The sequence below is a fragment of the Erpetoichthys calabaricus genome, chromosome 10 (assembly GCF_900747795.2).
Source record: "Erpetoichthys calabaricus chromosome 10, fErpCal1.3, whole genome shotgun sequence".
In the NCBI taxonomy this organism is placed as follows: domain Eukaryota; kingdom Metazoa; phylum Chordata; class Cladistia; order Polypteriformes; family Polypteridae; genus Erpetoichthys; species Erpetoichthys calabaricus.
The window spans coordinates 7,409,741-7,698,098 of NC_041403.2; the positions used below are offsets into that span (position 1 = coordinate 7,409,741).

At 44.7% G+C, this 288,358-nt stretch overlaps 2 protein-coding genes across 8 annotated transcripts in view; one reads left to right on the top strand and one right to left on the bottom strand.

Moving 5' to 3' along the window:
• The first annotated feature begins 28,291 nt into the window (after positions 1 to 28,291).
• Positions 28,292 to 200,910, top strand: pik3r3b (phosphoinositide-3-kinase, regulatory subunit 3b (gamma)). 3 transcript variants are annotated; one of them, XM_028810807.2, is made up of 15 exons: positions 28,292 to 28,952; positions 72,500 to 72,595; positions 74,039 to 74,116; positions 88,544 to 88,675; positions 92,643 to 92,844; positions 92,928 to 93,013; positions 181,968 to 182,079; positions 195,741 to 195,839; positions 195,925 to 196,105; positions 196,191 to 196,316; positions 196,397 to 196,539; positions 197,089 to 197,265; positions 197,379 to 197,453; positions 197,661 to 197,831; positions 200,568 to 200,910. In XM_028810807.2, the coding sequence occupies exons 1-15, from the start codon at positions 28,658 to 28,660 to the stop codon at positions 200,764 to 200,766; spliced, it is 2,172 nt and encodes a 723-aa protein (XP_028666640.1). In that variant the 5' UTR covers positions 28,292 to 28,657; the 3' UTR covers positions 200,767 to 200,910. The 3 variants fall into 3 exon arrangements, with proteins under 3 accessions (XP_028666640.1, XP_028666641.1, XP_028666642.1); XM_028810808.2 differs by having other exon boundaries at positions 72,503 to 72,595; XM_028810809.2 differs by lacking the exons at positions 28,292 to 28,952; positions 72,500 to 72,595; positions 74,039 to 74,116; ... (1 more) ...; positions 92,643 to 92,844; positions 92,928 to 93,013 and adding an exon at positions 160,406 to 161,040.
• Positions 200,911 to 228,914: 28,004 nt separating this feature from the next.
• mast2 (microtubule associated serine/threonine kinase 2) overlaps positions 228,915 to 288,358 on the bottom strand; it is a 484,826-nt gene continuing 425,382 nt past the window's right edge. For all 5 annotated transcript variants that reach the window (XM_051932694.1, XM_051932693.1, XM_051932696.1 and 2 more), the window contains 14 exons: positions 276,886 to 277,024; positions 276,632 to 276,764; positions 273,247 to 273,412; positions 272,993 to 273,098; positions 262,903 to 263,021; positions 262,514 to 262,623; positions 257,151 to 257,305; positions 250,525 to 250,841; positions 246,421 to 246,630; positions 244,197 to 244,423; positions 239,510 to 239,632; positions 238,958 to 239,094; positions 230,789 to 230,976; positions 228,915 to 230,650 (listed from right to left, as the gene is read on the bottom strand). In XM_051932694.1, coding sequence (XP_051788654.1) covers positions 229,167 to 230,650; positions 230,789 to 230,976; positions 238,958 to 239,094; positions 239,510 to 239,632; positions 244,197 to 244,423; positions 246,421 to 246,630; positions 250,525 to 250,841; positions 257,151 to 257,305; positions 262,514 to 262,623; positions 262,903 to 263,021; positions 272,993 to 273,098; positions 273,247 to 273,412; positions 276,632 to 276,764; positions 276,886 to 277,024 — 3,614 coding nt within the window. In that variant the 3' untranslated portion in view covers positions 228,915 to 229,166. The remainder of the gene's footprint in view (positions 230,651 to 230,788; positions 230,977 to 238,957; positions 239,095 to 239,509; positions 239,633 to 244,196; positions 244,424 to 246,420; positions 246,631 to 250,524; positions 250,842 to 257,150; positions 257,306 to 262,513; positions 262,624 to 262,902; positions 263,022 to 272,992; positions 273,099 to 273,246; positions 273,413 to 276,631; positions 276,765 to 276,885; positions 277,025 to 288,358) is intronic.

The window sequence follows — 288,358 nt, forward strand, 5'->3', positions numbered from 1 at the left end:
ATAAGTAATATACATGTATAGGAAAGGTACTATGATTCCATACACATAATTAGACTAATAAATATGAAAGGCACTATATAAAAGATGACACAAAGAAATGAAAGGCAAGGTATAGTGAATAGACAGATAAATGAAAGGCACAATATATCATACAGATATAAAAAGACTATATAAAACAGACCATTTGAACATCTAGTCCAGCGCTTACTGCAGGTTGTACCCCCTTTGCCAGCTGTGATGTCCCTTATTGACCTTCCTCAGTCTTGTGAACATCCAAATCTGTAAATTCCCCAGCATATTTTCCTTGGCAAGCAGGGTCACCGCGCCAACACTATGGTACTCTATGTTCTCTGGAGGGCACCCTGGGGTCGAGCTGACTTGCCAGCCGGCAGTTCTTTTTTTTTTTTGTGTCACACCTGATGGCTTATCACACTGCCAAGTATGCATTAAATCTCACGGACCGTAAATAATTGAGGCCTTCTATACATTCACGCATCTGCATGCCATCCGTCATGTATGCTTCAGTTCATTCATGAGACTTAGACAAGACCTGAGAGTGGCATTCTGAATTAGTAATGCAGACACCGGAGGATGTTTTAAAATCAGTCTTTAAGACAGGACACTGCAGTGTAATGGCGACCAGAAACAATAGCTTTTATATCCACCTCTCAGAGATATTGACACAGGTGGCCAGGACGGGATGTGTGGCGGCACCCTGGCTCATCGCTGCCTTGACTCGATTGTATTGAGAAGCGCAAATTTCAGATCCGTGTCTGCCTCTTCCAGTGTTCATGTTGTGTCTCCATTTCACTTCGTTGGTGTCCTCTGTCTTGTAGCGTCCGTTTGAATGTCACGTGGCGTGTCACGTGTGCGTCAGCTTTTAAAGCAGCTTCTCCGGATGCTCTGAACTGAACTGCTGACCAGAAATTCACTCGACTCTTCCTCCAGTCTCTGCACTGCATTCGTATGGATTCATTCATTAATTCATTTGATGCTTTGATTAGTTCATGTCATCATAAGCTCTCACATTGATTCATTTAAGCATACTGTAACGAATTGGATCTGACACGCTGAAACGGGCCGATCGCTGCCGCTCACCTTCCTAACTGGAAGGCAACTGATAAAGAGGAACGGCCAATATTGCACCCTGCAGCGCCCCACCTTACATCCCCTTCTGCAATGTTTAGTTCTAAAAGACGAATGTAAATACAGTATAAAAAACAGCTATAAGACAACATCCGAAAGAAACTGTGAAATACATTATAAGGTCAAGAAGACAAGCCCCGATCCCTTTCCTTCCCGACACCCACCCAAAATAACCGCTATACGTGCAAACAGCAAGTAAAAAAAGTATATATATATATATATATATATATATATATATATATATATATATATATATATATATATATATATATATATATAATACAATGTCTGTATGTCTGCCTGCTTTTCACGAGAGAACTAGGGGAGGGGGCCGGGGACCTCCCCTCGGGACGTCTACCTTACCTCCGCTTAGCTAGCGAGAGAACTACTTAATGGATTTAGATCGGGTTTTTTTCTATAATCTACTTGAACATTCTGATTGATTTTGCGAGTCCCCTCATCGCGCTTATAATCATATTTCGCTTGCAGGAGCGATATATTCTTGTTAATCCGAGACAGAGACTGCGTGCCGAGAGGAGGAGGAAGTGTGACGTCAGGAGTAGAGAGCCGGGCGGGGCCCTCCTCACTGTCCTGTTTCACTACTACGAGGGCGGATCCACGTGGGACAGCTAGTGTATACAGTATAGTGTATACACTATAGAAAAATCACACCTCCAGTCCCTGTCCGAAACGGCAGGTGAATAACATGCAGAATTCCGACCGACCCCAAATAGCTGAAGTCTTAACTGAGCTCACCTGAGTCCTCTAGTGATAACAGATTGCCACTTTCGCGATCCAAGAGTGAATCTTTTCCCATGGCCCGGGCAGATGCTGATCTGTTTCGATCTTTTCTGTATTATGTTGTCTCCTCTCCTTTTGAAAAACGGCGCGGTTTTTGCAAATACCCCCCCCCCCCCCCCAAAAAAAAAAGAATCCGGATGTCTCACCTTCCAGGGCGCAACTGTCAATCATCGTCTGTATGTGACAATCCTAATACCCGCACAAGCAAACCAGACAGACAGCAGAAAACACTTAACATCTTTTTATGTGGCTACAGTACAACCGCACGGACACCATCAGCCTGTCCCAAAATCAGTGAGTCAGCATTTATTGCATATAGTGCCTTACAGATCTCCTCATTTAAAAGTGCTCTGTAACACAACACTGCGGAGCTAAACCTGACGAACACCCTGGCATTTGCTTGTGACAGAGTGATGAACGCTGCCACGGCTCAACCAAAAGTTTGGCTTTCTTCTTTTTGTGGTGAGCACCACACGTTGGAATGCCAACCAGCGCGGGCCTGCTTTTGGGTCAAAAGCTTGCATTCCTTCTAGTGTGTTTGTTCCACCAGCTCCACTTTACATTCACTCGTTCTTACAGGCCACCCCCTCATCTTGGCAGGCAGCTGTCATCTTTGCAAATTCCCTGGGATGTTGCTGAGATTCCAATCCCACACATTTCCATAACTTTATGGTCACATTTAGACAACAATGAAGTGCTCCACACTGTTTGCTGCAACCCTTTTGTTGTACTAAGATGGCCTGCCTTTGCCCTCCATGAGGATTATTATTATTAATATTATTATTATATGATTAACTCATTTATTCAAGGCAACTTACAACATGTCAGCGGCACTGTGGCGCAGTGGTAGTGCTGTGCGTCACAGTTAGGAAACCCGGGTTTGCTTCCTGGGTCCTCCCTGCGTGGAGTTTACATGTTCTCCCCGTGTCTGTGTGGGTTTCCTCCCACAGTCCAAAGATATGCAGATCAGGTGCATTGGCGATTCTAAATTGTCCCTAGTGGGTGTGTGTGTATGTGTGCCCTGTGGTGGGCTGGCACCCTGCCCGGGGTTTGTTTCCTGCCTTGTGCCCTGGGATTGGCTCCAGCAGACCTCTGTGACCCTGTAGTTAGGATAGAGCAGGTTGGATAATGATGGATGGATGTACTTACAATATTTGAGATACCACTAGTTATATTTCTTTTGTTTTTCCAATTGGAGTACAGGCAGATGAAGTGACTTGCTCGTGGTCACACTGTGTCAGCACCAAGATTTGAGCCCACAATCTCAGGGTGTGAAGATCAAATATTGCATCACACTGCCATCAAACCGCCTGTCCAACAAGTAACCCCTGAGTGCCAGTGTGTCACCAATAAAGATGCAGCACCATCTGTGGCACTGTTGGCCTTCATAGGTGCAGCCACAAAGACACTCCGGGTCAGCAGGTGTGGATGAGACGCCCCACTGGTCACCTTCATCTTTGGCAACTTCCACCAGTTTAACTCCACTTATGAATCACATGGGGGCTACCCCATCTTCTTATGGCCAAGTAGCTGGGACAAGACCTTCCACGGACACTTTAAGGCTTTCTGGGGCCGAGACAATCCATCACCTTAAGAAATTAAGTGATCTCAGCATCCATTCATCCATCAGCTTACTCATAACCTGCCAATCAAAGACTCAACAGTGTGAAAACTGTGAAGAATTTGGGGTGAGAGCAACGGTCAGGACTGGCAAAACATTATAGATAGATAGATAGATAGATAGATAGATAGATAGATAGATAGATAGATAGATAGATAGATAGATAGATAGATAGATAGATAGATAGATAGATGTGAAAGGCACTATATAATAGATAGATAGATAGATAGATAGATAGATAGATAGATAGATAGATAGATAGATAGATAGATAGATAGATAGATAGATAGATAGATAGATAGATAGATAGATATGAAAGGCACTATATAATAGATAGATAGATAGATAGATAGATAGATAGATAGATAGATAGATAGATAGATAGATAGATAGATAGATAATAATTCATTACATTGATAGATAGATAGATAGATAGATAGATAGATAGATAGATAGATAGATAGATAGATAGATAGATAGATAGATAGATAGATAGATAGATAGATGTGAAAGGCACTATATAATAGATAGATAGATAGATAGATAGATAGATAGATAGATAGATAGATAGATAGATAGATAGATAGATAGATAGATAGATAATAATTCATTACATTGATAGATAGATAGATAGATAGATAGATAGATAGATAGATAGATAGATAGATAGATAGATAGATAGATAGATAGATAGATAGATAGATAATAATTCATTACATTGATAGATAGATAGATAGATAGATAGATAGATAGATAGATAGATAGATAGATAGATAGATAGATAGATGTGAAAGGCACTATATAATAGATAGATAGATCGATCTCAACCAAAGAAGGAGTTTGAAGATGGCTTCACTGTTCAATCACATTGTAGTATAATTGGCAGCAGACATTCTGGCACTTAAGGGTGGGCATGAAGGCAACAATTAAGAGAATTATGATGAGAAAACAAATTGGTGGTCAGTCATGATGGGGTTTCCATCAGAGGGACGTGATCCATAGCAGCCAGACTATTTGATTATGGGAATGATGGGGTCCAACTCACAAGCTCTCTCCAAAGCTTCAGTGATGGCTCCAGTGATTATTAATGAAGCATTAGCATTAATTGATTTTTGGATGCTTTCAAATCCCTCAGATCATCCTAAAAGTAAACCATTGATAGGAACCCAAATGGCTATGGGATTCATTATTCTGTCTCTGGGTGTACAGTTGGAGTGTTTGTTTCACTCACTCCCTGGGTTATTTTAGGGTTCCACTGGCTACAGCAGGATGCCCCTTGATTGACTAACATAACAAGGAAATACCCCAGTGGAGCCCATAGTGTAAATGTTATTGTTTAAAACATGTCGGACCACCAGGATTACAGGGCACTTAGGCTACCTAACTCCTTGAGAACTAATCAAGATTTCCAGGATATTCCAGCAAATAAACATCTCTCATACTGATTGGCTGCTTGACGTTCCCCTTCCTAAAGGCAAAGTGGGGCAATGGAGGCATAGATAAGGGAGAATTAAGAAGACAATTCCATCTAACAGTCCTGTCAGAATGGGCTTCTTTTTTATTGAGAAGAAAGAGAGGGGTCTACGTCACTGTACAGATTACTGGGAATCAAATACAGTAATGCTGAGCAACATCTGTCGAGTTCCTTCATTTCTGCATTACTCAGTATAATTACTGTTACATTTTTATTCAGGATCTCAACCCTAGCTGAAGTGTAATGTCATTTTTTGTGATATTCGGTCCACTTTCTTCATAAAGTTACAGTTACACAGAGCATTCAATTGGAGAAGGAGATGAGTGGAAATCAGCAGGATGGACGTGCAGACTTGGGGAGCATCTTCAGGAATCTAATGGTGCCAGATTGATGGGTATGGTGAACAGGTAAAAATCACCATAGCTAAGAATTAAAGGGACTGGAAGTTGGCATTCACACTAAAACCTGCATTTGAAGAAAGCACCTCCACCTTATTATTATTAGTAGTAGTGGTATTATTATTATTATTAATAATAATTATAATAATAATAATAATAATATTGACTTTTGCCACACCAAAGAGCCTCTTGTGATAATATATCAGGCATCAGACTGAAAAAGGTTTGGGGGTGGCCACCCCGCATACTGAAAAAAGAGCAAAGCAAGGAAAACACGTTTTACAAAGCGGAGTTCACAACTGAACTGACTAACAGACTGAGTCTGCTCTATAAATAGGGTGGGTAGGAGGAAGAGGTGGAGTCAGGACACCTGGAACAGGAACTGATGTGGCAGGAAGGGGAATTCTGGTTAGCGGAAATGATGTTATCTGGGTTGGCCGGAACAGGAACTGATGTGGCAGTAAGGGGAATTCTGGGTAGCGGAAATGATGTTCAGCAGGGTTGGCCAGAGCAAGAACTGATGGTGGCAGGAAGGGGAATTCTGGGTAGCGGAAATGATGTCATCAGATTTGGCCAGGACAGGAACTGATGTGGCAGGAAGGGGAATTCTGGTTAGCGGAAATGGTGTCATCAGGGTTGGTCGGAACAGGAACTGATGGTAGCAGGAAGGGGAATTCTGGGTAGCGGAAATGATGTCATAAGAGTTGGCCGGGACAGGAACTGCTGTGGCAGGATGGGGAATTCTGGTTAGTGGAAATGATGTTATCAGGGTTGGCCGGAACAGGAACAGATGTGGCAGGAAGGGGAATTCTGGGTAGCAGAAATTGGGTAGTGGAAATGATATCATCAGGGTTGGCCGGAACAGGAACTGATGTGGCAGGAAGGGGAATTCTGGGTAGCGGAAATGATGTAGCCAGATTTGGCCGGGACAGGAACTGATGTGGCAGGAAGGGGAATTCTGGGTAGCGGAAATGATGTTCATCAGGGTTGGCCAGAGCAAGAACTGATGTGGTAGGAAGGGGAATTCTGGGTAGCGGAAATGATGTCATCAGGGTTGGCTGGAACAGGAACTGATGTGGCAGGAAGGGGAATTCTGGGTTGCAGAAATTGGGTAGTGCAAATGATATCATCAGGGTTGGCCGGAACAGGAACTGATGTGGCAGGAAGGGGAATTCTGGGTAGCAGAAATGATGTCATCAGGGTTGGCCAAAACAGGAACTGATGTGGTAGGAAGGGAGATTCTGAGTAGCGAAAATGGTGATGTCATTAAGAGTTTGGGTCTTCAACTGGGCTGCAGAGAGTTTAGAGGAGAGAGGGTCAGGTGAGAGTGCCAAACCCTGGTCTGGCTGACAAATACCACTATTTGAGCCTGTACAATGTACCCCCATGCGCATGTGTGATGCTATGTGTCCAGACACTGTTCAAGGAGTTGATACTGAGGTGGTCCACTCCTACAAGTACTTGGGGGTCTAGGTCAATGATGGGCTGGACTGGTCTTAGAACACAGAGGAGATATATAAGAAAGGGCAGAACCGAGTCTTTTCTTATGGAGGCTGCGCTCTTCTGTCACATCCTCTACAACTCTGTGACAGCCAATGTGGTGTGCTGGGCTGGTGACATCACTTCTAGAGAGACCCACCGAATCAACAAGCTAATTAAAAGGGTGAGGCTCAGTTAAAGGATCCCCTCTGGACCCCCTGGAAGTCATTGCAGAGGAGGCCATTATGAACAACGCTGCACATCCTCTCTGTGACACGCCAACACTGAGGACTTTCAGCCAATGAACCATTCAGCAGAAGCGGGTCAGGAAACGCGACTGGGGGGTCTTTAATACCAACAGCAATATGCCTGTGACTGGGACAGCTAAGTCAGAACTTTTCTTTCTTTTGAATTTTCTTGCTTTCTAGTCATCCCAGTGTGTGTTCAGACCAAAGTGTGTGTGTGTGTGTGTACACTAATTTATTTACTTACTTATCTACCTGTTTATTTATTTAAAGAGCTTCTGGAAAAAGCCCAATTTCTCCCATGGGACTAATAAAGTCCTCTCTGTCGACTCCAGGAGTAATATTCTTTAGTTTCGTTGATCCTGGACCTGATTGCTCTTAAACGTGCCTAATGCTCTTTAGAAAGCTATATTTTTTCATTTGGGGGGTCCTCAGCACTTCATCTTGGTTCTTTTGTCTCATTACAGGAGTTTAATGCTACAAAGGGGCATTGTGAGTGCTGTGTGGTGCCTTTCGGGTCGAATTATGCAGTCAATCATTCATGAATGAGATGTTTCCTGATGTTTCGGCACACATCAGTGATGCTGTTACTCAATCAGGAAGGTCAGCAAGGCGTCATCGAGGACGGGGGGAACAATTTCTTAATTGTCAAACTGAAAGTGTTCCTTCTGAATTGTACCGGACTAACTATGGACCTGAAGGGACAGCAATTGTGAGCTGGAAGCCACCAGAGAGTGTGACACACGTTTAGGATTTTGTGGATTTCATTAACTGATGCAGAAGGCTCATTACAAATCTCTCACAAGGCTCAGGACTCAGGCCTTTACTGTTCTCACTTGACAGGCTTGGGATCTGTCATTAGAAAACATCATGTTAATATTCACTCGTATGCAGATGACACCTAGTTCTACCTTTCTTTGAGACCAAATGGAGTTTCTTTGATGTTGTCTTTAATTAGTTGTGTTAGTGAATTAAAGGAGTGGATGGATGAGAACTACATGTCTTTAAACACAGAGATGTTAATTATTGGAGGGAATGGCGCTGATCACAGCAATAATTTATCAGTTGGAATCTCTCATAAACACCTCCATGCTTCCATGGGTATGTCTTCTGGACCAATGGCTTTTCTAATCTTCATCCAATTCATAGCCATCCTTACTTCCTCCTTGCTAATCCGTTTCACTTCCTGATTCACTATCTCAACATCATCTAACCTTTTCTCTCTCGCATTCTCTTCATTCATCACCCTCTCAAAGTACTCTTTCCATCTGTTCAACACACCCTCCTCGCTTGTGAGTACGTTTCCATCTTTATCCTTTATCACCCTAAGCAGTGGAGTTTTTATCCAGACGGACTCTTAGTAAGTGAGAAGATGCCTGAGGAAGGAAGAAGAAGTGTACTGGTGTTAATATTTAAGAATAAGGGGAATGTGCAGGACTGTAGTAACTACAAGGGGATAAAAATGATGAGCCACAGCATGAAGTTATGGGAAAGAGTAGTGGAAGCTCAGTTAAGAAGTGAGGTGATGATTAGTGAGCAGAGGGATGATTTCATGCCAAGAACAAGCACCACAGATGTGATGTTTGCTCTGAAGGTGTTGATGGAGAAGTATAGAGAAGGCCAGAAGGAGTTGCATTGCGTCTTTGTGGACCTGGAAATAGCATATGACAGGTGACTGAGAGGAGTTGTGGTATTGTATGAGGAAGTCGGAAGTCGGAAGAGTGGTACAGGATATGTACGAGGGAGGTGTAACAGTAGTAAGGTCTGTGGTAGTAGTGACGGAGGTGGGATTACATCAGGGATCGGCTCTGAGCCCTTTCTTATTTGCAATGGTGATGGACAGGTTGACAGACGAGATTAGACAGGAGTCCTCGTGGACTGTGATGTTTGCTGATGACATTGTGATCTGTAGTGAGAGTAGGGAGCAGATTGAGGAGACCCTGGAGAGGTGGAGATACAGTGCATCCAGAAAGTATTTACAGCTCATCACTTTTTCCACATTTTGTTATGTTACAGCCTTATTCCAAAATGGATTCAATTCATTTTCTTCCTCAGATTTCTACACACAACACCCCATAATGACAACGTGAAAAAAGTTTACTTGAGATTTTTACAAATTTATTAAAAATAAAAAAAATGAGAAAGCACATGTACATAAGTATTCACAGCCTTTGCCATGAAGCTCAAAATTGAGCTCAGGTGTATCCTGTTTCCCCTGATCATCCTTGAGATGTTTCTGCAACTTAACTGGAGTCCACCTGTGGTAAATTCAGTTGACTGGACATGATTTGGAAAGGCACACACCTGTCTATAGAAGGTCCCACAGTTGGCAGTTCATGTCAGAGCACAAACCAAGCATGAAGTCAAAGGAATTGTCTGTAGACCTCCGAGACAGGATTGTCTCCAGGCACAAATCTGGGGAAGGTTACAGAAAAATTTCTGCTGCTTTGAAGGTCCCAATGAGCACAGTGGCCTCCATCATCCGTAAGTGGAAAAAGTTTGAAACCACCAGGACTCTTCCTAGAGCTGGCTGGCCATCTAAACTGAGCGATAAGGGGAGAAGGGCCTTAGTTAGGGAGGTGACGAAGAACCCGATGATCACTCTGTCAGGGCTCCAGAGGTCCTCTGTGGAGAGAGGAGAACCTTCCAGAAGGACAACCATCTCTGCAGCAATCCACCAATCAGGCCTGTATGGCAGAGTGGCCAGATGGAAGCCACTCCTTAGTAAAAGGCACATGGCAGCCCGCCTGGAGTTTGCCAAAAGGCACCTGAAGGACTCTCAGACCATGAGAAAGAAAATTCTCTGGTGTGATGAGACAAAGATTGAACTCTTTGGTGTGAATGCCAGGCGTCACGTTTGGAGGAAACCTGGCACCATCCCTACAGTGAAGCATGGTGGTGGCAGCATCATGCTGTGGGGATGTTTTTCAGCGGCAGGGACTGTGAGACTAGTCAGGATAAAGGGAAAGATGACTGCAGCAATGTACAGAGACATCCTGGATGAAAACCTGCTCCAGAGCGCTCTTGAAATCAGACTTGGGCGACAGTTCATCTGTCAGCAGGACAACGACCCTAAGCACACAGCCAAGATATCAAAGGAGTGGCTTCAGGACAACTCTGTGAATGTCCTTGAGTGGCCCAGCCAGAGCCCAGACTTGAATCTGATTGAACATCTCTGGAGAGATCTTAAAATGGCTGTGCACCGACGCTTCCCATCCAACCTGATGGAGCTTGAGAGGTGCTGCAAAGAGAAATGGACGAAACTGGCCAAGGATAGGTGTGCCAAGCTTGTGGCATCATATTCAACAAGACTTGAGGCTGGAATTGCTGCCAAAGGTGCATCGACAAAGTATTGAGCAAAGGCTGTGAATACTTATGGACATGGGATTTCTCAGTTTTTTTATTTTTAATAAATTTGCAAAAACCTCAAGTAAACTTTTTTCACGTTGTCATTATGGGGTGTTGTGAGCAGAATTCTGAGGAACAAAATGAATTGAATCCATTTTGGAATAAGACTGTAACATAACAAAATGTGGAAAAAGTGATGCGCTGTGAATACTTTCCAGATGCACTGTATGCTCTAGAAAGGAGATAAATGAAGGTCAGTAGGACCACCAAGACAGAGTACATGTGTGTGAATGAGAGAGAGGTCAGTGGAATGGTGAGGATTAGGGGAGTAGAGTTGGTGAAGGTGGATGAGTTTAAATTCTTGGGATCAACAGTACAGAGTAACGGGGATTGTGGAATAGAAGTGAAAAAGAGTGCAAGCAGGGTGGAGAAGAGTGTCAGGAGTGATTTGTGACAGACGGGTATCAGCAAGAGTGAAAGGGAAGGTCTACAGGATGGTAGTGAGACCAGCTGTGTTATATGGGCTGGAGATGGTGGCACTGACCAGAAAGCAGGAGACAGAGCTGGAGGTGGCAGAGTTAAAGATGCTAAGATTTGCATTGGGTGTGACGAGGATGGATAGGATTAGAAATGAGGACATTAGAGGGTCAGCTCAAGATGGACGGTTTGGAGACAAAGTCAGAGAGGTGAGATTGCGTTGGTTTGGACATGTGCAGAGGAGAGATGCTGGGTATATTGGGAGAAGGATGCTAAGGATAGAGCTGTCAGGTAAGAGGAGAAGGGAAAGGCCTAAGAGGAGGTTTATGGATGTGGTGAGAGAGAACATGCAGGTGATGGGAGTAACAGAACAAAATACAGACCGGGGCGGACTGACCATTCGGGCATTTGGGCAATGCCTGATGGGCCACGGACTCTGGTCTGGCTATGGGTCGGCCATGTACTGAAATAAATTTTATGCACTGGTTACAGTTTGACATTAAAAATCATTTTCTAAACTACTAAACATTACCTGTCTGCTACTGTGATTTAAAAAGTCCATCCATCCATCCATCCATTTTCCAACCCGCTGAATCCGAACACAGGGTCACGGGGGTCTGCTGGAGCCAATCCCAGCCAACACAGGGCACAAGGCAGGGAACCAATCCTGGGCAGGGTGCCAACCCACCGCAGGACACACACAAACACACCCACACACCAAGCACACACTAGGGCCAATTTAGAATCGCCAATCCACCTAACCTGCATGTCTTTGGACTGTGGGAGGAAACCGGAGGACCTGGAGGAAACCCACGCAGACACGGGGAGAACATGCAAACTCCACGCAGGGAGGACCCGGGAAGCGAACCCAGGTCCCCAGATCTCCCAACTGCGAGGCAGCAGCGCTACCCACTGCGCCACCGTGCCGCCCCTAAAAAGTCATATATATAATATACTGTATTATGTCATCAAGTTATTTTAGTTGTCAGTATACAACGTTGCAGAGAAAAATTTGGTCAAAACTGCCTTTTGCAGATTTCTGTTTCGATACTGTGTGGCAGACTCCGGGCAGGGATGCCCCTGTGACAGAAGGATGTGGGAAGGCAGATTTTTCAGGACACTGACTCCCCCAAAATGCTAGATGGCAGCTCCCCTGGAGTGTAACGGTGCCCCAAATTCCCACAGGGCATCCTGGGACTTGGAGTCCGGGTTCTCAGCCCTATCGGGTGCCGTGGGGAGCTGTAAAAGGACCTAGGGAGTCAAGCTTCTCTTGCAGCCCGGAAGTGCTTGGAAGTCATAAGGATTGAAGCCCCACAGTATTCTTCTGGGCTGATTAAAGATTTGGGATTCTCCATCTGACCCATGCAGAGCAGGAGCACTTCCGGGTCAAGAACTATCTAAAGGACTACTGGAAACCCAGTAAGGGAGACTGAGTCGGGAGGAGGTGGACAACGCTTGCTGGGAGGTGTGGAGGAGAAAGAATATTGTGTTTAAGGTGGCTGTGGTGCTTGAAAGGCACTGCGAAGAAGGAGAAGAATAAAATGAACTTCTTTGTGCTTTTATCCGGTGTCTGCGTATCTGTCTGTTGGGTTTAATGGGGTGACAGCAACAGCGACTCCTGGTGTTCACAACTGCTACATTTCGGTTAGCATATACAGTCATATGAAAAAGTTTGGGAACCCCTCTTAATTCTTTGGATTTTTGTTTCTCATTGGCTGAGCTTTCAAAGTAGCAAATTCCTTTTAATATCTGACATGCCTTATGGACACAGTAGGATTACAGCAGTGACATTAAGTTTATTGGATTAACAGAAAATATGCAATATACATCATAACAAAATTAGACAGGTGCATAAATTTGGGCACCTCAACGGAGATATGACATCAATACTTAGTTGAGCCTCCTTTTCAAATCTAACAGCCTCTAGATGCTGTCCTCCTATAGCCTTTGATGAGTGTCTGATTCTGGATGGAGGTATTGTTGACCATTCTTCATACAAAATCTCTCCAGTTCAGTTCAATTTGATGGACAGCCTGCTTGAAATCATCCCATAGATTTTTGATGATATTCAAGTCAGGGGACTGTGACGGCCATTCCAGAACATTGTACTTCTCCCTCTGCATGAATGCCTTTGTAGATTTCCAAATGTGTTTTGGGTCATTGTCTTGTTGGAATATCCAACCCCTGCATAACTTCAACTTTGTGACTGATGCTTGAACATTATCCTGAAGAATTTGTTGATATTGGGTTGAATTCATCCGACCCTCGACTTTAACAAGGGCCCCAGTCCCTGAACTAGCCACACAGCCCCACAGCATGATGGAACCTCCACCAAATTTAACAGTAGGTAGCAGGTGTTTTTCTTGGAATGCGGTGTTCTTCTTCCACCATGCAAAATGCTTTTTGTTCTGACCAAATAACTCAATTTTTGTTTCATAAGTCCAAAGCACTTTGGTCCAAAATGAATCTGGCTTGTCTAAATGAGCATTGGCATACAACAAGCGACTCTGTTTGTGGCGTGAGTGCAGAAAGGGCTTCTTTCTCATCACCCTGCCATACAGATGTTCTTTGTGAAAATTGCGCTGAATTGTAGAACGATGTACAGATACACCATCTGCAGCAAGATGTTCTTTCAGGTCTTTGGAGGTGATCTGTGGGTTGTCTGTCACCATTCTCACAATCCTGCTCATATGCCGCTCCTGTATTTTTGTTGGCCTGCCAGACCTGCTGGTTTAACAGCAACTGTGCCTGTGGCCTTCCATTTCCTGATTCCATTCCTTTCAATTGAAACTGGCAGTTTAAACCTCTGAGATGGCTTTTTGTAGCCTTCCCCTAAACCAGGAGACTCAACAATCTTTGTGTTCAGATCTTTGGAGAGTTGCTTTGAGGATCCCATGCTGTCACTCTTCAGAGGAGTCAAAGGGAAGGAAGCACAACTTGTGATCGACCACCTTAAATACCTTTATATCTCATGATTGGACACACCGGTCTATGAAGTTCAAGGCCTAACGAGCTCATCTAACCAATTTGGTGTTGTCAGTAATCAGCATTGAGCAGTGACAGGCATTCAAATCAGCACAATGACAAGAGGACTCACATTTGTGCACAGCCAGTTTTTCACATTTGATTTCATTTCATACAACTAAATACTGCGTCACTAAAAATCTTTGTTCAGAAAACACCGCAGTACTCAGATGTTCCTAGGAAATGAAAGACATACCACTGTTATCTTTATTTGTTGAAAGGAGAGTCAATTATTACACAGGCTGAGAGGGGGTCACAAACGTTTTCATATGACTGTACATTATTGCAATATATTTTATCTCGTATCTAGTATTTAAATTCTTGTAACCGTGAACAAGATGGGACAACTGTGTCAACTTGCTAGTCTTGTAAAGACTGTCCTCTCTGCTCTTACAAGAGCATTGGGTTTGCCTACAAGCTCCTGCTAACGCTGCCTGTGTCACAAGTGCAGTGCGAAAGTGTTGAAGAGAATCAAAAGCTTTCTGAGAAGCACAATGATGCAAGAACATCTTGAGGCGTTCATGTTGATGTCGGTGGAGAAAAGTATCCTAGCCAAACTTGTCACGAACAGTATTGGTGATATTGTGGCTGCTAAAAGCTGTGAACTGCATAAGCCAATAGCCTACTAGGGTACTGGCACTTGGACACGACACTGACATTTGACATGTACTCTAAGAACGTGTAAGCCGTGTTACTGAATTTTTATTTTTTATTAAATTAATTTATTTTAAGTTGTGTCTAAACAACAGTCAGTTGGTCATTATCCAACCCGCTATATCCTAACACAGGGTCATGGGGGTCTGCTGGAGCCAATCCCAGCTAACTCAGGGCGCATGGCAGGAACAAATCCTGGGCAGGGTGCCAACCCACTGCAGGACACCCGCACACGCACACACACACTAGGGACAATTTAGAATTGTCAATACACCTAACCTGCATGTCTTTGGACTGCGGGAGGACACCCATGCAGACACAGGGAGGACATGCAAACTCCACGCAGGGAGGACCCAGGAAGCGAATCCAGGTCTCCTTACTGCGAGGCAGCAGCACTACCATTGCGCCACCATGCCTCCCTCTAAACAACAGTGTACAGATTGAGTTTGTCAACAGATTAGATAGGCATTTAGCAAGTAGCAAGCCGCATACTCATCAAAGATTTTAAGAAAATTATAATGAATATTGGGTCTCACTTCACTCACTGAAGGATGCCCAGGGCCGGTTTTGAGACCCGGTCCACTCCTGGATGCAGAGGACAGAAAGATATGGAAGAAGATGATCCGCTTTGGCGACCCCTAACAGGAGCAGCCAAGAGAAGAAGAAGAAGGAATGAAAAATCACGAAAAGTCACATCGTTTTGGTTTCTCTAAAACAGAAAAGAAATCAAATTTAACACTTTGAGAGCTGAATATTTTTTCGGGCAGCTGGCAGGAATGCGCAACAGAGCTAAAGGCAGATCTGGCGAGAGAGCGAAGCAAATGCGAAAAGCAAAATGCTCCGTACAAAACATTTTTGCACATTATTGCTGAATGGGACTCTGACTTATTGCACTCCAATTCTGAGGCAAGTGATCTGGAGATCGAAAACGAAAGTGATGTAGCAGCATCAGCTGATCGGTCCTCAGCTGTGTTCGTGTAGCGGCTGGCAGTCGCGTCAGGACACTAATGTATGTTGTTGTAAGATGACGCCCGCCTCAAAACAGTTAAACATTGTCTTTTGTTTCATGCATCTTACGAGAAATCCTGAAGACTTCACCCCAGAATTGTCAGCATCTTGACCTCAGCAAACTCACACAATGGGTTCAGATTTTCCGAGTAGCATCTTGCCCTTTTTTGTTTTCCCAATTTTATTGTATTTGCATTGGGTGCTCAGTAATAGCAGGTGAGATGTATGGACCTTAGTAATAAAACTCTTTACTAAGTAGACACAATGCTGGAGTCCTTTCCTGTGACTCATACTTTTAGTTGCTCTCATTTATATGGCTGTGCTGCACTTTGATTAAACGCATTGTGGAAGAAAAGGCAGGGATTGTGGTGTAGCGCTTGGACTTCAAAACCCTGAGGTGGTGTGTTTAAATCCCACTACTGACACCAAGTGACCACAAGAAAGTCACTGTGTCTGCCTCTGCTCCAATAAGAAGAAAAACAAAAGAAATGGCACTGATCAAATCACAAGTGTTGTAAGCTACCTTGAGTAAAGACATTGGTCTGTTAACTAATATGAAGTCTTGAAAGAGATGAAAACAAGATTTGAACGAGGGTCTCACAAAACGTAAAGTGCTTTTCAAACCAAATTTTCAGTGTTGACTCTTTTTACCTCAGTCGTATCTTGAAGCCGGTCCTCCAAAGGAATTATAGAAGCAACATCTGTGACAAAGCTAATTCTCAAAGGAAACATAAATGAGAATCTATTGTGAACTCTCATAAGACATCAGAGGTCAAACTTTGAGCAGTACAGTATCCCTGTGGGTGGTCTACTAAAGCCCAATTAGCCTTTGATACGTTGAATGCCCCCTTTCCCTGATCTACCCCCTGCTTCCCAGTGCAATTCCAGCTTCTGTCACCTACTGCAGTCCCTACGCCTCCTGCAGGTGATCTCATGCATTTCGTTTCATCCAACCCTTCATTTGAACTAGAGAACTGTAAGTGACCAAGAACGGCCTTTCAAATCTCTGGAGGCACCAGCAGCTTATGGCAGCCACTGGGGTAGCTCAATGGTTGGTACCCACCCCTTTAACTCTGCTGCCATTTTCCATTTTGGCCAAGGCTGTGTGCCCCCATTAACCCCTGCAAATGGGTTAGCGCACGCTGATTGCTTCCACTCAGTGGGCACAGCGACATTAGCGTGCCAGAGAGTGAGCACACAAGGCACGCAATCTCAACTCACGGCAATGACAGATATTGATTCAGCCGCCCGCTCCCCACCTCTCTGAGCTGCACTTGTCTTTCCCCAGCACTGACGTCACAGCATGATGCCAGCGCGGCCTACTTTCTGCACTGTAATACGCTCTTCAGTCTCTAGTGCATGCTGTAGGATCCCAAAGCAACTTCTAGAAGTGTCTACATGGCAAGAGGCTGTGGTCCTTATGTGCCTGTACTGGGCAGAACATCAGAGAAGGCTTTATGGCTGACACCCCAATGGGTTTAGCATTTCTTTGCAATTCATTTTTATTGTCGTGGAGACCATTCAGTCCATTAAGCTCATTCATGAAGCTAATAGGTAAGCCGTCCCAAAATCTCACCCAGACCCTTATTAAAGTTTGTCAAGAGTTCTGCTCCATGTTTCACCAGTGTGTTCCTGAACCCCACAACTCTTTACATAAAGAAGTGATTCCTGGCTTCGCTCCTAAATGCACTAACAATTAATTTCCACTGATGTCCTCGAGCAAATGATATAAGTTGAGCAAATTCTACAGGATCTGATTTATGAATGCCTTTGGGGATTTTGAAGACCTGGATTTGGGCCTCACGCAGTCTCCTCAACTCGAGAAGAAACAGATTTAATTCTCTGAGCCTTTCACAATAGGACACGTGCTGAGGTCCTGAAACGCTCTTGGCTGCCCTGCTCTGCTAGGCGTCAAGTGCTGCTGTGTCCTTCTTGTGGCCTGCTTACCAGAAGTGCACACAGGACTCCAGATGGACATTTAAGTTAAGAGCACCTCTGGATCAGTAAAGCATCTATCTATCTATTATATAATGCCTTCCACTCTATCTATGTGTTACATAGTGCCTTTCCTATCTATCTATCTAAAATAAAGTGCATTTTATTTCTACATGTCTATCTATAATATAGTGCCTTTCATATCTATCTATCTATTATATAGTGCCTTTCCTATCTCTCTATCTGTCTGTCTATCAATCATACAGTGCCTTTCACTCTATCTATCTATCTGTTATATAGTGCCTTCCAATCTATCTATGTGTTACATAGTGCCTTTCCTATCTATCTATCTATCTATCTATCTATCTATCTATCTATCTATCTATCTATCTATCTATCTATCTATCTATTTTGCATTTCCTATCTCTCCATCTGTCTGTCAATCAATCATATAGTGCCTTTCACTCTATCTATCTATTTATCTGTTAGATAGATAGATGGTAAAGGCACTATATATATATATTATATATATCATATAGTGCATTTAATTTCTATCTGTCTATCTATAATATAATGCCTTTCATATCTATCTATCTATCATATAGTACCTTTCCTATGTCTCTATCTGTCTATCAATCATATAGTACCTTTTATATATTTCTGTATATCTATTATACAGTGCATTTCACTCTATCTATCTATCTATAACGTAGTGCCTTTCACATCAATGTATCTATCTATTATATAGTACCTTTCATATTTATCTATTATATGGTGCCTTTCATATCTATCTATCTATGCTATTAATTATATAGCACCTTTCATCTATCTATCATTCACATTTGCACTTTGTTTATTTTGGGGTATCCACTTTAGTGTCTGTGTGTCTTTGTGTCTGTCCAGATCTTATGTCCCTGTCATTCCTAAAGATTAGATGACACACTGTAAACATAAAATGCTAAAATCTGCATTGATTACTTAGATTCCACCTTGTCTTGGACAGGTAACACCGCTAGCATTATCTATAATCACCTTAATTAAAGTCTCTGTGTATCTGTGAGTCTGTCCCTGTGACTCTATGTCCCTTTGTACTTTTCATTATGTAGACCTTAAGGAAAAAATCCCCAAATCCCTGCTATATGTCTCATACGGTATGTTACACATTGTCTTTTCTGTCTCAGGATTCAGGCAACAAAACAGCATAGTAGGACAGGCTGGAGAGAAACGTTGCACATTTATTTATGTATTAGCTGCGCTCCACACCTATAGACAGGTTGAAATCTAAATAATCAATGCTGACCTCAGCATTAATGTTTGCAGTGTACCATTGGAATGAATTTTGCATTTGTCATTCCAACAGATGGCACATCGCAAGCATTTGTAGTAATAAAATGCATTACTACTAATGTTTGTGACGTGCCACCTGTTGGAATGACCAAAGCAATGCATATGCCAATGTTACATGGCACTTGTTATGGGTTTTTGTTAAAGCAGTGTTAATGTTTGTGATCCATCATCTGTTGAAATGACAAAAGCAATGCATATGTTTCTTTCATACACTATTTAGTATAGGATTTTTAAAAGTGGTGCTAATGTTTGTGATGCACCATCTGTTGGAATGACCAATGCAGTGTATATGTTTCTTTAATATGCCCTTTGGTATGGGATTTGTAAAAGCAGTGTTAATGTTTATGGTATGCCATATTTTGAAATGACAAAAGGAATGCATATGTTTCTTTTATGTGCAATTTGCCACAGGGTTTGAAACAGCAGTGCTAATGTTTGTGATGCATCATCTGTTGGAATAATAAATGCATTGCTTAGGTGTCTGTCATATGTCATTTGGCATGAGATTTATGAAAGCAGTGATAATGTTTATGATGCGCCATCTGGTGGAATGACTGTGTTTCCTTTAAATGCCAGTTGGATGGGATTTGTAAAAGCAGAGCTAATATTTATGATACACCATCTGTTAAAATGACAAAAGCAAAGCATATGTTTCTTTAATGTGCCATTTGGTATGGGATTTGTAAAAGAAGTGAAATGTTTGTGATGCACCAGCTGTTGGAATGACAGAGACATGGCAATCAGACAGACATACAGATACGTGTCCTTTTATTAAGTTGAATAATATAATTAGACCGACCTCTTCAACCATTTGCAACACGTGAGATATAATTGACTGCATTTCTTTTCTTTTTTTCTTTTTACCTGGAGCACAGGCGGGTGAAGTGAGTTGCTCAGGGTCACACAGTGTCATTAGCAGGATTTGAACGCACAACCTCGGGGTTTGAGGTCCAAAAGCTTAACCACTACGCCACACATCATGAAAACGTAACTGGTGTGATCGAATGACACGAGAATTCTTTTAAATTCAGGAAACCATTGGGATTTCACAATTCTTAATTTTGGCTATTTGTGTGTTCTGTAACAAAATCAATAAAAGATCTTTCTGGAACTTACATGTGGAAGGCTCTTTTGGTTCCCCTATGGCACCCCTCTGAAGAACTACCATGGCACCTTTAATTCTCGGCAACATAATTTTACTGGTACAAGCGGCAAGACCTTTCTTTATAAAAGATTAGTGTTCCGATTGGTGTGTTTAGTTTTGTTTTAAACAGCCTTTATTAATGGATTCAATTAATAAACAATACTTAAGAGGTTTCATTTTTAAGAATGCGGGGTATTCTCAAAATGGGGGGATATTAGCTTTCTGATGATCGGATTTTGACTAAAGTACCCGGCAACACAAAAAACAATTCAGAAAGAAGCACAGAAAGTGTAGAAAGAACAGGTAGGTACGGAGACAATCAGGGCGTTTCAATAGGAAGTGAGTACCGCTGCCTCTGGACAGCCCAGACACTTGAGTGTGTGTGTCGCCTGCGTGTTTTGTCCCTGTTATGGTGGTTTTCCGTTGAATTCTAAACTTGAGATGTTATGACTTCGGGCAGTTCATAGCCAGTGGATTTTCTTGAGCGGCAGGTGCTTACGAGACTCCAACTTTAACATTAACATCCTGTCACTTGGGGGTGCACCATCTTCCTTGCTCCACAGAAGTAAGCGATACTTCTCAGGGTCGAGAGGCGGCGCTGTCGCTAACTGTATCTTTTGGTTGGTTCACAGTCCCGAGAACACGCCCAAGAAGGAGGACGCCTGTCCCCGCCCACCGCGCCCGGATAAGGCTCCACCCCTTCCGCTCGGATGCCATAAAAAGCGGGGCGTTGGCTGGTGGAGTCATTTGTTGCATTTCGTCTCGGACGCTGCGCGCCTCTTCTTCGTTTTCCAAAGTGAAGCTAACAGTCTAGTAACAGCCATCTTTATTTTGTGCCGGGCACATTTTCAGGTCACTTTCGTTATTTCTGTTGAATGGCGTAGACCCAATACTTGCGGAGAGTCTGAACGATCTGTCCACTGGGTCACGGTCCCACTGGCTGTGATGACCATGTCAGTGGGTGTCACAATAATCTGATGCCAATCGAGACGGACCAGGCAATGGCATCATCCTGTTGTTTGACGTTTTGTAGCGTTAACGGTGTGCGAACTTGTCCCGTTTGATAGTTGGGGGGCCAATATTATTAAATAGGTGATTTCACGTAAACGTTAAGAGAGTCTGTGTGCTGAAAAAACAAAAATTCTAGTATCGCTCATCCCAAAATGCCACATGTTACTAAATGTATATTTAAAAGAAAGAAATAAAGACAGAAAGAATGCAAACGCCGACTCTGATGAATAAGCGGAATGAATCCCCCCGGCAAGAAACTGAGGCTTTCAGTGATTTTTTTAGGAAATCCGCTGCTGCAGCAGCATAAGATATAGCTACAATTGTGGGCATTTGCACGGGCTTCACTGTGACTGTGCAAAATTAAAGTCATAGTATTAGAGATAAAAACCAAAACACAAATGCACACTCGATGTTTTACACTGCGTTTTAAAAGCCGCTTTCTTATCCCGGCTGGGACAGTTTGGCCCCAGACACCCAAATGAGAAATCAACATGACAGCTTAGCGTGAAGATGTGTATGCAAGTACTCCATTTTATTTTAAAAAAACTAAAAACACTGAAGGATAAGAAGATCTTTAATTATAATCGAAATAATAATTTAAGTAATAGATGGGTTATGTAAATAATCTTGATTTGGACTAAGGATACTGCACGAGACTGAGTACTTGCAAGAAGCAGGTGGGCACATTTGTAGCACCTTGATCTTCCCAGAATAGATTTAATTTATTTATTTTTTTTATTACCCCCGAGTTGAGAATACAATCTGAGTAAAGAAAAGAATCCCAAAGTGTACTGGACAACTCTCGTGTCTAAGCACAGACCCCCAGAATGGAGACCCCCTACGTCTATCTCTCTCTCTCTCGCTCTCTATTTCTATTCATCCGCACTACCTCACACCGACAATGCCAACTCCGCTTAACGCTCTCCTTCGCCGAGCCGATGTCGTAACCCCCGTAAACGTGCCGCTCGACCCCGCACAGTATATCCGCATTTGCACCGCTGACAGCACGCCTTTACGGAGAGCCCTCGGCGCCGCCACTTCGACAGCGCCCAGTGCTAATGTGGCGGCTCGTGCGCACGCTGCAGTGGGAGTGATGGAGTCACTGATGGAGGGTGGGACTCCGAGTCCTGCCGTATAAAGAGTGGCGCAGCGCGTCCCCGGCACTGCGTGAGGAGGGCAGTGCGCGGCACCCGCATTGACCAAGCCTACGGTGTGCGCTCCAGCTCCAGTGTGGACCCGCAAAGGACAGGACATTCGGTGGGAAAAGGTAAGCCGCTGCTGGCCAAACTGGAGGACACGCGGATGATTTTGTTGCCTACTGTCACGGAGTCTTTGTAAGGCGCAGCGGGCAGTAATGCAGAATGCGCCGTCATCCACGGGGATGCAAGGGACAGCACGTGTAACACCGTAAACGAACGGGGAAGATATATAGCGCCGTGCACGTTACCTAACAGTTGTGAAGAACTGATTTTACGTATAAAAAAGAGAAGAAGCAACCTTGTTCTTGTCCTTACTGAAGAGCGCGTATATTTCAGCTGCACAGAACCAGCTCGGCGATAAAGATAACGGAAATCAGCCGTCGATTCGTAAGAACTTTAGGAGCGGATCAGCGCTGGAGGTGAATGCGCCGTCGATGCCGTTACAATGCAGCGCTTTACCGAGCCATCGGCAAAACTGGGATGTCAAACGAGTCAATAATGTCCATTAAGAGCAGGGCGGGAGTGCGGAGACATTTTAAAGGAATTGGGATTGGGCTATTACATAATAAAGAACAACGACAAAGTGCCAACCCCAATTCATTTAAACGGTACTGTTTATTCCAGCGATTCATCTGTTTGTTGGTTTCAGTTTGTGTGTTCGCCCTTCTTGTTTTAAATGTTATCCGTCAAGAAATGGTTTATTAGCAATGGACGCGCGGGGCATTCTGGCGAAGCTTTTGTAGGACACGGCTGACGCGCCTGCTGAATGTTACAAACGTCTGGACAAACTTGTCAGTTGAGAGACTGAACTTGACGCCAAATCCGCCTTCACGTTTATTCTTTAATACGTACGCGGACTTATTTATTAAAACTGACACGAGAAACGATTAGGGCGGCACGGTGGCGCAGTGGAAGTGCAACAGAGAGAGTGGAGTTCAAGGGCCGGGTGCTCCTGCGTGGAGTTCGTGTGTTCTCCCCGTGTTTCGGTGAGTTGGCGACGCTCAACTGGCCGCAGGATGTGTGTGTGTGTGTGTGTGTGTGCGCGCACGCGCGCCTGTATGTGTTTACCGTGTGGTGGACCGGCGCCCCGTCCAGGGATTGTTCCTGCCTCGCGCCCCATGCTTACTAAGATAGGCTCCAGCTTCCCCGCAGCCCGGCCCTGGATAAGAGGTTTTAGAAAATGGATGTTGGAAGAATAAATAAATTAAATTGTTTTGCATTTTTTTCATTTGTATTTGGTTTTCCTATTTTCTCTGATTCTGAAGTCAACGCTTGTACCTCATATGTTATTATTAATTGTTTGATTAGCGTGCCAATATAATGGCACACTTTTCGAAAATGAAACTAAATTTAAAAAATGGTAGAATGGAGTATTTAGGGACCCTGTGTATATGCATTAGAACTGCCGAAGCTGTACAAGAGCCCTTGAGCTGCGACTACATTTGTCTTTGACAGCCTAGCGACCTCCGGCCATTGTAGAGATGCAGGTGCTGAGGACCACTAAAACGTCCAACCTTGTCTAATTGTGTTTAAGGGGGAAAAAGTGCAGCACGGTGGCGCAGTGGTTAGCACCAACCTAAACGTTCTGCGTACGTGTGTGTGTGTGTGTGTGTGTGTGTGTGTTAGCTTTACCTTCCATCCACGTGTGTGTAAGGGTCAGGTGATCCTGCGTGGAGTTCGTGTGTTCTCCCCGTGTTTCGGTGAGTTGGCGACGCTCAACTGGCCGCAGGATGTGTGTGTGTGTGTGCGCACGCGCGCCTGTATGTGATTACAGTGTGTTGGACCGGCGCCCCGTCCGTGGATTGTTCCTGCCTCGCGCCCCATGCTTACTAGGATAGGCTCCAGCAGCCCGGCCCTGGAAAAGAGGTTTTAGAAAATGGATGGATGTTGGATGAATAAATAAATTAAATTGTTTTTTTTTTTATTTGTATTTCAGTTTTTCCTATTTTCTCTGTATTGATTCTGAAGTCAACGCTTGTATCTGATATGTTATTATTAATTGTTTGACTAGCATGCCAATAATGTCATACTTTTCGAAAATAAAATAAAGTTAATTTTAAAAAATGGTAGAATGGAGTAGCATTTACTCTACGGTGACCCTGCGTATATGCATTATAACTGCCGAAGCTGTGCAAGAGCCCTCCAGCTGCGACTACATTTATCTTTGACAGCCTGGCGACCTCCGGCCATTGTAGAGACTTTGCAGGTGCTGAGGACCACTAAAACGTCCAGCTTTGTCTAATTGTGTTTAGGAGAAAAAAAGTGCAGCACGATGGCGCAGTGGTTAGCACCAACCTAAACGTTCTCCCCGTGTGTGTGTGTGTGTGTGTGTGTGTGTTAGCTTTACCTTCCATCCACGTGTGTGTATGTGTGCAGCCTGGACTCACTCCAACTCCCCCCCCCCCCCCCCCCCCCACCCCCCACCCCGAAACACACAGAGCGAGGTGTCCTGTCATTTCTAGCAGGCTAAGCGGCATTAAGAATGTCATGTTACGTTAAAGTCAGCCGTGAGTGAAATCGACTTTAAAGTCACAGCATCTTCCACTGGGCTTGTAATAACATAATAAAAAGAAAAATAACGGCACGTTTAACATAAGACTTCAATGTTTTGAACCCGTTGGTGACTAATTTTAAAAATGTTTAGATTAAATAGCACTTTATTTGTCGCCAGGGTGGAGTTTAGCCCGAAATTGAACTCCACAAAAATGAACACAACTATTCCATCTGTTTTCTAAACTCACGTTATCCTAAACAGGGTCATGGGGTGTAGCTGGATCCCACCGCAGCAAGTATAAGACATGAGGCAGGAACAGCAACACCTGGATGGGATGCCAGCCCATCCTATGGTGAACACAAACACACACACACACACATTAGGTGCCAATTTAGAAACACCAATCCACCTAACCTGTTTTTGAACTGTTGGAATAAAAGTAGAAGGACAAGGGGAGAACATGCAAACCCCATGCAGGGAACACCTGGGATGAGAACTTTGATATTCTTACTGTGAGGCACGGCTGTGCCACCATGCCACTCTGAATGACGAAACCCATCTGTCCAACTTCCATACCTGCTTATGGGATTTGAGGGAGCTGGATCCTATCTTAGCAATCATTGGGTGCACAGCAGGAATAATGCCAAGGACAAGGTGCCAGTCCATCACAGGGTGAATACACAGACACAAATCAGGGACCAGTTTAGCAACATGAATCCACCCAACCTGAGTTAATCCATCCATCTTCCAAACCTGTTTATCCAAGGGAAGGTCATGGGTTAGCTGGAGCCTATCCCAGTAAGCATAGGGCACAAGGCAGGGCACCATGCAGTCCATCGCAGGGTGAAGTCGCACACACTCACACATCAGGGGCCAATTTAGCAACACCAATCTACTTAACCTGCATGTTTTTGGATTATAGCAGAAAAGCCACAAGGACACAACGAGAACTTGCGACCTCCACACAGTGAGCACCTGCAAAGTAAACCCTGGTCTGCTTACTGCTAGAAAGTGGCAACTGTGCCACCCTGCATGAATAAATCCATCCATTCATCCAAACCCAGTCATCCTGCACAGGGTCACAGAGCAGTGGGAGCCAATCCCAGCAATCATCAGGTGTAAGGCAGGAACAACACCTGGACAGGGTGCCAGTCCATCACAAGGCAAACACACACGCCTAACCAACATGTGTGTGGACTGAGGGAGGAAAACCCATAGGACACGGAGAGAACATGCAAACTTCAGAATCCAAACCCCAGGTCTCCTCCCCCGGTTGCCCCATATAAGTAAATACAGCCATCCATCATCCAAACCGCTCATTCTGAGCAGTGTCATAGGGTAGGTGGCAACTATCCCTTCATGCATGGGGCACAAGGCAGGAACAACACCTGGATAAGGGTACCAGTCCGTCACAGGGTGAACATTGACAACACAGACTGACAACAGCATGTTTATGAACTGGGTTTGACTAGGAGGACACGGGGAGAACATGTAAACTCCACACAGTGAATGTGAACCCTGATCTCCTTATTGTGAATAGCGGTGCCACCCTAAAGGAATAAATCCAATCCTTCATCCATGAGCAGTGCCATGGGGTAGTTAGAGCCTAGCCACTCAAGCATGGGCACAAGTCAGTAACAACACCTGGACAAGGTTACTGGTCTATTGCAAGATGAACACACACACACACACACACACACACATCATAGGCAGGGCCGTCATGCAGTGCAGGATTTACGTATAAGCTACACAAGCTATAGCTTAGGGCCCCCGCCTTCTTGGGGGCCCCCAAAACAAATTGTCCGAGTGAGCAATTGTCATATATACTTAAATATACTACAGCATTATTTGTCCCAATCAGGCCCGGCCTTACGCATAGGCGAAGTAGGCGACCGCCTAGGGCCCTGGCGTCCGGGGGGCCCCGGATCGACTCCTTGGTCTAATTTTCACACATTTCACAGAGCTTCCAGGGGGCCCCTGGACCCCCCTTTCACCTAGGGCCCCATAATACCTAAGGCCGGGCCTGCCATCATGCCAGCATCATAGGCCCCCAGGCAAAAGTGGTACCCTGGGACCCCTGTTATAATAAAAAAAAAAACAAACATACATTGGCATTGGGAACATCGTGGGCCCCTATCCTCCTGTGAGCACCCGGCCAGTGCCCATATGTTAGAACAGTCCTAACATTAGGGGCCAGTTTGGCAACACCAATCCACCAAACCTGGAGTGTGGGAGAAAAAACATGAGGACACAGGGAGAACACACAAACTCCACACAGGGAGCAAACCCCTGGGTAGCCACCATGCTGCCCTGTATGAGTTTATCTAGTACATTCGTCCATCTTCAAAACCTGTTCATCCTGATCAGGGTCATGGGGTGGCTGGAGACTTTCCCAGCAACCAATGGACATAAGCCAAAAATGTGAATGGATGCGAGTGATATTGCGGTTTGTTTACTGCACGCTCATAAAAAGCAGAGGGATGCCATAAAGGAGATCATTTCCAGTTCCCTAAGGATCCATCCACATGAAGGTTCCAGGTTTAGATCCATACCATGCTCCATGATTCTGCAGGTGTATGGGCAGGCCAAGCTTATTAGTGTGCCAACCGACTGTTTGGCAACCTATGCTGCTGGGTTTTCCCTCCCTTATGATCTTCACCCTATAGGCAAATGCCTAATTTGCTATAATGGTGGCGCCAGCCCTGCAGATTTATCAATGAGTTCTTCATTTTAAAACTGCACACAGTAACAGAGGTTTAGTCCTCACCTCTTCAGAGCCCAAGGAAACAAACTTCATAGGCAAAGAATTAAATGGCTGTTTGTTAGGCAAGGGTTCAACAGGGAGCTGCCATTTCAGGACCGTTATTTTTTAGAGCGTACACATACGCATTGGCATTTTATAATTAAAAAAATAAATCAGATTTAAAAACGAATGGTATGGAACACGCTCATGTTTTTATTTTGCATCTTCCGGCCGCCCCTCTACGTTTCTAATTCATGCAAAGGTCAAGTCCGCCATTGTGGTTTCTAAATCTCCAGAAAACAAGCGGGATGAAACGAATGTGAGCCGATCGCGTGCATGTCTGAAATTACCCTTGGCAGAGCCCTTCGGGGTTTGCGGCCTCGTCGCGCACTCATTTCATTTACGAACCAAAGGCTGGCTCAAGTATCAGCTGTGGCTTTCACGAGCTAAATTTGCCTCCCTTTGTGCATATTTTACAAGTGCTTAGAGATGCACTGCAAAAAGTGGGCGTTTTTGGCATTTCGGCAGGATTTGGAGTCGTTCGTAGCAGGAGGCCTGCAATCGACGAGCTTTTTTGTAGCACAAAGTGTGAAACTCTGAAGATTTGTTTGTGTCGCTCTGGATTGGCTGTTGCTCTCTTTTCCAAAGTGCACGTCGTCTTTGAAATTGGGGCTTGGCTTTTTTTTTTTTAGTTATTTAATTTTTCCTGAAAAGCGCAATACAAGCAAGTTTGACTTCTGTGAAACTTTGTTTTGCAGGTCAGCGACATGAATGGCAGACTGGCATAGCAACGGAGGAGTCCAGAGGATTTTTTTTTGTTTGTTTTGTTTTTGGCAAAGGTGGATGTATCTCTCTAAAAATGGATGCTATTCTACACGTCACCACTTGGACCCGTGAAAGAGGGTCGTTGTAACCAAAATAGAACTGGCACCAAAGATTCATTGGGATTTCAACGCCTCGTTTTCCCTGGCACACTTGGCTTCACTTCTCACAGGCTGGCGAGGACTTGGATTCCACGCTGGGCGGCCCGAGGAAACGCGTCGAGGGGCTTTTTTTGTTTTTAATTTTTTTTTTAATTGAGCATGTCCCAACTCGGCTGAGCCCTCGACATGGGTTCCGATCGGGTCCAATATCGGGCGCTTTTTGATTACCACAAGGAGCGCGCGGTGGACATCTCGCTGCAGCCCGGAGACCTGCTTACCGTTAGCAAAAACGACTGCCCAGAAGGAGACGAGAGGAGCCCACGGGGATGGCTGCACGGGGTCAACGAGAGGACCAAGGAGAAAGGCGACTTCCCTGGCACCTACGTGGAATATGTCGGACCGGTCCGGATGTTGCCGCCCACCCCTAAACTACGACCCAGACCGGTACCGCCGACTCCGGGGGCAGCTGGTCAACCTGCCGGTAAGTACGAGCAGATTTATTAGGACTTTTAGAATGTGAGCCAAAACCGCCGAAACAAAAGTAAAGTGGCATTGAATAACGCGGGCATTTCAGAGTGAAACGAACAGCTGGAGATAAATGTGCCATCTGGCCGGAGGGATGACGCGAAATCGTAATCCAAACGACTAGCGTATTAGCATAAAAGTAGAAACATGGCGACAACTTACTCCTACACTAGCCGAGCATGTCGCTTGTCGTAGTGGTGGTTGGTTATACCAGCGTTTCTCAACCTCTTAAGCATTTGCGACCCGAGTTTTCATAACAGTTTTAATCGTGTCCCCCCCTAACGTTTTTTTTGAAAGAAGCCCACTAATACCAATTTGTTCTTTTTTAATTAATGATACATCATAGATGTATATTTTATTATACCTACTTAACTTTTATTGACATTTATCTAACTCTATATTTATTTTTCTAGTATCAGAATGTAGTTTATGTTAATTTGTTTTGGTTTCAATAGATGCATTTTTCATATTTTCGATCCTTGTTTTCTTTTTTTCACATCTTCGCCCCCTACCCCCCAGTTTAAGAACCACTGGGTTATACAGATGATATACAGATGGATTGGCATCTTCATGTCTGTCTGAACTTACCGTCTGTCTCGGTTTTCTCGGGATTCGTACCTCAGGGGGGTTGTACGCTTCTAAGGGGGACCGTCAATAAGGGGACGGGGGGATACCTGCAGCAGCCCGTGAACAGGGGGTAAGAGGAGGCGCAGACGCAGCACCCATAAGAAGAGCCCGTCCATCAATCACATCTCAGAAGCCCATCGGCGCGAATGGCAAACCCTGGACGTGTGGGGTTCTATGCAATAAGGGCGCGCACAAAAAGGCGACCTTCAAAAGGGCGACCTCAATTGGGCGCGGAGAATAAAGGCGCACGTAAATAAAGGAGCGCTTCAAAAGGATGATCTCAATTGAGCGCCGAATAAATGTCATTGCCTTAATCTAATTTTCTGTAATGAAAACAACGAAATTATAGAGAGCTTTAGAAATAGTTTGTTAGAAGTAGTTCGTTAGAAGTTCATGCATTCATTAATTGGATGTTTTAATATTCTTGCTTTCACCTTTTTATACGTTCAATCATTGCCTTTATCTAATACATTTTCTGTAATAATTTTGTTGCGTTTGCCTTTATTCGCTGCGCCCAATTGACGTCACCCTTTTGAAGCGCTCCTTTATTTACGCGCGCCTTTATTCGGCGCTCAATTGAGGTCGGCTTTATTGAAGATCGCCTTTTTGTGAGCGCCCTTATTGACGGATACCGCCGTGGGGGGCTTGGGGAGATAGGGTGGTATATAGGGAGGGCGTGCAACGAGCAACAGTAGGGACAAAGCAGCTGGAAGCGCGTGCTGAACCTCCGAGTGGCGGAGATGCCAACTGACCTGTTGAGGGTCACCCGCCGGTGATCAATGGCGGTTATAAACCATTGGAAATGGGGGGTTTGGGGGCAGAAAGGGGCCAGTTGTTCTATTAGAGGGGCCAGATTTAACTTTATACTGTTCCGATTGTTTTAAATACAACGGGATTGCAGGCATTAAGAAACAAAAGACAATTCCGAAAACGCACGGCGCTGCTGCCTCGCAGTAAGGAGACCAGGGTTCATTTCCCGGGTCCTCCCTGCGTGGAGTTTGCTTGTTCTCCCCGTGTCTCCGCGTGGGTTTCCTCCCACAGTCCAGGCGATTCTAAATTGGCCATAGTGTGTGCTTGGTGTGCGTGTGTGTGTCCTGCGGTGGGTTGGCACCCTGCCCAGGATTGGTTCCTGCCTTGCGCCCTGTGTTGGCTGGGATTGGCTCCAGCAGACCCCCGTGACCCTGTGTTCGGATTCAGCGGGTTGGAAAACGGATGGATAGAATTCCGAAAACTAGTGAACATTTAGTGACAATGCAATGCTTATTTCAGAAACCGGTTACATTTTTACGTTTGTATTCTGTTACTGGGCGGCACGGTGGCGCAGTGGGTAGCGCTGCTGCCCCGCAGTTAGGAGACCTGAGGACCTGGGTTCCCTTGACGGGTCCTCCCTGCATGGAGTTTGCATGTTCTCCCCGTGTCTGCGTGGGTTTCCTCCGGGCGCTCCGGTTTCCTCCCACAGTCCAAAGACATGCAGGTTAGGTGGATTGGCGATTCTAAATTGGCCCTAGTGTGTGTTTGGTGTGTGGGTGTGTTTGTGTGTGTCCTGCGGTGGGTTGGCACCCTGACCGGGATTGGTTCCTGCCTTGTGCCCTGGGATTGGCTCCAGCAGACCCCCGTGACCCTGTGTTCGGATTCAGCGGGTTGGAAAATGGATGGATGGATGGATGGATTCTGTTACTGAACTATTATGGTTATTATTCTAGCATTAACGAATCAGCATATTTACATTGAATGATTTTGCCCTCAACTTAACAGAACATATGATATGCTCGTCTTTAGTTTTACTCTTTATATTTTTATTTTGTTTGTTACATCGGTTGTATTCTGCAATGTTTACGGTTTCTTGTAAACAGATTAAATGCCCCTGGGTTTATTGACATAATAGTCATTGGCTTTTGGGGCAAATTATATCTGAAGCTAAGAAGTATCAAAAACCCAGACATTCCTACATTTCCCCCTCCTAAATATTCAAAGAATCGACTACGCCACCCCACATTTATACAGCATGGGGAACCCAAAGTGTATTCTACACTGATGCACGCCCGCTATTCACGTACTTTTTATTCCAGAGTTGTGGCGGAGCAATAATTCCAGGACACCAGTATAACTTTTTTTAACTTGTTAAATAACCCTAGCATTCATACATAAAACCCACAAATAAAATATCCGAGACCCGCTCGTATCCCAATCCGTCTCAATAAAAATAAAAACTAACAAAGTCACACAAAGTCATTGAGTGTCACGTAAGGTCCTTCATCAAAAGGGGCAAGAAAGGAAAAAAAGAGAAAACAATCCCTCGGAGCGTCGTCTTTAGCGATCCCTGCCCCGACAGTTTCGTAGCTAGGGGCGGGCAGAGGGGGCGGTCCGCCCCGGGCGGCACATTTTTGGGGGCGGCATTATTGACCAAAAAGGCTCAGAACACTTCACGTGTAAGCAGCAGGGTTCGGAAAAATATCACTCATGAATGAAAAAAAAAAAGTCAAAATTCTCTGATTTTCATCCACAAATGCTTCAAAAATCATTTTCAGACGGTCCTTCTGTGACGGCATTAGACACGGCAGTTGATATTTATGAGGCAATAACAAAAATAAACAAACATTACACCGATAATAATTTCTTAGGAAGGTAAACAACTAATTCACAATGTATCATTTCGTTTCGTTATCAATCTGAATGCGTTGTCTCCAGGGCCGGATTTATATGAAAAGAGGCCCTAGGCTATTCCACTTATGAGGCCCTTTCACCTTCCATTTTTAAGTTTGTAAATTACATGAGAGATAATAAAATTTTGCTAACAATTTGAATGTAGGCCCCTCTTGATCTTGAGGCCCTAGGCTGAAGCCTAGTTAGCCTATAGGAAAATCCGGCCCTGGTTGTCTCTCATCCCCACCTATCACTTGTACACTACACTGGTTCTGGTTTTCGCAGCGTAATTATATTAAACTAATAATCAGAACACGGCTTATCAGTGCGTCTGTACTATATTACTATATTCTAGTTGATGCTTATAAATAATTATATATGAAAAAATATTGCAGTTTCTCTATATATAAATAAATCTATGGAATACGTCATTTTAATTTTCTTTTTAAATAAGTTAACATATTCAGATACGTTGGAGGGCGGCACATTGAAGCCCCGCCCCTCTCCGAGGGGCGCGAACTCGAGCTACGCCACTGCCGACACCATACACGCACTCGCCGTCACATCCGTTAGCACTGCACACTCTATCGGGGCTGCGAACACCCGCCTGCACACGCCCAGACCCCCGAATAACGCAGAATGAGACGTTATTCAATTCATCGACTTCGTCCGCTGCGTTTCTTCCTCCGTTCTCAGACACTCTCTGTCGCTCCTGCTTTCCTCTGCGGTACGCCTCCGAAATACAATACAATTAATTTTTGTATAGTAGCCCAAAATCACACAAGAAGTGTCGCAATGGGCTTTGACAGGCCGTGCCTCTTGACAGCCTCCCAGCCTTGACTCTCTAAGAAGACAAGGAAAAGCAGAAAAGGGATTCTGTATCCACCGGCCGAGATGATAATTACTCGCACACCCGTCAGTCTTTAAAAAATTCCCATTCCCATTCCCATTCCCATTCCCATTCCCAGCGTCGTCTCCCACATGTACCGCTTTGATTTCGTGTCTCTCTCCCCAGTACACTTAAGGGGCACAGCAGCACCGCTTTAAAAACTCACAGCCCCTCCCACCAGCCCAAACCTCATTGGCCCAGGGTCCACATCATTCAACCTCAATAGGTGGAACAAACAGTCAATCAAAAAAGTTTGCGTGGACGTGTGCAGGTGTAGAAGATTAGTGTGAGAAAAATAAAGGACAAAAATCGGGAGTGGTTTCCCTTAGACTTTCTCGTATACTCAGATTTGGGGATGGACATTTGAGGAGTAAACCGCAAGACATTGATTATATTTTTAATAATTCTTTGCTTTTATATAGCGCTTTTCTCATTACTCAGAGCACTCAGCGATTGCAGGTTAAGGGCTTTGCTCTCTTTTTGGCGTTTACGGGATTCGAACCGACAACCTTCAGCTTGCCAGTGCCGATCCCTGGTGTCCTTCAATAAGGGCGCGCACAAAAAGGCGAGCTTCAAAAGGGCGATCTCAATTGGGCGCAGCGAATAAAGGCAAACGCAACAAAATCATTACAGAAAATTTATTAGATAAAATCTACTATTATTGTCTATCTATTATTATCTAAATTATCTATGAACGCTTTTATTCGCTGCGCCCAATTGAGATCGCCCTTTTGAAGCTCGCCTTTTTGTGCGCGCCCTTATTGAATAGAACCCCGATCCCTAGCCTCAGGGCCACCACTCCACGCTGCATATATATATGAATATAATACTGTATATTCACGGCATTCGTAGTCTGAATCACAATCTGATTGCATGGGTGGTTACCTACCAGGTAACGCTTGTGGTTGGCCAGCAAGTCAGCTAACATCCGCCACGGTGCCCTCAGTTGTGAGAAGCAGATCATAGAATGGTTGAAATAGTTTACTGTCAAATAATGCAGAGTACGCGACACGTGTTTCGCCCTAATTCTTGGCTCATCAGGCGTACACACTCCACTGCACTCCCTTACGGGAATCGAACCTCGGACGTTGCGCTAGAGGCGAAGCCCCTAACATTGCGCCACGGCGTGTGGTTCGTTTATCTGACAGCATGTAGATCGGGGTAATTACATGTACATGAGAGAAGCATCAACAACAAATCAAATCAAATTAATAACATATTGAACAATTATCCATCCATCCATTTTCCAACCCGCTGAATCCGAACACAGCGTCACGTGGGTCTGCTGGAGCCAATCCCAGCCAACATAGGGCACAAGGCAGGAACCAATCCCGGGCAGGGTGCCAACCCACCGCAGATTGAACAATTATTATAAAAGTAAAGTTGAATAAATCGGACACTGCAACTGCATGAATAAAAAGGTAAAGCACCACTTCCGGTTAGCGGAAATAGCCCAAAAGTTGGTAGAAATCTACGTTTTTGTACCGAATACTCCAGTGCAAAATTTGGCAGACCTAAGTGAAAGCGTACTCAAGTTATCGTATTTATACACACACACAGGCATAATTCCAAAAATGGCATTTTCGGACTACGGGAGGTCTAAAACTTCAAGATTAATTAAAAGCTCGAAATGGATTTTTTGGAGGATTACAATACTTTCCCTACACTTCGTATACGAGAATGTAAGAACGAAAAAGTTAAAGCACCCAAACAGAATAACGTTGCTACACAAATATATATTAAATAGTGCTCTACATGCCTATACAACATATACGAGGTCCTTCTATTAAATAACGAGACTGACACAATAACTCCGTTTTCTTTATATAACAATTCTAATGCTTGCCCCCCTTCAATACACAGCTACTCCCCATTCCCAATTACGCCCCGATGCAGTCTTTCTTGGTGTCCTCTGGTCGACGGCGTGGATCACATCAATTTCTGTCAGGTGTTTCAAGACATCGGACGTTTTATTCTTCACTTCTTTACCGCATCCATTGATTTAAAACGTGTTCCTATAAGCCCCCCCCCCCCCCCCTCAGGAAGCATTTGAAAAGATTCAATTGGCGTTTTCTTCAGTTTGACTTAAACATTTCAAATCGACACGTTGCTCAAATTTTACACTTGGCAGGACTCCGGCACACAACGGGAAACACGACTGCATTAAACGGTGACTGACAATCAACTAAACTCCATTTTATAAAACAAAACCTAACATGTGTGCTCCAATCCCACAAGCAAACCGAAATTGCTCAATCGGTCATCTGCCACAGTAGACCTAAGATGGTGTGGTCGTCACCTGTGCAAGACGCGCTACCGACTCGGATAGACGCTGCTGTTGCGCAGAGCTGAATGAGCTCAAGTCAAACTTCTTCATGTGTTTCAATAAGTGACGTCACATCTACAATACTAGAGGGTCTCTGCCTGCCATTCTGGGGCTTTCTTCAAGCCCCCAGTCCTCAATGTTTCATCCTCAATTTCTAGCCTACGAAAACAGAGCCCCCTCTATGAGAAATACATCACGTTTGGGGTTTAAGCTTTGGATGCCATTCGTTACGTCACGGGTTTCATTTGAGAATTGTCTGCTAAGTTCAGTGAGCATCTGATCTAAAAAAGAAAGGTTTATACTGGAAATGGCGACACGGAAGTTATCTTCGTCTAGTAGGGAATCGGACCATCTCTGACCTGCAGCAGTGAGTGCAGTAAAGTTTCACTAATTTTGGAGCGTAGCCTTTTTTGTTTGCAGCTGGCTCTGTTGTGATATTACAATGCTCAGCCATTTTCAATACTTCACTGAAATAAATGGCATGTTAGATTAAAATAAAAAATAAATATATATTTTGGCTGTACATACTAAAACTGTTTTTATCAAAAATAATTTAATTATGCTTAATGCACTAAATTAATATATCCGGAAACAATATGATATTTTTATATAAAATGAATGAAACTTTTTAATTCTCTGTTAAATTAGTTATGTTATGTTAAATGAAGGGTGGCACGGTGGCGCAGTGGGTAGCGCTGCTGCCTCGCAGTGCAGTTTGCATGTTCTCTCCGTGTCTGCATGGGTTTCCTCCCACAGTCCAAAGACATGCAGGTTAGATGCATTGGTGATTCTAAATTGTCCCTAGTGTGTGCTTGGTGTGTGGGTGTGTTTGTGTGTGTCCTGCGGTGGGTTGGCACCCTGCCCGGGATTGGTTCCTGCCTTGTGCCCTGTGTTGGCTGGGATTGGCTCCAGCGGACCCCCGTGACCCTGTGTTTGGATTCAGCAGGTTGGTAAATGGATGGATGGATGGATTTCAAATCGATCCCTAGTGGGCTGGCGCCCTGCCTGGGGTTTGTTCCTGCCTTGCACCCTGTGTTGGCTGGGATTGGCTCCAGCAGACCCCTGTGACCCTGTAGTTAGGATATAGCGGGTTCAATAATGGATGGAGGGATGGATATTAGATGAAGATGACTCATGTCAATAAAGCATAATATTTTAACAATTGTTTTATAAACCAAGTTACTTAGCTATAACCTTTTTAGGTTGTCAAGTATACTTGTTCCAGTATCATTTTATAGTTCATGTTCAGGGTTATTAATAAGAAATAAACAGGGTTGCTTATACCAAAACTAGATTTATTTGGTAAAAACAATACAAACCAACAAAAATACAAAAGATTAGTATTCAAAAGCTGCGGTGGGTTGGCACCCTGCCCGGGATTGGTTCCTGCCTTGTGCCCTGTGTTGGCTGGGATTGGCTCCAGCAGACCCCCGTGACCCTGTGTTCGGATTCAGCAGGTTGGTAAATGGATGGATGGATGGATTTCAAATCGATCCCTAGTGGGCTGGCGCCCTGCCTGGGGTTTGTTCCTGCCTTGCACCCTGTGTTGGCTGGGATTGGCTCCAGCAGACCCCCGTGACCCTGTGTTCAGATTCAGCAGGTTGGAAAATGGATGGATGGATGGATAGTATTCAAAAGATGAAATGTACAATAGAATACAATACAATTTATTTATGTATAGCCCAAAATCACACAAGACGTGCTGCAATGGGCTTTAACAAGCCCTGCCTCTTGACAGCCCCCCAGCCTTGACTCTCTAAGAAGACAAGTAAAGACCCTTGTAGGGAAAAAATGGAAGAAACCTCAGGAAAGGCAGTTCAAAGAGAGACCCCTTTCCAGGTAGATTGGGTGTGCAATGGGTGTCAAAGAGAAGGGGGGGTCAATACAATACAATAAAATTCACAGAACAGAACACAAGTCATCCTCAATACAATATAATAGTGCAATAGAAATATTACAAGTGCAGAGCAGAATCCAACAGTAGATGATATCACGTAATATGATATGGATTTGTTCAGAGTCCTGGAGACCTCAGCCATCAAGCTGCCTCCTCCAATTGGCCATTCCACAGCTGAGACAGCCAATCCGATGAAAGGACCCCTCTACCCCACAATTCCTGTGATCCTCCATCAGGGATGACTTCACCTTAGGCAGGCAAAACAACTTGGCAGGTGGGCACCAAGTGGAACATTTGAGTACCGAGAAGAGAAACAGAATAGGTGAGGGTTAGTAGCAAATTAGAACTATCATGTTACAGTACTGCGGTGGGTTGGCGCCCTGCCCGGGATTGATTCCTGCCTTGCTCCCTGTGTTGGCTGGGATTGGCTCCAGCAGACCCCCATGACCCTGTGTTTGGATTCAGCGGGTTTCATAATGAATGGATGGATGGATGGATGGATGTTACAGTTCTTGTGTTTTTGTGCCGATGACTTACAACAGAGATGCAGTCTGTAGAGTTAATCAGCAGCTCTAGTCAGGGTGTGCTAAACTGAAGTCGTGAGTCTTCATCTGGGATTTGAAAGCTGAGTTGTACAAGAACATTCCTTCTGTGGCTGTACCAGAATGCCGTGACCAATGTATAACTAAATATGAACACAAAATGTACCTTGGATTGAGTGTTATATTATAAAATACATTCATTTATATTTATGTAACTGTATATATTATAGAATAAATGTTAAATATTAGTAAAATATAAAAATTGCTGCTTGGTGCCTTCTTTCACAAATTTTTAATTTTCAAAATTCGGCAACTGCATTGTATTGTATTCAGGTGTATTATTTATTTGTCTGTATTAATAATATTTATCTGGGTGAGTTATGATAATACTAATGAACTGCAATGCTAAAAGTTGTTGACCCGTAAGGAAAATCAGAACTTTTGTTGTTTTTAAGTACGTAAACGTATCTGCACTAAGCAAGTAAATCAAGACAACCAAATAGTTGTGGCATCCGGCTGGAGTTCATGCCCGGCCGGGATGCCCAGGAGGACCGGAGGAGGGCTCATGCCTCTTCCAGAACACGAGGGGGCGTCCGCCCTGGTTGCTTTGGGGGCCACGGGTACAGAGCTTTGAAGCTCTACCCTGTAGGGGTCCGTGGTCACCGCCATGGGGTGCCCCGATGCCTTAGGAGCCCTGGACCTCAGCACTTCCGCCATACCCGGAAGTGCTGGGGGGAAGAGGATTGTGGACACCCGGAGGACTTCCGGATGTACTGCCAGAGCTTCCGCCACACAGGGGTGTGGTTACGGAAGCCCCCAGGATGCACCTGGAGTCCTTCCGGGGTGAATAAAAGGGGCCACCTCCCTCCAGTCAGGGGCAAGAGTCGGGTGGAAGAGGACGAAGCTTGGTGGAGAGGAGTGGAGGCGGACCAGAGACTTGGAGAAGGCATTGTGTTGTGTGGCCAAGGACTTGAGGGGTGATTGGTGCTGAGGCACTGGGATTGTGCACTTGACCTTTGTATAATATGAATAATAAACGTGTTTTGGGTGATAACATCGTGTCTACCTGTCTGTGTCCGGGCTGTTCCCCACGTAGTCCATTTACTGACTTGTGACGGTAGTTAGTGAGCACATTTTGATAAAACATTTAAGGAGAATACGGGGAAAAACGCAAAACAGAGTAGCGTTAGTCTGTGTGATGAAGTATGTAAAATGAAAATCTGAATATTTCTCGTGCGTGTGTGTGTGTGTGTGTATGTGTGTGTGTGTGTGTGTGTGTGTGTGTGTGTGTGTGTGAACTTTTATTTCACTAACCTTTTGCTCTTAACCGGTGACAGTAACTCAAACGCACAACCTGTTGCTTCTTTGAACGTCACGTGACTACCGCCGAGTTTTCCGACCTGCGGTGACGATGACTCCGCTAGGTGCGTATTGATTTCCGATGAAGACTAAACAGAACTATTTTGACTTCTACCTAAGTGACTGAAATTAGTATATTGCACATCCCACAAGATTCAATAAATTAAACACGATCGTGTTATGTTATGTTCAAAAGTGGAACCTAAACAATACATGTAATATAAAGGGAATACATTTTGGTGACTGTAACCACCTGCCATTTCCCTTTGTTCCGGTGTTCACTCCACGAGGTATCAATAAATGACTCAGCCCTGGAATCATTCAGGCCTCAACTAACCTGAGAGCCTTTGAAAGGTCGAGTGACGGAGATTGCAGCATTTCGGAGTGGAGTCTTCACAGAACACAACAAGACAAACGATGAAGTGTAAATCTAACTGTGCAAGCAGACCTCACGCCTCAGCAGATCTGTCCCTGAGGTGCCTCTGGTAAGACTCGTTTAATGGCGGGGGGGGGGGGGTCCATTCATAATGTTAATTAGAGCCGCATAGCGACAGGCCCAGCGAGTGTCACTTAGTCTGTGGAGCTGCCTTGCTGTACCTTCTTACATCTCTCTGTCTCTGTACACTGACATATTTACATTCACTTTTATCCAAAGCGACTTACAACATTTGAGGTACAGTTGGTGCCATTGGTTTTTTTTGTTTGTTTGTTTGTTTTTCCCATTCCAGCACAAGCAGGTCATGTGACTTGCTCAGGGTCACACTGGTGTCAGTAGTGGGATTCAGTGTGACGATGTGAGTTCAGCTCCGAGCTCTTAATGGATGAGCTGATCAGTGAAGACATCAGGAAGCAAGGGGAAGGTGCAAACATGTGCAAAGTCAGTCAGTATCCAGCCCACTATATCCTAGCACAGGGTCACGGGGGTCTGCTGGAGCCAACACTGGGCACAAGGCAGGAACAAATCCTGGGCAGGGCATACACACACATACACACACACCAAGCACACACTAGGGACAATTTAGGATCACCAATGCACCTAACCTGCATGTCTTTGGACTGTGGGAGGAAACCCACGCAGGCACAGGGAGAACATGCAAACTCCACGCAGGGAGGATCCGGGAACCGAACCCGGGTCTCCTTACTGCGAGGCAGCAGCGCCACCCACTGCACCACCATGCCGCCCCATGTGCAAAGTGCTTTGATCAAAATAATCCGACACAGTGTCCAAATAAATAGTGCAGTGCTATCAAAACGTTAACAAATGAATCCCTCATGGACTCCGTGATCATCAGAGGTGACTGTGTGCAGAGGGTGCAGACCTATAAATACCTGGGAGTGCAGCTGGATGATAAACTGGATTGGACTGCCAATACTGATGCTCTGTGCAAGAGAGGACAGAGCCAACTATACTTCCTTAGAAGGCTGGCGTCCTTCAACATCTGCAATAAGATGCTGCAGATGTTCTATCAGACGGTTGTGGCGAGTGCCCTCTTCTACGCGGTGGTGTGCTGGGGAAGCAGCATAAAGAAGAAAGATGCCTCACGCCTGGACAAACTGGTGAGGAAGGCAGGCTCTATTGTTGGCATGGAGCTGGACAGTTTGACATCTGTGGCAGAGCGACGGGCGCTGAGCAGACTCCTATCAATTATGGAGAATCCACTGCATCCACTAAACAGGATCATCTGCAGACAGAGGAGCAGCTTCAGCGACAGACTGCTGTCACCGTCCTGCTCCACTGACAGACTCAGGAGATCGTTCCCCCCCCCCAAACTATGCGACTCTTCAATTCCACCTTGGGGGGTAAACGTTAACATTATACAAAGTTATTGTCTGTTATACCTGCATTGTTATCACTCCATCCATCCATTATCCAACCCGCTGAATCCGAACACAGGGTCACGGGGGTCTGCTGGAGCCAATCCCAGCCAACAAAGGGCACAAGGCAGGGAACCAATCCCGGGCAGGGTGCCAACCCACCGCAGATTGTTATCACTCTTTAATTTAATATTGTCTTATCAGTATGCTGCTGCTGGAGTATGGGAATTTCCCCTTGGGATTAATAAAGTATCTATCTATCTATCTATCTATCTATCTATCTATCTATCTATCTATCTATCTATCTATCTATCTATCTATCTATCTATCTATCTATCTATCTATCTATCTATCTATCTATCATATAGTGCCTTTCACCTATCTATCTATCTATCTATCTATCTATCTATCTATCTATCTATCTATCTATCTATCTATCTATCTATCTATCTACAGTTTGGCTGTTCAAACATGTTGGTATGGGGTGCACTTACTTTTTCACATGTCTGACACGCTGTCCTTTCTTTCAGTTTCCGTGAGCTCTACTGCTCTTATTACAGTGCACAGTGGTCTCCCTAGGAATGCTCATTACAGCCACAATGTGATAATGGTTGGCAAATTAAATAAGGTTCATTTGAGTCTGCACCTTTTCTGAAATCAGCTGGTATCTGAAATTAATTTGTAGACCGGAGAGGAAGCATATCTTATAGATAAAGAAATCATTTTGTTTTTGACTAGGTAGAACGTTTCATTGGCTAAGTGTCATGATGTTTGCTGACTTTGCCTCACATCAGCTGCATTGAAGGCCACACTTCTTCCTTGAAGGTTTTCATTTATTTCGTGTTTTTCTGGCACTTCTCGTCCTTCTCTCACTGGCACCTGTAAACAAATGATGATCTCCATGGCTGCTCCATTCTTTAACAGCTTCAAGTGATCGCTGTGGATGTGGACACACGAGCCTCACAGCGACTGCGTCCAGAGGTCACACACTGCCAGGACTGAAGAACTGCCTCGAGATTTGGGAAGAGGGGGAGTCCCCAGCTCTTCAGGACAGACCCTCTCCTTTGGAGTGTCACTCTGGGAGAAACATCGGCACAAGACATGTGGGACAGAAACTGTGTGAGATGGGTGTCCATGGGAAAGTCTAAGTTCAGTATGCATCATGCCAGGCTTCGATTGGAGTGGCATACAGCATGCCACTCACTGGAACAGCGTGAATGTGGAGTGAGGAATCCTGCTTCACCATCTGGCGGTCTGATGGATGGACCTGGGTTTGGCAGACGCCATGAGAAAAGTCTGCAGTGTCTGCAATAACATTTGCTGAAGGAGGAATAATGGCAGGGTTTGGCCTACTGGATCCAGTGAAGGGGCTTCTTAATGCTACAGAAGACAAAGAAATTTTAGAATTTGGGGCAACAGTTTGGTGAAGGCCATTTTGTGTCCCACAAAGTCAGGTCCATAAAGCCATGGAGGAACATGTGTGGCCTGCTCAGAGCTCTGATCCCAACCATTGTGAAGACAATTGGGGTGAACTGGAATGCAAATTGCAAGCCAGGTCTGCTGGTCTAACACCAGTAACCCACAAGGGGCACAACATCCCTCTGTGAAAGAAGAGTGGAGGCTGCTATGGGGGGCCAACACCGTATTAATGCCCTTGGATTTGTTGGAATATGATGTCCAAGAAGTTCACGTTAAATTTAAACCAAGGGATGTTTTACTTGCACTATACGGAGTAATGTACTAGTGTGAGCGTATTGTGTGCAGTGCTGCATTTTAATTGTCATTCCAACAGATGGTGCATCACAAACATTTGCAGTAATAACATTTCCTTTCAGTTTTCATTTGAGGGGTACATTAACCCACCATAATGAGAATATTATGAAAACACTTTGCTGGCTGTTCTGCCTAGACGAATTGTATGTTGTGTCTTCACACCATCACGCCATGTAGTGCAGATCAGGTAGTGACAGGGACAGCCCGAGTGTGTCACAGAGAGACTAGGACACGGTGGCACTGCCATGATGAGCACTGCTGCCTCACGGCTCAGGTCATAGCAATTGTTCCAGTACGGTTCCTCTAGGACTCTGGGATGTTGAAAGTGTTGTGAAAAAGTATTTGCCCCCTTCCTGATCCCCTCTTTTCTGGTTATTCATAACATTTCATTGTTTCTGATCTCCAAACACATTTCATATATCAAAAAAAAAAAAACGACAACCTGAGTTGAACACGATACACAGTTTTTTTTAATAATCTATTGATTTATTGAAAGAGAAAAATTCATCAACACGTCTGACACTTTTGTGGAAAAATAATTGCCCCCTTAGCCACTCAATCAACCAAATATGACTGATAACGGGGTAAGTTAGACTGAGACCCACACAAGCTCGATGGCTGCCAGTCCCATTGAATATCAGCGCCACTTCAATGGAACTTTTCCAGCAGCGTGAAGTTTCCTAAAAGGTCTCCAGAAGCTGCACTCCATGCCTCCCAGAAGACCCGAGAAAGAAAATTAATTAGAACACGTGGAGGACGGCTGGGGCCCTTGCCTGGCTGGGGTGCCTTTATTATGGAAGGACCAGGAGAGAAGCAATATCTTTGCTGGAACACGGGAGGGCAACCCCCCTGGATTGTATTGGGGCCACGGGCGTCAGCGCTGCAGGGGCCCATGCCCACCATCAGGGGGCACCTGGAAAGTACCGGAACCCTGGAATGCAGCACTTCCGCCACACCTGAAAGTGCTGCGGGAGGTTAATTAGAGAGCACCAGGTGTGAAATAAAAGAGGTCGCCTCACTCCGTTCGAGGGGCCAGAGTCGGGTGGAAGGTGGGCAACGCTGGCCGGAGAGGAGACGAGGTGGCAGAAGAGAGAGAAAGGAGAAAAAGAGAAGGACTGAGCTGAATTGTTGTGGTGTTTTGTGCACTCTATCCTGGAAAGAAAAGAAAGAAAATAAATTAATAATAATAATAATAATTCTTTGCATTTATATTTCACTTTTCTCACTACTCAAAGCGCTCAGCAATTGCAGGTTAAGGGCCTTGCTGAAGGGCGCACCAGAGCAGAGTCCCTATTGGCATTTACGGGATTCGAACCAGCAACCTTCCGATTGCCAGTGCAGATCCCTTGCCTCAGAGCTGGCACTTGCGTGTGTCTCTGTGCCCACCAGCCGTTGGACCCCACGCCCCTGCCCAACACCCAGTCCATGAAAGCATTGAACAGAGTAGGAGCAGAACAGACCGCTGAATCAACTGGGAAGAACGTAGAGGGTCTGCCTCCACTCTGCACAGCACTCGCAGTACCAGTGGACAGGCCGGCCATGATATCCAGCAACCTCGAGGTGATCCCACGAACCCTCAGGATGTCCCACAGGGCAGCTCGATCAACTGAGTCGAACGCTTTACGAAAATCGACAAAGGCTGCAGCTGGCCCAGCAAGTGGTCCACCAACTTACACGGAAATCATGGGGGTTGAACCACCCTTTTCCCACCCTCTCAAACGTACGCAGTTTTTAATATCTGGAAAACATTTGGGAATAAATCACTTAGAGATCTGTGCATAGACAACATCTTCACGTCCTATGAACAGTTACACTCCAAACTGAACTTTCCAGCAACACATTTCTTTCATTACCTTCAAATCAGAAACTTTGTTAAACAGAACTTGCCCGATTTTCCTCACCTCCCACCTACCTCTATCCATCCATTTTCCAACCCGCTGAATCCGAACACAGGGTCACAGGGGTCTGCTGGAGCCAATCACAGCCAACACAGGGCACAAGGCAGGAACCAATCCTGGGCAGGGCGCCAACCCACCGCAGGACACACACACACTAGGGACAATGTAGAATTGCCAATGCACCTAACCTGCATGTCTTTGGACTGTGGGAGGAAACCCATGCGGACACGGGGAGAACATGCAAACTCCACGCAGGGAGGAGCGAACCCGGGTCTCTTTACTGCAAGGCAGCAGCGCTACCCACTGTGCCACTGTGCCGCCCACCTACCTCTATTCCAGAAAAAATATTATCAGTCTCAAGGACTCAGACAGCATCTCTATAATATCCATCCATCCATTTTCCAACCCGCTGAATCCGAACACAGGGTCACGGGGGTCTGCTGGAGCCAATCCCAGCCAACACAGGGCACAAGGCAGGAACCAGTCCCAGGCAGGGTGCCAACCCACCGCAGGACACACACAAACACACCCACACACCATGCATACACTAGGGCCAATTTAGAATCGCCAATCCACCTAACCTGCATGTCTTTGGACTGTGGGAGGAAACCGGAGCGCCCGGAGGAAACCCACTCAGACACGGGGAGAACATGCAAACTCCACGCAGGGAGGACCCGGTAAACGAACCCAGGTCCCCAGGTCTCCCAACTGCGAGGCAGCAGCGCTACCCACTGCGCCACCGTGCCGCCCTCTCTGTAATATATAAAAGCATTTTACAGTCCCTCCCTTTCAAAGATCCAAGAGCACAGTGGGAAAAGGATCTCTCACTCAACATCTCAGAAAAGGAGTGGAAGGTAGGAAAGCAGAGAATTCACTCGAGCTCCATATGAGCAAAGCATACAATTATCCAACTTAAAATTAAATATCAAGCGCAATCTCTCTGTTTTAAAATTGTCCACAATGTTTCCAAGGCAAGAGCCAACCTGCTGAATGTTGCAATCGAGCTCCAGCCTCACTGAGTAACATGTTTTGGGCAGGCGTCCTCCAAATTCACATCATTCTGGACCCAGATCTTTAAATGCCTTTCAGACAGCCTTGGTGTCCCAATCCCTCCTAATCCCCTAAACCAGTGGTTCTCAATCTGTGGGGTGGGCACCCCTAGGGGGGCGCGAAGTAACAAAAAGGGGGGGCACGAAGATGTGAAAAAAAGAAAACAAGAATCGAAAATATGAAAAACCCATCTATTGAAACCAAAAGAAATGAACTTAAACTACATTCTGATACTAGAAAAATTAAATATAGGAGTTAGATAAATGACGATTAAAGTTAAGTAGGTATAATAAAATATGCATCTATGATATATCCATCCATTTTCCAACCCGCTGAATCCGAACACAGGGTCACGGGGGTCTGCTGGAGCCAATCCCAGCCAACACAGGGCACAAGGCAGGAACCAATCCCGGGCAGGGTGCCAACCCACCGCAGGACACACACAAACACACCAAGCACACAGTAGGGCCAATTTAGAATCGCCAATCCACCTAACCTGTATGTCTTTGGACTGTGGGAGGAAAGCCACGCAGACACGGGGAGAACATGCAAACTCCACGCAGGGAGGACCCGGGAAGCAAACCTCAGGTCCCCAGGTCTCCCAACTGTGAGGCAGCAGCGCTACCCACTGCGCCACCATGCCACCTCTATGATATATCATTAATTAAAAAAGAACAAAACTGGTATTAGTGGGCTCCTTTCAAAAAAATGTTAGGGGGGGCCGCGATTAAAACTGTTATGAAAACTCGGGTCACAAACACTTAAAGGTTGAGAAACACTGGTCTAATAGTTGTGTCTGGTGGGCTTACTGAGGGGCTTCAAGTGGAGAAGGACAAACAAACGGTATTGACACGTAGACTTATCTCGCTCAACTGGAAGAATCCTAACTCTCCAACTCTTAAGTCAGTGGGTGACTGATGTTATTTACTATTTGAAACTGGAAAAAAATCTAATTCTCACTTAGAGGGTCTGTGCGGAACATTTTCAAAACATTTTAAAATAAGCGTTTAAATTGAGGAAGCAGGTTCTCTCCCCTCTTTGACTCCATTTATCTTTATTCATTCATTAATTTATCTATTGACTTATTTTTTACTAGCTTTAAGTTTTACTCTGCTGGTCTGGCTCTCTGTTTCTCAGGGTTGGGGGTTGGTTTGTTTCGAACCTTTTTTTTTTGTAAAACTTGATTTATTTGTATGGAATGTTAATTGATTTTAATAAAATCAATAAGAAAAAAAATTTAGCTAAATATTGTAATGAGAAAATCTGGTGTATGTTAACATTATCCATCCATCTATCCATTATCCAACCCGCTATATCTTAGCACAGGGCCACGGGGGTCTGCTGGAGCCAATCCCAGCCAACACAGGGCACAAGGCAGGAACAAGTCCTGGGCAGGGCACACTCACTCACTCACACACACACACACCAAGCACACACTAGGGACAAGTTAGAATCATCAATGCACCTAACCTGCATGTCTTTGGACTGTGGGAGGAAACCCACACAGACACGGGGAGAACATGCAAACTGCACTGCGAGGCAGCAGCTCTACCCATTGTGCCACCATGCCACCCTTCATTTAACGTAACATAACTAATTTAACATTTTACATCTTTTTGTCTCTGTACACTGAGATATTTACATTCATTTATTCCACCGCCATTTTTATCCAAAGCGACTTACAACATTTGAGATACAGTTGGTTCCATTGTTTTTTGTTTTTCCCATTCCAGCACAAGCAGGTCATGTGACTTGCTCAGGGTCACACTGGTGTCAGTAGTGGGATTCAGTGTGATGATGTGGGTTCAGCTCCAGGTTACTGTCTTAATCCAACAACTGGACAAGCTGATCAGTGAAGACATCACAAAGCAAGGGGAAGGTGCAAACATGTGCAAAGTCAGTCAGTATCCAACCCGCTATATCTTAGCACAGGGTCACGGGGGTCTGCTGGAGCCAATCCCAGCCAACACAGGGCACAAGGCAGGAACAAATCCTGGGCAGGGCACACTCACACACCAAGCACGCACTAGGGACAATTTAGGATCGCCAGTGCACCTAACCTGCATGTCTTTGGACTGTGGGAGGAAACCCACGCAGACACGGGGAGAACATGCAGACTCCACGCAGGGAGAACCCGGGAAGCACACCCGGGTCTCCTAACTGCAAGGCAGCAGTGCTACCACTGTGCCACCGTACCGCCCTGCTGCCAATTAACTTCTTTTGAATTAGTTTTAATGTACTTGTTTAAGATTTGTTCCCCTGAATTTCTTCATTGCTCCTCTGAATGGCTTCAGTTCTTTCCTTAAACAGAAATGAAATGTGAAGTGAGGGAGCCAACTAAGTCAGGGCCTCAAACTCCAACCAGTTTCATTCCAACCAGTTGCTTCATTAGGCGCCGAGTCCTGTCTTTAATTAAACACACATACATATACAATTTCTTTTTGTTTAGGGTTATGGTTATACAATACAATATAGGGTTGTATAGGGTTAGCCCAAAATCACACAACAAGTGCCGCAATGGGCTTTAACAGGCCCTGCCTCTTGACAGCCCCCCAGCCTTGACTCTCTAAGAAGACAAAGGAAAAACTCCCAAAAAAAAACCTAGTAGGGAAAAATGGAAGAAACCTCGGGAAATGGTCTCAATGCAGTGCAGTGAGGTGTCAAAAGAAGGGGGTCAATACAATATGATACAATACACAGAACAGAACAAATCCTCAATACAGTAAACCTGTTCTTTAATTCCATGGCTTGCTGCTACTCTCGTTATACAAAAGCAGACATTTTTGAAATTGTTGATTTTCTCTTTTCTAAGAGGAATTTTAAAATGTTTTGGGGACCTGAGCAGATCAGCATTCCCAAGACCAGATATTGTATGATCGACAGAGTTTGCTGGGTCATGGGGGTCTGCTGGAGACAATCCCAGCCAACACAATGTACAAGGCAGGAACCAATCCTGGGCAGGATGCCAACCCACCGCAGGGCACACACACACACACACACACACACACACTAGGGCCAATTTAGAATCGCCAATCCACCTAACCTCCAGGTCTTTGGACTGTGGGAGGAAACCCACGCAGACACGGGGAGAACATGCAAACTCCACGCAGGGAGGACCTGGAAAGCGAACCCAGGTCTCCCAACAGCGAGGCAGCAGAGCCACCGTGCTGCCCCTCTGTTAGCATTATTTTTATTAAATTCATGCACAGACTTCTACAGTCCACACATTCCCATAACAGCGTTTGACTTAACCGGCCCCACATGGGGTTGGTCTGCCCTAAGGCCCCCACACCCTTAAGGCCACCTCTGGTCACCATTTTTGATTGACGCCATCATCTGAAGTCGGACTTTACAGGCCAGCCCTGAGTTTCCAAATAGGAATTTCCGACTTGTGTTGAATTTTCTGACTAGGAACTTGGAAATTCCAACCTCTCAGTTCAAAGAGAACACGACATCAGCCCATGCGTATTGGGAAAACAGCACACGAATTCCGATCTGACCGTTCACATCTGTGTCGTATGGCCATGGATTGGACACAAAAATCCAATCTATGACCACCTATCTATATATATGATTCACTAAGACCATGGCAAGCAAGACGCACACAAGACAGAGCCCCACCCACCAAAACGACAGAGCACCGCCCACCAACTCTAACCCTCCTCCCGCGTCATGGGATATGCACGACAGAGACCCGCCCACCAAACGACAGAGCCCCGCCCACCAACTCTAACCCTCCTCCTGTATATGAAGCGTCACCAACAAAGACTAACTACACCTTAATGAACAAGTACTGAAACTTATCCCTACCGACTAAGTGACTTTCACCAGCATTGACTCCATCATCACAGACGATCCTGCAGATCAACTTTCATTCCCCGAAGAATTTCTTAATAGTCTTACTCCCACTGGCATGACTCCGCATAAACTCAAAGCCATCAATAAATAATTATGCGGTGGTTGGCTAGTTTTATCTATCTCTTATAGTATAGTAGAGTTCTTTCCCTGTCTTGCACTTGTCCTGTGTTCATGTGTATGTTGCCACTCTGTGCTTAAGACACTAAAGCCACTTGACTTGACTTGACATATGAAAGTGACTCAAATCTGATTTGAAAAGATGGGATTTCGGTGTCCACACAGCCCTGAAAATGTCTGATTTTTTGTGTCACGTTAAGGCAAAAAAATAAATAAATAAAACGGATTTGAGTCACTTTGGCCTGCTAACGTGAGCATAACATTAAAGTGAAGTTGGAATTTTAAGGACAGACAGCACGATTCAGTGCAAGGGGTGTGGGAGGGGGGGATCATGGCTTTCGTTGAAGAATGGAAGTTTAGTTTTAATTGGTGTTTGTGTGTATGAGAGAGTGAGGGGTGTTTTATTATAAGTAAAAGCTGGAATGGCTTTAAGTTGGTCTGAGGGACATTTTGTGCAGGTGAAGTTCATCGTTGGTGTTATTTCTTTTATTCACGATTATGCTAGTGGGTGATTTGATTGTAATGATGGATCCTTATGAATGACTTAGAAGTGAATCATCGGGTGTTCATTAAGTGGTTAATGATTTGTGTTTGTGGGCTTGGTGTTCTTTTGGTTTAAGGTGCCCCAGTTCTTATTAATCTCTCTCTATATAAAATCTCACGTCTGTCTGTCTGTCCGCTTTTCACGAGAGAGCTACTTAACGGATTCAGATCGGGTTTTTTCTATAATTTGCTGGAACATTCCGGTTGATCTTGCGACTTCTCTCTTCGCGCTGAGTATCAGCGTTCGCAGGCGGCTGCGATTTATTAGCGCGAATCTGAGAGAGAGAGGGGGCGTGTCGAAGGGAGGGGGAAGCGTGACGTCAAGAGTGTGGGAGATGGGCGGGGCCAGCCTCTAGAGATATCTATTTGTTCATTGATTTTTAAAGCTTGTCCTGTTTCGCTACTACGTGGGCAGAGCCACGAGGACGGGTAGTACTGTATAAAAGCTATTATTGTATCTGATTATTAATGTGCATCAATTATTCAGACTCAACTGGTAGTGCCAGCGAATGCCATTGTGAGACAGTGGGCATCTGCTCATATTACAGTATGGCTGCTCCACAGAGTTGGGTTCCGTTCCTGCAGTGTTAAATGAGTGTTTGATTCATTGGCGATTTTTAATTGCCCCCCGACATTGATTGACGATCCAGTCTAGGGATGATTCCTGCGCTGCCGGGTGAACGGCTCAGTCATACCGCGACCTTTAAAGTGGACGCAGTCAAACAGCTGCATTCATCGTGTTGTTGTTGTTGTATCCTAAAATACATGCAGCGCTCGTCACCGAGTCCGGGCGAATTAATTGAGTCAAATCCAATTTAGTATTTGGGGGTCTCGACGATCTTCTGTGCTTGTCTCACCTGTAGTGTGCTGGAAATGCGCCGCTTTACTGAGTTGCATCTGAGGCTTTCACGGCCGCTTTCCAGCTGCACTGCACCGCACCACAAGCTCAGAGTCCGCGTTATTCAGAAAGAAACCAGCCGTTCCCCAATCCACCATGCGGCTCCTTTCACTAAAGACGGACTCCGGACCCTCCTGACCTTCTAATTAAATAAAACAGCTCCAGACAATGGACGGGCGGATGTTTCCGAGCCGCACGACAATCCCATTGTGCACACTCCGCAGAAGTGCTGAGGCAAGCGTCTTTCGTGCCATGGCAACCACGGAGCACGTGATCTCTCGATGACGCGCCGGCCCGCTTGTCAGGGCTGAGTTAGTTAGACACTGGAGCTCCCGGGATGTGTTATCTGCATGTCTGCTCTTTACAATGCCATGCAAAAGTTTGGGCACCCTGCTCACAATTTCAGTTACAATGAATAGAAAGGGAATAGAAGACGAACGGATCCTCAAAAGGCATAAAGTTAAAGATGAAACATCTTTTCAGAATTTTAAGCAAAATTAGTGTTTTGTATAATTGCACAGTGAAAGGAAGGAAAGGAGCAACGTGCACAAATGTAGGGCACTCCAAGAGGTGTGAGGGCTCCGATAACTTTTACCAAAGTCTTAAGCCTTCATTAGTTGCCTTACCGCTATGCGTGGTTGATTCACAGTCACCGTTACCCGAGCTCATCCCTTCATTCGTGCGGAGTCAACATGGTGCTCGTCGTGAGGCAAATTCACGTTTTCTTTCTGGAATCCTTTTTTTTTTTTCGAATATTCTCGATCTGCAGTTTGTTGAATTCACTGATGCAGAACCTGCAGACACGAAGAGTCCACTGTATTTTGCTCTTTTTTAAAAATTTCTTTAAATTTATTGACTTTCAACCTTCTTCCTCTAAATTTCCAGGATTCTCTTACATTTTTGTTCTGTTTGGATTATCATTTGCTTTGGACTGCCTTTTAGGAAAGTCTTTTTTTAATTATTATTTTTGACTCTTTTGAACCCTTTGTCATATCTTTTTTTATCTTTTCATGTAATAAAGAAACCTATTTTTAAAGGGCATGATCTATACAAAGCAGGGGTTGACAGTGATCCTCTCCCTTGTGAGACATTATGAGTTTCTCTTAATGACAAAATTTTATAGGACCGCCATCCTAATACTGGGTGGGACGTCCTTGTGCTTTCAAAACAGCCTCAGTTCTTATGGCACAGATTCCACAACATGTTGGAAACATTCTTTTCAGATTGTGATCCATGTTGGCACGACTGCATCATACAACCTCTGTAGACTTTCAGCTGCATATCCATCTCCGATTCTACCCCATCTCAGCGATGTTCTGTTGAGCTCAGATCTGGTGACTTGCAAGGCCACTGAACTCATTGTCAGGTTCATGATACCAGTAGGAGACGATTGTTGCTTTGTGACCCTGTGCATCCCCAGTGTGGAAGTAGCCATTATAGAAGATGGGTGAATTGTGGCAGTGAAGGGATGCATGTGGGCAGAAACAATACTCAGAGAGGTCACAGCATTCAAGTGATGATTGGTTGGGATTAATAAGCACAAAGTATGTCAAGAAAATATACCCCACACCATTATACCACCGCAGCAGCACCACCACCAGAGGCTGCATGGACTCATGTTGGTGGTGCCACATTATCACCCTACCATCTGTGTGCCTCCGCAGAAATGGAGATCCATCAGACCAGGCTACGTTTTTCCAGTCTTCAACTGTCCAATGTTGATGCCCACTGCAGCCTCAGCGTTCTATCCTTGGCTGACAGGAGTGGAAACCTGACATGATATTCTGCTGTTTAGCCCGTCCGGCTCAAGACGTGACGTGTTGTGAATTCTGAGATGATTTTTTGTTCCCCGCAGTTGGACTGAGTGGTCATCTGAGTTACTGGAGCCTTTCTGTCCGCTTGACCCAGTCTGGCCATTCTCCCCTGACCTCCCTCTTCAACAAGCCGCTTCCATCCACATTGGATATTTTTTTTGTGATTTCACTCCATTCTGAGTAAAGTTTAGAGACTGTTGTATGTGACAAATCCCAGAAGATCAGCAGTTCCAGAAATGCTCAAACATGGCACCCACCGTCCAAATCACTCAGATCCCCCTTTTTTTTTTCCACTATTCTGATGTTTGAAGTGAACATGAACTGAAGCTCCTGTGCTGCTGTCACATGACTGGCTGATGAGATAATTGAATGGATCAGCAGGTGTTCCTAATAATTTGGCCCATGAGGGTATACTTTGTGTCTGTGTGTTTTTTATTTCCCAGGCATCCACTTTAGTGGAACCTATGCTGCCTTTAATGGGCAAGCCAGTAGGAATGTTTGTGATGCGCCATCTGTTGGAATGGCAAATGCAATGCATGCATTTACTACATACATTACAAACTACATTCCAACAGATGGTGCACTGCAAACGTTACCACTGAGGTCTGCGTTGATTATTTAGAATTCACCCCGTCTTAGATGGGTAGCACAGCTTGTGTAATACTAAATCTACAACACAGTAAAGTTTTCAGAGAGTGAAGGGGTCTGAATCCTCACCGAATCCACCGTATCTGTAGGCAGGAGCCTGGCATGGAGTGGTGCTTCAGTAATATAACATGAAACATGTGTGTGATGGTTGACATTAATATAATGTTCATCATTAAGCCTACTTATGCCAAGTCATGCCTATCCCAATAGCACTGGCACATGCATAAGCCAACTCTGGAGAGGGCACCATCCACTGCACACACCCAGGCACAGACAGTGCCAGTTAGCCAAATATGCACATCTTTGGCCTACGGGTGCCAATCTGGAGTACCCAAACAAACATAGGAAGGACATGGAGAGTTCACACAGATGACAACAGGGCCTGGGATCTGATGCCAGGGAATAGTGTTACCCATTGTGCCACCACATCGGCCTTTAATACAACACCCCCCCTCCCCCGCCACACACACACACACACACACACACACCAAAAAAAACCTCTTCTCTCCCACCTTCTCTTTTTTTATCCATTTCAATTTCACTCTATGGATGTAAAGGGATCTTCCTTAATGTCACTGCCATCCAACTTCAAGCCCCCAAACTCGAAAAGCAGGGCCAACAGGGTGCAGCCTGTCCCGATAAGCTCCTATAAGGGGATGAGGCGAGCGCCCCCTTAAGGAAGGATGAGGGAGATCGTTACAGGGAACAAGTGAGCAAGAGCTACCCCTAGGGGCCGCTGGTGAGAACAAATGCGAGAGGGGGAGTGTGCAGAATGAATAATGGGGTCTCTCCCCAAATGGCCTTTTTTTCCCCCTATAAGTTTTTTTTTTGGGGGGGGAGATTCAAGGCTGGGGTTGGGGTGAGGGGGGGGGGGGGGGCTCTCAAAAAACAGGGCCTGTTAAAGTCTGTTAAGGCATTCCTGGTGTGATTTTGGGCTACACAAGAAATACATAAATTGTTGTAATGAACTGAAGAAGAAATAATTGTGGTGCCTAAGTGGTCTGCAGAGAAAATGCTAGAATATCCTTCTGTCCATTCCTCAGTTTTCTAACCTGAAAAGCCAGCTGAGGATTTAAGGGGAACAGGTGCCAATCCTGGCATTGTGACTGTAAGGCAGATTTCATTCTGGATAGTGTGCCAGGGTAGAAATTCCCACCAAGACCATCTGAAGTTGCCATTCAGCCCACCATTATGTATCTTTGGGTGGTCTTGGATGGGAAACTGCATGAACACCTGGAGAACATTCAAACTCCACACAAACAGTGACCAACCCGGGATTTGAATTAGAGTCACTGGCATTGTGAGAAAGCAATGCCAAGCACTGCACCACCATGATGCCAACTTGACAGAGGGCAGTATTTTAAACTTTACATTTAAAGTCAAATATTCAATGACTAGTGGCACACCCGATGTGTTAAACATAGAAGGAGATTACACTGGATGACAGGAAGGCACACAGGTTGGCATTGCTTTGTCACAGCTCTTACAAGTTGGGTTCAAATCTCACCAGTTGTCTTCTTTGTGTAGTCTGCATGTTCTCCTGTCATCTGAGTTAGGGTTTAGGTTAACTGGTGATTCTAAATTGGTACAGAGAAAGGTTTGTGCCCTGTAATGGACTGGTAGTCCATCCAGGTTTGGTTCCTGCCTTTTGCCCAATCATGCCCATGACCCTCAATCAGGTTAAGCAGGTTCAGTAAGTCATGGAGCTGCCAGCAGTGACCTTCTAATATTAATTCTCAGGGCTGCCACAGGAGGATGCCCTCCTAGCTGTCTCCTCGGTGGACAAGTGGGTGAAGAAAATGGATGGGTGTGTTGGGTGTCTGGCACTGCCAAGGCTGGCACCTGCTTGAAATGCTACAAGTCTAGGTCTTTCTTTCTACTTTGAGTCTGTATTTTCACTTTATTCACTTGGCATCTCCCATAAAGGTGCCACACATGAGTGTCACTGCCCTTAAACCACCACCCCCCATTACACTGAAGCTTTTTTCTCTGTACCCCACCAAGTTCAGAGGCTACCTGAATCATCTTTTGCCAGGTTTGTCAGTGGCTGATGGGACGGAGCAGAAGCGTGGGGCACAGCCACAGAGAGCTTGGCATCCTGAAGGGCAAGGCCCAACAAGTGGAGTAGCTGAGTTATTTCCAGCATGCTGTCAAGTCCTCTGTGGTAGGTCAAAGGTCATGGATGGCCCACTTGTTTACAGCCCCACCCTGCCTCAGCTCTTTGGGCTTAAGAAGTGCCCAGTATACCTCAAAACCTCAGCGGCTGCTGTCTCTGCCATGCCACTGCCCACACTAATGGGACCCAGATGGCACCAACTAGGGCGGCTCCCTCGACTGTGTGGGAATCAGAGGCAGTCCGGGTGGTGGCCCACCGCCCAGCAGTGACATCATGGGAGGGGTGGCAGCAGCGGAACATCTGTGGGTTTCCATGGAATCAGAAAGCAAGCGGGTTAGAGGACCACAGGGAGGAGCTGAGTGCCATTTGTGGCTGGCCGGGGTCGGAAATGGGTGACGCTGGCATGAAGGTTAAGACAGAATGAGGAGTTGGGGATTTCGGGGTCCTGGGCACACAATGCCACATCACAAATATTATCAGCTGAAGGCGCAACAGAGCAATTTACCTCCCACAATTGACTCATATAGTGCCTTTCATACTGTAGCCTACACATACCCAAATCAGATTCCTTGATTATTGATCGTGTGTCATTTCCTCACACTGCTTGATGCTTCACGGGATACCCCAACCTTCAGAATGTCAGCCAAGTGTCTAAAATTCATAGAGGGGCCACAGTTTATATTTGACATGGCTCAATTTATATTACAGTAAATGAGTGAGACAGAGCGCCCCCTGCAGGAAGACTAGAGACTGTGCAGGAGAGAAAGCCAAGCAAGAAGAGAGAGAGAGAGAGAGAGACAGATAGAGTGAGAGAGAACGAGAATAAGAGTGAAAGAGAGAGAGTGAGAGCAAGTGAGAGTGAGAGAGAGAGAGTGAGAGAGAGTGAGAGAGAGCGAGAGAGAAAGAAAGAGAATAAGAGTGAATGAGAGAGAGAGAGTGAGAGTGAGAGTGAGGGAGAGTGAGAGAAAGAGAATAAGAGCAAACGAGAGAGAGTGAGAGCAAGTGAGAGTGAGAGAGGGTGAAAGAGAGAGAGAGAACGAGAGAGTGAGAGTGAGAGAGAAAGAGATATCAGTGAATGAGAGAGAGAGAGTGAGAGAGAGTGAGAGAGAGTGAGAGAGAGAGAGCAAGATAGAGTGAGAGAGAAACAGTGTGAGAGAAAGAGAATAAGAGTGAATGGGAGAGAGTGAGAGCAAGAGGGAGAGAGAGTGAAAGAGTGTGAGAGAGAGAGTGAGAGCAAGAGGGAGAGAGAGTGAAAGAGAGTGAGAGAGAGAGTGTGAGAGAAAGAGAATAAGAGCAAACGAGAGAGAGAGAGTGAGAGCAAGTGAGAGTGAGAGAGAGGGAGAGAGAGTGAAAGAGAGCGAGAGTGAGAGAGAAAGAGTGAGAGTGAGAGAGAGAGTGAGAGAGAGAAAGATAGAGTGAGAGAGAAAGAGAGTGTGAGAGAAAGAGAATAAGAGCGAACAAGAGTGAGAGTGAGAAGAGGAGGAGAGAGAGAGAGTGTGAGAGAGAGAGCCTGCCTCGCATTAAGAGAACGTGGGTTTGTGTCTCAGGTCCTCCTTGTGTTGAGTTTATAAAGCGCTTTGATTTGTGAGAAGAGTGCTATATAAATGTAAAGAATTATTATTATTATTATTATTATTAAAACAAGTGTAAAGAAGAGCACTGAATGGAAGAAGTGAGAGATAGAGATAGAGATAGAGATAGAGCACCCCCTATAGGGAATACACAGGCAGCACACTGGTGAGTGGTGTTTGCTGACCTTCTAGAGAAAATGAGAAAACATGTGAATGAGGGGGCCACCTGGTGGAGGTGTGGTGATTGTGCACTACACAGAGAGAGAGAGAGAGAGAGAGAGTGAGAGAGTGAGAGAGGGACGACCGTGAAGAAAGTAGGAGTGTCAGAAGACTGAGTTTGTTCACCAATGAAAATGAGTGAGAGGGCTGACATCTTCTCATGGAGCAGTTTGGAGAAAAAAATGTGAAAAAGAGAATAAGTCTGCCATCTTGAGGAGGAGGAGTTCTTACAAGTGAGAGCAAATGAGAGAGAAACGGCTCCCCCTAGAGTTACAGTGTGGGGAGGAAGGGGGGATAGGAGTTAGGGTTAGGTCAACACTGAAGAAGACTACTTGATATAAAGAGCACATGATTGCAGTAGTGCTCCCCCTGGAGGACAACTAAATAAAATGAGAACAAGAGTGCCACCTTGAGGTGAAGAAGTACTTACAAAAGAAAGCAAACGAGAGACAAACAGCCCCCCACCCCAAACTGCAAGAGGTAGAGTAGAAGGATTAGAGTTAGGGTCAGTACTGAGGAAGACTATTTGATATGGAGACCAACTGAGAGCTCCCCCGAAGGGAAGAATAAGTAGAGGAGGAAACAGAAGAATGAGAGCTCAAAGGCAGAGCCCACCAACGGGAGGACCAACAGAGACTCCTAATAAAGACGGGCAGTAAGGGCTCCCTCTGGAGGAAGGAGAGAGTATCTGTCATAAGCAGAGCCAAGGGAGAGGACCACTGGTTGCCTGAGGCCAGCAGCTCCTACAGGCCCTGCTCTGGATGTGCTCCTATTTGAGGAGGCTCGCGTGAGCAGAAGTGCTTTGCAGTCGTGTGTCTGGATGGCGTCCTCTTCAGCACCATGTCATTAAATTTAAAAAAAACAGACGCCAGTGGGTGTGGGGTGGCTGTTCACATATTCCAGCGTCCCCCCAGCCTGGCGCGCTGTTCTCGGCAGACCTCGGCTCGCTTTTTCCTTCCAACTGCTTTTGATTATTCGCTTAGTGGGACTTTTTCTGTGAACTTTGCCTGAACCCGGGGTCTCTGGCTCGTCTTTGGCTGTGCGCCACTCGGCTCCCCCTCTCACCGACCTGCTGCTGGCCTGAAAGTGGGGAGTGCAATGTGGTTTGAGTCACGGACTTCAGTGGGGGGGGGGGGCAGCTTGGGTGGGGTGCACTTCTCTACAGTTTGACAGACAGGAGCAGCAGGTCTCAGCTGTCTGAGGTGGACATGATCTGAGCTTGGCAGATGCAAAAGGGTGGGCAGTACCTGAACTGGCAATGGGGTGAATCATGGGGGCACAGAGAGGGACAAATAAATAAAATTGGAGAGACATTGGGAGGGGGGGTCAAGGGGCTGAACTTTGGAAAGTGTGTGCAGGTTAAAACCTAGGAGTCTGCGGATTAAAGGGGAGCAGTGGGGACAAACTGGAAGTTAGACACAACGGCTGGCACCTTATGGACTGGACTTGTGTCATTGGCTCAATGAGGGACAGTGACAGAGAAAAAGAGTGTGAGGACAGAAATGGGGACAAATTAGGAGATGGTGGCTGAAATGAGAATGATAATGGGGGACAGGCTGGAAGTTATTGGCTGAAATGGGGACACCAAGGGCTGTAGGCAGATTGGGAATAAGTGATAGAACAGGGGACAGTGAGGACTTGGGGTCCCCACTGGGACTTGGTAAATAAAATGGGAAGATTGTGAAATGGAATAAGCTGGGTGAACAAATGAGCTGTGAGACAATGGGGACAGGAACAAACTGGGAGTCACTGGTAAAATGGAGGGAGTTGGTTAGGAGACAAACTGGGTAGCTGGACCAGTTAAAGGAGTGAAAGTGGCAAATCACTGGCATGTCGAGGGGACTTTGAGACTTTGGACTGAGAAGCTCCACCTGTGTGTTTTGTTCCCATAGCAGATGTGCCAAGACATTCCGAATTCAGGAATTTAATTTTTTCCAGAAAGGCAAAATATTGCTGTGTAGAGCGGCGGCCGTGTCTGGCAGTTAGTGCCGCTTGATCTTCTTGGCAGGGACTCCGATGTTCTTTCTCAGATGCCTGTCGGGATTTGTTACAGTCTTTTTTCCCACAGCAGAAGACGGATGAGTGACGTTTTAGATTTTCTCCATTTGCCTTCACTCACGTGCTTCTTCACATTCGTTTTTTTGGGGGTACGGAATAAAGAAATGTTTGTTTTTAGGCCTTCCACGAGTGGCATACCAAGCTCACCCACTAGAGGGCACTCTGATCTCATAGAGTGCCTACCGATGAGGGCTTCATGTTCAGGGCTCTGCAGCAGCAAGACAAGAGTCAATGTTTCTCAAACGAGACCCCACATGGGGACATCTGACCACTGTAGGTGAACCTTTGGAAGAAGAGGAAGCCGCGTTCTTAGGACACAGAAATGGACACACTTTACACCATAAGGCACCTTTCCAAAGTAGATACCATCCCAAAGGTGCTGTGTTGCAGGGATGAAGATGACAAACATTTGGATTTGGGCAGCTGAAGTGACCTGCTGAGGGGTTTCAGCCATCACACTTGTGGTTAACAATCCAGTCACTTTACCATTAAGCCACAAGGAAACTCACTGCTTTTATGTGCACCCTGGTCCAAAGAGAAAGAGATGATCTTGGCAAGATTGCTCTCATGTCAGAAACTGAGTTTCAAATACGTACATAAATACATACATGTGGGCTATTGATCTGGTCGGTCAAGTAGCAGAGGGGCTTGTTCATCAGTTTCAGCTGCTTTGGTGCACTAGAGGGGCAACAATGAGACGACCCCCAAAACAGGAATGAATGATTTAACAGCTGGAGGGAGGCCACTGACATTTTTCCCTCCTCATCTGTTTTGCATTTGGCTACAGTCAGCATCACTACTGGTGGCATGAGGCCATACCTGGACCCTACACCGCTGGCACAGGTAGTCCAACTTCTCCAGGATGGCACATCAATATGTGGCATTGCCAGAAGGTTTGCTGTGTCTCCCAGCACAGTCTCAAGGGCATGGAGGAGATTCCAGGAGACAGGCAGTTACTCAAGGAGAGCTGGACAGGGCCCCTCGTAGAAGGTCCTTAACCCATCAGCAGGACCCACCGGTATCTGCTCCTTTGGGCAAGGAGGAACAGAATGAGCACTGGCAGAGCCTCCAAAATGACCTCCAGCATGGTAGGCCGGCCACTGGTGTGAGTGTCTCTGAGGAAACAATCAGAAACAGACTTCATGAGGGTGGCCTGAGGGCCCGACATCCTCTAGTGGGCACTGTGGAGCTCGATTGGCATTTGTCATAGAATACCAGAATTGGCAGGTTCACCACTGGCGCCCTATGCTTTTCACAGATGAGAGCGGTTTCACCCAGAGCACATGTGACAGACGTGAAAGGATCTGGAGAAGCCGTGGAGAATGTTATGCTGCCTGTGACATCGTTCAGCATGCCCGGTTTGGTGGTGGGTCAGTGATGGTCAGTCTGGGGAGGCATATCCATGGAGGGACACACAGACCTCTACAGGCTAGACAACAGTGGGCACCTCGACTGCCATTAGGTATCGGGATGAAATCCTTGAACCCATTGTCAGACCCTATGCTGGTGCGGATGGTCCTGGATTCCTCCTGGTGCACGACAATGCCTGGCCTCTTGTGGCACGAGGATGAAGGAATTGATACCATTGACTGGCCTCCCCACTGACAAGCACCACCTCAATCCAATAGAACACCTCTGGGTGGAACATTATGTTTGGGTCCATCCGACGGCTCAGCCTGTCCAGGAGCTCAGTGATACCCTGGTACAGAGCTGGGAGGAGATCCCCCAGGACACCATCACCATCATCTCATTAGGACATTGTCAGGCCTTGGAGCATACAAACTACTGAGTACGATTTGGAGTTGCTGCAATGAAATTTGGGCAAAATGGACTCGCCTGCCACCTCATTTTTTCCCTGTGATTTTCGGGGTGTCTTTGAATTCAGCCCTCTGGTGGTTGATCATTGTCATTTCCATCAAACAATGTGGCTGCGATCCTTTCGTTCCTAACACAGCAATATATCAGTCGAGATATCCAGCAGGATTGTTTTTCCCATTGAGATCTGATGTGTTTTCAAAGTGTCTTTAATTTTTCAAGCAGTTTATAATACGTTTATTATAAAAGAGGACACAAGAACAAAGTCCTTACAGATGTGAGTTCAAATCAGAACTGAGGACAAACAGAACACGGGTAACATATATATACTGTATATCAGATAGACAGGAAGTGATGTAATGGGTCGGTGGAATTCTGGGACCGGAAATGACATCAGATGGAGGTGGGATCTGGAGGACTGGAAGAGGAAGTGACTTTATGCTAAGAGTTTGTGTGCTGGAGAATAAGTTAGAGGGCAGCAGCAAACCAAACCCTGGTCTGGTGGGAATGTGCAGGTTTTTGAGCCCAAGTGCACATGTGAGACTATAGATAGATACAGTATATATAGGGTGGTCCTGATCTAATTATGCAGCTTTTAATGCAATGCAATGCAATAATTGCATAATTATATCTGGACCACCCTGTATATATAAAAGCCAAATATCACTGACTAACTCATCACAAAATCTCCGGAACCTTGAGGACATGGGACTTGAAATTTGGAATGTAGGTTACCCTTGGCCCATAGGTGCTCTCTAAGAAACGGTTTTAAAAATTTCATGGTCCACCCGCGTTCTGTCTGTATGTCTGTCTGCTTTTTCTGGTTGTTTTCTATCATTTTCTTGAACTTTGATTTTGCGTAGTTTGCCTGTGGTACCGATGTATTTATGCAAATCCAAGAGAGTGGTTGTGGGCCGAGAGCAGGGAGGCGGGGCCTTCCTCATTCACATTGCCAGCTCTGTATCCGTGGCACTGATGGAATCCAGGGGTGCTGCCATCTCACGTCCAGGGGAATATATTGCCCCTCTCCTGTATAACGCCGTGCGTAGAACTCACACTATAACATGGCGCAAGCACAAAAGCGAGAATGTGCGTATGCACAGAAAAATGCAGATGCAGGAATCTGTACGTATGCAAACTTCCACGTTCTTCCGCTACATAAATCCTGATCAGCGTGAAAAGTAACGCACGTGCACGCGCCTTCTGTCCCGCCCCAACTCCTCCCAGAATTACGCCACTTTGAATATGCAAATCAATAGATAGATAGATAGATAGATACTTTATTAATCCCAAGGGGAAATTCACATATTCCAGCAGCAAAAATATTAAATTAAAGAGTAATAAAAAATGCAGGTAAAAAAAAAAACAGACAATAACTTGAATAATGTTCAACGTTTACCCCCTCTGGTGGAATTGAAGAGTCGCATAGTTTGGGGGAGGAATGATCTTCTCAGTCTGTCAGTGGAGCAGGACAGTGACAGCAGTCTATCGCTGAAACTGCTCCTCTGTCTGGAGATGACACTGTTTAATGGATGCAGTGGATTCTCCATAATTGATAGGAGCCTGCTGAGCGCCCTTCGCTCTGCCACAGATGTTAAACTGTCCAGCTCTATGCCAACAATAGAGCCTGCCTTCCTCACCAGTTTGTCCAGGCGTGAGGCATCCTTCTTCTTAATGCTGCCTCCCCAGCACACCACTGCGTAGAAGAGGGCACTCGCCACAACCATCTGATAGAACATCTGCAGCATCTTACTGCAGATGTTGAAGGATGCCAGTCTTCTAAGGAAGTACAGGCGGCTCTGTCCTTTCTTGCACAGAGAATCAGTATTGGCAGTCCAGTCCAATTTATCGTCCAGCTGCACTCCTAGGTATTTATAGGTCTGCACCCTCTGCACACAGTCACCTCTGATGATCACGGGGTCCATGAGGGGCCTGGTCCTCCTAAAATCATATAAATAGCCCTTAAGCTCAGCCTTCTGTGAAAAGACAATGGGAAAGGAACAGGGGAAAATATAAGAATTTCAGCGAATACCAAGTGGAGGCAAAGGAAAAACGTACTATTTGTTGGTTTAAACAGTGGGATAATCAACAAAAGGAAGTTGATCGAGTGACAGAGTGTCGGAGAAACTCGAAAGATCAAATTCACAAAGTCGCACAGTGCCCGAAATAAAAAAGAAATCACATATCAAAGTCGCCGTGAAAAGGCAAGTCGTAGCCCACCGTCTGAGTGTCATATGAAAGCTTATTAGGGTACAGACAAAAAAAATAGGCACACAGCGTGAAAAAAGCACGAAATGTCAACTTTAATCTCGAAATTTCCACTTTAATCACATAGTTTATTTTGCCATTAAAGTAGAACATCATAAACTTCATCTTAAAATCGTTTAATTTACTAGTTTCTGAAATCCCATTGTAACTAAAGTGGCATGTTAAATGCTTTGTTCTGTATTTGATCTTCTATGTGCTCTGTGTGTGAATCACTACCTGCTTTTTAAACGGGCTTTCTCTTTCCCCGACAGGACACATAATCCATTACATTCGTGATATTGCAGCTCTCTGAATAATTAAAATACTGAGATGTATACGTGATATCTTTTTCATGATGATAGGAGTCAAAGCATGTTATTAAACATGGGAACACGGTGGCGCAGTGATTGTTCATATCTCACGCAAGAGGCTTGCTGCGCCGTACGCGACCTTCGATGAAATAATTTATCACAGCAGTACTGTCTCTTTCAAACGTACTAAACTCCAATTCCTGTCCTTACTTTTCTTTCTCCAAATACTCAATCGCCACACAATCAGCTCTATAATAGACGTGAAGCCATCTGTAAGCTTAGAACGCCGATTCTTCAAAACTTTTAAGGAACATTGAAATATCTTCGTAGTACGTGTTTAATTATTATATCTGTCTATCTTTCCAGTGTCGCGTCAGCACCAGCAAGAATACAATGCAAGGCAGGAACTATCATTGAACTAGCTAGCGCTGCGGCACCGTGTCCTCACATGTTTAATTATTAACAATACAGATTATTTAAATGAAGTTAAAGTTTTATCTGTATACTATAAGCAACATATTTTGCTGCATTTCATCTTAAAAATGATATCGTCATCACATGTAAATATGCGCTTCATAAAGTGGCGCAGGTTGTGTAATATTATAACTGTAGTGCAAGTTTACAGTGAGGTGATTGTACTTATAAGTACAGACTGTTCTACAAGGAGCACTTGATGGACTGATTTAGTGTGTTTATAGTTCTTGGGATGAAACTGTTTCTAAACTGCGACGTCCATACAGGAAAGACTCTGAAGCATTTTGCCGTGGCTGAGTCAGCATCTGCTTCATGCTGTGTACCGATAATTCTCTTTCCGATCGGCTGCTGCTGTGATTCCCCACTCAGATACAGTGATATAAATACTCCGAGTGGTGCAGTGAGAGTAATATGGAAAAAGATGATCTGCTGTGGCAACCCTTAATGGGAGCAGCTGAAAGAAGAAGAAGATGCAGTGAGAGTTACAACGCTAAAGCAGTTATGGTATTTGGAATACTATGGCTATTCCCTGGACCATTATATTGCTGCAGGTTAATTACAATCAGATGCATTACACTAATAAACAATATGCAGTTAGTTTCAGTGTATTTATAAAGCCGTGTCAGGAATGTGAATCTAAGAAAAAAAGGGTGACCACACAGGAACAGTAGCACTGCTTTGACGCTGGGTGCCGCCAGTCTGCAAAACCGAGTGGAGAAATTGCATACGCCAAGGTATGAGTTACCATGGAAATGTGCCTGGCTTTACGCCAAGTTTAGGTTTTATACGTCATGATTTGAGCGTGGAAACGTTCGTACGCAACATTTCTGTGCATACACACTGTTTATACATGAGGCCCCTGGTCCTTCCTTGTTCCAGGCATCCCGGTGGGGCAAGGTCCCCGGTCATCTGCCACAATATATAAATATTGTGGAAGCCAGCCTTGGACACAGACAGACAGATACCTGGATGTCTACAAAAAGCGCACGTTTATTCACTCAACTATTAACTATTTTCACACAGCACACAGTGCCCCTACACCACACACCCTCTTCAGGGGTCTCCACTCCTCTCCACCGAGCTCTGTCTTCTTCCTCCCGACTGCAGCTGATGACCCCTTCTATGTCCACCCAGATGTGCTCCAGGTGCTCCATGATTAACTTCCTGCTGCACTTCCTGGTGTGGCGGAAGTGTCACCTGAGCACCTGGAAGCCCTCCAGGTGTACCCAGTATTTCTTCGAGTGTGGCAGAAGTTTTGACGTCCAAGGCCACACAATCGTCCAGGCACCCCCTGGCAGCGTCCATGGGCCCTGATAGGGTTGAGCTTCTATGCTCGAACCCCATGGACCCCATACCAGGTGGAGCGGCTACCCTTTCATGGTCCTGGGAAGGCACAGTCTCTCTCCTGGTCCATCCAGGCATGGCGACTGGGCACAATGCCCAGCCGACCACCACAATATTTATATATACATACTAGCTGTGCTACCCATCTAAGATGGGTTGAAATTTAAATAACCAATGTAGATCTCAGCATTAACGTTTGCACTGCACCATCTGTTGGAAGGTATTTTATTATGCATGTAGTAATAGAATGCATTGCATTTGTCATTCCAACAGATGGCACATCACAAACATTCATAGTAATAAAATGCAGTACTACAAATGTTTGTGATGCACCATCTAACAGTTGGGCATGGAGATTCTGATCATAGAGGAAATCTGGACCAACAAAGGGTGATCCTAGGTAGGTTGTCTTGATCTCCAAGTGAATTTCCCCTTGGGATTAATAAAGTATCTATCTATCTATCTATCTATCTATCTATCTATCATATAGCGCCTTTCTATCTATCTATCTATCATATAGCGCCTTTCTATCTATCTTTCTATCTATCTATCTATCCAAGCTGTTGTACCTTAGTTTGGCCAGTAGAGGGGAGAAAAACAGCATTTCATTGTCTCACAATAAGTCCATCCATTCATCCATTTTCCAACCCACTGAATCCGAACACAGGGTCACGGGGGTCTGCTGGAGCTAATCCCAGCCAACACAGGGCACAAGGCAGGAACCAATCCCGGGCAGGGTGCCAACCCACCGCAGGACACACACAAACACACCAATTTAGAATCACCAATCCACCATGTCTTTGGACTGTGGGAGGAAACCGGAGCGCCTGGAGGAAACCCACGCAGACACGGGGAGAACATGCAAACTCCACGCAGGGAGGACCCGGGAAGTGAACCCGGGTCCCCAGGTCTCCCAACTGCGAGGCAGCAGCACTACCCACTGCGCCACCGTGCCGCTTCTCTCATATAAGTGAAAGCCATTAATCAACACAGAGTGGGTACTGTTGCCATCACTCATTATTTGAACCCGTGTTCAGTCCATTTCGTTCATTTGTGTTGTAAAGTCCTGCATCCTCCCAGGCTCAAAATGTATCGAGATTTAAATCTGCATGGGCCGTGCCAGTTGCTATTGGAATTTCAAAATAGAGAATGAAGAACAACTGCCATAGCTATCATGCCAACTGTGGATTCCCTGAGCTCAAGTGACAACTATAGTGTCACCATAGAAGGCTCACCCCATTAACCTCAGACTAACAGACCGAGTGGTGACAGTCAATTAATCCCAAGTTAGAAGTTGGGGTGCAGTGGATGGTGTCCTGTCCAGAGATAGTTACAGAGCATGGTGATGCCCCACTAGATAAAGAATTTGAAGGTAATGGACAGGTGGAATATGTGCAAGGGTTAAGAATTATCCAGGGTGATGTCGTCCTCAAATATCATTTCAACTACATTTGCATTATCTAAAAAGATCTGATGGTCTGTCTGTCCTTGAGTTGGTCGTTTCATCCTTTATAGGGCACCGTTCCTGGACAGCCTGTCCGTCACGAATCGTCGTGTTTAATCTCTTGGCTCTAATTTTGTTGAACTCCACTGCAGCAGTTAGTCCACATCACGAAAATCGTCTCTCAGCAAACTGATGGCACAAAGCGCGCCGTGCCAGTCGGGCTCTGCATGAGCGGAGCAAAATCTGTCCGCTGGCGCCCTCTGCTGCATGTTTACGGTGCGACATGATCGGTTATTTCAGCAAACAGAAATTGGGACTCCGGCATATTAGAAGATCGGTCCTTCTGTTCCTCTTCTAGTGCGCTTACTTCAGTTCAAGGATGGTAGGTTTGTTTGGTCTTTAATTTGACGTGCCAGGAGTTCAGTGAAGTTCTTAACACGTCACTACTCTCCAGCGCCATCACTAATTAGTGGACTTCGACACTTCGTTCTTCTTTACTTTAAATGAGAACCTCACTTCGAATAGCAGCTAAGAAAATGGAATCCTAAACTGGCTTGTGATCTCAACGAACTGCTCGACAAGAGCTCCCTGCTTTTTCGCGGTGCCTGCCCTAGCTGGGGCACCAGTCCATGGCAGGATACACTGGCACCCGCCTACCGTGCACACTCATAAAAATTTTCAAACGACTATTAACGAAACACAAAAGTCGTCGGGATGCGGGAACAAAGACAGAATACCGCAAGGACAAAACAACCAACACGGGGACAAGTGCCACCTCTGCCAGTCTGTGCCCGGGCAAGCATTAAAAATAGACAAATACCGAAAGTTCGTATAAATTGTTCTATGTCGCGGCGTTACAGTATAATGGTGAAATGTCCCCTTTAGCACCTCCATCCATCCATCCATCCATCCATTGTCTCCCGCTTATCCGAGGTCGGGTCGCAGGGGCAGCAGCTTGAGCAGAGATGCCCACACTTCCCTCTCCCCGGCCACTTCTTAAAGCTCTTCCGGGAGAATCCCAAGGCGTTCCCAGGCCAGTTGAGAGACATACTCCCTCCAGCGTGTCCTGGGTCTTCCCCGGGGCCTCCTCCCGGTTGGACGTGCCCGGAACACCTCACCAGGGAGGCGTCCAGGAGGCATCCTGATCAGATGCCCGAGCCACCTCATCTGACTCCTCTCGATGCGGAGGAGCAGCGGCTCTACTCTGAGCCCCTCCCGGATGACTGAGCTTCTCACCCTATCTTTAAGGGAGAGCCCAGACACCCTGCGGAGGAAACTCATTTCAGCCACTTGTATTCGCGATCTCGTTCTTTCGGTCACTACCCATAGCTCATGACCATAGGTGAGGGTAGGAACATAGATCGACTGGTAAATTGAGAGCTTCGCCTTGTGGCTCAGCTCCTTTTTCACCACGACAGACCGATGCAGCGCCCGCATTACTGTGGATGCCGCACCGATCCGCCTGCCGATCTCACGCTCCATTCTTCCCTCACTCGTGAACAAGACCCCGAGATACTTGAACTCCTCCACTTGGGGCAGGATCTCGCTACCAACCCTGAGAGGGCACTCCACCCTTTTCCGGCTGAGGACCATGGTCTCGGATTTGGAGGTGCTGATTCTCATCCCAGCCACTTCACACTCGGCTGCGAACCGTTCCAGAGAGAGCTGAAGATCACGGCCTGATGAAGCAAACAGGACAACATCATCTGCAAAAAGCAGTGACCCAATCCTGAGCCCACCAAACCGGTCCCCCTCAACGCCCTGGCTGCGCCTAGAAATTCTATCCATAAAAGTTATGAACAGAATCGGTGACAAAGGGCAGCCCTGGCGGAGTCCAACTCTCACTGGGAACGGGTTCGACTTACTGCCGGCAATGCGGACCAAGCTCTGGCACCGATCGTACAGGGACCGAACAGCCCTTATCAGGGGGGCCGGTACCCCATACTCTCGGAGTACCCCCCACAGGATTCCCCAAGGGACACGGTCGAATGCCTTTTCCAAGTCCACAAAACACATGTAGACTGGTTGGGCGAACTCCCATGCACCCTCCAGGACCCTGCTAAGGGTGTAGAGCTGGTCCACTGTTTCGCGACCAGGACGAAAACCACACTGTTCCTCCTGAATCCGAGGCTCGACTATCCGATGGACCCTCCTCTCCAGGACCCCTGAATAGACTTTTCCAGGGAGGCTGAGGAGTGTGATCCCTCTGTAGTTGGAACACACCCTCCGGTCCCCCTTCTTAAAGAGGGGGACCACCACCCCGGTCTGCCAATCCAGAGGCACTGTCCCTGATGTCCATGCGATGTTGTAGAGGCGTGTCAGCCAAGACAGTCCTACAACATCCAGAGCCTTGAGGAACTCCGGGCGTATCTCATCCACCCCCCGGGGCCCTGCCACCAAGGAGTTTTTTGACCACCTCGGTGACCTCAGTCCCAGAGATGGGGGAGCCCACCTCTGAGTCCCCAGGCTCTGCTTCCTCATTGGAAGGCATGTTATTGGGATTGAGGAGGTCTTCGAAGTACTCCCCCCACCGACCCACAACGTCCCGAGTCGAGGTCAGCAGCGCACCATCCCCACCATATACAGTGTTGATGCTGCACTGCTTCCCACTCCTGAGACGCCGGATGGTGGACCAGAATCTCCTCGAAGCCGTCCGAAAGTCGTTCTCCATGGCCTCCCCAAACTCCTCCCACGCCCGAGTTTTTGCCTCAGCGACCACCGAAGCCGCATTCCGCTTGGCCTGCCAGTACCTATCAGCTGCCTCCAGGGTCCCACAGGACAAAAGGGTCCTGTAGGACTCCTTCTTCAGCTTGACGGCATCCTTCTCGTCCACCAGGGTAAACCCCAATGTACAGGCTCCAAGTCGGGGGGCAATAAGTATACCCACACCCGCTCGGCGCCTCTCACCGGGGGCAACTCCAGAGTGATACAGAGTCCAGCCCCTCTCAAGGAGATTGGTTCCAGAGTCCAAGCTGTGCGTCGAGGTGAGCCCGACTATATCTAGCCGGAACCTCTCGACCTCGCGCACTAGCTCAGGCTCCTTCCCCTTCAGAGAGGTGACATTCCACGTCTCAAGAGCCACCTTCTGTAGCTGAGGATCGGACCGCCAAGGTCCCCGCCTTCGGCCACCACCCAACTCACACTGCACCCGACCTCCTTGGCCCCTCCCATAGGTGGTGAGCCCATGGGAAGGGGGACCCACGTTGCCTCTTCGGGCTGTGCCCGGCCGAGCCCCATGGGTGCAGGCCCGGCCACCAGGCGCTCGCCATCGAGCCCCACCTCCAGGCCTGGCTCCAGAGTGGGGCCCCGGTGACCCGCGTCCGGGCGAGGGAAAGCGCCGTCCAAAATTGTTTTCCATCATAGGAGGTTTGTTTAACCGCTCTTTGTCTCATCCCTCACCTAGGACCAGTTTGCCTTGGGTGGCCCTACCAGGGGCATAAAGCCCCGGACAACAGAGCTCCTAGGATCATTGGGACACGCAAACCCCTCCACCACGGTAAGGTGGCGGTTAAAGGAGGGGACTTTAGCACCTTCTATCTGTAAAAGCTCGTCATTTATAGTAGAACCTGAGTTGAAAATAACACTCGTGGTCCACCCTGCTGATTTACTTCATAACACGCCGGGGCTAACATGGCAAAAAGGAGAACAATTACGAAACTGTAAATGAGAACAAAAAATAATAACACGTAACTGAGAGATGGATAGGAAACAGGCCAAACAAAACGAATGTAAAGGAGAGATTTAATTAGATAGTGTCACGGCGAGGAACCGCTCAGGGCGACACCCTCACTCGCTCGTGCTGTCCCCGCTGAAATGGCAAGGTGACAAGTTGGAATAAAAGCTGTCATCTCTACCTGTACGCCAAAGGAAATCTCCGTCTGTCCGCTCGAGATGAGGAGGCAGATTAGTATAGGAGTGTCTGAGGAGCAAGGAAAGGCAGGATAGATAGATAGATAGATAGATAGATAGATAGATAGATAGATAGATAGATAGATAGATAGATAGATAGATAGATAGATAGATAGATAGAAGGCACTATATAATAGATAGATAGATAGATAGATAGATAGATAGATAGATAGATAGATAGATAGATAGATAGATAGATAGATAGATAGATAGATAGAAAACGGCTATATTTTATTTTTTTCTCCAGCCTTCTGGAGTTTTTTTGTTTGTTTTTTCTGTCCACCCTGGCCATCGGACCTTACTCCTTTTCTATGTTAGCTAATGTTGTCTTATTTTAATTTCTTATTTTGTGTTTTATTTTTCTTTTCTTCATTATGTAAAGCACTTTGAGCTACTTTTTGTATGAAAATGTGCTATATAAATAAATGTTGTTGTTGTTGTTATATTAGACATATTGGTGCCAAAGGCTATTTATTATTAGAGAGATAACAAAGCCATTATATTGTCTACATAGGCAAATTTGGAAGGTGCTACATAACAAATAAATAGGAAAGGCAATTTTATGGATAAACAGATAAATAAATATATAGAAATGACAGTATATTAGACATAACTAAAGGAAAAGAACTTTATTATTAGGTGTAGAGATAGCAAAGACACTATATTACATATACAGATATGAAAAACACTATAGAATAAATAGATATGAAAGGCACTATAAAATAGATAGATAGATAGAAATGTACTATATAGTACAATAGATAGAGTGAAAGGCACTATATGATAAATAGATAGATAGTGAAAGGCACTATATGATAGATAGATAGATAGATAGATAGATAGTGAAAGGCACTATATGATAGATAGATAGATAGATAGATAGATAGATAGATAGATAGATAGATAGATAGATAGATAGATAGATAGATAGATAGATAGATAGTGAAAGGCACTATATGTTAGATAGATAGTGAAAGGCACTATATGATAGATAGATAGATAGTGAAAGGCACTATATGATAGATAGATAGATAGATAGATAGATAGATAGATAGTGAAAGGCACTATATGATAGATAGATAGATAGTGAAAGGCACTATATGATAGATAGATAGATAGATAGATAGATAGATAGATAGATAGATAGATAGATAGATAGATAGATAGATAGATAGATAGATAGATAGATAGATATGAAAGGCGCTCTATTAGTTACAAAGACAGACACTAAGTGCCCCTTTTAATGGTGTTAACGTATCCTTGCAGTGCTGTCACTTTCTTTTTCTTCTCCTACTCAGCAGCTTTGGCCCAGGCGGACATCCCAGAGACATCAGCTCTTCCAGATCAGGCACCAGCAGTGTTGATGAAGATTATTGAAGCACTGGAGAAGAAAGGTGAGGGGACTGTGATGTGTTGCTATTTTCATTGTAGATAGCAGACCTTCCTCTAGAGGGTGACGTGTGCCCTGACGGTGACTGAAGGCTGAGGCTGGCATTCAGTTTTATTGCACTGGCTGCCATCTTTGTCATTTACAACCAGCCCCGGCACTTCTAGTGTTCTGAGGAATTCCACTGAAATCGCACAGTCATCAGTCGAGGAGAACCACAGTGCCTGCTGATTTTTAACCCATATTATTTGTTTTATCGTCCTCATCAGATGAGCTCCATGGCTGTAAAGTGTCTGGGCTGCTGTGTTGAAGCCTGTGCTGAGTTTGCACGTTCTCCCCATGTCTGTTTGGGTTTTGCTCTGAATTTCTTCCCATATGTATTATCAGGAATGGTGACTCTAAACTGCGCTCAGTGCCATCCTGGCCCCAAAGAGAAGTGCGATTTTTTTAGGGTCCTCACCATCCGTCTCATTCTCAAGTCACCTTTCGTTTTCTTTTCTCGGCTCCTAGCTGTTTGTACTCCATGTTGTCCCCGTCTTTGCACTGAGGTCCATACGTACTTCTGGTAACTCAAAGGGCACATGTCCGAGACACCATGGCCTCACAGTCTGATATTTCTGAAAGTGCTACACTGTTTATGTAGCTCAACAGGCGTGTTCCAGATCTTTCTCCCCTAATGTCCGCCGTTATACAAATTGATCCGTTGAGTTCTGGATCCCCCCTCCAAATGTCTGTGTTGCATACATCAAGGGGTCCCATTTTGGTAACTTAAGGGATGTGTACTCCGGACCCTCTCCACTGCCGAGGGTTCCATATGGACTTTGATTGGCACTGAGGCTAATCAACTAACGTTTATATGATATACAGTAGTGCCATTCAAGCTGAATGTGCTCTGTAAGGACTTCACAATTCCTTTTATACTTTTGTCCGTACAGACATGATGAGATGTTGGGACAGCTTAGCCATTAGTTAAACAAACGAGCCTGATGGACTTCATGGTTTCCTTTCGTTTGTCAAATTTCTTCTGTTCTTATGTAAAATTCACAAAGGTGGGCAATCATTCCCAGGTTTCTGGGGCAAAACTGCCACCCACTGTGCCATCCTGTAAACATGAATGCATATAAAATGCATAAGGGAGGTCCTCGATGCTAAAAGCTCAGACACCGGACCACCGCTCCATCTATCCTCCACACCCATCAGTGCCTGTTGGGTTGGCTGAAGGGCCACATGCTGCCTTATGAATTTCAAAGGTGGACTCAGGTTAAGTGATTAATCAACTGGGCCCTAGTTAAAGGCTGGCATGGGACCCTGCTTAATAAACTGGGGGGGACTCCTTAAAGTGCCAGGAGAAGAACTCGAAAACAGGGCAGCTGTAGGGGGAACTTTAGCTCTCCACAGTTCTCTTCTTTAAAGTTAACGGTTGTTCTCCTTTATTCTTTTTATTTTATAGGAGCAGAAAGCCTTTACTTGTGTGCAGGCCACCAGAGCGCCCCCTGCATACCGGAGTTCAAAGAGGCACTGGATTTAGGTGAGGCTTCCTCGTCGTTTGAGGGTGAAGTCAGAGCTGGCTTCCTGGTAACCATTGTTATATAGCGAGTTCAGGGACCAGACCAGCAGGGTAGGTGGAGGCTACACGCACAGAGTCATCCTCCAGTCACTGCTGCCCACCTGTCCATCTTCATTAAGTACTATGAGCCCACTGGCCATGCCAGTCTTGAAGCCCTGGCAGGTCTCTGTGCCCAGATGGACAGCTGAATGCTCTGACCAGAGCTGCATGCTGACAAAGTGCTATGATTGATGTTGAAAGCCATTAGTGAGAATTTCAGATTTTTTTTTTTGGACCACCATAAGAATGCTTTCCATGTTGAAGTTCATGATACAGGAGCCTTTAAGGGAGGTCGTGATCTGGCATGTCAACTACATGCTGGAACTGCATCAGGGTGGTGTGAATGCTGGCCATCTGAGGGCTTCTGTGTCTGTGATGCTGTCTTGCCATTTCATACCAATGTTTGGGATGCGCCATCTGTTGGAATGATACAGAAACAGCAACCAGAGGGATATGCAGACACATATCCTTTTATTATGGCATGTATTACAAAATACATTCCAATAGATAGATAGATAGATAGATAGATAGATAGATATTGGTTTTGGTATAGTAGGCTAGATAGATAGATAGATAGATAGATAGATAGATAGATAGATAGATAGATAGATAGATAGATAGATAGATAGATAGATAGATATCAATTTTAGTGTAGTAGGCAGGATAGATAGATAGATAGATAGATAGATAGATAGATAGATAGATAGATAGATAGATATTGGTTTTGGTATAGTAGGCTAGATAGATAGATAGATAGATAGATATCAATTTTAGTGTAGTAGGCAGGATAGATAGATAGATAGATAGATAGATAGATAGATAGATAGATAGATAGATAGATAGATAGATAGATAGATAGATAGATAGATAGATAGATAGATAGATAGATAGATGGTGTACTGTGAACATTAACACTGAGGTCTTCACTATTTACTGAGACTTCAAGGACGGGTAGCACAGCTAGTATTGTAATATAATAAGTGGGCTAAAACATTCAAAATCTTCAGTTTCTCAATCAGTATGTGAAGCTGGATGATATTGAACAATGAAGAAAAATCCAGAACTAGTGTTCTGACATAAATGAACCAGGCTCATCAAGAAAAGTGTAGATTTGATGTTGGGAAGCCAGCAGAGCGTCTTTCACACTTGTGTGTGTATTGTAAGCAAATCGGTGGTGAGACCACAAGGGGGCACCCCAGAGCCCTAAACGCCAGGCGCAGCGCAGCCAAACACAATGTGATAAGCACAGGGGTGGGCAAAAGTAGCTTTACTGTTGTTCATATGAAAAAAGACACGCAGGTTAGGCTTGAAAACTTTAATAATAATAATAAAAATAAAAATAATAATAATAAGACCAATAATTAATAAATAAATAATGATGCAAAAATAAACTATGTTTAGCGTGCTCACAAACTGTAAACCTACTTTTGCCTACCCCTGTATTAATATTAATATTTAAAATATTAAATAAATTAATAAATTTAATAAATATGTAACCGTTTATTGCTATTTATTAACTTATACATATATATATACCATATATACTCAGGTACAAGTCGGCTCTTGAAACCTGAAAAATCGATCATAAAAGCAGATCCCGACTTGTACGTCCGTTCAAAAATGAGACACTTAATTTTTTTTTTCACATCTTCTTGCCTCCTCCAATCTCTCACCAGTTTCTCATTCACATCGAATTTTGTTGCAGCAGCGCAGTTAACAATTTCTTTCACCACTTCATCCATCCATCCATCCATTATCCAACTCGCTATATCCTAACACAGGGTCACGGGGGTCTACTGGAGCCAATCCCAGCCAACACAGGGCACAGGGCAGGAAACAAACCCCGGGCAGGGCATCAGCCCACCACAGTTCACCACTTCAATGACTTTTAATTTAAAACCAACTTCCTGTTTTCTTCTGATTGAACACTCCTTCGTAGATAAGGGATGCTCTTATGATAAAGAGCTATGAGGGGGTGAGATACAAAAAACTGTAAACAGTGCAAACGTTGCTTTGGAATAGTTTGGGTATTACTGTGAGGTAACGTAGGCACAATAGAGAGAAAACAAAAGGCCGTCTGCTCTGTGGTGACTCTCTCAGGTGGGTACTAGCATATCGTAATCTCTTGGACCAATAGTGTGAGTTTTCTGCATTCAGCGTATATGACTGACATTATAAAATACCACAAATTATACGTTAAAATCAAGCCCTGACTTATATGTGGGAGAACTTAAACACGAGTGTGTATATATATATATATATATATATATATATATATATACTAGTCATTTAGCCCGTTACAATAATGGGCGCTAGAACAGTAGTGCATAAACATTAGTAGGAACAGTCTATATTAAACGGCAAGGGACCTTGACCTCATTATGTTTGTTGGTCGTATCTTTCTCTGGCTTTAATACAGGCGTGCGCGTCGGTAATATGCCTTTAATCTCCTCTGACAGTAATACTGGCTTGTATGTGGCTGTAATATGAGTCACTGTATTGTGTACCTTTAATTTCCTCTCGCAGTAATACTGGTTTGTATTTCCGTAAAACGCCTCTAACTTTCTCTGACAGTAATATCACGCATCGCACCGTGCCCCGCGCATGTGCACTTCACTAGAAGACACACACACATGGACACCTGGACGCACACAGGGATTTTATTAAAGAGGATATATATATATATATATATATATATATATATATATATATATATATATATATAAATATATTTGCAGTTAGAGATCCACAAAGGGCGAAAAAACGAATCACGTATCATAAAATAGTTTTTATTCCTGAGCTTTCAACCCCTATCAGGGGTCTTCATCAGGGGATAATGCTTAGACTTACAAGAATCAAAGGCAATATATAGCAACACATTCGGGGGGGGGTGGAGGTGACTAAGTCAGTATGATCAAGGGGGGGGGTGTTGTATAGTTTAATTATTGTTTATATGTCCGTCTTAAGTTGGCATATGCTGGGTTTATGTCCAAGTGTCTGTTGATGGCGTTTTCATCTGATAGCCAAGACTCGGCCAACTCTCTGGCGCTTTTTGTACAAAAACAACCCCCCCCCTTGATCATACTGACTTAGTCACCTCCACCCCCCCCCCTTCCATACTGAATGTGTTGCTATATATTGCCTTTGATTCTTGTAAGTCTAAGCATTATCCTCTGATGAAGACCCCTGATAGGGGTTGAAAGCTCAGGAATAAAAACTACTTTATGATACGTGATTCGTTTTTTCTCCCTTTGTGGATCTCTAACTGCAAATATGCAAACCGTATCACAGACCTTCTCTTCCATATATACTGTATATATATATATATATATATATATATATATATATATATATATATATATATATATATATATATATATATATATATATATATAGAATGAGGGCGAAACACGTGTCATGTACTCTTTGCATTATTTGACAGTAAACTATTTCAACCATTCTATGATCTGCTCCTCACAAACTGAGGACACCGTGGCGGATGTTAGCAGATTGCTGGCCAACCACAAGCGTTACCTGGTAGGTAACCACCCATATGACACAGACTTCGAATGCCGTGAATGTAATTACCCCGATCTACATGCTGTCAAATAAACGAACCACACGCCGTGGCGCAACGTTACGGGCATCGCCTCTGCCGCTGACGTCCGGGTTCGATTCCCGAGAGGGAGTGCAGTGGAGTGTGTACGCCTGATGAGCCCATAATGAGGGCGAAACACGTGTCGTGTACTCTTTGCCTTTATTTGACAGTAAACTATTTCAACCATATATATATATATTCATTGCATTCGTAGTCTGAGTCCCGACCTGAATTGTATGAGTGGTTACCTACCGAGAGACGAAGCCCCTTTATGCTGCGCCACGGCGTGTGGTTCATTTATTTAACAGCCTGTAGGTCCGGAGTAATTGGGACTTTGTCTCTGATGCTGACGTCCGAAGTTCGATCCCCAAGAGGGGAGCAGTAGAGTGTGTACGCCTGATGAGCCCAAAATGAGGGCGAAACACATGTCGCGTACTCTTTGCATTATTTGACAGTAAACTATGCAACATTTCATGATCTGCTTCTTGCAACTGAAGAGGGCACCGTGGTGGATGTTTGCCGAATGGCAGACCAACCACATGCGTAACCTGGTAGGTAACCACCCATGCAATTCAGGTCAGGACTCAGACTACGAATGCAATGAATGTAATTACTCCGATCTAGAGGCTGTCCAATAAACGAACCACACGCCGTGGCGCAACGTAAATGGGCTTCGTCTCTGATGCTGATGTCTAAGGTTCGATGCCAGAGAGGAGAGCAGTAAAGTGTGTACGCCTGATGAACCCAAAATGAGGGCGAAACACATGTCACGTACTCTTTGCATTATTTGACAGTAAACTATGCAATATATATATATATATATATATATATATATATATATATACATTTTCCAACCTGCTGAATCCGAACACAGGGTCACGGGGGTCTGCTGGAGCCAATCCCAGCCAACACAGGGCACAAGGCAGGAACCAATCCCAGGTAGGGTGCCAACCCACCGCAGGACACACACAAACACACCCACACACCAAGCACACACTAGGGCCAATTTAGAATCACCAATCCACCTAACCTGCATGTCTTTGGACTGTGGGAGGAAACCCACGCGGACACGGGGAGAACATGCAAACTCCACGCAGGGAGGACCCGGAAAGCAAACCCAGGTCCCCAGGTCTCCCAACTGCGAGGCAGCAGCACTACCCACTGCGCCACCGTGCCGCCCCATCTATTTTTTAGTTATGAATATTTATATATATATATTTAATAATGGCACCTTGACAGACTTACTTACTTTCCACCGCACATCTCTCTCCATCTCCTTCCTCTTCTCCTTTCCAGGCGTTGTCCTCTACCTCCCAACTCTGACTCTCCCGGATGTGGCAGAGCAGCTCCTTGTAAGTGTGACCCAGGAGAACTTGTGATGTCACATTGCAAACCAAAAGTAATTCGGGGCCTCACTGCCCGCGTCCAAGTTGGGAGCGAGCGGCCACCTTTCACGCTGGGGGAAGGAATTGTTCATAACATCCAACCTCCTCCAGTCCATCTTTTATTCGTTCTGCCCAACTCCCTAACCCTAAGCTCCTCAACCCCAGTCGACATGCCAGCCCATCCTCAGTGGATGTCTTAAAATGACTTTGTCATTCACTAAGCGTTCAAAGCGTTTCATTGGAATGGACGAGAGTGACACTGACCTGTAGCCATTCTACAGAGACATTAGGAAGTGGGCTAAAGATGGACTGTGCCCACAGCTCGGGGACCACTTAACAGGCAAACGTAAAACTGGAGAGAGTTGCTTGAAAGAGGAGCCGACCTGATGTGCCATCTGGCGGTGGGTTTCATCTGCCCCTTCAGGTGTACCAATCTCCAGCCTAATGAGATTTCTGGTATTTTTACGGCGCACCTCCTTCACTCGTCTATTACAGGAGCTGAAATCATGTGCATGGGTTTCAAATCTCGTAAGAAAAAAAAAAAGTCATTAAGTTCGTCCCCTCAGAGCTCGTGGTCCGTGTCACACTTTTTGAGACTCCAGTCCTGCGTCGGATTGACATCATTAAAACACCTCTTGATTTTTTACCTCCGTATATCATTTTATTTCCGTTAATCCTTTTGCCGTATCACTCGCTGTTCCTCTATACCTTATTTTCCCGATAAGCTCGTATCTTATCCACAGTGCACTGATATCCTTGGTGGTCCACGGCTTGCTATTTGGGTACACGTTGACAGTCCATTCCTTAGTAGTGGTGAAGATGTAGCAGAGCCAGAAGGCAAAGCTCTCGATGTACCAGTCAGTTTACTTCCCTGCCCTCACCTATGGTCATGCGCTTTGGGTAACGACCATGAGGACGAGATCACGGGTACAAATGCCCAAAATGAGCTTTCTCCGTAGGGTGTCTGAACTCTCCCATAGAGTGACAGTGAGAAGCACAGACATCCAGGAGAAGCTCGGAGTGGAGATGCTGACCCTCCGCATCGAGAGAAGCCAATTGAGGTAGTTATGGGCACGTCCAGCTGAGAGGAGACCCCGGGCAAGACCAGGAGTCCGTTAGGAGGACTATATCTCCCAGATCAGGGGTGCCCAACTCCAGTCCTGGAGGACCGCAGTGGCTGCAGGTTTTCATTCCAACTCTTTTCTTAATTAGTAACGTTTTTTTGCTGCTCATTAACTTCTTTTGAATTCATTTTATTTGATTTGCTTTTGAAGACTCAGACCCCGCAATTGTTTCTTTTTCCTTAATTAGCAGCCAAACAATAATGAGATACAAAATGAGCCAAAACATGACCAGCAAACTGTGACCATCATAGAATATCTGAAAATAAAGAAAGGTGAAGGTCTCAGGAATGCTGATCTGCTCTTAGAAAAGAGAAAATCCACAATTTCGGAAATGTCTGCTATTGCACAATAAGAGGAGCAACCAGCCATGGAATTAAAGAATGAGTTTAATTAATGACAAGAATCAGAGCCTCATTTAGCAACTGGTTGGAGTGAAATTAGTTGGAGTTTGAGGCCCTGACTTAGTTGGTCTCCTGTTGGCTCACTCACTTCACATTTCATTTCTGTTTGGGTGCCATTTAAGGAAAGAAATGAAACAATTCAGAGGAACAATGAAGAAATTCAGGGAAACATTTCTTAAAAATAAAGTCAATTAAAATTAATTCAAAAGAAGTTAATTAGCAGCAAAAACTGATCACTAATTAAGAAAAGGGTTAGAAGGAAAACCTGCAACCACTGCGGCACTCGAGGACTGGAGTTGGGCACCCCTGTCCCAGATGGTTTGAGAACACATTGGGATGCCACAGTATGAGCTGGCCAGTGCTTCACTGGCTTCACTGTTGCACCCTTCCCGATTTCCTCTATTTCTAATGATTCATAACACGTCATTGTTTATGATCTCCAAACACATTTAGGGTCATAGAAAAGACCACCTGAGTTAACACAATACACAGTTTTTAGATGATCTTTTGATTTCACTGTTGCCCCCATAGGTGGTGGGAAATGAATTAATTAATTGAATGTCAAAAACCAGAAGCTACCGATGCCCTCCAGACCTGAGCTTCTCATTCGAGCTCCTCAAGTCGTCACATTTATGTCTTTATTTCCCACGCTGCAGTACCGCTGTGATGCTGTAGGTGGCAGCACTCCACTATAAACCTGACCAACTGCAGGCCGCCTGCTGAGACAAAAGCGCTGGGTCAGCTGTGACACTCAGTGGCCCGCCGTCACCCTGGCATTCTTGTCCATTTGGGGGGGGGGGGGGGGTCTCCTCCAGTCCAGACGTCTGGAGGTCAGCACACACAGACCCACGGGTCCCGCATGACCGAGCGGGCCTGAGGCAGAAGGCAAAGGTCAGGCCTGCCTTGTTTAAAGCGTACGTCGATGAAAGCCTGCATTCCGTCCAGCTGACAGCCCAGCCTGGCGCCCCGTGGCCTCTGCCTGTCGCCGCGCTATCGGCTTCTCTCCGGAGGAAAAGCGCAGCGCTCAGCAGAAATAGAGCTTGCGTGGGCCGCGCGCTGATTGGCTGCCAGTGATGTCATCCTTCATGCAGCAGTCGGGAGGGAAGAAAAAAAAAAAAGGCGCGGCGAGCGCGAGAGGGAGCGGGAGGGGATGGAGGGGGGCATCTGTGCCACTGGGATCTGAAAGGGGCACAGCCTGGCATAACAGTGGAAAAAAAGTGCCAAATACTGGGGGGCAGTCCTTGAAAATGAAGGGAAGGGAGTAAAAGACACAATTAGGACAGTAACGGACATCACTGGCTCGACCGGGTAAGGGGGGGCTCAGAGTCCTACTGGGAGAGACTTTTGGATTTGGTGGGATTCAGCATCAGAACTGGGATCTAAAACAAATGAGCTGGGCAGGGACTCCCCTTGGCCACACTGACTAACAGGCAGGGGGTGCGCTGGACAGATTGGCACCTCAGCTTCTTTGCAGAAATGAAAAAGTATTTGCCCCCTTCCTGATTACTTCTGTATTTGCTGATTCATACCACTTTGATTTCCAAACATGTTTAGTATAACACAAAATACCACCTGAGTGCACACAATACACCATTTTTAAAATGATCATTTGATTATATTGAAGGGAAGCAGTTCACCAACACCTCTCTCACCCTTGTGAAAAAGTAATTGCCCCCCAAACTTAACACATGGCTGTTGCACCTTCAGCAGTAACGACTGCGATTAAAAGCTCCCAGTATAACAGAAGGTCACTCTTTGGACCAACTCATCTCCACAGAATTGCTTTTTAATTCAGCCACACTGGAGGGTTTTCAACTATGAACCGCCCGTTTAAGGTCCTAACACAACTTCTCAAAGGGGTCCAGGTCAGGACTTTGATTTAGGCACTCAAAAGCCCTCAGTTTGTTTTCTCTTTCAGGCATTCAGAGGTGGTCTTGCTCTTGTGCTTCAGGTTGTTGTCCTGCTGTATAACCCAACTGCACTTGAACTTTACATCACAGACTGACCGGATGTTCTCCTCCAGGACTTTCAGAATTCACGCCATCCTCAATTATGACAAGTCGCCCAGGTCCTGACGCAGCAAAGTGTCGCCACCCCATCACAGGACCACCACCCTGTTGGACTGTAGGTGTGATGTGCTTATTGTGGAAAGCTGGGTTAGCTTTATGCCTGAAGTAACAGGACCAGGTCTTCCAAACAGCTTCACTTTTGACTCACCAGTCCACAGGACATTATCACAAATGTTATTGGGGGTAATCAAGATGTTTTTTTGGCAAAAAGTTAGACGTACCTTTCTTATCTTCTTGTTTAGAAGTAGTCTGTGCCTTGTTACTCTCCGATGGATCCCATCTTTGCTCGGTGTCTTTCTAATGATGGAATCCTGAATGAAAACATTAACTGAGTGGAGGGAGGCCTGTAATTCCTTAGTGGTCCATCTGGGTTCTTCTGGATGAGTTTTCTGCACCCCCTTGGAGTCATTTTCCTCGGTCCGACTTTCCACTGATCCGAGTTTCCACCAGTTCTTCACATCACCAGAAGTGATGATGTATGAGGGGCAATGGAAATAAAATCAGAACAAAAAGAGAGTTGGATAAAGAAAAGAGAAGAGAGGTGGGTGGAGCAAAGGAAGTAGAATCCAATCAGAAGTGAAGTGGGATGGGCAATTGAAATAGAATCAGAAGAGAAGAGAGGTGGGAGGAGCAAAAGGACTGGGATACAGACTAAGGATGTGTGGGTGTGGCAAATGAGCTGTAGGCGGGGCCAGCACCACAATTAAGGTGAATTAAGCATTTGCCTAGGGTGCAGATCATAAGGGGGGGGGGGGGGGGGGGGGGGGGGGGGGTTCCAGCCACACGGGTTAGAAATCCAAAAAGTTGGTTGATGCACTACTAAGCCTGGTCTAGGGCACACAATAACCTGAAGCAGGCAGGAAATGTTAGCTACCCGAACAGTCAGTTGGTGCACTAATAGGCCTATGGAAGTGTGGGCATGGCAATGCAGCCGCAGAACATCAATCAGTGAATTGGGCAGAAGGTGGTTGGGCAGTGCAAAGCAATTCTGTCGATGCAACCAGAAGTGATGGAAATAAAACCAGATGAGAAGAGAGGTGGGAGGAGCAAAAGAGCTGGGATTAAGTCAAAGGAAATATGGGCGTGGCAAAGGAGCTATAGGCGGGGCCGGCGCCACCATTAAGGCGAATTAGGCATTAGACTAGAGTGCAGATCATAAGGGGGTTGGGGGTTAGCTACTGAACAGTCGGTCGGCACACTAATAAACTTGATCTTGGGCACAAAATAACCTGAAGTGGGCAGGAGATGTTAGGGCAGAAGGAAGGTGGGCAGTGCCATGTAATTCAGTGGGAACAACCAGAAGTGATGATGGATGAGGAGCAATGGAAATAAAAAACAGAAAAAAGAGAAATGGATAAAGAAAAGTGCTGGGATCAGAAGAGAAGACAAGTGGGTGGAGAAAAGGAAGTAGAATCCAATCAGAAGTGAAATGGGATGAGAAATCGAAACAGAATCAGGGCAGAAATAAATGGGCAAAGAAGATGAGACTAGGAGGGCATTGGAAATGGAATCAGAAGAGAAGAGAGGTGGGAGGAGCAAAAGAGCTGGGATTAAGACAAAGGGAATATGGGCGTGGCAAATAAACTGTAGGCGGGGTCGGCACCACTATTAAGGCAAATTAAGCATTCTCCTAGGGCACAGATCATAAGGGGGGTAAAAAAACCCAGCTGTATGGGTTACAAACCCGAATAGTCGCTTGGTGCAAAATAACCTGAAGCAGGCAGGAAATGTTAGGGCAGAAGGAAGGTGGGAGTGCCAAGTAATTCAGTAGGTACAACCAGAAGTGATGATGTGTGAGGGGCAATGGAAACAAAATCAGAATTAAAGAGTTGGGTAAAGAAAAGTGCTGGATCAGAAGAGAAGAGAAGTGGGTGGAGCAAAGGAAGTAGAATCCAATCAGCAGTGAAGTGGGATGGGCACTCGAAATAGAATCAGGGCAGACATAAATGGGCAAAGAAGCTGAGACTAGAAGGGCAATGGAAATGGAATCAGAAGAGAAGAGAGGTGGGAGGAGCAAAAGGACTGGGATACAGACTAAGGACATGTGGGTGTGGCAAAGGAGCTGCAACCTGCCCAGTGATAACCCACTTAAGTAGATATGGGAGCAGAAGAAAGGTGGGCAGTGCAAGAGAACTCAGTAGCTACAACCAGAAGTGACGTATGTGGGGCATAGGAAACAGAAACAGAGGAGAAGAGAGGTGGGTGAGGAAAAGCAGCTGGGATCAGAGGAGAGGAGAGGTGGATGGACAGAACACAAGAAGTAGAAGCCAATCAGCTTTGACGGGTCTCACGGTGGTTTACTGGGGTTTAGAGATGGCTTTGTCACCCTGTCCCGACTGATACATTTCAGGAATTTTCTTGCTCAGTTCTTCTGGAATTTCTTTTAAGGTATGGTGTGCTGCTCAGGTACACGTTAGCTCCTTACTGCCTCTTCATATTTAGGGGCCTCTTGAACCAGACACCATTGACACCTCCAGAACGAGCCGAGCACAACTCCCTTCTGGTCTCCCTCAGCTCACCCATTGCTCGCTCAGCCATCCCCACCCCATCATGGCTGCCTCGAGCTGTGTCTTGGGGTCGGTTGTCCTCTCATCTTCCTTCTCGCTCACTCCAGGATGAGGACCCCACCTCGATCGCACCTACTCCTCTGCACAATCAGTGGAGAGCGCCAATCCTTTGCTCTGTCGCGGGACCACTGACCACACTGCAGGCTGGCTCGTTCACTGTCTCCACCCCAATGCTGCGCTCTTTCTCTCTGCCTCAGTTTCTGTTCTCTTTCTTCCCTCATTTTTTCCTCCCCTTTCTTGAACTTGTGCTCCCCTTTTATATGTTGAGGAGCAGTTGCAGGTGCGATCGCCTGATTGTTGCCCCGGGCTGACAATGAGACAATCAGAGAGTCTGCCAGCGCCAACCACCCCACGCCAACCCGGAGACGAGCTGCCTTAGCAGACCATCGCTCACAACTGCTCCACCCAAAGCTCAAGCACATCAGAATTATTTATTTATTTATTAAAATACGGCAACACTCTCTTTAAGCCACATACCTACTATACCACAAGACCCTTTAACCCACCTTCGAAAGGTCCTGTTGAAGGGATGTTGAGATTCATTAGAACTGGTGGCCATCTTGCTTGGGTGTGTGAAGCCTCACTGACCCCGTCAACATTTCGGTTAGGCTCTTTGGCTGATTGAGTGACTAAGTGGATGAGTACAGTGGTGACCAAAAGTTTTGAGAAGGACACAAATATGAATTTTCACAAAGTTTGTGGCTCAGTTTTTATGATGGCAATTTGGAATAACTCCAGAATGTTCTGGCGAGTCACCAGATGAATTGAATTGGATTGCAAAGTCCCTCTTTACCATGAAAATGAACTTCATCCCAAAAAAAAACCATTTCCACTGCATGTCAGCCAGCCCTGCCACAACCGGACCTGCTGACGACATTTCAGTGATCCTCTTGTTCACACGGGTGACAGTGTCGACGAGGACAAGGCTGGGGGTCACCCTGTCACACTGATTGCGTTACAATAGAGAGGTGAAGAAGACTTCAGGCCGCCCAAGAAAGTAAAGCAAGTGCCAGGAGCATCTCTTAAAGTTGATTCAGCTGCGGGCACCACCAGGGCAGAGCTTGCTCAGGAATGAATGGCAGCAAGCAGGTGTGAGTGAGGTGAAGACTTTTGGAGGATGGCCTGGTGGGTGTCAAGAAGGGCAGCAAAGAAAAGCCAAGAAAAACATCAAGGACAGACTGGTATTCTGGGATTGGACTGCTGAGGACTGCTGGGGTCAAGTCATTTTCTCTGATGAATCCCCTTTCCTATTGCTTGGGGCATCCAGAAAAAAAAAGGAGAGCGGTGCTACCATCAGCCCCGTGTCATGCCAACAGTAAAGCATTCTGAGACCATTCATGTCAGCCAAGGCAGTGGGCTCACTCACAATTTGGCCTAAGAACACAGACATGAATAAGGAATGGCACCAAACATTCTCTGAGAGCAACTTCACCAACCATCCAAGAACAGTTTGGTGACCAACAATGATGGAGCACCAGGCCATAAGGCAAACGTGAGAACTAAGTGGCTTGAGGAACAAAACATGGAAATTTGGGGACCACAGCCAGGAAGCTCCCCAGACCTTTAATCCCATTGAGAGTTTGTGGTCAAGAGGCGGGTGGACAAATAAAATCCACCAATTCTGACAAACTCCTTACATTGATTATGAAGAATGGGCTGCCATACGTCAGGATTAGGCCCAGAAGTTAATTTGCCAGCATGCCAGGGTGAAATTGTAGAGGTCTTGAAAAAGAAAGAAATGCCAACACTGAAAATATGGACTCTGTGCATAAACTTCATGTCATTGTCAATAAAAGCCTTTCAAACATCTGATCTGCTTGTAATTCTACTTCAGTGTACCATAGGAACATCTGACAAAAAGATCTAAAAACACTGAAGCAGCAAAACTTTGTGAAAACCAACATTTGGGTCATTCTCTAAACCTTTGGGCGTAACTGTCCATTTTCACCCGGTGTGACACTAGATGGCGCTATACCAGCACTTAACCAGACAGACTGATGCAGGGGGCACATTAATAAAACACAAAAGTTTCATTTTTGTTTCTTCACATCTTCCGCATTCCCACAAGTACACAACACCTCTAAACAATACTTTTCCTTTCTTTCTCCTCCACTCCTCCTCGGCAAGCTTTGTCTCCCTGGGTCCCCGAGTAGTGACTGCTGGCTCCATTTATAACACCCCCAGAGGTGGTCCAGGTGCTCGTTGACTTACTTTCGGCAGCACTTCCGGGTGTGGCAGAAAACCCACCCAAGAGGGCTCAGCAGCTGTTGCAGCACCCCCTGGTGGTACCCCCTGGATCTCAACAGGGTTGTAGATAACTCCAGCTCCCTTGAAGCCCTGCGGGAATCCGAGGCACCACTGGGGGCTGCCATCAAACGTACTGTTCTGCCCACGCTTGCTCCTCCGGTCATCTCCGTGAAGAGGAATCCCAGCCGATCAAGGACCCCGGGCATCTGTGACAACGGGTAATATAGGAGTTGAGGAAATGTTTCGCCTTCAATAAATCAAAAGATCATCTAAAAACTGAGTATGAATGTGTTAACTCAGGTGGTCTTTTGTATGACACTACATGTGAATTACGTGTTATAAGTCAGTAGAGACAGGGGAAATCGGGAGGGGGGCAAATACTTTTTCACGGCACCGTATCATGCGTCAGAGTTGGCTTGCTCAGGAACTTGGATGTTCTTGTAGATTGAGTTTTTGACTTTGTTTGCTAGGATTGTCTTTAGCAATTCCTTTTTTATTTTTTATTTTTTTGTTATCAAACAAATTTTGTGGGTTCGTCTTTGCTCCAGCCGCAGTTTTCACAGTCCTGTCTCTCTCCCTCTCTCTGGTGGGACGTACCTCAAGGTTTGCTATTTTTCTTGTCACCTTTTAAGTCTCGATCTCCATTTTGAGGCCTAGTCAGGCTTCACGTCTCCCCATTTTGTGAATTTCCCCTTGGGATTAATAAAGTATCTATCTATCTATCTATCTATCTATCTATCTATCTATCTATCTATCTATCTATCTATCTATCTATCTATCTATCTATCTATCTATCTATCTATCTATTTTCCTGGGGTCAGGAAAATAGATGTTTTGTGGTGCTGCAGTATTTAGTATATACAGAACAGTCTTGAGGATGATGATGAGAAGACCCCTCAAAAGGGACACATTCGGATGCTCCTCCTGTTCTGACTTATGTTCGTCTTTTTCCTTGCAGAGTCCAACTCTGTGGACTGGGAGCAGTTTGACGGGCCAGTGCTGGTGAGCACACTCAAGTGGTACCTTAACAAGCTGCCTTCTCCGGTGATCCCAGCCGTCATTTATAGCGACCTGATCACCGCTGCCCAAGGTGAGAGTCACGTGGGTAGAGCAGGGGGACAACGGTGGAGTAGAGAAAGAAAAAAGGGGACAGATCAAGAGAGAGAGAGAGTAGTGGGCGGAGCAAAAAGAATCACATCCAGAGAGAGGAAATGGGGGCGTGGCCAAGGAACTGTGAAGTGGGCAGGAGATGTCAGGAACGGAATTGAGATGCAAAGAGAAGTGAAGCATTTCAGACAATGGAAATAGAATTGGGAAAGAAGAGAGAGAGAACAGAGAAGGAAGGAATTACAATCCAAACAGAAGTGAAAGGAATACATCAAAGGAGCTTGGATCAGTGGAGAAGGAAAACCAGGTGAAGCAAAGGAGGAAGACTATGGAAGTGTGGGCATGGCAATGCAGCCGCAGCCCATCAATCTGTAAAGTGGGCAGAAGGTGGGTGGGCAGTGCAAAGCAATTCAGCAGATGCAACCAGAAGTGATGGAAATAAAACCAGAAGAGAAGAGAGGTGGGAGGAGCAAAGAGCTGGGATGAAGACAAAGGAAATATGGGCGTGACAAATTAGCTGTAGGTGGGGCCAGTACCACCATCAAGGCAAATTAGGCATTTGCCAAGGGGGGGGGGGGGGAACCGAGCCACACGGGTTAGCTACCAATGCACTAGTAAGCTTGACCTAGGGTGCAAAATAACCTGAATTGGGCAGCAGATGTTAAGGCAGAAGGAAGGTGGGCAGTGCCAGGAAGGTACAACCAGAAGTGATGATGTAAGAGGGGCAATGGAAATAAGATCAGAAAAAAAAGAGAGTTGGGTAAAGAAAAGTGCTGAGATCAGAAGAGAAGAGAGGTGGGCAGAGCAAAGGAAGTAGAATCCAATCAGCAGTGAAGTGGGATGGGCAATCAAAATAGAATCAGGGCAGACATAAATGGGCAAAGAAGCTGAGACTAGGAGCGAAAAGGAAAATGAATCGGGAGAGAAGAGAGTTGGGAGAGCAGAAGAGCCTGGATACAGACTAAGGAAATATGGGTGTGGCAAAGGAGCTGTAGGTGGGGCCAACACCATCGAGGCAAATTAGGCATTCGCCTAGGGCACAGATCATAAGGGGGGTAAAAACCCAGCCACATGGGTTAGCTGCCCGAACAGTTGGTTGGTGCAGTAATAAGCCTGGCCAAGGGTGCACAATAACCTGAAGCAGGCAGGAAATGTTAGGGCAGACGAAAGGTGGGAGTGCCAAGTAATTCAGTAGGTACAACCAGAAGTGATGATTTATGAGGGGGCAATGGAAACAAAATCAGAATTAGAGATTTGGGTAAAGAAAAGTGCTGGGATCAGAAGAGAAATGGGTGGAGCAAAGGAAATAGATGGGTGGAGCAAAGGAAGTAGAACCCAATCAGCAGTGAAGTGGGATGGGCAATCAAAATAGAATCAGGGCAGACATAAATAGGCAAAGAAGCTGAGACTAGAAGGTCAATGGGTATGGAATGAGAAGAGAAGAGAGGTGGGAGGAGCAAAAGGACTGGGATACAGGCTAAGGACATGTGGGCGTGGCAAAGGAGATGCAACCTGCCCAGCGATAACCCACTTCAGTAGATGTGGGAGCAGAAGAAAGGTGGGCAGTGCAAGGGAACTCAGTAGCTACAACCAGAAGTGACATATGTGGGGCAATGGAAATAGAATGACAGGAGAAGAAAGGTGGGTGAGGAAAAGCAGCTGGGATCAGAAGAGAGGAGAGGTAGATGGACAGAGCACAAGAAGTAGAAGCCAATCAGCTTTGACGGTTCTCACGGTGGTTCGCTGGGGTTTTAGAGATGGCTTTGTCACCCTGTCCCGACTGATACATTTCAGGAATTCTCTTGCTCAATTCTTCTGGAATTTCTTTTAAAGTATGGTGTGCTGCTCATGTGTGGGTTGGCTTCCTTGCACCCTCTTCATATTTAGGGGCCTCTTGAACCAGACACCATTGACACCTCCATGGAATGGAATGAGAGGAGAAGAGAGGTGGGTGAGAAAAAGCAGCTGGGATCAGAAGAGAGGAGAGGTGGATGGACAGAGCAGAGGATGTAGAATCCAATCAACTCTGAACACTGGGTGGACAATGAAAATGGAATCAGGAGAATAATTCAGTAGGCAAAGTAAAGGGACTGGAATCCAGTGATCAGTGAAGTGGGCTGAGTAATGGAAACAGAATCAGGAGAGAAATGAACTAAGAATCCATTTAGGAGTGAAGCGGGATGTGGCAGTGGAAATGGGACCAGGAAAGATGTGAATAGGACAAAGAAACTGAGAGCAGAAGAAGATGGAGGTGGCAGGAGCAATGGGACAAGCCTCATCCATCTATTCATTTTTAAACTCATGTTTTCCTAAGCAGGGTTGTCAGGAAAAATGAACCCTATCCCAGTAAGCACTGGATGCAAGGCAGGAACAATGCCTGGACAGGGCACCAATTCATCACAGTGTGAACACACACACACTTTACTTAACTTTGGACAATGAGCGGAAACTGGACCACCCGGAGGAAACCCATGCAGGCACGGGGAGAACCTCCAAACAACATGCAGAGAGGATCCAGAGCATAAGCCCTGGTCTCCTTGTTGTGAGGCAGTAGCACTACCACTGTGCCACCATGCCATCCTGGGACTAGGATTGAGACTGAGAAAACGTGGGCATGCCAGAAATGAATTGGGTAGCAGGGATTAGGGTGGGTGACACACAGAATCTTAGATAGAACAAGAAGAAGATGGTGGAATGGAAATAGAACCAGAAAAGAAGGGAGGATGGGTGATGCAAGGAAATTAGGAATGTGCTGTGGTAAAGGAGCTCCAGCCTGTCCAGCAGTGAAGTGGCCAGTAGATGGTAGGGTGAGTAGTGCAAAGGCATTCAGTAGCTGCAACCAGAAGTGATGTAAGCAAGCCACACATTGACTAGAAGTGGGTGGGGCAACAGAAACAGAACCAGGAGAGAGAGAGGTGGGCGGATCCACAGAGCTAGGACAGGGAAATGTGGGTGTGGCGATGGAGCTGCAGTACGGTTAGCTTTGAAAGTGGGTGTGGCAGTAGAAATAGAATCAAGAGAGAAGAGAGGATGGGCGGAGCAAAAACAACTAGAATCTCATCAAGTGGGTAAGGAGAAGAAACTGAGATTGGGTGGGAAATCACAACTGGGAACAGGAAAACAGAGAGATGGACTCAGCAATGAAAGGAGACTCCAATTAACAGTGAAGTGGGCTGATTAAAGGAATCAGGATCTGAGAGAAGAGAGGTGGGTACTAAAGGAAGGAAGGAAGGAAGGAAGGAAGGAAGGAAGGAAGGAAGGAAGGAAGGAAGGAAGGAGAAACCAATTGGTAGCCACCTGCTCAACTGACTTAACCAGCCAAAGGGACGATTCAGGAGTGGTGACATCAGGGTGTCCCTGCCTCCTGGAGCTCCACCCAAAAAGAACAAGGAGCACCTGATCAATAATCGGCATTTTTCATTGTGTTCTTTGGTTTCCGGTTTTATTTTTTCCTACTACTGTTCTCATCAGATTATTAATCCATATTTTTTGCTGTATTTCTTTGCTGTATTATTGGTTTCTGAGCTCCATTATTCCCACCTGGTCCACTATTGTTATCCTAGCTGTTCTTGGTATTCACACCTTTAGAACTTTAGAAAATTCCGATGGGAATGGGTCATTCAGCCCAATAAGCTTGTCCATCCTGGTCTCCTAGATTGTCTAAACCATATCAGGTCCAGATTTGAAGGACCCCAAATCCTGTTCTCCACCACAATACTTGGTCATTTATTCCAGGTGTCTGTGGTTCTTTGGATCTTTCTGCCCACTTCTAGTTTAGTGGAGGTGGCCACAGCCTCCCATCAAGTTATCAGCTAAGGATTCTCTCCAGTGGTCTCCATTAAACCTACAACCGCCTGCTCAGAGTTTTCAGAAGGTCTGTCCTTAGTTGTGCCCTTTCATTATTCCTAACCCTGGTGACTCAATCTGTTGTCTTGTCCTCTCTTCCCCAGACATACAAAATCTTGAGGAGTGTGGGCACCAACTCAGGAAGATTCTGGAATCACCCAGCTTGTCCCAGCAGAACTGGCTCGTCCTTCACCGTCTGACCCAGCACTTGTGCAAAGTGTGGAAGGGAGGAGGCAAAAGTCTGCCGATGGCCCGGCAACTTGGAGAGGCCTTGAGTGGGGTCCTCTTCAAGCCCCCAGTGCCCAGGTGAGACTCTCTGTCTACACTGCAGTATTTACGTAGGGGGGCTCTACATCCCCCCTGACTCTTGTCACCTTCTTCTTCCACAGTGCTGATGGGAACCTGGATCTTCAGAGCAAAGTGATCGAGGCGCTCATAATGGTGGGAGGCATTCAGGAAATGCAGTCAGCACCAGGTACCCTCATTCTTCTGAACCTTGTGGGGGGGGGGTGTCTATTATGGGGTTATGACTGTTGGCTTCATTTGGATCTCCATTCATCATTATAGACGTGTAGACATTGTGCTGAGCAGCCAGCTGAGTGTTGTGACTGTTCTGGTAGTATGATACCCATTTTGCCAATCATGATAACAGTCTTGTTGACCACAATCCTAAAAAAGAAACCCGAGATGGGACCTTCATTGTAAGTTGCTGGAACAGACGTGAGCAGGGATGAGTCGGCCCGGCTCGATTACGGTGACTTAACTAGAATGTCATGGGGTGGGCATTTGAGAGAGTAGGGAGGGCAACAAAATGCTAGAGTAAACTAAGAATTGGATTGGGTGGACAGACCTCCCTTTTGGAATGGCATTGCCCATCCGCTTTGCACTGGTAGTCATGTCCCTGCTTGATGGCCAGGTGCTGGTCAACTCCTAGAGTAGAAGGTTTCCAGATCGACCATCTTGCTAATCTTCTGAATGTGTGAGCAGAACGTTGAGTTCCATTTTATGGAATCTTTGCATGTTCTCCCCGTGTCTGCGTGGGTTTCCTCCGGGAGCTCCGGTTTCCTCCCACAATCCAAAGACATGCAGGTTAGGTGCATTGGCGATTCTAAATTGTCCCTAGTGTGTGCTTGGTGTGTGTGTGTGTGTGTATGTGTGTGTGTGCCCTGTGGTGGGCTAGCGCCCTGCCCGGTACTTGTTTCCTGCCTTGCGCCCTGTGTTGGCTGGGATTGGCTCCAGCAGACCACCCGTGACCATGTAGTTAGGATATAGCGGGTTGGATAATGTATGGATGGATGGACAATATAGTAAGATAGTGATAGTAATATAGTACTTTTTGTGTAATCACTTTTTGTTTTATACTGTGCCGTTCACTTGATCCCTTTTGTTTTATGTAGTGCCCTCTCAGCAATCACTGTTAGTTCTCTGAACTGCGTTGTTACATATAGTACCTTAAAACTGAATCACTCTTTGCTTTATACAGTGTCTTTTAATTCGTCACTTTTTGTTTTGTGTAGTGTGTTTATTATAATGCAGTCACAAATTATTTTATACTGTATAGTGACTTTCATTTATTCAGTTTAATTTGATACTTTTGTACTTTTAATTCATCACTTTTGCCTTTATGTGGTGTACTTTATACAGAGCACTGTTTCTGTAATCACTTTTTGTTTGATATAGCGCCTTTTACTTAATCACTTGTTTTGTATAGCACCTTTCATAGAGTCCTTTTTGTCACCTTTAACTCATCACCTTCTGTTTTATGTGCTGCCTTTAATGTCATCACGGACACAGTAAGTTCAGAGGCTGGCACGGATAAACACAGTTGGTTTAGTGGGGTCATTCGGAGCCCTGAATGCCACCCCAAGGCCCCTCAATAAAGCTGGTTGACATGACAGGCAATGGTGATGAGGAGGGTATGCCTCGCCACTGTGCTCTGCAAGGTAGCCATGCCAGCCTCTCCGGTTAGCTTTCACATTTCATCGTTAGAAACACAGCACAAAGACTGTGGTCGGTCCAGTCTGTGAAAGGCGCTATATAACATCGACTGAATTTCGAAGAATATTCATGACTTCTGTTAATTAATCATACAAATAAACAGTGAAAGCAAATAACACAAATACCCTGTCAGCCACCACTTTCAGTTAGCCGTGCGTGTTGCCCTCTTAGCCCAATGCCCTACTAGCCTGATGCCCACTTAGGTTTCTGTTTAAATAGAGAGACACAGATGGAAATCCTGTCCTTACTGGGTTACTGCCAAATCTCATAATGCCCAGCTAGGTTGGCAAAGTGCCTAGCTCTCACACAGCTTAGTTGTGATTATGCCCAGATGAAGTGATACCTTCTTAGTACAACGTCTAACTTACCAAGATGCCCAGTTGGGGTTCTGGCCAAACAGAGAGATGCCCTAATAGGGTGTTGTTGGATGGGCACACTGCCCTTTTCCAGTTACTGCTTTACTGAGTTGGATGAGTGCCCAGCTGACACATTGCTTAATTGTGGTTATGCCCAGATGAGGTGGTGCCATCCCAGTACAACTGCCATACTAGACAGATGCCAACATGGGCTTATTCCTAAATAGAGCAATGCCCCAATATGATAATGTTTACCAGGCATGCTGTCCTGTTTGGGGTTGTGCCAAATCTTTTGTGGTCATGCCATGCTGGAGAAGTACCTGCCTGCCATGCTGCCCATTGTGTTATACCAGATGACTAAAACGGGTGATTCCAAATCTGAATATGTCTTGCTAGGTTGGGGTACTGCCTGGCTAGTATTCTGCCAAGTTGAGGTTAGTGCCAGGTGAGGTGATGCCCTACTAGTAAAATGTCCACTTTAGTGTATTCCTAAATAACGTGATGTGGGATGGGCACTGACTTACTTACCTTTTACATTTTTGGCTGACATCTTTATCCAAAGCGACTTACTGTACATTTGAGACACCACTGGTTACATTTCTTTTCTTTTGCCACGAGCAGTACAGGCGGGTTACACTGGGTCAGTGGGGGGATTTGACACCACAACCTCAGGGTCAGAAGCCCAAAGCCTTAACCACTACTCCACACTGCCCAAATTCCCTGCTGGCCTGCCAGTCATGAGTAGATGCCCTGCTAGATCTCTCCAACTCATATAAACCTTGCCAATGGGGGATGGCAGAGGTCCACCTTTAGGTGGGCATTCCTGCATCGTCTGTGGCACATCATCATGCACCCAGTCGCCTCCCCTGTCAGAACTTTCATTTTTTTTTGCCACTTGGAGTGGCATTTCTGTCAGGACCCCCGGCTCCACTTACTGTAGGAACGCTGTGCTGTCTGGATGGCATGAAGAGATGCCCATGTTGAAGATCACACAGAGGTGGTGGGCAGTAATAGAGAGTATGCGACCCCCCCCCCTGACCCATCTCTTTACTTACTAGGGATGTCTGAGTGACCCCCAAAAAGCCAGAGCAGGTGACACAAGAGGCCTCCTTCTCCAGCTAGATGGTCTCACATTAAGTGCCATACTTGTAGCTTGGCCTGGTGGCTGAGGCGCCATGCTTGGCCTCATGAGGTGACAGATTCAGATTTGGGCTGGGGACACCCAGGGTGAGCCCAAACAAGACACTCAAACAGACAGTCAGTGAGCTCGAGAGCTCCAGACGATCAAGATGGTCCCATCGCTGCTCTGTCAGGCTCATCCAAGCCCAGTCCAGTTAATCGTCCACCCTTCATTTTTGGGGTCTCGAGGTCCCATCACTTCAATCACATATCGATGTGCTTATCCAGGGCCTGGTCTGCCCACTTCAGCTCACCTCAGCACTTTGTGGTCCTGCTGCCCAGTGCCCATCTGACCAGCCTAACATGGGCACTTTATAGAGGCTGGGCAAGGTGGGTGCCAGCCTATGTTTAGCGGCAGGAGGTTGGAGGGTGAATTTGGGTTTTCACAATTATTATTAGTTCTGTCTGCCCGATGTCGCTGCTCTTTGGGTTTGGTCATCCTCTGTTGGCAGCAGCTGAGCACTAGACTGGCATTCATGCCACACACACACACACAGAATGAGACACCTGCCTGCCTGACTGACTGAACAGGTGAGATGGTTTTCAGGACAGGATATGGGGGAGGTGCGGGGGGGATGTCTGCATGTGGTGGGCACCCCAGGACATTCTACTCAAGTGACCCCCTCCCGATGTTCACTAGTGGTCAATGGTGGAATTGAAGGACGTGGGCAGCAAACTCTCCATCCATTCCTCAGTCAGTGAATCCTTATCTTATATAGTGCCTTTCACTGTGTCTGATATCATAATACATCCATAAATAGATAAACGTCACTTCAGGTAGACTCTTAGGTCCAGTGATGGTGGGCAGACGGGTGAATGTAAACTCATCTGCATTGCTGAGCTCCTGCCCCTTACCAAGTACCAGATATGGGGACCCTGCACCTCTCTTCCTTTTTTTTCCTGCATCCCCTAATTTATTCACCCCCCTGCCCCTCTCTTTCAGAGGTGTGCCAATGCTGTACTTGGCTCTCCTCCTCCTCCTCGCTTGGCTGCGCCCATCACCGTCTGCTTGCTGACTTTATTGTGCCTTGCAGCTCCGAGCGGCTCTGCCGAATGCGGTGACCTCATCCTCCTCCGCGCTATTTATAGCCCTGCAATCGCGGCTCTCGCTTTTGTTGTCTGCCGTGTGCCAGTGTGCCAGTGCTAGCTGGGCGCCTCTGCTTCTGCCGTGATGAGAGTTCGGAGCCTGTCCTCGTTTTGCCTCTTTCTGGCCGTACTGCAGAGACGGGTGAACGTCCGGATGGGTACTGCATTGGGCACATGAGTATGAAATGCAGAGGCTGGCATGTCGAATGCTAGCTAGTGGTTGAAGACGCTCATTGGCCATCCCAGGGTTTGACAGGCCATTGGGGGGGTGAAGGTATTGATTCCTGAAGACCCCGGAATTAGGAAGGTACTTCATAGACTTTGCACCCCCACCCCCCCACCCCCCTTTCATAGATCTGAACTGGCAGGTCAATCAGGTGGCTGTAAATGAACCTGCTGGATGGCATTTGAAATGACTTCAAGTTACAAGTGGGCGGAAAGGGCAGCATGGACTCAGTGGATGTGGCAGGCATTCAGTCCCTGTGTGCTGCTCCGACATGGTTTATTGTTACATGGCAGAGGGGCACGGCATGCTAGGGACATGCAGAGTGGTGCCCACCTGTGCTGCCACTCTTGTCGGACAAACAAAACCCACAAGTCCACTGCCCCACAGCGTTGGCTGCAAGTGGAAATAAGAAGCATTGACTGGCACACATGTGCTTGCATAAATACACACACACACACGCCAATGTCCGTAGCTACAGGTCAGTTAGGTCCATAAATATTTGGACAGAGACAACTTTTTTCTCATTTTGGTTCTGTACATTACCACAATGAATTTGAAATGAAACAACTCAGAGGCAGTTGAAGTGCAGACTTTCAGCTTTAATTCAGTGGGGTGAACTAAACGATTGCATAAAAATGTGAGGGAACTAAAGCATTTTTATAACACAATCCCTTCATTTCAGGGGCTCAAAAGTAATTGGACAAATTAAATTACTGGAAATCAAATGTTCATTTCTACTACTTGGTTGAAAACCCTTTGCTGGCAATGACAGCCTGAAGTCTTGAACTCCTGGACATCACCAGATGTTGGGTTTCCTCCTTTTTAATGCTCTGCCAGGCCTTTACTGCAGCGTCTTTCAGTTGCTGTTTGTTTGTGGGCCTTTCTGTCTGAAGTTTAGTCTTCAACAAGTGAAATGCCTGCTCAGTTGGGTTAAGATCAGGTGACTGACTTGGCCATTCAAGAATTTTCCACTTCTTTGCTTTAATAAACTCCTGGGTTCCTTTGGCTGTATGTTTTGGGTCATTGTCCATCTGTATCATGAATCAATTTGACTGCTGTATTTAGCTGGATTTGAGCAGACAGTATGTCTCTGAACACCTCAGAATTCATTCGGCTGCTTTTGTCCTGTGTCACATCATAAATAAACACTAGTGTCCCAGTGCCACTGGCAGCCATCACACTGCCTCCCTCCACCGTGTTTTACAGATGATGTGCTATGCTTTGGATAATGAGCTGTTCCACGCCTTTTTCTTGCCATCATTCTGGTAGAGGTTGATCTTGGTTTCATCTGTCCAAAGAATGTTTTTCCAGAACTGTGCTGGCTTTTTCAGATGTTCTTTAGCAAAGTCCAATCTAGCCTTTCTATTCTGGAGGCTTATGAGTGGCTTGCACCATGCAGTGCACCCTCTGTATTTACTTTCATGCAGTCTTCTCTTTATGGTAGACTTGGATATCGATACGCCCGCCTACCCCCTGGAGAGTGTTGTTCACTTGGTTGGCTGTTGTGAAGGGGTTTCTCTCCACCATGGAAATGATTCTGCGATCATCCACCACTGTTGTCTTCCGTGGACGTCCAGGTCTTTTTGCGTTGCCGAGTTCACCAGTGCTTGCTTTCTTTCTCAGGATGGACCAAACTGTAGATTTTGCCACTCGTAATATTGTAGCAATTTCTTGGATGGGTTTTTTCCATTTTCGCAGCTGAAGGATGGCTGCTGTCACCTGCATGGAGAACTCCTTTGACCGCATGTTGTCTGTTCACAGCAAAATCTTCCACATGCAAGCACCACACTTCAAATCAACTCAAGGCCTTTTATCTGCTTAATTGATAAGGACATAACGACGGACTTGTCCACACCTGCCCATGGAATAGCCTTTGAGTCAATTGTCCAATTATTTTTGAGCCCCTGAAATGAAGGGATTGTGTTCAAAAAATGCTTTAGTTGCCTCACATTTTTATGCAATCGTTTAGTTCACCCCACTGAATTAAAGCTGAAAGTCTGCACTTCAACTGCATCGGAGTTGTTTCATTTAAAATTCATTGTGGTAACAAACAGAACCAAAATTAGATAAAAGTTGTCTCTGTCCAAATATTTATGGACCTAACTGTATAAGCAGTGGCACTGTCCGCACACGTGCCCGTGGGCAAAGGCACACAACCACAGTCCCCCTCTAACACATCTGACCAAGTGTGAGTACACGAGTGGGCCCTTCAAAGGTCAGACGAGGACACGCATGCAGATGAAGACCTCACAGCACCACGACACGTCTTCACACACATAAACACACACGCCACCAGAGCTCTGGTAAGCTATCATTAAGACCCCACGATAAAAGGTTTGGGGCAGCCGCCCGTATAACACCCCAGGCTACAAAAGGGCTGGAAAATGAGCAGTGATGTGCCCGGGCTGGAGTCAGAAACTTTTTAAGGTCTTTGCAGGAAGTGATGTCATTTAGGTCAGAACAGGAAATGTGATGTCTTGCTTGGTGCCGGAACAGGAAGTGATGTCGTCAAAGCTGAATCAGGCAGAATTTGAAACTGCTCTGCTACAGGTAACCAATGATTTGCTTATGGCAGCAGACTCTGGACAAACTAGCATATTAATTCTGTTAGACCTCAGTGCAGCATTTGACACTCAGGTCAGACATGACATCCTACTGTCCAGAATGGAGAACATGCCACTGGGTATCTCTGGCACTGCCCTCCAGTGGTTCAAGTCCTATCTGACTGATAGGCAAGAGTTTGTTAGTCTCGGCAACAGCAGATCCAGCTCAGCGCCAGTCACACAAGGAGCTCCTCAGGGCTCTGTCCTCGGCCCTCTGCTCTTCTGTATTTAGATGCTTCCCCTTGGCCATATTATCCGTAGCTATGGACTGGGTTATCATTTTTACGCAGATGATACTCAACTCTACTTCAATGTTAAAAGTGAAACTTCATCAGAGCTTTCTCAGCTCACAACCTGCCTCAGTGAAATTAATACCTGGATGGAGCAGAACTCTTTAAAATTAAATTGCAACAAAACTGAACTCCTGCAAATTGGGACAAAAGTGCAACTTAATAAACTGAGCTCCTTCCTGGTCTATCTTGGCGGTGATCTCATCAGACCTGCCTCTACTGCAAAGAATCTCGGTGTCATTTTTGATTCCTCCGCCACATAAACCACATTTAGAAACTTTCTTACCTTCACCTCCGTCACATGTCCCGTGTTTGCTCCTTCCTCTCCTTTTCTAATGCTGAGACACTTGTCCCTGCTTTTATCACATCTCGCATCGATTATTGTAATTCCCTACTGGCAGGTGCCCCTTCTAATCTTCTATCACAGCTCCAGTTTATTCAAAACTCAGCTGCAAGAGTCCTTACTCGAACCAGCAGCAGCGAGCACATCACACCATCCTGCTCCATCTTCACTGGCTCCCTGTGTCTTACAGAATCGAATATAAAATCCTACTAATAACATACAAAGCCTTAAACGACCTGCGCCAAACTACATCAGCGACCTTCTCCATCACTAAGTGCCTGATTGACCACTAAGGTCCTCTGATTCTGGCCATCTTGTTGTGCCCCTCACTAATCTACACTCCATGGGTGACAGCAGGGCCTTCAGCTGTATAGCGCCCAGACTCTGGAATGACCTACCGAAATTAATCAGGTCAGCTGACTCCATGAATTCTTTTAAAAAACAACTCAAAACTCATCTGTTCAGTTTGGCTGTTAGCTCTACTTGACTTTATTACCCTTCTCTCAGTTTACCTCCATGTCAAGATGTTCATGTGACCTGTGTGTGTGTGTGAGACCACCAATGATGTTGTCTGTTAGGCCTTATCTCTGAATTTACTGTTGTAATCTTCTTTATTTATTCATCTGGTTTGTACAATGCTATATACTGTATACCCTGCCGTTAAACTCTGTGAAGTGCCTTGAGCATGGGAAAGGCGCTATATAAATAAAATGTATTATTATTATTATTATTATTAATAGAGAGATAGAGCAGCTTAGACAATGAATGTTCTGAAATGCTACCTTATAAGTTAACATTTAAAGGCCATTTTTTTAATACGGTGCCTTACGTTATTTCCCAAATACCCATTTATAAGCTGTCTGCCTTCTGAAGTGACTCCGGAGGTTTACGCCAACTATCAGAGGTGGGAACTGAATTAAGGGGCCTCGTTGTTTTGCTATAGCGCCTTTCAGGACACTTCATACATGAAAAGAGCTGAATAATAACTTTGTAAACTCGCCCCCTCCACAGTGGGAGTCGGGTCGGCCATGTCATGTGTCGTGTTCAGGCTCACACTGTGAGGTTTTTGGAGACGGCTTGTTTTAATATAGCGCCTTTCGTAATGCCTATTGTGCAATGCCACCTTATAAATGAAGGCCTAATTGCTAACTTTTATTTATTCATCTGATTTGTACAATGCTATACAATCATCCCTCACCTATCGCGGGGGTTACATTCCAGAGCCCACCATGATAGGTGAAAATCCGTGAAGTAGCGACCTTATATTTATTTTATTATTTTTATATATTTTAAGGCTTTATAAACCCTTCCAACACTCTTATAAACCTTATTGCCTTATTACATCCACTTACAACTCGTTTTGCGCCCAGGTTAAAGGACACTGCAGCCGTAAATCTTATATTCTTTTCCTCCTTTTTAAATAAAAATAATCGTGGACTCATTGATGCCGTAATGGCATCCTACAGCGGTGTAGCTGTTCCCTTCCTTCACCATATCCAAACCTTTTACCTTTTCGGCAATCGTTAGCATCTTCCGTTGGCGCTTGGGCATGGCCCCTGAAGCAGTAGCAGTAGCAGATCATTTTGGAGCCATAAAGAAGGGCTTGACTACGTACAAAGATAAACACAAAAGAGCACAAAAGTTAAATCTTTACACAGCGAAACACGTTGATGCTGAATGAGCGAAACGAGATTTCCTGGTTAACGCAGCGGAATCGAATTCAGCGCTCCGTCGCTAAGCCGATCAGCACACAGGAACTTAACTGCGTGCTCTGATTGGGTAACTTCTCAACCATCCGCCAATAGCGTCCCTTGTATGAAAGCAACTGGGCAAACCAACTGAGGAAGCATGTACCAGAAATTAAAAGACCCATTGTCCACAGAAACCCGCGAAGCAGCGAAAAATCTGCATTATATATTTAGATATGCTTACAGTACATATAAAATCCACGATAGAGTGAAGCCGTGAAAGTCGAAGTGCAAATATAGCGAGGGATTACTGTATACTGTATACCCTGCCATTCTATCTTAAACTCTGTGAAGTGCCTTGAGCATGGGAAAGGCGCTATATAAATAAAATTTATTATTATTATCCATCCATCCATCCATTTTCCAACCCGCTGAATCCGAACACAGGGTCATGGGGGTCTGCTGGAGCCAATCCCAGCCAACACAGGGCACAAGGCAGGAACCAATCCTGGGCAGGGTGCCAACCCACCGCAGGACACACACAAACACACCAAGCACACACTAGGGCCAATTTAGAATCGCCAATCCACCTAACCTGCATGTCTTTGGACTGTGGGAGGAAACCGGAGCGCCCGGAGGAAACCCACGCAGACACGGGGAGAACATGCAAACTCCACGCAGGGCGGACCCGGGAAGCGAACCCAGGTCCCCAGGTCTCGCAACTGCGAGGCAGCAGCGCTACCCACTGCGCCACCGTGCCGCCCTATTATTATTATTATTATTATTATTATTATTAATTTCCCGTATTTCATCTGCAGAAATAACAGAGGAAGGTTTAGTGCACCCCTGCCCCCTCCTGGCCTGTCATGGAATTACCTTCATTAGGTCCATTTAGCTTCCTCCTAAGTGCACGTGTGAGACAACACACACACCTAACATAAACCCACATTGAAATACACTCGCCTGCACACACACACACACACCTCACAAACATCCACAGACACACACAACCATCTTCACACGCACTCCACAGACATACCTCCTATGTACTATAACAGAAACACAGACCAGACATCGTGAAAAGGTTTGTGGTAGCCACCCGTATAATATATCCCTGGCTGCAAAAGGCTTTTTGAAAAGAACAGAGTTGTTCACAAGACTGAGTCCAAAACAGAACTGATTCATTGGCGGCTTTAAAGGTCCGTATAGGAAGTGACATCATCGAAGGCCCCAGAACCGGAAATGAGGTCATCGGAGGCGCCGGAACCTGGCAGGATTTCTCGAAAAAGGTCTTGAGGGAACTGAGAAAGATAGTCAGCCCACCCTGCCCCCTGGTCGGATGTGGTATTACTGCTACTTAAGCCCTTTAGCTGCCTCCTCCTCACATGCGTGTCACAGTATTCACCACCCACACCCACACCCACCCATCATGCACCTGCACAGACACCACCACACACACACACATGCATATCCAGCGCACATAAGTGTGTAAGGTTGTCATTGTCACTTGTGCAGAACCCAGTGGAGTCCTTACTTCCATACTGCTGGGCACCTGCATTGGGGAGGAGAACAACACGACTTCAAAATGTCCATCTTCCTTAACTGAAAAGTCTCAGACACGTGTGCACACACCTGAACATACACCCATCATACACATGTGTGGACACCTGAGCACAGACGTGTAGAACGTGTACATGCACACACATAGACATATATACATACTACTATCATACACACACACACACACACACACACACACCTCTTGCACATGCATAGATGCATGTATAGTATGTAGAATTGTAGAACATGTACGCTACATGCACACACACACACACACACACACAAACCATTAGCATGCAAACACAAACACTCACATTTCATAGATGTGCGCATAGACACTCACACACGCATACACATGATCCTAGACATACATGTTTATATATAACACACACATACAAACACACATCTTGAACTTGTACATACAGTACATTTACAGATACAGTATGTAAAACATGTACAGGCACACACACACATTTACACACGCTATTAGCACACACACACACACCCACATGTACACACATGTTCCCAGATATCTAGAGCATTTTCACACACACACATCTTGCACATACATAGATTCATGTATGTAGAACATATACAGTACATGCACAAACATGTGCGCACACCCTGTTACTGTGGACACATAGACACCTCACACCTGATAGACACACACACACACACACACACACACGTCTTTCAGATTCATAGATCCGTGTATACTGACATGTAAACACATACACACACGTTCCCTGACATTTAGAAGATATAGATTTTCACACACACACTCCCTCCCTCACTATCTTAATCACGTTACTGTTGCGTCCAAGCTGCATGTGTGACTCGCGGTGACGCCGGTGACGATAACGCACTATGACAGCCCCTCTATAATCCATAGGCAGTGCAGCTGTCTCGCTGGAAATTGATTTGGACGTCTTAAGAGCTGCCATTGACTTTCTTTCAGAGATAAAGGGCCGCACGCCACTCACAGCCCACCTGATAATTGCTCGGCCCATTCAGTACACGCATGCAAATCGCCTGCAGCACAAATGTTCGTTCGTTTTTCTTTTCTTCTTTTTAAGCCGAGTGCTGTGCCGGCTGACGCCTTTAAGAAGCACGCCATGATGCCACTGCTCTCCGTCTGGCAGCGTGAGGTGGAAGGTACTTTATATTCCATTGGATTTGCCTGCCCTCTGGGTGGCGCTGATGGCACTGAGTGCCAGACTGCCTGCGTCCTGCCCGGGCGGCTGTGGTGTCCTTGGTTAGGCCTCTTCAGTTCCCATCTCTGATTCTGAGTGGCCAGTCGCTGAGCCATGTCATCCTCCAGCCGGACACATAAAGGTCAGCCTTTCTAAGTCCTACGGCTCCTCTCCTCCTTCCACGGCCTTCGTTATTTCATGCCAGGTCCATTCGTTTTAAGTGTACCAGTTTGTGGTGGTTGGTGCCACTGTCTCGTGGATTCGCCACCCCAGGTTCCCGGTTGTTGTCTTCCATGTCTTGATGGGTTTGAAGGAAACTGTGAACATCTGGCTTGCTAGGACAACCTAAAACGGCAATCTGTATAAACAGAGATACTCAATTAAAATGGACGGCAAAACAAAATGTCAAACAAATTCAAGTTTGTAAACCAAAACTACTACAGAAGATCCTCAAATCCAACACGGAGGAAAATGAAAAGCAACATTCAGAAAACCCCAACACAAACTCAATGGTCCGCGGTGGGGCATCTGGCTCTGACCGACTATAAAGAAGACCCAGCGGTGATGATGTCAGAGTGGCCCCGCCCCCTGGGGCTCCACCCACAAAGCACACGGAACATCAAAACATTTAAAGGAAGAGTGTGTAATTATTAAATAAGACATAAACATAACACAACTGAAAATTAAACACCACAGGCTTCCTGGCCAGCACAAAATGGCACTTGGCTGAAAATTCCAAAAGAAAAGAACTTGGAAAACCCTTCAAATTCCCAGGCCCAATTAACAAAACCGAGATTTTAAATCTACACTGAGAGGATTTATTCTAAATATGAACCAATTAAAAAGAGCGTAATAAGATCCAAACAAAAAGACTAGTTTAGACTAACTGAGGAAGACGATGGGCCAGCAATGTTCATGTTGTTTAGATGATCTGAGGAAGATGATGGTCTTAGTCATAAGGGAGTCTACAGCTAAGATGAATTCAGAAAGTGATGAAGATTCTAGGGGCCTTCAGCAGGACCTATGAAAAGGGGCCGAAGAAGACAATGATCTAATGAAGCTAGCAAAGAGCTTCATAATGACAGATGAAGGCTAATTGATGAAAATTATGGTCTGCAGATACTGAAGGAAGGAACTTGGAAAACCCTTCAAATTCCCAGGCCTAATGAACAAAACAGAGTTTTTAAATCTACATTGAGAGGATTTACTCCAAATCTTAAAGAGCAGAACAAGAGAAAAATGAGCAGATGGGGTTTGAGAAGCTGAAAATGAACAAAATCAAATCCGACATTTTAGACTCAAACACCAAAATCCAGAGTTGAGTTTAAAAATCAGACAAACCGACAAGATTTTTGCACCTTAAATATCCAAATACAAAATTCCAAAAGAGCCAAAACAAATGTCTCCAGGCCTGCACTGAGGCTTCCCCTAAACTTATATAGGCCTGGGGGTGGAGCCACAGGGACAGTGTCAGGAGGCTCCACCCTCTTAGGCTTACAGTATGAGGATGATGATTCACAGAAAAAAAACGAAAAATACAACCAAAACCCGAAAATAACAAACAGCACAAAGGAACAAAAGAAAACTGAGACCGGGGGTGGATAACAAACTGACAAGGTCTTCATCAAGACTGGTGGAGATGGGCTCGAGAAGATGGTGATCGGAGGACACTGGAGGAGGTATTTATCAGAAGACAAAGTAGAAGGAAAATGGTGGGCTGAATATAGAGGGGGTTCACCACTGGAGGTATTAAGAATTACCAGTGAAATGTGAGAGGTCTTCATCTGAAGATGAACTAGGAGACGTGATGATCTCCTGATGCCAACAAAGACTGATTGAGGAAGGTGATGAGCCAGCAATGCTAGCGTTGTTTAGATGATCTGAGGAAGATGACGGTCTTAGTCATAAGGAACTCTAGAGCTAAGACTAATTCAAAAAGAGATGAAGATTCTAGGGGCCTTCAGCAGGAACTATGAATAGGAGCCAAAAAAGACAATGATCTAATGAAGCTAGCAAAGAGTTTCATAATGATTGATGAAGGCTAATTGATGAAAATAATGGTCTGCAGATACTGAAGATCTTCAACAAAAATTACAGAGATGGTCAGAAGAAGCTGGAGGAAATCTTCATTGGGGGTTATTTAGATGATCCGAGGAAGATGATAGTCTGGATCTACAGGTGGTCTGCATTAAGACATATTAAGGCTGATGCAAAACAAATGTAGCCTAAAGATGTTAGGGGCCTTCAGCAAGAGAGGAAGATGAAAGAGCAAAGAGATTCATAAAGACTGTTGAAGGCTGACAGCACAAAGATGATGGTCCAGAAATACTAAGGATCCTCATTAGAAATGAAAGGACAAACACAAGAGAGATGACTTTGTAATAACTGATGAAGATTAACTGAAGAAGGGGAATGGTGTGCAAATGCCAAAGACCTTCAGCAAATGATACAGAGATGGGCTGAAGAAGATGATGGTCTTTAGAAGCTGGAGGAAATCTTCATTTGTTTTATTTGGTTGATATGAGGAAGATGGTAGTCTGAATCGAGAGGGGGTCTACAATGTGAGGTATTAAGGCTAACCCAGAAAGTGAAGTATTAGTTGAGACTGACTGAGGAAGATGATGATCTTGTAATGATAGCAGTCTTCATTAGGAGTGTGTGGGATGAGCCAAAACAGACAATAATCTGATGAAACTAGCAAATAACATGAAGAAGAGTGTGGGTCTACAGTAGGAGTTATTAAAACGAGCTGAGGATGACGATGATCTGATGACACTTGTCGTAAGATTGACTATGGACAGTGTCAGTCCAGAAAATGCTAGTGATCTTCATCAGGAGTGAGATGATAGTCTTCATAATGACTGAGGAAGATGGTGGTCTGCAGATCTGGAAAAAAGTTACTAAGATGGGCTGAGAGGGATGGTCATCTGAAGAAGCTATAGGAGATCTTCCCTGGAGGTTATTTGGATGATTTAATGGTTGTCTACAATAAGAGATATTTTAAAAAAGCCGATGAAGTTTAACTGATGAAGACAACAAAAATTTCATAATGGCTTATTAAGGCTGATGTAGGAAGATGACGGTCCAATAAAGCTAATTACCATCGAATATTATTTAAGTAATAAGTAAGATGATAGTCTAATCTACAAAAGAAATTACTAAGAATAGATCAGAAAGTTCAGGGCTGGAGAAGATGAGGGAGGCATCTTCATCGCGAGTGACCAAGATGGGCTACGAGAGACAATGATGTGACAAAGCCAGCAATGAACTTCATAAGGAATAGTTAAGACTGACTGAGGAAGATGATGGGCCAGTAAAGCCAGTCTTCATTGGGTGTTATTTAGATGATCTGAGGAAGATGATAGTCTTAGTCTGAAGGGGGTCTACAGATGGAGGCATTAAGGCTCATTCGGAAAGAAGACTGTCTGAAGGTTCTGGGGCCCTCAGCAGGACCTCTGAAAATGAGGTAAGGAAGACAATGATCTGATAAAGCCAGCAAAGAGCTTCGGACACTCTGATAAAGATTAATGAGAGAAGATGATGGAGGTCTATGGCAAACATTGCAGAGGTGGTCAGTGGCAACCGGAAGAAACTTTCATTGGGTGTCATTTGGATGGCATGAAGAAGACGACAGTGTGAATCTAGAGGGGGTCTTCAGCAGGTGTTATTAAGGCTAGCTCAGAAAGTTCTGGGCTGATTGAGGAAGATGAAGGTTCGGTAATGCTTGGGGTCTTCATCAGGAATGACTGGGATGAGCTATGAGAAGTAATAATGTGGTGATAGCAAAGTGTTCCCTAAGGACTGGTTAAGACTGACTGATGAAGATGAGGTTCCAGTGATCATAGGGGTCTTCGTCAGGAGAAGCTGGGCTGAGCTAATGGAGATGATATCTGATTAGGCCAGCAAAGAGCTTTTAAAGCCTAACAGAGGAAGATGATGGCCTGTGCTGTGTACTTAAGACGGGTCAGATAAGATTTAGGAGCTAGATGGGGTCTTTGTTAGATGGACAGAGAAGGATGATGATGACAATGATGATGATGATGATGGTAACTATGTGACGAATGCTCCCTGGACTTTACATACTTTTTCACCAGAGGTTGGTGACAATATGTAGTTGACAGATGTGCCGTTTGCTGTCTCCTCTGCCAGGGCATCTTGTGTGATTTTTTTTTTGCTTTCCCCCCAGCATTAAGGGCAGCATGTGGGCAGGATCCTTTAGCATAAAACTCTGGAGCTACCGCATTTTCTGAGCCTGCTCGCTGATTAAATTAGAAAGGCAGCGGTAGGATTTCATGCAAGACTTAACTTTAAGTACGTATTTTCTTAATCCAATCAAGTGTTTGGTACGTCTTAGTTTCAGACTCATCCTGTTCGAGTAAAGGAATCCCTCACACGTACACCGTCTCTTTTCAATTATGGAATTAAATCAAAGCCGAGCGGCCATGTGTCAGTGGTGAAACGGCCTGCCTGCAGTGTGTGTGTGTGTGTGTGTGTGTGTGTGTGTGTGTGTGTGTGTGTGTGTGTGTGTGTGCATGTGCTGTTACTCAAAATCCAAGACGTTGTCCTCAAACACACAATAATTTCTTATCTGTGCTAACTTGTCCGAATGCCAGTCCTACAGAGGGTCTTGACCGAGTAGGTGAGCCGCACACATTCTAGAATGGAGTGCGTCTGAGCGTCTGTCCAGGTGGCAGGGCGGCCTCAGCAGCGGTGAAACTCTGTGCCTTTCATTATTGGATGTCGAGTAAATGTTCAGAGTCTACGAGTGGCTCACCGCCAGGAAAGCTCCTGCTAATAAGCATTCCCATTCTCATGGATAATTACCAATTTACAGCAACTATGGTAACTAGAATTTAATTGCCAAATGACGTCTTAAAAACGATGTTGCTGAGTTAATAAAGTCATGGGTGGCATGTTCACCACCCGGTCAGGTAGAGGACACTGCATAAACTTCTCATTCTAGCCCAAGGGAAGAGGTCTTTGGGTAGCCCTCTGCTACTGAGTAGAAGCTCTCACCTGCAACCTCTACTTTCCTATTGAAACGGACCACCCTGTGACCCCATATCCCATTCAGCAGGCCCTGTCCCACCAAACACCAGTATGAACCTCCTTCCCTATGCCTGGTCATGCTGACTCTACCTTCCACTCTGGCTCTTTACATAGGAGGGGTTTTTCAGGTGCATCCCAAATCTCACCGCACCCCCTCTATATAACAGAACTCTATTGGGTAGGCCCTGCTTCTCACCATACCCCAGTAAGACGAAGACGGCCACTCGTCCAGAGAGACGAGATGCTCTGAACTTGATCCGCCTCTGGTCAGGCTGAGGCCACCAAATAAGCTTCACCTACTTCTCCAGTCTATTGCGTAGATCCTGCCCCTCACCCCCACCTTACCCACAGTAATAAGAAGGCCATTCCTCCAAGCCAATACCCAAGATGACACCTTGAACCATCTTCTGTGTTTTTGCTAAGGCTGAGGCAATCACAATTGGCTCCACCTTCTATTTAGGGGGAGTCTATCAAGTAGGCCCCATCTCTCATTACACTCTTTAGTGTGGAGAAGACTTCACCTCCAGCCTCTGCCTCCTTTTTGAACTGGATATCCCTGCCACCTCATATTCCATTCAGTGGGCCCTGTACCACCAAACACCCATATGAAGCTCCTTCCTTGTTGACTCCACCTTCCACTCTAACTCTTTACAAAGAAGTTTATCTGGTGGGCACAAATGCTGCCTCTAACCTAACCACCAGTAAGAAGAATGGCACCATGCCTTCCAGCCACTACTCAATGAGACAAGAGGCACTGAACTTGACCCGCCTCAGCCACCCCACATCCTGTGCCCTTTCTGCTCTTGGACAGGCTGAGGCCACTAAATAAGCTCCACCTTATACCCAGTCTATCCAGTAGGCCCCACCTCTCATCATGCTCCCTAGTGACAATAAGGCCTTACATCCAAAGCCTCTACCTCCCTATTGAAGGGCACTTCTCCGTAACCCCATCTTGCATTAACCAGGCCCTGTCACATCACACACCTTTCTGAAAAATGACACTATGAACCTCTTTCCCTTCTCCTGACCTGGCAGAAACTCCATCTTCTGCTCCAGGCCTGTAACTCTGTTGTGAATATGGTACCATGAACCTCCGTCTCTACTCTTGGTCAGGGTGAGACCATCAATTAAGCTCCAAATTCTACTCCAGATTTGTAGCTGACTTTATTAGGGAGATCCTGCCTCTCAGCACAGCTCAACCACAATAATAAGAAGACCACGCCTCCAAGCCACAACTCAATGACATAAGAGGCGCTGAACTCATTCTGCCCCTATCACCCCATACACTCTTCATTAGTGGGCTTTTATTTGGCTACCAACCCTCTTCCAGATGACACCACTAACCTCCCTCTATTCTTTCGATCAGACTGAGGCCATCCAATAAGATCCACTTTATGTCTAAGAGGACTCTATCCAGTAGGCCTTACCTCTCATAATACTCCCTCCCTGTTGAACTTGACCTCCCTGCAATCCCATATCCCAATTCAATAGGCCCTGTCCTACCAATCAATCCATGAACCTATTTTCCTACTCTTGGTCATGTAGACTTCACCTTTGACTATTTATAAAACAGGAGTTTATTCAATGGACCCAACATCTCAACAAACCCACTCAATATAGCAGAACTCTGTTGAGAAGAACCTGCCTCATCATCCTACCATACCTTCAGTAAGAAGAAGGCCAAGCCTCCATTTACTATCCAGATAGATGAGAGCACTCGGTCTACCTCTATCACCCCATAACTTGATTTGGTAGAAGCCTTTCAGCAAGCCTGTAACCCTGTTGTGAATATGGAACCATGAACCTCTGTCTCTGCTCTTGGTTAGACTGTGGCCATCAATTAAGATCCAAATTCTGCTCCAGCTCCCTGTGTAGGAAGAGTCTATCCAGTAGGCCCCACCTCTCATCACACTCCCTAGTGAGGATAAGGCCTTACATCCACAAACTGGTACTCCCTGTAACCCCATATTGCATCCAGTAGTCCCTGTCCCATCACACACCTTCCGAAACTGACACTATGAACCTCTTTCCCCACTCATGATCAGGCTGATGGTCCATGACCCACTCCAGATCTCTATACTAGAGGTTTCTATTTGGCAGCGACTTCCTCTCATCGCATCTCCTCTCTACAAGATGAGTCTATGGGGTACAATCTAAACCCCCACCACAATCCCCTCTATGCAGAAGGATTCTTCTTGAGTAGACGCTGCCCATCACCCCCTCTAGTACAAGGAAGGTCACGTCTCCAGCCACTACCCAGTGAGACCAGAGGTATTACGTTCTTCATAATCTCACCACCCCATGTCCTACTTCAATAGAGGGTTTTCAGTAAGTGTCAAATCTTTTTGTGATGATGACACCATGGACCTCCCTCTTGGCTCTTGATCAGATTGAAGCCATCAAATAAGCGTCAACTTCTACTCCAGGTCTTTATGTAGGAGAAGTCAATCAAGTAGGCACTGCCTCTCATCACACCCCCTACTGAAGAGAAGACCAAACCTTCAGCACTATGCACGAATGAGAGGTGAGACACCTCGTGTTCCCCATTTCAGTAGACACCATGTAGTAGCCAACCCTACCTATGTCCCTGTGAACCTCCCTCCACTTTTTTCTACCTGGTTATGATTGAAGACTTCATGATCCCTCCCTCCAAAGACCCTTCCCACCATTAAACTGGGAATAGACCAGTGTCTGCTAGCATTCACCTTGGGGGTCTTGTATTGGATAGCTGAGATTAATGGAATTGAGATTAAAGGAATTCCAGTAATCATCACTTCCTTGCCTTTGTCCTCAGTGAGGCATGGATGGGGGGTACAATACATCCTTAGAGTCATCAGGTAGGCAGAGACTTACTTCGCCATAGCTACTAGAAAAGGCACTATATGGGAGAAATCCTGATCTTCGGAGTGCCTACTCAGATCTGACATCAGATACCCTCAGTGATGTCATACAGGACCACACATTGCTGCCTGCTAATGATCCCCTGTTATTAGGGTGGCATCATACCAGCTGTCATCAGTCTGTTCTAATTTTATTGTTGGTGTGATGGCGTGTCTGTGTGTGCCCATTTTAACATGTAGGTGTGTGTGTCTCTCTGTGTGTGTGTTTGAGTGTGTGAGTATTTGCACGTTTCTCCCATCATGTGTGCGCAGGACAAGAGCAGAAGGGAAATGACGGGCCACAGCGGGGGCGTCTTGGCGTCTGTATTTGTCTGCAAGCCTGTAGACAGCAGGAATGAAGGAACCGCGATAACCTCTGAGTGGTCAAAGGTGAAGGTCACAGCGCAGTCACAGCCCAGGAATAAAGGCGCCTTTGTGGAGCTGCTGCCCACTGTTGTGTGGACAAGGCTTATCAGTCAGTGGCATTTGCTGTCGTCCATGACAGAGAGGACTTGGGTAGTGCGTGTGCCCATCCTGGGTGACACAGCACTGTGAACCTTGTAGGTGTTAACATTAAGCTGCCAATGTGTTGGCCTCTTGAAGGTACTCGTATCTAGATGTTACTTAGCACCTAAGTGCTGGTCACTTCTCAAGCATTCATTTGTCAGACAGAAGCAGATGGCCACTTGGAGGTGCCCCACCCCACCCCACCCACCCTGTTTGCCATGCAGTTTTCTCGTTCATTGTGCAGTTTCATCATCTTCAACCCTACACTTTTTCTACATCTTTACTTGGCTGTCAGCCCAGTGTGACTCCTGTCCACTTCAGCTCACATCTATCCTCTCCTCACTGGTCCAGGTCAGGTTGAGGAGCCTGCACTGGTCCAGTGTGTTGCCGCACCCACCACATGACGAAACACCTTGGAATTTTGGTTGGCAACCCCCCTGGCAGACATGCTGTTCAGTCCAACCCTCTAGAAATGACCCTCTCTCTGCTGCAGCCAGGTGTTACGTAGGCATTCCCTTGGCATGGTCCAGCCACTCAGGTCCTCAACAATGAGAACCCTGTGAGCCGGACAACCCTCGGGGAATCACGCCACATGGCCGTCGTGCCATAAGTGACGCTCCCTCACAATGCAGGTAATGTGCCTCATTCGGGACTCCGTGAGCAACCGCTCATTTGACACAAAGTGAAAACCATCGGAGAGCCAATGGGGTCAGGACTGTTGGAGATCAGAATTGGTGTGGTGCTCAGGTGTCGCCCCGTTGCACAGCAGCACTCTGGTCCCAGTTTGAGGCAGCCCATCCGGGTAGGCACATGGAACGTCTTGTCTCTCACTGGCCCACCAGTTCATTTCTTCCTCTGTCACTCCCATCTTGTCAATTCTTTGTCTTCTCTCCTCTTCAGCCCAGCCCGTCACCCCTCGTCCCTTGCCCAGTCTCATCCTTCACCTCTCCAGTTCCTTGTCCCATTTAACCCAATCAGTCCTTCCTATTCAGTTTCCATTCTCACTAATTCAGTTCTTTGCCCCTTTTCGGCTGTCCAGTTCCTTGCCTACTTGTCCATTCCCACTTTCTCGTCTTTAGTCCAGAATGTCCTCCAATTGTCCAACCCCCCCCCCACTCTTTTTTAGCCGCTTTCTTTACTTGTCTATTTCCTCAGCTACTTCACTCATCCATCAGTTCTTCTTCACTGTTTCTCAGTCCAGCCCATCTTCACTCATCCAGGTCTTTTTCTCTTCTTCAGTCCAGTCATTTTTCACCCATCCAATTCCTTCTTGCTCTTCTTCAGTGCAATTCCTCCCATCTTCTTCAGCCTGCTCTTTCTTTCCTTGTCCAGTCCAGTCTCTCCTCACTTGTTTAGTTCCTCCTCTCTCTTTTCAAGTCCACTCTTTCTTGATGTGTTCTTTCCATCCTCGCTTTTCCAGTCCCTCAGCACTCTTCACCTGTCCAGTTCCTTTTCTCTCCTCATTTCCTGGTCAGTCTTCACCAGTCCAGTCACTCTGTCAGCTGTTCTCCAGTCCACCCCTTTATCACTTGTCCCATTTCTCCTCCCTGTTTTTTTTTATCCATCTCTTTCTTTCCTTGTCCATTCCCTCGCCCTTTTCACTTGACCAGTTTCTCTGCACTGTTTTAAGTCCTGTTCAACCTTACCTTCTTCAGTTCACCCCATCTTCACTTGTCCAGTTCCTGCTTGTTCTTCTTCAGGCCACCATTTCTCCCATAGTCCAGTGCCTCACTCCTCTTCACTGTTGAAAGTCCAGTCCACCCTCAATGGCCCTCTTCTTCAAGTCGTTCTTTCATCTCTTGTCCATTCCCATTGACCTGTTCACCTGTCCTCTTCCTCTTCACTGAGTTCTGCCCGTCCTCATGTATCCATTTCCACTCTCTTCTTCAGTCCACTAAATCCTCACTTGTCCTTGGCCTTCTTCACTCTGCTCTTTCTCCTCTTGTCCAGAGTCTCATTTCTTTTCACCTGCCCAGTTCCCCTTCACTGTTTTATGTCCAGTCCATCCTCACTTGTCCATTTGGTCACCCTTTTCACCTGCCCACCATTTCCTAATTACTATGTTAAAGTCCATTTCTTCATCACTTGTAGTCTGTCCTGTCTTTTTTAGCTTGTGTTCTTCCATTGTCCATTCCCTCGCCATTTCCACCTCTCCACCAGTTCTTCTAAACTGGTTTAAGTCCAGTCCCTTGTCTCTTCTTCAGGCCATTTTTTCTTCATTGCCCATTCCCTTACACCTGTTCACCTGCCCAGCTTTTTTCTGTCCTCACTTGCCCATTTCCACTGTTCTTCAGTCCACTAAATCCTCACTTGTCCAGTTCATCCTTGGTCTTCTTCACTCTGCTCTTTCTCCCCTTCTCCAGAGTCTCACATCTTTTTATTTATCCAGTATGTCCAGTCCATCCTCACTCATCCATTTGGTCACCTGTTTCACCAGTCCACCAGTTCTGATTAGCTGTTTAAATTCCAGTCCATCCTCACTTTTCCAGTCCAGTCCTCCTCTTCTCTTCTTCAGACCATTCTTTCTTTTCTTTTATGTCCCCACACACCTTTCTACTTGTCCAGTTCCTCTTCACAGTTTTTCTGTCCTTCCCACCTCAACTTGTTCATTTCTACTCACTTCTTCAGTCCAGTCCACCCTTATCCAGTCCCTTGTCTCTTCTTCAGGACATTCTTTCTTTTCTTGTCCATACCCTGTTCTGCCCATCCTCATATGTCCATTTCCACTCTCTTCTTCAGTCCACTAAATCCTCACTTGTCCAGTTTGTCCTTGGTTTTCTTCGCTCTGCTCTTTCTACCCTTGTCCAGAGTCTCACTTCTTTTCACCTGTCCAGTTCTTCTTTGCTGTTTTTCTGTCCTACTCATCCTCACCTGTCCATCTCTCTTCTCCTTCCTCCCTTGTCCAGTGCCTCACCCTTGTCATCCTGTGCTGGTCAGTCACTCTCTCTCTCTCTCTCTCTCTCTCTCTCTCTCTCTCTCTCTCTTTCTCTCTCTCTCTCTCTCTCTCTCTCTCTCTCTCTCTCTCTCTCTCTCTCTCTCTCTGTCTCTCTCTCACTCTTTCTCTCTCTCTCTCTCTCTCTCTCTCTCTCTCTCTCTCTCTCTCTCTCTCTCTCTCTCTCTCTCTGTCTCTCTCTCACTCTTTCTCTCTCTCTCTCTCTCTCTCTCTCTCTCTCTCTCTGCCCTCCTTGCCCATCCGGGCACTTCTCCTTCAAAGACATTACCCCTCCAAGTTCTTTTCCCCACTCATCGTTCCGAGTCTCCTATTTTGTTATTAGATACAAAGCGTAGGGCAGCTGGAATTCTCCATCATTCACGTTCCTCCTTATTTTTTCCACAAAGAGCTCTCCGGCTCAGCTATTTCTGGTTCACAGCTCACTTTGCCACTTCCAAGCTTCTCTAAACTTTGTGACCGTAATCGGCCCCTCAGAATGACTCAGCCTCGCCGCAGAGAGCTTCCTGTAAAGAGGACGGGCTGGATGCTGGGAATGAATGCCAACCCCTCGGCCCTAGTAGCCACACCTGTACGCCCGTGGTGAGCCCAGCCACTAACTTCATAACCCTCAACGATTCGGAGGACAAGATGACCCGTATGATCGTTTGTGATTAGGATGGGCAGCCGTCAAGAACTGAAGTTGGGCACTCCTCACCTGAGACCCTCATATCACACAAGTAGTCAGAACTGCATGCTTTAGAGTCAGAAGTGGGTGAAGCTGGCACTGAAGGTCCCAGTGCCACGTGGGGCTAAAATGACCAGCAATCCTCAGATAGGAGAATGTAAGAGACCTGAGAGACCTTCCGCTGATGCCTCACTTCCAGTGTTCCCCTGGCGCCAGTCTTTTGACCCACCTCATCGTCTGAGTGTATACTTCAGTCTGCGGGCACTCTGCTCCATTAGATTCCCACTATACTGCCACTTCTTTCAGATGGGCCCATGTGTTTTATTTAACCTTGAGTCAATTTTTCTCCAGGCTAAGTAAGGCCTTTCACCAAGCAGCCTTGAGTGTGTGTTGTGGGCACTGCCACTCCTCTGCCAAGGATATTTGCAGCACTAAACTGTCCCAAGTTGGCAGCCTCTGTTCATTTAAGGATAAAGAGTGCCGACAGAAAGCATTAAGAGCATTATGGGACTTTTCCAGATGGAAAGCGGCCTTTGTCAGCTGATGATTTGGGGGGGGGGGGGGGGCGGGTGGGTTCTGCCAAGCCGTCCTCTCATTAGCACAGACCCCGCTGCAGATTACGATCACCATTCATTTAACACTTGCCAGCTCGCTTTGGGAAAAGAGGATGAAAGCCTTCCCAGCGCTCAGTGGAGCTGAAGCATGAAACGCAGCCTGACGCCTCTGAGCGGGTTGATCCTGGGACGCGGCCCATCACGTGGGCCGACCCCCCGTTCAGACGAGCAGAAGTCTCAGCGGGTTTTTCTGCAATTGGTATCGATGGAGCTCAGAATCATTGGTGACATCAAATTTGGACAGGAAAGTGTCCTGGAAGGCATAATTGTTGTTTGCAGTATAAGCTTCCAAAGCTTTGCCAGTTAATGAGGGTCCAGACTGGCACCCCCACTCATTTTCTGTTCATCATCTTAATGATTAATTTTCAGTGACTGTACCAGTCTGTTAAACTGGGAATTCTGGGCTCTGATTGATATACTTTTTCCTGTATAAAGGCACTGCCAGGGTCCACCTTAAGGGGGCATAGCCAGCATGAAAAAATACATGAAGCATAATTGTGCCAGTCAGTTGGAACTGTCAAAAAAAAATATTTAGGTGCCAGTGGGGTGTTCAAAGCTAACCAACCCCCATACCTCACTTGCTCCACCTATGGCCTGCTATATTACAGCCAAGCTTCTATTTATTTTCTGTTTATAATAATTACTCACACATTTTGACTCGTCTTCATGTCTAGAGATGCAAGATATCAAGCTCTTTGGCGTTCCCCCTTATTTTCGGACCCCTAGGCCTGAAAACCCCTAATTTTTAGGCTATGTTTGGGCCATAAGATAAAGAGTAAACCAACAGGTATCATCAGCATTAAGAACTTGAAGTTGTGCGTGCCATTTCAATGGACCCCAGGGCTTCATCCCCTAATGGGATACGAGGTCCTTCAAACAAGTGATGATTGGTAACATAGGCATGTGGGGTGTTGTTTTATGATGTTTCGATGATGCTGATCATGAATATGAGAACATTTTTGATAATTTGATTATTCCACGGTGGTCCTAGCCCCTTTACCAGCCACTCCCTGATGGATCAAAATGACAAATTTCAAACACAAGCATGTGGGGTATCTTTTTAGACTCTTTTAAGGTCAGCAATGTGAATATGATGTTGTTTTTCATTTCTGATCCTTTACTAGTGATCCAGGACCGCTACCAGAGGGGGAAAAATGGCAAATATCTAATATAATCGAGAATATTTATGCTTACAACATTTAAACTGAAGCACCCATTTTAATATTTCAAATATCTGATGCAACTATTCTTGTTTACTATGTTCTTCTATCTCATGAGGTAAAATTTCACATTTCTTGTCAACTCTCCAGAATAGGGAAATTTATGCAAATTCAGACTTTTGTTAAATATGAATCATTGTTATTCATATTTCTGTGTTAGTTATCATGGTTTTGTTTATTATTTCTTAATTATGCTCTGTCCTTTTAAGATTCTTTCTTATTTTATACCTCTGTGAAATGATTTGCTCCACAATGTCTCTTGCACATTGTGGGTGTAGCCCACAGGAGGCGGGGCCTGTTGATGTCATCACTGTAGGACCGCCCACACCACTCATATGCCACAGTTGAGAGCAGGTCCTCCAGTGGTCCATTGACGTTCACTGAGTGCTTTGTCTGTGAGTCTTGGATTTTCTGGTTTATTAGGATTTTTACTTCTGCCGTTGGTTTTGATATTAACTTCTTTTTGCCTTTTTTTGAGGATTTCTGAATGCATATTCTCATCTGCTCTGAGAGTTGTTCTTTCTAGCCAAAGGTTTTCTGGTTGGTTTCCCTAGAAGGACATTTCTGTGTGTTTTATAGATTTTTGGACAATGTAAGCATTTGCTTGCAATTCAATAGTCACTTCCTTAATTTGGGTCTAGTAGGCTGAACCTTCCCTGTGATGTCAGGAGGTCAGACTGATTGGGGTTTGGCCAATGCTAGGCACTCTGGGAAGGCCTGGCCTCTTCACTATAGAGGGGCACTTGAATTGATCACTGAAGGATCTGTCCTTAGCTTTGGCAGGAAAAAGCTGAGGGCAGTGCCAAAATATTATATATATAGTCACACACGAGCGCATAGGAGGCAGCTAAAGGGACTGAATGAGGGCAATTCCACAGCAAACCAGGGAGTGGCGAAGTGTGCTGATCTTTTCTCTCTTTCCACTACAGACCAGTTACAGGAAATTTCGCTTGGCCGTGATGACATCACTTCCGGTTCCATCCCTAATGATGTCACTTCCAGTTATGCGTACTGGGGATGGAGCCTGCACCTGGTCTATCTGAACAATGGGACGTATTCCTTACTCAGAAACTCGGCCATGGTACTTTCCCACCTGGCAACATATCAGGTCCTGCTCCTGGTTCTTCTGGATATCCACCATCCTGCTGACTACGCCAGGCGTTAAAACAAGACAAATGAGCCACAAAAAGGTTTGGAGCAGCCACCCGTATATATTGTTCCTGGCTGCAAAAAGATAAAAATGATGCACAGATGTGTACAGGTTGGAGTCCAAAACAGAACTGATTTGACAAAGAAAAGATGGTGGTTTTAATAGGCAGTAGAGGAAGTGATGTCAGCGGGGCTGGAACCGGAAGTGCCGTCATTAGGGCCGAATCCAGAAGTGATGTCATCAGGCAGAATTTCCCGTAACTGTTCTGCAATGGAAACAGATAAAGGATCAGCACACTTTTGCCACCCCATGGTTTGGATATATATATATTATATATATATATATATATATATATATATATATATATATATATATATATATATATATATAATATATATATATATATATATATATATATATATACGGGTAATTTTATTAACAACCTTTAAACAGGAACAGCAAGCATATTTATTGAAGCAGGAGCTATCACTCCATAACACACAAACACAGCAAACAAGCAGTGACTTCATTAGTCATTCCACCTCAGCTCCCTCCTTCAGTCCAGGCACTGATACTCCTCCTCCTCCGCCTCCTCAGGTTGGTCCCATGGCTGTGGATCTGCGACTGGGAACAGATTGGCTTGGAGGAGAGGGGACAAAGAGAAAGTGGGCCAGGTCATTGGCCAACTTAAAGTAACCCATGGATTCGGCGATCAGTCCCCAGCTGACAGATGCTCTGCGTGGGGAGTTGTGAGTGAACTCGTTGTTGCGTTGATGAGTTTTCTATGGTCAACAGATGCACTGCTGTGTGACTGGGCTGTGAAGGTGCTGTTGAAGCAGACAGGGCTGTGTGCACACCACAATATATATATATATATATATATATATATATATATATATATATATATATATATATATATATATATATATATATAAATATATATATATATATATATATATATATATATAATATATGGGCGGCACGGTGGCGCAGTTGGTAGCGCTGCTGCCTTGCAGTTGTGAGACCTGGGGACCTGGGTTCGCTTCCCGGGTCCTCCCTGCGTGGAGTTTGATTGTTCTCCCCGTGTCCGCGTGGGTTTCCTCCGGGCGCTCCGGTTTCCTCCCACAGTCCAAAGACATGCTGGTTAGGTGGACTGGCGATTCTAAATTGCCCCTAGTGTGCTCTTGGTGTGTGGATGTGTTTGTGTGTGTCCTGCGGTGGGTTGGCACCCTGCCCGGGATTGGTTCCTGCCTTGTGCCCTGTGTTGGCTGGGATTGGCTCCAGCAGACCCCCGTGACCCTGTGTTCGGATTCAGCGGGTTGGAAAATGGATGGATGGATTGATATATATATATATATATATATATATATATATATATATATATATATATATATATATATATATATATATATTGTGGCTGGAACCAGGAATGACAAATCATGAAAAAGTAAAAATTTGATTAATAAACAAAACAAATGCCTCTTGGCATTATGCTTCTTGCCCTTAAGTTTAATGCAAATTTAAATTTTCTTTGGCCGAGCCACAGATTTGGGGTCTATCAGACAAGAGCTCCACTGGTGGGTCGCTCTGGTCGTGAAAGACACCTCCTTCCAAACAGCAGAGTTTTCTGTAGCTGGTAAACTGGAAGGGGCGGAGCTAAGTGCCCTCACTCGGCTGTTTCTCAATGCTGAAGGGAGATGACGTTCATGCATGACAATGTATATACGCATTGGGCCAACATTTTCATTGTCACACTAGTGAGTCACAGGTCATGACCTCTGAAGCCACACTCTCTTTAACAACAGCAAGTAATGTAAAATGGAAGAATAACCAAGAAAAAATCAAATGGAGAATCAAAAAGAAACTAAAATCTTGATGATTTAATGTTTCTGAAAATTTAACAGAGCTCACCAAAAAATGTTTTCTTTTCCTATCTATCTATCTATCTATCTATCTATCTATCTATCTATCTATCTATCTATCTATCTATCTATCTATCTATCTATCTATCTATCTATCTATCTATCTATCTATCTATCTATCTATCTATCTATCATATAGTGCCTTTCTATCTATCTATCTATCTATCTATCTATCTATCTATCTATCTATCTATCTATCTATCTATCTATCTATACCAAATACTATCCATCTATTGTGAGCCACTAGGGGGCGTACTGCCACCTTAACCCAGACACAGACAGGCAGAGGACAAGCTCTGCTACACTCCACATGTTTATTTACAGTTTTTACCACAATACCAGTAAGCACAACGAAACACCAGTAACACCATTCAGTCCATTCTGCCGCCAGTCCTTCTCTCTCCAGTCCTTTTCAGGTTTTGTCTTCTCCTCCTGACTCTGGTCACTTATGGAGTGAGGTGGCTCCTTTTTTATAAGGCACCTGGAAGAACTCCGGGTGCGGCGGAAGCATGACCAAATAAGGCTCTGGAAAGGTCCATTCGCCCCCTAGTGGTCTCCATGCAAGGGCCCCGGCCATCAGCCACACTAACTATCTATCTATCTATCTGGTGGGTTGGCACCCTGCCCTGGATTGGTTCCTGCCTTGTGCCCTGTGTTGGCTGGGATTGGCTTCAGCAGACCCCCGTGACCCTGTGTTTGGATTCAGTGGGTTGGAAAATGGATGGATGGATCTATCTATCTATCTATCTATCTATCTATCTATCTATCTATCTATCTATCTATCTATCTATCTATCTATCTATCTATCTATCTATCTATCTATCTATCTATCTATCTATCTATCTATCTATCTATCTATCTATCTATCTAATCCTGCCTACTATACCAAATACTTTTTATCTATCTATCTATCTATCTATCTATCTATCTATCTATCTATCTATCTATCTATCTATCTATCTATCTATCTATCTATCTATCTATCTATCTATCTATCTATCTATCTATCTATCTATCTAGTGTAGTCAGCAGGACTTTTTCAAAGTCTCTCATGGAGTTGCCTTATCATTTTCTTCCTAGGTACAGCACTTTTTATTTTTGGTTATGCGAGAACCCCTTGAGTCTCTTCATCTAGGCACAGAGACCCCCCCCACACACACCAACTTCTTATAATGTTCCCTCTAGCTTCATGGAAAAAAAAAAACAGCTTTAATTGAGCAGCGCGGGAGGCGCCATGGCTGACTCATACAGACTGTCATCTGCTAAAAACATATCAGCCTCTCATTAAAGCCGGATTAATTTAAAGAGCTCTGACTTTATTAATCCAATCAGGGTTACCTAAATCTGAGAATGTCTCTGTCAGGCCGGGGGGCAGTGATGTCAACGAAGTGTGCTCCGGGGCAGACTAAGGTGCTTAGCAGTGACGGGGAGTCTTAATGTGATAATTTGTATCCGTCTTACACCTCATCAAATCCACAGAGTTTGCTCTTCTCCTCTATTGGATTTACTGATTGGAAATAAAATGGGTAAAAAAATGTGCCCCCACCATGCCAAGTAAAGGGTATACATAACTGCATGGATGATTAACTCATAAATAATCTGCCTACACAAAGCTTGATATCCCATCAGCCACTGAATCTCACTAATGGACCATCGGCTAAGAGCACACCAGTGGCTGACAGGTAGCCTGCATGTCATGTAACTTCCCTTGGAGTCGAACCTCAGTGTCCCCTGCCGTGAAGAACCTCAGGTGTTTGCTTTTCTTTTTATTTGATCTAACGTGGTGTGGGCTGATGGAATGATGTGTGGTAGACAGCAGACCTTTAGGGATCCTCAGATCCCATGGACAATCCCCATGAACAGAGTGGGTGACCTTGTTGGGCTGAATGGCCTGTCCTCATCACAATTGTTCTGATGTTCTGATACCATCAGAGCTCCATATTCTTCACCTTAGACCTTCCTCCTCTGATTCCATCACTCTGTTGGCATCCCACAGCATTGGCCTCCATATCTCATTTTCCATCACATTCTACTGCAGTCTGGACTCCCCAGACCTGTCCATTCTGCTGCGGTCCACTCTCAGTGCCCTAAATTGGTGTGGTAGTCACCTCTTGATATGAAGATTTCAATCTGAAATTTACAAAGTTGTTTTTATTAATATCTTATTTCTGTATTTACCCAACACCATCAACAGCTGAATGATAAAAAGGTGAACACCGACAGTCATCTTACAGTATATCTGAATTTGCAGGTAACGTCCTAAAGTTTGACTTGAGTGATTCTTTCTGTTCTTTCACTAAACATTTTTTTGATCGTGATTTTGAGGTTCTGTTTTTTTTTTTTTTTGTCTCGTTGATGGTGCACATGGACCATTGCTTTCGATCTCCCGTGTGTATCTTAGACTACATCGTATTTCCTGGTTTTCCTCTTTAGAATCCTTAACAAGGTTCTACAGCACGAGAGCGGAATTTAGTGAGAACGCGGTACCATCAGGCTTCAAGGACAAGTTCAGTAGTTTTCAGGTCAAAGTTGGTTTGTATGCCTTCGCCACAAGAAACGTCAAGCGTTGTCTGCACATTTTTAAAAATATTTTTCCTTTACAAAGGAATTCACAAGGCACGGGTACAGCTGGAAAATTAAAGTCTGAAAACTTACAGAAAGTGTCCACTTTAGAGCAGTAGAGGTTTCAATTTAAGACAATATGCCTCTTTTGTTAAGAAAATGTGCCCTTGTGATAATAAAAGTTAGAAATAATGACTTTATCACGGATTCTTGGAACTGTTTTTTTTTTTTTGAGGTAAGAATGCATTATGTTGACCACAAGCCTTACCAATAAAATACACTACAGTCGATAATTTAACACATTCAAGACAATACAGTGCAGTGTCATATGTATGTACTCATACATATGTGTAGATATATATATATATACAGTCATATGAAAAAGTTCGGGAACCCCTCTTCATTTTTTGGATTTTTGTTTCTCATTGGCTGAGCACTCAAAGTAGCAACTTCCTTTTAATATATGACATGCCTTATGGACACGGTAATATTTCAGTAGTGAGATTAAATTTATTGGATTAACAGAAAATATGCACTATAACAAAATTAGACAGGTGCATAAATGTGGACACCGCAACAAAGATATGACATCAATAACTCCAACAAACAAGATAACAGTGGTATGTCTTTCATTTCCTAGGAACATCTGAGTACTGCGGTGTTTTCCGAACAAAGATTTTTAGTGACGCAGTATTTAGTTGTATGAAGTGAAATCAAATGTGGAAAACTGGCTGTGCACAAATGTGGGTCCCCTTGTCATTGTGCTGATTTGAATGCCTGTCACTGCTCAATGCTGATTACTTGGTTGGATGAGCTTGTTAAGCCTTGGACTTCATAGACCGGTGTGTCCAATCATGAGATATAAAGGTATTTAAGGTGGTCAATTGCAAGTTGTGCTTCCTTCCCTTTGACTCTCCTCTGAAGAGTGACAGCATGGGATCCTCAAAGCAACTCTCCAAAGATCTGAAAACAAAGATTGTTGAGTCTCCTGGTTTAGGGGAAGGCTACAAAAAGCCATCTCAGAGGTTTAAACTGTCAGTTTCAACTGGAAGGAATGGAATTAGGAAATGGAAGGCCACAGGCACAGTTGCTGTTAAACCAGCAGGTCTGGCAGGCCAACAAAAATACAGGAGTGGCATATGGGCAGGATTGTGAGAATGGTGACAGACAACCCACAGATCACCTCCAAAGACCTGCAAGAACATCTGGCTGCAGATGGTGTATCTGTACATCGTTCTACTATTCAGTGAAATTTGCACAAAGAACATCTGTATGGCAGGGTGATGAGAAAGAAGCCCTTTCTGCATTCACACCACAAACAGAGTCGCTTGTTGTATGCTAATGCTCATTTAGACAAGCCAGATTCATTTTGGAACAAAGTGCTTTGGACTGATGAGACACAAATTAAGTTATCTGGTCAGAGCAAAAAGCGCTTTGCATGGCGGAAGAAGAACACTGCATTCCAAGAAAAACACCTGCTACCTACTGTCACATTTGGTGGAGGTTCCATCATGCTGTGGGGCTGTGTGGCTAGTTCAGGGACTGGGGCCCTTGTTAAAGTCGAGGGTCAGATGAATTCAACCCAATATCAACAAACTCTTCAGGATAATGTTCAAGCATCAGTCACAAAGTTGAAGTTACGCAGGGGTTGGATATTCCAACAAGACAATGACCCAAAACACAGTTGGAAATCTACAAAGGCATTCATGCAGAGGGAGAAGTACAATGTTCTGTAATGGTCGTCACAGTCACCTGACTTGAATATCATCAAAAATCTATGGGATGATTTGAAGCAGGCTGTCCATCAAATTGAACTGAACTGGAGAGATTTTGTATGAAGAATGGTGAACAATACCTCCATCCAGAATCAGACACTCATCAAAGGCTATAGGAGGACAGCGTCTAGAGGCTGTTAGATTTGAAAAGGAGGCTCAACTAAGTATTGATGTCATATCTCTGTTGAGGTGCCCACATTTATGCACCTGTCTAATTTTGTTATGATGCATATTGCATATTTTCTGTTAATCCAATAAATTTAATGTCACTGCTGAAATCCTACTGTGTCCATAAGGCATGTCAGATATTAAAAGGAAGCTGCTAAGCCAATGAGAAACAAAAATTCAAAGAATTAAGAGGGCTTCCCAAACTTTTTCATATGACTGTATATCCTAACACAGGGTCACGGGGGTCTGCTGAAGTCAATCTCAGCCAGCACAGGGCACAAGACAGGAACAAACACCGGGCAGGGCGCCAGCCCACCGCAGGGCACACACACCCCCACACCAAGCACCATTAGGGACAATTTAGGATCACCAATGCACCTCACCTGCATGTTTTTGGACTGTGGGAGGAAACCCACTCAGACACGGGGAGAACATGCAAACTCCACACAGGGAGGACCTGGGAAGTGAACCCAGATCTCCTTACTGCGAGGCAGCAGCACCCTATTTATTTATTAATCATTGTATTATTTATTTGTATTATTTGTCTTCTTGTTTGTCTTCTTCTTACCATTATTATTAAAGTGTACTTGAGTGTAGTAATCATTTATAATATATATATATATATCCTTCCATCCATCCATCTTCCAACCCACTGAATCCGAACACAGGGTCATGGGGGTCTGCCGGAGCCAATCCCAGCCAAAACAGGGTATAAGGCAGGAACCAATCCCGGGCAGGGTGCCAGCCCACCGCAGGACACACACAAACACACCAAGCACACACTAGGGCCAATTTAGAATCACCAATCCACCTAACCGGCATGTCTTTGGACTGTGGGATGAAACCGGAGCGCCCGGAGGAAACCCACGCAGACACCATGCAAACTCCACGCAGGGAGGACCCGGGAAGCGAACCTGGGTCTCCTAACAGCGAGGCAGCAGCGCTACCACTGCGCCACCATGCCGCCCATAATATATATTATATTATATATAGTGACAGCTCTAGAGGGCGTAGCAGTCACTCAGCCCGACACAAACAGATGCAGGAGGCCCACTTTAAAAAGCACAAGCTTTTTATTTTGTTTCTTCACTTGTGGGGCAGCGTCGTCCCCGTTCCCACAAGCCACAACACAGTCACATGGCACAAACAGCACACCTTAAACACAGCACTTTCTTTTCTTTCTCCTCCACTCCTCCTTGGCAAGCTTTGCCTCTCTCCTCCCGACTCTGGCTCCCCCAGTAGTCTCTGTTGGCCCCTTATATAAATCACCTGATTGTGCTCCAGGTGCCCGTTGCCCCACTTTGGGTGTGGAGGATGAAGCGCCCACACAGGCCCCGGAGCAGCTGGCGGCGCCCCCAAATCCCAACAGGGCTGTATCGAACTCCATCTCCCATGAAGCCCTGCAGGAGTCCTAGGCAACGCTGCCACCCAGAGGGGCTGCCATCTAGCGTTCCGGAGGAGGTAATGATCTGTCCCCAGTATATGTATATAGCAATGAAATTGCAAGCTAATTGTAAAGCAACTTAGAGTTTAGAACAATTGATTGATTGATTGATTGATTGATTGATTGATTGATTGATTGATTGATTGATGTCTCTTTAAAGTCCTGCTGTTTTCTGCTGGCATCTGCTTTTCATTCCACTCCACTCGGCGAGTCCTTCCCTTGTCTTTGTATATTCAGTAGTTTCTTTCCTAGTGGGTACCATAAACCTGCTAGATGTTTGTGTGAAAACGTTTTCTTGTCGGTTCTAAAACGGGCAGAAATCCGGCTGAGAATTTGTGTCAACTTTCAGGATTCATTGAAACTGCTGTGGTCTTCTAAGGTTATCTGCAGGAGGACCACCACAGAGAAGGTGACAGCAAGCTCTGGACGCATTTCCTACAGCTGACATGTGACATGACATGACATTCTCAAGAGGTGCAGCACTTTCTGACTGTTGTATAAAGATGGTATGCATCTGCTGCCCCCTGCAGGTGGAGGTTAGAGGGGCAATACTTTCTAACTGTCATATAATAATCAACAGTGTCTCCTGCAGGTTGAGGTTAGTACTGCAGGACTTCTACACACCCATTTATAAAGGGATGACGTTACCTGCAACCTTGCTGTTCTCTGCCCCCTGTAGTTGGCATCTAGAGGTGCAATACTTTTGCCGCACCATCTCAAAGGTAAGCAGGCCAACTGCACACCCTGCAGGTTAAGACTAAGTGGTGTGGCACTCTTCCTCTGCCATTTAAAAAGTAAGGAAGTTACCTGAATGTCATGCTCTTTGCCACCATCTTGCAGGTGGTGACTGGAGGTGCATTACCTTCACATTGCCATATAAAAAGCAATGCTGCCCACTGTACCCCACGTAGTTTGCCAACATAGACTTTTACACTACCATATAAAAAGTCAGGACACCCCCTGCTTATTATGCAGTTTATGCCCCACTGTAGGTGGCAGTTACAGGTGCCTTACTTGTTAAGACTTGTTGTTCATTCCCATGTGTGGTGAGTGACGGAGGTGTCCCCAAGGGCCATGTTGTCATTAGCTGGAGATGTCTTGGGCTGAGGCAGAGGACTGAGAAGCCTATGGGGCCATCAGATCACCCCTGATGTTCCAGCTGCCTCCTCTCCTTAACTCCCTCCTGTGTAAGGCATCCACCCATGTGGCCAGGTTCGCACATTGGCCCCCAGTCTCACCTGTGCCAGTGTGCCAGTGTGCTCTGCCCTTACTTTTTTGAGAGCCTCCCTGTATGGAAGTGACAGAAAGTCCTGAATGCCACTTGAAGGTCATCTGGTGCATCGAGACGAAGTGAAAGCTCTGCTTGCTTCAGTCAGCAGCCCCGATGAAAGGCGGCTCTGACCTCTCCCTTGTGCCACAGCTATGGCATCACTAAATCCCTTTGATGTCAGGGTTTAATGACATCAAGGACTTGCGCTAAGTGGATTTTCGTCTCCCTGCTGGTTCCAGTACCTGAGCCTGTACGTCTACAGAGTGTACGTTTAAAGAGGATGCAAATGAGACCTCGAAGCCTGTGACGGGTGGGAAATGTGCCATCTAATCCTGTGTAGCCACTCGGGGCCGTGGTGGAGACGTGCTGAAGCTCACGGATCCTCCCAGGAGGCATGGAGGTGGAAACGCCGCTCAGGTATCTGTGCTGTTAGAGTTGTGTCCTTGGCTCATTTTCAGAAGGAAGGCTGCACTCTTTCATCTCTGCCCATTGTTAACAAGACAGGTGGTGGGCTTCTTCACTTTTCTGAAACCCACCTAGAAATGAGTGTCTTTAAGGGAGGGGAGCCCCTCAATATAACATGTCAGGGCTGCAATGTCAGAGGACCCTCACTAAACCTAACACGGGGGCCACAAAGCACAGTGCCTTTTAAAGAAAAAGGCCCCCCCCCCCCCCCCGAAGGTTTCACATTTTATTGTTAAAAAACATTGAATCACAGTGGATTGAATTTGACTTTTTTGGACACTGATCAGCAGACAAAGACTCTTTAATGCCGACCTGGAAACTGATCTCTGCAAATTGATCCAAGACAAGCAGGGGAGCAGGCCAGGATCCTATGTGGTCACTCAGCCGGACCCCTGCTGGCTTCAGCTAGAGGGTCAGGTGAGGTGGGGTTGGGAACAGACGCTGATACATTGTGTTGCCGCACCCACCACACGATGGACCACCTCAGCTAGAGCTAGCCCAAAAATCGGGAGCTGCCAGAACAACGAGAAATATAGCAAAAAGACTCGCAAGAGGAGGGATAACCATAAACCCCCAGCTTGTATTAAAAATGGCAAACAGAGACTCTTTATAAATCAAGTATTTACTAGTGAAAAGTAACAAAATAGGCAAAATACTAAACAGAGCACAACAAGGGAAACAGGTTTAAGCTTAGAAAGGCAGTCCACAGCAAAACAACATCAAGTACTTGCAAAACAGGTCACAAAATATAATACTTTTATGTTCCTTTGTATATTTAACAAATGAGTTGGACAAAATTAAACCTTAAGGAAATAAAATTCTGATTTCTAACAATTATTTGCTTTCAACTTAACTTTAGGGCACACTTTTTTTACAGCTCATTGACTGCACAGCCGAGTATCATTCACTGACTCTTTCAACTGCCCGAGAACGAGGTCCACAAGTCTCTTTAATTTGATTTATGACCTGAACCACAACCCGAGAACGAGACCCACAATTCTCTTTAATTTGATTCATGAACGGAATTATTACCCGAGAACGAGGTCCAGAAGTCTCTTTAATTTGAATCATGAACTGAATTATTACCTGAGAAGGGGGCATGCGATTCTCTTTAATTTGATTCATGAACTGAATTATTACCCGAGAACGAGGCCCACAATTCTCTTTAATTTGATTCTTGAACTGAATCACAACCCGAGAACGAAACCCACAGTTCTCTTTAATTTGATTCATGAACTGAATTATTACCCAAGAACGAGGTCCAGAAGTCTCTTTAATTTGAATCATGAACTGAATTATTACCCGAGAAGGGGGTATGCGATTCTGTTTAATTTGATTCATGAACTGAATCACAACCCAAAAACAAGGTCCACAGGTCTCTTTAATTTGATTCATGAACTGAATTATTACCCGAGAACGAGGCCCACAATTCTCTTTAATTTGATTCTTGAACTGAATCACAACCCGAGAACGAAACCCACAATTCTCTTTAATTTGATTCATGAACTGAATTATTACCCGAGAACGAGGTCCAGAAGTCTCTTTAATTTGAATCATGAACTGAATTATTACCCGAGAAGGGGGCATGCGATTCTCTTTAATTTGATTCATGAACTGAATTATTACCCGAGAACGAGGTCCAGAAGTCTCTTTAATTTGAATCATGAACTGAATTATTACCCGAGAAGGGGGCATGCGATTCTCTTTCATTTGATTCATGAACTGAATCACAACCCGAGAACGAAACCCACAATTCTCTTTAATTTGATTCATGAACTGAATTATTACCCGAGAACAAGGTCCAGAAGTCTTTTTAATTTGAATCATGAACTGAATTATTACCCGAGAACAAGGTCCAGAAGTCTTTTTAATTTGAATCATGAACTGAATTATTACCTGAGAAGGGGGTATGCGATTCTCTTTAATTTGATTCATGAACTGAATTATTACCAGAGAACAAGGCCCACAATTCTCTTTAATTTGATTCATGAACTGAATTTTTACCCGAGAACGAGTTACATAATTGTCATCCACTTACAATTCTCTAGCATGTTGTCTTACTATATTTTAATTATGCATTTTAACCATGTTGTCAAGCTTTTTGGATTGAAATAGGACAGGATGTCATGTGATATGGAATATCATCATATTAAATATGTAATTTATTGTGAAAAATAATAATGCATGAGTAATTCTTTTACCTGTCGTGAAATTTTTGTGTCAGTTTTTAACCCTTTGGTGTATTTGAAAGAATGGAAAAGGAGATTTGTGCCTAGCCTAGTCTCTACATGTGTTTCGTGGACATGAAAAAGGTAGACAACTGCATCCCTCAGGGCGTCCTATAGGGGGTGCTCCGGGAATACGGGGTAGTGTTTATTCAGTCCATGTACAACTGGAGTGATAGCTTGCTTTGCATTCAGATATATTCCCAGTCAGTGTGGGACTCCACCAATGTGATTTTGTTCATAATTTTTATGGGTAGAATTTCTAGGCACAGCCATAGGGTGGAGGGGGTCCCAGGTCACTAACCTCAGGATCACATCTCTGCTATCCTTTTGGCTTTATCAGGTGGTGACCTCAGGTGGCGCAGTTTGCAGCTGAGTGTGAAGCACTTGGCATGAGGATCAACACCTCCATGTTCAAGGTTATTTTTCACAGCTGGGACAAGGGTGGAGAGGAGTGCCCCCTCCAGGTAGGGGAGTAGTTGCTATCGCAAGGGGAGGAATTTGAGTATCTCAGGGTCTTGTTCATGAGTCACGGAGGAAGCGAGGAAAAGATCATTGGGCTGGCTGAAGCAGCGTCTGGAGTTACGATGACGTTGTGCCATTCAGCTGTGGTGAAGAGAAAGAGCTGAGCTGAACGGGGAAGTTCTCAGCTTACTGGTCAATCTTTGTTCCTTATCTTGACCTATGGCCATGAGCTTTGGAACGTGACCAAAAGGACTAGATGGTGGATACAAGAAGCAGAAATGAGGTTCCTTCACAGGAGCACAGGTATTCGAGAGGAGTTCAAAGTAGACTCTCTGCTCCTCCACATCAAAAGGAGCCCGTTGAGGTGGTTCAGACATGTGATTAGGACGCCCCCCTGGGGTCCTCTCAGCAGAAATGTAGGGACATGCTGGAGATCTAGGGACATGCGGGAGAGGTGACATCTCTCTGATGGACTAGGAACACTTCAGTATACCCCATAGAGGAACTGAAGGAGGAGGCAGGGAAAAGGGACATCTGGGCATCTTTGCTTAAAATGTTGCCCCTATGACCTGCCTCACATAAGCTGTAGAAAATGAACGATGGATGGATGGATGGAAGGACGGAAATGGGGGTCTTTACTCAGGGCTTTTCCATAAAGCGTGGTGACTCAAGTTGCCCATGTTCTTCGTCAACTACTTTCCTACTGCTCTGTACACATACTGATGCCTTGGTCAGTTTGTGTTCACTTGCACCACTACGTTCTTCAGCATCATTGAGAAGTTGCCCAATAGAGTCAAGCCCTGTCACCAGTTCCAGTTTATTCGTCCATCCATCCATTTTCCAACCCGCTGAATCCAAACACAGGGTCACGGGGGTCTGCTGGAGCCAATCCCAGCCAACACAGGGCACAAGGCAGGAAACAATCCTGGGCAGGGTGCCAACCCACCGCAGTCCAGTTTATTCGTTTCCTGATAAAGTCTCCGCTTTTTTTCTAGAACGCTTCTGATTTATGTTCTTTTTCCTTGTCGGCGCTCTGCCGCCACTGAAACATCTAGCTCCATCTAGCCTTCTTCTTCTTCTTCTTTCGTCTGATTCCATTAAGGGTTGCCACATCAGATCATCTTGTTCCATCTCTTTTTCTCCTTGTCATCTTGCTCTCTCACACCCATCAGCTTCATGTCCTCTCTCACCACATCCATAAACCTTCTTCTTTTCCTCTTACCTGACAGCTCTACCCTTAGCACCCTTCTCCTTATATGCCCAGCATCTCTCCTCTGCACATGTCTAAACCAACACAATCTCGCCTCTCTGACTTTGTCTCCCAACCGTCCAACTTGAGCTGACCCTCTAATGTCCTCATTTCTAATCCTGTCCGTCATTGTCACACTAAGTGCAAATCTTAGCATCTTTACCTCTGCCACCTCCAGCTCTGTCTCCTGCTTTCTGGTCAGTACCACCATCTCCAAGCCATATAACATAGCTGGTCTCACTACCGTCCTGTAGACCTTCCCTTTCACTCTTGGTGATACCCGTCTGTCACAAATCACTCCTGACACTCTTCTCCACCCATTCCACCCTGCCTGCACTCTCTTCTTCACTTCTCTTCCATAATCCCCATTACTCTGTACTGTTGATCCCAAGTATTTAAACTCCTCCTCCTTCGCCAACTCTACTCCCTGCATCCTCACCATTCCACTGACCATCCTGTCATTCACACACATGTATTCTGTCCTGTTCCTACTGACCTTCATTCCTCTCCTCTCCTCTCATATCTCCACCTCTCCAGGGTCTCCTCAACCTGCTCCCTACTATCTCTACAGATCACAATGTCATCAGCAAACATCACAGTCCACGGGGACTCCTGTCTAATCTCATCTGTCAACCTGTCCATCACCATTGCAAATAAGAAAGGGCTCAGAGCCAATCCTTGATGTAATCCCACCTCCCTCACTCCTACCGCAGACCTCACCACGGTCACACTTCCCTCGTACATATCCTGTACAACTTTACGTACTTCTCTGCCACTCCCGACTTCCTCATCCAATACCACTCCTCCTCTCTAGTCACCCTGTCATGTGCTTTCTCCAGGTCCACAAAGATGCAATGCAACTCCTTCTGGCCTTCTCTAAACTTCTCCATCAACATCCTCAGAGCAAACATCACATCTGTAGTGCTCTTTCTTGGCATGAAACCATCCTGCTGCTCACTAATCATCACCTCACTTCTTATCTGAGCTTCCACTACTCTTTCCCATAACTTCATGCTGTGGCTCATCAGTTTTATCCCCCTGCAGTTACTACTGCTCTCCACATCCCCCTTATTCTTAAATATCAGCACCAGTACACTTCTTCTTCACTCCTCACATATCCTCTCACTTTCCAAGATTTCATTAAACAATCTGGTTTAAAAACTCCACTGCCGTCTCTCCTAAACACCTCCATGCTTCCACAGATATGAAATCTGGACCCACAGCCTTTCCATTCTTCATCCTCCTCATCGCTGTCCTTACTTCCTTCTTGCTAATCCATTTTACTTCCTGATTCACTATCTCCACATCATCCAACCTTCTCTCTCTCTTTCTTTTCATTCATCAATTTCATCCTCCTTATTCTTAAAAATCGGCACTGCTGCCACTTATACATCGAGCCCCACCCACTCTGAAGCACTCGCATTCGCCATCTTGCCTCTCCTACCTGTAAAGAGCTCCCAGGGTTCTGCTGTAATTATCCAACTCAGTACTGGGCACTTTTATCAGCGATTCCGTCCACAATAATGAAGGGGGCATACACAGGTTTATTAAGGAACCCCCCCCCCCCCCAATAATTTACATCATGAATGAAAGCATTCTATCGCTGAAACCCTCAAGTGAAGAAGACTCGGATGATAATCTGATGTGGCAGGATGCCAAGGAGCCGTGATGCCCTTGTGGAGCTAGAGCCTCGGGTGGAACGTGAGTAGAGTGGAATGACGTCTTTCTGCCCTCCTGGAGCTGAAGGGTTAAGTGCTACCCAGGCGATACTTAAACCTGCCATGTGACACCTGATCGAGAGCGGGAGTGCAGCGCGCCAGTGCCGAGCCGAGCCTTGTGCCTCTTGCATGCTGTCACTGGAGGATTGCATCAGTCCAGCCAGGATGGTCACGTTGCTTCCAGAGATGACATCACCCTGCTGGCAGATGCGGAGTAAGGGAGTGAGGGAGTGAAGGAGTGAGTGAGTGAGTGTGCCCGAGAGGCAGCCTCAGTCTCGCTTGGCTGCTGCTTGGGACGTGCAGATCGGTGCACCTGTCCCCAGCATGCACTCCGGGATCTTAGCGAAGAGAGGCGTTCGTTCGTGCCCAGTTTTAAGCTCTGCACCTCGGTGGGCATTTATTGTTTGTCTCAAGCCACTGTGTTGCAATCCGCACTCAGATCTTTTATGGTAACCTGCTGCCTCAGCCGGTCTAACACAGTTGAACGATGAAGAAGAATCCTATATCCCTGACCGCCCCCCCCCCCCCAATCCCGCTCCAAAGCCCATCATCTGTGTAGTGACCTCATTCTGGCCTCCCGGCCTGCACGCCTGGCTCATTGTGGCGCTATTCAGGACAGACTGATGCCCATTTTGAACAAAGAGAGGAACTAAAAATAACCACAAGCGGGGCAAAAGGCAGGAACAGGGGTTCAAAACTAGGACCGCCTATGCAGATGGATTCCAAGAGGCTGTCAGAAGGTGGGGGGGGGGGGGGCTTTGTTTTAAAAATAGATTCTTACTGTAAAACTCACAGCTCAATGTATTTGGCAGACCTCCCGGGCAGCCTGATGGCACCTCACTTTTTTTTCCTGTAATTTGCCCATCATGCCGATTGTCAGCCGAAGCCTTTGCAGCCTGATGTCTCCTTAGAGGTAAATTCCTCTGAAATGCCAGGGGCGTCGCTTCATCCTAAGAGGGCCAGCTGAGCCTGGGTGGTCAAAGTTAACAGTGACTCCCTCCTTGCTTTGACTGTTGTGTTGCAGTGCCCATCTTCATTTCTGTCCCTACTGGGCTGTGCCAGGTTGCCTGGGTTGCCAGGGTCAGACAAGACATTATGATAGGAGCTGCAGGGCTTATGTTTTCATAATTGCTACCTGGAAGGACCTTCCTATTGCCAGTGTGGGTAAATGACCATCAGGGGGCAGTAGACACACTACTCCACGGGCACTGAAGTGAGAAAGGGGTCGTGAGGGACTGGACGGTCTGAAGGAATTCTGGGTGGACCATCAGTAGATGGCACACACTGAGGGGATAAATGGTGCCCCAGCTACTCCACGGGCACTGAAGTGAGGAAGGGGTCATGGCGAACTGGAAGTTCTGAAGGAATTCTAAGTGGACCATCAGTAGATGGCACACACTGAGGGGATAAATGGTGCACCAGCTACTCCAAAGGCACTGAAGTGAGGGAGGTGTCATAGGGGACTGGAAGGTCCAAAGGAATAAGTGGACCATCAGTAGATGACACGCACTGAGGGAGTAAATGGTGCCCTGAAGGCATTGAAGTCAGAAAGAGATCATGAAGGGACTAGGAGGAAGCCCAAAAGAATTCTGGGTGGCAGCAAGTGGACCATCAGTACACAGTATACACTGTATGAGCAAATGGTGTGCCAGAGGTAGTAACTACAAGGGCACAGAAATGATAAAGGGTTTGTAGAGGACTGGGAGAAGTCCAAAACGACTATTGGTGGCACCAAGGGGACCATCAGGAGGTTGCATACACAGTCTGAGTAAATGGTGCCCCTAAGGGTAGCTACTCTAAGGGTACTGAAATGAGCAAGGGTCCATGGGTGACCAGCAGGTTCTAAAGAGCTCTGTGTGGAAGCCAGGGGATTGTCTGGAGGTGGCATACACTTAGTAGATGATGCCCCAGAGGTAGCTACTTCAAGGGCACTGAAATCAGGAAGAGTTCACAGAGGACTAGCAGGTCCTAATGAATTTTCAGTGGTAGCAAGGGGACCATCAGGATATGGTACACAATTTGTGGTAAATGGTGCCCCAGAGGTAGCTACTCCGAGGTTCATAGGGGACAGGGAGAAGAAGTCCAAAAGAATTCTGAGTGGCAGCAAGGGAACCATCAAGAAGTGGTTAACATTGTCTGAGTAGATGGTGACCTAGAGGTAGCTATTCTGAGGGCACTGAAGTGAGAAAGAGATCACGGGGGACTTGCAGATCCAAAAGAATTCTGGGTGGCAGCAAGAACATAAGAAATCTGATAAACGAGAGGAGACCATTCAGTCCATTTGTCATTTGTTTTATAGCTCAGCTGTCCCAACATCTCCGCCAGATCCTTCTTAAAGGCTGTTGAGGTTTCTCCTTCAACTCCATGACTTGGTAGCTTGTTCCAGAGGCCCACAACTCTTTGCATTTAAGAAGTGCTTCCTAGCTTCAGTCCCAAATGCTCTTCTCCTTAATCTCCACCAGTGTCCTCGAGTACCTGATTCACCGTTAAGTTGAAAGAATTCTGCTGGATCTGCTTTATCAATGCATTTGAGGATATTAAAGACCAGGATGAGCTCTCCATGAAGTCTCCTTTGCTCATACTGAACAGGTTTAATGCTCGGAGTCTGTTACAGTAGAACATGTCCTGAAGTCCTAGGGTGGTCTTGGCTGCTCTGCACAGCTTTATGTTCTGCTATATCTATCTTGTAGTGTGGCGACCAGACATATGGTATATAGGACGTCATGGCATATGAGGTCCTGGAAGACCACCCAATTAGGGTGTCTGTCTCTTTAATTAGAAATCAGGGCTTAGGAATGTAGAGAGACCACCACAAGGAGCCTTGGGGAGATGAATGTTGTTGATAGGCCTTTAGCTTGAGGCCAAAGTTTAAAAAAAATAAGGACCTGCTCTTGGTTCTGGGGAGATAGGGGTCTAGGCGGGCATTGAGAGCTCTTGAGATTTGGGTAGGGGGCAAGCAGGTAAGCCACACTATCTGAGAGAGAAAGGGACTTCAACCTGACTGGGGCAGCAGGGCTTTCATTTGACTTCTCATGATTTGATTTTCTTGTGCTTCCCTGTGATCCTCCCTCTCTTGTGTATTTCTGCAATTAGGATAAATACAATAGTCTGAGTTTGGAAACAGTATTTTGCTTTAGAGGGTCACAAAGAGATCCTCCACATCACTGGATATACTTTATATTAGTTTAATTTATTTATTGATGGATAAGGTTGGAATTGTGCTGCCTCACAGCTCCAGAACCCCGGGTTCAAAATCTTGGCCTGGGAAGTGCCAGTATGAGGACTGCATGTTCTACCTGTGCTGTTCCCCTGCTGGCTGGCCGCGATTTATGTATTTATTTATTTTTCCATTGTTTTTCCACAAAGATGTCATTCTTGGGATTAATTAATGACTCTTCATTGGCTCAGTGTCAATGTGTTTGTGGGCATGTCCTGTGATAAACTGGCACCATACCATGGTAATAGGATTGGCATCAGCCCTTAAATCCTCAAACTGGATTAATTGGGTTCAAAAATGGATGGATGGCTACTATATCATCATCATCATCATCATCATCATGAGTTTAACTCTTTTTTTCCAGGTATACTGTAGTTAGCCAGTTGGCCCCAAATCTGTTTCCTCCACTTTCTAGAGTCCTGGCCAACTTCTCGGGTGAGACCGATCTTTTTCACATCATCCAACATTGTATAGAAATGCATTCTGAGTTTCAGAGCTTTGAGAAGAGAAGAAGCCTTCCACTGCACTGTCTGCTACTCCGCCAAATAACCTGGCAAGGCATTGCATTATGCCATCTTTACGTACAGGATGTAGTCAGCAACACCTGTCCAAAGGCACTTTATAGGTGCCTTTCACAATGATCTGAGTGTTAAGTAGTTTTACAGACACAGGACATCTGCTTTCATACTTCTGCTCTAGAAAATGCCAAGCTTGATGGCTCACTCAGTGCTGCAAAGGGTTAATAATAATAATAATAATAATAAAAGCTGTAGCCTTGTAGTTTACAGTCCAGTGTCTTCTCAGGCTCAAACCTGTGTCTTTCTTTGGAGTTAACCTTTTCTTCACTTATGCAATAGACTAGAGGGGGCGGAGCTTATTCTTCTTTACTTTCTTTCCTGCAGTGGTCCGACTTGGGAATACGCATCTGGGCTCAGGACCCCTTGTTTTATATTGCACTTTTTTTGAGTTATTCATTTTTACATTTGGTCAATTAACTTTTGTCTTGTAGTGGCCAGAGTTGAGATTAGAGCCCCCTTTTCTTATATCCCTTTAGAACTTTTCACCTACTTGCTGTTCTTTGATTCTGCCCTCATTTTCTTGGGGAGTAGAGGCACGAGTCTATTCTTGGGTATTCCAGGATTTTTTGATCCCCTGCCATTTCTGTTAATTTGCTTGCAGTGGTGCTTTGATCTCATAATTTCTGCTTTAGATAAATTCCTTTGTATTTAGTTGTTAATGATGCCATATTTTTATGGAGACTGCTGGGCTGACATTCTGCATATTCCTTTTGATCTATCTATCTATCTATCTATCTATCTATCTATCTATCTATCTATCTATCTATCTATCTATCTATCTATCTATCTATCTATCTATCATATAGTGCCTTTCATATCTATCTATCTATCTATCTATCTATCTATCTATCTATCTATCTATCATATAGTGCCTTTCATATCTATCTATCTATCTATCTATCTATCTATCTATCTATCTATCTATCTATCTATCTATCTATCATATAGTGCCTTTCATATCTATCTATCTATCTATCTATCTATCTATCTATCTATCTATCTATCTATCTATCTATCTATCTATCATTTAGTGCCGTTCACATCTATCTGTCATTTTTCAATTTTATTTCCCATTCATTTTTTCTGGTAGGTGGGTGTTAGTGGGAGGTGGGCTTGCTTTGGAGTGAAGTGGAATGAATGAGGAAAAGCAGGTGCTGGCGGAAAACACCAGGACTTTAAAGCGACACATCAATCAATCAATCAATCAATCAATCAATCAATCAATCAATCAATCAATCAATTGTTCTAAACTCTAAGTTGCTTTGCAATTAGCTTGTAATTTCATTTAATGTATTTAGTTGTTAATGATGCCATATTTTTATGGAGACCATTGAATCGGCACTCTCCATACTGCTTTTGATCTATCTATCTATCTATCTATTGTAAGAATGACGCTATATAGCACCTGACCCGACACAGATTGGACACGGGAGGCATGTGTAAAAACAAACAAGCTTTTATTTTTCTTCAGCTGGAGAGCATGTCTTCCCCGTAATCCCTCCAACCACAACACAGTCCCAAGCACAAATAAACACAAAAGCACTATCCTCTCTCTTCTCTTCCACCACCACTCCTCCTCAGCAGGCTTCATCCTCCTCCACCCGACTCTGGCCTCCTGATTGTAGGGAGGCGGCCCCTTTTAATTCTCACCCGGATGTGCTCCAGGTGCCTGATGACACCCTTCCGGCAGCACCTCCTGGTGTGGTGGAAGTGCTGCCCTTGCACTCGGAAGCACTCCAGGCATCCCTGGAAGGATCTTCCTCCACCTTCCCATTATATAGTGCCTTTGCTATCTATATATTATATAGTGCCTTTCAAATTTATCTATTAATTATATAATGCCTTTCATATCTATCTATCTATCTATCTATCTATCTATCTATCTATCTATCTATCTATCTATCTATCTATCTATTATATAGTGCCTTTCAAATTTATCTATTAATTATATAATGCCTTTCATATCTATCTATCTATCTATCTATCTATCTATCTATCTATCTATCTATCTATCTATCTATCTATCTATTATATAATGCCTTTCATATCTATCTATCTATCTATCTATCTATCTATCTATCTATCTATCTATCTATCTATCTATCTATCTATCTATCTATCTATCTATTATATAGTGCCTTTCAAATTTATCTATTAATTATATAATGCCTTTCATATCTATCTATCTATCTATCTATCTATCTATCTATCTATCTATCTATCTATCTATCTATCTATCTATCTATTATATAATGCCTTTCATATCTATCTATCTATCTATCTATCTATCTATCTATCATTTAGTGCCATTCACATCGATCTGTCATTTTTCAATGTTCTTTCCCATTCATTTTTTCTGGTGGGTGGGTGTCCGTGGGGGTGGGCTTGCTTTGATCTCTGTTATGCTTTTATTCGCATCTAAGCCCTTAACACCCCCCCCCCCCCCCATTTTTGTGAGGGGATTTGTTTGAGATTTGGGTAAACCTTCCTTTATTTATTTTTATCTGCCCCCCCCACACTCCACCCCCTTAATATCCTCTGCTGACTGTATGGTGTGGGTGGCCTTATTTTGAACCTTATTATTGTTTCCGCTCTTTCGCTCATCCCCAGTGGTGACATGAACTGGTAACATGCTATGGGAGTGTAGTCTATGACTGGTGCCATAGAAAATAAAGATCGGTGTACTGGATTGCGTTTTTTTTTTGCCCATACTTTACTTTTTATGGCGCCTTTCGCCGGATAGTCTTGTTTTCGTGCCCTTCTTTACTTTTTTTATTCGTGCCTCACATCCCTCTTTAGCGTTTATCTGGCCTCATTGTTTCTTATCGCCGTGGGTGACTGTAACATCTGCATTGACATTCTTACATTTGAGCGGACGCACATCGTGCTGTTTGTTTGCGGCTTTCTTCTTTATTTCCTGTTTCTTTTGTTTCTTATTCTAATTCGGGACTTTGCTTTTCATTTATTTATTTACTATTTGGTGTTTAATGTTTGTTATTAGCTTGTATCCTGTGTTTTTAATGTTTTCCTTGCTTTTATCCCTTATTGTATTCCTTTAGATATTTGTGAAGCGCTTTGAGCATAGTAAAGGCGCTTTATAAATAAAATGCATTACTCTTCTCATTATGTTGGTTCTTGCGTGTGGGTCGTGTTGTTAAAGTGCAGGAGCCCCGTTATTTATTTCTTAATATGCGCCCCCAATTCTTCATTCTGGAGTTTAAAGGTCTCTGTTCTGTGATATTTTTTGTCGCTGTCCCCACCGCCACGACACTTGTCAGCCCTTTTACTTTTGACGTCCCAAATCTGGACCCGATGATGAGCTGCTCCTGATCTTTAATTCTCGTACGAGCGGGTGAGGAAATGAACAGGAATTGTAAAAATCGTGTTTTTTTGTATTTAATTCCTGCTTATATAGTAGTGTAGCAAATGGCACTATAAAGAATACGGACTGACAATTGGACAATTGGATGTTGTTGTATATGTGAAGCAAGGAATATTATAGCATTCGTAAATTCACCTGATCTGATATCGCGGTGGGGAGACCCGCAGCCACAGGTGCCAGGCAGGACAAATCCCTGGCCAGGACGCCGGTGCAGAACACGGCTAACCAGCAGGGGTCACGTCCACAATCGCGACCGTCCTCTGCACGTGACAAAAAATAAAATAAATTCTTCGTTAAATTGATGGATGGAAATGGTGTCAGCCCACCCTCCATAATACCCCCCGCCCCCAACCCCCGTTGTGCCGCAAGCTGAACTACCGAGGCGTTGCGTATTTCCTCCACGATTAAAAATAAAAATAACTAAACATACACACACACACACACACACATTTCCCAATGAGTCATAAAGGAAGACGCTCTCCTCGCAGGTGGCACAGCGGAGTAACCTGCCATCAGCAGCGCCGTGACGCCGCTCCGCTCCCGCTGCATGTCGCCTTGTGCCTTTAAAAGTTAGTCGCGCATCGGGCTTCGGCTGCTCTGGTCTTGTAGCCAGGCAGACTTGGATCCCGATCGCTTACTCATGCCTGCCCCTTGGGCATACACACAAATAGAGCCCGGCTGGCATGGGGGAAATCTGCCTTTGAACACAAAGAGCGCGCGCGCCGCCGCGCCGATGCCAACTGCACTTTGGGAAATTTGGACTTTTTCTTTTAAATCCTTTAATCTTCCCAAAGATTGTGGCCTGATTTAACCGAAATAAGTTGAAAATGTAATTGTCCTATTATGACACCACTATTGATTGACATTTTATTAAAAAAAAATAAAAAGACAAATACCCGCGAACTTGAAAAGGCGAACGTGAATACGCAGTTTTCTGTTAAGGGTTGGCATTGGCACCAGGACCATGAAACTAAAGGCCAGCAAGCAATGCTTGGCAAACAGAACGAAATCTTCATAGTGTCGGGCGCTATATAGATGATAGCATTGAGCAGAATGTAAACTGGGAAAGTAAACAGGATAATCAAAATGCCCAGTTAGTGATAAATGGAGAACACTCCACAATGTGTGCTGGTCGTAGTGTCAGGCGCTATATTAATCAAAGTACTAAACAAGACAGCATTTATCAGACAATAAGCTGGGCAGGAAAACAGGGACATCAAAAAGCCCAGTGAGTGATCAATGACAAGCTGGAGGTCCAGCAGCTCTACACGGGGTGAAGTGGTTCTAGTGTAAGGCACTATATTAATCAGTTTAGTAGATGGTAAACTGGGAAGGCGAGTGCAATGATTAAAATGGCCAGTTAATGATAAATGGCAAACTGATGGTGTAACACCCCAAACTCTGTCCTCTACAAGGCACCCTGGTTATAGTGCCAGGCGCTATATTAATTAAAGTACTGAACGAGACAGCATGTATCAGACAATAAACTGGGAAAACAAACAGGGGCATCAAGAAGCTCAGTGAGTGATCAATGACAAGCTGGAGGTCCAGCAGCTCTACACGGGGTGAAGTGGTTCTAGTGTCAGGCGCTATATTAATCAGTTTAGCAGGCAAGTGCGATGATTAAAATGGCCAGTTAGTGATAAATGGCAAACTGATGAGCCAACACACCACACTGTCCTCTACAATGCACCCTGGTTATAGTGTCAGGCGCTATATTAATTAAAGTACAGAACGAGACAGCATTTATCAGGCAATAAACTGGGAAAACAAAATACCCAGTGAGCCAAAAATGACAAACAGGGGGTCCTGCACCAACAAAGACCCCCCTCCCCCATTATACATACAGGATGTAGTGGCCTTCATGTCAGGCGCTATATTAATCAAAGTATTAGCAGATAGTAAACTGGACAAGTGAACAGGATGATCAAAATGGCCAGTTAGTGATGAATGACAAACTGATGGTCCAACATCCCACAATCTGCCCTCTACAATGTGTGTTGGTCGTAGTGTCAGGCGCTATATTAATCAAAATACTAAACAAGACAGCATTTATTAGACAATAAGCTGAGCAGACAAACAGGGGCATCAAAATGCCCAGTGAATGATGAATGACAAGCTGGAGGTCCAGCAGCTCTACACGGGGTGAAGTGGTTCTAGTGTAAGGCGCTATATTAATCAGTTTAGCAGGCAAGTGCGATGAATTAAATGGCCAGTTAGTGATAAATGGCAAACTGATGGTCCAACACCCCACACTCTGTCCTCTACAATGCACTCTGGTTATAGTGTTAGGAGCTATATTAATTAAAGTACTGAATGAGACAGCATTTATCAGGCAATAAACTGGGAAAACAAACAGGGGCATCAAAATACACAGTGAGCCAAAAGTGACAAACAGGAGGTCCAGTACCAACAAGCCCCCCACACCGTACAGTCAGGGTGTAGTGGCCTTCGTGTCAGGCGCTATATTAATCAAAGTTTTAGCAGATAGTAAACTGGACAAGTGAACAGGATGACCAAAATGACCAGTTAGTGATGAATGACAAACTGATGGTCCAACATCCCACAATCTGCCCTCTACAATGTGTGCTGGTCATAGTGTCAGGCGCTATATTAATCAAAATACTGAACAAGACAGCATTTATCAGACAATAAGCTGAGCAGACAAACAGGGGCATCAAAATGTCCAGTGAGTGATCAATGACAAGCAGGAGGTCCGGCAGCTCTACACGGGGTGAAGTGGTTCTAGTGTAAGGCGCTATATTAATCAGTTTAGCAGGTGAGTGTGATAATTAAAATGACCAGTTAGTAATAAATCGCAAACTGATGGTCCAACACCCCACACTCTGTCCTCTACAATGCACCCTGGTTATAGTGTCAGGCGCTATATACATTATAGTACTGAACGAGACAGCATTTATCAGGCAATAAACTGGGAAAACAAGCAGGGGCATCAAAATACACAGTGAGCCAAAAATAACAAATAGGGTTAGGGTTAGGGTTAGGGCTAGTGCCAATAAGCCCCCCACACCGTACATTCAAGGTGTAGTGGCCTTCGTGTCAGGTGCTATATTAATCAAAGTTTTAGCAGATAGTAAACTGGACAAGTGAACAGGATGATCAAAATATCCATTTAGTGGTAAACGGCAAACAGAAGTCCAACACGTCACACTCTGGGCTCAGCAATGGGTTCTGTTTGTAGCGTCAGGCGATTTATAAATCAAAGTACCAAAGAAGACAGCATTAAGCAGGCGATAAACTGAACATGCAAACAGGAGCATCACAATGCCCAGTGAGTGATAAATGACAAATTGAAGGTCCAGCGCTCCCCCCGCAGGGTGAAGTATTAGTATAGTCCGGAAGACCCCGGCCCCCCCCCACCCCATTTAAACTCCTGGTTTAGACAGGAAAAAGAAATTGTAGCAAGAAAATGGAAAAACATCCCATCAGACACGATGGCTGAAGTAGTATCATCAGACAGCAGTAGCATCCGAAAGAGTGAACACGTCCTCATCTGAAGCTCGGCCCACACTGAATGGCTACTTCCTGTCAAACGGGCTTTTAAGTGGCAGAGGAAGTGAATGGGCAGGGCTTAGTGACAATGGTAAAGGGAAGTGATGTCAGACGTGTCTCCTCCATTGGAAAGGGAATGGAAATTGTGTCAGCGAGAGGGTCATTTCCCCGCATTACGCCTGCAAGACACCCCCTCGATGCGATGGCAAGTGGAAGGGCCCGCATCCCACGGTCTGGCCTCTACAACGTGTACCGCTCGCAGTGTTGGGCGCTATATAATTCAAAATTACTGAAGAAGTCAGCACTTGGCAGTCAGTAAGCTGGGCAGTCTTCAGATAGATAGATAGATAGATAGATAGATAGATAGATAGATAGATAGATAGATAGATAGATAGATAGATAGATAGATAGATACTTCAAAGAATGTCCAATGAACAATAAATGAAGATCCAGTATCCCACCTGCTGGTCTCTGCACTGCCTAGTGGTCTTAGTTTCAGGCGCTTGATTAATCCCACAAGTACTAAAAGAAAAACAGCATTTCCCAGGTAGTACGTAATTCAATCAAAATGCCCAGAGAAAGACATATGGTGAACAAAAAAAGTGTACTGGTCTTACTGTGAGGCACTGTACTATTCCTACAATAATAATAATAATACATTTTACTTATATAGCGCCTTTCCCTTGCTGAAAAATACAGCATTTAGCAGATTGTTAACTGGGTGGTCAATATAGTAAATGATAAATAGCAAACAGAATGCCCAGTATATAACACACCGGTTGTGATGGTGCCTACTGGTCTTTGTGTCAGGCGCTATAGTGGTCTGCATTTAGCAGTCAGCAAACTGGGCAATCATTCTGTCCCTCAATCTTCTAAACCCACTTATTCAGTGCAGGGTCAAGGGGAAGCTGGAGCAGATCCCGGCGAGCACAGAACACAAGGCAGGAACAACACCTGGATGGGATGCCAGTCCATCTCAGGGTAAGCACACACACACACACACACACACACACACACATGGGGGGCTGATTTAGCGTCGCCATCCCACCTAACCTGCATGTCTCTCGACTGTGGGAGGGAACCCACGCAGACAAGGGGAGAACATGCAAACTCCACTATCACCGTGCCCCCCATGCTGCCCTGTTCAGTATGTCCATCCACTGAATGATAAATGATAACCAGGGGGTCCAGTACCCCATCCGCTGGTCATTATGCTAAATACAGGTCCTAGCATTGGGCGCTATATTAATCCAAGTTCTGGAGAAAACAACAGGCTGTAAATTGGAATGAGAGACGGTGACCCCAAATGAAAGGGGTCCGCTGCGATGAGGAGACACTCAGGTGGTCAGAAGCTCCATTCGTCCTTTAATAACCATGGGGTGTGAAGCCAAATCTGCATTCTGGGGGCCCAGTGGGCCCAACCTGTGTGTGTTTGTGTTGGAGGGGGGCAAGACAACCCAGTTATGGGGGTGTGTGTCCGCAATAAACTGGCATCCAGTTCAGGGACGGCTTCTGCCTTGTGCTCAAAGGGTGCCAGGATGGACCGCGGCTCCTCGTCAGTCTGTGCAGAATAAGTGGGTTGGAAAATGAACGGGTAATGTGATTAGATTAGATAAGATAAACTTTAATAACCCCTGGGGCAAATTGAGATACAAATTTAGCAGTAGAGACATAAAAAACCAAAAACACAGTGTAGACCACTCATGGGAAAAATAATACACTAAATAAATAAACGTATGTTGTGCAAAAAATAGCAAAATAGTATTTAGTTTGGGGTGTCAAGAGGAAGCCCTGAATGGCCGGATAGCAGTGAGCAGAAAAGACCCCCAGAGCCCCTTCTCAGGATACTGTGGTGGAATGAGTCTGTGGCTGAAAGTCCTCCAAGGGAGCGCCTCCTGCAGGAGATGCAGGGCATTTTTCATAGTGGCATCCAGTTTTGGTTCCATCCTCTTTTCCACAATTGCTTCCAGTGCGTCCAGGGTGGGTTCGCCCAGTCATATAGCGGGCTTTCCTGATAAGTTTGTTCAGACATTGTGCATCTTTTGGGCTCAGGGTGCCCCCACGTAGAATGGCACCCTGGCTACTAGGGACTGGTAGAACATCTCCGGAGGTTTGCTGTTCCTTTAGGAAGTCCAGTCTGCCCTGACCCTTCTTGTCCAGCCCACCTGTGTTGTCAGACCAGTCCAGTTAGCCGTTTGTGTGGACCCCCAGGTGCTTGTAGCTCTGCACTATTTCCACACCCTGAACGGTGGTTGGTTTCTTGGCACATCAGAAGTCCTCCACCAGCTCTTTTGTATCGCTGATGTTGAGCTGCAGGTTTGTGTTCCAGCACCACAAGACAAAGACTTCCATAAGGCTCCAGTACTCCGACTCACCTCCATTTTTATAATGCACCCTATGGTGGGGGAGTCATCTCAAAACTTCCGTATAGATGGCAAGTACTGGAATTATACTGGTAGTGCAATGTGTAAAGGGTGAACTGGGAGGAAGACACACCGTGGGGAGAAGACACACCACCATGTTACACACCACTATGTCTGACACCCAGTCTCACGGCCTCACAAATTTATGATTGTTGGTCAGGTTGTCTGTGATCTTGAAGATATTGGGGGCATCAAGAGGCATAGTTTTATCCCCCCAGTCGATGATGGTGGTAAAGGCACTTGAAAAAAAAATCAAGAACACAATCCTGACTGTAGTGACCGGTGGTCTCTGAGAATGTCCACTAACTCGTTTCGAGAAGAATCCAGACTTTTCATAACTGAGTCAGACTACAGACCTGCTGAGGATTGCACTTGTCCAATGATGTTTAGCCGACTTCCCAGGTTACACAGCGCGCCCAGTCATTTGTGTCTTTCTCCCAAATTTGTGCCAATCACGTTATTCTCATGAAATATCCTAACCGACCGTGAAAATTAGGTTTCTGGGCGGCTTCCCTGACGCGTGACTCATGACGACTATCGAGTGGGCGTGTCTTAGCACGGGGGCGTGTCATGTAGTGCGACTGTCCAAGACGCCGTAGTGCAACCAGGCTGTGTGACAAAAAACGAGCAATTCTATTGGTTGTTCAGCGCGACCCAGCATGTAGACTGCAGCTGGACCGTTCTCACTTACGGAGTCGGAGAAAGTGAGCGCAGTTGGGGTCACTTCGGACCCGAAAATGAGCGATACAAAGCGGGGCAGATGAGATGAGAACATGTGGAGGTGCAGTGAAGCGGCAGGGTGGCCGAGGAAGGTTTCAGCCGCAGAAACAGCCCTTAGGGTGCCGTGTTCTTTGCTTTCCATTCCCGACAAAAACTTTTAAAAGTCCCCAACAAAGTCATTTTAGTGAGTTTCGCATTTCATAATTTTAATTTCACAAAACTGTATGGGAAAAGTGACAACTAAACTAGTAACCTGCTATGTGCAGTCTAAGAATGGTGCCATAGAAAATGAACAACAGAAACTTTTATTTCTAGAGCACGTTTTCATACAAATGATGGCGCTCAAAATGCTTTACAAGATGAAGAAATAAAAATATAAAAATAAGCTTAGGCAATACTAAGTAACAAAGAATAAAGTAAGGTCCGATGGCCAAAGAAGACAGACAAAAAAAAAAAAAATATTCATCCATCCATCCATTTTCCAACTCACTGAATACAAACACAGGGTCACGGGGGTCTGAGCATCGATACTGAACATGTATGCAAAATGTGAAGAAATTCGCTTCACCAAAAAAGGGTTTAAATCAATTGAAAAATGTAACTAGAACAAGCAAACAGAGAAGTCAAGTTAAATAAAATCGTTTGAACAAAAACTCTAGATGGACTGGAGAAAATAAAAATCTGCAGGTTTTCCGAGGCCACGAGACCACCCGGCCAGACCCCACTGGGCATTCTACCTAACATCAATGATCTCAATCAGTCCTCATGGTTTTCAGGTTTCACGTGGAAGAATTTGATGATGATGGCGATGTGGACCTCTGGCCTTCAATCCACCAGTGTAGCGACTGGTGACGGGTGGTGGGGGCGCAGATCGCCACCACAGAAAACTGGAGAAAGAACAGCAGAGAAAGTAGGGGATGGTATGGATTTCAGAACCACCAGGAATCCATCCAATCATTTTCCAACCCGCTGAATCCGAACACAGGGTCTGCTGGAGCCAATCCCAGCCAACACAGGGCACAAGGCAGGAACCAATCCTGGGCAGGGTGCCAACCCACCGCAGACCACCAGGAATGATAATGATAATTAATTGTATATACAGAGCATCACGGTTACACTAAAATGAAGCTATGAGAAAGCAATGTTAAAGTAATGAGTTTTTCGCAGTTTTTTTTTTTAAAGTGCTTCACTGTATTAGCCTGGCGAATTTCTATCGGTCAGCCATTCCAGATTTTAGGTTCATAACAGCAGAAGGCCGCCTCACCACTTCTTTTAAGTTTAGCTCTTATAATTTTAAGCACACCCTCATTCGAAGATCTAAGGTTACGATTTGTAGTGTAAGGTGACAGGCATTCCGATATATATAATTTAAATCACTCTCTATATAAAATCCAATGTATGTCTGTCCGCTTTTCACGAGAGAACTACTTAACGGATACAGATCGGGTACTTTTCTATAATTAGCTTGAACATTCCGGTTGATTTTGCAACTTCTCTCATCGCTCTAAGAATCAGAGTTCGCTTGCAGGAACGATTTATTCGCGCCAACCCGAGACGGACGCTGCGGGCCAAAGAGGAGGGGGAAGAGTGACGTCAGGAGTGTGGGGAGCTGGGCGGGGCCGTCCGCGATGTCCTGTTCCACTGCTACGTAGGCGGAGCCGCGGGGCACAGCTGGTATAATATAGAATATAAAAAGTGGAATAACCTTGGCGGTCAATCATCACCCCGAAAGCAGAGAGTAGACGTCACGTAGTATATGTGTACCAAATGTCAGGTCAGTCGGTCAAACGGTTTGCGAGCTACAGGTGATTTAGATAGATAGATAGATAGATAGATAGATAGATAGATAGATAGATAGATAGATAAAGTATCTATCTATCTATCTATCTATCTATCTATCTATCTATCTATCTATCTATCTATCTATCTATCTATTAATCCCAAGGGGAAATTCACAAATTTAAAATCAAATTCTGGATGGACAAACGAACAGCCACGGTAGGGTATTATATATAAAGATTATTTATAAATATATAATGAAGACTAATGGACCGGCCTGGTGATTTTATAGCCCATATTTTATTTTATATAGTGCCTTTCAATAGTGAGCATCAGGTTAAGGAACATTGCGGATGCACTAAAGATGTTTCCATATTCAGTCATACATTGAAGGGAATTGAAGTGTTGACCTTGCATTGTCCAAACTTTATTTTTGTAGTCTGTCAGTCAGTGAGTCATTTTCCAAAACCGCTATATCCTAACACAGGGTCACGGGGGTCTGCTGGAGCCAATCCCAGCCAGCACAGGGCACAAGGCAGGAACAAATCCCTGGCAGGAAACACACACACCCACACAACAAGCACACACTAGGGACAATTTAGGATCGCCAATGCACCTAACTTGCATGTCTTTGGACTGTGGGAGGAAACCGGAGCGCCCAGAGGAAACCCACGCAGATACGGGGAGAACATGCAAACTCCTTTATTTTTTTAGTGCATTTTCAAAGTTGGGATTAAAGGTGCTGCATGGATATGTCTCAGTCATCTATTGTTTAACAGTCTGAGCTCTGTACTGCTAATCCTCTATGTTTACAGTCCCCACTTTGTTTTATATAGTGCCTTTCATTAGTGAACATTATTTTAAAAATGTTTCACAAATGGCCACTACATGTACCCCCATTGTCTAAGAGCTACAGGTTGAGTGACTCACTCTCAGTCAGGCTGTCTCAATTCAATTTACTGTTATTTTTATTATTTATTATTTGCCTGATGCCCTGATCCAAGGCAGCGTATAACACTTTGGTTACATTTCTTATGTTATTCCCAGTTGGAGCACAGGGGCAGGTGAAGTGACTTGCTCAGGGTCACACATTGGTGTCAGTAGTGGGATTTGAACCTCAGGGTCTAAAGTCCAAATCCTTAACAGGTCATTTTTGTTTATTGTTCTTCACTGAGGGTAGAAGCGGAGTGCACTTTACAGTATATAGCGCCTTTCTGTGGTGAGCACCATCCCTGCCTACATACCTTCCTCTTACTGTAAATGTGTTTCTCACTTCAACAGCGGGAGCTCCGGTGTATCATTTAGGTGTTGGGAATCGAATCGGTAGCCTTACTTGTACAGGATAACAGCAATCTATCAATGCCTTTTCTTTTTAACGCCTTTACAAGTAAATGCTGAAATAACCGTGAACAGAATTTACAATGAAAGAAGATTTTACTAAAAAATATAATGTGAAAAATGATTTATAATCAGATATTTGTCCATACAGCCACTTTCTTATCTAAGGCAGAGTTGTGGGGCAGCTGGAGCCAACCCAAGCAATCACCAGATGGAAGGCAGGAGCGATAGATAGATAGATAGATAGATAGATAGATAGATAGATAGATAGATAGATAGATAGATAGATAGATAGATAGATAGATAGATAGATGTGAAAGGCACTATATAATAGATAGATAGATAGATAGATAGATAGATAGATAGATAGATAGATAGATAGATAGATAGATAGATAGATAGATGTGAAAGGCACTATATAATAGATAGATAGATAGATAGATAGATAGATAGATAGATAGATAGATAGATAGATAGATAGATAGATAGATAGATAGATAGATAGATAGATAGATAGATAGATAGATAGATAGATAGATAGATACTTTATTAATCCCAAGGGGAAATTCACATACTCCAGCAGCAGCATACTGATAAAGAACAATATTAAATCAAAGTGTGATAACAATGCAGGTATACAGACAGACAATAACTTTGTATAATGTTAACGTTTACCCCCCCGGGTGGAATGGAAGAGTTGCATAGTGTGGTGGAGGAACGATCTCCTCAGTCTGTCAGTGGAGCAGGACGGTGACAGCAGTCTGTCGCTGAAGCTGCTCCTCTGTCTGGAGATGATCCTGTTCAGTGGATGCAGTGGATTCTCCATGATTGACAGGAGTCTGCTCAGCGCCCGTCGCTCTGCCACAGATGTCAAACTGTCCAGCTCCATGCCAACAATAGAGCCTGCCTTCCTCACCAGTTTGTCCAGGCGTGAGGCGTCCCTCTTCTTTATGCTGCTTCTCCAGCACACCACCGCGTAGAAGAGGGCACTCGCCACAACCAACTGATAGAACATCTGCAGCATCTTATTGTAGATGTTGAAGGACGCCAGCCTTCTAATGAAGTATAGTCGGCTCTGTCCTTTCTTACACAGAGCATCAGTATTGGCAGTCCAGTCTAATTTATCATCCAGTTGCACTCCCAGGTATTTATAGGTCTGCACCCTCTGCACACAGTCACCTCTGATGATCATGGGGTCCATGAGGGGCCTGGGCCTCCTAAAATTCATCACTAGCTCCTTGGTTTTGCTGGTGTTCAGGTGTAGGTGGTTTGAGTCGCACCATTTAACAAAGTCCTTTATTAGGTTCCTATACTCCTCCTCCTGCCCACTCCTGATGTAGCCCACGATAGCAGTGTCGTCAGCGAACTTTTGCACGTGGCAGGACTCCGAGTTGTATTAGAAGTCCGATGTATATAGGCTGAACATGACCAGAGAAAGTACAGTCCCCTGCGGCACTCCTGTGCTGCTGACCACAATGTCAGACCTGCAGTTCCCGAGACGCACATACTGAGGTCTGTCTGTAAGATAGTCCACGATCCATGACACTAGGTATGAATCTACTCCCATCTCTGTCAGCTTGTCACTAAGGAGCAGAGGTTGGATGGTGTTGAAGGCGCTAGAGAAGTCCAGAAGTGGTCTCATCTCGTACAAAGAACATATACACAATCCATAAATACTAATTAATAAATAAATATAATGATATCAACAGAAATAACATAAAAATAATCATCCTTTGTCTTAACCCTCTTATCCAGATAGGGTCTCGGGCCAGCTAGAGCCAATCCCAGCAAGCACTGGGTGCAATGCAGGAACAACACTTGGGCAGGGTGCCAGTCCATCACATGGTGAACTAAAACACACACACACACATAGTGAGGCATCGCCAGTACGCCTAACCTGCATGTCTTTGGGGTGAGGTAGGACACCCACGTGGACAACTCAAATCAGGGAGCACCCAGGGTTAAACGGAATGACTAAAAAACACACGGGGGGTGCCTCAGATCCCAAACCCCAGACACAACTACACGACAAACAAGTCCCACATTCAAAAACCTTAGTACAGGTTTTTAAATCACAGGAAAATCTTCTGTTACTTTCCTTCCCTCTCTTTCCTTTTCTTTTCTTTTCTCCACTCCTGAGTCCCAGTTGTCCTTTTGGAGATGGAGTGGCTCCTTTAATGTCAGACCCCAGAGTACCTCCGCTGCCACAATCTTCCACCTATGAAGCATTCCTGGGTCAGAAGGAACCTCATTAAATTCCAACAGTCCTCTCCTGGCGGCTTCACCTGTTGGTACCCAAACCACCCAAGAAGGGCTGCCCACCAGGACTACAAGACCCAGGCAGGAGTCCCACCTGAGGAATGCTGCCTCCTGGCCTACTGGGGGAAGCAAACAGCCATGTAAGACAGCCTCCCTCTATCCTCCCATTATGTTATTCTAACCAGATAAGGAAGTGCTAAGCATCCTACCCAGAACATTCATCCACAAATGCTCTCCGTCCACTTTTGGAGCCTCCAGGCTGAATAACTAACCTACTGACACCCCTACCAGCAGCAATTCAAGCTTTTCCGAGGTGGTCCCCCATTCAAGTACTGGCCGGGCCCAGAAATGTTGACCTTCAGGTGGATTAGCAGTTCTGAAGAGCCAGCTGGTATGGCCAGGGGTGCAGCAAAGAACTATGGGGCCTATAAATAAGCAGTCTCTGTGGTGCTCCTTCCTCTTTCATTCCAGGCTTTGAGGCATACCCATGGGTATGGCTGCTGGCTAGGACTTGAACCCGGGTCTCTGCAGCTCATCTCGGGTTAGTCGTTTTGCCAAAGAGCAGGAGGATGTGAGGCGTTTTTGGGAAGAAATGGGCTTTAGAAATGAGTAGCCTCACCCTTTTGTCTTCTGGAGTTAGCGAAGAGGCGGACGTCAGTGGGCTAACGACAGGACCTCCACATCGGGGATACAATGGCGGTCAAGTAGGTTGACTTCATGTGTGACCTCTCTGGTCACTTATTTAGCAAGCAGAAGCTTTTTATTCAAGGTGACTAACACTGCATTCAATTTATTTCAGTAGTCAGATGTCCCGAGCTGGGAATGACGGCGTCCCTGTAAAACCAATACAGATGCCACCAGGAAAACCATTGTTGTGCTTGGTCTTTTAGAATATAGACAAACTACTAACCAACACACTATGAGTTATTCTGCGCATCCAAACACTGCAGCGTCATGTCCACTGACAGAAGCTGGACCGCACTCTGTGCCCGGCTGATTTAAGGAGACACACATTGACGGACGTGCTAATAAATGGTAGAATGCTGCAGCAGCCATCTTGGATTTTAAGGTCACTGTTGGTGAGGCTCTCCTGACTGTCCAAATAGGAAATTTGACTTGTGGGGCATCATAGGCCCCCGGGCAAAGTAGAGCACTCGGGCCCCTGTTTTCATAGCAGAACAGAAACATACAGTAGGCATCAGAAAAAACGTGGGGCCCCCAGGCAAATGCCCAGTGTGCCCATGTGTTAAGATGGCCCTGTTGTGGGGGCATTCCAGTTGGAACTTTGGAACATGGAATTCCCAGTTCAAATGGAAGACGGCATTAAAAACAACAAGAGTATGAAGATATGCATGAGGGGGACGCCCACAAGAGCTGTTCAAATGATCCCAAGAAGGCAAGGCAATGAACTACAGTGGATTATTATTATTATTATTATTATTACAGTGGATTCAAAACCTATTGAGACCCCTAAACTCATTTGCATGAGTTGAACTGTGTACTAACTTGACTAATATATTTCAAATCTTCTGTCTTTATGCTGCATGGTAGCTTTTACAGCAAACACTTTTTAAAGTATCCAAGAGTACAACACAAAGCATCAGTTTTCGAAAGTGGATTCAGAATTCCGTAGTCAGACCCCTCTACTTTCTGCCCACTTTATTGTGTTGTAGATATCACTCCAAATGAATACTTTGGCCATTGTTGCCCACCAGTCTACACTGAATAATCCATAATGATAAGGTGAAAAGTTGTTTTCAGAAATCTTTGGAAGTTTAATCAAATTTGGGGCTTTCTAAAAGCCCCTTTGGCAGCAATTGAAGGTTTGAGTCTTTGTGGGCAGGTCTCTACAAGCTTTGCACCCCTGGATTTGGGCAGTTTATCCCATTCTTCTTGGCAGATCCTTTCAAGCTCCATTAGATCTGATGGAAAAGGATCTATAAAGTGCCATCTTCAGGTCTCTCTGCCGGTGTTCCACACATGCTTGAGCAGGACCACTAAAGGACCACCTCCGAGACTTGTCCTGAAGCCACTTCAGCATCATCTTGATTTGGGTCATTAAACCATCACCCCAGTCTGAGGTGGCGTACATTCTGGCCCAGGTTTTCTTCAAGGACCTCTCTCTCTTTGGGTGCATTCATTCTCAGTTCTGACCGTTCTCCTTGTTCCTGCCACCACCATGCTTTATAGCAGAGATGGTATCAGGCAGGTGCTGAGCAGTTTCTGGTCTTCAAACAGAATGTGCTTGCAGTTCTGCCCAAAGAGATCCATTTTTGTTTCATCACACCTGAGAATCTTTTTTCCTCTGCTCTCAGAGTCCATTACTCAACAGTGGCTTCCTCTTGGCCACTCAGTGCCTGATTGATGGAGCGCTGCTGAGGTGGTCATCCTTCTGACTGGCTCTCTCATCTCAGCAGGGGACTTCTGAAGCCCTGTAAAGGGGAACATTGGATTTCCCTAACCAAGGGAAGTCCCAGTTACTCAGTAGGATGAGATGGCCAAGTCAAGGAAGTCCTTGTGGTTCCAAAACTTCCTCCATTTCAGAATACTTAAAGTGGGAACACTCAACCTTTAAGGAATATTTTCATATCCCCTGTCCTGCTCCAATCTGATCACGGAGGACTACAGAAAGTTTCTTGGACTCTGTGGCTCGACTTTTGTCCTCACATGCGTTGTGCATTGTGGGACCTTCAATACACAAATACTAAATGATGCCCAATTGGCCACAGGTGGACTCCAATCAAGTTCTAGAAACATCTCAAGCAGAATGAAAGTAAACAGGAGGTACCTGAGCACAATGTGGAGTGCCACAGCAAAAGGGTTCGAATACTTCTACGAATGACAGATTTCAGGTTTAATCTATATCTACTTAATCTGCAAACCTTTGTGAAATCCTGGGTGATTTGAGTGTAAAGTGATGGGGTGAAATCGCAAACGTATCCGTTTCAAATGAAATCTGCAACTGAATAAAGTGTGCAGAAAGTGAAGGGGGCTCAATACTTTCTCAGTCTGTTCCGTGTATAGGGGCGGGGCTACTGTGATGTCATCTCTGAAGGACCGCCCCCTCCTTTATTGTCTGGCAGATTCCTGTCATTGAGTGTCGGTGGAGTCCCTTCAGTATTTGTACGTGTTTTATTCTTCTGATGCTTCTGCTTTTGTTGGACACTTTGCTTCATTTCCTGAATTTCGTATTAAGACGTTTTTGCTTCATTTTGCCTCTTTTTGTTTGGGGGGGGGGGGGGCACTTTTGTTCTTTTTTGTATAATTGAGATAAATTTTCCTGCCATTTATAAAGCCGACTTGTCTTAGCTGTTATGACTTTATGGGTCATTTCTCCAAACAATTAAACCTGCAATGCAATAAAGTGTGCAGAATGTGAAGGGGTCTGAAGACTTTCATAACCCACTGTAAATCACTAATTCTCACAAATGATACTTCATATTGTACTCTTGTATACTCCATAAAGCATTTGCTGTGGAAGCCACTTTACAGCATAAAGACAGAAGATAACTGGGTTAAAATTTAAAATTAGTGACAGATACTGTAGATAGATAGATAGATAGATAGATAGATAGATAGATAGATAGATAGATAGATAGATAGATAGATAGATACTTTATGTAGTGGATAAGAGTTTTGCACCATAAAGCTGTGGGTTCCAATCCCACTACTGACCACTGTGTGACCCTGAGCAGGACATTACACCTGCCTGTGCTCCAATTGTAGAAACAAAAAGAAATGTTGTAAGTCGCCTTGGATAAAGGCGTCATTCAAATAATAATATAAATTATTATTATTATTATTATGTATTTAAGAATACAATGTACACAATCAGCCCTTTTCATAAAAAACGTTAGTACAATAAATTGTTTATTGTATAACGACAACGATGCTTAAGTAATCAACCGTTATTTTTCAAAAATCAAACAGTTGTACATCAGGAAATGTATTGACTCTGTGAAGTGTAATGTACATGTTAGTTTATTATAAATGAAAATGATAATCAGTGATTGAACCCATTTCCCAATAATTACTGTGACCAGTAGGGGGCACTGCAGCCTTCCCAATCTCAGACACCACCACAGAGACATAGTCTCAGGTTCAAATAAATGTTTTATTTCTCAACTGATTCCGTCACAATGAGGTACACTAAGCACAATACCTCTCCTCTCCACCCCAGAGGAGGCTGGACGGTTTGCTTTTATGTCAGACCCAGGAGTACTTCCAGTACCGGGGCATAGCCTGATGGAAATACTTCCGGGCCAGATGGGAGCAGTGGCGTAGCGTAGTGGGGGCGGCACTTTTAGGGGGCGGCAAAATTTCACAATAAATAATAATATCTTGTAAAAATTTGAACCATACCTAAATAAGGGGGCGGCAGAATTTTCCTCCGCCCCGGGCGGCTGACACCCACGCTACGCTACTGGATGGGAGCCTCCTGAAATAGGGTGTCCCTTTCCCTGCAGCAATCTGTGGCAGCGCCCAAGGACCCCAACAGGAATGATCCTTCGTGACTACAACTCTCATATATCCCTGCAGGTATGCCTACTGGGTCCATGCCCTCTATTAGACTGGTGGTGGAACTGCCCTGACTGTACCAACCTCCCTACATTATCCATTTGCTTCAGTCCCATCCCAGACCACATTATGGCATCCCAACCAGGAACTGTTCCAGCACAGCACTCACATTACAAATAATCAGATATCCTTGAAAACCAAGATGCTTGTGAAAAATGTAACTAATGTTTTACAATTTTTTCCTAATTATGAGATTATGAAAATAGCTGTGCTCTCTTGGGGTTTGAATAATGAAGCTTTTTACCACACATAAAATGGAATAGTACTACACAATTTGCTGTTTTCTGTCAGATCTGTCCAGCTGTCAAACAGGAATGAGGACTTCACAGTTGGGACACCCTGTTTTCCACTGGGACACACCGGGTCATTTTCCACGGCACATTGGCACCCAAAAAAGAAACGTCAGCGCTGTTTTTGGGGCGTCCATAATGCCCAACTGCATGCTGAATTTGACAAACTTGTTGCCCGCTCGTCTAAATTACTTTACTCGCAGTTTCTCCTTTATGTTGAGGCCATCTGTCCCAGTGTGCACAGCTAATATTTACGTCACCATGTGGGTGCTCGGATCCCCCTCCCCGCGTTGCCCAAAAACGTTCATCTGTCGCAGCTACGAGTCGGTCAAGGGCCGCTAGAGCCAAGTGCACAGGGTAGCCACGTCCGGTATATGGAGTGGGGGTGATGGGTCTGAATAAAACCGATTTCCGGAAGGGGGGGTGGGGGTTCTCTTTGGAATCCAAGTCATAAGACCAAATGACCACAGATCTGTCCCGGTGACTTTACAGGGCTGCCCTGAGCAACAGCGGCACCTTCAAATTCGGATGACAAGACCTGTCGCCTTTATTTAAAGCAGATAAAAGGGAAGACGTCTGCTGTCACTCCGTGCCCTTTTCTTCTCAAAAGACTCTTTTTCCCTTTGTCCCTCATAGTAACTAATTCGTCCAATCGTGCGGCGCCTGCTGATTTTCCAGCTTGTCGATTGGCTCTTCTACACCTCTCCCCTGACAAAAAACGAGAACACAAAAGACGCAAACTCCGACTTTGGCAACAGATCTCAAGTGTTGCTTGGCGTTCATTGGCTCGCGTAATTAGACGCATGCGCACTGACGCCTGGCACCTAACCTTGGCTGAATCCCAAACATTGGATTGTACCACTGTTTTCGTTTTGCTAAGCAAATCGACTTGCCTGCAGGGTAACTGGGCCACGGAAGGAGGGGTTATCAGAGAGGTAGAGCGTGTGAGGTGTAAAGCCCGCCGAGGTTTAACTCTGAGATTATGTTCAGTAGACAAAGGGCAGAGGCCACTCATCTCCGTTGCCCACTTTTTCCCAGCAACACCCCCCTCTAGCTCATCGGGAAATGGTCTAGCCCGAGATGATGTGAAAGGTTGCCTGCCCGCTTACATGCGCTCTTAAAATGACGGCTGCGGCGCGCGCGCGGCTAGAGAGAAGGCAAGTGTAGAGCTGGCGTCTACCCTTCCTTGCAAGCTTCCGCCGTCTACTTACTTCCTGGCTAGTTTTTTTGTTTTTAATTTATTGTTTTAATCAAAGTCATTTTCAGGATGCGAACGAGAAGCTAACTCGTTACGTCGAGCGCTTGAGCGCTTCCTTGTTACTAATGCTTATTTATTCAGAAGCGGCCAGTCAGAGCTTCCAGACTGTTAAACTTCCGAGTCGATCGTATGCGGCTCTGAGGCTCTAGTTCACCGCTTTTTTTCCCCCCACCACGCACTTGCTCGTTTTCCTCCACATTTGCTTCGCTGCTGTTGGTGGGGTGGGGGGCGAGGACCATGTATAATACCGTTTGGAATATGCAGAAAGAGGACAATGACTGGAGAGAAGTAACGATGCCCTACTCCACCGAGCTCATTTTTTACATCGAAATGGATCAGCCGCCAGGTACGGGAGCAGTTGCTTTTTTTCTTTTTTCACTTTTGTTATGGTTTTATTTTAAACACTGCTGTAAGAAGTGTGCGCGCGAGCGGAGTACTGGGGCGATTTTTTTTAAATGATGAATTCATTTCATCTGACTTTTACCCCAACCCCCGTAAAGCTGCGTCGAGTCGCCCGAGCAGGGCAGACTCGGGAATCCGGGTGTAGGAGCGACTGTTACTGAGCTGTCCCACGGGCTTTGGTTCGCACCTTGAATACTTGCCTATGTGTCTTTGTGCGGCGAACGTTTCGTAATCCGTGATACTCTACACGTTTGCATTCGCAAGTTGCTACTTCAGGTTTGCGTGAAAGTGCTGTATGAGTTTACTTGTTTGATCGGCCCTGTGTGTTAACGCACATGCATACGTGTGTTCACTGGTCTGCAAAAAAAAAAAAAAAAAGTGTATGTGGAATAAGCTGACCAAGGGTATCATCCAAATGTTGCGAATTCCCTGTGATCAATTGTGGGAGCCATCTACATTCCAAAGAAGACAAACGACTTGATAAGAAACTCCGCATTTTCCACGCATTCAACATACTTTTTTTGCCCACTGTGAACAAATTACTTTTAAAAGATGGTTGGATGCAATCTGAGGTTCAAGTTGCACAATTTTTTTGTTTTGTGGGGTGGGTGTCTCTATTTGTAATGTATTAGAATTACTTCTTAAACATCCACAAATGTATGAATTCAAGCCTCTTCATAGTGGCTTGGAAGTTTTTCTACTGTGTTTGTATGTATATGTACACGAATACATATAGACACTCTTTATTAGTATGCATTTATTTCATTGGGGTCAGGCGACTTTGGCAGTTTATCACCATGGGAACCGAAGCCTGTACAAAATGGTTTATAATAGCTTGCTGAACTTGCTGGATGTCGTTTTAATTTTAATAAACCTTCGTGTGTATGTATGTGTGTGTGTGTGTGTGTGTGTGTGTGTGTGTATATATATACACACACACTGATAGTTCCTGTCACTGTGTATAAAACAAAGCAAGCAATAAAGCTGCTGATTGTGTGCCTTTGATGTCACAACCTTTTGTGATCAATGATGTCAATGAAGATAAAAAATCTAGAGTAGCTTTTTTGTTCTTGCCTAAAATACTTTTTTGCTTCTTTTATAATTTGTTTTGTTCATTTTTTTATCTTAATGTTTATTATTTGTATATGTGTGAGTATATATGTAATTTTTTTTTTTTTTTTGCACACTCTTAAGGGATGCAATCATGATCTGTAATTAAAAGAAAAGTAGTTTTCGAAATTAGACCCAGGGTCCTTGTCTAGACTAGTCCTGTGAGAAATTTTAAATATGGGAATGCTCTAGAATATGAGACAGATGGGGGGGGGGAGCATTGCACATTAAAATGCAGCATTGCTTTTATTTGACTGGCACTAAATTTTAAGGAATCACTGTGTGGGGCGGCATGCATTTGGGGAATTGGTATGGACATTTTTAACATCTGATATGATTTGCCGACTTGTCTTTTGTGGCGTTTGCTAATCGGGTTTATGTGACTTAATTTTTCGCTTTGTGTTTCTGCTGAAGCTCTTGCCATTCTTGTCCTCCTCAACCCCACCTTTGTTCCCCTTCCCAAATTAAAGGCTCCCTGTCATAAGTAGTTTACAAATGCAGGTGTGGCCGCCCAAGACATTCTGTCAGATTTGAATAGTTTTAGAAACATATCTGCAAATAATTAAATTTATCCTTACTTGAAAAAGGAACATGGCAGTCATTGATTTAGGGTTTTTTTTTTTTTTTTTTACTTGTTAGCGTGGTTTTTTTTTTTTTTTTTTTTTTTTTCCCATTCAGGTTTGATCCAAACCATACTGGCTGCTACATCAAATGAGCTGTCTTCCATGCTCCCATCTGCATGGATTTTTAGTTACGTCCTGAAATTTCCAAATGGATAACTGATTAATGTCCCTTATTTTAGTTTTGTCATTTCTAGTATTTTTAAAATGGCCAAGTATCTCACTTTTTGTCGCTGGAAGAAGTAATGAGTGCACAGAAGTGAAATTAATCTTTGTTTTGTATAGTGCCTTTCTTAGCATAACAAGCACGTTTGCAAGGCACTTAACAGAAAAATGTAGAAGCTCTGTAAACTAGCTGTCATTTTGGTAGAGGAAGGCACAGAGCATTTCGCTATCCTCTGCTTGTATCCATCGTTAAGTTCACTTTGCTTATGCCTAGAATTGCGCTTTTTTTAATATGGCTTCCCAGCAAGCTCCATCCCAAGGCACTTGATCAACCTACCATTTTGCAGATACTGCATGAAACTGAAATTATTATCGCACAAACTGGATTGGAGTGTGGTGGCGTGTCTGACGATTCCGGTCCCTACCTCTTGGTGTCTGCAGTTTTTCAAGGTTGGATGTGTTGGAGGTGAGTAGAATGTGACCGTGACTGTTGACTTGGCAGGCAACTGAGATTGCTGATGGCTGCTCTTCACGCCGTTCAGCTGTGTCTAGACTTGAAAGTTGCATCTCCCGACATTTTAGATTGCACAGACCAACCAATTTGAGAAGCAATGTCGATGACCTCAAGTTGAGCGTGGTCCCATTTTGGGTGGCAAACGTCATAATTTAACTCGGTTTATTTTTAACAAGTACACATTCATTTATCACCACAGCTTGTTTTTGAATAACTGAAGTATTAAGGAATTAACGCAACAAACCGAAAACATGCCATTCAAACTTTATTGGTATAAACTACCCTGTAGATGTGCATATTTCTGAATTTGTTTTCTGTTCCATTCTGTCTTTACACAGAACCTTTTGGGTGGCCAAACGGTTTCACTTGGATAGAGTGACGTCTGAAAACCTGTTCGTCGTATGTGGTGACGCATCCGCTCCGAGGCAGGTCAAGGCAGTCCTTTGCTTAATGTTCATGTTTGTAGCGTCCTGCGGTTTACGGAGGATTTAGTGAAAACGGTCATTCAAGTTTTCTTGCTTATGCTCCATAATTTAAAAATAAGTGACATCCTTTGATCAAGAGTCTGATCTTGTAATGGCTATGCCGGTTAGCCATTGTGGAATCGAAGGTCTGCAAATGAAGCTGTGTGTTAAAGCGCTTTTAATAGAAGCCAGTGGTCACCGACGTATAAGATACACTTGAAGCAATACATAACGAGTCACGATAAGGAGAAGTTGTAGTGTTGCATAATATGTCTTGTCAGACAGCATATTGCCTGTCCGGCCTGACTTGGAGTGACCATTGAAAAGCCTCTGAACGCAGCTCTTGTATTATTTATTTGCTTTGTAATGCTGCTGCAGCTTTGTGCTATTGCGTTGGTGTGATACTAAATCTTGTCGCATAGTCTGGCTTCAGTTTATCATTTTTTTTAATAAGTTTGAAAAAGTAGCCACATAGCAGTGTCAATTAAAAAAAAATAAATAAAGCACAACAAGTCCAAATTTTGCTTTTGTCAAGCATGTAGTACAATGAAATTCGTAATTGTATGTCTCCTCAGGTGGCAAATACGATAGGAAAAAAGTATTTCTAGAATGCAGCATATATACTGTATGCAATATATATTTGCAAGTATTCTACATTTATACACGAGTTACAGTACTATATTTGAACTCTGATGATGGAACTTTACAATTTGTGGGTAGTACCTTGCGCCAGGCATTTGAGAGTGAAATTGAATACCGGGTTACCATTAGGGATTTTTCAGTTGTCGATATGTTTCCAAATTTCAAACCCCACCACCATCCCGGGGGGGGGGGGTTTATGGAGTGGTTATTTATGTAATTAAAGTCCCTGCAGTGCCACTCATTAAAGGGTATATCTCCGATAAATCCTTGACGAGAGTTTCATGTCACAAGACTTTTATGCAACATGCTGGGTGTAGGCAAGTCCCCCATGAGTGGTAGCTTTTTGGAAAATATGGCCCCTTTTCTGTTTTTTTTTTTGTCACATAATTTAGTGTAAATAGCAGCCATTCATCCTATTTTTGGCATTTTGATTATCAAACTTGATTCGCATGTCAAGTTAATTGGGGGTTGTATTTTTGGACACATCAGCAGCAATGACAGATGGCAGGTAATGCTTAGTAAACTAAATGGATTCTTCTGATCCATCCATCCATCCATTATCCAACCTGCTATATCCTAACTACAGGGTCACGGGGTCTGCTGGAGCCAATTGCAGCCAACACAGGGCAAGGGCGCAAGGTAGGAAACAAACCCCAGGGAGGGTGCCAGCCCACCGCAGGATTCTTCTGATGAAACCTTAAGTACTTTACATTTTCATCTGTTCCAAAGGGTTTGTGATTGGTTATATGAAAGGGAAATTGTAAAGGAAAAGTGTGCATGTTAGTGGTCCTCCAAGTACTCTGATCCTAATTTGATTCCTAGTTGTGCCGGTGGCTCCCCCATGTTCACATGGGGTTCCTTTTGTGTGATTAACTGGTAAAATGACTTTCGTGTGCTCCAGGATGGGAGACGACAGAGCATTTGTGTGAGTTATGCTGGTGCACCCACCTGTTAATTTAAACATAATATGGCTGATAGATTTGCAGGTGAACTTAAACCTGAAACTTGACGTGGCAGCAATTCTGGGGAAAATATTTTTGTCGGGTAGTTTATTTGCGACATCTGATTTGAAAGTTCACATTTAAATTGATTCATTATAATTTAAGTGTATCTGACTTAAAACACTCTGCTCATTAATCATCGTTGGTTTTGTGAGCTTGTGAGATGGACCTGTGCCCCCTTTATTTTGAATCCTAATTTGCACCTGTTACTACCCAGGCTTGTTCCAGATTTCTTTTACTCCCAAGTGCGAGAAAGTGGACTCGGTTAGATGCAAACTTGCTGTCTTGTTTAAGCTTCCTATGCTAAACCCATTTTCACTTTTACGGTTTAAACCTTTGGAGCGACTCCATTTGCTCAGTAAATGTCAGTTGGTGTCACTTGCATGACTGGTTCGTGCACTACAGACTTGGTTACATTTCCCCTTAACTTTGGCCCGAACAATGCAGGTTTAAAAGGTGGACAGATGGATAATTGTTTTTTATTTTTATTTATTTATTTTTTTAACTTGCCCCCTCCTTTAAAGATTCACTCTTGTCTCATGCAGAACATTTAGCGTTCCTTTACTGTCACTAACACTTTTTAGTACTTAAGGCACAAAGACATATCTGATAAAATCTTTAATATCAGAGCAGCATTTGTGTTAAGGGCAACCGTTATGTGCAAAGTACAATGCTGAGTCATATATCATGCCTCCTTTCGAAGGCTGGAGCGTTAGCTTTGTGACATCTGGGGAGAATGGGCAGCACTCTGCTGTGAAGGGTGGGCCACCTTGTTCTGCTTGGGCTTGCTTTAAAGGTGGAGGTGCGGAGAATGAAGGGATTTCCTAATGAAAACCTGCATGTCCCAGCAAAAATCAGAGTGAAGATAATGGACGAGAAGTGGGGTAATAAGCATTCCCAGCCTTTTTTTTTTTTTATAAAGGAAAAGGGGGATGATGGGTGAGTGGCTTGGGGCAGGCAGGCATGTGTGCATATGTGTGTGAGGAAGATGAAGTCCTGCAGATGTTCATTAGAATATTTATTACAGTGAAATTGAAATCTGAAAGGGATTTGGCATCCGTTAAGAGCTTGGAATAGAGGAGCTGAACGCCTCATCCACAGTGCAGACAATTGAAATTATGCTTTGTTATGGGGGGGGGGGGGGGGTTCTTCACACTCCTGAGCAATATGCGTTAGCTGTGGAGATAATATGAATAGCACACGGTTGTGAGGGTCAAATTAGGGAACACAGGGAGTGGAGATTGCATTTCTAACACTGTGTGATTGGCACACTCTTCAATAGGTTCAGGGTCAAATTCCATTAGCGCAACACTATGTAAAAGATCATAGGGGATCAAAACCGACTGCTGCCACGCTACAGAATGTTCTGGATTCAGACTCTACTACTGTACACTCTGCAAATGTTGCAGAGTTCAATCCTTCATCTGCCAAACTAAGCAAAATGTTACTCTTTCAGAGTCCCACTGCTCCCACTCCAGGGGATTTCGGGATGTCATTAACTCCCACTGCAGGTGTTCCTTGGAGATGGTTACAGGGGACCCCATCTTATCACATTGTATGAACTGTTGTGCGTATGTTTTCTATGACTGTTGTGCCATTGTTGCACATATTGTCTCCACAGTGCTGTCCAGAGTGTTAAGAGTTTACATTTTATTGCAGACAATTTGCAAAGTTTAGTGAGTTTAGCTTCCACTAGAAACTCCCTTCAAAAAATTGTTCTAGTTAAAATCCTGTGATTGCCATACCATTAAAGATCTGAGGCTGAGGTTTCAATACCACCCCACTGTAGAGCCCAAAGCTTGTATCCCATCTCTGACATGCTGTAGAACAAGTCATGGGCTGAAATCTCACTTCTACCACAATGCAAAAGATGTTGGGCCTAATCCTAATGGTAGAGCAGTTAGCAGAATGTGAGGTCCATTCCCCTTGCTACCAAACTAGGAAAACTTAGCAGTTTAATCCAACCACTTCCATGCTAGGCAGATGACTGTTTCTTCAGATCCCTCCACAGTTGTACTGCAGAATCAAATCCCATTGGTACACAGTAAAGAAGTTCATGGACTCAGGTCGAACTGATATCAAATGGCCTGACGTTTTTGGATCATATCAGATTCCTGCCACGCTTGTCGTTCACATTGTATTTCTTAGCAACCCCCCTATATAACCCGAGTACTCCCATTACTTTAAGGGTGAAGGTCTGTAAATGCTATAGTGTGTAAGCAGACCACTTGGGAGTGACCAGAGAGCTGCAACTTTTTATATCTTTGTGGTTTCTCACTGCAAACGATGCTACATGAAACATCCATGGATGGACTCCATACCTACTCCTTGTTTCAGAGTGTGCTTATGAATTTACAACTACAATTAAAATGTCAAATCTTTTGATGTCCAACCCTTCTGGCAATTCATATAATAAAAATAATACATTTTACATTAAATTTACTCGGCCGATGCTTTTATCCAGATCAACTTACCAAAGAGATCACTTTAATTGACTAAACAGTCAAGACAACTGTACAGAATTGACTGTGCCAAACTTCCTCCTCAGGGGCAAATAAAGTTCTATCATCATCGTTGGCGTCATCATCATCGCACATGAAGAGCTGTAGACCAAACAGAACAACACGACTACTTATTCTTTCTTAGCAAACACCTAGACCATCATCAATTAGGCAAATAGTAATGTTTTATTTATGTAGCGCCTTTCATTCACTCAAGGACACTTTACAATAAACACATTAACAAGACAGTAGAAATTACATACAAGAAAATTAATAACACTCATTGCGGAGATGTGTTAACAGGAGCTTTAAATGAATAATATTTTTCCTCATGAAGGCTGAGAGGAAGAGCATTCCAAATTTTAGGGGCTATCACACTGAAAGCTCTGCCACCCATAGTTACTAACCTGTATTTAGGTACAGTGAGTAAGTTAGCGTCCGATATAATATAATAATAATAATGGATCTTCACAGCGCAAGTCTTCAAATGCTTCTTAAACGCGCTGAGAGACTCGGCCTTCTGGAAGAAGGTAGGCAACTCGTTCCACCAGCTATCATAACTCTATACATGAAGCAAGTCTCAATTGAGATTTGGTGCCATGTGGAGGTGGTATTACCAGACGCTGTTCATTAGCATTGCTGAGTGGGCGAGAAGGCGCACAGGATCACGTTTTATTTATATAGCATCTTTTCCCTGCTCAATGCAGTTTAAGATATTTGTAAAGGATACAAAATGAAAAACTCAAGAAGATTAAATAACCCTGCATACACCTTAAAAGCTTAAGCTCAAATGATCCTGGCCTCATGGTTTGGAACACACACACACACACACACGGCTGCTATCTGACAGGAGTTTTGAGGTAAGATAATGCTACCCTCTAGTCATGACTCTGGAAAACTGCCCCCTTGAACACATGAAAGTGACAGTTCTGTCCATTTTATAAATCTGCTTTATCCTGTGCAGGACTGCGGGGAAGCACAAACCCACATACACATACTAGGACCGATTTTAGCTTTTCCAACTATGGCTTCGTAAAACCTACATCAAACATGAAATCCTGCTAAAAAGAAACACAGCAAGCAGAAAGTTGTGACTTCGCTTTTGAAACGGGAGTCAAAATACAAAATGCTAATAGAAAGCCTTGAATAAATACCCTCGTTTGTGATGCCCGCTGTTGTCGGGTCCCGGCGCTACGAGTTTTAGATACTGTATATTCTTTTTGAAAATGCGTCTGTTTGCATGGCTTAGCCAAGCCTTCCTGTAGAGGCTGTGCTTATGGGAGTCTTTGAGTTTTGAGACCCTGGGGAGAGGCTTCTCTGTTGCTGGTGATATGGTGGCATTGGCTAGGACCAAATGGCTAAGTCACTTGGCATGTCTTGGCCTTTTTCTGCTGTCGTAAGGAAACTGAAGAGCTTGGTTAAAGCCAGTGTGGCCACTTTATACTTAGTGTTCAAGTGAATCCGTCTGTATCGTGGAATAAATCCCAGACTCTAGGGATTTTGGGGGGGGGGGGGGGGGGGGGGGGCTGTATAGGTCCTCCCACTGCCCCTCCCACTCTTACATGTGGTTGGAGTTAAATTGCTGGCATCTCCTGACACTTCAGCGTATGAGAAACACGCACCCTCTGATTGGCTGAGGCTCTGTCTCCATTGAGAGATTAGTTCTACTCGGGCTGTCTGATTTAGGATTTTTTTTTTCCCTTTTCTGCAGTCTGAGATGTGGGGGGTGGGGTGTTGCGGGGGGGGGGGGGGGGGGGGGGGGGTTGGGTGTAACGAGGGTAACTAGCAATTGCTGCGTTTCCTACACAAGGAGAGAAGGAAGCTGGTCAGTGCAAATGTGGCCTTGGAGCAGCCGTGCATGTAGAAGGAGGAGCTCGCAGGACTTCTATGATACACAGTAGGCGGTCAGAGGAGCCCCCGGGGGCGTGTGGTGGCAGCGCACCCTGCAAATGTAAGGCACTCATGCATCTTCTGTGTTACGTGTACTGTGGTGCACCACAGTCTTACTATTGACCAGCCTGTAAGTGGTGGACTTTCCTGCTCCTTTCTTCTCTAAAATGTTACATTTTTCAGAGTTAAAACAAATTGCTGGTTTCAGGAGGCCAGTGTGAGCTGGCAAGCAACTGGGCATCAGGGCTGCAGCAGAGTTTCCGCTTGTTGTGAACATGAGTTTTCAGTGTAGCCTGTCCACGAAAAGCCGAGAGCTTTCCTTTTTTTTTATTCTGGACCCTGTTTGTTTTATTGGGATGGTTGGGGGGGTTGGTGGATATCAGAGTACTGGGCACCTTCTGGCATGGCTAACAAAGCAGAAATTGACTTCTCACCCACAGGTAATGTATTGGTTGTGATGAACTGTTTGTGAATGAAGCCTGACGTTTTGAGTTTAGGTGAATGGATTGAGTTTGTTTCTCAGCTGTTAGCCATGAACATTCTTGAGTTATATGTTCGCCAACGGGAACCAAACTGTGTGTGCCAGAGTGTGGGCAATGTGGGCATTGAATCAAGTTAGATGAATAACGAAGGGCCTGCCTCTGTTGTCTTTTTTCATAATTATTACTTTATTTAAAAGGAGACAAACACTTGTAAAGTGGCTGCGGTAGCCTCTGTCGGCTCTGAACGCAGCTGGCTGGAGGAGTGTTGCTCACTTTAACAAGACACCCAGTGGTATTGATTGCTGGCTCCTCCTCCATAAAGCCGAGAATAAGCAACTGCTTGTGAAGAATAGCGACGTGATGTGACGTGACATGCCACGACTGGCTGCCGCTGACACTTGCAAGCCTGGACTTGTCGTGATGGATTACAAAGCAGACGGTGCTCTGTGTGGGGGGGGGGGGGGGGAGAGATCTATCTATCTATGTAAGTATGGAAGAGCAATTGCCTCTTCCGCTTGCCCTCAATCCTCTACTGTCATTTCATCTTCTTAAGTGCCGAGTTACAGAACAGTGTAATGCTGCCATCTCCTTTCTTTCCTGCAACTTGCCAGGGCTTTGGTTTTATTTGGAGTTCTGTACATCTCCATGCCAGATCTATTCCAGTGTGTGACACCGATGTTCTTCTCCTGCAGTCAGTCTTTTCATTACAGCAGCTCTACTTGAGTGGTAACTCATTGTTCGCTTTAAATGCAAAACTTTAAAATAGACATTTAGGATTCTTATCTTGGTTTTAAAAGTATGCGGAGATTCTGTAGTAAACCTTCTCAGTTTGATTAAGTTGTGGCAATTTTGAGTAGAGAGAGAAAAGTTATGAGTATGTGTTCTCACTCTTGGCAGCTCGTTGGCAGGTTTTTGGGTCAGTTGGGTGAAGGTGATGAGCAGAGTAAGTCTCATCAAGATTCAGTTCTGCCTCGGACACCATTGGGATAATGTGGAAGCTGTCACCATTTGTTATCCTAAACTGAATTAAAATAGATGGTTGGTGTTTACTGTAGTACATTAGTGCAGTGATTAGTGTTCCTACCTGATGGGTTCAACCATTATGTGGGCTTGGCAGATTATCCCTTTGTCTGTATGGGTTATACATTTGCTTATTAACTTAATTCAAAATTTTAAATTGGCACAGTTGGAGAATCAGCTGGGCAATTCAGGGCACTAGTCCTGTGCCCAGTGCTGCCAATATTGCCTCCAACACCACCTCATGTCTTTGAACTGTATTAAGCAGGATTGCCAATGTTCAGGTCAGGTCTCGTTTGGGAGCATGCATTGACATGATGCTACACCCACCTCATAATGAAACTGCTAAGGATCTTGGTTGGCAACGCCCCAGGCAGACGTGCCGTGCAGTCCCTCCCTCAATAAATGATCATCTATGTGCCACAACCAGGTGTTATGTGGGCATTCCCCTTGGCCTGGTCCAGCTGCTCAGGTTCTCAACATTGCGGATCCGGCAAGCCGGTCACCCTCTGGGAATCGCGCCACATGGCCATAGTTCCGTAACTGATGTTCCCTCACAATGCATGTAATGTGCCTCATTTGGGATTCCATGTGCAACTGCTCATTCTACACAAAGTCAAACTACCGGTACTCAAGGATTCTCTGGAGTTGCATGGTGCCAAAGGAGGTAGTGTGTGTGTGTATATATATATATATATAATTATAAAAGAAAATCTTGAAACAAGACTATTGCCCTGCGAGACGAGACTATTGCTATGACAGTTAACAAATCACAGGAACAAACATTTGAAAAAGTCGGTTTATTTATTAGAGAGAAAGAAATGATATTGACTCACGGGCAGTTATACGTTGTTGTCACGATGCAAGTCCAAAGACCGAATCAGAATTCAATGTGATATTGACAAAAAGTTAATTGCAAATATTGTTTTTACTGAAGTTTTACGGTAAAAGTGTAATTTTAAAAAGTATTTGTGTGTTAATTTCAAAGCCAAACAGAACGAAAACGTATAACTCAACAAATACCTCTAACGCAACATGAAACATAATTTTCTTTCAATTTATTACGTTCTATTTTTTTTACTATGTTGTATTACTCGCTATAATGTAAAATAGTTCTATTATGCATATGTAACAATTCCCATTAAAATAACAATCTTATATCGTACACCTACTTCCCCATACGCGAGTGGCAGAGCTGTGAAGTGGCTAGCATGTAGTGCCCGTCCAGGGGTTGGCGAGCAGGGGCAAAGTCCCCTAGTGTGTTTGTGTATATATAATTATATATATGTGTGTGTGTGTGTATGTATGTATGTGTGTATGTATGTATGTATGTATGTATGTATGTGTGTATGTGTGTATATATGTGTGCCAAGGTGGTACCCCAACCATTGCAGTTCAATCCCCTCCACCTGTTGTGTTACACTTACTGAGTCTCATGACCTGTGGGAGTCTTTTTATAATAATTATAATGTGGATTTCAGTTCAACCGCCCATAGAAAGAAGCTAAATGAAGTAAGGTTGGCTTGAAAAGCATTCGTATTTTAGTGTTTTTAGTGTCCAAAAGGCATTGCAAGGGTTAATTACATCTTTTATTTTTGTATATAATTGACATTCTTTGTAAGAACTGGCACAGAGATGGGAATGAGTTCCTCTTGGCTAATCCTCCATTTTGCTCCAAACTAGTGAGGTGTCATGAGGGTACTGCATTCCATCTGCATTGGGCGGAAGAACAAATTCAGCCCCAAACAGAGAGTCCATCACTGTGCAAGCTTCCTCATCCTCCTTTATTTGGTGTGTCCTGCACCTGCAAACTCTTCAGCGACCAAGCTAGGATTTGAGCTGAGGTAGCAGAGCCATCTTCTGCATCAGTGTGCTGCCCTGTCTAGCTGATTTCTAAGGGGTAATACATTTATCACAGTTATTTTCACCTGCTTTCATTTTAACACAGGCAGTACACCTGTTTGATTCCAATTCAATAGTGATGGGAGAATTGAGTGCAACGTGAGGAGTAACTACGGACAGAGTTCCAGCTTTTTGAAGGGCACGTGCCTACTTCACTCACATTTTAGTCTTCCCTTTTTACCTAATGTACATGTCAGCATTTCATACTAAGATGCTCGCACAGCTTCATTTACTAATTTTATTCTGTTTCCTATAGCTTAAAGTGTATGCTTTTATTTTGCAACCATGAAACTCCAAAATTTGATGCTTATGATGTAGCAGCATTGTAGAGCGTGATGATTTTGGCTTCCTGCTGCTTGAGGAGCAAGACAATTTTGGCTTTTCTTTACCATCCTTTGATATATTTTTTTATGTATAACAGCAGATTCTTTCTCAGTTTTTTATTTGAAAATGGATTTACAGAATTTGTTACATGTCCTCTTATTGTGCTCCTTCAATCTATAATAATAAAAGGCAAAGTCCTCACTGACTGACTCACTCACTCACTCACTGACTGACTCATCACTAATTCTCCAACTTCCCGTGTAGGTGGAAGGCTGAAATTTGGCAGGCTCATTCCTTACAGCTTACTTACAAAAGTTAGGAAGGTTTCATTTCGAAATTCAAAGCGTAATGGTCATAACTGGAACATATTTTTTGTCCATACACTGTAATGGAGGAGGCGGAGTCACGTATCGCGTCATCACGCCTCCTACGTAATCACGTGAACTAAAAACAAGGAAGACATTTACAGCACGAGTCACACGCGGGAACGAAGGTAAATTACGTTAATTTTTGACTGTCTTTTAATACTGTGTGAGCATACATATTAACACATGTGCAATTAAACGTGTGCATTTACGGGGTGATTTCTCAGGCTTAAAAGCTCACCTTTTATCAAACGCGGGAAGAAAGGTAACTGACGTTGTTCACTGTCTTTTAATACTGTGTAACCATACATATTAACACATGTCCAATTAAACGTGTGCATTTACGGGGTGATTTCTCAGGCTTAAAAGCTCGCCTTTTACTAAAAAGGTAAATGCAAAACTATTTTCAATCAGTTTATTGAAACACTCCCGTTAAGGATTGCAATAACATATTCGCGAGATAAAAGAACGAAGTAGGGGGAAATGGAGGAACAGCCGCGAACAGCGAAGAGCAAAAAATTAATTAAACAATTGAGAACGGAGCGAGTTAAGCATACAAGCATGTTCATAAGGGAAACAAAGCACGGTGTAAAACGTAAGTTTAAATTAAGTTAATAGAAACGCTCCCGCTGCGGATTGCAATAACATATTCGCGAGATAAAAGTTTAATGAGAAGACACGAGGTATAAACGAAGCACACGCCGTGGCGCAACGTTAGGGGCAACAGTTTCAACCATTCTATGATCTGTTTCTCGCAACTGAAAGACGGCACATGGCGGATGTTAGCCGACTTGCTGACCGCAACGTTAGGGGCTTCAACTATGGCGCTGACGCCATATCTCAGTGCCAACACTTTGCAGACTGTACTTAAAAGACACGCCCTCCTCACTGGACAGTTAAAAACACCAATCAAACTAACGATGACATCAAGTATTACCCAATCAAAGTAGGAAAGGAGGCATCTTCATAAAATGCGTGTGGGATGATTTGCATGAGACGCTGCTTTAAAAAAAAAATTATAAAAAAAATACGGGATAAATCCCGTCCAGTATTGATTCAAAACGGGACGCGCAATTTCATTGTCAAACGCGGCACGATTCCGTATTTTAAAGGACGGGTGGCAACCCTACAGTGCCAGGTAACCACCCATACAATCAGATTGTGATTCAGACTAGGAATGCAATGAATGTAATTACCCCGATCTACATACAAGGCGAAAGTCTTGCAACATTCAAAGATGATGGTTTGGGATAATTTGTACTTATTAAGTACAACATTGAACATAAAAGAGCTTATGAAGCCTTGAACCGAAAAAAGCAAGATCTCAGAGATCGTAAAAAAAAAAAGGAGGTAATGTCGTTTTACTCGCTGTAGATTTTACTCAAACATTACCAGTTATTCCACGAGGGAGACCAGCAGATGAACTCAACGCGTGTTTAAAATCCATGCTTCTCCCACGGTCGGTTATATGTCGCATGTTCTCGGGTAGGTACACCAAAAAATGTATACATTTAAGCATGTAATGGGCAAAGAAAAAATGAGGTATACCCGAAGGCACTGCAGTAGTACTCAATGTAACTTTACTTCTTAAATGTTAATGTTTTACTGTTTAATAATTTATACGCTTCTTATATATTGTTCAAATTCTTTTATGAAAATACCAGTGACAGCGCAATGCACGATAACATGGAGTGAATACACCATACGCATCTGCCCACGGCCGCCCTGGTGTGCGCAGATAGGAGTTGATTCTAAAATAAAATAAACATAAAAAGAGTAATACATTCATCACCCATAAAGCGGATAGCAGACGTGACGTATTATATGTGTACCACATTTCAAGTCAATGCGTGAAACGGTTTGCAAGCTACATGTGATTTAAAATCCTGGACAGACCAACGAAAAGCCACGGTAGCAAATTATTGAAGAAGATTTTACTGTTTAATAATTTATATTTATATGAAATGTGCTTCTTATATATTACTTCATATTCTCATATGATAATGATGTTAATGTTGTTTATATTGATTTCTATGTTATTGTAAGTGCATCTATGTGTGTATATGTATGTATGTATGTGTGTATATATATAAAAATGTGTGTTTTTTATATATATATATATATATATATATATATATATATATATATATATATAAAAAATATATGTGTATATGTATATATAATATATCTGTATATGTGTGTGTATATGTATATATATATGACAGCAACACTCATAACAATGACAACACAATTACATTGACAATCATGTTACGTTATTTTTAAAATGTTTCCTTTACTTTTTCATAACCTCTTTAACACACTACTTCTCCGCTGCGAAGCGCGAGTATTTTGCTAGTTTAATATATAGAAGTGACATCAGTTGGCATATATACATCAGTAAAGATATCTGTCTGCACAACTACACTGATGAAATAATTTTTTATACCCTCGAGCTGAAATTTCAATGCAGCTAATATTTTACAGTTGGTGTCCTGATGAAGTGCCAGTTGTTATCCTCAATTCTTAATTTGTAAATTCAACTCAACAGAATTACATATGGTTTCACTAAAACATCTGTGTAATTTTTGTGATAACTCTGTGTGACTAAAATTTGGGTTCGAGTAAATGTAATCTCAGGGCTAAATTTTGAAAAGGGACACAGATTAAGGGCAAGATTATTAAACCTCAGTTTTTTCTTTATTTTTTTAAAATATATTTTTCTTAATTTATGAGCAAGTATTAAATTTAATGCATCACCGTCATTACTTTAAATAGGTTATAAAGTGACATTTGAATATGCATTATTTACAGTAATGCCATCATTTTGGGGTGTTCTAAACAGTTGTGTATTACTGGATTTCTTGAGTCAGTCTTTATATTAATTCCTTGCTTCTTTACATCCTGCCGTTCTAATTATTAGGTTGGTCGGCATCCTTACATTAAAAATGTAAACTTGGAGAAATCATTTTAAAAATGTTAAAGCTATAGATAACTCCAAGCAGTGTATCACACGGTTACATGGCTCCTAATAGTGGGGCTGTAAACTGTTCTGAGATTTTTCAGATAAGGAAGGTGAAACTTTTAAGGTGTGGTTGTGAGGACCTTCACTTCTTAACTTGACATTTTGGATGCAGTAGATGGGTAGGAACTGCCAATCTGCATTTAGAAATGTGGCCTATTTACTTCAACACTTTTGAAGGAGCTTTAAAACAATGCTACAGAATCAGCCCCTTCATTACGTTCTAAATGGCAGGTGTTTTCCAGGGTGCATTGCTGTCATGCTTATAATTTGTGGCCAGTTTGTCTATGTGAGGACGTGAAATAGAGAGGGAGATGAGACTCGGAGTGATTATCTAACTGTGGTGTCTCCATTTTAAGTGTGAAATGTCTAATAAATGTGATTGTGTATTTCTTTGCAAATTCCAAAAATTTTGATAACTTAGTAGTGACACAGATACTCATTGATGAGGGCCATTCCTCTGCTCTGTTCCTCTCCTAGCTTCTTGGCTTTATCATGTTTGGATATTGCAGCCTTCAGCATATGGAAATCCATATCACAGCGACCAAAAAAAAGGGCACATTGTGCAGCCCTAATATAACGTCAGTAGTTATTTCAGGTAAGGAAGACAGAAATGTTGAAGTCCAGTATTTCTATTCGCTAATCATGGTGCTGGAAAGTGGCGATGTATTGGCAAGGATGAATTTCACCGTACGCTCTACATATGACATCATCGGTTTATATAAGTACTAAAGCTGTTCACGTGATATGAGAGTTTTGCTTCAGATGATGTAGCAGGCTAGGGTTCTCCTCCTTTACAATTGTAGATAAAGCACTCCTCTTAAGGGGACGAGTGCAGCCATTTGTGAATTGTTGTAATGCACTTGTTGAGAGTCCCGTAGGTCCATGGCAATTTAACAAGAACCTGTCAGGTTTAGGACATCATGGCTTCTACAGGTGCTTTACAGATGTTCTCATATTTCTGGAGTTGGACTCACCTGGCAGGAGAAGCAAATTATTTGTTGTCCCCTATTGAACCTGTAAGCTTGTGCTTTTATGGGTCAAGCTTTATGTAGCACATTTTGATAATAACCACCCTATAATGCTTTACAATTAGTTACTGTAGTCTACTGGGGTTTTTTTTCCTTGTCACTAAGGGGCCGTACTGCCTGTAGTGAGACTAATCTACTCCTGGTCCTAGTGACTGAGCAATCTGTTACCTGCCAACACCTTAGCAGGTAAGCAGCCACTAAAACACTTAATTGCCCTCAGTCCAATTTGTTCAACCAGTCTTCTAATGGTAGCAAGTCCAAGGTCCTGCCCCTGCTTTTAAGGAATGCCCCCCAACACACCAGCATTCCCAGGATGAGTTTGCTTATTAAACCAGCAGAGTTAGTGCCCTGGGTTTGAGTTCCTGAGGACTTTCTCTATTGGCGGGCATCTTAGCTATTAGCTGAACAAACAGGCTTGACGAACTGAATGGTCTCCTCTCGCTTGTCAAATTTCTTAATGTTCTTACCACAGCATAAATCATCCTGTAATATTACTTGCTATTCTGTAAAAATGAAGCCAGCTGATAGACTTAAAGGAAGTCTGGGTCCTATCTTGGTCGCTTCGTGTATGTGTCCGAGTGAGTTTTAAGCAGGTCGTATTCCCTTGGACTGAGCTCCATTTTATGGCCTTTTGTCTTCCCTGGTCATCTTGCTTTTTTTTTTCTCTCCTGAACACTATAACCTACTATCTGACATTCTGTGTGGTCAATCTGTTTGGCCTGGTTAGGTGTAAGCAGGTCAGGTTACATGGTAATTAATTAATCATTACTCATGCATTGTTGCTTAAGTCAGGTTAGTTAAAGGGTCATGGCCAGCGTGACCACAAGTAGGGCACTGTAAAACCATTGGGAGGGAAGCATAAACTACCCCTTGCTCCGTGATTCCACTTTGTAGTGGACACTGTATTATGCCAACACTTTCATCTGTTTTGGAGGCACCTGCCCTTTTGGGTGTGATGCATGAGGGTATGTCACCAATATCAATGGATCCTATGTCCCTTACGGAGCTGCTGCCTGACCCATTTTGAAGTGCGGTCATGTTGGCATCAGAGGAGTTAAAGATGATTGGCTTTTCTTAATATTTGAGAAAACAAACCGAGGAGTTCTATGGCAGGCTTGGTGTGGGATTGGCCCTTGCAATTTCAAGTGCACAGCAACAGCGTCTGGGTCGGCCTTCGGGTTAGTTTGGTTTGGCAGCCCAGGCCGGGATTTGCTTGGCAAGTTAGAACACAAGGGTTACTGTGCGCACTGCCGGCTTTTTCCACGTTGCCAGCAACTTTTAAAGTCTTGCACCTGGAGCGGTGCCTTTCATCCCAAACAGGGCTGCACCTTTGTAAATGGGAAGTGGGCTGATGAAACGTCGTCTCAGATTGGCCTCTGTGGACTTCTCTTATATCGTGCCGCCCTTGCCTCCTGCATCAGGAGAGCACCTTTTGCTGCTTCTGTGCTCAAATCACAGTGCAGGAAAGCATCCGTCGGGGGAAATCCGGCTTTAACCTGTTGCGCTGTGTGTTGCGCTCTCTCATTCTTGTTGCTCTCCCATTGGAGTCGCTCCGCTCCACAGCTGTATCCCAACTGGAGTCTGTTATTTTGCCTGACTGGTAAGTTTCTATCTTTCTAAATTGGCACTGCAGTGGCTTGCTCTTTCTTCTTGTTTGTTTATTTTTATTAATGAGCACTTGTAATTTTTTGGATGCTGTCTTGCACCTTTATATCTGGTTGGTTTCTATACGGAGAACTTTTTAGTGTTTAAATTGGTACTGTAATGTGAGGGGAATAAAGTGTTACGCTTTTTTTTTTTTTTTGTTCAGACTGTTGGCTCGGGCCCCACCCCATCTCCCTCCCCCCCTCCCTACACTTAATGACTCTAACCTCTCTGCCGCCGCCATCCCCCACTCCTGCTGTGGACAGACCTTTCATGTTGTAAAGTGCACCCACCTGGAGCTGTTCATATCTGTCAGTTTGGTGTGCTAGTAATATCTCCATGGAGGCTAATGAAGTCCAGATAACCCAAATGTGTGAGCTACAGCCTGCACCTACTCATCCCTGTGGGCCCAAATGCTGCTCATGGTTACCCTCCTGACTTGACGTTATAATTCATGTTTTTGTGGGTTGGGGGGGGTCTGTGCTGTTTCAAGCACCAGTCTGCCAAATGTGTAAAATCTCTTGCGTTAAAGCTTGTCTGTTTTCTCTTGGAGTTGCAGGCTTCGCATAGTTTTCCATGATTAAAAATATTAAATGCCTTTAATCCATCAAGCTGATCTTGTCAGATTTTAACCCTGAGGAGACAGAGGGTGTAATAAGTTGTATATCCAGCCTTCTACTAGACCACAGTTTGAGGAATGCCTCCATGCTAGCATGCTGAACATAATTTTTGTACAGTTGTGCCCATGCTTCTAAGATTTGATTAATTCCTTGGTGTTAGTGTCTTGCTAAGGGTTTATATAATTTGGCTGGGGGGATTGACCTGGAGACCTTGTGCTTTAAGCTCCATAGATTTAGTGGCCTTAGGAAAAAAAATATCAGTTTGCTACAGGTGAGTGAACGTGACTTGTGTTATATGTCACAGTACATCATGTTTTATGGTTACACTACAATTGTTTATATACCTCTACACTGAGAATCCAGGCTAGTGTTGGATCAGTTGTAACATTTTGACTCTTTCACACCTCAGTACCAAAACAGTGATAACGCAAATAAGGGATAATAACCTCCGTTGCATTCCCACACAACAAAAAGGTGCATTGTGCTGATATACCCATATTATAACATTCTGTATGGATTCCCCTCAGATTTGCAATAGCAGTCATACGCCAGGGCTTTAGAGTTCCGATCACTTTAAAATATGACCGATCGCGTGGTGCTGATACGTAATCATTTACTTTTGGTTCTGAAATGCTTGCATAGTACCAAGTAACTTGTTCAGGGTCATACTGAGGCCGAACTTCTAACCTTATGGATTACTGTCCTGCATGCTAGGCATGGTGGATTTAAAGCACAGGTAGTAATGTGAAGTTGGTCAGGATGATGCAGTATCAAAACGCTGGGAGTTTGGTTGATTTTATTTATTTTTTGTTTTAAATATCGGTATACTCAGATTAATAAAGTATCTATCTATCTACTGTAGTTTGTTTGATTCTGTACTGACTCACATATGAGGTGAGGTGTTGCAGAAACCCTGCCTCAGTAACGTTTCTGTGAGCAATGTTATTGAGATGCAGTTTATAAAGCGAGATCACTGATGAGGATGATGATTTGTTTTGTGAGTTGAATTAACCCAGTTTATGTGCATTCATTTTCCATTATTGAAGCTTATTCTTCGAGAGTTCCTGTCAGTACCCAAGACTATTTTAACCTGCCTAAATATGGTTGCAGCTCTTAGGCGGCCCTTTTGGCTACTCCATCTCAGCTGGAGTCTGACCTTACAGCATTTTGTCAGCCTTGTTTTCTCATTCATTTTGGTGACATCGTCGTAGTTACAAGCAACATTTAGACACTCAACTCTGCTGCTTGTCTGTATCCGATCAGTTTAATCAGCGAGTCTTTTCCACACTTGCGCCACATGCTAGTTTACCTCATCCTTGTCCTATAAATCCCTAGAAACTGTTACACACTCCTCCCCACAGGCAAACAGGCCACTGAAGATGTCATCTTACTTTGCCTTCTTAAGTTGCTCTTTGTGACAGTAACTGCTACTAACTTTTTGATCACTTATATTGATTTCAAATAATTGGAACAGTATAACAAAGTAAAAAAATAAATAAATAAATGTTAAAGCATTTTGACTGCTGCTGACCTGTTCACCCCTTTGTCTTTCTCTTTCAGCCATCCCTCCCAAGCCACCAAAACCAATGGCCCCAGTGAACACCAATGGAATAAAGGACACTACCAGCGTATCCCTGCAGGATGCCGAGTGGTACTGGGGAGACATCTCAAGGTAACACACTTTTACTGTTGTCACGAATGGCTCACCTTGCACACTTACATACTTTTTCACTGCAGAAACAAAGGTTTAAATAGAAATGACTGAAGGAGGCTGCCAGTCAGGTAAATTGCATCTCGTCAGTCAGTGAGCTCAGGTTTTAGTGGGCTTGAAGAAACTTTGTTTTATCTTTAAAATGCATTTGCACTCTGCTAATGGTCCACCATCTTGAGTCTTTTTAAAACAGTGTGTATGCCACTTTAAAGTGCTTTACATATCAATATATGGTAATACCTTAGTTAACAAAGTAGATGCGTTTCAGGACTTCGCTATGTTATAAAAAACTTTGACAAATGTGCAATACGAGGCGTATGAGTATGCCTTGTTAACTGAGGGTCGCCTTCAACTCCACTGCCACCGCCGTTCTGTTCCACAGCGCCTTTCATGTTGCTCCACATACCGTAACCTGCCCAATCCATTGGCCCTTACATCCTCGCCCCACCTTGCGTAACTCACTTGTAGACAAAGTCCAGACCGTCTGCCTCACGTTCCCCACCGCCGGTGATCCAAATCATGCCAGGATGGTCAAGGTCTCTTGGCCTTTCACTCGGGCCAATGTGTTTTAGCGGAATAGAAGCACCTCCTGCTTGTAGGTACTGTTAATCTTCCATGCTCTTTGCAGGCTCCTTTCATAGGATACAGTGATTTTGCTAAATGGTGTTTCTTTTATCGAGCTTCTATCCTGTTTATAGCAGCAGTTTTGCTTTCTGCAGATGTAGCTTTGTTTCTGTGACATACAGGGCTAATTATGTTTTACGTCATAAAAATATTAAAATAGCTATGATATTTGTGAAATACTTAAGCACTCGCGTATACAAATTTTGCATTCAATTCCGTTTATTTTTGTATAGCTTTCTTCACATAAGTGCAGATGCAGAACACTGTGATAAGTTCTCTGGTAAAAAGCCAATACCAACTTTACAAATTAGTGGCGGCATTTGTTTTTTTGTTTTGTTAAAACTGACAGGAGTACAAAGGAGTTTGATTAACTAAATGGAGCCCAGCAATATCTGTCCACTAATTAATTTTTGCACTCTGTTCAGATGGCAGTGGAGAATAGGAAAACAAACTTAAGTCCGCTGCATTCATTTTAGGAGAAAAGATGAGCCTGTGGTGGATCCATGGTCGGTTATACCAGATAAGGTTGGTCATAGTCCTGGAAACCTCATCCTCCTCCTGGGCTTTCTGCAGTAGTATATGATGGCTCATCTAATCTGGTGACAGGATTTTTTCCATCCATTGATTCTTAGGGTCCCACTATCTTAGGTGTCTTTTACAGTACAGTGGAACCTCGGTTCACGACCATAATTCATTCTAAAGCTCTGGTTGTGAACCGAAGCAATTTCCCCCATAGGATTGTATGTAAATACAATTAATCCGTTCCAGACAGTACGAACTGTATGTAAATATATTTTTTAAAGATTAAGCACAAATATAGTTAATTACACCATAGAATGCACATCATAATAGTAAACTAAATGTAAAAACATTGAATAACACTGAGAAAACCTTGAACAACAGAGAAAACTAATGTTGCAAGAGTTTGCGCCATAGCCTTACAACCTGATCGCTGTATAAACGCTTTTTTTTTTTTTTTTTTTTAATGAGTTTTAAGCACAGGGGGGGAAAAAAAAAGAACATTTAAACAAATCCGAACTTTATTTAAAAACCAACCAAGAAAGTTACATTGCAGCAGTTTGTGCTATAGCCTTACAACCCGATCGCAGGGACAAAAAATGAACATTTGAAAAATCCGTAATACAAAAACTAACCATAAACCACCAAGAAAACTAACCTTGCATGAGTTGAGTTCTGGCATGAAGTGAGGAGGAACTGGGTGGAGAGGGGGTTACAGTGCTTAGAAGCCATGGTTAACTGCAAAAGCACACGAAATACTGTAGAGCACAAAGAGTTCACAGGTAAAGCATGCACGTCTGACTGAGAACAATGAACAGGGAGAGGCTGAACACGTGCTTAAATACAGTAATCGGCGCATATGAACCGGAAGGGAAATTAAATAGAGCACAAAGAGTTCACAGCAAAAGCACACACGGAAATGCGGAAATCATCGGTGCGCACAAACCGAAAGGGAAACTGGCTTGTTCGTATACCGAGTGTGTGGTCATGAACCGAGGCAAAAGTTTGATAACTTTTTGGTCGTAAACCGATTTGTAAGTGTACCGAGACGTTTTTGAACCGAGGTTCCACTGTATATACAATATCAAGAACAAGCTACAACTTTCTGGTAGGCCACACAATGACATCCACAGTGTCCTAGTGGACAAGGACTTATCGCTCATATTCTACAGTATATATCACATTTAATGATGGCTTCATTCTCAGTGATTCCTTAACCAGAGGTATTAACTGTTTCGTACAAGATAAATGGTGACCCACTTGATTGTATGCGATTTTCAATTCAAATAAAACTAGGAAATGGCAGTCTGGGACTATTGAGTTTGAGTATGGCCGTATTGAAATGTCTTTTGAAATTGGGCCCATACCATACTTCAGAAATAAAATCAGAGAGATCAATACCTAAGCAAGCAGGAATAAAAAGCCTGTGTGCCCCTCAACCATACCCCCTCAGTTGATTAAGGTGTTGGTGTTATCAAGATTATCATTTTATCCACGCTGCAACACTGGATGAATTATGTAACCCGCAACAACACTGCATATGAAAATGGAAAAGGTGGAATTAGCCTATAAACCTCATTGAGAGATCTTGAGTTGCAATGTAAAACAAACGTTCCATGTGAAATGTCTATTTATAAAGTAATACTGCAGCCTACTCTTCCTATCCCTGTGAAGTTCCCTGCAATGGTGGCCTCAATGTATTAAGTGCTGGTTGAATCTCCCTTTAGACCCTAAAAAGAGACCATGGCTCACACATACAGAAGGGACACATTTCCCTGTCATGAATGTACTAGTTTAGAATCTTTCTTTCTTGGCATTTAGTTGACATGTTTGCTGCCCTGTTTCATTCACAAAGTTCATGCGAAACACCACCTGTTGCACCTTTCAAGAGGAGATGTTTTTATGTTTTAGTAATTCTTCGTAAAAGCTTCAATCTCTCCCTAAAAGAAAGGTGTAGATGAGCCAGTGACCTTTACACAGATGGAATAGGACCCAGGGTGCAGTCAGTTGTGATGCTTGGAGATGGAGAAAGAACTTTCTGAAAATTCGTGGCAGTTGGCGCACTGTCAAATACAGTATGGACAATCGGAACATGTCTTTATTTTACTAGAACTTAATCACAAAGCGGTTTATGCTGAGTTACATATTTGTCTAGTTTGAGGACAAGGAGGAAAAGTCGGGTTACATGGAGGTTATTTAGCTTGAACCTTTGACACTGAGTCGACTCCTTAGACCAAACTGGTGAGGCTGAAAATTGCCCAGTGTGATTCTCATTCCTTTGCAAAACTTCAGAGGATGGGATACATTTTAATTCCTCTTTCCCACCTGGCAAGTGTCACTTCACAGTTAATAAGATAAACTCCCACACCCTTATACGCTTTTTTCTGATTTTTATGTTTTTCACCCCTCCCTCCTGACCACATAATAGCACAACTGGTGGGCATGTTGCCACACTCTCTCTAGGCTTGTGCTTGAGGCAAGGCTGCTGACTGGAAAATGAAATGCTGGCACAGAGCACTTGCCATTCTTGTATTTCTGTTTAAATTCTCTCTTGACATTTTCAGTGGCTGTTAAGGGTGAACCGGCTGAAGTTACCTTTGTCTGGTGTGTCGCTACGAACACAACTCTGATCAGGCTTAAAGGAAGCATGTCATAAAAAGAAGAGAGTGGAGGAAAAGGGGTTGGTTAGTAGTCAGATTGCCGCCTTATGCTTTCAGAATATTTAATTAAAAAAAAATAATAAATTACTGTCCATTTTGTAAAAATTAGTTGGGTACAGAGGGGCTAGGGAAGATGGTATTGGGGGTTGGCAGCACTGCTGTGATGTTCCTCAATAGTTTTGACGAGACGAAGCAGTAACACAGTGCAGCATTTGGTGCCATTGTGATCTGGTTCTCGCCGCAGAGCAGTGGCACTGGACTGTTGGGCAGAGCAGTGACACTAGCCAGCTTCAAACCCTCTCATCCTGGTCCAAGTCAGCTGCTTCAGGCTGAGCTTGGCTGGTTGACACCATTACTGACTTGAGCACCATGTGGACAGCTAGGGCTAAGCCTGACTGGTTTGTTGCAGAAGGGAACGGTTAATCAATCTATCAACCAGTCTTTTCTTTTTATGCTTCACCTTACTAATGCAGTCAGTACTGTGACAAGTCAAGTAAACAAGTTTGCAGTACACAGATGAAGATATGCAGGTAGAGTTTTTATTTATTTATTTATTTATTTTTTAATATACACAAAGTAAGCTGGTGGCGAATGTGACAATGTTGTGTACTGCAAGTCAGGTGGTAAGGCAAACTGTAAAATTAAAGAGCTCTGACAATCGACAGCCAGGCTTCTTGCTTCTTTATATAGGACCCTTTGTCACTTGTGCCAGTAGATTCAGGGACAGCTTCTACCCACAAGTCAATGTTGCTGAACTGTCGGTCATAAAAACAAATATTCTTTAACTTAACCAACAATGTGTGTACTGTATACAATATGCACTTATGTGCGTGTGCCTGAATCGATGAGCCAAAATATTCTGAGCATTCCTGTACGAAACAAATGGCGCTGACTGCCAGAACAATGATGCACGTCAGGATCAGAGATTTATTAGATGGTAAGCTGACAACAGGTACTTGTAGTCAACGTGTTGAACGTCGAAGATATGGGCTGATGTGAAGACCTGAGTGACTTTGATAAGGGCTGTATTGTTATGCCCAAATGACTGGGTCAGAGCATTTCTGGAACGGCAAGACTGGTGAAGTGCTTCACTGTCAACATTGGTGCATACCTACCGACAATGGGCTGAGAAGGGGGAACCCACAAACTGCCCACATGGTGTCAGGTGGCTGAACTTTTTTGTTGTGAGATATAAGTGAAGGCAATCCTGTCTGCTATGAACCAATAAAAAGGCTAATGTGGCCCAAATTACAGATAATTTTAATGGGTGGGTACAGGAGTAATATGTGTCCGCACACAGTGCTTCAAACTCTGTTGCTTATGGAACTACATATGTGACTGAATAGCCACCGGTCAGTCATAGTGCCCATGCTAACCACTGCCTGCCGTTGAAAATGCCTAAATTGGGCCTAATTTGAGCATCAGAACTAGACAATGGATCAGTGAAAGAAGGCATCATGTGGACGGCTGGGTGCATGTGCATTGTTTAGTTGGGTGGGAGATGGCTCCAGTGTGCACTGTAATAAGAAGGCAAGCTGGTGGCAGGAGTTTGCTTTGGGTAATGTTTGGCTTGGAAACTCTGAGTCCGGGCATTCATGTAAATGTTAATTCAACATGTATAACCTACCTAAACATTGTTACAGACGAGTACACCCCTTCATGGCAGTGGTATATACTGTATATTACTTGATGGAAGTGGCATCTTTCAGCAGAGCAGTGCTCCCTGCACAAATTTCAGATGGTTAAATGAAAGTGAAGAGTTCAGAGCATTTCCCTGGCCTCTAAATTCCTAAGACCTCCATCTAATCCAGCATCTGTGGGATGTGCTGGAGCAATAAGTCCGATCTTCTGTGGCTTCGCGCCGCCTCTTACAGGCGTTTGAGGATCTGCTGCTATAGTCCTGGTCCCAAATACCACAATGGAGCAACAACATATTGAGCAGGTGGTCATAATGTTTTGGCTGATCAGGGTGTGTGTGGGTGTGTAGGTATATACATATTGTATGTATACAAATTTGTACCTATGTGTATGTACAGTATAAGTATATGCTGCTTGCAATGTATAATTTTACATTTGTTTAATTGCATTTTTTAGTCTCCTGAGCATATATTCAAATAATTTAATTTTACTATGTACACATAGCAATACATTTGACGTGACTTTGGTGAAATTAGAATAAAAGTACAATGAACTGAGGGCAAACAATTATTGACTGACGTAGAGTCAAGTTATTAGATGTGGCAAAATTCATTTTGAATGAAATATAAGAGTTGGGAATCTAAACTGGATGTTCAGGAATTATTTGGGTGGGCTGAACCAAGTATGGAAAGAAATTGAGCTGTGAATTTAGCTTGGGGTGCTGCTGCAAAGGTTTTTTTATTTTTTTTTTAAATATGAATCTCTAAGTTGGGCTTTTACCGAGGATGGTATCCACCTTTGGAAGGCAAGGTGTGACAGTTCAGTGTGCTTAAGTGTGTGCAAGCTAAATTCTAAGCCATTAAATGTAAACATCAGGAATCTATTCAAAATTTAGTGGAGATATGTTAAACCGTGTATTTGCATACAGTACCAACACAAGCAGGGGTGCACAGCCGCTGCCCACTATGTGGTCACCAAACTAACTTTTGAACTGAAACATAGCCGTTTCTCTGTGCAAGTGAAGAATCTGCAAAAATATGGCATGGAGATGTTCAATGTAGTGGATTTATATACCAGCAAAACCCACATTCAGCTTTGTTTCTGAATTTGCAGGGGTTCCAACTGGCGCTACTCAGTTTGAGGAGACCAACTAAATTTCAGAATGAAACCTAGCATCTGGCATTTCCCCTTACTAATGGAGAATCTGTGCATAATTTGACTGATAAAGGTCCTGTAGTTTGGATTTGTATACCAGACCAACAAACATAACATTCAGTTTTGAAGACTATTAGAGGCATCATATATGTCGCCAAAGTCTGGTAAGCACTGAAGCAGAAGAAAAAAGCACAAGCTTTTCTGGGTTATCTTCACCTCGTTAGTACATACAGTGCATGTAGTAAACTAATCGAGTTCAACCTCCCATCTGTGAGAAATCAACTTTTTTCTTTTAGCATAGTTAACAAATGTCAAACATTTACGATTGGCTTATGCCACTTTGTGGAAGAAGAGATGAAGTTTGGTTTTGCTTGTTAGAACCAAATAAGACTGTATAGAAGGACTGATTCCTTCATTCAGGTTTGATGTTGTCTAGGGCATCTTATCTCCAGCAGTGGTCTTGTTGTCTTCCACAATGTTGTTCGTTTCTGTGTTGGTGTCATCAGTCTGCAGATATTTTTTGTTTTCTGCAAAAAGGCTTTCTTCTTACTAATTTTTTCTTTTCTGTGTTTCACCGGGTCCTCACTTTGAATGACCGTTTCTTTTTTTTTTTTTTTTCCTCTTGTTTTAGTTGGGTTTAACTGGATGGGTTTAATGTTGAGGAGCAATGAGGTGTAATGATGGGTGCTGAATAGTGGACTGCTATGCTGTTGGTGCAAACCTGGATCTTTCCTGTTATTGGCCTTTTTTTTTTTTTTTTTTTTTTTTTTTTTAAGTCCATTTTGTAAGCAGAGCCCCAGGCTGTGCACCCAAGTCACCCTGATGGCAGATGGCTGGTTGTGTTTGCAATGGCATGGAAGTCTTCAGAACTTACTAACTAAAAATGAGGGGTGAACATGTCAGAATTTGTGAGGTAATGAAGGAAATTCAGTAACTGAATCTGGATTAAGCAAGCAGCCTTTATTTTTTGTACTGTCTTTATAGTCTTCCCCATATCCATGTGGGTTTCTTCCCACAGTCTAAACACATGCAGGTTAGGTGTATAAGTGATGCTATGTTGTCCCATGTGTGTGTATACATGTTTCTGTGTATGTTCATCCTGTGATTGGTTGGCACCTTGTCTAGGGATTGTTTTTGCTCTGCACCGTATGCTTGCCTGAAGATGCTCCGGCTTCCCTGTAGCCCTGCTCAAGAAACCATGGGTTTGGAAAATGGATGGATGAATATCGAAGCACAGATCCTCTGTAAAGTGATTTTCAGTTTTTTAAATGACAGGAGCACTGGACATGGTTAATAAACTTAATCAGGACCACACAGTGGTTTATAGGGAGGAGAAGAACTGCCACACACAGGATGAAACTAGAGCAGTGTGGCTAGGATTTATATATTTAGGGCTGACAAAATGAAATAATGAGCTTTAGTTTGTCTTGGATGTCAGAAATCTTGTACAAAGCCACTGGTGTACCTCCAGTACTGCTTGAACACACTGCAGAGCTTTATTGGTGGGTGAGCACACTTTTGAAGGCAGTTCGCAAACCTTTCTCTCAGTTGCAGTCTGGTCCATATTGGCAGCTTGTGATTGTTCAGACAATGAGTGACAGCCCTTTGCTTGGGACAATAGAACAGAGCCAGTATAGTGCGCTAAACTCCTTAAGATGGTTGATTTGTGGTATAAATGGGCACGATCCCTTTACAGTAGTAAAAATATGTTAAGCTATACTAAAAATATGTGACCCGAGGATTATGCAGTGAGTAGCATCCAAGTCTGGTTACAGAGAATATGCAAAGGGTCAACTTTTTGACAATGAAGACAAGAGGTTGAGATGTGTTTTAAAGAGTAGAACTGCTACTCAAACACCTGTAACGTTTGCGTCTTTTCCTAAACAATGCTATACTTAACACAGCTTTATTCAGGACCACTAATTGGGGCCCTGCATGTCCCAGTTAATCAATTTTGTATACTGCACTTGACAGAGAGCTTCATCACAAGGCACTTCACAAGTTGCCACCTGAGTCTTTTACATTTCATGGAACAGAGTTTAGAAAAAGGAAAAATGGGGGTGGTGGGGGGGAAACAACCTGGGAGAAAAGAATAGGATTATAGGGGGAAGACTTTGGAGGGCTCACCAAAAGCAAATGAAACATGAATCATCCAATCCAAGCAAGCCATGACAGGACTTCTAGTGTACTCTTCTTCATTTTAGCTCAATGATACAGCATATCATCTGTGGAATTGGTTCAAGATGTGGAATCTACCACCAGTACAGTATCACTACGTCTAGTTTATACTGCATACTTGTTCATCCACCCGGTGTGGCATGGAGTTACTATATATTAGAAGTTTGAAGACAGAATGATAAACAAAACTAAAGATGGAGACTGAGTTCCGGTGAAACCATTTTAATATTGTGCTGGGATTTTTTTCGTGAAGACGACAATTTTTACAATATTTCTACTCACCAATGATGGTACAAGAGAGCAGTGACATCTTGCATGTTGATTAGCACATAGAATTTCACTAACCTCTATACACATGACAGTAATGACCCTATAGAACAGGGGTGGACAATGTCGGTCCTGGAGTGCCGCAGTGGCTGCAGGTTTTTGTTCCAACTCACCTTCTTAATGAGAAGTCAGTTATTGCTGATGAAGCACTTATTGCTTAAGTGACACTTTGATTCTTCATTTTAGTGATCTTGCTTGTTAAGGGTCCCCAACCTTAATTGCTTATGTCAATTTTAAACAGCTGCATTTGCTGTTTTAATGGCTCCTTATTAAGCAATAAGATGTAAATGACAACGCAGCCAGAAGTTCTCCATCTAGCTTGTTTCCATTTACATCTGTGTGTTCATCATTCACTGTTTGGTTTTAATAAAACACTTAATAGAAAAATGTGACAGACTGAAAATCAAACATTTTAGGCTTCAAACATTTGGATGATATCCTTGCAAAGGAAAAAAATCTGATATAAGAACCTTGCATTGCAAACTTGCAAGCCATAAAATTAAATAAGGTCTGCAGTTTGCAAGGATTGGTTTCTAATTAAGCAATTGGGTTGGAATGAAAACCTGTAGCCACTGCGGCTCTCCAAGACCGACATTGCCCACCCCTGCTATAGAAGATCAAGTTATGCCGAGTTGCTCCCTTGTGATTGGTCCATTTGGGTTGGCATGCATTGTCTGTGCCTTATTTGTATACTTCGTGTTCTTTGTCCTGTCTTGAAAATGCAATGGCATTTTACTTTCCTGGTTGTTGTCTAGATTGGGGGTCTCCAGGTCCGATCCGGGTGCACTACTTTAACTCTTAATGAGTCACCAGTTTCTGCTGCTAATTAACTCCATTCCCCTTAATTTTAATTGATTTGCTTTTTCTTTACATGACACCCAAGCACAAATTAAATTTGAAGTGAGTCAACAGATGACCAGCAAAGTCGGGGCCCCGTACTCAAGATAGTTTTGCTCTAACCAGTTTCCTAATTAGACTCCAATCCTTGTTAGTTAAACCACTTGTTTAATTCTATGGCTTGTTGGTGCTCTCATTCTGCCACAACAGACATTTCCAAAACTGTTGATTTTTCCTTGGTGAAAATGCTTTGTGGATCTGAGCAGATCAATGTTACTGAAAACTTCACCTTTATTTATTTCCAGATATTGTGTATGATGGGCACAGGTTAGCTGATCAGGTGTTGGCTCATTTTGTTTCTCATTGTTTGGCTGCTAATTAAGGAAAAATAAGTAAGAGGTCGGAATCTTAAATAGCAAGTACATTAAAGTTAAGGTAAAAAATTGACTGGCAGCAGCAACTGGTTACTAATTAAGGGTTAGAATGAGAACCTACAGGCACAGAAACACTCCAGGACCAGAGTTGCAGACCCCTGGTCTATATGTTCAGGTTTCCAGGGTGCTTGCGCAACTTTATGAAGAGGTACAGACTGTAACACTGCAGTCGGACATTCTTATGGCTAGATCTGGCTGGAGACTTCAAGGTGACAAGTTCAACACATTTCTTGAATAGATGGCAAGCTCTGGAGTTGTTGGAGTGGAAATTCCAAATGCCTCATTTCCTTGTCCCATCTCATTAATCACTTAATTTCCTCAGAGTGGAATGCTGAAAGTTTTTTCTTTTTTCTCCTCTTGGTTAGGGTGCTGTTAAAGAAGTGGCTACTGAAATTAATTTTACCTGTATCCTGTTCCTTAAATGTAATACCTAAGGAAGTGGTGTTTAGGTGATAGACCACACTTTATATTAAACCAGGGACGTCTGTCTTAGCCTAGGCTCCTCACTTTGTAGTTTTAATTGAAATTTCCATTTGCAAGTGTTTAAAAAATTATGAAGTGAATTGGTACAGATAATCCAGGCTGCGTACTTTAAAATGCATTCAGCAAGAACAGGGGGGCACAGTCAGTATCATAAACTTCAATATTTGCGCAAAATTTTCCATTATCATCTTGCAGAGAATCACAGACACCTGGACAAGCATGTTGTGTGGTAGAGCATAGGACTTTAGGGACCTACAAAACTTGACTCATTCTGTTTTTGGAGAAATTAGACAGATAGGATTGGCAAGCCTTGTTGGGCTGAATTGCATGGTCTTGTCAAAATGTTCTAATGTTGATAAATTAAGACCTGCCAGTGAATGGATTAGCTGAACTCATTATGATTGTGGAATAGCGACCCTCCAAGTCTGAAACAAAATTTAAAATAAAGATCTCACTAGCTTGAGATCTTCATAGCCTTGCTCAGTCAATAAGGCAAATTCTCTGATTTTACTCAAATTCTGTTGCTAGTGGACTCAGCATCACAGAAATGCCATTTCCAGACTAGATTGTTTCATACCATCACTGAAATCTGCTCTGCCAATTGATAGGTGTGTAGAGATGTAACAACCTATGCGTTTATAAATCCCATCATCAAAGCATACGACTCCCAGACTTTTTTTACATGCAGTTGATCAGCCAAGTATCTGGTTCCTTTTCTTCTCTTCCTTGCTGACCTCTTATTTAAAAGATCGATAAAACCACACCTGTGGTAAAGCCATAAAGGACATAAAATCGGTGCAACTCTCGCCACCTATGCTCTAAAAGACGCAATGCGCAATTTTCACTTTTGCGTCTCCTGAGTATAGGTGGCATAAACCCAATACAGTTGTTATGTAACCTACTGTTACACGGTAATTCACATGAGCTTGACGAAGAGGGAAGAAATATAGAAATGAAGAAAAACTGTAGGGTAAATCAGACTAAAAGCGTGTCCACAAACCAGCACATTTCTAAAGTTCATGAAGAATTAAAACCATCTCTAAAAGATTTGATCTCCATCACTTTGAGGAAATTGTAGAAATGGAAAAACATTTAACATGATAGAAACGCAACCTGGAAGGAATAATCTGATAAAAGCCAAACCATAACATCTAAATTACAAACCTCCCTTGCTGCATTTCAGGTAACTATGCAGACTTTAAAAATAAGAATAGTGAATTGCAATGGCATTCTTGAGAGGGTTACCAGAAAGAAGCCTTTACTGTTAAAAAGATCCAAACTGTGCATCTAAACCGGGACCTACCTGATAGTTTCTGGAAGTCTATTCTCTGAACAGATGCATCCGTAATTGACCATTTTGGTCACAATCAAAACTGTTCTGTTTAGCCAAAAAAGCAACACTGTCACAGAAGAACCTTATCCCAGGAGTCAAGCATGCCAGTGACAAGTGCTGACATCTGGGGCTGCTTTTCCTCCTCTGGACTGGGACAACTCCACATCATTAAAGGAGCCATACATTCGGAAGTATATCGAGAGATTCTTGAACCAAATATTATTTTATCAGCCAGCCAAAGGTGGATCTTTCAATACAAGATGAGTCAAAATTTTGTTAACATTTGAATGGCAGAAACAGTTTATTCACAAAACATACTTTGTATGTGCAAGATGATTTACAGGAATGTCTCGCTCTGTTCACCATCATGTTCGACACCCAAAAACCCAACGAGCAACAGTACCATTTAAAGACCAGTCACACGTTTCGCAGGGAATAGATGACACTACAGTCTATATTCTGTCCTTCAGGTCATTGATATCACAAACTTTCCTGCTATAACATGCGTTCTTTCACCATAACCAGAAATCACAGGGTGTCAAATTAGGGGAGTGTGGAAGCCACGGCAATGGTCCACCATGACCTATCCATCGACCTGGAAAGGTGTGGTCAAGATAAAAATAATCCATTAGTGTTAACCTAATTTTCAGTCAACCTGTATAACCATCAACCAGAACAGTCGAGGAAATCGGCCAACAAATGGTAAAGAAGATTTGAGTATTGCATTGGCCAAGACAACCATCTGACAATTGTGATCCTGTGGCAGGACCCTGAGGAGTGCAGTTTTTGCCTGATACCCAGCTGGCACAGTATTGCCAGTAGAAATGGGTAAACATTCTTCCAGATCTCGGAGACTGATTGTTGATTGTAGGAGATGTTTTCTCCAAGTTATCACTACTAATGGAGGTGCTGCAAGCTGTAGACATAAAGGGTTCACATACTTTTGCAGACATTTTTTTTTTAAAACTTTTGTTTAACTGGCAAAAAGTAATTTTGGTATAATTTACTTGGAATGTGTTTTTTATGAATTTGAGTTTATTTTAATTTCTTTACATGAATAATGACCATTCCTACAGGGTTCATATGCTTTCATGCAGCACACAATGTCTTAAGATTAAATTAGCAACAATCTCATTGTTCATTGCACCTTTCTGTAGTAAGCCATAATGCTTACAGCTATGGCTTCCATGTTTCTGGTACTGGCGTGCACAATTTACTTGCAAAGCATCATGTAGGAAGTCTTTGCAATCCTGGGAATTCTAGTCCAACACCTCTGCATTTACTAGGCTACTGTCTTTCAGCATTTAAAGCACTTTTTAAGAGGGAACATTATTTTGAACAGCTCATTTATGTTAACGCTGTGTTCCAGCAAACATGAGGAATGTACTGACTTTGCAACATTAGTTTGATCTGAAATGTCTCTCCTTTGCACAGGGAAGAAGTGAATGACAAGCTGAGGGACATGCCAGATGGAACGTTCCTGGTCCGGGATGCTTCCACCAAGATGCAGGGTGACTATACACTCACCCTAAGGTAAAAAGCACAACTGATGTTCTTATTAGAGCTTCTCCATTCACCATTTTTCACTTTACTAAGTGTTGTGACATTGTCTCTGCAGGAAGGGGGGCAACAACAAATTGATCAAGATTTACCATCGAGATGGCAAGTATGGTTTCTCTGACCCGCTGACCTTCAGCTCCGTGGTCGAGCTGATCAATCATTACCGGCATGAGAGTCTTGCCCAGTACAATCCAAAATTGGATGTCAAGTTGATGTACCCCATTTCCAGGTACCAGCAGGTAATGGACAGTCTTTGTTTTAATGTTTGTGTTTGCTTTGCTTTCTGTCTTGTGTATATTTTAATGAGCGGTTTTTTATGTACAGGACCAGCTGGTCAAAGAAGATAACATAGATGCTGTGGGGAAGAAGCTCCAAGAGTATCATTACCAGTACCAGGAAAAGAGCAAAGAGTACGACCGACTCTATGAAGAGTACACAAGGACTTCACAGGTATGCTTCCTCCCTGAGGTGTCTTACTGCATGCAACTGCCTGCTTATGTTGCCTGACTCTTGTCACTCTTATCATTCAGGAGATCCAAATGAAGAGAACAGCAATTGAGGCTTTCAATGAGACGATTAAGATCTTCGAAGAGCAGTGCCACACACAGGAGCGCTGCAGCAAGGAGTATGTGGAGCGCTTCAGACGAGAGGGCAATGAAAAGGAAATTGAGAGGTTAGCATTCCTCCAGATTTTTTATTGCCTTATCCTTTGGATGTCCATGTCGTGACAGTTTACTGATGTTTTCCTCTTTATGTGACTAGGATACTAAGAGGAAAAGTAACATTTTCAGGGTCTCTAAATTAGCCAGCAATGGTATGAGGCAGCAGCCTAGAGCACCACCATGCCACTGTGGTGAGGGTACAGATTGTGTACTTGTAAAGGCTTTGTCTCAGTGGGTGAAGTGATTAGCTCATACAAGTAAATAAAGAGAATTGAACTCACAGACTTGATCTTCAGTCAGGAGTGGGATGCCACATTGCGTCTAGGTCAAAGCTGTTTTGGGGACCTAATATCCAGCCCTTTGCTCCTCCATTTTGCTCATTGTAATAGTTGTTTCTTTGAACTGACCCTTTGATGTGAAATTTTCCATTGATGTGTTTTGTTTGGCCAGAGGTGAGTATTGACTAGTATACCCTTTAAATATGAACTCCTCTTGATTAGGACTGTTCTGTTTTTTTGTGTTTTTTTTGCCCCTGTTTTTTTTTCACCACACCCTTCCAGGATCATGATGAATTATGAAAAACTGAAGTCACGCCTGGGTGAGATCCATGATAGTAAAATGCGTTTGGAACAAGACCTGAAGAATCAGGCCATGGACAACCGTGAGACTGATAAGAAGATGAACAGTCTTAAACCTGATTTGATACAGCTGCGCAAGATTAGAGATCAGTACCTTGTGTAAGTGTCAGTCTAAGGGTGTGATGTTCACGACTGCATGTTTTGGGGTTTTGACGGGCAGAGTATGGGAACTGAAGTGAAGTGTGACCTGATCAGAATGTATGTATTCACAGCTGGCTTAACCACAAAGGTGTGCGGCAGAAACGAATCAATGAATGGTTGGGAATCAAGAATGAAAACATTGATGAGTAAGTAGCCCTCTGTTTTGTAAACATTGGTCACTTTCCATGCTTTGGGGGTAATACATGGTGTAGTTCCGGGGCATTGGATCATTCTCTTTGAGTTCATAGTTAATAAATCCATCTTGGTATCTGTTGTTTATCAGATGATGTGTGCTATATCCCCTTCCCTGGTAACACTGGGATTGTGAATATTTATTTATTTCCCTTCCAAAGTACTTATTTTGTGAACGAAGAAGATGAGAATCTTCCGCACTGTGATGAAAAAAGCTGGTTTGTGGGCGATGTCAACCGGACTCAAGCAGAAGAGCTACTCCGTGGGAAACCAGATGGCGCCTTCTTGATCCGGGAGAGCAGCAAGAAGGGCTGCTATGCCTGCTCTGTTGTGTAAGTATGGCCGTGCCTGCTGGGAGTAATGCCATCCTACACTGGCTACCCTATGCTGTGAAAATGTACGGCGTGAGTCACTTTAAGCGTGGGAGGGGATTGTCACTTGGTCCTTGGTGTGGGCCTGTGCGTGCCAGCCATGACTGGAAAATATGTTTTCTGTGAAAAATGGTGACTAGATTCTACAAGGCATGATGGGTGGAGCTTGGTTCATGCAGTGTGTATCAGCCAAAGCTGTGGCATTTCTGAGTAAGAGAAAGAGTAGTAGATAGTGCCCTGGCTGATCTGGGAGGTGCCTTCCAGAAGCATTTCCTGATTTATTTTTTTTTTAGTCATTTTGAGGTTTTTTGTCAGTTTTCTTTTCGGAGCAACTCTTGTTGATGGGGAGTTTGAATGTTTTAGTAAATTGGTTGGTCTTCGATTTTCATTTCTCTTTAAAATATGCATCTAGAATAACATAAGTCGGTTATGGATATCCACGTACCATCATGAACCTCATCCTTTGTTACTGTCTTCACAGTTGCTTATTTCAACTTACTGCTTACCAATTGAAGAAACTTGAAAACTACAAAAACCCGAGAGCAGATGGTTAAATCTGAACATGATGCAATGCTACAGACACTCCCAAATAGGGCTTAACTATGGAGATTGGGTTTGGAGGTTGGTCTTCTGCAGCTGCTTGTGTAGGTCAGGCCCGATGCATCCACAGAATGGTAGGCCCCAAGTGTATACATCACAGGGACTGGTAGTAGTGCAGTTCACAGGTTGTGCTGCTGAACAGGACCCAGTTATTGGGCATTTGTGTTCTTTATGCCCATAGTGCCAGTTTACTATCAGGGAGTTGTACACTTTCTCCACGCCACTAGCACACGAAGCTAAGTGATTAGAAAGGTAGTTGCACCTTTAATTTCTCACTCAAACAGCTAAAAAAAATTATAATTCAACACTGCTAACCGAATACAGCCAGCCCTGTTGACACTAAACCTCACCATATATTGACCTTCATTATGAGACTGAAATAATCACCACAGGGTTTTAGGAAGAACATTTGGTTTTTGATCAAAATAAATTCCAGATGAGATAAGGAGGGGAAAGTTGATGAAGGTTAGCTTATGTAGCAAGGCAATGAGCTAAACCACAAGGAAGTACACATGCACCTCAAACTCCAACCATCTGACACTTTATATTCAACTTGCACTTATAACGTAGGGTCCAAAAACCTTTTTGAGATGCACCAGATGCCAGTGAGTCTATTAAGCTTCTTGAGATTACACAGTAAATGGAACATTCATGCTGCCAGCAGTGTAACAGTGGAATCACAGGAAAAGATGAAGGCTTTGAATTTGGATACCAAATTCAAAATGGTAACACCATAAGACGCTAGCAAGTCTGTGACTCTATTATCAAGTGATTTTTGAATTGGCTCACTCAACGTTATCAATTCTGAGGGATAAGCAGTGAAAAAGTGAAGCTGTCAAAACGTCTGCTTCTATGAAAACAACAATCTAGACGCAGAAGCAGACAGGACCAGTTCAGGAAATGAAAAGGCTGATGTAAATACAGTTGCACAGCTTTTCAGTAGTATTTGGCCTGTTACGTTTGTGTGACTTGGTACTTCTATAGCACTGTGTACACTATTTATTTGATGTTGGACTTGACAACAAATGCACTCACAAAATGTCCTTTGGTCCATAACATTGTTGCAAGTCCAGATGTACCTGTATACAAGTGAGTAGCTCAGAAGTTTTGGAGTGGTCTGGTCAAAGCCCTAATGTGAACCCAACAGGGAGACCATCTCATACTTGCAGACCTACCAGTGTATCTGAATTAAAGCAGCTCTGCAATGAGGAGTGGTCTCAAACTTCTCAACAGTCATGTGAACTGAAATAAAATTTATAATTCTGAACATTGCCAATGAAGGTTCTGAAACCACATATTTCCATTGGAGGCAATTACTTTTTCCACAGGGGTGATGGGATCGTTGGTCAACTTTGTTTGTTGAACAAAACATCCCGTTTTAAAAACTGTATTGTGTGTTCAGACAGGTTCACTGTCCCTAAAATTGCATTTTGTTCTAAAATTCTGAGGCTATCGGTTATACCAGTGGTCTCAAACTCTGGTCCTGGAGGGCCACAGTGGCTGCAGGTTTTCATTGTTACCCTTTTCTTTATTAGTGACCTGTTTTTGCTGCTAATTAAGGTCTTTTGAATTAATTTGAATTGACTTGTTCTTGAAGACTCAGACCCCTCAATTGTTTCTTTTTCCTTAATTAGCAGTCAAACAATAAGATATAAAATAAAACCAAAACATAATCGGCAAACTGTCCATCACACAATATCTGAAAATAAAGAGAGATGAAGGTCTCAGGAATGCTGATCTGCTCCGGTCCCTAAAACATTTTAACTTAGAAAGGAGAAAATCAACAATTTTGGAAATGTATGCCATTGCACAATGACAGCAGCAACAAGCCTTGGAATTAAAGAACAGGTTTAATTAATAACAAGAATCGGCGCCTATGGTATCGTGAATGCCATGGTAAAGGTTTGTTTTATTTGACATGAAAGTTGGCTCATTTTTGCCAACTGCTTTTTGTGCAGCTTTCTGCTGCTCTTGCCACTGTTTTACCCACCGGTCGTCATCCCCATTGGAGTTCCCATGTTTTGTTGTGTTGCTGCCAACGTTCTGTTTGCCCACTCTGCTTCACTCACACTGATGCCCAGTTTTTCTCTTTTGCAGCGTTGACGGCGAGGTGAAGCACTGTGTGATCTACCACACGGCCCGTGGCTATGGCTTTGCCGAACCCTACAATCTGTACGGCTCACTCAAGGACCTGGTGCTGCACTACCAACAGACCTCCCTGGTCCAGCACAATGACTCTCTGAATGTGCGACTGGCCTACCCCGTCTACGCACAGATGCCCTCCTTACGTAGATGAAGGAGTTCCCCTCCAAATGCCCTCTGCCCCATGTTTCAATTTTTTTTTTTCTTTCTCTCTTTGAGGACAATTTCAAGGGCATTCTTTCTGAAGACTGCTAGATTTGCACAAGGAAGTTTTAACGTTTGTGAATGTGAAAGAGAAGCGTGCGCATATTGATGGCAAGGCAGGCTAGTCTTGACCCAGAGTTCAGGTGACCTGGTGCTACCTAAAGTCGAGGTTGACACTAATGACCTTCATCCTACACCCAATAAAAAAAACAAAACAAAACTGGATGGACCCAGAGCCGCACTTCCAGAACAATCTGTGGCTTTTGCAGGAGGAGGGAGACATGCTGGACTTTGGCTTCCTTTCTTTTTTTTTTTTTTTTTTTGTTTTTAGCTGCACCCACCACCCTGTTGGTGACACTTGGCCTGCTGGGGAGAAGACCCAAACTCTCGCTGTAATACAGAGTGCTGCTCCTGAACACTTGACGACTCCTCAGATCAAAGCACTTGCAGATTCCCTTTCATTGGTTTGGGAGTGGGGAGGGGGGGTTGATGGATGGGAGGATAGAAGTGATTATTGGAAGCCACTCCAGTGCCTTTGCCAAGAGCCCAGTGGTCCCCACGTTGTTCAGGAAAATTCTCGACAAACAAAGCTGCTTCTGCCCAAGAGCACAAAAAGGCCGTCTTTTGTGGCCGTCCATAGGGTGGAACACATGGCTCCAGAGAGGACTGATGCCACCTTGCAAGAGATGATATGGTAACTGACATCAGTCAAGGATACTTGAAATGGCAAAATGTGCCACCCCCACCCCACCCAATCAAACTTTTGGAGGCTCAATTGACCACAAAGCACTAGGGTGTTGCACTTTGGGTCACAGAAGGGTGGGAGGGGTGGGGGTTCAAAATTGTATTGCACTATAGCAAGAGGTGGGTGGGAGAGGGAGGGTGGGGTGGGGTGAGTTGGGGGAACCACATTTTACTTTTTGGTCCCTCCTCCCACCCCAGACTGAAACCAAAGATTGTGTGATCATTTTAGGTGTCTGCAAGACCACTGTGGGCATCGGGGATGGGCAGTAACAACTGGGCATATGTTGTATGTAGGGGGGTTCAGGCCTAGGGGTGGGTGGGGTTTTAGAGCACACTTTAACTTGGTGCCCCCTTTGTGCCAGTGTAAGGCAAGTTTGGCCCAAGGAGCAGCTGTCTATTTACCCCCGCTATCCCCCCCAATTTAAATCAGTATTTGCACATTTACTCTGCGTGCTCTTCTTCTCCTCCTTCCTCTTCCTCCTCTTCCTCCTCCTGTTCTGTAGCGCCGAGGAGGAAGAGATCCGCGTGCTGCGTTTGTCGTTCTCTGCTGGGCAGAAAGCGCTCCGGTTTGTCGTCTCTTGTGTGTGTTTTGTTGGGTTAGAGTGTGGGCTGAAGGGGGTGCTTTGGGTTGAGGGGTGGATTCCAAGCCCCAACATGCACCTCTCACTCCCCATTTTTATAACCCTGCCCCTTTGTGTTACTGATGCAGTTCTGATCTAGCCAGAATTTATTATAATTAACAACACACACCGATCACAGCTTTCCACAGCAAACAGTTACACTTTACTGTGCGATTGTAGTGATGTAGGAGCTTTTATTTGGATTTTATTTATTTTAATTTTTTTTTTTTTTTGCTTCTCAAAGTTTGTGCCGGGAAAGAGGCTTTATTTTTTATTACATTTGTTTTGATAAGTTTTTACCATATCTGTCTGTGTTCTTAATGCTCTTCGTTTTTGACGAGCCTGCACTGGCCTGGTCCTTTTAACTCCTTGAGCTCTGGTGCCCCAGTGGTGTGGCGGTGTCATCTCAGCCCACTCCCTCTATTGCCATTTTATTTTCTGATTCTACACTTTTGGCCAGGGCTGCCATGAGCTTTTTGTCTGCAGGTCAGCCCCTAGAAGAGGAGGGGCCTGCCTTTGTGACTGTAGTCGTCGTTCATTTGTGAGGTTGGCTTTATGATTTAAGCCAACCCTCCTGTTATAAGCCTCTTTCTCTGGCCAGGCCTGACACTATGGACTCCTGGCTCTTCTCTCTCTATCTCTTTCAATGGTACACTTTTTTTTTTTTTTTTCTCTCTGTTTTCTGTATGGCACTAGTTTGTACTGGTTCTAGAAACTTCCATGCGTTGCAAGATTGAATAATGTATCTCACTTTTCCACAGTACTCCTGTCCTGCAAAATAAAAAAAAATATTTTGTTGAAAATGGCAAGCATGTTTGTCTTTCTGTCCTGTAGGGGGCATCCTAAGGTGCTTCACTAGCTGCCATCGCCTGACACCCTAGGAAAATTGACTTTGGTTCAGTGCCGGTGGGTGCTAAGGTGGAAGGTTCCTCCCTGCACTCTTAACTGGATACAAATGTAATGGATGATGATGAGTGGGGCTCTACAATCCAAAATGGTCGCTACAATGTTATTGATTGGCTTAACACTGGCCAGCTAGGCTACTGGGAATACTGTAATTATGAAAGTACCCGAGGTAAGATGACTACCTGAAAAGTCCACTGGGGCCTCTGACACACAGAGTGACAGGTGGGCTCATGTTCTTGCCTAATGGTGTGTGACCATGAGTTACGACTGGTTTAAGTTTCCTCACTTGCCTCCATAGCAGAGAGTGCCTTGGGTATATTAATGGACTGTCAGCCATATACACAGCTGAATGAGGTCCCCTTTGTCTTTCCTGGCTCCCATCACAGCTGTGTGAGTATTTTAGTGGGTGTGGCAACATCAGGGAGTTCTGCCTAGTGGGTGTGGCCAAGTTTATATTACCATGTAGATGGGGTAGTTATTTTTAATGGGTGTGGTTCTCACTGGTTGTGTGGGGTTAAGTAATGGTGGCTCTTTTGGGGACGGGCAGCCATCTTTGTGGTGGGTATAGTTGAGTCAAGGTTAGTTTCCATCTAGTGGGTGTTTCCTTATTGTAGAGGGTGTGGCCACTTTGCTACTTGGTGGATGTGGATAAGTCAAATTACTGTTCCTAGTGGGTGTGGTTAACCTCTTTAGTGTTAATGCTTACCCATGGAAAAAATGAGCCAAACATTTAAATCTATCTATCTATCTATCAAAACCTCACCATAACGGAAAGGTGTGTCGAGTGTCCGGTGCTGTACTGATGCAGATTTAATTGCATGTTCTCCATGGGATATGTTTTGAAGCCGTCACCGACACACAGCCTGGCATCACAATATGGACAGTGCAATTGTTTTTGTGCACTTATTTTGTTGGGTAGAATGTCTGTGCCTGATCCGCACAATCAATGTGCTGTGGTTGGTTGTAATGTTGGCTCTACAGCTTTTTATTTATATACTGTTGTGGGAGTTTTTTGCTGAAGGCTCCACCACACTCAAATACTTTTTTTTTTTTTTTTTTTTTTTTTTTTTTTGCTGTGTTATTTTTATCCACAAGATGGCAGCAGAGTAAATTGGGGCTTAACATTCCATATCGCTTTGAATTTAGTTAACCCCAATCCTACTCGAAATTCACCGTCCAATGCCAAGCAGGATAAATGGCATTGGCACTTGTGGGTGTGGCCCTGTTATTGCAGAGGGTGCCCATGCAGTGTGTACTATGGGATGGAGGTGGTAACTCAAGTTACCATTTCTAGTGATTGTGGCCACAGCTGGTAGTGTGTGATGGGTGGGGTTAAATGAAGTTGTGGGTGTGGCCCAGTTATTGTAGATGCTTGCCATATACTTGCTGTCTGCTCTCTGGTGGGTGTGGTTAAGTCGTTACTATTTTTATCTGGTGGGTGTGACCATACCGCTGGTAGTGTGATGGGCGTGGCTAAATGAAGTTGCCACTTGCATCTAGTTGGTGTGTCTTAATTTCTGTATTAAATGGTGGGTGTGGCTAAATGAAGTGCCCGCCCACTGGGTCACAGGTGTTAAGGGATTACATGATGGTGCCATTTGTGTCCTGTGATGGCTGTGGCAGGTGTGACTGATTTAATCCAGCAGTTTTTCTTCTCATGCCGCCTTTGGCAGTGGAAGTTTCCTCAAGGATGCAGAAGTGGGCACTGCTGAAAAGAAACAGAAGGAAAAACGGTCATAGAGGGGTAGGATAAAGGTGGGTGGAACAGCAGGAGAGGTTTGTGTGGTGCTAGGACCTTCCTAAGCTCAGAAGTGCTGAAGTGGGCATCATTTGTGTCTGCTGAAGATTTCTCAGGGTAACTCTTGGCACAGCAGGATGAATGGAGGACTGCCATGTGAGGGACGCCACCAAAAGAGTTGCCTCCAGTGCTTCTCCACCTGCATGCCACATCTATGGCTGTCTTTCTGGTGTGACATGTCATTCCTGCCATTATGTGACCTTCTCTGTCCTCGATTTGCATGATGACAGAAAGTGCAAGCTGAGGAAAGTGGGCTTGGACCCCGGGTAGTGCTGTGAGCTCCCTTTACCCTCAAGCAGACCTCCATTATTCACTGCTGGGTTTTTGGGACTGCAGCTGTGATCCCAGGGACAACATTTGGGCAGAGTTGCCCTCTATCACCGGGTCCACTTGCCTAACCCGAACCAGTTGAACCCGCACCCATCTGGACTGTGGGAGGAAAACCTGGCAGAGCTGAACAGGGCACTGTGACAGAACCAACTGCTATGCCACGGCCTGGGATCTAAACCACAGTTAATTTATGCACGGCGGACGCACCGAGGTGCATGCGCACTGCGGCCTTGATGACCGCCCCAGAGTCAAACGCAGCGGCTTCGCAGAGTCAGTAGGTGACGCCTAAACAACACAACCTGTACAGTCATGGATACAAACAATGAACGAAGGCGCCCACACAAAGAAACTGCGGCCTTGGTGCCCGCCCCAGAGTCCAGAGTGAAACACAGCGGCTTCCCAAAACGCGGCGGCGCCCGCCCCAGAGTCAAACGCAGCGGCTTCCCAGAGTCAGTAGGTGACGCCTAAACAACACAACCTGTACAGTCATGGATACAAACAATGAACGAAGGCGCCCACACAAAGAAACTGCGGCCTTGGCGCCCGCCCCAGAGTCCAGAGTGAAACACAGCGGCTTCCCAAAACGCGGCGGCGCCCGCCCCAGAGTCAAACGCAGCGGCTTCCCAGAGTCAGTAGGTGGCGCCCACACAACACAACCTGTACAGTCATGGATACAAACAATGAACGAAGGCGCCCACACAAAGAAACCGCTTGAGTTCAAATAGGGTTATTGAATTAAATGGAAACTTTACCATGCCTACGACCTGTGAACTACACCTGAGGTAAAGCGTGCACGGCAGGTTATACAGCCGCCCGGACGCGACCGCCCACACCACAGCATATACCCTCCATGATATTTCATCACGCAGCGGCTTCCCGCCGTGGCGCACGCCCCAGAGTCGAATGCAGTGGCTTCCCAGAGTCAGTAGGTGGCGCCCAAACAACACAACCTGTGAGCTACACTTGCTCTAATCCACTGTGCCAGTCATCTAGATCACATAACGGTCACAGACTCAAACCCAGGGGCTTCCCCGACTCAGTGGCTGGCACACGAACACCACAACCTGTAACCTACACTTGCTGTGCTCCACTCTGCCAGCAGTCGGTGTCAGCAAAGACAACAGAATCACGTCTCCACAAAACGAAACTGCTTTAGTACAGATATGCTTATTAAGTTAAATGACATTTCCCAGACGCACCCACCCTCCATGATATGTCATCCTTCCAAATATCGGACGGAACAGAAACTGATTGCTATTCTTGGATTTCCGATTCGCTAGCGAATCGCGGGCTTACTTGTTGGCATTATAATTCAGATGCCACTCATACTCATGTGGGCACACTCATATGAGGGCAGCAGTGACCCCGTGGCTCTCTGTCCAAGTTTCTGATTTTGCCAGCTCTGAAAGGTGCTCTAGACAACCATGAGGATACTGCAAAGGAGCAGGTGGGTGCTGACTTGGGCATATGGGGGGTGCCTCCTGGAGTCGCTCAGTTATTATGGCAGTCATTTTTATATTTTCCTGATGGACACGGCTGCAGCCTACAGGAAGGTGGAAGTGGAGGAGGAGGAGGAGGACCACAATAGCTAAGGTAGCTGACTGTCCTCTTCCAGAGCGAGACAATGCAGCAGCGCCACCTTTGGGCTTTCTGGGTGCTGTGGTTGCTTACTCTGCAGTGCCTGAGCACATCTAGCACATCTAGTGGAGTCTGGGTGGACTGTGGTGATACCGATAGACCGAGAAAGTAAAATAAGAAATGTGTGGCTAGCGTGGCCATGGCACAGGTGAGGATTTCAGGTGACTTCTTTGTGACACTGCCTGCCTACTTCTATTCATTCTATTGCTTTCATTTCCAAGCTGTCTGGCACCATTATTAGTTTTCACTTTGGGGGTATTAAGATTGTGCGGTAAGCTTAAATCAGGCCTGGCACAATCAAGTAAGATGAGTGGGCAGGACCTGTGTCACCAGTTTACAGTGTACTTGGTGGTGGCTTAGTCGGTGTGACAGAAAGGTCAACACAAGTGGCATGGGCTTTGCCACCCTTGGGCAAGTCTCAGTGCTGCACAGTAGCCAGAAGTGATGAATATGTGGTAAAGGCCTGGTACATCCATGCTTGTGCCTATCGTTATCCTGATGGCTGGCACAGGCATCTCTTTCATACCCTCTAGTCCATTGCCGACCAAACACTGCCCGCTACTCTATATAAATACCCGTGGCTCCAGAGAAAGAGGAGTCCTGGCACCTCAAATCCTAAATAAAGCAAGTGGCATAATGCTAAGGCAGCAACTGATGCCACGGCGCCCACCCAGTTGCTGCTCATTTTTCAAGATCTGGAAATACGTGTGTGGCCCGGAGAACTGCCATCATTGGAGAATCGGCACTGGCAACAAGACTCATGACCTAAATAAACACATCGGAGAGGCGCCATGCCATCCCTGATTGGCTGAGTGCGGTGGCAACAGGGATCCAATCAGCTTTCAGCTGGGCTGTGTGTGGCTGAGCCAGCGATGTTTCCAGGTAGATCCCTTTAAATCTGCTGCAGCACTCAAGTATCTCACTCTGCCTCCAGCGCCCACAGCAGCGGGTTCCCGTTGGCAGCATCGGTCCATCACTCCTTTGTTTCGGCAAACATAAAGCCCAACCAGGCTCCTTGGGGTGCCCTTCACCTAGAACACTTTGTGGTGCTCCCTCCTGGCAGGCCTCTGCTCAGACTGCCCTTTGTGCCATCTCCAGTTCTGGCCAACGACAAGGTAACCTGCTGGGCCGCAGTCTAGTGGTCACCCAGCCTCACTGCAGCCTTCTGATTTGCCCCTCTTTGTGCGCCACCTGCCTTCACCCAAAGTCCGCGTTGTTCAGGATCTGCCTGTGGCACCCACCCCTGCCAGCTTTAATTGTCAGTGTTTGCTGGTGGTGGGCAGAGAAGCAATGGGTAATCCCCCCTTCCTACGCAATAAAGCAGCTGGCATCATCGGTCACATCTGCCCTGGCGGGTGGTAAAACACTGGGGGTACCTTCACTTTTCTTTCTAACCTGTTCAGTATCCGTGGCCACCATTCTCTAAGCTATCAGTGCCAAACGCCCCCCTGACCCATTCTCTCCCACTAACGCTCTTGCCACCCCAGCTCTGCTCTTAAAGCCCACCGGCCCTGAGACACTTTGTGTCCTTCAGTTTTTTCTGCAGACCTCCGGCACTTCAGCACTTCCCCTGCGCCCCCCTCTACTTGTACCCCTGGCTATCAGTCCGCTGCTCTTCTCAGCCTCTCCTTGCCCACCCCTTCCACTGGCACTCCACTCTTTCCTGCCCCCCTCTCTTCTCTTTTCTCCTCGGCCCCCGCTCTTCACTTCTCTTGTATGTCCCCCCCTTCTCTCTGCTCCCCCCCCACCCCCCGCTCTTCTCTTTAAACTCTTTTCTTTTTTTTCTTTCACCCCTCCCTCCATCCCCCCACCCCACGCCACCCTGGTTGCTCCTCTCCTGTATGTTTTGCAACAGCCAATCACAGGTCGAGGAGCATCTGGGCCAGAGCCAATCAGCTGGGAGTTGCTATGTTGTGCAGTCTGCCTCGTGTCAGCGAGCGGGTGTGCACGGTGCCCACCTCAGAAGCTAATGCTGAACCTCGAGCTGCCCACTCATGTTTGGGGGGTTTAGTTGTGAACCCTTGCCACAGCCCCAGTGCCCCGGCTTTGCCCCCCTTGCCCCCATAAGCCTCATCCCACCCTGTGCTCTGGTGCTCTGAGCCCATTCAGTCCCAATTAGCCAAACTCTGTCCATTTACTGAGCAGCATTTGGCTGTGGCGATGTGTGCTGAGGCTGACGGGACCTTAAATCCTTGAACCCCTGTTCGTGTCCTTGTTGGGGTCTCCAAGTGTGCAGTTTACCTGTTCTCTTTATGTACTTGAGGATGTGACGTGAATGGGCAAGCACCCCCTATAGGACTGGCTCCCACCCTGCACCTTGGACCCCTGACAGTTTGGTCAGTGCTAAGGAGTCACCCAGATGCTCCCAGACGTGCTCGGTCTGAGCTCACAAGACGGCTGCCGTCCATCTCATTGTCTCAAAGTGGTGAGTGCATCTGGAGGGGCACAGCTGGATGTAAGAATGGGGCGGGGCTGGGGGGTCTCCATCATACCACTGACCTAGAGGTGGACGCCAGGGCCAGACCCCTGTTTTGTGGCTCTAGCAGTGCCCGCTTGGGGTGCTTGTCTCATTGGCGCTGCTCAGATATGAAAGTTTCATGAAGGTTGCAGAATTTGGGCTGCGCTGCCGTCTCTCGGCTCTCGTCTCTCGCTGTGCGTCTCGCCTTCTGACTAAAGCGCCTTTGAGCTTCACAGGGGGAGCGCTTTAGAAGACGCGCCTTATAAAATATGAAACACGATTTACTTCAAAGAAACTCCAACTTTCTTCTTTTTCTTTTGCTCCTTTTACTCAGAAACAGAAGGAAGCTTCCAGAAGGAGGCTGGCTGAATGAACTCCGGCACGGCCTCCGCTCCCTTCATTCCTCATCAGTCATCACTTGAAAGGCACTATATAAAATGTCTGCGCAATTCTGGTCTTTTTCTTTCCTTCCATGATGTGGCACCTCAACCCAGGAGCCTGCAGTGATGAGCCATTCCAACCCTGAGGGGCTGACATGATGGGGTGGTCCACGATTCTGTAACGGCGCCCCCATCAGGTGGGGGGTATTATAGCTGGCCATGCCAACTTGTCCATTTAGGGAGTTAATGCTGAAAACTTGTGCCACTAGGGGGGCAGCACACAAGAGATGAGATGGGAGATGCAGTGGGACCCCATAATGAGCATCACATGACCTGCACGCCCCCCCAGCACACCCACCCCCCTCCAATGCTACGTCCAATTAAACAAGAAACACGTAAACACCACCCACCACATATAGACTGGCAGGGTGACACTGGATTAGCAGGAGGCCCGCTGTAATTTACAGAGATGTGTGGGATGACACTGGATTGGCACAGGGTGACAAGGACCCGGAAGATAAATGTGACCCAAGGGACATCGTCAAAGTCATCATCTTCAGAAGGACATTCAGATTGGACCGGATCATCAAAAAAAAGGGGACCTGCACCAATTTAGAGGGACATACAGGATTACAGGACACTGACAGACAAGTGATGGCACAGGAGGTCACAAGTGACAAAACAAGGGACATACACGATTATACAGGACTAGCTGTGTTACTCGTCTAAGACGGGTTAAAAAATCGAAGTAATCAATGCAGACCTCAGCGTACTGATGTTTACAGTGCACCATCTGTTGGAATATATTTTGTAATGCCTGTAATAATAAAGTGCATTGCATTTGTCTTTCTAACAGATGGCGCAATGCATTACTACAATTGTTTGTGATGTACCATCTGTTGGAATGGCAAATGCATTGCCAATGTCTCTGTTATAGACCATTTGGTATGCGATTCGTAAAAGCAGTTTTAATGTTTGTGATGCACCATCTGTTGGAATGACAAAGGCACTGCCTTTCATTATTAAAAATGTTAGTGATGCGGCATCTTTTGGAATGAGGGCACATCACCAACATTTTTAGTAATAAAATGCATTAGATAGATAGATAGATAGATAGATAGATAGATAGATAGATAGATAGATAGATAGATAGATAGATAGATAGATAGATAGATACTTTATTAATCCCAAGGGGAAATTCACACACTCCAGCAGCAGCATACTGATACAAAAAACAATATTAAATTACAGAGTGATAACAATGCAGGTATAACAGACAATAACTTTGTATAATATTAACGTTTACCCCCCCGGGTGGAATTGAAGAGTCGCATAGTGTGGTGGAGGAACGATCTCCTCAGTCTGTCAGTGGAGCAGGATGGTGACAGCAGTCTGTTGCTGAAGCTGCTCCTCTGTCTGGAGATGATCCTGTTCAGTGGATGCAGTGGATTCTCCATAATTGACAGGAGTCTGCTCAGCGCCCGTCGCTCTGCCACAGATGTCAAACTGTCCAGCTCCATGCCTACAATAGAGCCTGCCTTCCTCACCAGTTTGTCCAGGCGTGAGGCGTCTTTCCTCTTAATGCTGCCTCCCCAGCACACCACTGCGTAGAAGAGGGCGCTCACCACAACCGTCTGTTAGAACATCTGCAGCATCTTATTGCAGATGTTGAAGGACGGCAGCCTTCTAATGAAGTATAGTCGGCTCTGTCCTTTCTTGCACAGAGCATCAGTATTGGCAGTCCAGTCCAATTTATCATCCAGCTGCACTCCCAGGTATTTATAGGTCTGCACCCTCTGCACACAGTCACCTCTGATGATAATGGGGTCCATGAGGGATCTGGGCCTCCTAAAATCCACCACCAGCTCCATGGTTTTGCTGGTGTTCAGGTGTAGGTGGTTTGAGTCGCACCATTTAACAAAGTCATTGATTAGGTTCCTATACTCATCCTCCAGCCCATATCTGATGCAGCCCACGATAGCAGTGTCGTCAGCGAACTTTTGCACATGGCAGGACTCCGAGTTGTGCTGGAAGTCTGATGTATATAGGCTGAACAGGACCAGAGAAAGTACAGTCCCCTGTGGCGCTCCTGTGTTGCTGACCACAATGTCAGACCTGCAGTTCCCGAGACGCACATACTGAGGTCTGTCTGTAAGATAGTCCACGATCCATGGCACCAGGTATGAATCTACTGCCATCTCTGTCAGCTTGTCCCTAAGGAGCAGAGGTTGGATTGTGTTGAAGGCACTAGAGAAGTCCAGAAACATAATTCTTACAGCACCACTGCCTCTGTCCAAGCGGGAGGGTGATCAGTGTAGCATATAGATGATGGCATCCTCCACTCCCACCTTCTCCTGGTATGCAAACTGCAGAGGTTCGAGGACGTGTTGAACCTGTTGCCTCAGGTGGTGAAGCAGCAGCCTCTCCATGGTCTTCATCACATGTGACGTCAGGGCGACAGGCCGAAAGTCATTCAGCTCACTAGGACGTGATACCTTTGGGACTGGGGTGATACAAGATGTTTTCCAAAGCCTCGGGACTCTCCCCTGTTCCAGGCTCAGGTTGAAGATGCGCTGTAGAGGACCCCCCAGCTCCGATGCACAGACCTTCAGCAGTCGTGGCGATACTCCATCTGGACCCGCTGCTTTGCTGGCACGAAGTTTCCTCAGCTCTCTGCTCACCGGCGCTGTTGTAATTATGGGTGGGGATGTCTCTCCTATGCTGGTATCAGCAGAAGGATGGGTGGAGGGTGCAGTACTCCGAGGTGAGAGTGAGAGTGGGTTAGGGTGGTCAAACCTGTTAATGAAGTTGTTCATCTGGTTTGCTCTCTTCACGTCTCTCTCTTGATGGTGGTACCCCGCTTCGAGCTGCAGCCAGTGATGATCTTCATCCCATCCCACACTTCCTTCATGCTGTTATTCTGCAACTTCTGCTCCAGCTTTCTCCTGTACTGCTCCTTCACCGCCCTGAGTTGGACTCGGAGTTCCTTCTGCACGCGCTTGAGCTCATGCTGATCACCGCCTTTAAAAGCCCTTTTCTTCTGGTTCAAAAGGCCCTTGATGTCACTTGTAATCCATGGCTTGTTGTTAGCATAGCAGCGTACTGTTCTTACTGGAACTACAATGTCCATACAGAAGTTGATGTAGTCAGTAGTGCAGTCAACAACCTCCTCAATGTTCTCACTATGTGACCCCTGCAGGATATCCCAGTCTGTAGTTCCAGTCTCTCAGAGCCTGCTCTGCCTCAGGGGACCACCTCCTGAATGAGCGTGTGGTTGTAGGTAGGACCCTCACTCTTGGTTTGTAGTGAGGCTGAAGCAGAACCAGGTTATGATCTGCTTTCCCAAGTGTAGGCAGCGGGGTGGCGCTGTATGCGTCTTTAACGTTTGCATACAGTAAGTCAATAGTCTTATTTCCCCGGGTGTTACAGTCCACATACTGGGAGAAGGCAGGTAATGTTTTGTCCAGCGTCACATGGTTAAAGTCTCCAGCGATTAGCACAAGCACCTTGGAGTTCTGTGTTTGTAGTTTAGCAACAGCAGAATGGATGATGTCACTCGCCGTCTCCACGTCTGCCCGAGGAGGGATGTACACGATAACAACAATGACGTGTCCAAACTCTCTGGGCAAGTAATAGTTACACAGACTTAATGGCCAACAGTTCGATGTCCCTGCAGCAAGTGGAGACTTTGACGTTAACATGTCCAGAGTTACACCACTTTGTATTGACATAGAGTGCGAGTCCACCTCCTTTGTGCTTCCCACAGGAATTACTACAATTGTTTGTGATGTACCATCTGTTGGAATGACAAATACAATGCATATGTCTCTGTTAAAGTCCATTTGGTATGGGATTCATAAAAGCAGTTTTAATGTTTGTGATTCACCATCTGTTGAAATGACAAAGACAATGCATTGTATTGCTGAAAATGTTGGTGATGCTCCATCTGTTGGAATGACAGAGACGGACACACTGACACTTATCCTTTTATTAAGGTGGATTAACAACATGGCTGGTGATAAATAACAATAACATGCGAGACAGAGACCTTAGGGGACTGGACATCACTGGCACAAATGGACGAGGCTGATGGCAGCCATGGGATTACACTGCACAGTACAGAGTGTCGAGGCTCCACTGAAAGTGACAGAAGATGGCGTGACAAGTACAAAGATGGTGAGATTAACGGAGATCATCAAAAGGCACCGATAGGAGATGAGATGTGTACAGATAACGGAGACAGAGGAGGAGAAACACGAGCCCACCATAAGTGTCCAGCAGATTGTGAGAGGACGATGGGACTGGACTTGATGAGCACCTGTGGGCACAGTTCTCAGTTACACATGGCATTATACTAGATTGGCACTGAGTGACAAGGCTGTCATAAATGTGACTGGAGGGGTGACATAAAGCTCAAGTGATGACGAGGGGCTCTTCAGAAGGACGTATGGATTACGGTGGGTTATCATCTCACAGGTGGTATGGGATTACGCAGGAGAAACAGAAAACACCAAGGCTGACAACGATTGACAGGAATGTGCAATGTGGAGACGAGACTCATGCAGATAACATAGACGGAGGACATGAGACCACCGTAACCATGCAGCGGACTATGAGAAGGTGACGGGAATTGATGGGATTGATGCAGACAGATGAGACCTTTTCGGATTACGCGGGTGAAGAGACTCAAGCAGATATAAGTGACCGGAGCTGAGACCTGGCGAGGCTCCTAGCTGATGATCGATTCACAGTGGGTTTGGAGTGGGATTACAGAGGACTAGTGGAAAGCAACGAGGCTGTGTGCCCCCCAGGACGGGACGATGCACACACAAATCAACACTCAAGCTCCAGCACAATTCCACTCCTCCAGGCATTTATACAGAATAACGTGAAGGTGTGAAGGCAACACCAGAAATGATGGGGTCAATCCAACCTGAGCACAGGGAGTGAGAACTTCTTCATGGTGACATGTAGGATTGGGTGGGATTAGAAAGAGGAGGTCAGTACGGGTGGCAAAGGATAGGAATGTGAATTACACTGAATCGGCTCAGGGAGGAAGACAAGGGGGATTAGGGGCTCAAATATACAGAAGACCCCTTTACACTGATAGCTGAACCGGATTCATAATTTGGTGGACTTTCAAGTGGATTAACAGGTCCACTGATCCATCAAGTCCCTGTGACCCTCATGTCACCAAACAGGGGCTCCTGGGAGTTCCACAGTGGAAGGGATGTGCTTCTGAATAACGTGATCAGCACAACGTCTGACATCAGAGACGGACCCTCTGCACTGGGGTCCCAGATCTTTGTGCTGTCCTGGAGGAGAATCATCCCGGAGTGAGAAGGAGGATCACCCTGGGTGAGAGCTGAGATCACAACGGAGTGCCGGATCAGGGAGTCTGCGAGACTCAGCATTACCAGGAAATGCTGAGTCGGGATTCTGAAACCAGTTTGGAGCAGGCTGGGGATTATACTGGACTACCAGCATGATGGGTCAGGCACCAGATTGGGATAAAAGTGGACTACATGACTGGTGGGTGTGAAGCTTCTATGGAATGGCTTTAGTGATAACGCTGGAACACTGAGATTAAGGATTTTAAAATGAATTACTGGACTACTGGGATGATGTGTCTGAAACCAGTTTGGAAATGGATTTGGGATCAAACTGGACTGCCAAGGGAAGTGAGTTTAGTCTGAGAGGAGTTTGGAAGAAGTTCACACTCATGCTGGATTACCGGGCAGAGCCCACGTGAAACGAGTTCAGAATGACTTTTGGGATAACGCCGGAAAACCGAGATGGGTGATTCTGTGACCAGTTGAGACTCACTAAGGGATTACACTAGATTACTGGGATGACACCAGTTTGATAATGGATTAAACGGAATTGTTTAGGGAAGTGAGTCTCATCTGAAAGGAGTTTGGAAGAACTTCACAACCCTACTGGTTTACATGGAAAGGCCAATCTGAAAATAGTACGGAATGACGTTTAAGATAACTCTGGAATTCAGAGAGCTGGTGAATCTAAAAGGGGCTTGGAATCCATTAGGGTTTTTACTGGACTACTAGCATGATGCGTCGAAAACCAGTTTGGAAATATCGGAATGGCGAGTCTGAAGCACTAAACGCTGGAACACAAGTAGCCAGTTTGGGATGAGTCACAGGTACACTGGACTACTGGGATGAAGAATCTGAAACCGATTTGGGATCAAGAGAAGTGAGTCTCGTCTGGAAGGAGAACTTCACAATCATACTGGATTATGGAGAAAAGGTCAATCTGCAACTAGAATGGAATGATACTGGAATATCAGAAACTGGCGAATCTGAAACCAGTTTGGCATTATACTGGATTACCAGTTTGAAAATGGATTCGGGATAACGCTGGATTAGCTATTGTGATGGATGACCACGGCCACTACCTGGATGGGACGCCAAAAGAGTGGAAGGACCAGGGGATCCCAGCTGAGAAGCCATGTGAAGCCTCCAGGGGGCGTACACAAGCAGAACTCCGGTTTAACACCACCAGCACCGCGTCACACCAGTATACAGTCCCTTCTTGCCACCAGTCCATCTGCCTGCACTCCTCCTCAGGCTTTGTCTTCTTCCTCCCGACTCTGGTGGCTCCTCTTATTCAGGTCCAGGTGGGCTCATCAGTATTACCTGGAAGGGTCTTTATAGGGCTCTGCAGCGCCCCCTGGCGGCCCCCTCAGAACCCAACAGGTCTTCACCAAACTCCAGCTCCCGACATGCCCTGTGGGAATCCACAGTGCCACAGCCGCCCAGAGGGTGCTGCCCTCTAGTGTCCCATGGGAGGTACTGCCTCACCAATCCCTCTCCCCTGCTCCGCCCATCACACTATTTAGAATGGAGTGAATTATACTGGAGCACTGGGAGCGTTCAGAGCCTGAAACCAGTTTGGCACCACTTCGGAGTTTATCCCAAATGCTCAGAGCCTCGGCCCGTGCCACACGCCATCGGATCGGATGAGCACAGGGGCTCCAGGAGGCCAACAGACGACGGACGGCGTAGATGGCAGGACCCGGAGGGGCCCACGGTGGGGGGCCGGCGCACTCGTAAATCAGGCGAGTGTGTAAAACATAATTATAGGGGCTCCAATTTATGGGGTGGCTTTGTGCTATTTAAAATTCCAAGGAGATGCGAAAAGCTGCTGCTTCAACACTTCTCGAGATGTAATTCATGTTTTATAGAGAGAATAAAACCGCAAAACCTTCAGAGAAATATAATCACATTAAAAAAAGCAGCCATTATAATAAATTTGAAGAGTGGCGCCCGTTGCGGCGCCCTCCTAAATCACAACTCGGCACGACTGACACTCGGCCTGCCACATGTCCACCCGGGTCGCTGGCCTCGAGGAGGAGGAGGAGGAAGAGGAGGAGGAGGAGGTGGCAGCCATTAGAGCACACGGCCACCTGGTCACAGAAAGGAGTCGGAGGGGCAATGCCACTGGGCATGGCGAGAGATTCCAGAAGCTGCTCTGCCACCTCACACTGGGTACCAGCACACACCAATCCTTGGCTGATGCCATCCTGTGCCAACAGGTCCATTCCCATGTGGTGGGTGGGGCTGCAGAGTGGGCACTGAGGCTGTCCCGATGGAGGTGTGCAGTTCTGCACCCACTAGAGGGAGCCAGTGAGACCCCCATGGAGGACTCAGTGGGAATGAACACAAAACAACTCTAAAACAATAGAGGCGAGAGGATGGTGGGTAATAATGTGCCAGCCAATCAGATCATAATCACTCACATCAGGGCTTTGGTCACCAGGGGCATCAATGTCACCCCTCACTGTCCTTGTTCCTCTCTACATGGAGACACGGAGCGCCACGGACACAAGCAGCCCACCCAGGTGGTAATCGCAAGCATCTGCGTGTGCCCACATTCCGGCTCTGACTGGTCATCAGCTCGAGGCAGGCAGACGTTGGTAAATTCCTAAGAGAAAGCCCACCTGGCGGGTCACTGTGGAGTTTGACAGATGGACCTCAATGCACCCAGTGGCCACCCTCTGATCCCAGTCCATGTGAGGACGCTGAACCACTAGATTATCAAAAATGCCTTTCTTAATGAACCTTGTGCCACGATTGAGACCACCATCATCAAGTGCTGCCACCTAGGGGCCACAACCAGAAGTGCACAACTAAATGCTGAACACCTGAGCCCCACAGTTAAACTTGATGGCACTGCTGCCCTCTAGTGGCGGAGTGTAGATTGCACCTGAACATTCAATTCCTGAGGTGCCCCAAAGTAATGCCACTGACCTGACATATGTGATGGAGCTGGTGCCTCAGGTCCGCAGTGGGCAGCCTCGGCCTGCCATGTCACGGGCACTTCATGGTAGATGTGAAGCTGAACAGCCGTCAAGTCACAGAGGGGCTCAGTTTCTAGTAGCGGCCTTCGGGGGGGGGGGGGGTCCTCAGTGCTTGAATGCCCCTCAGTTCAGTAGATAGAGGATGCTTGGACCCAACAGAGCCAGGCAGTGAACTGTTACATCATGGCACATGCGCAGGGCCCACCCTGGGTGGGTTGCCTTTCTATATAGCGCCTTCCACTGCAGCCGCTCTTTTCTTTTTTTTTTTTTCCAGGGTGGGTGTTGTGGGGTGTGACGGGTGAGGCACCCTGACTCAGCGAAATAAGTCTGATTGTCCAGCACCGGACTTGCATGTGACTCCGTGTATTTATATAGCACCTTGCATCTCTCAAAGTGCTGTGCGTTCACAGTATTAGTGTTTCGTGGTGAGAAGACATGACAACGAGTAAGACGGGCGGATTAACTGAGACATCGCCTATCCGTCTGTGTAGAGCGCCTTTCAAATCCTGAACGTCAGCACTGAACTCGTGCATTAGTCTATATGGCGCCTTTCACGGTCAGGTGTGCGGTGAGTGAAGGCCGACAGCAAACTCACAGCATTACCTGCTCTCAGCTTCACTCTTTATATGGCGCCTTTCACTATGCAGACGTGCTGTCAGTTTTACAGGCTGTGAAGACTTTTAACACACAGAACTGAATGCGATCCCGTGGTTCAGTCAGTCTTTATATAGCGCCTTTCACTACGGAGATATGCGTGCATGTTTACATTAGTCTGTCTATATAGTGCCGTTCATATTTAACAGCATGGGCCTTTATAGAGCGCCTTTCACTAAAGAGATGAGCTCTGGCTTTTATATCACACGCACCTTGTGATGTTTTAATGTACTTCAACATCTCACTACGGCACTAAACTCACACGTGACCCAGCATATCAGTCTTCATATAGCGCCTTTCATACCTCAGCTATGTTCACTGCCGGACTCGCAGGCGATTTCACATCTCTACAGTGCATCCAGAAAGTATTCACAGCGCATCACTTTTTCCACATTTTGTTATGTTACAGCCTTATTCCAAAATGGATTAAATTCATTTTTTTCCTCAGAATTCTACACACAACACCCCATAATGACAACGTGAAAAAAAAAACTGAGAAATCCCATGTCCATAAGTATTCACAGCCTTTGCTCAATACTTTGTCGATGCCCCTTTGGCAGCAATTACAGCCTCAAGTCTTGTTGAATATGATGCCACAAGCTTGGCACACCTTTCCTTGGCCAGTTTCGCCCATTCCTCTTTGCAGCACCTCTCAAGCTCCATCAGGTTGGATGGGAAGCGTCAGTGCACAGCCATTTTAAGATCTCTCCAGAGATGTTCAATCGGATTCAAGTCTGGGCTCTGGCTGGGCCACTCAAGGACATTCACAGAGTTGTCCTGAAGCCACTCCTTTGATATCTTGGCTGTGTGCTTAGGGCCGTTGTCCTGCTGAAAGATGAACCGTCGCCCCAGTCTGAGGTCAAGAGCGCTCTGGAGCAGGTTTTCATCCAGGATGTCTCTGTACATTGCTGCAGTCATCTTTCCCTTTATCCTGACTAGTCTCACAGTCCCCACAGCATGATGCTGCCACCACCATGCTTCACTGTAGGGATGATATTGGCCTGGTGATGAGCGGTGCCAGGTTTCCTCCAAACGTGACACCTGGCATTCACACCAAAGAGTTCAATCTTTGTCTCATCAGACCAGAGAATTTTCTTTCTCATGGTCTGAGAGTCCTTCAGGTGCCTTTTGGAAAACTCCAGGCGGGCTGCCTGTTCCTTTTACTAAGGAGTGGCTTCCGTCTGGCCACTCTACCATACAGGCCTGATTGGTGGATTACTGCAGATATGGTTGTCCTTCTGGAAGGTTCTCCTCTCTCCACAGAGGACCTCTGGAGCTCTGACAGAGTGACCATCGGGTTCTTGGTCACCTCCCTGACTAAGGCCCTTCTCCCCCGATCGCTCAGTTTAGATGGCCGGCCAGCTCTAGGAAGAGTCCTGGTGGTTTCGAACTTCTTCCACTTACGGATGATGGAGGCCACTGGGTCATTGGGACCTTCAAAACAGCAGAATTTTTTCTGTAACCTTCCCCAGATTTGTGCCTCGAGACAATCCTGTCTCGGAGGTCTACAGACAATTCCTTTGACTTCATGCTTGGTTTGTGCTCTGACATGAAGTGTCAACTGTGGGACCTTCTATAGACAGGTGTGTGCCTTTCCAGATCATGTCCAGTCAACTGAATTTACCACAGGTGGACTCCAATGAAGCTGCAGAAACATCTCAAGGATGATCAGGGGAAACAGGAGGCACCTGAGCTCAATTTGGAGCTTCATGGCAAAGGCTGTGAATACTTATGTACATGGGATTTCTCAGTTTTTTTATTTTTAATAAATTTGCAAAAATCTCAAGTAAATATTTTTCACGTTGTCATTATGGGGTGTTGTGTGTAGAAATCTGAGGAAAAAAATGAATTTAATCCATTTTGGAATAAGGCTGTGACATAACAAAATGTGGAAAAAGTGATGCGCTGTGAATACTTTCCAGATGTTCTGTATTTAGCACCTTGCATATCTGAAGTCGTTGCGCTTTTCGCTGCATTACTGCTTTGTAGAGGGAAGACAAATGAACTTTATGTCACAGCAGTTCGGCAGACAATGCGCATGTGAATCCTCCCGTCCACCTATATAGCGCCTTTCAATTATCGCAGGTGGGTTTCACATCGTGGATGTCTCGCGTGGCGCCCACAGATCGTTAACATCTTCCTTTCACGAAGGCACCGCTTTATAAAATTGATAAAGGCTGACATCTAGTGGAGAGTCCTCGCCATTACAACGCTCATTTAAATTGAGCAAACCGTTAACTGCGCAGAGATCAGTTTGGGGAAAAAAACGAACCAGCATTTGAAAGGGGCGATGTCAGGGGGATGCCGGTGTCCTCCATTCAGACACCCCTGGCCGTCCAGACATGCGGTGATATATGGGTGACCCCCTAATTTTGATGGAGGCCTCTATGCCCTGTTGTTCTTTCGGAATTTCTGTAAAACACTTTCGGCATGGGAAAGGCGCTATATAAATAAAGAGTATTAAGGAAGTAACGCCTTCACTCAAGGACATTCCCAGTTCATCTCCAGTAGTCTCGTAGACTGGTGTGACCCGCTGAGCGCCCGTTTGCCATTCTCCATACTCCATTCCGGCGCGTTATCGAGCTCCTGAAGGGGGCGCACTTTCAGATAACAGGAGGTGATTGAGTTTAAAATTCAAGAAGAAGCGCGTTTCAGGAAGGCCGACTCACTCACGCGTACTGCACGACCAAGCGTTATCGATAGGTGGCGCCTGCAGTGCCGGCCACTGACACGCGGAACTTTAAACAAACCCGTGTAACGGGGGCGCGCTCTACGCGTGTTCTGCTTTTACTCATGCGCAGAGACACGTGGTTCGAGTGTTGAGCAGCGTGCTGTCCACACCTCACCCACCGTGATGTCTGCACCCCTTCGTCCTGCATGTCTGTTCGCTCGACGGCACTTCAGTCCAAGTCAGCCCGAAATCGCAGACGTTTAGCAGGCTACGCTTAAAATTGACAAAAGCTGACATCTAGTGGCGACTCCTCGTCACTACAACGCTAAAATAATTCATCCGAATCGAGACGGTAATTGAGATCTTCGTCATTCCTGCTAGCGTCCACTGTGGAGGGTTAGAAGGACCCCCCCAAAAAAAATTCCAACACTCAGCCTAGAGTGTCTCTTTTTAAATCTGTCGCAAAATGTCCTTCTACGGCAATGCGAAATCGCTTCAGGTTGGATGTCACGACGCTCATGGGCACAAATCTCAGTCCTGTCAGTTCGCACGTCCTCAAAGTATTAGCTTCAGGATTTCATCGCTTTGGCTAATTTCTAACCCCCAAGCTGTCCAGTTGTGACGGACTGGCGCCCCGCACAGGCCTGGCTCATTGTTGTTGTGGTGGTCCCCAGACCAGAGATCCCCTCCTGACCCAGGTGTGCATTAAAGGATAGACAGACGGCGCCTTTGCATTATCATAAAAGGGGGGCGCACATCAAAGGGGGGGGGGGGGGGTACATCTTACATACTCACCGCCGTGACGTCCACATTAAAGACCCGAAGCTCCCCCCCCCCCCCCCACACACACACCACAAAGAGCCCATAATAGAGGCTGAACGTGCAGTCTCGTGGTTTTATATAGCGCCTTTTCCCAGCGGGTATCATGTCACGACACCTCTGTTTCATTATTGCTCCCAGGTGAGAGCCGCACATGGAGTCGGTGGACAAACCTGCGGCTGTGAAATCCTGGAGGGTCTTTCACTGCTAACACCCGCTCAGGACGCTTTATATCCCACCATACGGCTTTCCGATTTCTGCAGTGGTAGGATGTGTGCTCTGAGTGTCACCACTGAATATTTTGATAAGCCTCTGGCCTCATGGTTTAATATAGCGCCTTTCAGGGTGAGGTTCTTAATGGGCACAGCCTCTGTACCCCTCTGACGTGAGGAAGAGCCGCACAAGCAGTCAGACGCGCTGCAGTTTCGAGTTTTAGCCACTAGAGGGCTCCACTGCGGCGTGTCGGCAACCGCTAGGAGACGTGGGAAAGCGCGGCATTCAAAAGGCGCTATATTAACTCCAGCACGTCAAATGAGCTACTTATCCAATTCAAAAACTTCGAGAGCAACACCCACCCTGTCAGTATTAGCAGCAGCATCAGGCTAGAACCACCAGCCCCCCCCCCCCCAAAATGGGATGGCAGACTTTTCTATTAATATTCATAACACGGCAGCAAAACTTAGCAAAAAGAAAATGTCCACAAACACAGGGAGATCATGCCAGCGATACGTGGGGGGCATACAGGCCAGCATCTCAAATCCTTTTTTTCTGTTGATGAGAAGGCAACAAGAGCAACCAAGACGGTGAAAGTCACATCAGACATGGGTTTGTAGAGTTGCACCCCCCAGTGGACACAGATGAGTACTGCACCTCCAAAAAGCAAAGCAAAGCAAAACAGTTCACCACCAACAAAGTGGGTTAAAGAGTGCCCCTAACTGAGAAGAGTGAGTACTGCATCCCCAAATGAAGCGGGTGACCCCAACAGAGCAGAGCAAGTATTGCACCCCCAGTAGACGGGGCTGAGTATTGCACTTTCCACAAAAGTACAGCGGGACCATTTAGTCTCCAAGCACTGTGAGCATCGGTTTACTCCCAAACACAGCATTGCGCCCCCAAGAGAGTGCCTTGTGCATTGCGCCCCTACAGGGCAGGGCGAGTACTGAGCCCCCGATGATCTCTGTGTGTATTTAAACCCTTATGACCCCTCTGATGAGGGGCACTCAGCATGCACAGGGGCCTTAAACTCTCTACTGCCCTCATGTGGTGACCTATGGAATAGCATTGGATAAGCAACCTGCTGGCAGAAATCTAAAAAAAAAAAAAATGAAAGCCAAGCCAACCTCCAGATGGCATTCCCATGGCATATAAAAGAACTGAGCCATCACCCCCGTGATCTCATAATGCCCCCCAAACCAAGGGCACTGCACGTTAAGGGGCTCACGCTCTCGACTGCCTCCACGTGGTGACCACAGGAGGGTGTCATTCCACTGAGGCCCACTAGAGGTCACCCCTTACCAGCCCGACAGCGGCCCCGGCGGGCAGCAGCCCACCAGATGCTCCAGAGTGGCACGTTCATTCCAGGAGTTTTCACTTTTACAGACGGGGTCCTTCATCTCGGCTGACATCCCAATCCATCAAGGAGACACTGATGGAAAGCCAGCAACTGATCAAAGACGCTCGGCCCGTTCTACACGGCTGGACCGTGGCGCTCAATCAGTGGGCCGCCATCCGTCATCATTAACCCCGCCGGTGCCAGAGCTCCTCAGAGGAGTGTAAAGGAATGGCGGGCAGAGGACAAGGCACTCCTCACAGCACCTCCAGATCCATCGCCACAGCGGGCAGCTCGATGACGGACAGATGGCAGGAAGTCACTTTGTCCCCGTCACCCCAGGCCCGGCTTCACAAACTGCTCAGTGGTGAAAACGTTCAGCCAGCTGAGCCACCAAGACTGAGAGCTGAGCAGCCATTGGCAAACATGGCAGAAAGAGAAGGTGGGCATCGGCCAGAGGGTCCTGACCAGCGAGGTCACTGGGTGGCCTGCTTTAGTCTTAGGATTAGCTATTTGAGGGGCTGGGAATACAAAATGCAAACGAGTGACAGGAATTCAGGGGCCAACCTCTGGAAGCCTACAGGTGGTCCTCAGCGGTCTGGACGTCCACATCGTTAGTTAAGAGAGGGAAGTGAGGTGGCACAAAGTCACCACTGGGAGGGCTGACTGAGCAAATGGAGGAAATCTGAATAAAGATGTGATACAGCGCCACCTGTTGGAGGAACGGTCCTCGGGGTGGGCCGCCAGTTTTAAAGGCCGTCTTAGTCTTGGGAAGTGACCGGTCGCAGGACCACATTTGGGTGGTCGTTAGTGTCACCAAGTCACCATTAGGAGGACTGAGTGACCTGACTGATAGAGAGTAATAATACAGTGCCACCTGCTGGGGGAGACTGGCAGTTTCAAGGACTGGTTTCATTTTGAGAGGACTTCAACTGGGAAGTCACCGGCTGAGAGCAGATGTCACCAAGTCACCATTAGGAGGAGCGACTGAGCGTATGGAGGAAGCGTAAAGATGTAACAGAGCGCCACCTGAGGAGACTGACAGTGTAAGGTCTGGTTTAGTCTTCAGGAGTGACCAGCTAGAGAGCTGCTCATGGGTAACCATTACCAGCTTAACTCATCTGCTGAAAGTCCAAACTCGTAATGCAGGGTCGCCCACTTGGGGACCAGCAGATTTAAGGAAATGACCAGTCAGAGGACCTCAGTTGGGAAGTCGCCGGCTGAGAGCAGATGTCACCAAGTCACCATTAGGAGGAGCGACTGAGCGTATGGAGGAAGATGTAACACGGTGTAACACAGCGCCACCCGTTGGAAGAGACTTGCTGTGCAGAATCGCCAGTTTAAGGGCCGCTTTAGTCTTCGGACTGCTCAGGGGTGACCATTACTAGCTTCACTCACCTGCAGAAAGTCTGAACACGTAATGCAGCGTCGCCCACTTGGGGACCAGCCAGAGGACAAATGACTTAAGAAGCTGGCAGCTAGACAGTGGGTGTCCCAGAATCACCATGATATGGGAGGTCTAAATATAGCGCCATCTGCTGGACGTGTGGCAGTGTAAGGTGGTCAGTGTTAAGGACTTCACTTTGGGACCTTAGCTGAGAGCAGGTGTCACCAAGTCACCATTAGGAGGAGCGACTGAGCCTATGGAGGAAGTGTAAAGATGTAATACGGTGTAACACAGCGCCACCTGTTGGAAGACTGGCCACATAAGGTGGTACAGTTTAGGGACTTGATTTAGTCTTTGGAAGTGACCAGTCAGGGGGCTGCTCTCGGGAACCCATTAGTTGTGTACGACTCACCTGCAGAAAGTTTAAAGATCTGACACAGCGCCACCTGCTGGCAGTATAAGGTCACCAGTTTCAAGGACTGGTTTCATTTTGTGGTGGGAAGTGACTGGTCAGAGGACCTCAGTTGAGAAGTGACCGACTAAGGCCAGGTATAAATTCACCATTAGGAGGGCCGATTGACCACATGGATGAAACCTAAAGACGTCAGATGGTGTAACACAGCGCCACCTGTTGGAGAACTAGAAGTATTAAGGAAGTGAGCAGTCAGAGGTCTGTCTGAGACGTGACTGCTGGAGAGCAGGCTTCAGAAAATCACCATTATGGGGGAAGTCTGAAGATGGAATACAGCGCCACCTAGTGGAGGACTAGCAATTTTAAGGACTGATGTAATCAGCTGACCCCACCGGTCAGAGGACCGTTTGAAAAGCAGTCAGCTGGACAGCAGGGGTCACTAAATCCCAGTGATTTTGTTGACTGGTTGAGCACACAGAAGGAGAATGAAGATTTAACGCAGCGCCACCTACGGGACGTCTTAAGATTTAATCTGGCGAGGCCGATTTGTGCCAGTGGGTTGACTCATCTGCCCAAACAGCCACCCGGAGGACCTGTGAAGTCTGGTGGGCTGCCCTGGAGCCGGACACGTGGAGACGACCACCGAAATGATGGGTTTTCCCCCCTTGAAACTCTCCTTTGGCTTAAGAGAGTTGACCAGCCGGGTAGACCTGCCCGGACCACCGGAGGGGATTCTTAAGAGATGCCACTAGCAGCACGGTGCCACCTACTGGAGGACTGTGCGGATGCCCACGTGTGTACTGGCGCCATTTGCCAAAGCCACGAGTGTTTCGAGACCACCACAAGCAAATAAACACACGGCACGTTACATAAAAAAAGAATCTTTATTATTAAGGAGGAATTAACATCGACATGCACCCACGACATTTAAAAAAAATATATTGCACTGGTGTGGCGAAGAATCAAATGACAAAGATCAACGCAAGTCGCTCCCGACTCCATGGCACCAGTAGGAGCAGTGCCCGCCGCTGCCAGTTGCCCCCTCGGGACCGCAAACACACACACACACACACCCTGATTCGCTATATACATAAACAGTAGACACACAATAAATAGCATCTCGCTCGGACAGTCGACCAATGACGTGGTCAGCAGCAGCAACTGGAGGGTCTCGGCGGGTCACCCGCCATTACGCAAGCACGAGTGCCACCTCGGGGGCGGGGGTCCCGTTAGCAGCTGCTCAATGTGTGTAAACTTAGCAGAAGGTTGGGACACCCTTGTCTGCCACAGCGTCCCCACGGGTATAAGTGGTGGTCCTCTCTTGTACCTTACGGGTCATGACAGGACTGCAAAGAACCGGCGTCCTACTCCGTTTACCCTCCACTGCCAAATGGCCCACTGTGCACCACATGCCAGTGCCAGCGGGTATCTTCTCATGTTACTCGAGGACTTCTTGAGCCCGAACCCTGCGGCTCTTCTGGCTTTGAGGGTCTCAGGGCGCAGGATACCCTCCAACACCACGTGCCAGTGAGTGTGCTATGACTTCTGAGACTGGCGCCCCCCCAGTGACAGACAGTGGTGCGATGCCAGCTCAAAGATACTAATCAGCTCCCCCCCCCCACCCCATGGGACTGACTGCATTGTCAGGACCACTGAATCCAATGTCCTATAATGACATGAAGCAGAGTGACCGACCCCAGTGTGTCATTTGCTCTGTGACCAGTGCCCTCTGGTGGCAGACTGCAGTGTGTCGTCAACTCTAAGACAGCATCCCCACCCCCCCAGTGACAGACTGCAGCGTGTCATGACCCCCAAGGCAGTGCCTGGCTGCAGCGTCGGGGTCTTTAAGGCCATTGTCCTCTAGTGATAGGATGACATGTGTGATGGGCTCTGTGACCAGTGGCCCCCTAGTGACTGGCTGCTGTGCCGTGAGATCTGTGACCTGCACCCAAAAACCTCTAACCCATCCCCAATCCCCCCTACCCCCCCATGATTGGCTGTGGTGTGTCCAGACCTCTTAAGATAGTGCCCCCCTAGTGACCTGCTTCAGTATCATGAGATCTGTGACCTGAAGACTGGCTGTGGTGTGTCATGACCCCCAAGTGCCACCCAGTGTCGAGACCTCTGAGAACAGCGCCCCCCCAGTGACAGACTGCAGTGTGTCATGATCCCCAAGGCAGTGCCTGGGTCTCGAAGGCCATTGTCCTCTAGTGATAGGATGCAGTGTCATGGCCACTCCAACAGTGACAGATGGCAGCATGACATCAGCTCTGTGACCAGTGCCCCCTAGTGGCTGGCTGCAGTGTCCTGAGCTCTGTGACCTGATGACTGGCTGCAGTGTGTCAAGACCTCTAAGATAGTGTCGTCGTCCCCCCCCCCAGTGACTTGCTTTAGTATCATGAGATCTGTGACCTGCCCCCCCCCGATGACTGGCTGTGGTGTGTCATGACCCCCAAGTGCCACCCAGTGAGAGTCTACAGTGACGAGACCTCTGAGAACAGCGTCCCCCTCCAGTGACTTACTTCATTATCATGAGCTCCGTGACCTGCCCCCCCCCCCCCCAAGTGACAGACTGCAGCGTGTCATGACCCCCAAGGCAGTGCCTGGTTGCAATGTCGGGGTCTCGAAGGCCATTGTCCTCTAGTGATAGGATGCAGTGTCATGGCCACTCCAACAGTGACAGACTGCAGCGTGTCATGAGTTCTGTGACCTGATGACTGGCTGCAGTGTGTCAAGACCTCTAAGATAGTGCCCCCCCCCCCAGTGACTTGCTTTAGTATCATGAGATCTGTGACCTGCACCCCCCCATGACTGGCTGTGGTGTGTCATGACCCCCAAGGCAGTGCCTGGCTGCAATATCGGGGTCTCGAAGGCCATTGTCCTTTAGTGATAGGATGCAGTGTCATGGCCACTCCAACAGTGACAGACTGCAGCGTGTCATGACGTTTGCCCCCCCAGTGACACCCGCCGCCTACAGTGGTTAAATATGAATTGTCCCCAACATTAGTGACAGGCTGTGATGATCCCCCAACACCAATAATGACAGTATGGAGCCCTGCGACAGACATCAGTGCCCACTGACATCGCTGCTCTCCACCAGTAACTCGTTCCCCTGAGACAGAGGGCTGCACTGGTGGTCTTGATGTGTTTTGATCCTCGCTGGCGCTGCGGGATGACTTCGAGGAGCCTGATTAGTTTGGGACGGTAAGGAACGAGCGTCACAGCGTGGAGCCCGAGCCGGCAGATTGTTGGCGGGACGTCCCGATTGTTAAGCTCGTAAATAAATAGGTACATTCGGCCCCCGTCACCCCCTTAATCCAGAAGACAACAAAATCTGAAATCCTGAATGAGTGAATGAAATGCTGGGCCACGACTAATAAGGGGGGGGGGCATGCTGGCATGAGCACACGAGGGGGGCCCCACTTGTCAAGACACATTTAAAAAGAGCAGCCCCAAGCAGCATGAACACAGAAGAAACCCCGCAATTTGTAGATTCTTCTGCCATTTCATCATAAAAAAGTTGATATATCTACATATATAGATACACACACACACACACACACACACGCATATATACATATAAATATCTATCTATATATATAGATATAAATACATATATAGACAGATATATACATGCAGGCCCCCGGATGCTGGGAATTCTCTGCTACGTTTTCCGGTACGCTTTGTCTTTCTGCGCGGGCTGACAGCTCACCCAGCCGCGCTTCTGCTCTTCACCCTGCAAGCCCTCACAGTCCATCGCCAATGGTGTTTTCCGTTGGACCTCGGGGTGGGCCACCTGAGGGCCAACAAGCACCTCGGCCCGCCTTTCCTGCTCCGGCTCTCTGAGCCTCGAGGGGTCGCCATCTGCTCCATTGTCTCTGGCTTCTTTGGCTCCTGGGAGGGTCAACTTCACGGGCCCAAGGACACTTCTGGCCACTGTGGCTACGTCCCCGTTGGAGCTGGCCAGTGGCGTCAGGTCCTTGTTTCCTTTGCCGAGGCTATCGACTGCTGGGGGTGTCTGGCCGGCCTTCACGGGTCCCACCGTCATTCTGGTGATGACCTGGGCCACGCGCGGGTGACAGTCCTTGACTACCGTGAATGCACTGGTGCTGCTCCTAGTGCTTGAGAATGGCAGGACAGCCGTCAGACTCCCAGCATTCTCTTCTGTACTCTGGGTGGCTTTGGAGCAGCTCAAGTCCCCGGGCCCTCTGGGCAGGGACTCCAACCTGGAGGGTGGGCATTTCTGAATTTGGGCCAGCCCTGATCGGTTGGTGGCCTCGGTAGGCAGGTAGGGCTCATCTTCGGCGGAGTCTGACCGAGGTGTGTGCTTGGCGTTGGCGCGGAGCTCCATGTGCCTCCCGTCTTGGCTGTCCTCCGAGCCTTCGTCAGTCTCGTCTTCAGACGAGTCCACCTCATGGATGGCCTCCTGCTTCTGCAGGGACTCCCTCCGCTCCACTCTGTCCTGCCGGATCGCCGACAGCTTGTCTCGAAGTTTGCTTTTCCCACCGGCTGTCCCGCCGCCCCCAGGCTGTGTCTCCTGGCGTCCTAGCTTCCGAGATGACGGCTTCTGCAAGGTCCCTTTCTCAGCGGGGGCTGCCCGGCCCCCAAGTTGGGTCTCACTGGCAGATTCCTGCAGACTCTGGAGGCCGGGGTCCCTCTGCAGCATCTCCTTCTTGAACTCTGCGTGCGAGATGTCCAGACTGTGCTTACGAGAGGACGCGAGTTTCTTCTCAGCACCGGATGACGTCGAGGATAACGAGGGAGACAACTTCTCGGCTGATTGAACTCTCTTGAGAAGGGGTGAGCGTGGGGGCTCCGCACTCTTGGGGCGAGAAATCTGCCGGACCAGAGGTGGGGAAGAGTGCAGCTTGACGGGGAAGGACTGAGTGATGGCGGAGCTTCCCACGGAGTGACCAGGCAGGGGCGATGGCGAACGCTGAGGCGAGGTAGACTGAGGGGTGGGAGATGGCGTGCGTGCCAGAGGGGACAGTGGGATGTTGCCGGCAGACTTGCGCCGGGGAGAGCGGTACTGGCGCTGCAGCTTGGGGGCCAAGCCATGTAGAGAGCTCGGCCGGATATGGCCAGAGCTCGCAGGAGAATTGGGGACGCTGGAACTGGGGGAGCTGCTCTGAGATGAATTGGCGCCAACTGTTGGAAAACAGAAAGAGAGAAACAAAGACGAGATGAATGAAATTCATTGTTAGTTTTCAAAGAGGCTTTTAATTGGTTAAAGGTGTCACCTGCTGGGGAGGGGCTGCGTGTTTAGGGTGGCATCGTGGGGCTTACCTGAGTGCACAGAGTCAGGGGTGGACCTGTAGCCCTGTGTCGGCGAGCGAGGTGACAAGTTGTGAGTGGGAGACCCTGGAACACTCTCCCCCGAGGACAGCGAGCGATTCAGAGATGACAGGCTGCGGCTTGTGTGTAGCAGGGAGGCTTGCTTGGTGATCTTCCGAAACAGGGAACTGCGCTTCTTACTGGAAAAAACAAAATCGGGAAGAAATGACAGGTGGAAGAGAGGCCTGCGCCTCAGTCCACTAAACCGCACGGGACAGAAAAGTTTGTTAACCAGAGGGTCTCCAGCCATTTATAGAATAGAATAGAATGCCTTTTATTGTCACTATACACATGTAGATGATAGGGGCGTCCCAATATGCAAATCAAAGTATATGATCTGACTGGTACCTCTTTTAGTGCCAAACTGTGGGTAGAAGCCACAATAAAGTATGGATCAGTCTGAAGTGTTGACGTGACAACTCCTGTACAGGGTCAACTTCACATTTCTTGTCATACGTGGCCAAAAATCCTCACTTGCGTGTCTCCCACAAACTAGTAATGGTAGCAGTGAATACAACGGCACATATGAACCACAGCATCAGACAATATGAACTACAAGTCAGGTCCACACATGTCCATACGAATAGTCGTTGAGCAGCTTGTATGACTGATGAATCTAGTGGTGCGAGTGCCAATGGTCCCGTACAGGGGAGCGAGAAACGTGAAAGTACAGGATGGCAGAGATCTTTCTAAGCTGGCATGTATCAAATACACTCACGGAGCAACTTAAACAGAACACCTGTACACCTGCTTAAACATGCAATTATCTAATCAGCCAATCATGTGGCAGCAGTGCAATGCATAAAATCCTGCAGATATGGGTCAGGAGCTTCAGTTAATGTTCACGTCAAACACCCTAATGGCAGGAAAAAAAATGTGATAGATAGATAGATAGATAGATAGATAGATAGATAGATAGATAGATAGATAGATAGATAGATAGATAGATAGATAGATAGATAGATAGATAGATAGATAGATAGATAGATAGATAGATAGATAGATAGATAGATACTTTATTAATCCCAATGGGAAATTCACAATTCACAATCTCGGTGATTTCGGCTGTGGCATGATTGTGGGTGTTAGATGGGCTGAGCCGAGTATTTGTGTAACTGGTGGTCTCCTGTGATTTTCATGCACAAGTCTCTGGAGCAGCTTTTCCCGAGCTGTGGGCCATGGGGGCTTAGATTAAACCCTGACTCCCCCCTCCACTGCTCTGGCAATCGGGCTCGAGTCACAGCAGCAGTACCACAGGTGGATCGCTGCTGTCCACAGATGAAATCCCCTCCACCAGTCTGATGATTGTGTTTAACTCACACTGGCAGCATACGGTCATATGAAAAAGTTTGGGAACCCCTCTTAATTCTTTGATTTTTGTTTCTCATTGGCTGAGCTTTCAAAGTAGCAGCTTCCTATTAATATCTGTCATGCCTTATGGACACAGTAGGATTTCAGCAGTGACATTAAGTTTATTGGATTAACAGAAAATATGCAATATGCATCATAACAAAATTAGACAGGTGCATAAATGTGGGCACCCCAATGGAGATATGACATCAATACTTAGTTGAGCCTCCTTTTCAAATCTAACAGCCTCTAGACGCTGTCCTCCTATAGCCTGTGATGAGTGTCTGATTCTGAATGGAGGTATTGTTCACCATTCTTCATACAAAATCTCTCCAGTTCAGTTCAATTTGATGGACAGCCTTCTTCAAATCATCCCATAGATTTTTGATGATATTCAAGTCAGGGGACTGTGACGGCCATTTCAGAACATTGTACTTCTCCCTCTGCATGAATGCCTCTGTAAATTTCGAACTGAGTTTTGGGTCATTGTCTTGTTGGAATATCCAACCCCTGCGTAACTTCAACTTTGTGACTGATGCTTGAACATTATCCTGAAGAATTTGTTTATATTGGGTTGAATTAATCAGACCCTCGACTTTAACAAGGGTCCCAGTCCCTGAACTGGCCACACAGCCCCACAGCATGATGGAACCTCCACCAAATTTGACAGTAGGTAGGTTTTATTCTTGGAATGCGGTGTTCTTCTTCCGCCATGCAAAGCGCTTTTTGTTCTGACCAAATAACTCAATTTTTGTCTCATCAGTCCAAAGCACTTTGGTCCACAATGAATCTGGCTTGTCTAAATGAGCATTGGCATACAACAAGTGACTCTGTTTGTGGCGCGAGTGCAGAAAGGGCTTCTTTCTCATCACCCTACCATACAGATGTTTTACGTGCAAATTGCGCTGAATTGTAAAACGATGTACAGACACACCATCTGCAGCAAGATGTTCTTGCAGGTCTTTGGAGGTGATCTGTGGGTTGTCTGTCACCATTCTCACAATCCTGCTCATATGCCGCTCCTGTATTTTTCTTGGCCTGCCAGACCTGCTGGTTTAACAGCAACTGTGCCTGTGGCCTTCCATTTCCCGATTCCATTCCTTACAGTTACAGAAACTGACAGTTTAAACCTCTGAGATGGCTTTTTGTAGCCTTCCCCTAAACCAGGAGACTGAACAATCCTTGTTTTCAGATCTTTGGAGAGTTGCTTTGAGGATCCCATGCTGTCACTCTTCAGAGGAGAGTCAAAGGGAAGGAAGCACAACTTGCAATTGACCTCCTTAAATACCTTTATATCTCATGATTGGACACACCTGTCTATGAAGTTCAAGGCTTAACAAGCTAATCAACCAAGTAATCAGCATTGAGCAGTGACAGGCATTCAAATCAGCAAAATGACAAGGGGACCCACATTTGTGCACAGCCAGTTTTTCATATTTGATTTAATTTCATACAACTAAATGCTGCGTCACTAAAAATCTTTGTTCGGAAAACACCGCAGTACTCAGATGTTCTTAGGAAATGAAGAATATACCACTGTTATCTTTCTGGTTGAAAGGAGAGTCAATTATTACGCAGGCAGAGAGGGGGTCCAAAACTTTTTCATATGACTGTAACAGATGGGTCGTAGCCAATTCTGAACGAGTTCTCCACTCCCACTCTGACCATCATGCTTGGTTCACCAATGAGGAAAAGCACTGACAATCTCACTTGACTTATTGAACACTCTGATAATTGTGCAGGACCCCCTCCTAACCCCTAACCAACCCCTCCAGCTTTGACAACTGCACACGATTCACTGAGGAAGACGCTCAGACATTAAATTCACGGAGGGGGTGTCCCCCAAGTGGGTTGCCAACATACTGGCAGGTGAAAATCAGGGTTGTGATACCATAAAAGTTGGGAAATACAGCACTAGAGTTTACTTAGAATGGTGCAAAAAACATCCAATAAGGGACAGTTCTGCGGTTGCTGATGAGAGACGTTAGAGGAGAATGGCCTGAATGGTCCGAGATGAGAGAAGGGCTGCGGTAACTGAGATGAGCACTCTGTACAACTGTGGTGAGCAGAAAAGCATCTCAGAGAGCACAGCACATCGAACCTTGAGGCAGATGTTCTAAAACAGCAGAAGACCACGACAGGTTCCACTCCTACCAGCCAAAAACAGAAAGCTGAGCCTGTAGTGGGCACAGACTCACCAAAACTGGACAGTTGAAGGCTGGAAAATCATAACCTAATCTGATAAGTCTTGGCACATACCGTGGATGGTAGGGTCAGAATTTGGTGCCAACAGCATGAATGAATGCAGCCTTGGGTCAACAGTCCAGGCTGGCAGTGGTGGTGTAACAGTATGAGGAATGTCTTCTTAGGCCCATTAATATCAAACAAGCATCATTTGAAGGCCAGTTTTGAAATTGCATGCATCCCTTCACAGCAACAATTTACCTGTCTTCTAATGGCTACGTCAAGCCTGATGATACACCATGTCACCAAGCAAAAAGTTGTCAAAAAAATTGGTTTCATGAAGATGTCAATGTGTTCAGTGTTCTTCGGTGGCCTTTCCAGTTACTGGGTCTGAATCCAACAGATCATCTTCGGGATGTGGCAGAACTGCAGCACGACTGTGCAGCTGTCAAAAGTGCAGAAATTGTGGGATGTGATGGAGTCATGTCAACATGGACCGGACTCTCAAAGGAATGCTATCAACATCTTGTGGAATCCAAGCCACAAAGAACAGAGTCTGTTTTGGCAGCAAAAAGAGGCCCTACCCATTATTAGTATAGCGGTCCTAATAATGGCCAGTGAGTGTGCCCCCCTGAACAGAGGGGAGCCCTAGTAATACTAGTAATACTCCAAGCCACCTTCGTGCCCACCAGCTCTGGGCTGAGCAGGTGACATACCAGGATATAATGAAGACAGTAAGAGTGAACACCACTGTTCATCTGTACACGCTGGCGATCACAGATAGCTGGATTTTCCTCAGACATCTGATGAAGTAAAAGAATCTGTGTACCCTCTTGTGGGTAGCTGAGATATACTGTGCCCACCTCACTTAACTGTATTGGTTGCTGCTGCCCATCTCTGATGCAGATGTGAGTGTAGTCTGCCTTCAGCTCCCCGAAGTCTATGACTGCTTCCTTGGTTTCGAGAGGCACCTCTTTGTCAGGAGGCAAATCCTTTCTCTGAACATTATCTGTGACCAGACCTAATATACAGTATACCAGCAAACCCGCGATTCTCGAAAGAATCGCAAATCCAAGAAAGGCAATCACTTTCTGTTCCCTCCAATATTTGGAGGGATGAAATATCATGGAGGGTGGGTGCGTCCCTCGTTCACAGGTCGTAGCCATACGGGCTCATGTTTGTATTACTAATTGTTGAGCTCCTTCCATGTGGAGCCGTGACTCCTTTGCCCCTATGTCAGAAGTGCTTTGTGGGCGCGTTCGTTCATTGTGTTCATCCATACGGGCTCGTTTGGTATTTCCATTAGTTCAGCTCTTTCATTGTGGAGCCGTGACGTCTTCAATTATGGTGTGTCTGAAGCGCGTTGTAGGAGCCTCCGTGTATTGTTTTTATCCATGCGGTCTCGTCTTTGTTGTTCTGTGGCTGTGTCGTTAGGTAGACGTCGTTTACTGTTAGGAAGCATAATCCAACTTACATTTAATACTGAATTACCGTTATGTGATTCACATATGCCACACTGACTGCTGGCACAGTGGACTAGAGCAAGTGTAGTTTACAGGTTGTGGTGTTTGGGCGCCACGTATTGACTCTGGGATGTACGGGCTCGGTTTTGTATTACAAATCGCTGAGCTCTTTCCATTTGGAGCCGTGACTCCTCTGCCTCTGCTGACACACGACTGCTGGCACAGTAGATTAGAGAAGGTATAGTTTACAGGTTGTGTTGTTTGGGCGCCACCTACTGACTCTGGGAAGCCGCTGGGTTTGACTCTGGGGCGCTGCGGCACATTGCGTATGCGCTTCGGTGTGGCCGCCGTCTGCGGCGCAGTGCGCATGTGCTCAGTGCGTCCGCCGTCCGTGCATAAATTAAACTGTCGTTTAGTAATATAGATAGGGTTTACAGCGTCGTTATTGTCATGTGATACGGTGGATTGAAGCTCTCTTTCGTCATACAGTCACAGCAGGGAACTCAGCATGCTACCCTGCAGAATACCTGGGCTGAGGTTCAGTTTGGAGGAAGTAAAACTCCCAGTCCACACATGCTGGGATCTACTGGAGAGGAAGTCCACTTTCCAGGAGCACAGGGTGGCACAAAGTCTCAAGTTATGTAGTTTATCTAATCTAGCGGTCATCTTTGCTGGTCCAACAGTGGTAATTGATGAGCTGTAGTCTATAAACGGGACTGTGGCACAACAGGTTTTTAATTACCCAGACGTGCCAGGATGGTGTGAAGTGCAAGAGATATGACCTCCTCTGTGGACCAGTTGTGACAATGTGCCAACCAAAGGTGGCATCCCAACATCATTCCCACAATGTTTATTACGAGGGGTGTTCCATTATAAATGGGAATTTTCATGCTCTTGTAGCAAAGTGTAATATGTTATTTATAATTTTATTTTATTTTTTTTTTGTTATGAACTTCCCCAAAAGAGTTGATCCCTGTAAATAGTTAATAGTATACCAACAATATAATCTGTTGTAGTACGGGCGTTAATTAGCGTCACACCTCACAACCTGCATGCACCACGTTTTTGGCTCTAACGCTAGAAGCGCGGTGGACGCTGTAGGGGTAGGTTGTGGTTTCAGTTTCTTTCCTGATTTTTTTATTTCATTTACTTTGTGTTAATAATTTATAATCGATTTCATTTATTATTTAATAGGCAGAGGGGAGAAGACGTTAATGTGACGCTCTGTCTATTTCTTTACTTTTGTTTTGAAAAGGTATGCTATATATTTTCTTTTACTTTCATTTGTTAAGAATATATAATTATAAAATTAGGATTTTTTTTTGTATAAAGTCTATGTGTATTGTAATTAGTTCTCTTTGGAAAATTGGATTAATTTTTTTGTAAACAGTTTTATATGTAACGTGTTTGTATAAATAAATACACGAGAAGCGCGGTGGACGCTGTAGGGGCAGAGGGGAGAAGACGTTAATGTGACGCTCTGTCTGTTTCTTTACTTTTGTTTTGAAAAGATTTTCTGGAAGAGGAAAATAAAAGCTTGTGTTTTAAACCAACGTGCCTACGTGACAATCATTTACACAATGCAGGGAAAGGAGGATTGCAGTCGTTTACACTCTGTTCTTGTATAAAGAGTGCAAGGTAGACATGACTCATCGGACAAACACACGCATATATGAACTTGTCGTTAGTAGGGCTAGCTGCTTTTTCCCCCACTTCCTGTAAGTTGTAATCAACATGTCGGAGCAGGAGTTACACACTAGTGTTGCAAAGCGCATTATTATTCAATTTTTGACAAATGAAGGAGTCATTCCATCTCTGATTTATTTGAGACTTAAAAACAGTTTGGGGATGAGTCTCTCTCTCTCTCAGTCTAGAGTGTATGATTGGTGCAAGTCATTCAGACAGAGTGACGATCATCTCTTCGGTCCACTTAAGGAATTTTTAGGGGGGGAAGAAATTCGAAAGTCAAACGAGGAGGTTATTGATGCTGTGCAAGAATGGGTCAACATGCCGTCAAAAGACTTCAACTCTTCAGGGATTAAGGAGCTTCCTGAGCTCTGGAACTAGTGTACTGGAGTGGCAGGAGACTATATGGAAATATAGTGTGTAAGTTGTTTTATTGTATTCAATAAGTAAAGCATAGCTCATAAATTCCTGTTTATATTTGAATGCCCCTCGTAAATAAGATAAAAGGAGTAAAATACTTTATTTGTTCTTATCATTTGTGGACTGGTGGCAACACAGCTTCTCTTCTCGGACGATGTATGGAGGAGAGTTGTGGAAACGAGTCATGTAATGATGTAATGTCATCAGAGTTATCCTTTTCACATTTTAAAATAAACTAAATGTGAGAGTTAAGCTATTTTAAACATCTGAACCAGTGTTTCCCTGGATGACTCACGATGTATAAAGTGTCTCATTCAAGGTGTAGGTGAATTGCAGTGTGTGTTCCCAGTGACTACGCTGACCTGTCTTAAGACCCTTGGATAACTGGTTTGAGGAACCAAGGAGCTGCCTGGTCAAGTTCAAGTCAAGTTGAGGAGCATGCACGGGTACAGTGTGTTGCCGCACCCACTACATGTCGAAACAGCTCAGGAACCCAGTTGGCAACCCCCCGGGCAGACACGCGGTTCAGTCCCACCCTCTATCTGCCGCAGCCAGGTGTTACGTGGGCAACCCCTTGGCCTGGTCCAGCCACTTGGGTCCCCAACAATGAGGATCTTATGAGCCGGATCACCCTCGGGGAAATGCGCCACATGGCCGTAGTGCCGTAACTGACGCTCCCTCACAATGGAGGTAATGTGCCTCATTCGGGACTCCATGAGCAACACAAAGTCAAACCAACGGTACCCAAGGATATTCCGTAGAGACACAGTACCAAAGGAGTCCAGTCTTCATCTCAGGTCACTGGATAGCGTCCATGTCTCACAACCATATAGTAATATATATATTATATAAATATAATACATATGGCTGCTGCCTGGTCCAGTCTCAGTATATTCTTGAGAGGCAAGTGACAATGCATGATTGTCTTGTGTTCAAGCAGGCAGACAGACAAGACAGAAGAGGCTTCCCATAAGTGGAGCCAAGAAGACTCCATACAACCTCTGATCTATGAACTCACCTCTCCTGGCCCTCTCTTGTCTTGGACTTCTTGCTTCTCCGGACCAGTTTGGATTTATAGCTGGACTTTCGTGCAGGCCCAACCTTGATGGATGTGTTTTCAAACGGCGTGGTTGCGATCGAGACTTTGCTTCCACTCTGTAGGAGATAAGCAGGATGTCAGTGAGGTGTTTAGAGTGGGCAAAAGGATGGGTGGAAAAGCTACTATTTCAACAGTTTTTCTATTCCATAACAATTTACTGTCTTAAGTATTCAAAACACATAACATGGGGGTTACATGCTGTGTAGAGAATAAACAGGGCAGCTGATGGCTGAATAATTTTAATCCCAGTGTCTCTTAGTGTCACTAAAGATCCAGCAGATGTTCCTGCCATAAAAGCCGTTGTTGCCGCTTTTAAATTGGCCTCCACCAAACTACACAGGCCACTAAACTTAGGGTAGTGCATTGAAAGGCTGCATAACAGTGATTTCAAATTCATGTTATAGGACCATCAAAGAAGTGTGCCCCTTCTTGAAGAACTGCAGGCTGCATTTTTTTTTCACAGGCCCTTACCTTTAAAATGAGCTCCACCACCTCTGTGTGCACCAGACCATTTACTGGTTCGCCATTGACGTGAGTGATTAGATCTCCTTGTTGAAGCCCTGCCTCATGAGCAGGACCACCTTCTTCCACATGCTGGTAAAGAAACACACAAAAACATGAACTGAGCTGATTAAGGTATGTTTTAACTTAAGAAGTGCACTTAGGCTAAAATATAACACACGTTAGGTGGATTACAAACTCCATTGTGAGTGTGTGTGTGAACGTGTCTTCTGAGGGACTGGCTAGCCTTAAGCTTACTGCTCACTCTTACAGTGGGTACGGAAAGTATTCAGACCCCCTTCAAATCTTCACTCTTTGTTATATTGCAGCCATTTGCTAAAATCATTTAAATTAATTTTTTTCCCTCATTAATGTACACACAGCACCCCATATTGACAGACAAAAAAAAGAATTTTTGAAATTGCTGCAGATTTATTAAAAAAGAACAACTGAAATATCACATGGTCCTAAGTATTCAGACCCTTTGCTCAGTATTTAGTAGAAGCACCCTTTTGAGCTAATACAGCCATGAGTTTTCTTGGGAAAGATGCAACAAGTTTTTCACACCTGGATTTGGGGATCCTCTGCCATTCCTCCTTGCAGATCCTCTCCAGTTCTGTCAGGTTGGATGGTAAACGTTGGTGGACAGCCATTTTTAGGTCTCTCCAGAGATGCTCAATTGGGTTTAAGTCAGGGCTCTGGCTGGGCCATTCAAGAACAGTCACAGAGTTGTTGTGAAGCCACTCCTTCGTTATTTTAGCTGTGTGCTTAGGGTCATTGTCTTGTTGGAAGGTAAACCTTCGGCCCAGTCTGAGGTCCTTAGCACTCTGGAGAAGGTTTTTGTCCAGGATATCCCTGTACTTGGCCGCATTCATCTTTCCCTCGATTGCAACCAGTCATCCTGTCCCTGCAGCTGAAAAACACCCCCACAGCATGATGCTGCCACCGCCATGCTTCACTGTGGGGACTGTATTGGACAAGTGATGAGCAGTGCCTGGTTGTCTCCACACATACCGCTTAGAATTAAGGCCAAAAAGTTCTATCTTGGTCTCATCAGACCAGAGAATCTTATTTCTCACCATCTCAGAGTCCTTCAGGTGTCTTTTAGCAAACTCCATGCGGGCTGTCATGTGTCTTGCACTGAGGAGAGGCTTCCGACAGGCCACTCTGCCATAAAGCCCTGACTGGTGGAGGGCTGCGGTGATGGTTGACTTTCTACAACTTTCTATCATCTCCTGACTGCATCTCTGGAGCTCAGCCAAAGTGATCTTTGGGTTCTTCTTTACCTCTCTCACCAAGGCTCTTCTCCCCCGGTAGCTCAGCTTGGCCGGACGGCCAGCTCTAGGAAGGGTTCTGCTCGTCCCAAACGTCTTACATTTAAGGATTATGGAGGCCACTGTGCTCTTGGGAACCTTAAGTGCAGCAGAATTTTTTTTGTAACCTTGGTCAGATCTGTGCCTTGCCACAATTCTGTCTCTGAGCTCTTCAGGCAGTTCCTTTGACCTCATGATTCTCATTTGCTCTGACATGCATTGTGAGCTGTAAGGTCTTCTATAGACAGGTGTGTGGCTTTCCTAATCAAGTCCAATCAGTATAATCAAACACAGCTGGACTCAAATGAAGGTGATCTCAAGGATGATCAGAAGAAATGGAAAGCACCTGAGATAAATATATGAGTGTCACAGCAAAGGGTCTGAATACTTAGGACCATGTGATATTTCAGGTTTTCTTTTTTAATAAATCTGCAACAATTTCAAAAATTCTTTTATTTGTCTGTCAATATGGGGTGCTGTGTGTACATTAATGAGGGAAAAAATTAATTTAAATGATTTTAGCAAATGGCTGCAATATGACAAAGAGTGAAAGATTGAAGGGGGTCTGAATACTTTCCGTACCCACTGTATGTGTCTATCACCTGATTTTCGTAATGTGTGGTGCTGTATTCTTTGTCAGGTGATGGTGTTAAACTACGGTCACCAGTCTGTGGAAGACCTACAAGAAAGAACTTCATTGTGCTCTGAGAGTAAACTTGAACTTTGCTGCTAAGCCTTCTGCTGGCCTCTTTGATGTTACTGACTCGGTCAGGAATGCATTTGTCCAACTAGTGACTATGAAACACAACAATGATGGTCTGATCTTCACCACTGACTCCCAGGTGTATTCATTTACACATCCAGTGGTCATCGTGCACAACATAACGTGTGGGCACCCTGGGTACGGACAAAGCACACAAATCAGCAAAGTTCAATCCACATGGTGAAGCGTTTTATAACCTTTTTACAAATTTGATCCTCTCTGGACAGTTTCAAATATTGTACAGCCCCCCTCAAAAAAAAAAAACAACACCACAGGAGTGTGGGAGACAGGTCTATTTTACTAATTTGACTGGAAATCGGTATGGCTACATTTTTTAACGCTGTGACAGCATCTTGCGTCTTCTTATTGCCGAGGCAGTTAATAAAGTGTCATGGAGGGGCTTACTTTATGATTTTCAGGAGACGGTGCATGTGAAACCCCTGGTTCCAGAACATCCTGATCCTCTGTAGTTTTCCTATCAGACACATAGAGGTGAGAAGGATGCTCTCATCTCCATTCTCTACAGAGCAAACTTCCACTTGGACAAAGTCATTACCACAATCAGGATACAGTCAAGTTCTTTGACGTTTCCATTCTGCCTCATCGACTTGGGAAAGAGCTCAGGGCTTTGCATCTTGATGCCCCCACAATCTCCTGATCATCAACTTCCTGACCAACAGGCAGCAGTTTGTGAGGCTCAGGGACTGTGTGTCAGAAATGGCGGTGTGTAATACTGGAGCACCTCAGGGAACTGTGCTGTCTTCCCTTCTTGTTTAGCCCTCTCCAGCACAATTCCAGCACTTGCCATCTATAGAAATTTTCAGACGACTCGACCACCACAGGGTGTACTAACCTCCTTAGAGTTAGACCTGAGCGTCACTCAGGCTGTATAAGAACAATGCTAAAAGCGTTGGACCCGAGTGTCACTAAAGCAATGCAATAGACACTTCTAGCATAGGACCCGAGGTTTACTCGGGCTGTAAAAGTGCCAACCGCGTTAGCGCCGAGTGTTACTCGTGTAGATGTGTCGTCTCCTAGCCTCATAATGGCGTCTTGTAAGAAACGGCTCTCATCAGAAGTGATGACGAAGTGAATGCGTCTTCAGGCAGTGAAATTGAAATGGACAGTGAAACCAAAAGCGATTCTGGTGAATTCGAAAGTGACACCTGCGTCAGTTGCACATATGCAATGTGCTGTTCTTCTTCTTCTTACTGTTATCTGTATCATTATTATACTTTCTACACTCCTGACTTTAGTGCTTTGAAAGTTTTACAGTAGAAAGATGAGATTTAAGAAAAATGTAATTTTTCAAGCCATAAAATGCAACACTTTTTACATGGTTTTTCTTTTTGAGGAGGTTAATAATGTAGATGACTCAGACTACAGGAAGGTTGTGGAGGACTTTGTCTTGTGGTACAGGGACGACAACCTGCAACTCAACATCAGCAAAACCAAAGAGCTGGTACTGGACGTCCAGTGTGCCAAGGAGCCTCTGAAGCCAGTCAACCAAGTGGTGCAGAGCTCCAGTTACCTGGGGGTTCACATAAACAACCAACTGAACTGGTCTGACAACACAGTAGTGCTGGACAAGAAGGGTATCCTACATGAGAACGTCAGGGTGGCTGTCCACCAGCTAAGGCTCAGTTGAAGTTGGGTGATGCAGGAGGACAATGACCTCAAACACCAAAGTAAATCTGCCATTTTGATAGAGCCCAGACTTTAACCCGTTAGACATGTTGTAGAATGACCTCAATTCACACCATTCACACCAGACGTCTAGAATATAGCTATGCTGAAGCTGTTCTGCAAGGAACATCTTCTTCTTCTTTCAGCTGCTCCCGTTAGGGGTCGCCACAGCGGATCATCTTGTCCGCATATTGATTTGGCAAAATTTTACACAGGATGCCCTTCCTGGCGTAACCCTCCCCATTTATCTGGGCTTGGGACCGGCACAAAGAAACACACTGGTTTGTGCATCCCCTGTGGGACAATGGTCTAAAAACATTGCGGAAGTCTGATCTGCAGCCACCAGAAGCACTTGTTCGAGGTTATTGCTGCCAAAGGAGGTTCGACCAGCTCTTAAATCCAAAGGTTCACTTACGCTGTGAATGTCTGATGGGCGTCTTTGAAGACATGAAAGATTACAGTTGTTTTGTGTTTGTTTTTGAGTGTAAGCATATTGTGTTTGTCTATAAGTGTGTCTTAGATGAAGATCACATCATATTTTATGACCAATTCATGCTCAAAACCAGGCCTTCCTAAAGGGTTCACATACTTTTTCTTGACAATGTCTTTAGGAATTTGCAATGCTTAAAAATTCTCCATCAAGAATACAAACCATCATATTGATTTAGGAAAAGCAATGCAGAACATTCTGGATATGCAAAAAAGGAAGAGCAAAGCTTCTAATTAATCTTGTATGAATTCTTTGAAGCATATATTCATTTTAAATATTTGAACTTGAATCCTTGTATCCAATTGACTGGCATCCTATGGCACATACCATGAAACACTGTCTGTAGAAAATGCATGGACATAGAGTCTCTTAATCTGCACTATGGGGCGATGCTCATTTACTTACCCACACCATGTGGTGCACAGTGTAGATGTCACTGTCGCCCATGTAGACTCGGATTGCCCTAAGAGTGAAGCCGTACTTCTTCCCTGCACGGTGAATGACAGTTGGTGGCTTTACATTACTGACAGCAGGTGAAAAGTCTCGACTGGGAGAAGAATCTCTTGAAGAAGGGTTGGATGACAGGGAGTGAGGAGACATTGGACTGGCTAGCGGTGATCCACTGTGGTGATCTGGATTGGATTAAAATAAATATATAAACACAGTTACCATGAATGACACCATAATGAAGGAAAAGGGTGCACAGAAACCTCTCATGGATATTAGGGAGTGTTTTTAGAGATCTTTAGAACAATCTAGACGAGAACAGGCCATTCAGCCCAACAAAGCTCGCCAGTCCTCTCCACTTATTTATTCCAAAAAAACATCAAGTCCAGCTTTGAAAGTCCCCAACGTCTTACTGTCTACCACACTACTTGGTTGCTTATTCCAAGTGTCTATCATTCTTTGTGTAAAGAAAAACATCCTAATGTTTTTGTGAAATTTACCCTTAACAAGTTTCCAACTATGCCCCGTTGTTCTTGATGAACTCATTTTAAAATCACAGTCTCGATCCAATGGACTGATTCCCTTCATAATTTTAAACACTTCAATCAGGTCACCTCTTAATGTTCTTTTGCTTAAACAGTAAAGGCTCAGCTCTTTTAATCTTTCTTCATAATTCAATCCCTGTAGCCCTGAATCAGCCTAGTCACTCTTCTCTTGTGCTGCTATGTCCTTTTTGTAACCTGGAGACCAAAACTGCGCCCAGGACTCCAGATGAGGCCTCACCAGTGTGTTATAAAGCTTGAGCAGAACCTCCTGTGACTTTGTACTCCACACATCAAGGCGCTATATAACCTGACATTCTGTTAGTCTTCTTAATGGCTTCTGAACACTGTCGGGAAGTCGATAGCTTAGAGTCCACTATGACTCCTAAATCCTTCTCATAAGGTGGACTCTCGATTTTCAGACCTCCCATTGTGCGTTCAAACCTAACATTTTTACTTCCTATGTGTAATTCTTCACATTTACTGACATTAAAGTTCATCTGCCACAAATCTGTCCAAGCCTGTCTGCTATCCAAGTTCTTCTGTGATGATATAATGGATTCCAAATGATCTGCTAATCCACCTATCTTGGTATCATCTGCAAACTTCACCAGTCATGGCATTGTGAAGATGACATTACAAGTCAGGATCTGATTGACTACTCAAAATCTTTGTACGGCATCACTATTGGACCAACCTGACAGGCCAACTGGACTTATGCAACACAAAGAGAAAACACAAACTGATGTCCTCTGGGTGCCCCTTTTGAGTTCTTTACTTCGTGGGTACCTCTGTCGACTATGGTATTGCCTGTTATGCTAGGTCCCATTTCTGTTTGACTTGTCTTTATTCCCTGTGCTTCATTTTCTTCACAAAATTACATTGACAGGCTTTGGCTTTTTAGGTCTGTAGATGCACTGCACCTCTGATGGCACCGGGTTTCTCACACTCTAACATGCACATCCCTATTCTGTTGCCTGGGACCCTGCAGAGAGTTCTTTCTAGGCCGAAGGGGGTGTAAACTACAGCGAGGTTTAAAGTTTAAATTGTGTTACTAAATATCCATCCACCTTCACTGCCTCCTTCTTTCCAGTCAATGTTCCATTATTATATTAGCTCATGGCTAATTTGAGCAACCATCTCTTTAGCAGCTGTCACCGTCTCAGTTTCTTTATTCTGTAATTCAAATGTCTCATTTTGCCCGACACTTTGTGTGAAGACTTACCTGCTGATTTCTAGCTTTCCATAATTGGCCACCATGTGGCCACTGAGTTCTTTTTTCACATTTTCTGCAGGATTGTCTTTATTGATACCTTTGAGAAAATTCAAGACTTTGGATTTGGATCTTATAGCCACAAAAACGGAGTTGTTGTTCTTCAGAAACACAATGGAGACTACACAGAGAAGTTGTCTAAGTACCCTTCCTCATGTTCTCTCTCATGTCCCCTGACTCTGGTAGCCATTAAATTAAAATGATTCAGGATTCCAAACAAGCCAATAGGAAGCAGAACTAAATTTCTACAATGGAAAAACGTTAAAGGCACAGATTGCCATTGAGTGGGAAGAGCCCTGGGTGAACCACACATCACAATAAAACTTGAGGTTAGCTCCAGCAGGAAAAAGACACTATATGTACCCACCAGAAGGGATCATCAGTGACAGAGTAGTTGCAGAGGCAGACTTAATGACCTTGCTGAGTGGCCGGGAGGTCCGTTTTTCCACCGACTCACCAGACATCAGTCTATGTCGAGCTCGGCGGGCTGCCAAGTCACTGATGGCTTTAGGAGTGGAGGCATCTTCAGCATTGTTACATCGCAAAGGTCGCTCTGTAGTTCCAATGGTGCTACCAGCTAATGGGCAAAAAAGGAAATTTGCATTAGTAACTTGGTCAAAGACTATAAATGATTAGCATCACAGAACAAGGAATGGCCCGGCCTAGCACACCTTGTTCTACAGATATACAAGTCCACTGTCTTCATGCACTTATCTCTTGGCGTTTATCACTGAAAGCTGAAGCCTTCCCTAGCAGCAAGACACAAAAGAATGGAACTCATTCTATCAAAGGGGGCCCTGACACACACATGTATAGCATGGGCCAAAACACGAGGGGGAGTGAAGCTAAAGTTAGAAAATGGGATTTATCAGAAAATGGAACGAACCTTCACAAACCTGCTTATGTCATTTCTCAATGTCGTCTCCACTCTTCTCAATGCACTTGCGTCACCCGCCTGAAAGTGCTTGGATTCCAGCAGAATAAAAGGTTTTGTTATGTCCTCGTAACCACGTCGTCATCCGTCTTGAATTTAGCGGTCCAAGAAAGGTGGAAATCACATGGCACCAAATCTGTCAAATAAGGGGGATGTGGCAATACCTCAAACTTCAGTTTCTCCAGACAAGCCTTGGTGTTCTTAGCAGTGTCCCTTGAGACAGCAGTCCTCGCCGCTTGGCTCGAATAGCAGGCTTCACATTGGTCCCCAGCGAGTCACAGTAACTTGCACTAGTGACTGTAGTACCCCTCGGGATGTAGTGTTCGACAATAACTCGGGTGCATGAGTGGGTTGCTAGGACAAGACCAAACCTTTTATTTTGCTGGAATCCCGGCACTTCCAGGCAGGTTGGTGCCAAGTGCATTGAGAAGGGTGGAGACAACATTAAGAAATTACATTATCAGGTCTGCGGTGGGCTGGCACCCTGCTCGGGATTTGTTCCTGCCTTGTGCCCTGTGCTGGCTGGGATTGGCTCCAGCGGACCCCCGTGACCCTGAGGTTAGGATATAGTGGGTTGGAAAATGACTGACTGACATTATCAGGTTTGTTAAGGTTCATTCTATTTTCTAGTAAATCCCATGTTCTAACTTTAGATTGACTCCCCCTCATACTTTAGTTCCACCAGGGTGAGGAGCAGGTGTCTGGACCAAGGGTTGAAGCTGAGATGAATGGCAAAAGGTGATGAGATTGGGATTTTGGGTTTATAAAAGATATATATGTATAAATATCCGGTCTGGATCTGAATGCAGACACCTTTGAATGAGACAAGCAGTCAAGCCCAAAGCCAGTATGGTTGAACTCCTATTACTCTTGAACATCTCCATATCATTTGTCTGTCTTTTAACCCATCTGTTTTCTTAAACTGTGTATGCAAGTCAGGGACATGGTGGATTAACAAGTTCATATCTTCATTTATGTCACACGTACAGTGAAATTCTTAATCAGCATGCAGCAAGTCTCCATGATTAATGAGTTGAACTACTTTACCTTGAAATGTCTGTCTTGCTCATGTGAAATAACTGCTGTACCTCACATTATTCACCCGCTGCACTAGGGTCCCAATCCAGGTGGTTCATTGTGTGGCAACACCCTATCAATGCATGCTACCAACCATGCATTAGTGCTGCCCAATAGATTTAGTTTTGTCATTGTGATATGGATTTTAACAATACAGATACGGCAAAAACAGGCGAGATTGGAACGCCAGGAAGTTGATGGAGAGGCACGGAAGACAGGACTAGCCCTACTCAGTAAGAATATCGATGTCACCACTGAGCGACTTGCAGGTGTTAAGATTTTGCAAAGAAAGGCGTGATCACATTCCATTAATTTTAATTAGACGTTTCACACTTAAGGTGGACAGCACAGGTGAGTAATCACTCTGGGCCTCACCCCTCTCCATTTCACGTCCTCATACAGACAGGCTGGTCACAAACGGAACGCACCCTGGAAAAACATCCGTTTCCCTCTACGTACCCTTTACCTGTTTTCTTCAAGGATCAAGTGTGCTCATCAGGTTTGTTACCGGGTTGGTCTACCTTTGCACCTTAAGGTAAACATAGCGTGAACACCAGGGGGCGCAGAGCTCCCCAAACACCTGGCACAACAGCCGCAGACACAAGTCTTGCCACACAGCATGCCTTTATTTAAGTGGGGAAGTGCTTTTCTTTTGCTCCCCAGTTCACACGTATCAGAAACAAATACACTCTCTTCTTTCTTCTTGTCTCTTTCTCTCCCTCTCTCCTTTTTCCATCTCCGCTCCTCCTGGCAAGCTTTGTCCACCTCCTCCCGACTCTGGCTCCGGCAGTAGTGGCAGCTGGCTCCTTTTATAGGGCACCAGGAATTGCTCCAGGTGTTTCACGACCTTCTTCTGGCATCACTTTCCAGGTGTGGTGCAAGTGCTGCCACAAAGGTCTCAGCCGTACCTGCAGCACCCCCTGGCGGCGCCAATGGTATCCAACAGGGACGCTCCAAACTCCAACTCACAGAGTGTCCTGCGGGAATCTGCGGTGCTGCAGCAACCCAAGGGGGCTGCCCTCTAGAATCCCAAGGGAAGATAATCACCCAGACATGCCCTCTCCCTTGGTCCTTCCACCCAGCTGGTGTCCCATGGCCGTGTAATCCGTCACAATAGATATTGTGAAGAAGTGGGGCTCTGCGCACCCCTGGAGGACGGGGTCGCTCCTCCGAGGCCCCCTCTTGAATGCTGTTGCAAAGGGAACAAATACAGTTTGCCTCCTCTTTGCTCCGTTAGATGCTGCTGCTGTGTCGCGTGATATGCTTCTCACGCAGCACTTCGTATATTTAAAAGGCTGTACAGCTCCTGTCCTTTTTGCTTATTGCTTTGTCTCACTTCGCCCCCAGACATCCTCTGCTTTATGCTTTATTATGTTATGTTTCTTGAAAACCTTGAATGAATCTGTGCAATTGTGTAACCCAAGCGTGACAATATAACGCATACACCTAGACCCTAACCACAAACGTAATGTATTAAAGTTGTATACACATGCACGTTATTCCCTAGCATTTTAACGCACACAAGTACCGTATGAATTGACATCTACTGTGTAATGAATGAAGGAGCTGATTCTGCAGCATTCTCGAAAACGTGCTGAGGAGAAGAGGCCAAGATTCCCAACACTGATGGTAATTCCTATCCATCTGCAGTGTCCAAAATATGTGAAGGTTCCCATGATGCTACTTTTAAATGCACCATTGGTAATGTGATCCTTATCTCTTTAGTCCTCAGAGGGAGGACACACTCTGTGATGTTTACCCTTAAACTGCTCCAACCTGCACCCCCACCTATCCTGATGACATTTTAAAATAACTGTGCTATCAACTTTACATATTCACTTCACAGTTCAGGTCTCTCCATTATTCCCTTTGGCACTATCCATCTCTCCTCATTATTCACACCTTGCAGTTCTGGAAGAAGTCTAGTAGCACTCGTCTTGACTTTATAATTCAAGGAGGCCCTAACAGTACTAAAGAGAGACACCACAGCTGGATGTCGTACTCCAGATGTAACTTCATACCTGGGTTATATGAAGTCCTAAATCTGTGTTGTCTATTTGTGAACTCGGATTCCTCAATTTATCTCCAATCAAGGCTCCCCAACTGCACCTTTTGTGCAAGTCTAAACTTACAGTTTTATTTTTTTACATTGCCACAAATCTGTCCAAGACTTAGTTCAGATCTTTAGGGATTTATCTACCCGTCTAAAGCATAGACCTGCGACTCCGGCTAATTAAGTGCAAAATAAATATTTTATTTTTTGCTAAAGTTCCCAGAATAAGAAGCCATACATATTAATAACAGCGGATCTAACACAGATCCAGGCCCTAATGTGAATTAATGAGCCTACTCCACATCCGTCTAAGTACGCATAAAAATATAAATATTTTCTCAGGCAAAGAAAAACACACAGATACCAGGTCACCGCTCTGTTACCAATCCTGAGAGTGAACAACTCACGTGTGAGTGTAGACCTGCTGAGTGTGCTGGCCGTGGACCCCGGAGTGGTGGGCGATTCGTCTAGTCGTAACTCTCTCTCCAGAGGTTGTTCAGGGATGGAGAGGGGCAACTCTTCACCACGAGGCGTCCGGGGTGTTGAGGATGGTGTCTTTTTCATACCTCCACCTCCTCCTCCTCCTCCTCCTTCATCCTCTGTAGAAATGGCGAAGCGTGGCATCTCAATGATGGCAGAGCAGCAGCGTCGCCGCACAGTAAGGGGTGGGCTGGAGTCACTTTCTGTGTGAGATGACTCTGAGACGGACAGGCGTTTGCGCAAGCTGCATTACAGAGAGAAAGAGGAAACAATTATGGCTGATGGTGCAACTTTTCCTCTCTGGCACCTTTAGAATAGCAAAAAGAAACATGAGAATGCATCTCTTTAATTTACTCCTCCAACGTAATGCAATACATTAACAAAAAACAGAATTCAGCTCTTGGAGGGTGCAATTTATCTAATGTAACCTCAATAGATAAGTTAATAAAATACTGAAGCACTAGCGCACACAGTATCAGTATAATCCACATTACTAACCGAGAATGGTAAACCGGATGGACGCAGGGACATCCGGCCATGGGCCGTAGCCGCAAAAAGACGTACTGCACAGGCGCCTCAAGAAATGAGGCGCCGCGAGAGGCGGCCACGACCACAGAAAAAAGGAGTGAGCACAGAAAAAAGGAGTCAAAGAAATGAGGCGCTGCGACCACAGAAAAAAGGAGTCAAACGCAGGCGACGCACACAGCGCCGCACGAAACCCATTGCACAAGAAACTAGCACACAAAAAAAAAAGAAGCCGCTCGTGCCCCACAAATCCCACACCCACCTCCATGCACCAAGTAAAGCAACGGACAGGACACACACAAAGAGGACGATTCAACAAGCCCCTGGCACACAAAAAGAAAGAAGCCGCTCGCGCCCCACCAATCCCACCACCCCCTCCAAGCAACATTCCCCCCCCCCCCTCCTCAAACGCCGGCAAAGCACACAGCACCGCACGAATCTCATTGCACACGAAACGGGACGCACACAAAGAGGAGGATTCAACAAGCTCCTACCACACCAAAAAAAAGAAGCCGTGACCGCCACACCAAGCCCATTACACACGAAACGGGACAGACTACGGACATGGCACACAAAACGTTCACAACAACGATGAATCCCACAAACACACTAACATCAATAAGAAGTCACACGCAAAGCCCCATTTCTGAAGGAACCGTCCGTATTAAACATACGTCATCTCAACACCTTCACACTATGCAGCACAGGTGGATCTCCTTACACTGAAGCATTATTAACCGTTCAACTGCAGAAAAGGCTCCATATTAACAGTTAGTGCAATCCTCCTTATTACTTACCCATATTTCTCACGCTGAAGAACAAACAAGTCATTAATACACAATCACAGGTACAAAACGATACGGCTCAGATAACGGGACCAAACACACGAACCCGCATGAAAAAACAAAATACACGGCGGCGCATACAACGCGCTTCTGAACCTCCGGAAGAAAAAATGTCTCGGCTCCAAAAACGCAAAGCTCAACTAACACATTAACAGAAACCAGCACATATGGACAGACACAATGAACGTACACGCATACAGCACGCATCTCAAAGTGCTGCATCGAAACAGGCACGGATTCAAAACGAAACACCTCCCGTCTCAGACATACGTAAACGGCAGCGAAGGGACAAAATAAATAAACGCAGACGTCTACACCGCGCATCTGGAATGCCGAAAAACAAGCAGGCAAGACTCCAAAAAGAGAAAGCTCAACTGACCGACATACAAAAACGAGCAACACTCAATACAAACAATGCACGCAGTAGACTACAACGGGCTTCTCACACAACACAGGCAAATCGATTACAGCTCCAAAACAACACGTCCCAAATACTACACATACAACAACGCGCCTCTCAAACGGCACAAGCAAAAGATACACGTCACGGACATCAACGACAGACACCTGCTAAACACTTGCGCCAGTTAGCTGACAACGCGTTCAATAATGAGTCCACTATTCAGGAAACTTCATTGGGATTAATGAATGTCATTTGCAATCATTGTCATTCACTTAACTTCCCTGAAGAAACAACTGACAATACAAGTAATGAATTTACACGTTGTTGTCAAAAGGGTCAAATTAGACTGCCTCCTTTACATTCATATCCTGAATATCTACAGAACCTTCTAACTAATGATGTACCTGAAAGTGAAAACTTTATGAACTGCATTAGATCCTACAAATCGGTATCCACTATGAACACGAACAGTGGCACTGCACATGACATCCGTCTTGCAAAACTGTTAATTATTGATGAATGTGCAATGGCATCCAGCCACTTACTCAACACCATTCATAAACTTCTACAAACATTGATGAATAATAATATTCCCTTTGGAGGAAAGGTACTTTTATTAGGAGGAGATTTTAGACAGTGCTTAGCTATTGTTCCACATGCCATGCGCTCACCTATTGTTCAGTGCACCTTAAAATACGCAGACAATTAACATTGCTTTCAAAAGATACACTTAATACAAAACATGCGATGTCCAGATCCAGATCATAACAATTGGTTGTTACATCTGGGAGATGGTACACTCACCAATGCAGATAGACCTCACCCAGATATTAGTACAATTCCTCAAGCCTTTATCTGCGACGACTTAGTTACAGATATATTTGGAACAGCAATCTCATTAGACCAAATGCCCCTTTTAACACAATGCGCTATATTATGTCCAAACAATATTAATGTAGAAAACATAAATACCCAAGTCATTGCATTACTTCCTGGAGAGACACAACTCTTTCTAAGCTCTGACAAAGTTGACTCTGATCACGACGATGACCATCTTCATTGACCTTACAAGTTCTGACCTGAAATTACCTTTTACACTTAAAAGGCGTGTACAAAGAAATTTTCCAATAACCCTTTACACTGTGCCACACACTTTATTGTTTGCTTTCTATTTGCATCATCTACACCTTCACACTATTCTATATCTCATTCATACATCACGCTCTTTGTCATTTCCCAACACCAGGGGTTGGCGAGCGAAGCGAGCAGGGGGCAGAGCCCCCTAGTAAATAAGAAATACATACTAAGTGGCGGTAACTGAACCTTCATATTTTATATAGCTATACAGAGACCAAAATTAATGGGTACCTGGGTCATAACACAATAACTGTATTTTTTAAATGATTTACAATACGTTAAGTATTGAAATTTAACTCTGCAATATAATTCATGTTATTATTTCTCTTTAATTTAACTGCAATTAAATCTTAAGAAGTACACAGTTGTGCTTGAAAGTTTGTGAACCCTTTAGAATTTTCTATATTTCTGCGTAAATATAACCTAAAACATCATTAGATTTTCACTCAAGTCTTAAAAGTAGATAAAGAGAAACCAGTTAAACAAATGAGACAAAAATATTATACTTGGTCATTTATTTATTAAGGAAAACGATCGAATATTACATATTTGTGAGTGGCAAAAGCATGTGAACCTTTGCTTTCAGTATCTGGTGTGACCCCCTGTTGCAGCAATAACTGTAACTAAACGTTTCTGGTAACTGTTGATCAGTCCTGCACACCGGCTTGGAGGAATTTGAGCCCATTCCTCCGTACAGAACAGCTTCAACTCTGGGACGTTGGTGGGTTTCCTCCCATTAACTGCTCTCTTCAGGTCCTTCCACAACATTTCGATTGGATTAAGGTCAGGACTTTGACTTGGCCATTCCAAAACATTAACTTTATTCTTCTTTAACCATTCTTTGGTAGAATGACTCGTGTGCTCAGTGTCGTTGTCTTACTGCATGACCCACCTTCTCTTGAGATTCAGTTCATGAACAGATGTCCTGACATTTTCCTTTAGAATTCTCTGATATAATTTAGAATTCTTTGTTCCATCAATGAAGGCAAGCTGTCCTGGCCCAGATGCAGCAAAACAGGCCCACACCATGATACTACCACCACCATGTTTCACAGATGGGATAAGGTTCTTATGCTGGAATGCAGTGTTTTCATTTCTCTAAACATAATGCTTTTCATTTAAACCAAAAAGTTCTATTTTGGTCTCATCCATCCACAAAACATTCTTCCAATTGCCTTCTGGTTTGTCCACATGATCTTTAGCAAACTGCAGACGAGCAGCAATGTTTTTTTTGGAGAGCAGTGGCTTTCTCCTTGCAATCCCACCATGCACACCATTGTTGTTCAGTGTTCTCCTGATGGTGGACTCATGAACATGAACATCAGCCAGTGTGAGAAAGGCCTTCAGTTGCTTACACATTACCCTGGGGTCCTTTGTGACCTTGCCGACTATTACACACCTTGCTCTTGGAGTGATCTTTGTTGGTCGACCACTCCTGGGGAGGGTAACAATAGTCTTGAATTTCCTCCATTTGTACACAATCTGTCTGACTGTGGAATGGTGGAGTCCAAACTCTTTAGAGATGGTTTTGTAACCTTTTCCAGCCTGATGAGCATCAACAACTCTTTTTCTGAGGTCCTCAGAAATCTCCTTTGTTCGTGCCATGATACACTTCCACAAACATGTTGTGAAGAGCAGACTTTGATAGATCCCTGTTCTTTAAATAACACAGGGTGCCCACTCACTCCTGATTGTCATCCCATTGATTGAAAACACCGGACTCGAATTTCACCTTCAAACTAATTGCTAATCCTAGAGGTTCACATACTTTTGCCACTCATAAATATGTCATATTCGATCATTTTCCTCAATAAATAAATGACCAAGTATAATATTTTTGTCTCATTTGTTTAACTCGTTTCTCTTTATCTACTTTTAGGACTTGAGTGAAAATCTGATGATGTTTTCGGTCATATTTATATAGAAATATAGAAAATTCTAAAGGGTTCACAAACTTTCAAGCACAACTGTAGTGTTTAGCAGTATACCAATACTGGAAAAATACGGAAAAACCCAAAGCAGTACGGCACCAGCATTTTCGAATTTTCAGTACAGGAAGTAACCACCAGCTTTCCTTTCAATCCCACCCTTCCCTTGACACTTGCAGTTGTGGAAAAATGTCATAGACGTCACCACACACCTCAACCTCATGGGTGATCAGAACATCACAGCTATCAAAAGAGACGTGTTGTGTAGTGTGATCCTGGAGTTACCCGTTATTTGCTATGGAACTGTTATGGTACTGGTGGTGAGGTCTGAAAGCTGGTATCGATACTGAAGTCAAAATTTTAGTATTGATCCAACACTAATGCAGCATGGCTAGGATTAATTCATTCTAATTTAAAAAACTACATTTTCATACAAAATTTGAAAACTGTTCTGTTCTCTAAATACTATCAAATTCACTTTAATGATTTGATTGCGTCAAACTACCCGATTAAGTGAACTGATTTATTTGGTTCATCAATTAAAAGAAAAAAAAACAAACTTTTGGTTCACTCATAAATAAATTGACAATTGATTATAATACACTGCATGACAATACAGTGAAAATCCATAATTAAAATAAGAAACTAATGTGGCTCATTTGCAAATCCTGTGACTTGTTCTTGGGTAATGATTGAGTTTCACAACTTGAAAGAATGAGTGAATGTTACATGTTTGATGCATTCAATGAGCTGTAAAATGTGTACACTTAACTAAAGATGAAAGCAAAATAATTGCAAAAAATTAGAAATAGGCTCAGTAATTTGTTGAATGTACAAAGGGATATAAAATAATTTGTTTAAAATTATGCTTATATATTCTGTTACAAGACAAACAATTCAAATAGTCTAATATAAATGTGTCGTTACTGTATTGCACATGTATGATGAACGAGACAATGATCAATAACAGAGATTCTTGTTTGCCGATAACTAGAAAGAATCACGATACTAATAAATCAGACGCACATGACCTTTAAACAACTAAACGAAAGAGGCCAATGGCATCACACGTGCACATCAGCACTCCCGTTGAGCTCCACCAATATTGATTAGTTTACGATTCGCCAAATAGAGTTGTTCAAAAAGAACAAATTGTTTGCAAACAGCCTATTGCTTATTCATTATCCACTGCTTTGCCCACTTCTAATGCCCCCACTGCTCAAGGCACTGTACAACTGGGGAGTGTCTCTGCACTTGTCCCTTTTGTCCAAACCTACCATTTGTCCTGACCACCAGTTACAAAAGCTGATAAACTCCGTTGGCCCTGTTGAAAGGCCAGATTTTTTTAAAGGAAGTTTCTAAATGTAAACTCTGGAATGTTAAACGACAGATCAGTCAGTGCTGGGAAAGGAACCTGAGAAAAATGTCTTCATGACGTAACTCTTTAGTCTCTTAGGCGCCGTACTGCTTTGTTCAGTAAAAATGAAAAGCAAACAGTAGCACCTAAGAGTTTCTTGTGCCTTTCTTTTTAGCTGAGAAGGAGTGAAAGAGGACATACGTCTCTTGAGGTGACTGCCAAAGACGACTGCCTTCTGCATGGCACCTCAGACTCGAGGGGTATTATGACACACCATTATTGGCAGCGATGACAAAACCAAAATAAAATAATGGCAGCTACTGCAGAAAGTTTTACTACACCAGCACCAGGCACGTACATTTCTGGAGATCCCACCATCCAGCTTCTATCCCGTGACTTGAGGCCACTCAGGCTGTCCATCTTATCACTGCCCTCTTCACTCAGGCTGCGTTTTGTGGGGGGTGGAGTCCGCTTTTCATCATGAAGAGACAATCGCTCCATGCTGCTGTAAACCTGGGACAATGAGAAATACAAATCTTTAGACAGAAATGGCTTGTAGGACAAAGGATGAGTAAAGCAGACAAGGCAAGGAGGGAAACTGATCTAATCACAAGAGTGCCTCACATGTCACATCTGTACTGTGCCCATACCCATATCCTGATCCTAATTATAGACATACTCCACCCAAAAATGATTGTTGCATATGTTGCTTACCTAATGTAGGAAAAACTTTTAATCTCATTTTTCATGGACAACGGAGGTAACAATGTTTCTGATAGAACAGGAGCCTATGGTGACCAACAGCAAACAATATCAAAACCATCCATGAAATTCTGTATCACACAGTCCATATGTCAAGGCATCCAATCATACGCTCACAAAGTGCAAAATGCATGCATGTTTGCTAAAATATTGGTAAACTAATACTCCAATTAGTCCAAAATAGCCCCATCACATGGGACTGTGCACTTGAATTGAAGACAGGACTCTTGATCAATGAATGTTATCTCCATTCTCCATGGACACATGCGATTCAAAATTTTTCTCCCCCATAAATACAAATTCCATGGGGTAGGTAGCATCAAAATAATATACTATTTATCATTTTGAAGTGGAGTATTCCATTAATGTAGAATGGTTAGAATTTAATGTAGAGATTTACTACAGATTTTGCAAAAGGAACACAAATGATAAAATATAAGATGGGAGACACTTTTTTGCAGGATGATACGTTTAAAAAGGGCGTAGGTGTTTATGTTGATGCAACATTCCCATTGACTAAGGTATTAAAAAAAGGGAAGCAAAATGTCCAGTTGTATTGTAAAAATTGTTAAATATTAGGGTCATTATGTCCATACTGTAAGATGCACTAGTGGAGCTGCATCTTGAATAAAGTGTAGTGTGCAGTTTTTGGTTACCATACTAGGGAGAAGAAAGGGGAGCCCTTGAAGAGATGAAGAAGAGAGCAACCATCTGCATCATGGGACGGAAAGGTATGTCCTGTTCTGACAGGCTCAGGGAAGAAGTTGCATTGGGACCTGATTCAGGTTTTCAAAATCGTCGAAGGTATCATCTAACAGAGTTCAAAAGAGAATCTCATACTCGTATAACCCCAGTGGAAATTAAGAAGAAGTGGATTTAAAGATTGAGGCCAGAAAGAATTTAAGCGTTGTGGGACTGTGGAATAAATTACCAAGTCATGCAGCTGAAACCGAACCTTCAAGAAGAATCTGGATGAGATACTGGGATAGTTTAGCTATCAGCAAAAGAGATGAGCGACCAATGGACTGAATGGTCACCTCTTGTCTGTCAAACGTTTTATGATCTTTGAGTTATCATCTCAGGGAAATTGAAGGAGGTCTTCTATTAACAGACAAAACAACACAAGCCGATGATCCAGAAACACCAACTAAGGCTGTAACTAATGAAATGGACATGGGTCAAAAGGAGCTCGTCTCTACTATCTGTTTGTCACTTTGTAAGTCTACCTACAAACCTCTCCCTTTATTCCCACTATGGCCGTGAGATTTTGCTCCACTGGCTCCACCCCTCTGCTGGAAACATACTGTACTTCCATGAATGTCAATTTTATTCCAAAAGCGCTATCAATTCACCCAACTCAAAAACAAATCTTAGATGTTACCCTACTTCCCCCTAGACATTTTCTAATGGATTTTTCTCATCACCTACTCTGTCACCTTCGTTCCCATCATCTATCTACCTGGCACCTACACATGTTTGGGCACTGCCCACCTGTCTCACTTTTCTGATTGCATATAAGCCAGGTCCTCTTGTCATTTCTGTATGTAAATGTCACTCTTATCCCCTAAACTCTCCTTCTGTTGGGCATATCAATGCATTCACTTCCCTCCTACCAGTGCGAACAGCTCTGTCTTGGCACTCTAGCAGCTACATTTCTTCTTGCCTCTCCATTGAAGTATCTCAAGGTTCTTAATTCTTCAAACTGAAATTTTTTAATCTAATTCACAAAAATCCTTGCAAATGAATGGAACGTTCTTATAATTTGGTCCACCCTAGTCTCAGCCTCAAAATCTCTATCATGTGTGGACCTTCTGACATCACAAAAAGGTTCATTTAGCAGCAAGCTTGTTATTTTCTAGCCCTTCCATTGAAGCTGCCCTCTTTGTGGTGTGGCTGGGGTAGGATTCTGGGCACTGTATTAAGAAAAGTTTTTTTTCTATGCGGTGTTGACTTTTAAACACAAAATTTTAAAACATTTAAACAAAAAAAAAAGGCAGAGTCCAAAATGACTTAGATGTGAGGCCTTCTAGCCACAAGGCAGCCTAGAATCCAAACCAGCCTGCCCAAATGAGGTTCACACCAAAGTGGCCCGAGTGCCTACTCCACTGGCTGGCTTCAGACTACTCCAAGACAAATGGAGCTTTGCTTCAAGACTTAAAAATTAGAAGGAATGTCCACAAAAATAATTAAAATGCTCCACAAGGGAGGGGATTACAGTAAACTCCAGGCTTGAAGCGAGATGTGCAACAAAGAACTTTATAATTGGAAGATTTATTAAAAAAAAACAGAAAATATTACAAAGTGCTCAAAAAGCTGAAAAGGAGGCAACAAGGATTTATCTAAAAGACAATCTACAGCAATCAAGTCTGAATACACAAATCCAGAAATCGAAGATAGTAACAAAAACTCATGGAATCCAACAAAACCAAAAGAAAGGCAAAACCCTCAGTAAGACTCACATTTCCATCAAAGCACATTCAATGAACCTCCAGGAACTCAACTTCCCTGCCTGCCTGCCTGCCATGCTGGGGCTGTTTGTTAATGGTGAGGTAAGGGTGGCACCCCATTTGGGGGTTCACTCACAAAACACAAGGTACGTGAGAGATCATAATTACATACTTAGAAACTGAATAATAAAAATTAAAATGAACAGAAATCAAATCAATGTCAACTTCTTTATTGAGCACATTTAAAACAACATAGGAATGCTGTGGCCAAAGTGCTTTACAATAAAAGAATAAACGCAAAACAAACAACATAAATAGAAATAAAAATATATGAACATAAATAAAAATAAAATAAATAATAAATAGAAGTAATGTTATGTAATCACAATGAGGAAACCATCAGTATTACTGAAGGTCACAGAATGCAAGTGAATAGAAATGAGTCTTTAATTTTGTGTTAAACAGTTCAATTGTAGACGACTCCTTTACGTAACGACGTAAAGAGTTCCTCAGGCGAGGAGTAGCAGCTGCAAACGCTCTGTCCCCGTTAGTTTTACACTTGGTGCGAGGGACAACAAGAGACAACTAACCAGAAGATCTAAGCACTCTGGATGGCTGGTGTAAAGCACACAATTCAGATAAATAGGCAGGAGCAGACCCATGTAAAGATTTAAAAACTAGTAACAAGATTTTAAAATCAATTCGAAAACTGACAGGCAGCCAGTGTAAAGAAGCTAAAATAAGAGAAACAGAGTCAGACTTTCTTGCCCCAACCAGAAAGAGAGCGGCACCATTCTGGACCAACTGTAACCTGCGTATTTGCTGATCCCAGAATACAGCAAGTTGCAGTAATCAAGGCGAGAAAAAATAAAAGCATGAGCAGCTTTCTCAAGATCTCTAGAAGATAAAAAAGGCTTGATCTTACCTAATAGACGAAGCTGGAAAAAGCAACTCTTGACTGCAGAATTTACTTGTTTCTCAAAAGAGAGGTTACTGTCAAAGATTACACTAACATTGTGGACTTGAGGTTTGCAAAAGACAGAGAAAGAGCAGAGAAGTCCAAGACCAATTTGGGCTTTAGATGATGGACCCACTATAAGCACCTCCGTTTTATTTTGATTCAGATCAAGAAAATTATTAGCCATCCAGGATCTTAGTTCAGTTCAGTTTATCATTAGATAAATAATATTAAGAGAAGTAATTAAGAATAACCAATCAAGAAAAAAGCCAGAAAAATGTCCTTTAATCATAAGCCAGGGGAGGAACCCCGGGTAAAAGATAACACTGACGCCTTCTTCACAAAATTGCCTTTTAGCTGCAGACAAGGTAGACGTGAGGTCAGTGGAAAACAAAGGGATCAGAATATCAGAATGAAGTTGTCACAAGCCCAATACACAAAAGCAAAACTTGGAAGTACAAGAGAGTGAGACAACAAGGCCCTTTCACTGTTGGACAGTCTGTCTGTCTGTCATGCAATTACTTGCAAACTAGTGGGGTTAGAACTCTGACCTTGGCCTTGATTGAAAGCTTATGACCTGATATGTTCTTGGATTCAAAAAATTTTAGAGAGCGGGAAGCTGATCTACGCTTGTGGGTTTATTATTGCAAAGTGATAGACAAATGGAGTGACATGGTACGAGGAAAAAGAAGACCAGTGACATCTGCTGAGTGTAAAGCAAATCACAAAAGGATGATTATTTGATGAGTAGCACCATAATAGGAAGAAGAAAAAGAAGAAGACAGCAGTGCCAACTGCTAAGCATCGAGTGCTAGATACAGAATGAACAACAAAGACAGTGAAGTGCATATGACAAGAAGTCGATGTGTAACTACTGGGGCCACAACCTTGATCTTGATCTTGTTTGAAAGCTTATGACCTCAGATGTTTTGTAAAATTTAAACAATTTGAAGTACCAGCAACCTCGACAAAGTGACCTGTGGTTGTGCATTTATTATGGTAAAGTGAGCAACAAACAAACTGTCAAAGGAGAAAGAAAAAGAAGACCAAAGACATGTGCATAGCATCAAGCAAATTGCGGAAGCTGATGTCATGATGAAGGACACCACAATAGGAACAAGAAAAAGAACGGTAGCATAACTGTGTGAGCATCAAGCTAATCACAAAGGCCAATAAAGTGACAAAGAATAACATAATGTGAAGTAGAAGAAGAGCAGCGACATCCTGCTACGCTTCCGAGTGCAAGATACAGAATGTATGAACGATAAAGATGGAGAAATGCAAGCGACCAGAGATCCACGTGTTTCACTAGGTTTATTAGTTTTCCCCAAACTAAACTAAAAGATCTGCATATAAAGGAACTATGTGAAGACATCATCTATAATAATCACAGTGATCACATGGTTGGTAGTGGACTTTGTTGTTATAAAAAAACATGGAATAATACTCAAAAATCAAAACTCATGATAATTAGGTTATAGGACGTAAATAGGACTATTTTAGTACCTCGCTACTGCAGATACTGTGCCACTAAAGCAGAGGCTGGAATCTCACCTTACTAAATCGGGGGGAGCAGGAGGAGAACTGGCGAATTTCCACATGCTCTTCATCATTGGTGTCATCTTCTTCTTCAGAGTCCACGTGGTGGTATCGATCTGAGCGAGCTGTTGACACAGATAATAAGACTGTCAACTCCTCCTAAACCGACGGACATCAAAAAGTATGGATTCCAGAGTTCTCAACTTTAAGGTCATGTGAACAACACGGCTGACCAATGTTAGAACAATTTTGCCCCCTTCTCCCAATCTCAAAATTATTAATTAGTTCTTTTTATCTGCTCCCACCATTGCTTGAAGTGCCCCTGCGTCACCGTCACATTTCCTTCAGCACGCCACAACTCTGCCGACACATTCCATTTCATTTCCTCCCCCATCTTGACTTACTGTCAAAGTAGCTCGTGTCATCCTCCGATTCCAGCTGTGGGATGAACTCCGCTTTCTGTCTCAGCAGGCTGTTCCAGTCCAGGTCTATGAAGAATCTGTGCTGCTTCACCTCAAAGGCGCTACCTGTGTGAAGAAGACATTGGCCTTGTGTACTCGAGGGCATCATAAAGAGATACGGTGATGCTCTCTGTGAAAAGTGTAATAGTAAATAAATAAAGACTGCTGGATTTTGGGTGCCCAGGTTGTTCAGTGGGTTTGGGCACAGGAAACAAAGTAACCTTAAACCAAACAGCTTACCGTATATACTCGTGGATAAGTTGTCCTACGGATAAGTCAGGACTTGATTTTATCGTATAATTTCTGGTATTTTATAATGTTGGTCATATAAGTCGAATGCAGAAAACTCACGCTATTGGTCCAAGAGATTATGATATGCTAACGCACACCTGAGAGAGTCACCATCGAGCACACGGCCTTTCTCTTCTATGTGGGTACGGCAATGCGCTGTATCAGCGCGTGCCCCTAGCCTCTCTGTCTCTCTATTGTGCCTACGTGACCACACGGAAATACCCAAACTATTCTGAAGTGACATTTGCACTAATTTATGTTTTTTTGTATCTCACATCCTCATACACCTTTATCGTAAGAGCATCTCTTATCAACGCTGGAGCGTTCGATCAGAAGAAAATACGAAGCTGGTTTTAAATTAAGTCGTTGACGTAGAGAAAGAAATTGGTAACTGTGCTGCTGTAACAAAATTTGATGTGTCTGAGAAACTGGTGCGAGATTGTAGGAAGCAAGAAGATGTAAAAAAAAAAAATTATATAATAATAATTTAAAGTGTCGTATTTTTGAACGGGCGTATTGTTTCACTAACACAATGTCTTACTTGTAGTTCTGAGTGGATGAGTAGTAATTTTCTCAAGCTAAATAAAGAGAAAACTGAAATTTTAGTGATAGGCAATAATGAAAAGTTATTAGAAATAAACTTGATGCATTAGGATTAAAAGTCAAGACGGAGGTAAAGAATTTAGAGGTAACTGTTGACTGTAACCTGAATTTTAAATCGCATATTAATCAGATTACTAGGACAGCATTTTTTCACTTAAGAAATATAACAAAAGTTAGACCTCTTATTATCATTGAAAGATGCTGAGAAATGAGTTCACGCTTTTGTTTTCAGTCGACTAGATTACTGTAACGCACTCCTCTCAGGACCACCCAAAAAAGACATCAATCGATTGCAACGAGTGCAGAACGCAGCTGTTAGAATCTTAACTAGGAAAAGAAAATCCGAGCACATCACACCAGTCTTAGCGTCACTACACTGGTTACCTGTGTCATTCATAATTGACTTTAAAATACTGCTTATGGTTTATAAAGCCTTAAATAATCTCGCTCCATCTTATATATCGGAATGTCTGACATCTTATATTCCAAATCGTAACCTTAGATCTTCAAATGAGTGTCCGCTTAGAATTCCAAGAGCAAAACTTAAAAGAAGTGGTGAGGCGGGCGGCCTTCTGCTGTTATGCACCTAAAATCTGGAATAGCCTGCCAGTAGGAATTCGCCAGGCTGATACAGTGGAGTACTTTAAAAAACTGCTAAAAACTCATTACTTTAACATGGCTTTCTCATAACTTCATTTTAATTTAATCCTGATGCTCTGCATATTCAATTAATTATCATTACTATTCATGGTGGCTTCAAAATCCGTACTAACCCCTACTTTCTTTGCTGTTCTTTTTCTTGTTTTCTGTGGTGGCGACCTGCACCACCGCCACCTAATCAAAGCACAGTGATGTCCCAACATTGATGGATTAAAGGCCAGAAGTCCATGTTGACTGTCATCATCAAGTCCTTCCATGAAAACCCTGAATACAATGAGGACTGATCATTTATGTTAGGTAGAATGCCTAGAGGGGGCTGGGTGGTCTCGTGGCCTCGGTACCCCTGCAGATTTATTTTTTTTTCTCCAGCTGTCTGGAGCTTTTTTTTTTGTTTTTTCTGTCCTCCCTGGCCATCAGACCTTACTCTTATTCTATGTTAATTAGTGTATTTTATTTTAATTCTTACTTTGTCTTTTTTCTCTTTCTTCATCATGTAAAAGCACTCTGAGCTACATTATTTGTATGAAAATGTGCTATAGAAATAAATGTTGTTGTAGATAGATAGATAGATAGATAGATAGATAGATAGATAGATAGATAGATAGATAGATAGATAGATAGATAGATAGATAGATAGATAGATAGATAGATAGATAGATAGATAGATAGATACTTTATTAATCCCAAGAGGAAATTCACAAATTGTATAAGTCAGGGTCTGATTTTATTATCGATTTTTCGGGTTTCAAGACCCGACTTATATGTGAGTATATACAGTAAAAGAAATCAAAGTGATGCTGAGGATCATGTTGAATTTCAGGCATGAGGCATTTCATAACAGTGTGTGTGACCTTACTTCACTGGGATAATGGGAGTGATTACAGTACATACAGAAATGAGAAATGAAATCAGAAAGACAAGACAGGCGCAGCAGTGCCCCAAGTGCATGATGGGAAACAAAGATGACAGAATGGATGAGGGAAAAGACCAGTGAGAAACAGTTTGGTGGGGTTGAGTGGGGTAAGGGCTATGAATTATTTCGAGTTGGGTGAAATCGTAGTTAGTGTTTCTAGAATAAAATTGACATTCATGAAAGTAATTTGTCATGAGAGAGAATATCTCAGGGCCATTAAGCCCTCCACCTTCTTGGTGATGCGGCACATTAAGAAAGGCTTTAGTGGGGCATTCATTCAATGTGCTTCAATAGACAACAACCGTGCTTCACCAGTCCTCTCCCTGAAACCTCTAACTGCCCATCCCTTCTTATCAAAGGGATGTTCTTATTAACTTACAAAGAAATGAACAGTCTCTAATTTTTAAGGTAGTTTAATTTTAATGGAGAGAGACAGAACATCAACCAAAAATCCAGAAAAAACACATTACATCAAAGTTATAAATTGATTTGCATGTTATTGAGGTGACTGTGGTCCCAGCTGTCTTCAAATCATTAACAAGCTCCTCCTGTGTAGTTTTGGGCTGATCCCTCACCGTTCTCATGATCATCCTCACCCCATGAGGACCAGAAAGAGGGCGACTGACGGTCATTATCTATTTCTTCCATTTCTGAATAATCACACCAACAGCTGTCACCTCCTCACCAAGCTTCTTGCTAATGGTCTTGTAGCCTATTCTAGCCTTGTCCTTGACGTCCTCTGACAGCTCCTTGGTGTTGCCCATGGTGGTGGAGAGGATGAAATGGAAAAAATTGATTCTGTGGACAGGTGTGCTTTATACACATCACAAGTTGAGATCAGGAGTATTTGTAACTGATTGATTGATTGATTATAATCTGTGAGAGCCAGAATTCTGGCTGGGCTGTAGGGGATCAAATGTTTATTTCTCTCAAAGACATGCAAATCAATTTATAATGTTGATGTAATGTGTTTTTTTCTGGATTTTTGTTTGATATTCTGTCTCTCTCTCTCCATTAAAATGAAACTACCATAAAAAACTAGAGCCTGTTCACTTCTTTGTGAGTGAGCAAACTAACAAATTCAGCAGGGGATCAAATACTTATTTCCCCCACTGTATGAGGGGCAGTCAAAAAGTTCCCGGAATTGTGATATAGTGGGAGAGTGCTGATGCTGATTTTCCCAATTCGCACACGAACTTGATGTTAGCGCGTTGTTCAAACTTCAACATTGTGCCGAATGACTACGCACATGTCTGACTAAAAACGGTAATTAAAACAATACTACATGCTGAAACCAATCCAGACCTGTTATAACTGTTCTACAGATGTGCTGCGCTCCCCTACACAACAATGTGTGTGTAATCTGATCCGTCACTCTCCCAATATACCACAATTCCGGAAACTTTTTCACTGCCCCTCGCATACTGTGATGACCTGGCAGAATAAACCACATAGGAGTTGCTCTTCTGGGTGTTCATTTCTGATGCTGCAATATAAATGGTAAATTTGTAGAGACGCTCAGATTCACACCATCCTAAAATAATGATGTTGTGCTGGCTGAGGTTCAAATTCATGTTTTGTTCACTGTTGTTTCTTTTATGTACAGTACTGTGCAAAAGTTTTAGGCAGGTGTGAAAAAATATTTTCATCAATCAACAAAATGCAGTGAATGAACAAAAGAGAAATCGAAATCAAATCAATATTTGGTGTGACCACCCTTTACCTTCAAAACAGCATCAATTCTTCTAGGTACACTTGCACACAGTTTTTGAAGGAACTCGGCTGGTAGGTTGTTCCAAACATGTTGGAGAACTAACCACAGATCTTCTGTGGATGTAGGCTTCCTCACATCCTTCTGTCTCTTCATGTAATCCCAGAGATACTCAATGATGTTGAGATCAGGGCTCTGTGGGGGCCATACCATCACTTCCAGGACTTCTTGTTCTTCTTTACGCTGAAGATAGTTCTTAATGACTTTGGCTGTATGTTTGGGGTCGTTGTCCTGCTGCAGAATAAATTTGGGGTCAATCATACGCCTCCCTGATGGTATTGCATGATGGATAAGTATCTGCCTGTATTTCTCAGCATTGAGAACACCATTAATCCTGACCAAATCTTCAACTCCATTTGCAGAAATGCAGCCCCAAACATTCAAGGAACCTCCACCATGCTTCACTGTTGCCTGCAGACACTCATTATTGTACTGCTCTCCAGCACTTCGACAAACAAACTGCCTTCTGCTATAGCCAAATATTTCAAATTTTGACTCATCAGTCCAGAGCACCTGCTGCCATTTTTCTGCACCCCAGTTCCTATGTTTTCGTGCATACTTGAGTCACTTGGCCTTGTTTCCATGTCGGAGGTATGGCTTTTTGGCTGTAACTCTTCCATGAAGACCACTTCTGGCCAGACTTCTCCGGACAGTAGATGGGTGTACCTGGGTCCCACTGGTTTCTGCCAGTTCTGAGCTAATGGCAGTGCTGGACATCTTCCGATTTCGAAGGGTAATAAGCTTGATGTGTCTTTCATCTGCTGCACTAAGTTTCCTTGGCCGACCACTGTGTCTACGATCCTCAACGTTGGCCGTTTCTTTGTGCTTCTTCAAAAGAGCTTGAACAGCACATCTTGAAACCTCAGTCTGCTTTGAAATCTTTGTCTGGGAGAGACCTTGCTGATGCAGAAGAACTACCTTGTGTCTTGTTGCTGTGCTCCATGACATGAAACTGTCTTCCACAACCTCACCTTGGTAGCAGAGTTTGGCTGTTCCTCACCCAGTTTTAAGCTGTTTCTGTTTCAGTTAATGACTGTGTTTCAACCTACGTGTGACATTGATGATCATTAGCACCTGTCTGGTAGAATTGGTTGATCAGACACCTGACTAGAATCCTACAAAATCCCTGACTTTGTGCAAGTGGACCTATAAGAATTGATGCTGGTTTGAAGGCAAAAGGTTGTAACACCAAATATTGATTTGATTTAGATTTGTCTTTTGTTCGCTCACTTTGCATTTTGTAAATTGATAACAATAAACAATCACTATTTATATTTCTGAAAGCATTCTTTGTTTACAGCTTTTTTTCACACCTGCCTAAAACTTTTGCACAGTACTGTATGTCAATGTTACTTTTAATGACTGTTTACATTATTCATTCTTTTTGATTGTCTCCATGTACTGCATGTGAGCTGCTTGGGTTAGGTTTCACGCGTTTTGTGGGTGGTACCCTCAAGAGGTGGGGTCCACCTGCCAATCAATCACCGTCAGGAACTGCCCTCCTCCCTATAAATCTGGCCGGTCCCCTACACTTCTCGGCGAATCATTTTGAATGCGCTAGGAAGTTTTGGTAAGTTCTTTTGTTTTATTGTGCTTTTGGGAATTTTTCTAAATTCCTGACCATTCTCTGAATTTTTGCGATTTGGGACTTTGCTTGCTTGGATTGCCTTGTGTTTTGGGCTCCTCCATTCTGCCACTGTACAATTGGGTTTAAGTCTGGGCTATGGCTGGGCCACTCAAGGACACTGACAGAATTGTCCCTAAGCCACTCACTTTGCTTTTCTGTCCTGTTGGAAGGTGAACCTTCAGCCCAGCCTGAGGTCCACAGTGCTCTCCATTAAGGACATCTCTGCACTTTGTTCCATTCCGCTTTCCCTCCATCCTAACTAGTCTTCCAGTTCTGGATGCTGTCACCACCATGCTTCACCGTTAATGCGGTATTATGCAGGTGATGAGTGGTGCTTGGTTTCCTCAGATATGACACACTGAAATGAGGCCAGAGAATCTCATTTCTCATAATCTGAGAGGCTATCAGGTGATTTTGTTCCAAACTTCAAGTGGGCTTTTATGTATTATCTGGCCACAGTGCCATAAAGCTCATATTAGTGAAGCATTGGAGTGGTTGGATGTTCTTCTGGAAGTTTATTCCATCTCAATGTCGGTTCTCTGGAGTTCAGCCAGAGTGACAAGTGGGTTCTTGGTCATCTCGCTTACCAAAGCCCTTCTTCCCTTGTTTGCTCGGTTTAGCCGGGTGGCCTGCTTTAGGAAGAGTCATGTTTGTTGTAAACTTACTCCATTTAAGAATTATGGAGACCGCTGTGCTCTTTAAATCCTTCAATGCATGCACATTTTTTTGTAGTGTTGCCCAGATCTGCGCCTCGACACAATCCAGTCTCTGAGCTCTCCCAGCAATTACTTTGACCTCTGTAAAAGCTAGCCCGGCCACAGACAGACACAACACCAATGTCCAAAACACACAGGTTTATTTACAGAACTATTTACAGTTGATTCCACGCACTCACACACTGCTCCTCAGTCTCTATCTCTCTTCAGCCGCCTCCACTCCTCTCTCGCAAGCTCCGTCTTCCTCCTCCCAACTCCGGCTCCTCGGAGGGAGTGAGGCTGCCCCTTTTATCAGGCCCCAGATGTGCTCCAGGTGCTTGGTGATGATCTTCCGGCAGCACTTCCTGGTGTGGTGGAAGTGCTGCCCTTGCACCCGGAAGCACTCTGGGCGTACACAGTTCCTGGGGTGACAGCATTTCCTGGTGTGGCGGAAGTGCTGTTCTCCAGGGCTCAAGACCATCCAGGCAGCCCCTTGTTTGGGCCACGGACCCCCACAGGGTCCTTGATGGAAATCAGGGGGGCTGCCCTCTTGCGTCCAGGGAAGATATTGCCCCTTTCCCGGTCCTTCCCTGATCCAGGTGTCCCGGTGGGGCAAGGTCTCTGGCCGTCTGCCACACCTCATAGCTTGGTTTTGTTCAGCCGTAGGACCTCCTAAAGACAGGTGTGTGCCCAAACAATGGAACTGACCACAGTTGGAATCCAAACAAGTTGTCGAAATATGGAATGGGACTCTCTGGAGCCAAGTGTCATAGAAAAAGGTCTGAATACTTGTGTCAATGTTGTATTTCATTTCTAAAAATTCTATTTTCACTTTCTCATTCTGGGACAATGAGTGTTGGTTGATGAGAGGAAAACAGAATTTAAATGATTTTAGCACCAGGCTGCAACATAACAAAATGTGGAAAAAAATAAAGAAGGGGTCTGAATACTTTCTGAAGGCACTGTGCACTGTGTGAATAAGTGGCTAGAAGGGCTGAGCCAAAACCTCACATATATTCTGTTTGTTTTAAGCCAGCATTCCCTCTCCATATTGGCCTGCATCTCAAAGACAGGCCTGGCCTCCTACGTGCTGAACTGGTGTGCAGTGAACCTTCAGCATACCAAAAGTCGCATTTGCTTCTCTTCAAATTTGCTTCCAAATTTAAGCATTCAAGGGGTATATTAAATATGGGAAAAACAGTTAGCCTCCATAAAAGCACTTCTGGCACATGAAAACAGCAGATCATGTAAACACGCACTCCCTTAAAAAATGCACCCACAGGCCACTGCAGCCAACTTTGCTTTTATACATCACAGTGATGGAATTTTGTTTAGTCAAAGAACATCTTGGGAATGAACATTATCGAGGAAGCCAAACCACCTCTGTAATGTAAGCAAATTAGTAAATCACATTTGGAAAGTATTTTGCAATGATCCTCTCTGTGAAAGGCACTATAAATAAATACTAGAGATGATCACACTGCCTAATGATATTTTTTGACAAGTCTGTGCTTAACAGGTCATCCGCCTGAAGCTAAGCATCTTTGGGCCCGGCCAGTACTTGGATGGGAGACCACCTAGAAAAAAAGGTGGGGCTGCTGCTGGAAGAGGTACTGGTCAGGCCATCTGGGGGCACTTAACCCTGTGGTCTGGGTGTGGATCCCAATGCCCCCGTGCAGGGAAGGGGTATGCTGAACCTTAAATATGGTATTGTCCTTTGAATGAAACATAAAATCAAAGTCCTGAATCCCTGTGGTCATTTAAGATCCCTGAACACCTTTTGAAACGTGTAGCACGTATCCTGATGTCTTCGCTAAATTGACCACCATGGCCTAGTCATTCTGACCCCCTAATTATCTCATGTTTCTAACTGCTATCTCTATCACCCCTTCACTACATAATAGCTAATGTGTGGTGAGTGTACTGGCGCAGTAATGGCTGCCATGTAATATCTAGGTGCTGCACATTGGTGGTGGGTGAAGTGGTTCCCCTCTGTCTGTGAAAAGTGCTTTGAGTACTGAGAATAGGGCAAAATAAATGTAATTAATTATTATTTATTATTAATTGTACACTGTTCAACTAAATGGGCTTAAACAGTCAGTCAGTCATTATCCAACCTGCTGTATCATAACTACAGGGTCACAAGGGTCTGCTGGAGCTAATCCCAGCCAACACAGGGCAGAAGGCAGGAACAAATCCCCGGGCAGGGTAGGGTACAAACACACACACACCAAGCACACACCAGGGGCAATTTAGGATCACCAATGCACCTAACCTGCATGTCTTTGGACTGTGGGAGGAAACCCATGCAGACACGGGGAGAACATGCAAACTCCACGCAGGGAGGGCGAACCCAGGTCTCCTTACAGCGAGGCAGCAGCGCTACCCACTGCGCTACCGTGCTAAATTTAGTTTAAGTGTGGTTAGTTTGTGCCTTGTATTAAATGCTGCCAGGATAGACAGGCCTCTCTGCTTTACGTAACATCATTGTTCATGACTCCATAATCAGAAACAGACAGGGAAAATGGGAATCATGGGAGAGGATCAAGATAGAAACTTTTACTTGTCTTGTATTTGAAAAGAAACACCTGGATGAACCCCAGAGCCCTTTGGAATAACATTCTATGCACAGATGTGTCAAAAGTAGAACTCTACATCACAAAGGCCCCAAAATGTATGGCGTTTGATAGATTAGATTAGATTAGATAAACTTGATTGATCCAAAGAGGATATTTAGATACAGTAGACATCAGATCACCAGTCCTACAATAGAAGATGAAGGTGACTAGTGTAATCGTGTGGAGATGCTTTGATACCATTATTGAAGCAACCATTAATTTTGCACTTTACCAGAAATTCTTTATGAGAATGTCCTGCCATCTGTCCATGACCTGAAACTGAATGAGTTTCAGGTCAATGAGTCCAACAATAAATGCAAATCTACAAGTAAATGGCTCAGAAGAAACTAAACGACAGTTTTGGAGTGGCCTGGTCAAAGTCCAGACGTGAATCTAACACAGATGCTGTGGCAGGACCTAAAGCGAGTAATTCATGCTCTAACATCTACCAAGGGTCTGAATTAAAGAAATTATGTGGAGAAGAATGGGCAAACAGTGATGTGAAAGGCTGATATTAAATTATAGAAAGTGTTTACTTGTGATTAATGCTGTTGAATACTGAAACTACGGAGGCAATTACAATGTATATGACCACATGGGTGATGGGATGTTGGATAATGGTCACTTGAATAAAGAAATTCCTGATTTAAAAACTCTATTGTGTGTTCACTCAATTATACTTTCTCGAATTTTGCATTTTGCCTAAAGATCTGAGGTCCTTCAATATGTAAAATATGCAAAAACTGGATATTAGGGAGGGGGCAAATAATTTTTCACAGCACGGTGTCACACTGGCATTCACTGAATTTAGAACATGCATAATGCTTTGGCAAAATAAAAAAACGAACAAAAAACCTACCTGTTCCCAGCCGCTCCAATGGGTTTTGCCTGAGAAGTTTTGAGATGAGGTCCTGAGCATCTGGTGGAAGGGAGTCTTCCTCATCAGGCCAGATGATTTCATCTAGAAATGCAGCAGGATAGCCATGAGCAAGTCACACATAGTCTTCTCAACTTGTCTCCAATAAGGCTACCATAACAGTGCCCAAAAAATACTAACTACAACCAACAGGGAATCAAATCTCAAATGCTGAATGGATGACGGAACTGACCACTTATCACTTGTCCAAAGAGCTCCTCGGGAGTGTCTCCAAAGAATGGTGCGCAGCCCACCAGGAACTCATACAGGATCACACCCATCGCCCACCAGTCCACTGGTTTCCCATAACCTTGACGAAGAATCACCTCTGGGGCGATGTACTCTGGGGTACCACACACCTGTAAAGCAGAGTCATGTGTCATAGGTATGCCCACCGAAAAGACAGCACGAGAATTCTGTTAAAATTGTGTCTCTTGTTTCTTAGTGTTTCTCGTTTTTTGTAAATTTTTGCATTTCCTTCTACTCCCCTCTGTTTCTTTATTGTAATGTTTAGAGTTTTGCCCTGGTCCCTTTTCCTTGCCTATTTCCACTTAGAATCTACAGGTGTACCCTAAAACATCCAATAAATTCCTCCTGTTTGTCTCAATTCTGTGCTGGGACATTAGCTTCTGCTCATGTTCTTTGGCTCATCTTAGGATGCTTTCTTTTGAGACTATTGAAAGTTTTTCGTTCTTGATTGTTTGGAATTTGGAACTTTGATCTCATTGTTTTGCTTCTTGACGATGGTTTCCAGATCTTTGGTTTTGTTACCTTTTTGGTTGCCTTAGGAGGAAAAATGTGGTCTTTGCCTAGTTTTGAATCCTTTTGAATTACAAGGGACTCTGTTTTTGCTACTAGGGCCAGGAGTCTAATATGGTGTCACACAAGTGTGCTTGGGAGAAAGTTGGTAGGCTCAAATAATGTGCTTGCTCAGCCAGACCAAGGGTTGGCACTGTCACTTAACCATCTCTCCTTTTATTCCCCTGCAGACCAGCCAAAGAACCAACCAAGTAGTGATGTCACCATAAACCCACCCTCTGATGATGTCACTTCCGGCCTTTGCTGATGACAACTTCCTCCAGAACCCACCTACCACAGATGTCATTTCCTCTTCTGGCCACCCTGGACCATCCCCTTCCTGTCCCTGCCATATAACGGCCTCTGTCTACCTGCTGTATGCAGTTCTGTTTGGAACTCATTTGTAAAACTCTGTTTGCTTTGCTACTTTTCAGTATACGGGGTGGCCATCCCCCCAAACCTTTTTGAGTCTCCTGCTCTCATTTATTCACAATGGTTACCTTTTCCCTGTTTGTGTTAAGGTTGACACCGAAATGTAACCAAAATTAATGGGATGACCAAGAGAAGAGTCATAAAACAAGGCAAGGGGTTGTAACCAGTGGGCCATTAAAAAGATTGTCAAACCGAGAAATCGTAATAGAAAAATATACTGGAAAATTCAGAAATCAAGGAATTTTTAGAGCATACAGTGCATCTGGAAAGTATTCACAGCGCATCACTTTTTCCACATTTTGTGATGTTACAGCCTTATTCCAAAATGGATTAAATTCATTTTCTCCTCAGAATTCTACACATAACACCCCATAATGACAACGTGAAAAAAGTTTACTTGAGGTTTTTGCAAATTTATTAAAAATAAAAAAACTGAGAAAGCACATGTACATAAGTATTCACAGCCTTTGCCATGAAGCTCAAAATTGAGCTCAGGTGCATCCTGTTTCCCCTGATCATCCTTGAGATGTTTCTGCAGCTTCATTGAAGTCCACCTGTGGTAAATTCAGTTGACTGGACATGATTTGGAAAGGCACACACCTGTCTATATAAGGTCCCACAGTTGACAGTTCATGTCGGAGCACAAACCAAGCATGAAGTCAAAGGAATTGTCTGTAGACCTCCGAGACAGGATTGTCTTGAGGCACAAATCTGGGGAAGGTTACAGAAAAAGTTCTGCTGTTTTGAAGGTCCCAATGAGCACAGTGGTCTCCATCATCCGTAAGTGGAAGAAGTTCAAAACCACCAGGACTCTCCCTAGAGCTGCCCGGCCATCTAAACTGAGCGATCGGGGGAGAAGGGCCTTAGTCAGGGAGGTGACCAAGAACCCGATGGTCACTCTGTCAGAGCTCCAGAGGTCCTCTGTGGAGAGAGGAGAACCTTCCAGAAGGACAACCATCTCTGCAGCAATCTACCAATCAGGCCGGTATGGTAGAGTGGCCAGACGGAAGCCACTCCTTAGTAAAAGGCACATGGCAGCCCGCCTGGAGTTTGCCAAAAGGCACCTGAAGGACTCTCAGACCATGAGAAAGATAATTCTCTGGTCTGATGAGACAAAGATTGAACTCTTTGGTGTGAATGCCAGGCGTCACGTTTGGAGGAAACCTGGCACCATCCCTACAGTGAAGCATGGTGGTGGAGGCATCATGCTGTGGGGATGTTTTTCAGCGGCAGGGACTGGGAGACTAGTCAGGATAAAGGGAAAGATGACTGCAGCAATGTACAGAGACATCCTGGATGAAAACCTGCTCCAGAGCACTCTTGACCTCAGACGGGGGCGACGGTTCATCTTTCAGCAGGACAACGACCCTAAGCACACAGCCAAGATATCAAAGGAGTGGCTGCAGGACAACTCTGTGAATGTCCTTGAGTGGCCCAGCCAGAGCCCAGACTTGAATCTGATTGAACATCTCTGGAGAGATCTTAAAATGGCTGTGCACCGACGCTTCCCATCCAACCTGATGGAGCTTGAGAGGTGCTGCAAAGAGGAATGGGCCAAACTGGCCAAGGATAGGTGTGCCAAGCTTGTGGCATCATATTCAACAAGACTTGTGGCTGTAATTGCTGCCAAAGGTGCATCGACAAAGTATTGAGCAAAGGCTGTGAATACTTATGGACATGGGATTTCTCAGTTTTTTTATTTTTAATAAATTTGCAAAAACCTCAAGTAAACTTTTTTCACGTTGTCATTATGGGGTGTTGTGTGTAGAATTCTGAGGAAAAAAATGAATTTAATCCATTGTGGAATAAGGCTGTAACATAACAAAATGTGCAAAAAGTGATGCGCTGTGAATACTTTCCAGATGCACTGTATTTTATGGAACAAAAAAATGCAAAAGTTTATTTGGAATCCAACACATTCAGACAGATACGGTTCAGTAGTACCGATCTTGAAACCGTCACACTAATGATGTCATTCTCAAAACTTCTGGGGTTGCTCTCTATAGCAACAACAGACGTGAGATGGCTACCACATCTTAAAATGGTGGCAACCAGAAGTAAACAAAATAAATGAATATCCATTTATAAAAATAATATAAATATGGAAAAAAAATTAAAATAAACATAAGAGAAAAGAAATCATATGAGACTTTAAAAACAACAGACTTGAGTCCTTTTTGAGGGTGTGGACCACCAGCCTATGTTTAAGTTTCAGAGGCCTACTTTGCGTTTTGAAGCCTTCTTTAGAGTTTCTTGAGCTAGCAATCAAAATAAATTCTTAAAGAATGCTCATTCACGTACTACAAGTACAATATGACACATTCACAAAAATATAGAGGAGAAAGTACCTGTTTGTCAAGAAACTCTCTGGCGTCTTTTTCAATATGACCCTCATACAGGTTCGTTGTAAGACTCATCAACCCAATCTTCGAGAGACCAAAATCTGTCAGCTTGATGTGCCCCATGGAAGTAATCAACAAACTAGGCAGACAAATAGAGAAAGGAAGACAAGAGAAGAAGTGATCATTGTCATCGCCAGGCAGAGACGGACGGACAGACAGACAGGTGATGTGGCATCTCATGATAGTTAGTGAGGGCGTACTTGTCAGGCTTGAGATCTCTGTGGACGATGCCGTAGTTATGAAGATACTCCAGCGCTAGTACGGTTTCAGCAAAGTACATCCGTGCCATATCTACAGGTAGGGCTCCAATGTTCTTCAAAAGCGTGGCACAATCTCCACCTGCAAAAGGAAAGCAATTACAAACACTTGAAGCCAATCTGTACCACTTCAAGACCCAAGGCTTCACTCACATGGATCGGCCCACACACAAATGGGGTCATTTCAAGTAGCACAAGGCTGAAATGGTTCCCGTTAGTATAGCTTGAATTCTAGAAACACCCACACTATCTTGGGCCAGCTTTCTCTGACAACACTGCTGTTTCCCCAAGTGCAAGAGGAACAATACCGAGCTGCCGGCGTGGGACTGCCACCTTAATGTGTCTGAGATGGAGTATTCCCAAAACAAATAACCTTCAAAGCTCTGTGACATGGATGGAGTCCCTCTGGTTTATCTGAACTGCATATTTGTCTGGGTGACTTTTAGCTTGCAGATAAGTGCCAGCTCAGGCCTCATGCCTGCCATAATGACTTCCATTCCACCTTTAGATGTGAGAAGACATTCTACAGCTGCTTTACCCGGGCAGTCCTCATAAATTCAAGGAGGTCAATTCTTTTTTCTTAAATCTCTGGTCCTGCCACCCCTTTTCTGATTCAAACTGTGGGCAGCCAGAAGAGCAGTCCAGCCAAAGGTCTACTCAATACAGAAAGAACACTTGAAGGGTTGAGCTGCATCCCACCCCAGGCACGTACAGTAGATAATCTGGCAGAGTGGCACAAACTCTCAGATCATCCGTGCAATTTTCTTCTCAAGGTCCCACAAAACCTACAAACTCACTCCGGCACATGGCAGGAGTGCATGACAGACTTACCCACCCCTCCGTTAACTTTATTGCCAACTTCCCAAAGTCACAGATGCTGTGTACCCCAGAGGGCTAAATGCTTGAGATACCAAGATGACAGTCCTCAGAATACGCCCAAAGCCCTTTGGCACTTCATTTAATGAGGTGTGCAGGTGATGAATATACGCCATACTGAAGAGGGTTTTAATGTTCAAACTCACAGTGATGAACTTGGACTGCAAATGTTTAATACAAATGTGAGTTTGACCTTGCAGAAGGAATGCCATAACACTGACTAAACAGTCAGAGATCAGGACGTCATCTATTACTTTTTAAACAAAACCTATTAAACTGTACTGCAGACTAAACTGCCATTAACTACGACTGATTACAATCATCTTAAACTGCCTTTTGTGGTACATTTTAAATGATAGCAGTGAAGACTGCTAGGCATTCGTGTAAATTTTGAGTATTCATTGATTTGAACTTTGTATCTTTTATTTCATTCTTTTATAACTGAAGACTGCTTGGAATGTTAAAAAAACCTTTAATGAGTCCGGAGGAGATAAGCTCAGCATGGGTATCATGTAGAGCTTTTAAGATCATCGATGATTTATGTAATTATTGTTAATTGCACATGGAGTGAGGACTTCTGGGATGCATGCTGTACAGAACAGAGGGAAACCCAAAGAGAGAGAAGGTCGTCACCATCAGCCAGCCAAGACGTCTGCACTGCAACTGAAATTCCCACACAAAAGACCTCTGGGAACTGAAGAAACATTTCAGCAGCTTTGCACCGAGGCTTGAAGGGACTTATCTTTATCATCATCTTACAGAAAGCATCTTTAAAGTGATCTTTTAAATACATTTCTTAATTTTGTTGCTTTATGAATTAACACTACAAACAAGTCTACTGTGTCACCTTGGCAGCGGGCACTTCAATTTGTATATTTTTTTAATTTTACACCTACAGTAATGGGCATTGAAGCAAATACTCCTCACTGCTGGACATGGGATGGGGCGGGGCCAGGCTAGAAGTAGGCGGGGTTGGATAGTTGAGTGATACCATAGAAGAAAGGTAAGGCGTTAGGCGTATATTTACAGTGCATCCAGAAAGTATTCTGAGCGCATCACTTTTTCCACATTTTGTTATGTTACAGCCTTATTCCAAAATGGATTAAATTCATTTTCTCCTCAGAATTCTACACACAACACCCCATAATGACAACATGAAAAAAGTTTACTTGAGGTTTTTGCAAATTTATTAAAAATAAAAAAACTGAGAAATCCCATGTCCATAAGTATTCACAGCCGTTGCTCAATACTTTGTCGATGCCCCTTTGGCAGCAATTCCAGCCTCAAGTCTTTTTGAATACGATGTCACAAGCTTGGCACACCTATCCTTGGCCAGTTTGGCCCATTCCTCTTTGCAGCACCTCTCAAGCTCCATCAGGTTGGATGGGAAGCGTCAGTGCACAGCCATTTTAAGATCTCTCCAGAGATGTTCAATCAGATTCAAGTCTGGGCATTGGCTGGGCCACTCAAGGACATTCACAGAGTTGTCCTGAAGCCACTCCTTTGATATCTTGGCTGTGTGCTTAGGGTCGTTGTCCTGCTGAAAGATGAACCATCGCCCCAGTCTGAGGTCAAGAGCGCTCTGGAGCAGGTTTTCATCCAGGATGTCTCTGTACATTGCTGCAGTCATCTTTCCCTTTATCCTGACTAGTCTCCCAGTCCCTGCTGCTGAAAAACATCCCCACAGCATGATGCTGCCACCACCATGTTTCACTGTAGGGATGGTGCCTGGTTTCCTCCAAACATGACGCCTGGCGTTCACACCAAAGAGTTTAACCTTTGTCTCATCAGACCAGAGAATTCTCATCGAAGTCCTTCAGGTGCCTTTTGGCAAACTCCAGGCGGGCTGCCATGTGCCTTTTACTAAGGAGTGGCTTCCGTCTGGCCACTCTACCATACAGGCCTGATTGGTGGATTGCTGCAGACATGGTTGTCCTTCTGGAAGGTTCTCCTCTCTCTACAGAGGACCTCTGGAGCTCTGACAGAGTGACCATCGGGTTCTTGGTCACCTCCCTGACTAAGGCCCTTTTCCCCCGATCACTCAGTTTAGATGGCCAGCCAGCTCTAGGAAGAGTCCTGGTGGTTTCGAACTTCTTCCACTTGCGGATGATGGAGGCCACTGTGCTCATTGGGACCTTCAAAGCAGCAGAAATTTTTTCGTAACCTTCCCCAGATTTGTGCCTCGAGACAATCCTGTCTTGGAGATCTACAGACAATTCCTTTGACTTCATGCTTGGTTTGTGCTCTGACATGAACTGTCAACTGTGGGACCTTCTATAGACAGGTGTGTGCCTTTCCAAATCATGTCCAGTCAACTGAATTTACCACAGGTGGACTCCAGTTAAGCTGCAGAAACATCTCAAGGAGGATCAGGGGAAACAGGAGGCACCTGAGCCCAATTTTAAGCTTCATGGCAAAGGCTGTGAATACTTATGTACATGTGCTTTCTCAATTTTTTTATTTTTAATAAATTTGCAAAAACCTCAAGTAAACTTTTTTCACGTTGTCATTATGGGGTGTTGTGTGTAGAATTCTGAGGAAAAAAATGAATTTAATCCATTTTGGAATAAGGCTGTAACATAACAAAATGTGGAAAAAGTGATGCGCTGTGAATACTTTCCGGATGCACTGTATTCAATTCACTAATAGTGATACTCTTTTTTATTCAATACAGTAGTATAGTGTTGGAATGCTACTAAAATTTTGACTTTGGCATCGATAACAGCTTTCAGAGAACCCAGTAACTTTATCAAAATGGTTCTGAAACAAATAACGGATAACTCAAAAAATCCCATGTCTTACTCCAGCCTCCTTGGTGCCTGATAATAATGATAATAATTAATTACATTTATATAGAGCCTTTCTCGTTAGTCAAAGCACTTCAGTGAGTAGGAAGCAACTTCAACCACCACCACGTATAGCATTCACCTGTATTATGTGACGGCAGCCATTTTTGTGGCAGTACGCTCTCCACACATTAGCTGTTAGGTGGTAAAGTGGTGAGGAAGAGAGCTAATTAGAGACAATTTCAATTGTAGACATTATTGTACCAGAACACTCACTACATTTTAGATATTAGGTGATGATGGGGTGAGAGAGATAACAATAAGAGACAGGGGACGATTAGAGGGTCCAATTTAGCCTGGACACTGGGATACACCCTGCTCTTTATGAAGGATGCCAAGGCATCATTAATGACCACAGATGAGTCAGGACCTCAAGTTTACGTCTCATCTGAAGGAAGTCGCCATTTTTACAGCCCGGTATCACTGTCCCTGCACTGTGGTATCGGGATCCACATTCAGACCACAGGGCCTGGCCTCACCAACACCTCTTCCAGCAGCAACCCAAGCTTTCCTAGATCTCTTTCCTAGCTTTTCTAGGTCTCCCATCCAGGTACCAATGGCACCATTTCCCTATTGACAGCCATAAAGTCCTGATCACGTTAAAACAATAAATGGGTGGTGTCGGGTTTTGGTACTCTGTCAAGTCCCAATCCTGTTGACATGTATGGCCTCATTTCATAAAGTCTACAAAATGCAATTAGTGAAGGAGAGATGGGGTCGAGATGGAGGGGCTTTAAGGGGAATCAGAGGGAAGCTGATGTTTACTTCCAGTACCTAGTATCATATCGTTTCCAAATGTAGGGTTTTTGGTGCTTTTCAGTACTGATATACCACACAGCCCTACAGTAGTAGTGCTATTACTTATTTATTCATTACTATCCATTACTGTCCCAGAATACAGCAGTAGCTCTCGTTAAATGCTAATAGTCAGGTTCTGCCTAGGCTCCATGCTTCGCTCATCTCCGCGGCTGCAAGAAACCCAGTCACAGCAGCTCTGTCATCTTGCTCCGTGTAATCGAAGCGGGTTAAGTGACATGATGTTCACATCCATAAAAGTAACAAAATAAAAGCATCTTAACTTATAAAAAAATTTTTGACAGATGGCTTGGCGACGCCTTATCTACAGTGTCTAAACGTGCACTCAGTATTTCCATTACACTAAAATCCACCTCACAATCGCATCATCTAAAGATTATAATGATTCAGTATTTCCCTGACACTGTAATTTAACAACAAAGCCCCACAATGATGTGCTATCTGTCATGTGTTGAGGCAGACAACAATGTTAACTTAAGACTTTGGCAAAAAATTTAAATTACCTTTCAGTACTTCTTTGTAAAATGCTGTGTATAAAAAAATCTAAACTAAAATCTGCCCTCCACATCCAACAACTAACAGCAGCACAAGAATCTGTCATCACGTGACTTAAAATCCGCTGTCTACAAATGTAAATTCAGCCACATGATATTGTAAAATGGCATTAAAAACGTATTTTATGTGCAATCGACAAGCAGATTGGTGGTGTGACTCGTGTTCTGCAGGCGTTAATACTGGTCTGTGGTGGTGAGACAGAAGCTGGGTCTGAAGACCAAGCTCTTGGTTTACCGGTTGTCCTCGCCTACGGTCATGAGCTGTGTTTAATGACTAAAAGAAAAAGATGGCAGTACAAGCTGCAGAAATGCGGTTACTTTGCAAGGTGGCTGGGCCGAGAAGTTCAGCGATTTGAGAGAGCCTCAGAATACAGTTGCAGGGGCCAATGGAGGTGGTTTGGGCATGTTGGAAGGATGCCTCCCGGCAGCTCCCTCTACAGCTCCTCTGGGCACGTGTCACTGGGTAGAGGATCAAGGACATGATTGGGGAATTATACAGTATCTCACAAAAGTGTGTTTCTGTAAATATTTTATTATATCTTTTCATGGGACAACACTGACGATATAACACTTTGATACAATGTAAAGTAGTCCGTGTACAGCTTGTATCACAGTATAAATTTGCTGTCCCCTCAAAATAACTTCGCACACAGCCATTAATGTCTAAACCGCTGGCAACAAAAGTGAGTACACCCCTAAGTGACAAATGTCCAAATTGTGCCCAAAGTGTCAATATTTTGTGTGGCCGCCATTATTTTCCAGCACTGCCATAACTCTCTTGGTCATGGACTTCACACGAGCTTCACAGGTTACCACTGGAATCCTCTTCCACTCCTCCACTCCTCCATGACGGAGCTGGTGGATGTTAGAGACCTTGCGCTCCTCCACCTTCCCCACAGATGCTCAATAGGGTTTAGGTCTGGAGATCTGCTTGGCCAGTCCAGCACCTTCACCCTCAGTTTCTTTAGCAAGGCAGTGGTCGTCTTGGAGGTGTGTTTGGGGTCGTTATCATGTTAGAATACTGCCCTGCGGCCCAGAGAGGGGATCATGCTCTCCTTCAGTATGTCACAGTATATGTTGGCATTCATGGTTCCCTCAATGAACTGTAGTTCCCCAGTGCCGGCAGCACTCATGCAGCCCCAAACCTCATGACACTCCCATCACCATGCTTGACTGTACGCAAGACACACTTGCCTTTGTGCTCCTTACCTGGTTGCCGCCACACACGCTTGACACCATCTGAACCAAATAAGTTGATCTCGGTCACATCAGACCACAGGACATGGTTCCAGTAATCCATGTCCTTAGTCTGCTTGTCTTCATCAAACTCTTTGCGGGTTTTCTTGTGCATCATCTTTAGAAGACGCTTCCATCTGGGACCACAGCCATGCAGACCAATTTGATACAGTGTGTGGCGGGCATATGGTCTGAGCACTGCCAGGCTGACCCCCCACCCCTTCTACCTCTGCAGCAATGCTGGCAGCACTCATACGTCTATTTTGTTGCCAGTGGTTTAGACATTAATGGCTGTGTGTTGAGTTATTTTGAGGGGGCAGCAAATTCACACTGTGATACAAGCTGTACACGGACTACTGTACATTGGAGTAAAGTGTCATATCTTTAGTGTTGTCCCATGAAAAGATATAATAAAATATTTACAAAAATGTGAGGGGTGTACTCACTTCTGTGAGATACTGTATCTCTTGGCTGGCTTGGGAACGCCTGTCAATTCCCCAATAAGACCTGGAATGTGTAACGTCTGGGCTGACCTGCTTGAACTGCTGCGACTCTCACCAGGAAAAGTGAAGATGAGATGAGATTTCATTGTATGCTACTAATACATGTGATTACATTACATTATTGCTGTTACTTCTGCGTATGACTCACTGTCACAAAAACAAGGAATAAGCAAAATGGAGAGAACAAACTCAGGAAGTGACAAGAAAACTTAAAAATCCACATTACTAACCGAGAATGGTAAACCGGATGGACGCAGGGACATCTGGCCATGGGCCGTAGCCACAAAAAGACGTACTGCGCAGGCGCCCCAAGAAATGAGGTGCCGCGAGAGACGCCGCGACCACAGAAAAAAGGAGTCAGCACAGAAAAAAGGAGTCAAATGCAGGCGACGCACACAGCGCCGAACGAAACCCATTGCACACGAAACTAGCACACAAAAAAAAGAAGCCGCTCGCGCCCCACAAATCCCACACCCACCTCCAAGCACCCCTCCCCCCCCCCCCCCCCCACAAGCAACGGACAGGACACACACAAAGAGGACGATTCAACAAGCCCCTGGCACACAAAAAGAAAGAAGATGCTCGCGCCCCACCAATCCCACCACCCCCTCCAAGCAACATCCCCCCCCCAGACGCTGGCAAAGCACACAGCGCCACACGAATCCCATTGCACACGAAACAGGACGCACACAAAGAGGAGGATTCAACAAGCTCCTACTACACCAAAAAAAAGAAGCCATGACCGCCACACCAAGCCCATTAGAGACGAAACAGGACAGACTACGGACATGGCACACGAGACGTTCACAAAAACGACGATTCACACCCACAAACACACTAACATCAATAAGAAGTGACACCCAAAGCCCCATTTCTAAAGGAACCGTCCGTATTAAACATACGTCATCTCAACACCTTCACACTATGCAGCATAGGTGGATCTCATTACAATGAGGCACTATTAACCGTTCAACTGCAGAAAAGGGTCCATATTAACAGTGAGTGCGATCCTCCTTATTACTTATCCATATTTCTCACGCTGAAGAACAAACAAGTCATGAATACACGCTCATGGGTACAAAACGATACGGCTCAGATAACGGGACCAAACACACGAACCCGCATGAAAAAACAAAATACACGGCGGCGCATACAATGCGCTTCTGAAACTCCGGGAGAAAAAATGTCTCGGCTCCAAAAACGCAAAGCTCAACTAACCCCGTTACAGAGACGAGCCCAAATGGACAGACACAATGAACGTAGACGCATACAGCGCGCGTCTCAAAGTGCTGCATCGAAACAAGCACGAGTTCAAACCGAAAGACCTCGCGTCTCAGACATACAAAAACGGGAGCGAAGAGACAGCATAAATGAACGCAGACGTCTACAACGCGCATGTGAACTGCCGGAAAACAAGCAAGCAAGGCTCCAAAAACAGAAAGCTCAACTGACCGACATACAAAAACGGACAAGGCTCGATACAAACAATGCACGACGTAGACTGAAACGGACTTTTCGCACAGCACAGGCGAATCGATTACACCTCCAAAATAGCGCGTCCCAAATACTGGACATGCAACAATGCGCCTCTCAAACGCCACAAGCAAAACATGCCCGTCGCAGACATCAACGCCAGACACCTGCTAAACGCTTGCGCCACTTGGCTGACAACGCGTTCAATAATGAGTCCAGTATTGAGGAAAATTCATTGGGATTAATGAATGTCATTTGCAATCATTGTCATTCACTTAACTTCCCTGAAGAAACAACTGGCAATACAAGTAATGAATTTACACGTTGTTGTCAAAAGGGTCAAATTAGACTGCCTCCTTTACATTCATATCCTGAATATCTACAGAAGCTTCTAACTAACGATGTACCTGAAAGTAAAAACTTTATGAACTGCATTAGATCCTACAAATCGCTATCCACTATGAACATAAACAGTTGCACTGCACGTGACATCCGTCTTGCAAAACTGTTAATTATTGATGAATGTACAATGTCATCCAGCCACTTACTCAACACCATTCATAAACTTCTACAAACGTTGATCTATAATAATAAAAGGCAAAGCCCTCACTGACTGACTGACTGACTGACTCACTCACTGACTGACTGACTCACTCATCACTAATTGTCCAACTTCCCGTGTAGGTGGAAGTCTGAAATTTGGCAGGCTCATTCCTTACAGCTTACTTACAAAAGTTAGGCAGGTTTCATTTCAAAATTATACGCGTAATGGTCATAACTGGAACCTCTTTTTTGTCCATATACTGTAATGGAAGGCAGCAAGATGGCCGTAGGAGACTGAGTTGCGTGTCGCGTCATCACGCCTCCCACGTAATCACGTGAACTGACTGTGAACTCAGTACGTAGAAAAGAAGGAGGAGCCCCAAAGAGCGCTGAAGAAAACACTCATTACACAATTGACAAGGCAGCGAAACAATAAGAAGCGAGTGAGTGACGCATACAAGCATCTTCATAAGACACGAGGTATAAAAAAGCACGGTGTAAACCGTAAGTCTAAATTTACTTTATAGAAACGCTCCCGCTGCCGTTTGCAATACCATATTCGCGAGATACAAGTTTAATGAGAAGACACGAGGTATAAAAAAGCACGGTATAAACCTAACCTTAAATTAACTTTACAGAAACGCTCCCGCTGCCGTTTGCAATGCCATATTCGCGAGATACAAGTTTAATGAGAAGACACGAGGTATAAACGAGAGTTTGCATCACTTTGTAACAGAGTTAAAATTGCTGTAGCGAGAAACTTTTAACTGCCGGGTCTTAGCTAACATTAAATAAACCCGGGGACATCGCAACATCACACAAGAGAGCGGCTCACGTGAAGTGACTGAACGCAGCAGGAGTGATCACTTCCATGAATCAAACCTGTTAAAAAAACACATTACACAATTGATAAAGTAGGAAAAGAATATGAAACAAAGCACGGTATAAACCGTAACTTCAAATTAGGTTTATAGAAACGCTGCCGTTTGCAATACCATATTCGCCCCTGCGAAGCGCGGTGATTTTGCTATATATATTAAACTATTTCAACCATTGTATGATCTGCTTCTCGCAACTGAAAGAGGGCACCGTGGCAGAAGTTAGCCGACTTGCTCACCAACCACAAGCGTTACCTGGTAGGTAACCACCCATACAATCAGATTGTGAATCAGACTACGAATGCCTGCAATGTAATTACCCCGATCTACATGCTGTCAAATGAACGAACCACACGCCGTAGCACAACGTTAGGGGCTTTGCCTCTACGTCCGAGGATCGATTCCAGTAAGGGAGTGCAGTGACTGTGTACTCCTAATGAGCCCACAATTACGGCGAAACACGTGTCGCATACTATGCATCTTCAAAGCACGGTGTAAACAGTAAGTTTAAATTGAGTTTATAGAAACACTCCCACTGCCGTTTGCAATACCATATTAGATGACTTTGTAACAGAGTTAAAATTGCTGGAGCGATAAATTTTTAACTGCCGGGTCATGTCGCGTGTTCTTGGGTAGGTACACCAAAAAATGTATACATTTATGCATGTAATGGGCAAACAAAAAATGTACTATACCCGAAAGCACTACAGTAGTACTCAATGTATCTTTACTTCTTAAATGTTAATGTTTTACTGTTTAATAATTTATACGCTTCTTATATGTTATTCAGATTCTTTTATCAAAATACCAGTAACAGCGCACTGCACGATAACGTGGAGTGAATATACTTGACATGACCATTCATAGTATTTATCCTCTTTCTCTGTACGTTTACCATTCGTTTGCTCAGAGGTTGATGAGCTTGCTGCTTAATGAGCAGCTCTTCACCCTAGCGTCCCGCTGCTTCTCTTCTTTCGTCGGCATCTTTTCCCGTTAAAACTGATTTGTTTTAAAACTTAGTATGTTTTCTTTAATTTTTCAGTTAAGCTGGCACTTAAGTCTTCAATCTGCCTCAAGAATGATTAGCGGAGGTGGTAGACAATGAAAACGTCAGCCGTACACATCCGCCACGCACGCACTGGTGCGCGCAGCTGTGAGTTGACTCTACAATAAAATAAAATAAAGATAAAAAGAGCAATAACTTGCAGCACCGCTATTCAATTACACTTGCCTAACGCCTCTCCTAAGGGGAAATACTGTGGGATCTGGGCATCCGTTAAAGCAGCAATCACAAGCCGATTAGAAAGCGGGAAGCTGTGATTTGTCCTCTCCCTCCCATGTAACAATCGCAGCCCGTGTTGCAACGCACTGTGTATGTATATGTATATATGTGTATGTGTGTGTATATGTATGTGTATATATATATATATATATATATATATATATATATATATATATATATATATATATATATATATATATATATATATTTGTTCATATGTGTGGGAAAGCGAATAGTAGACGTGACGTAGTATATGTGTACCAAATTTCAAGTCAATAGGTGAAACGGTTTGCGAGCTACAGGTGATTTAAAATCCTGGACAGACAAACTAATAGCCACGGTAGCGTATTATAGAAGAACATTTTACTGTTTAATAATTTATATTTATATGCAATGTGCTTCTTATATA

Excerpts from the sequence above, each read along its gene's own strand:
- pik3r3b (XM_028810807.2), top strand. The coding sequence starts at position 28,658 with ATGGGTTCCGATCGGGTCCAATATCGGGCGCTTTTTGATTACCACAAG. Across the intron at positions 88,676-92,642 it reads CCTGATCACCGCTGCCCAAG|ACATACAAAATCTTGAGGAG; the intron begins GTGAGAGTCACG and ends TCTCTTCCCCAG. Across the intron at positions 197,832-200,567 it reads TGCTATGCCTGCTCTGTTGT|CGTTGACGGCGAGGTGAAGC; the intron begins GTAAGTATGGCC and ends TCTCTTTTGCAG.